Here is a 221,684-nt window from a genome sequence, read left to right as displayed (position 1 = left end):
GTGAGAGGGTCCCAGGGGCAGGGCCTGGGCCTGGTTAGCACCATCTTCCCCTGGGAAATGACAGTTGTGGGGACAGAGCTCCACAGTCTTCCTGGCCCAGGCAGGGGCAGGCAGCTCTGCCAGTCCCCCCCTTTCAGATAAGAAGAAACCCAGACCTGGGGATCTGCTCCAGCCCCCTCCTGCTCCCACCATGACCGGTGCACTCTGGGGGGCTGAGGAGCCCCCAAAGAGTCCTCTCCGGGGTTCCTCACCTCTAGACCCACCAGCCTCAGCTTTCAGCCTTCAGAGAAGCACCTGGCTTCCCCTTGTCAGGGTGCTCTGGAGCCAGGGCTGGGCCAGGCTGCAGACTGGGGGTGGGGCAGAACCCTGCAGTGGGAAGCCCCCTCGGCACAGGGCAGTCAGGTGGCCTCCTGAGAGGCTCTGGGAACCCCAGGTTCACCTGAGGCTGAGGAAGTCCCTCCTTCTTTCCTTCCCAAGTGGAAGCTGCAGAGGCTTCCAGAGAGGGGCTGGGTGGGGTGCAAGAGGATCCAGAGCCAGGCCTGGGTTCTGGGGGTGCACACAGTGCTAGGCCTGGGGCCCAAGCCTCCAGCCCCATGTGGGCTGCTGCACCCCCTTGCACATGGCCACAGCCTCGCCAGGCTCGCTTCAGAGCGAGTGACTCCCGAGTGGACTCTACAGGCCCAGCTGGCAGGGAGGCCAAGGAGCCCCAACATGCCAAGCTTCCCAGCCAGGCCTGGCCCCTGGGAGGCCCCACTGGTGCTGGGACAGTGGGCCCTTGAGAGGGGCCAAGGGGGCCGCAGGGTTCCCACCGAGGACAAAGAGCTCAGTGTGGACTCCAGCCTCTGGGTTCTGGCCAGCACAGCTGCCTCCTTGGCAAGGGTGGGGGTGGGGTGGTTAATGGGGGTCACGTTCCCTCAGCCAGAGATGCACAGGACACTTCCTGGCCAAGTCCTGGCCCCTCCGATGGCAGCAGAATTTAAATGTGCCTCCCCAACCTGCAAGACCCCTCCAAGAATCTACCCTCCTCCTCACAGCACATGAGCCCCGAGACCAAAAGCCAAGGATGAGGGAGAGAGGTGGGCGCTACCTCCTCATCCTAGTGAACCCTTCCATGTTCAAATCCCAGTGCTCCCACTTGTCAGCTGTGTGACCGGGGAAAGTTACTTAATCTTTCTGTGCCTCAGTTTCTTCGTCTGCAAAGTAGGTTCGATGATGAAAATACCTGCTTCTAAGGGTTTTGCCAAGTATTAAATTAATTGTGAATCATAAAGCACTGAGAATCGTACCTGGCATGTGCTGGTTAAGACGTTTGCCGCAGCATCGTTTGTGTTGGGCTTAACTTATGAAATTGCCATTTCTGTAAGGCTAGCAGAGGTTTATTAATAAGAATTCCAAAACAAACTTAATGGCCATCCAGAGGCAACTTGATAAATAAATTAAGTTCCATTTACACCGGACAGAATCCTGCAGATGATGGAAAGAATTGGGCAGATCTATGTGCGTGCAAGTGGAGCCACCTCCAAGACAGACAAACGGATAAACAGGCTTATGCACCACACGGACACACACGCACAGGGGCTGCTTAATAAGGGACCCGCCCTGGGGCAGACTGTGGTGCTTCCTGGCTTTGTGACCACAAACACATTATTTAACACCCACCGAGGCGGATGTTTGCAGACTGGCACTGGGAAGTCATTGCCATCGCTGAGGGTGAGGCGCAGCCCCCTTCTGCCTTGACTCCCCCTGGAGCCGGCTGCCCTCCGGGGTCCCGGCCTTCCTCTAGAAGTTAGCTCCCCTTCTCTGCCTCCTGGATTTGTTCAGGTTCTTCAGCCACGTGCCTGTGTGAGGACGAGGGGGGGGACAGAGGGGTGCAGGGCTGCAGAGCTCCCTTCTGAAGTTCACCCCACCTTGAACTCCGACTTCCACCCACTTGCCTCCAGCTCCCCCTTCCCAGCTCTTGGCAGCTGAAAGGCAAGGGCAGAGGGAGGGGCAGCCAGGGGAGGTTGTGAGGCCTGGGCTCCAGATGGGATTGGCAGGGCCCACTCTCGCCAGGGTCCCCAAGCGCTTCCTCCCCTGCCGAGTCATTCTCATTCAGGATATCTGCCTGGCCAGGAGACGGGCAGCCCTGGGCTCCCTGCGCTCCTGTGTGGCTCTGCATTCATCAGGGTTCCTCAGTTTGCTCCTCTCCTAACCGCCCACCCTCTCTGTGCCAGGTTAAAGAGAACGGAAGCCAGTGCCACCCTGGGAGAACTGCGCCAGCTCCCGAAGCTTCATTATCCTTCCTTAGCGGGGCCTTTCCAGCCAAGCCACACCCACCAATCCTGGGACTGCAAACCCTGAACTCCTGGAGAAGTGGGGGGGGGGTCCCCACAGGCACTAGAAAGGAGGGAGGAGTCGGTGTGGCTTGGCTCACACCCGGTCCCCAAGCAGCCAGCTGCCCCGGAGCAGTTCCTACCCCCAGCCATTCCCTGCTGTGGCAATGAGATCTGTACCCCACTCAGTGGTTCCTGAGATCCCTGCCTATTTAGGGACCAGGACAATCTGGCTGGTCAGAAGGACCACAGTAAATGTCCTCACTCAGACCCCCACCCCTGAGCCTGTATCTCTGGTCTCCACACAAACTGTGTGCCTCAAGTCCTTCTGGAGATCAGGGCATGTACTATGCACTCATTTCTCTCTTTCCCCTTCCTTCCATCATCCAGTAAATACATATTGAACACTTGCTGTGTGCCCGGTATTTCCTCTTGCTCAGAGAATGAGCAAGACAGACAAAGTCTCTGGTGGACCCGTGTGCGCAGCTGCATGAAAACTTTCCAGGGTCACAAATGCCCTTGGCCCTGGTACCATGCATATGCACAGGGACAACTACCTCATTCCTGGAGACCGCAGTAAAATCAAAGGTATGAGCATATGCTCACATGAATGTCAGCCCTCACGCTGCACACTCACATGCACACACATGTGCAAAGGTCTAATGGAGGTATGCCCACAGGCCCCAAGTCAGTGTGTGACCAGGGCTGAGTTTGCACACGCACATGAGCACACACTGAGGACCACAGATCCATGCACAGAAATCACAGATCCTTATCCTTACTGAGATCGTATTATTTTCATACAAGAGGACGCAGGGCACACATTTACTCACATCACACACACAGAGCACCCAGCTAATGACTGTGAGAAAATGAAGCAGGAGATGGCTGGGATGTAGCTCAGTAAAGTGCTTGCCCAGCATGCATGAAGCCCTGGGTCCCATCCCCAACACTGCGACGGCAATAACAGAAGGAAGGAAGGAAGGAAGGAAGGAAGGAAGGAAGGAAGGAAGGAAGGAAGGAGAGAAGGGAGGGAGGGAAGGAAACAAAGTAGGAGAGGATGGCTCTTCGTAGATCTGAGGGGTATACAGTCACCATATCCCCAAGAGAGCAAGGGGAGGCCAAGGCCACCCTCACATGGCACAGCCTGGGATCTAGCCAGCCTCCCTCTGCTGCCTTCCTTTTTCAGGGGCAGGTGGGCAAAGCAGGGAGGGACAAGGCTGGGCTTGATATCCAGAGTTCCACCCAGGGCAGCCAGCTTGACTGAGCCCTGGACAGGGGTCAGGATTCGTGGGTATGGCCCCCGGTTCCATCGGCCACTTGCTATGTTTCCTAGTGAAATCTGCTTCCCACTTCTGGTCTCTGCTGGTCATCTGTAAGACGGGGGCAGGGGACAGTCCCTTAACATACCCCTCCCAGTCAGCCAGCCAGCTTGGGACTCTGTGAGCCCTTCGCCATCCATAAAACCCTGGCCCTGGGGCTGTGGCTGTGACTCAGTGGCAGAGCACTTGCTTAGCATGTGTGAGGCCCTGGCTTTGATCCCCAGCACCACATAAAATTTTAAAAAATAAATAAAGGTACTGTGTCCATCTACAACCAAAACAATATTTATTTAAAAAAAACAACAACAACAAAAACAACAACAAAAAACACCCTGTTCTTAGCAGTAACTCTCAATTCGGGGGTGGATTCTGCCCCCTAAAGGACATTACAGGAATATATGAAGGTGGTTTTGGTCCTCAGCAACTACTTGGGGTCACCACTGTCATTCAGAGGGTGGAAATGAGCAAGCTATGCCAGGGACAGTTGTGTATCCATGGCCCTTCATGTGGGTTAACAGCCTGGGTAGATCATTCTAGAACTTAGCTCATGGTTTGCATGAGTGTTTTTCTGTTGTGGCTCTAATCCATAATAAAATTTTCAGAGATACAGGTACTTTAGCTGTTCTGAACTAGAGGTCAGGTAGGTGGGTGAGTTCACGCTCCTGAGCGGAAACGTGTGTTTTTACAATAGGTAAAAGCGTTTGGTTTTCATTTTTCTATCCTTTGAAGTAGCCATGCCAGAGCATCCATCTAGGCGAGAAGGCGGCTTTTTGCCTTTTTTATGGGAGTATATCGTTGGTTTTTGAAGTTAGGTGGGTGGGTAGGCTTATTACAAAAGAATATTATTACAGGAAAATAAAGAATGTTTTTCAAAACAGTCTCACACGAGCCTAGAGTCCGCCGCGGTCCCTGGCGCCCTCCACTGGCCAAAACAGGAACTGCAGTCCAGAGCCGGACGAGCTCCAGGACCAGGGACAGCGCCCCAGGGCTGCGCCCCGAGACTCTCGCCCTGAAGAGTGGGGACCCGGAGCCGCCCCGCGTCTCGGCCGCACGCTCGCTCCCGACCCCCGCTCCCTCACCCCTCCCCTCGCGCGGAGGCGGCCCCCAAGCCCGCACCAACCGCGGCGCCTCTCCCGGCCCACAATGGCACACCTGCGAGCCACAATGGCGGCACCTGTGCCACCGCCCACGGTGTTCCCTCCGCTCCCTCTGCCACCCGCCCTGAGCTCCTCGGTGCACGGATCACAGAACCTCATCCACGCCCTGGGACCTCTGCGATCCTCACAACAGCCCGATGAGGCAGGTCATGCGAGAGTTGTCTGTCTGCCAGGCCTGATGGGGAAACCGAGGCTGGCAAACTGCAGCTCCCGCTCTTGAGCTGCTCCTGGACACCTCGGTCCCCTTGGAGCACATCCCAGTCCACCACCAACAGCCGATGACTAGCTTCCGACGCCCTGTGCCCAGCACATCCCCCATGAAAATTAGGTCCAACCATCTTCCTCATTTCACAGATGAGGAAACAGAGGTTCCCAGGGGCTTCCCCAAAGGTTGGTGGAAATAGCAGTGGCTGTAAAGACCTCTGAGGCTCTCACTCTGCTCTGAGTCAGGGACACTGCTGCCAAGAAGAAAGTGTCAGACACCCACATGGCCCTGCTCCGGCTGCTCTGCCCTGGTATCTGCAGGGGTCAGAAGGCTCCCTGACCTCAGGGCTGGGGTGGGATCGGGTGGGACCTCCACATCCGTCACAGAGATGCGCTACTCCCCACCCTCCCAAAGCACCTTCCTGAGATGCAGAGTGGGAAATGCAGAGAGGGACACTTCTACTTGGCAAAAGCCCTGCCCTCCAGGAACCAGGGTGCCGAAGGCATAATCCCACAGGCTGGTCCCCAGGCCTGGACACCGCAGGGCGGAGTGGGCAGGGGCAGGGGCACAGGAACAGGCGTATCAAGAGTGGGGCTCGGTGCCCACAGTGGAAGATGGGGAACGCTGGCTCTAGCTGGTGGCTGGGGGTGAGCGCTGAAAGAGGAGAGCTCACACAGAGCAGCACTGTGCCTTGCGCCCTCAGAGGCCTGCGTCGTGGTGGGTATTAAAGCTGTGGCCAGCAGGGTCTTCTCCATGTGCACAGAGCTCAGGAACCCCTGCTGCATCATGCCCCCACCCCCGCCATTTCTCCCCAGGGTAAACCAGGTGCGCCTGGGCAAGCAGCAGAGGCAGAGAAAGAGGTCACAAATGCCAGTCTGGCTGGATTGAGGATGAGAGAAGGGAGAGGCAGCCGTTGCTGATGGGTGTCTGGGGATTCCCTGCCTTGTGGCCTCACCTCTGACCCTCCGCCCCCATCAGGCCCAGGGCCTCATCATAAGCCCTCCACCAATGCCCTAGGTTGGCTGTCTAAAGCCCAGCTCCACCCGGCTCACAGTGTGCTTGCAGGCAGATCCCTACTCCTCTTGGGCCCCAGTTTCCTTCTCTCCATCCCGAGGGCTCTCCAAGGGCCCTTCTTGCTCTGATTTTCTTGGGCAGCCCAGCCCGTGTGGGCAAGCAGGTGGGAAGCCTCTCAGGAAGGGGCAGGGGTGCAGCTCAAACTCCCATCCCTGGGACTCAGCAGCCTGGGCTGGGATGGGGAAGAGGATGAGGGAGGAGGTTTGGAGAGGTTCCCACTGACCCTGGCCTCTCCCAGCCCGTGCTGTCTGTGCGAACTCCCAGCTCCGAAACCCGAGAAATCCTCTGCATCAGAGCTGGAGAGGAGCCCACGGAGATCAGCTGGTCCAACCTCCTCATTTTACAGATAATAATTATTATGATTATGCCTGATGGTAGCAATTCACAAAGGGCTTTTCTGGGTTGCACCAGAGCCCAGGGGGCTGGCAGGACTCCTCTTGGAGATGCTATTCTCCCTTCCTCCATTCTGTGGCTGAGAAAACTGAGGTCCAGAGAGGTGGGGCAGTGGGCCTGGGGGCACACAGCTGACATCGACACTGGACTCCAAATCCACGTCTCTTCCCCTGAGCCACGGCACCGCCCCGGCCCCGTATGATGTGGCTCTGGGGCTTCACCTCACCTGAGTGCTGCTGGTTCTGAGGTCTGGGGGGGCAGGGCAGGTATCAGAAGAGGTTCTGGGATGCCCAGTGATGCCCACCTTCCTCCCTGTCATGGGAACGCCCCCTCCTCCATGCTGGCAGTGACAGGTTGATGGGCAGAACTGAAGGAAAGATCCCCAGATTTCCTGGGGCAGCCTTGTCCCCAGGGCCACAGCCCCACCCGGAACTGCTTCCGCCCCCTAGGCCCTTCCCCTCCTCATCTCATTCCACACTGGTGCAGGGAAGTGGTTAAAAGTGAATCCAACAGCCTTCATTCAAAACTCAGCCCCAGTCTCTCACCAGCTGGGTGACCTTGGACAGGCTATTAACCTCTCTGAGCTTCTCACGGTTGCTAATAACAGTTGCTCTGGGGAGTAAATGGGATGGGTCCACACATAGTGCCCGCCACAGGCCCGGCACACACTAGTGCTCCGTTAACGCCCCATCTGGGCTCCGGCGCTCAGCCTAGCGCCGCTTCTCCCCACACCAGAATCCTCCCGGGATCCCTGAGAGCCCAGGGCAGGGAGCAGAGCCCAGGCTTCTCTGCCCTTCAGAGGCCCCCTCTCCAGCCAAGGAGGGCTGCGGGCCTGGAGACTGGGACAGGAGGGGACTCTGTCCTAGGGGCTCGGCCCAGCCCTGTCTCTGGGGGCTGGAAGCCCCGGAGAGGGGAGCCCTGAAGATCGGCCTGTGCACCTGGGCAAACTCTCACCTCCAGCAGAGGCAGGTGTGAACAGGGCAAGGCTCAAACCGCCTACCCAGAGTCTAGAGAAGTGGCCTCCTGAGCCTGCCACCTGGGCTGGCATGAGGGTCTGCGGCAGTCTTTGGGGTATGTGGCCTCTTTCTGGACCTCCAAAGCCAGGGAAGAGATGGCAGTGTGCTGCTGGCTCATGGCAGCCAGGTGGTATCCGCCAGCACCTGGCATTGTCAAGAGGTGAAAGAGAGCTGCCCCCGCAGGGCCAGCCCTGAGCTCCACGGCAGAGAGAAATCCCCCAGGTCACCTGTAACCCAGCTCAGGAGTGGGGCCTGGAGAGGGCTGTCCTCTGAGCTGAGTCGGCCTCTCTCCCTCACACACTCGGGCCCAGGGCTCAAGGGCCACCCCCACCTTTCCCAGACACACGTGGCCTGGAGGAGGTCACGGCCTCTCAAGTGCTCAGGTGTCTGGTCCTCACCCACTGTCCCTCCTGCATTCTGCCAGCAGTCCCAAATTCTCAGGGGAGCCCCAGGAACAGTTAGCAAGAAACATCTTGATTTCCCCAGAGATGCAACGCACACAAGGATCGCGCAACACCACCACCAGCTCAGCTCACTGGAGTCGCTGCAAGAGCAAGTCCTCCACCCCTGGCACAGAGGTCAGGAGGCCACGGAGACTGGGCCATTGCCCCCCCCCCCCCCCCCGCTAGAGGGGCAGGGCCAGGGAGGAGCACGAGGTCCTGACTTCCTGTGTAGACGATAGGGCTGGGTCTTCGCTCAGAGCAACTTGTTCCCTGGTGGGAACATCACAGATGGAAGATGCTGGAGCCCTCTCCCTTGCACACTCAGGGAAGAGGCCCAGGGAGATGGGCGATGTGGCCTTATTTACCCAACAGGGGTCGGGCCCAGGACTGAGCAGGTTGATTCCTCATTCCTGGCTAGTGGGCCTGACAGGTACCCACGGTCCACCTGCAGAGAACAGATGGTCCCTCTGATGGATCCCTCACTGACTCCTGGAGAAATGCCAACGACTCCGCCCAGTATTCAAGGCCTGGACACACACACCTTTCACTAAAACCAAACCAGTGTCCTGACGGCCACCTCCCAGTCTATGCCCAAGCCAGAGCTGGTCACACCACCAGGAATGCTTTCATGTCTCTCCATGGAACGCACAGTCCTACCAATGACCACATACCATTTATTGAACACCTACTATGTGCCCGTGACTCCTCGGGGGATAAATAACCCCACTGCCAACCACCTTGGAAATGTGAAGTCATGGAAAAAATTCTCATTACCCCAAAACATTGATGAAAAGACTTATTTTTTTCCTTGCTATAAATAAATTTTTGAAGTTTTTTAAAAAAGATTTTTCTCCAGATTTTCCTGGTGTTTGTTTGGCCTTCTGTGCACTCTTGTGTTTTTCTCGGAGTGCAGCTCTGGGTTTTTTTAAAGCAGTTCCTAAGTCATTATGTCTGACCTCACCAACAACACTCCCAGGTAGGCAGGCAAATAAGAGCTCGTCAGCCCTCCATCCCCGATCTGTGGTGAGGGTATGAGGCTCAAGACAGCAGGTCACTTGTTCAAAGTCACACGGCAAAAACTGCATTTGTTTTTTTTTTTTTTTTTTTTGAGACAGAATCCAAACTCATGGGCTCAAGTGATCCTCCCATCGTAGCCTCCCAAGTAGCTGGGACTACAGGTGTGCACCACCATGCCTGATTTGGACTTGGATTCCTGATGTCTCCTAGCCCATGTCCTTTAAGACTGGACCAAAAACCCACAATGAGTTGGGTACTAACTGATCTTGGGTGCTGACCTATGTTAGTCTTTTTTTTTTGTATTGGGGATTGAACTCAGGGGTGTTACCCACTGAGCCACATCCCCAGGCCTTTTTATATTTTATTTAGAGACAGGGTCTTGCAAAGTTGCTTAGGGCCTTGCTAAGTTGCTGAAGCTGGCTTTGAACTCATGATCCTCCTGCCTTGGCCTCCAGAATCGCTGGGATTACAGGCATGTGCCACCATGCCCAGCTCCAAATAATCTTTTTAAACCTTAAAAAAAAAAAAAACAAACCATCATGTAGGTACCATGATCCCTACTTTACAGACAAAAGAAACAGAGGCTCAGGGAGAGGAGCAACTTGCCCAAGTTGCACAGTTCGTCAGCGGCCAAGTTAAAAAGAACTCAGTTCTGCTTCCTCCCAAAGGGGACCCAAGAAAGGATGGTCTCGTGTTGGCAGAGGTATTACTGGCAGCGTGAGTCTCTCTTCATCTGAGACATGGCACAGTGACACATACCACGCAGGCTATGGTAGGGACCAATGAACGCCACTTCTGGCTCCGGTGTCCCCAGTGCCAGTCAGAGTCTCTGGGACATACTACATGCTCATTAAATGCAGAGTGAAGTGTGCAGGCGAGGCCCCCAGCATGGCCAGCACACTACAGGCAGATAGATCTTATGTTGCTTCCTTTCTTCGTGTAGGCTGGTTATCCCAGTGGGACCCCTGTTTTGGGGTGTCCCCCAGCCGCTTCTTTCCTCCTCTCTGAGTCATGCTTACAAATGCCAGTCTTTAGCCCTAAAAATAGAGCACATTTTGAAGGATAAAAATACCCACCGATGTAAACTACAACTGCAGGCCCTGGCCTTGGGTTCCCCTCTTCCTGGGGTTCACTCTAGGGGGCTTTCCTGGAAGTCCCAGGCCTGGCAGCCCTGCCTGACCTAGCGGGGACCGAGAGTTTGCAGTCTGCAGGAAGTCCTCGGCCATGTCCCATGCTGCGCCACTGCTCACCTGAGCCAAAATTCCTTTCCGTTTTGGCTCAGGGCTGACACCTCACACCTCTGACTTGCCTCCCTCCCCAGCTGGACCAAGCTGCCTCCCAGAGCTGGAGCTGGGCCCAGAGAGGGAAAATGATTTGCTCAGGCCACACAGCCAATAAGTCAGGGCCAGGCTTGGACCGAGACTCAGCACTCTGGCCAGCCTAGGGTGAGGGCCCAAGTGAGCATGGAGGGGCCCAGAGTCCCTCACCGTCCCCGCCTGGCAGCAGCTCTGCTGTGTGACGAGGTGAGCAGATCCCCCCATTCACACCAGCTGGTCCCCAACCTTGCTGGGAGGGTAGAACGGAAGCCAGGACATGGTAAGGTGGCTGCAAAGGAAAGGAACCCCAGGACTGCATGGAGCCTGGGGGCTGGGAGTGTCCTGTCTTGGGAGGGACCCCTGCACTGGCCTCTTCATGGACAGGCGGTCGGGAGGGCAGGAGAGAAGGGGCTATTGAGGGAGAATCACCCTCAGGGCAGCCAAGCCGGATTCACATAAAGCACCACAGAGGATGGAGGTGAGGCTCTGCTGGGGTGTTCAGAGGGGTCCTGCCACCTCCGGGGCCATGAGGTATTCACATCCCACACGCAGGAAGCTGACGTAATGCATGCATGTGTGCACCCATGGTGGCCTGGGTGTGGGTGGGTGCAGGAGCATGTCTGCCAGGTTCATTTTTTAGGGCGTGGGGCTTCCTCATGTTCTTCCTGCGTGTGCATATATCACGCCTGCGCAGTGGGGGAGGCCAAAGAAGCAAGAGCCACGGGGTGAGGGCTCCCAGGGCCCTCTTCCTCTTGCTGTCAACCACCCCGGCCGCGTGCACACGGGCTGGCGTCTCTGGAGGGCGCGTCTCTGGTGTGCCAGGGGTCGGGCAGGCGGCGGGGGTCTTGGCCCGGGTGCGTCTGTGCGTCCCTGTGTCTGGGTCTCAGGGTATTTGTGAGTCAAACCGTGTTTGCGTCTGTGTCCAGTCTGTGCGGGTCTCCGGCTGTCGTGTGCAGCTTGTGTGGCTGCTCAGCCACCTCTGACAGCCAGGACAAAGGCTCCGCAGACAGGCAGGTGGCGAGGAAGACAGAGGTCCTCTCAGCTTGGGATCTTGACAGCTGGTCAGGGGCAGGAGGTGGTGAGCAGAGGCTCAGGGCTCCCTCGCTCCACGCCTGCAGGGGCCTCTGAGTCTGGAGTAAGAGACCTTGAGGCCAGAAGGAGACCTGTAGCTCTCTAGAGGAGAATCCTCCTGAGCCCTGGGTGAAGGGTGGTGCCTCCTGAGACCCCTACCAGGCAGGGACTTGGCCAGGAGGGAAGGAAAAGGGCTTTGCCCAGAAGGCAGTGATCTGGGAAGGGCCCAGGGTGGGACTTCATCATGGCTATGGGAGGGGACAGCAAAACAAGCACAGCTTCCAGACCTTCCGGCCAAGCCAGTCCATCTCCCCACCTCCTTCCAGAGGCACCCGCCCCCCAGAAAGCAAAGGGGAACAAGTCACTGTGACCATTCCAGCCATCAGAGACCCTTCTCCACCCTGTGGCTGTGGAGATCCACCTTTGGAACAGGAGTCAGAGAACTGTAACTGTAACGGCGGCAGGTGACTCAGTGAACTCAGCCTCTCTGAGCCTCGGTTTCTCATCTGTGCAGTGGAGACCTTGGCCCACACCTTGAAATGCTGCTGTGGATAGGGAAGGTGCCGGCTGCCACCTGAGGACTGATCCTAAACCTGGAATCATTTCCAAGGCACACCCACCCCTTGCCAAGACGCTTCAACTGCCAGAGGGCCTCTGAGCCAGGCTGAGGTCGTGAAAGGGGAAAGGGAGACCTAGGGGCCCGCGGGCCTGGCCACCACCTCCTCACTGTGCCCCTCTAGGCACCAGATCAGGGATACCTTTGGCCAAAGTTCTTGCTCATTAACTAGGAAACTCAAGGCCACCTCTGCCCCCAGTTTCCTCTACCAAATACCCTCAGGAAGAAGGGTCACCGCCCTCTGGATCCCTGAGCATGGGCCCCAGCCTCCCTTGGGAAAGAATTTGTACCCTTCACCTCCCTTCCTCTTGTCTTCCTTGCCTGCTGGCCACCTGGCCTGCTGGCCACCAGGGGTCTGACCCTCTGACTTTGACAGGGAGGAGAAGGAAGCACAGGGACCCGTGCCAAAGTGCCACAGGAAAGGTGGCTGTCCTTCTTGAACCCACCCCAGGTCTGTGCTATGACCCCAACAAAGACTCAGTGGTCAAGCACTCGCTGGGGCCAGAACTTCTGGGGGTGGGGCTGGGGGTCAATGACATCCCGAGCTTTGGAGTGGGTGTTTTGGGGTGAAAGAGTTTGTTGTAGGCGAGGTTTCCTCCTCAAGCCCCAGCATCCCGTGGATGGCATTAAAGCGCCTGCAGGGCACGGGGACCGCCCTGTGATTTCCCACTGAGTCCTCAGATTCTGCTGAGCCTGGGAGGCGACGAGGGGGCGCCCGACTGCGTGACGCGTGTGCCCGGCTCACGGAGGGTCAGACAGGGGGCGGGGAAAATGCGCTCTCTCCCTGGGGGGTGCAAGGACATCGCGGCCCTCTGGGCTCCGGGTCGTTGGACCTGAGGACCCCCACTTCCCTCCACTGAGGACAGAGCGCTTCCCGCAGAGGGGACTCTCCGGCCCGGGCCCTCCCCAGGGAGGGAGGAAACGCGCCCAAATTACCGCAGACCCTCCTCGAAACCCAAGGCGCCCCCGCCGCAGGGAGAGAGGAAGGCAGGACCCCCGGCCACCAGGGCGCAACCCGAGCCCCAGCCGCGGCCCGCGGGCTGTGCCCAGGCCTCTCGCGGCCGCTGTCAAACCCGGCGGCGCCCTCCCCGCGCCCCTCGGGGACCGGGTCCCCACCCGCTCGCCCCCTCCGGTCCAGCCCGCCGCGCAGGGTCCCGGCGCTGGCCGAGGGGAGCTCGGGCTACCTCTGTCCCCTTCCCCTTCCCGGGGCCGCGGCCGGCGCGGCGCACTCACCGTGGGCCTGGGCCGGGGGCGTCCTGGCTCGGCACTCCGGTGCCCGCGGCAGCCGCTGCAGCTCTGCCCGGACGCGGTCGGCGCTCGCCGCCGCCGCCGCAGTTCGGGGAGGGGGACGTCACGTGACCGCGGAGCGCTCCTTCCCCGGCGCCGCTCCCCCCTCACTGCGGAGCCCGAGCCGCGGGCGCGAGAGCGGCGGGAAGGCCCCCACCCTGCCGCGCGCTCCTGGCCGCAGCTCGCGGAGGTGGGCGCTGGGCGCCCCCATCTTACAGGTGGGGAAACTGAGGACCAGACAGCGGTAGGACTCAGCTAGACAGCGACGGGGCCTGGGTGCTCTGGCCAACAGCCTGTGCTTCAAGGGGACGGGGACAACTTCTGGGGCAAGTGGGGGCGATCCGAGAGGCAGGGGACACGCCTAAGCCCCACGCCTGCTGGGGAGGGTGAGAGGAAGAGACGCGCGGGGTTGGCCGCGCGAGGCTCGCGGCCCGCACGGCCTCGGATCCGCGCGCCTGCTGCGTGTCCTGGCAGAGGCTGCGCACTGACCTGGCCAGCCGGTCCACAGCTCCAGACCTTCTCCCGGGCGCGCCTCCGCCCCAGCCTAACTCGGTAACGCGCGCGCGGAGCCTCGCAGAGTGAGCTCTGTTGAGGTGGAGGGGAGGCAGCCGGAAGGTGGCCGCAGCACAAGGTGTGAACCCAAGCAGGAAAGGGCTGCAGAGACCATCCCAGACTGACCTCCGAGGACAAGAGAGGAGAAGAGACCAGCCCAAGGTCACGGGGCAAGTGAGCAGCAACGCAGACACTTGAGCCAGGTCACTCACGGACTCTTCTCCTTGAAGGCCAACAGAGCCAGGGGTTCTGAGCCCACCGACACACACCTCTTCTTTCCTCCACTGAGCTCCCCTCCAAGGCGGAACCCCAGAGGAAGCCAGGAAACACAGCATCCTCTAAGGCTACAGCTGTGGGGAACACTGGGTAAAAGGGTGTGGCTGGTACTCCTAAGAACACAATCAACTCACAGACCACTCATTTGAGGGGAATCGTTGCGATCTCTGGCTCTTACCCCATTTTTCTAATAACTGGGGAAATAGGCCGTAAGAGGGGAGACAAACCTCCTCCTTATCAACTATTTCTTATTAGCAGCCAAGCTGACCAGGCCTCCAAGGTCACAAAGCCCAGGAAAGGGAAAGGACACAAGACATGTATTCAGTATATTTATTGAGCATAGGTGGACTAGCTAGAAGTGACTGCCAGTCCCACCTCCCACTCTGTTTTCCCAGCCACAGGGACTGCATTTCATTAAGAAAAAGATCCCAGGTCTTCAGCAATCCTTAGAGACATGCAGGCCCAAGGAGGCAGGGACCAGGGCCATGGTACCTGGCCAAGACTCTCACCCCAAAGGAGAAGAGTTTAGAGGAAGGCAAAGTAGCCTCGTCCCACCTCTCCACAAGCAGGAAAAGCTGACAGGGATCAAGCACTCGCTCCTTCCAGTCTGAATTTCTTGGGGGAAGCGCCTACAGCTATAGATGAAAAACTCTAGCCCAAGGTGCCTCAAACTTCTAGGAACACAGGAGTGGCCTGTGGATGTGTCACCTCTTCAGTGTTCTGGGGCCTGACTCCTGGATTTGCAATACAACTTTGCAATGTTGCTGGTGCTGCCAACCCCAGATGGCATTTTGAGTGGTGCTGGTGGAACAAAGCAAGAGGAAGATGCCAAGGCTCTGGAGAGACTCCTGGAGTGTCACCTGCTCACCATGGGCCCACCCCACCCCTAGAGGCCTTTCAATTCCTGCCTAGGAATGTACAAGGACTATACAGTTGGGTCAAAGCTGAAAAAAGAAGGGAGACATCGAATGTTGGCCAGTGCCTTCTGGGGATGATGGGTAAGGGACTTGGTGTAGCGACTGCCCCAGACACAACGCTGTGCTGAGCACTGGTCCTGGAGATGAAATCAATGCTACTTGGGAAATGACAACAGAATGCCTAGAGATCTTCAGTGGCAGCATGCGCTGGCTGGTCACCTGTCTCGGAAGTCAGGCTTCAGGATTCTCTTAAGAACTACATCTCCACCCATCTTTTTTTTCGGCACAGTGAGCCGACTGATCTTTGCATTCATTTTCAAGCTCAACCACAATGCCCCTTCCTCCTCTGTAACTCCTTTCCCAAAATAGGGCTCTTCTCACAAGTTGAGACAGAGACCACAAGCTCCTGAAGTCTCCCAAGGGAGGAAGGCCTGTTGATGGCCCACTGCAGGTCACTGAACGGAGCCAGAGGTGCCCCACCTGAGCGAGAGGGAGGGGCAGGCTGAGGCAGTGGCAGTGAGTTCAGCTTCTTGTGGTCCCTTATCCATGCAGGGTTTGAACCAGTAGATTCGAGGGTCCCCAGGGGCCATAGAGCCTATTAGCATGGGGGGGACGCAGCGTGCCGATGGTGAGTAGACCCAGGAACGCAGGCTCTGCTGTGCGGGGCCTATTTCTTTTTATAATGGAAGAACTGTTCAATCACAGCATTTTCCTCTTCACAAGAAACCTCAACAAGAGCCTTATCATCGCCTGTGTGTCCTGGGGGGCACCATTCTGAGACTGCCAGGGCCCCCGGGGAGGAGGCAACACGTGTCGTAGGGGGCTGGGAACGGAGCCTGGCATGGAGCCTGGCTACTGAAGGGAAGATTGGACAAAGGCCTCAGAGCTTTGCTTTCTGTCCTATTTCAATCCAAACCACTCAGGGCTGAGCGCTCACGCACGGCTGCCTGCGGGCACAAGCCTCCTCTTTCTCCAACACTTAACACGCTGCAACCCACGCCCCACCCTTGCCCTCCCGACTGCTGAGAAATGGAAGCTGGCTTCAGACCTCGGACATCTGAGTCGGCTGGAGAATGGACACAGTTCGTGACACCGTGGTGAACTCCACATGTCAACAGGGCTGTCCGGATGGAGAACCCTACCATGGGAACAAGGCCCTGGAAATGATTCTCCCTCTCTGCCAGCCATGCCCAGAGGTCAGAGGGGAGAAAAGCTGGGCATGGGCTGTACACTGGAACCCACAGGAGCAAACGCACGTCAGCGAGCCCTCCAGGTGTACTGAGAGGCCTTGGGGGGCCTAGGCAGGAAGTGCAGGTGGTGGTGATGGGTGCTTATCCAGGCGTGCCTGAGAAAATACCTCCCTCCAGAGGCAGGCAAGATGGTGAGTGGGAGTCAGCACCAGGCGCGTCTCCGGCAAGGACTTAGCCTGTCTGGAAAGGAGATCACCTCGCTGGTGCTTGATCAGTAAGAGGCAGAGAGGCTGCGACCCTGGGGGGCCCACCCTTGGGAGTTGGGGTTTTGGGTCACAAGCACAAACACACCAAGAGGCCCCACCCCCATTTAAAACACAAGTCAAAAAAAAGTAGAGCGAGATCCTAGGAAGCTCCCCCGGGGCTTTTCTAGTGGACCCTGTGGGTTCACTCATCCCCCCCCAACAAACCATGTGACACAGAGGGGAGGGGATGGACAGCAGCAAATGAGAGGGAGTCCAGTGCAACTATGTTAACTCATTTTCTGGGAAGAGCAGTTTTAGGTGCAGATAAAATCCAGTCCAGCCCCAAACCTCAACAGCTCCGTCCACCTTCACTACTCTATCCCAACGAGCACCACAGGGGCCTCCCACCAAGAGAAGCAAGGAAGCGCCGTAGGCAGCTGAGCAGATGCCACAGAAGCTCCAGACATAAACCAGAGGTGACTGGCAGCCTGATAAGCCAAGCCTCAGAGGCGGCGCTACCTGGAGCTTCCCGAGGGAGCAGGAGTGTGGGAAGAAGGGGACCTGGAGTGATGGAGGACCCACAGCTCCTCCCATGGAGCTTCCACTTGACTTCTGCACATCCCCACTCCCTTGCAGAGAGGACAGAGGCTCAAAGGGGAACCGACTTGTCCAGATCATAAAAGGAGCTGGTTGCTAGCAGCAGCTTGGGGTTTCCTTGCTTACAAAACAAAGTCAGGCTGGGGGCAGACACAATTGAGAGTGGCCAAAGTGCAAGGGGCAGTGTTCCAATCCAGCCAGGGGCTGCTGAGGCCTAGGGCTTCCCTGGAGTGTCCCCACCTCCTATAGCCCAGGGCCCTCCTGGCTTAGCAGCACTATGAAGCCACTCTGCTGGTGCCCCACCCCCACCCAGCAGCAGGGTCACTCCACAGGCCCTGGCCTACAAAGTCTTAGCCCTTAAAAGCAGGATTTTCCCCCTTTCCTTTTTTGAGCATGTTGGGAGGCAGATGATGTCCTTTGTTTGCGATTAACACAGTATTTATGCTGGACAAGCTCTTAGGGGAATTCGGACAGCCTCCTCTGCCAGTGTGGTGTGAGGAAGGCCAAGGAGCCATCCGGGTTGTGGGGTAGAGTGCCTGCAGGAGCAGCCACCTAGGCAGGAACCTTGGTTTCACCTCCATTGCATGACATAGCACAGACTTGGTCCAGGTCCCAATTCTAAAAGCAGACCTATGTCACCTCAAGTTCATACAATGCCTGGCAACCTCTTCTTTCCTAAAATTTAGTGGCGCTCAGAAGAGGAACTTAGGAAGTATGTGGCACGGAACTTAGGAAGTATGTGCACACCGACCTGACAGAACTGGTTCTCAGGTGTGCTTGTTGGGGGAGGGGAAGCACATAGGAAAGACCTGTTCAGAGTCCTCTGCTCCTGGACAGTGTGATTCACTAAGCCACATCTCAACAGTGAAAATCTGAAAATCTCAAGACAGGAAGTAGCAGCGTCTGGCTGGTCCCTGGCCTGGTCTTCTGCATTGCTTTTTGCTGCCCCTGAGGCTAGAGGCATCTGCTCCTGATTTCTTGTAACAAAAAAAAAAAAAAAAAAAAACTGAAGGTGCCCGCAGAGAAAACTCTCACAAAAGGCATAAATCTTCAACAAACATTCTAACCGTGTTTTGAATACCTGGACAGGATCCTGCATGTAAACAGGGACTGAAGCTGTTGGCCACTGTCCTTTGTTTTATGTGGGCCACAGGGAAAGTTCTAAACAGTAAGACTGAACCCTGCCCACCATCCTCAGCTGAAGGGCTCCAGTGCAGTCCAGCAGTAGGCCGTGGAGAGGGGCTAGGGACGTCGTGGGCTGTGGCTCAAGACTTGCAAGGGGAAAGAAGAGTCCCACATTTCTGAAGAAATGTCTAATTGCAAAGAATTAAAAAAAAAAAAAAACAAAACATTTTTAACCAACAATATTGATTACTGCTTAATCCTTGGTGTAGGAGACAGTGATTGCTGCCTGTTCCAGTAACTTCTCTTGGTTACAAGATAAATGGCTAACTGACCTGGAACAGAGGTGACCCAATTTTTAACACTCTTTTCAACACCTCCTAAATGTTGTGCTTGCTGTTCAAAGATCTGGTGGACCCTCAGTCCAAGGGACTCCATTGCTGGCCTGGAAGAGTCACCCAGTTTGGGTCATGTCCAATGGAGAGGTGTGCTTTTGGTCTCTGGGCTGGGCTGTCCCGGGCACAGAACTGTTGCTCAGTGAACTAGTTGTTCAAATTAGTTACTATTATTCTGCAAATGTTAATTTGGAACTTAAGGGCTCCAATAATGTCGAGGCCAACATTCTGCCCATCAGTGTGGCAGAAGGAAGGGGCAGGGGTAGCTGCAGGCCCAAGGGCGAGATCCTTGAGATGAAAGTGACACTTCTCATTGGCTTGCACCCTGTTCTCAGTGCCCCGTACACTGAACAGGCTGAGCACTCATGTGACCCTCCTCCCTCAAGCCTGTGACAGGAAAGACAGGCTTCCCTGTTCAGTTTGCTTTAACAGTTTGTTTAGACAGATAAATCATCCCTGGGGTATTTAAAACAGGTTATTCAATCTGAGTATTAGTTTCTAACATTAAGCAGGATCTGATTGAGCAGATTCTTGACTTCACAAACTGAGCAAGTGGCCATCTGACAGGACTGAGACTCTGTGCAGGGTGATGACTGCATAGAAATAGACACTCTCATGGCATATTACTTTGGCAGAAGTTAATTCTAAACAACAAGGCTCCTAAACACAGACATTCCCCCAGGAAGGAAAGATGCCCAAATTGTAAGCCACCTTCAGATAGTGGCAACAACCTGTGCCAGCACAGGATGGTACACGTCCTCCTGGGATTAAATGGTCAGAAATGTGGAGGGGAAACCTTGAGCCCCCAATTGCTGTTGTGGGGCCTGATCTGACATGCAAGCAGATTGGCTTTAGATTATCACCTTGTACCTGCTTCCCCACACAAAGCGAGTAGGAGGCAGGGGAGCCAGAAAGTTCACCTCATGGATCATCTAGGGAGAAGAGAGGCCTCAGGCCAGGCGCTCTCTGAGTTCTGCGGGTGCAGACCTGACTCAGTGGTTCTGAGGCCTGGGCTCCTGTTGCCAGGCCCCGATGAGATTCTGAACAGCGCTGGGAACCCTGGCATAGTGTCAGAGCTTAAGAAAGAACCCGAGGAGACACTCCTGGAGCATCACCAGCTCACTCTGCACTGAGGCCACCTGCACCTCCGGGGCAGAGTTGATCAAGTGCAAGAGATCAGGGAGCAGCCCAAAGGCAGTCTGCGCACCACTGCGTGAAAGAAAAGCAAGCAAAACATCTTAAGGGAAAAAACTGAAAACTGGTATCAAAATCAAATTGGGAAAAATTGGTTTCTAGGGTGCTGACCCGTCCATGTTGGTCCCCAAATGAACCTCCCCGGGCCTTGCTCATGCTAGGTGAATGCTCTACCACTGAGTGACACCCCAGCCCCCAAACAAGCTTCTCTGTAAAGAAAAGCAAGCCACTCCACCAAGCACTACTGACCTTCAGCCCAATTTACCTCAGGGAAGAATACATTTCTTTGTTATGACTTCTAGGCACCAGCTTCATTTATTTGGAGCCAAATAAAAGACTGAGACCTAAAAACCAGGATTAGCTATGCACAGGCTCAACCTCAATCCTGCCCAGAGGCCTTCTGCGCTGCCCCAGGATGGGTGCTGAGGGAGCTGCGCAGGGCTCCCGCACCCCACTGGCTCATTAAGCACCCCCGCCTTCTGGGGGCACAGACTGAACACACTGCACACACAGAGGGGAACACCAAGCCCTGATTCCACCAACCCCATAATTACCCTCGTGAAAAGCTCTTCACATGGATGCTGCTCAGGATTGGTACTCAAGCTGAAATCTGCCTCCCCATCCATTATTTAAATTCTGATTTTCAACAGAGGGGAAGGCGGGGAAGGGAGTGGGGAGAGGCCTGGCACAAACTTGAGGCCAAAAAATGCAAGAGACCTGCGTCAGCAACTCAGCCACAAACACACACACAATCACACACACATAGAGAAAACTTTTTTTTTTAAAGAAACAAACTCTAGTCTGAGGTTTCATCTAAAAATTCTTCATCATTCTTCAGTATATTGCTTTGATTATTTGTCGCTAGTCACAATAATTCTGAGTTGGATAAAACAGGACACCCCATCTACACTCTCATTTGTTTTGCCTTTGCTCAAAGTGACTTACAAAGATCCTTTCAGGGTATTTCAGGAGAACGCTTCGAGAAACAGCAGACTTGGAGAAAAACATATTTTCTAACAACCTGTGTTACCAAATGTACTTCAGTTCAACTTACTCTTCTGATAAGGTGGTGGTGAGATTTTTCAAATGCACAAGGGATATCCGACTTCCCACTTGGGAGTAACAGCAATGCTGGAGGGAGCTGCCACTGCCCGGAAGAACCCTTCTCCTTGCTTTCTGAAATGCACTAAGGCAAAAAGCCCCCGAGGCCAACAGATAGTCCCTTGCTCACTGCAGGTCACATGCAGCTGCCTCTACTTGACCAACACTGGGAAAGACCACCAGCTGGTGGGCTTGCGCTGGCCCGAGGGGCGTCTAAATCTGAAGACACTGCTCCACAATGACGGCAAGTTCTTCACTTTCATGCTTTATTGAAAGTATGATAGGAGTCAAAGACAGGTATTGGTAAGCAGGTTACGTCTCTAAAGAATCACTTGAGCAGAATGTTGTCCCATCTACTGCGACACAAATCCTTTCTGGACCAGCACATCTGCATGGAACTTGAGCAAGAAGTAGAAGAGAACTTCATTCCCGCCTTGACTACAGATTTCCTTTGTAAACATGATTTACTGTTACGGCTACTAAACTTGTTCAGTCTTTACTCACCCCTCCCTGCCACCGCCCCCCTTAAATATAAAATTTGAAACATTTCCTTTAAGTTTGATGTCCATCAGTGCAATCTGCTTTATTTGACATAAGGCATTTGGGACAGTCGCTTTTAGATGGATTTTGCCTTTTGGAAGAGTCATGTAATGGTTTCATCCTTAAATCCACCTTTTCTTTAATGCCCTAAAGTCAAATTCCTCTTCCCTCTGGTCATTTCTTGGTGTCTGCAAGTGTTCAAAGATTAATGTCCAAGTAGACCAGTACCTGAGGAAAGAAACACATTTGCAGGTATAGCTGTGACCAAGACATGAGTTCATGTAGTCCCGCTGCCAACAACGCATCAACAGTGAACTTCCAACTTAATATGAACATGGCTTGGCACTGAAGGCTAAGAAATGTTATCAGCAGACTTTTGGGCAAGTCCTAGTTCTGTGGAAAGCCTGTGTTTCCTACGTGTATCTTCATACAAGTTCATCAGATTTTACTGAAGCTTTCATTTATTTTATGGTCATTTTTCCTAAAGAAAATTTTTTGCTTGAACCACCACAAGTTCCTCTGTAGTGGTAACAGGGACACAATAAAGCTACATGGAGAGGCAGATTTTCAATCTAGGCCAAGAGTTTACCAAAGAGCCCCTGGAACAGATTTAAACTTATTTCTTGGTAAAACATGCTCTGGACCTCTAGAGTGGCAGGCAAAGAATCAACATGGCAACAGTTAAATCTGTAAACGTCAAGCGTCTGTATTTGATGCATTCGTCAGTATTATGGGTGCACAACTACGGTGGCCAAGGTGCAGGAGGAGACACAACCCAGCCAATGCCTGAACTCTGCATGGGATAAAGGAACCTTTCCGCTGGGGCTGACCTCGCTCAGCAAGCTCTAGTACCTCTCTACTCCGAACTGTCCTGCTCTAAGATGGGATTAACAGAAGGAGTGGGGAAATGCCACCAGGTCACCCCTGACTTCCCACGAAGGCACAGGGGACTCAGTGCAGGTGGGGGAAGCCAGAGCACTCAGGCCATGTCTGAGGCCAAGAAGCCGGAATAAAAATGCTTTTAACTAAAATTAATTCCAGTCATGAGACTAGACTTGGATTAAATTTTAAAATCAAATTATAGCCTTCACTTTAATAGAAAATTACAGTCTGACTCTGACATTCATGCACAAAACATGACAAATGTAACTTACCTTTAAACCCTTCTTCTGGCATACAAACTGGAGAGGGGAAAAAAAAAGAATTCCAAAGTGAAACGACTGTCGTGTCAGATAGCAACAAGATGATTTCAACGCCTCAAGATGAAAAGTCTAAAATAACTTTTAATCACCTCAGTCACCTGCAAATGACTGCTTCAGAACTTATGGATGACACTCATCTGATGGCGATCTTTCTGTTTTTATTTTTTGCAAACCAATACACATGCACTATTTTAAAGTCAAACACTAGTAGAAGTCAGGGTCCCATTCTGGAGGACTCAATGAGTGGCCTGGGGAAGGCGGTGACCGACTCCCAGTGAGCTATGTCTCACCCCCCCCCCCACTCCCCAGTTCTAGAAGAAGCCACTGTTGACTCCTGTAGCGTGTTCTGGCATTGAGCCTCCTTGTTTCTAAACAACTGCTTTATATTGTTATTTCATATAACATCTGAATCTTCTTCAAAGGGGAAAAAAATTAGCCCTTCTACCACCTCTCACGCCCACCCAGCCTGCTGACACAGTGGCACTCCCTGCGCAGCCAGCCTCAATGCGGAGGTCACTTCTGAGTTGATGCCTTGGTGTTTTAATTGTCTGGTTCTCTGTGTGGCTGTCTTTCTGGGCCTGCTAACCCCGGCACCATTCCTGTATTTCATTTTATCGACTTTTTTTAAATTTTTGGGCAGTGCAGGTAAGGACCCAGGACCTCAAGCATGATAGGCAAGTGCCCTGCTACTGGGCCACACTCCCAAGCCAGGTTAAGTGTAGATTCTGAAAAGACCCAGAAGTCTCTTCGAGGCTGTCACTACCACCTGTCTTTTCTAGTGGATACCCTTTGCCCCAAGTGCACGTCCCATCCCAACCCCATATGCCAGGCCGGGGGCCCTCACTGCCTGCTGCAGAACGACTCTTCCAGAACATCTTCTAGTTGGGTCCACGTTTTAACACTTCCACTGTCAAATTTCTCCTCCTCCTTTTTTTTTTTCTTTTTTGTACTGGGATTGAACTCAGGGGCAGTTCACTACTGAGCCCCACCCCCAGCCTTATTTTGTATTTTACTTAGAGACAGAGTTTGAGTTGCTTAACCCCTAACTTTTGCTGAGGCTGGCTTTGAACTCACATTCCTCCTGCCTCAGCCTCCCAACGTACTGGGATTACAGGCATATGTCACCATACCTGGCCTCAAATTCCTTCTCGTTTAATTCTTTTCTGTTCTCCGAATGACTCTTTTAATATTCAGGGCCCAGTGGGTTTCTCTCATTTTCTTTATATTATTTGTAGGCGAGTTTTAAGCTTTCTCATGCTCCCTGAACTAGTTCCTTTTTTGGCTGGCTGACATCTCTTAGCTCCAGCTCTGAGTCTTCCACTGCCTGGTGGCCACTTCTATCTGCTGCAGATGGAGTTACTGTAAAAGTGCCTGAGGCTATGCTGGGCGGACACCGGTGGGTGCCACTAGCAGATGCCCTGGAGATGAACCAGCTTTTTACCTCTGAAGGGTCTGTCCTTGAATTGGGCAGCTCCCCTGGAGGGAAAGCCCCTGGCCTCCTTGCGGAGGCAGGAGATGGACTGCTGGCATGAGAGCAGAGCTGGGCTTGGCCTGCAGCTTGCTGCAGAAGACACTGTTCCCACCTTCTAAGCTTTATTTCTTCAAAATGCAGAAACTCAACTCCAGATTGCTGTCCTGAGGTACAGGTGGGGCAGGGACGGTGACAGCTACTTGAAGGGAGGGTGATAAGAGTGTGTGTGGGGAAGGGTCTGTTGCACTTCTGTTCATACTTTTCCAACCCCTCCCCCTCCGGGGCACCTGTCTGGTCACCTGTTGGGCACCTGCTGGCTCACGCATACTATGGTTCCTCGGGTTTGCTGGGTGACTCCTCTTCCTCGTGCTTTCCATATTTGTGGACACACTTTTTTTTCCCTTTCTACCATCAATTAAAACTAATAGTATACAATTCTACCATAAAAACACGTGGAAACTTTTTTCAAGGTAAAAAGCGAAAGCATTGTGCACTAGAGCTTTGGCAACCGGGGTCCCAGCCCCTGACCTTCACCAAGACTCCTCAAAGGACTCGTCTTTACCTTGCATGACATCATCCATTGCAGCATAATCTGCAATTGGTTCATCCGCCTGGAAAACAAAGGAGACAACTGAGAGCTGCAGGGGGTGGAGGTGCAAAACACCCATGTCCCGGGATCCAGACGCCTGCCCTGCAGGCTGCAAAAATGGTGAACATAGATAAGCTGTCCAGGAGACAGCGCACCTCAAGTCACAGCCAGCGATGGCCTGCTAACTGTGGGTTGAGACTTGTCACCTCGAAGTAGTGTATTGTTGGGCAGGGGTTGGTGCTGTTTTCTCCCTCCCAAAACAACTCTGGAGGTAGAAAGGTCTAAATGTCCAGGTGCCCTGAGGTTACTAAAAACCATTGTAATCGTCATGAGTTAAGACCCCAGTGGCGGCACTAAGACTTAGGGAGAAATAAAAAGTTAGAAGCGTCCTCTCAAAATACCAATTAGGGTATGATGACATTTTTTCCTCCTCTTTACCATCAAGAACAAAATTCTGACTTCTGTATTAAGGCAGAGCCCACACTGATGTCAAGCTGAGAATGAGATTAGCTCTAAGGGCAAAGAGGCCAATGACCAGTACAGTCTCCAGCTGCCCGCCTGCAAGCATAGACCCTCCATAAAAGGGGCTGTCAGAAGTCTATGCAAGAGCATTAGGACTCACCAGCCTAACAGGTTCTCAACACCATTCCACAGACTGTACAGCAAACAGTACGCTGGGGGAGTTGGGGGGGGGGGTCAGGAGTGAGCACAGGTGGGCGTCATCCTGCCAGGGCTAACCTATCACATCAGAATTGAGACGTGGGTACAAAAAGCACCTGAGAACTCATTCTACATGTGTCAACGTGTCATTTGATACAGAGAAGGTCCTTTTAGCCACCAAGAAACAAGAAAAGGGAAGCCACAAAATAAGTCCCTTGGGGAGGGGAGACGGGACCAGTGAGGGCTCAGAGGCCCCTGCAGTCTCAAATGTCTCCAAGATCCACTGAATGCAAAGCCATGCCCAGAACAAGAATCCCATAAGGCCACTTGGGCATTTGGGCTTCTGAGCCAGACACGTGTGTCCTCTGTGTGCTGCCTAAGCTTAACCGGATGGCACCAGGTGAGCCCCATTATCTAAAGTACAAAACGCCCACAAACCCAGAACTTCTGGGCCATGACACAATTCCTGCCACAAGTGAAAAATCCCAATACCTGACATCATATGATGGGTTGGGGTGAAAACACAGATGCAGGATACCATTACATTAAATCAGCTCCTAGTATAACATACAAATAAATCATAAATGAATTTAATGTTTAGACATGTGTATGTGCAAATATTTGAGTATTTGAAGGGAAAAACAAACAAAATACAGAAAATCCCTGAAATCCAAGCAACTTCTGGTCCCAAGAGATTCAGATAAGGGATCCTCAACTTGTTCTCTGGAAACAAAATCAGAGGGGTTGGATTCACAGAATGGTTGTCGATCTGTGAACCCAGAAGGCAGGTGAAAGGTCAGGGAGAAGGATGAATGCAAATATTATGTTACACAAAAATTATACAAGCCCCTCCTGTCTTCAATGAGGTTTTCAATATTTTTCTTAAAAATGATAGATTTTAGGGCTGGGGATGTGGCTCAAGCGGTAGCGTGCTCGCCTGGCATGCGAGCGGCCTGGGTTCGATCCTCAGCACCACATACAAAGAACAAAGATGTTGTTTCCGCTGAAAACTAAAAAATAAATATTAAAAAAAAAATCTCTCTCAAAAAAAATTATTTAAAAAAAAATGATAGATTTTAAAGTATTACCATCCACATGATCACATTATCTGTTCTCTATCCTATCTGTAGGGGACTGAGGGCCAGCATTCACAAATAGGTTATAGGCAGTGGCACAAATTTTTTTTTCTAAACTCTCCAGCTAGTCAAAACAGTTGTGTGTTGGGGTGCGTGTGGGAGGTTTCAGACACAGACAGACACGGCCCACAGAAACTCAGTGACCTGAGACCCAGTAGCCCAGTGGGCCCAGCAGAAGACACAGTATGGCTGCCCATGGGGCGGACAATCAGCCCTTAGTGCTTGAAGGGCACAAAGCTTTCTCCCTCCCTCCCAGTCACAGGGGATGAGCTCGAGGTCTACACCTGGAGGAAGAAGCCCCATGCCATAGGAAACGAAGGACACGAAGGCCAACGTATAGCCTTTGTGTGGGGAGCCCGGAGGGGCTTATGGTATGGGCAGGGGCTGTTGAGACACCACTACTGTGACATCTAAAAATAAGATAAGATAATGCCCCATGCCCCCCCACTCCCAGGAGGCACAAGACGGCTTTAACCACCATCGCATGTGTCCTTTAACCCACAGCTCCTGGGGCTGGGGTTGTGGCTCAGTGGTTAAGGGATGGCCCAAGCATGAGGCACTGGGTTCGATTCTCGGCACCAAATAAATAAATAAATAAATAAAGACATTATGTCAATCTACAACTAAAATAAATAAATAAATGAAAGAAACACCCAGAGCTCCTTAGTCGTAGAGCTGTTACCTACCTTTAATAAAATCACAGACTCAGGAATGACACCAAGGGTTCCCAGGGTGGCACAGTCGTCACTTAAAACCTTTCCATCGATTGACAAATTCTGGTCAAAAGGAGCAACTGAAAATGCGTGCATGATCTGTGTCAACATAGAAGAAACAAAGTCTGAATAAAGCAAAACACAGAGCCCACATCTACTGTGAATAAATGAAGCAGATTCTAAAGTTACAATTGAAAAGGCTGCAGAGTCCCAAAGACCCAATTGTTCGCAGCCAGCCCGCTGCTACTCTCCTGCTGAGCCCAGGAATCCCTCCAAGGCCAGGAGCAGCCTCGCAGGCCCAGGAGGAAGCTGGGGAACAGTCGCACACCCGGACCCTTTGGTTCTTCCTGGACCTTACTGCTCCTGGAGGCTGGGGACACAGACCTAGTGAGGCGAAGGAGGGCTGGGGGCTGTGGACACTGCTGCCCGGCCGGCGCTCTGGCTATGGGCATGGGCTGGGTCGTCACTGACCTCCTGCCATGCTAGGCCCCACATCACTGCCCCAACAAGTCAAGTCCAAGTTCTTCCTTAAAACCATCTGTGAATTTCCCAGCAACCTGTTTAGATTTTTCTCCCTTCTGTTTGTACTTCTTCAGCAACAGACTGTGACAAAGTCAGCCCTGGGACTATCAGACATTCTTAGGCTAAGTCATGTCTCTAGGACCCAAAACATGAATTCCTTGAAGGCAGGGGCCATATATAACCCACCCCAACTCTGGCCGAGTGTTAAAATAAATTCTGAATGACTTAAGCATAAAGGGTTTTTAAAAACTTGCAAAACCAAGTCCAGCACAGCAGCCTGAACTGGTTTAATGCTTCTCTAGCATATCAATGGTGACCACAAGTTGCTGTGTGGGTAGGGGGGTGGACACAGGACAGGGATTGAACTCAGGGGTACTTGAACACTGAGCCACATTCCCAGCTCTATTTTATGTTTTATTTAGAGACAGGGTCTCACTGAGTTGCTTAGCGCCTCGTTTTTGCTGAGGCTGGCTTTGAACTTGCAATCTTGCTCCCTCCTCCACCTGAACTGCTGGGATTACAGGTTAGAGTACCACTGTGCCTGGCTCAGAAGTTCTTTTAATAATGGCACACACATAAATAAGAACAGGCAGCACAAGCCAGTCTTCTCCCAGCTGTTGGGCCACATTCTTATCTGGACTTCTCCAGAGACTGAGCCCCTGAAAGCCACACAGGGACCCGTAGCTACAATGCCAAGTGCATGGCATCAAAGACCTTATGAGCAATAAGCCTGTTTCTACTGTGCAAGAAGCACTGAGTGGACAGCTCCACCAAGCCAGCCCCGCAGTTGGCATAGGGCACTCGAGGAGAGCCGTGGAGACCCAAGCAGAGCTACCAAGGAGATGTGCAAAAGGCCATCTTAGTGTGGGGAGGGTGACAGCCACTGCAATGCAGGGATGCTCTTCTCTCCCCCAGTGCCTCAGGTCTGTACGTCACCCTGTGAGACCAAGGCTCCCCAGACCCAAGGCACTAGTACAGAGGGGCTCCGCCCATGCTTAGTGTTCTGAGGACATGGACAAGAATGTTTAATGCACTCAACAGTGAACCAGCACTGCCCCACTTCCAAGTAAGTATAGGATGAAACCTGGAGGCTTGACCGCTGGGTTATATCCCCAGCCCTTTTATTTTTTGAGACAGGGTCTTGCTAAGTTGCTAAGACTGCATTTGAACCTGAGATTTTCTTGCCTCAGACTCAAGAGCCACTGGGATTACACGCGTGCCCCACTGTGCCCAGCTAATGCTCCTCTTCTTTAACCAGAGGAAACCACTCGCTGAAGAATAAAATAAGAAAACATGGGGCTCGTGGTATAGCTCATTGGTAGAGCACAGGCCTAGCAAGCGTTTGATTGTGGATTTGATCCCCAGGCTCCACAAAAACAAAATAATGCAATAAAACACTGAGCACCTTCTCAGGAAGGGAACGAATTATACTTCATTTAGTTTACATTACAGACAGGTTGTGGGCAAATTAGTAATTAGGGTAAATCAACTAATTGTTTTTGGTGCATATATATAAGATTAAACATGTAGTTTGCAAAGAACTTTTTGTGTGTGAAACAAGAAAAAGTAATATTTATTGCTTTGCTAGCAAAGGAGAAACAGGGGTTTTTTAAAGAGAGAATTTGAAGGTTACGCTCCACGTGTTCTATGAGTTGTAATTCACTTGTTAATTTGGGAGATAGTCATTAGGGGTTGTCATCATATTAGTTAACAGGGTGAAGCACAGTATTCCCAAAGGAGAGTTCTATCAAACACTTAAAAATGAGGACTGTGTGGGCTGGGGATGTGGCTCAAGTGGTAGCGCGCTCGCCTGGTATGTGTGCGGCCTGGGTTCAATCCTCAGCACCACATACAAAGATGTTGTGTCCGCCAAGAACTAAAAAATAAATATTAAAAAATTCTCTCTCTCTCTCTCCCACTCTCTCTTAAAAAAAAAAAAAAAATGAGGACTGTGGATGTAGCTCAGTGCAGAGTCCCTGCTTAGCCGACTGAAGGCATTGGGTTCCATTTGTAGTGTTGCAAGAAAACTAAATATAATTTAAAAAGGAATTATATCCTTCTTTTTGGTACTGGGGATTAAACACAGGGGCACTTAAGCAATCCCCTACATCCCAGGAAAGGTCTTAACAAATTGCTTAGGATCTCGTTAAGTTGCTGAGACAGGCTTTAGATTGCGACCCTCCTGCCTCAGCCTCCTGAGTTGCTGGGATCACGGGTGTGTGTCACTGTGCCCAACAAATCACATCCCACTGTTCTCTTTCAGTTCTGATTCACAGCGATCCTGGATGTGAGAGGAAATCAAAAAGAGCTGCTACAGAGGAAGCACCCAAGGAAAGCACGTCTGGGGTTTTAATCTCAATAGCTGCTGCCTTCCACAGCTCATCAGACCAGGTACCATGCTCCTGCTCCTAGGAGTGGTTATTTCTGTTGGCTTCTGATTTATTCTTCAAAAATAGCAGTCCACAATAAGAACAGCACAGGCTTTTAAAACGTCCTTATCCACAGGGGCCCTTTTTGTAATTGAAAGGTTCTGAATGTTCGAGGTTTACCGCTGACATCCAGAGAGCAGGCGAGGGAAACAAGCCCGCTCAGATGTGAAGGGCACAATCACAGAGTCAAGATCTCATGCCAACACGTTTATTTTCAGAGCCGTGGGTTCAACCAGGGAAATACTGTTCAAGACAATCTGGAACACATAACACCCTCAAAGGAAGCCTGTACTTTTGCCTCAATTACAACGATAAATATCAGCAACAAGAAAAATGCATAACCAGTAAACGACGCCACATAAAAGTAACAGAGAGGGGAACTCGGTCAACGTTTTGAATATGAAGCAGCGACTGAAACAGATCGAGGCCAGATTTTTTTTCATGGACATCTTGAATGCATCAGCTCCTTGTGCCTAGATTTTGGGATATATCATCAGAATGCTCAGGAAGAATACTTAGCACTGATGCCAAGTGGAAGGCTGTCACAGGCGCTTTCATAGAGCCTACACTGCCACCACTGACCTTCGAGCCGTGCAGGATGGAGGGGGAGATCTGAGTGAGCCTCTACCCAGAATCTGAAAACACTACTGTATAAAGGTCAAGACTCTAGCAGGGGAGCGCTCGCCTGTAATCCCAGCGACTTGGGAAGCTAGGGAAGAAGTGTCACAAGTAAAGCAGCCTCAGGAACGTAGTGAGATCCTGTCTCAAAATAAAAACATAAAAATGGCTGAGGATGTGGCTCAGTGGCCCTGGGTTCAATCCCAGGTACCAAAAATAAAGGTGGGAAAAAAAGAAAAAAAATCTAAAGATAACATAAAATTCTACCAAGTAGACTTTTCTGCCAAAAGCACTGATAAAAGAACTTCCAACTCATCCTAGCAAACAGGTTAGCCAGTGGATATCTTTTGTAACCCGTAAATGTCACAGATTTTGGTAACAGGCCAAATAAGACACATGACACTTGAAATGAACAATTATCACTATTGGAAAGCTACTCAGAGCTTGTTCAAGGTTTTAGTCTTTATTTAAAAAAAAAAATTAAAAAAATCACTCTCACCTTCATAGAAGGATTCTTCGTTATTTTGAAAACGTTATTTTGAGTCTTTTGATTTGGGGATATTATTTTGAAATAAAAAAAGCCCTGCTCTCTCAATGGCTTAATACTATATAAGCAGAAAGGTGTTTAAAAAGGTCAAATCGAAAGTAAACAGATACATGTATGAACAAAGGCATGAAGCAAGAATTCATAAAGGTCTCTTAAGTCCAGAGCACAGTTGAACAAATGTTAGATTTCCTCACCTGAATTTTCAATTCTTTTAATGTTTGATTAGCAGAAACGATTAGTGCTTTCTCGCCACGAACTTTTCTATGTCGCATGCTCCGCCGGATGACTTGCTTTTGATAGGCTATGTAATTCTGATGGGATATCTTCTGCCGCTTGGTTCCTCCATTACTCTACAATAGAATCCAAAACAAAGGAATTCCTGAAATCATCCACAATGTGGCCTTTGCTTATAAAGCTCTTTAAGCAAAAAAAAGAATCTTTGGGCTTACTGGTCCCTTAACCATCCAAATAAATTCAGAATAATAAAGAAGCAGAAATTCCCAGAGTGGCTAGCTGTGTAAACCCACTAACTCCAGAGACTGGGGCAGGAGGATCCCAAGCTTGAGCCAGTCGTGGCAACTTAGAGAGACCCTGTCTCAAAATAAAAAAGATAAAGGGCTGTGGACCTAGTTCAAAGGCAACACTGGGTTCAATTCCAATTGTCCTCCTCCCACCATGGAAACAGTTGAAACCAAATGTAATCAAATACTCAGACCCAACTACAAACTAAGAGTAATTGGAATGTAAGGCATAGGCAAAAGAGTTAAAAAAGAATAAGGAGGCCATCAGTCAAATCCAGAACATGGAACAATCTACAGGAAATCAAACTGGTCTGAAAGTCAATGTCAAAGAGGGCAGAAAGGGGACAGGGATGTACAGGACAGTGATATCAGCCCATGGCGACATAAAACCATGCATACTGGGATTGCACACTGGTTTAAAAAACAGACATATTCAAGTATGGGTATTATATAATTGGAGCATTCTGCTAATTTCCTACTTATGAGCATATTACTAGTATTATATAGAACACCGACATTACTTTTAGGATACGCAGGACTAAGCATTTACAAGTGAAATATAGTGACAGCTTTGAATTACTTAAAGGTTCAGTGAGAAAGTACAGACATACATGGGGTTTAATGCAGACTCTAGTTACCGAAGAAAGAAAAAATAAGAGCCAAATGTCCTAGAAATCCACCCTCCGCCCTTATTTCCCTAGGGCTGGGGATCAAACAAGGACACATACAAGCTGAGCAAGCACTGAGCTATACCCCAGGCATCAAAAATATGCTTATAAATGATCATCAAGAGGTTAATGGCCAGCATGGTGGCACACACCTGTAATCCTAGCCACAGGGGAGGCTGAGGCAGGAGGATTTAAGGCCAGCCTTAGCACCTTAGGGAGACTCTAAGCACAGACCCTGCCTGAAAATAAAATCCCCAGGGCTGGGGATGTGGCTCAGGAGTTAAGTACCGCTGGGTTCAATTCCCACTCCCTACCAAAGGGGGGGAAAAAAAAGAAGACAAAGAAGAAGAAGAGGTTAACATGTGGCAAAGATTCTTCTATTAACCAGACTAGAGAATGAAAGCAGAATTTTTAAAAAATCCTTTTCTTTGGACTGATTAGGAGGTCTGGGTGGATCAACACCAAGGCCCTAACTAGGGCTGCCATAGTTTCCACTGTGTGATAACTGTAATAAGCAGGGCGGGCACGGGTCACTATGCACACAGCTGCCCCGTGTCCATCACCAGGTTGATAAGGACACAGAGGAATAGCGTTCTGGAGCCGCACATCAGCAGGGCTCAGGAAGCCTTGGTTGCCTCTGCCCAGCACAAAAACACAAATGAGTCAAAGATTCATTAAATAAGTGAACTTAGGGGGACGGGGGAGGTGTTTTGATAAAGTATTTCTTCTCAATCTTAACTGCTGGAGGCGGGGGCGGGAGTGTCAAATTGAACCTGAATTTGAGAATAAGGAAAAATACCTATAACAATATATTATTTGACTTTAGAAGCACAAAACACAACCCCAAACCAAAGCCCTGAGCATTTTAAAAAAATGATGACATACTGGTTTAAATAGTCTAAAAGCTTCTAGAATTATCTTCCTTTTAAATCCATAGAATTTATATCCACCTTAACTGACAAAAGCCAGTACCCTTGTTCCAGATTACCTAAGTGATAGTCAACACCAAGTGTATTATTAACCTACATTTCAGATAACATCAAAGGAACTGGGTTGATCAAGCTTAGAGAAGAAGGAAGGGGATTTGTTCAACTCCACTAAGGACAAACAGAAATGCATCATTTTTTATTGCAAGGATTTACGATGGCAATCACAGAAGCTATCTGCAGTTGGAAACATGCTGATACTTTTCAGGGACTATCCACTTTTTCCCAAACTAGGACGGTCAGACATTTAAACATTCTCGAGTATTACAACATCCAAACAAGGAGAAGGAAGACAGGAAAATTATAAAGTATAAAAAAATAATTACAGCACAAAAAGCAACGTTCCCCAACATTCTCTATCATATTTATAAATGAAAAATCTGTTGTTATCCACAACTGAGGAGAGCAATTCCACATCTAGTTTAAAAGCATTGCTGTGGTTATGACCACAATGAATAAAACTAGACATTCAAAAAAAATCAGCCTTTCAAAAATCTAAATGACTTGAAATTGTAGTTTCTAAGCAATTCAGGCTGAAAAGTAAATCCTGAAATAACAGAAACTAAGAACAATAAGTACATGTATTGATCATACCTAGTTTACCAGAGGAAAAAAATCAGTGAAAACAGACCATAAAAGATTGGAAAACAAAAGAGTTCCCACCGATTATTGAACCAGACTACTAAGTGACACCAACTAGGCTAGTGAGAAACTGCCTGGCAAGAAGAGATGGAAGAGGACTGAATCACGACGCACAGGTAGTCCTGGGGTTCGTCCTGGACTTTTTTTTTTTTTATATATACTTATTTTTTACTTACAGGTGGATATTGGAATTCTGCACATTCCAATAAAGACAAAATATCATTACTTTTTATTTTACCTGGTGCTGAGGATCAAACCCAGTGCCACATGCATGCTAGGCAAGCACTCTACCTCTGAGCCACAACCCCAGCCCCCAGGGCTCATTTTCAATGTCAACTAAAAAAATCGAACAATCTGTTTGGAGATAAGTGACTTAGAAGATTGACTCTATATGGAGATGAAGACAAAAAGAAAGGGTGACAACAGGTTAGCAAACTCCTACCAAGAGAAATAACCACCAGCTGTGGTGGCCCCATCTGTAATCCCAGTGACTTAGGAGGCTGAGACAGGAGGCTCTCAAATTCAAGGAAGCAAGTTAGTGAGACCTGATCTCCAAATAAAAAATAAAAAGGGCTAGGGTGTAGCTTAGTGTTTGTTTCTGGTATTGGGTTCAATCCCCAATACCAGAAAAGGAAAAGCCAAAGTCCAGAGTGGGCCTATTGCAGTATTTGTGTATATAATCTCAAGGAACAGAAGACACACACACACATGTACACAGATTTTAATAAGAGCATCACCCATCATAGGAAAGTAGCCCCTTGAAACTAAAAACTTACATTGCTAGAAAAGCATGGATTTGGCTAGCACTTAAGTAAAGGGCAGGCCAAAGCTGACAATTTCAAAATTCAAAATTTTGTAGAAGAACTTTTAACTTTAGAGCTGTCAGCAGGCACAGCTGTTCCTTCAGAGGTGGTTTAAGGTTAGTCTATGAGATTCCAATGAGCCGTGAAAATAAATTCTGACATGTCATTTACACCCCTTGGGAAACTACAAGGAACATTCACCTCTGGTAGGCTAAGGGCCAAGACTTGGTCAACAGGGAGGAAAAGGGAGGAGCAGTGGCCAATGAGCCCAGGTGTGTCTGCTCCATGACACACAGCAGGTGGCTATTGTAATACTTCACAGAGAATGCTATCCATAATTTGAATACCGTATTTCAGCTTTAAAGGTGCCTCGTTCTTTAAAAATGAAACTGGATAGAAATTCCACGGGTGAAAAATATTTAAGAATATGCCGGGAACATAGCGATCTGACCTGAAAACTGAAACCAAGCTACACATACACAACAGCCCTACACGGCCCTTAACAAATCCCTGGAATGTTCCTCAGCTTTCTCTGGGGAGAGGTAGGAAAGGAAGTCTTAACAAAAAAAGGTCGATCATGATGGAGAAATTGTTCACAATGGCAAACAAGAGCATAATATGTCAGATGATCTGGTCATTAAACACCTCGATGAAGACAGGACAGTCCATTCTGCACACTCCATTGTTCACACTGTTGTTCCTTTTGTTCAATGGATCAGAATCTAAGTTAAATAAACACTTCATACGTGAACAACCCAACAACTAAGCAACATACCACAATATGGGTCCTATTTTAAAATGTCTTCTTTTAGGGCTGAAGGCGTTGCATTACATTTCAGCCTTTCCCTCTCAATGGTTAGAACTGTATTAATTCTGGAAGAAGGTGTGGGCCACAGCTTTAATGGGAAATCAGGACAGCTGTAGCAAACCACCAAAATGAGAAAAAAGAAAGGATGGCGCACACGCACGCGTGTTTGTGTGTGAGAACCAATGTCCCATACAGGGCAGAGAGAAGTCTTGAGGTCAGTGGAATGTGTGTGATGAAAAGCAGCCTCAACACATACTTGATTAAAATCTGGATCTTTCTCTCCATCTGGTTTGGCCTCTTCCTTGTCCTCCTCTGTTTCAGAACTACTCACGTTCAGCTCTGGTGCGGCATCCTTCATCACCTGAATGTGTGAAGACCACAAAGAGAAGTGGGTCAGAGCTGAGGAAGCCACGCTGACCAGTGGCCACCTTTTTCAAGAAGATACATTTCTCATGGTGAGACAAGAGACACAAGAGTCAATCAAGAATCCCTTGCTGTGCTCTGTGCTTTTTAATATTAATTTTTTAAACCTATGACTTATTCTCCAATTTGACATGCTCACCGTGAGTTTCAGACATCTCTATAAAGCAGCTTCTACAATGATGCTATTTTGCAGAAGATCAAAAACACTACATACCTTGCTAGATACTGATTGTCAAGCCTTTTCAAGCCCTGAAACTGAGGTGCCAGGAGCCCAAATTATCCTTAAGAACTGAAAAATGAGGGTGTTTGAAGTGCTCTTTGGCAGAACACTATCAGTGATAGCTACTAAGCCAAAACACGCAACGTATGCTACAACGGATACTATTTTACACTCAATTCCAATGTACACATGTACTAAAAGTTGCAAAAAGTTTAAGGAACTTCTCGGGGGTGGGGGGGGGGAGTTGAGATATATACATTCGTTAACTTCATTTTCTTAGCAATTTGGAAATGAAGGCCGTTGCTTGAACTTGTGAAGCAGTTCTAGTGCATAACTTACAAGTTACCCTTCTAAAACAAGTGCTAACTAGCATCAAATAATAGGTCTTCAATCCTCCAGTTCTGGAATTGAATTAATGAGAAGTCCAGAGACGCAGGTCAGGATTTACCCAAGGGCCATCCCTAATCATTACAAGTAAAATGTTCTAGAATCCAATCTGCCCTTGCAGAGGAACACTTGAGACTCTACCTTTTCTCAGTCCTCTTGCATCCTTACCAATTCCAAACACAATGGCCAGGGTGACTTTTAAAAACCGTAAATCGGATCATACCATGATCTTGAATAAAACTCTCCAGTGACTGACATCTAAGAGTAAAATCTCAAATCCACAGCATATGGAAAACTCATACAGAAACCAGTCTGTCATTCCTTATCACTGTCTGTCCTGGGAATAAACTTTAACTAGGGAACAGCAGTGAGTACTATGGTACCCATTAGCCCCATGTGGCTACTTAAACTTAAATGAATTAAACTCAGAGTCCAGTTCCTCAACACAATATTCACATTTTGGGTGCTCCAAAGCTGCACAGGGCTATGGCCACTGTGTGCGCAGCTCACACTGAACCTTGCCCTCTGCCACCAGGCACTCTAGTGGACAGCACTCATCTAGGTACGATGGCGGTCGCTGTTCCTTGAGCACACCAGGCTCCATGCTTCAGCCCTCCTTTGCCTGGAACAACTGTTCGAAGCTGGTTCCTGGTGTTGACTCCCCCACAAGCAGCCCCTTCATTCTTGTCTCTCCCTTTAGAACAGGGAACCTCCAGTCCTCAGGCATCTCGCTCCACACTGCAAGATTTCCTCCCATCTGCTCACTGCTTCGTGAAGTCTTCAGGTGGATCTAGGAGTTCAGTCTTCACCTTCTCATTGGGCTTCTTTTTCATTGCATCCCAGCACCAAGACCTTTCCTGGCCCTCAGCTGATGCTCAGTAAATGCACGACAGACTCACAACCAGCTAAAACCATATACAATTCCAATTTTAAGCCTGACACCAAACAGCACTGGTACTAAATTGGTACAGTCCCAAACAATCCTCAGTGTAAACACAAAGGAAGCCTTATCACAATGAGCCATGGCCACAGGGGGCACAGTACCTTTTTATTGTCCACAACTTTGTGGACATAGATGGTGGCTTGAGTGTACTCACGCAGGTCCCTCTGCTGCTGGCACAGCAGGCCCTCCCTGCATTCTGGACAGAGTTCTAAAGAGAAGAAAAGCAGAAGTGGGTGAAGAGGCACCAGTCAATACCCGAAGACCCCAAACCATGTCTCTAAATGACCAGTTGTCCATTACTGACTATTAGTAATGATTTCCACTAAATTGCTGTATGCAAATGATGACAATAAGGAAATCCGTTTACTCTCCACAAATAATCAGTCATACATGAGTTGTTACATAGTAGTCCCCACCTAGGTAGTCTGAACTGCCACAGGATCGTCATCATTTTTAGTAGAGAATAAATTATTGACGTAGTCTTTCCTTTCCCCTTAAAATATCGACATTTGACTATCAAAACCAAAAAGGATAAGAAAACTTACTAGGCTCAGAAATATACTGTTTCTCTGAAGGGTTTGCGTCTCCCACTTCGATTCTTGTGATTTTAATTACATGATCCACAACAAAGAGCTTTTGAATCATTTGCCACTCGGTGGGCCATATGAGAGCTATACTGTGCAAAAAAACACAACATGCATTAAGATACAAGGAGAGTAAGAGAAATGACAGGATTGCTGGTCTCCTAAAATACAGTTATCCACACTATTACATAATGCAAAGAAACCAAGGAAAAGATATGAAACAGTTTTTTTATACAAAATAGTTACAGCTTCAGTCAAAGTAAATGGTGGACATTACATGAATCAATATGGTTAAAAGAAAACACAAGCCGGATAAATATGATTTTTATAAAATGGCCTCAATACACAAGACATTACTATCTGCATGTATTATTTGTTAAAAGAACATATTCTGACGGCTAGGGTTAGGGCTCAGTGGTAAGGAACTTGCCTCACATGCCTGAGGCACTGAGTTTGATTCTCAGCACCACATTTAAAAAAAATAGATAAAATAAAGATATTGTGTCCATTTACAACTAAAGAGGAAAAAAAAAAGAATACATTCCGAAACCGACAGTCCTCAAATTTAGGTCAGTGATTAGTAGAGAGGAAGGGCAGGAAGGAGAAGGAGGAATAGCAGGAAGCATGTGGTCCTTCAATTATATTTGCATTGTGTGCCCTCTGACACTGACAACTGACAGTAGCATATATTTATCTGTTTTATTATTAAGAGATATTTTCCTAAATGTCTGGCATTTACAATGACAGGAGCAGGAGGGAAGTGGGAAGAACACAGAAGAAAACATACATTCACATTCTGTTCCTTAAATAATTTTAAAGAGCAATAAACTCCAATCCAGCACGGTCCTCGGGGCCTGGGGAAAATGACTGACCGCAGGCCTTATCACGCTGGCACATGCTCTACCATGAGCTACAACTGAGCTCGGGAATATTTTATTGGTGTCTTTCAATTTGTTCTCCCATGGCTTTCTGGCAATGTTGGAGGCACACCACCTTCTCTAACACAGTTAATTAAAAATTATTTAATAAAATAAAATGGCAACATCCAAAATCTCAGATGAGTTCTTCTGGGGGCACATGGGGAGTAGAATGAAATTTTTTGGTATGAAACATTAGAATTCCAGATGGCCAGCTCTGTAGCTCTGCTCTGCTGCTACAACCCCAGCCTTTCTCTGTTCTCTGAAGCTTGGCAGCTGCAGGAAAAAAAAACTGTAACCAAGACTATGTTGATTCTGATTCTGGAAAAGATGTCTGCTAGAGGCACATGCTGGTTACCAGCAGCTTGGCGTGGAGTGGGGACAAGTCTAGTCAATAGGACAGGCGAGGAAGGGGTACAGGGCACACAGCAGCCCAGGTGACCTCGGCCTTGTGGGAGTAGTCTGTCCGTCATTTCAAAGACAAGTGTTCACTCTATAGAACATCCAAAATACTATAATTTAGTGAACTAGATTCTTAAAATAGACTGTCTTAAGACAAAGTCAGAAGAGATAGTTTTTTTTTTTTTGAGAGAGAGAGAGAGAGAGAGAGAGAGAGAGAGAGAGAGAGAATTTTTAATATTTATTTTCTAGTTCTCGGCGGACACAACATCTTTGTTGGTATGTGGTGCTGAGGATTGAACCTGGGCCGCACGCATGCCAGGCGAGCGCGCTACCGCTTGAGCCACATCCCCAGCCCAGACTGCTTATACTGAATGAGATGTTTCTAGAGCATATTTTTTAAATCATTACAAACAGAGAATCAAAAGAAGAAAAGAAACTCACAGTTTAGAATCTTCTTTGGTCATAGAAGAAAATGTAAACATGAGTCCCCCATGGGGACATAGAAGGGCGCTGTTCCCAACTGATGACACAGGGCTGCATCTGGTAGGCTTTCTATTCAGAAGAGACAAAGAGGATAAATACCTCATGGACATAAGATTTCTTAAAGAATAATTATTTAAAACTAAGAGATGTATGTAAAAGGGTAATTGGTAATTCAATGTTTCTTGAGATTATTTAACTTAAAAGAAAATTTTCAGTGTATGCTACTAAAAATAACCAAGAATGGTACTACAAACACAAACCATGAATGGTTAAAAAAGCACGAGTCAGCTCCAAGAAAGAAAATAGGAAATTTCTGGTTTCTACCTAACAAATTTCCGCCATTCTTCTACAAAGAACTGGGACACAATATAGAGGACATCCGTATCCTAGAACACACACACAGAAAAAAAAAACAATCACAAAAAGAACACATTAATTCACCCCATTTTCACAAAACCCCTCAAAGTACAATGTGGGTTTTTTTTATTCAAACTCTACAGTAAAATGGAAATAGCCCCTGCCCAGCAGCAGTATGCGAGAGCCCGGACGGGGCCTTGCACAAGGGGAGGGAGCGCAGCTCCGGGCGGCTGTGAGACGCACTGGGTCCTGGCAAAGGCCTCAGCAAGGCTTCTGTGTAAGGCATGCGTTATACCTCTGGCCAGTTACTGAGACATGGTCGGTTTTTGTCCTGGAAGAGATTCGGAAGAGAAGTCTTTTGCTCGTTGGCAATCATCTTATGTAAGGCTTCGTTTTCTTCACCTTCTCTTTCTAAAATCTGAAAGAGAATGAAGCAATCAACTGTCTCTGCTGACAGCCCTGGCAGGCCTCCTCTGTTCACCCACTGGAGCACACCCCACTTCCCCGGTGACAGGGTGGGGGACACGGGGCAGGGACGGCAGGCCGCTCCTCCGTGTCAGTGGAGAGCACAGTACCTTGCACTGGGAGCAGCACTCTCTGTAACTTGGAAACTCAGGAGCCTTTGGGAAGTACTGTTGCAGTTTGCTCCAAGCCTCTTTAGAAACAAGTCTTCTTTCATTTTCTGATATGCACAACTCCCCTGATGTTTAAAAACAAACAAACAACAACAACAAAAAAAACAAGATTAAAAAAATGTATTTTTCATTTCTTAAATCTCAGAAAAATTCCAGAAAATCTGTTTCCTAACTCCTCGACTTTAGAGAAATCCAAATGTCCTATTTCTTATTTGCAGAAATCTGATTCATTTTGGGTATTGGCACACATACATGCAACAAAAAACAAAGAAAAACCCTCTGGATTTTTTATTTCACTTTAATTTTCAAAGAGCTACCCCTGACTCCGATTTTAAATCCTCATTCTAGGCTTGTGGTTGGAGAATCAAGAGACAGAAAACAAGTAAATAACGCAAGAATCATAAATTTTAGAACCTTTCTCCCTGCCATTAAGGCAGCAGTAAAAGGGGGTTGGGCGGGGCAGGGACAACAGAGCCCCGACATTCACAGAACTTCATCTATGCAACACTCAAAGGTCTGCACACTGTTCCCTGGAGACTTCATCGACTACCATTTCATAGTTACTGAAATCATCTTGCATTGAAATGATGGTTGTCACGGTTGGGCAGGCCTCACAGAACTATGGTCTAAGTTACCAATTCAAGCAAGCAATCTACTGATCAATCTGAAACCATCTCCAGTCTGGCTCTAATTTGCTATTTGCAACTTATTTTCAAGACCACTGAAACTTTCCAAAATCCCATTAGACAACAAGAATGACACTAGTCATGGACACCTGCATTTTCTCAGATCTATGGAGTGCCAAGGTCATAGCAACCTGAAACCCTAGCAGAGCCTCCTCAGTTTACCGCTTCATTGGATACATTTAGCTTTTCAGGGACTTTCTCTCTAATTGTGGTGATGTTTTCCATTCTTTCAGCGGTTCCCAAGAGACAAATTAGTGAACCACACTTCTCTTCAGGCACATGTAAGTTTCCCAAAGCATTTTTCTCTGTGCCTGTTGGCAAGGTACCCATACATGCATTAAGATAATAAAGCCAGTGAGTTTCTAAACACCTAATGTGTACCATACAATATCCAGAGGGATGATCAGAAATGTGACCGTACCATAGTCAAACCCCACAGGTCTATCTCAACCACACCCCACAATCCTAACACCTCAAAACGCACCTTCTCAACTTCCAGCCCTCATTTCTTACTGTGCTTTGAATAATTCCAGGAGAAGATGATTGTTTTCATAAATTCATTAGGAGATAAATGAGATTATAATGTATTCTTATAAATCTTTCAGAGAAGGTTGTTCATTTTAACTTCTTGAGATTAAAATCGCTTACTCCAAAATGCCTTATTCTCAGGTATCATTAAGGAATTTTTTTTTAAATGTGTACAGGGCTGGGGGTGTGGCTCAAGGGGTAGTGCACTCGCCTGGCATGCGTGCAGCCAGGGTTCGATCCTCAGCACCACATACAAACAAAAATGTTGTGTCTGCCGAAAACTAAAAAAAAATTATTAAAAAATTCTCTTAAAAAAAAGTGTACATCCCTTGTAGTGACACACAACACAATTAAAAAAAAAAAAGATCAAGATAGACTTGTACAACCTGATTCAGAAAGAACTTCAAGGTTCCCTTTTCCTTAAAAAAAAAAAAAAAAAAAAAAAAAGAGCACTTGCCTGGCAAGCCTAAGGTCCTGGGATTAAGCCCAGCACCAGCCCCCCGGACATCCCCTCCAAGCCCCCAAAAAGACTCTTTGTATTTTTGTGGTATACTCTTATCGGATTCAAAAAGAAACAATAGGGCTGGGGATGTGGCTCAGGCAGTAGTGCGCTGGACTGGCATGCGTGCGGCCCGGGGTTCGATCCTCAGCACCACATACAAAAATGTTGTGTTCCCTGAAAACTAAAAAATAAATATTAAAAAAAAAAAAAGGAAACAATAGCGCGCACGCACACACACTTTAACGTGTGAATCAGCACAGGGTTGGTGTGTAGCTCAGAGGCAGTGCACGTGCCAGCATACACGTTGCTCATAGGAATTGAAAAAAAAACAATCCTTACTTCTGAAATTTTTATCTTATTTATTTTTATGCAGTGCTACTGATTCAAAAGTTTGTGGAAGTTTTTATTTGGGGGGGTTGGTGGTTACTGGGGATTGAACCCTGGAGCGCTTTACGACTGTGCTACATCCTAAGTCTTTTTTATATTGTTGTTAATTATTATTTTAAAATGAAACAAGGTCTCCTTAGCTATTAGGGCCTCACTAAGATGCTGAGGCCGACCTTGAACTTGTGATCCTCCTGCCTCAGATTCCTGAGTCACTGGAATTATAGATGTGAGCCACTGTGCCTGGCCAAAAAGTATTTTAATAAGTCATTTGCTGTAGTCTAAATGGTGATAAATACAAAAATCACTCTACTTAGCCATGTTTCTAAATTTAACTTTATGTATATATTTACACATATACATACACATACACACACACACACACACACATTCTTTTTTAAGGGTAGGATTTATTCAAGTGTGAAGAACAGAAACAGAACTCTTGCAGAGACAAGATGGGACCCAAAAGTCTGCTGCCCTCTCATTTAACCTACTGATTGTATAATTAGAACAGTGTGTACAACTTCACCACAATCAATTTTTCCATGTAATATACAAAGTTTTAGACATTAGACTAGTAGCCTGCAATAAAAAACATTTAAGTAACATTTCAAGAAAATGCCTACCGAACTCCAACCTTTAAATACTACCTCTCAATAAGATAAAAGTAGTCGTGAGGGATGCAAACATAACTGGATATTCTAATACTCAAAAGCTTCTGGCAAAAATATGAATAGACTTTAAAATGAGATTAGATTCTGGATAAACAGACTCCCACCCCATAAAATCTAGTTCATACCATAATAACACTGGCAAAGAACATCCAAAGAGGAATGAAAAAGCCCCCAAACAAGAAGTAAACAACTTTGAAGCAAATGAGGTATAATAAACAAGATTAGTGAATGCAGGTAGGAGGCGCCTCCCTCCAGAGTGCAGGGGAATGAAGATCCATGGATTGACCATACCTGCCACACTCAAACAAAATAAAAAAGAAACAAAACCTAACAAACTGATCACAAGAATATCCAAGACACTGATGCGTGAGGGTCTGTGGGCGGGATCCGGGGCCTTGTGTGTGCTACGTGCACCCACTGAGGGCACCCCCAGCCCAAAGCCAGGTTTCAAAACCATGTTTATCTTCAGTGTCCCCTGAAACAGCATTCAAGAGGTTTTCTTAAATATGGCAAACTACAACAATGAATGAAGAGAACAGAAGTAACACAAATTTTTAAGGTTAAAAAGATGATGGATGAGACTTTAAAAAAAATTAATTTTAAGTCGGCAAAATTGGGAAGCATTCAGATCCACTGTAGTGCATAACCGTCTGCCCCCAACCCAGAAAGCAAGGGCATGTGAAAGTGAACGAGGGGTTAAAAAACAAAAGTAAGAAAATGAATTAAGTCTATTCAATTCTGGGAGCTATCCCTTGAAAATATCAGATGGCCAAGTATGGCACTGCCTAGGGCCGCCAAGCTCCAGGGGAAGCTCAAGATAGGAGCAGTGCAGGGGCGCTGAGGGGCAGACACTATGCAGGGGGCACCTGAGCTCACTGGGCCCTGCCTCACTTTCTAACCAATCTGCAGACCCTGACATGACAAGAGGTGGGAAGGGAGGGGAGGACGAGGAGAAAGTGGCAGGCTGTTCTGCTGTGGCCAGCTTAGTTGGGCAGCACGAAGCCTGAAATGTGCCACAGCTCTCGGCACAGGTCACGACGCCCTCCCAGGCTCTGAGGTGAGCAACACTGACGTGGAAGCACCACTGGAAAAGTCTCTTTTTGGCTCTCCCTTCCTGTACTATCTACCCATGCTGCCACCACTCAAGCCACCTCCTCTGCACAGCTGTGCTCCTACTGTAGCCTAATGTGAAAAGGACAAATGGGGAAACAAGGTGGACCAATGAGAAGGACTTGGAGACTGGGGAACCAGAGAGTCCCCAATTACCACTCCAGAAGGACCCCCACGTAGTAATGTGGGCCACAAATAAAAATAAAAATATCTCTCACCTAGAAAGCTAAGGTTTAGTGAGGAAATCCAAGTGCCGGGGCTGGGGCTCAGTGGCAGAGCACTTGCCTCGCATGCGTGAGGCACTGGATTCAATACTCAGCACAACATAAAAAATAAATAAGTGAAATAAAGGTATTGTGTCTATTAAATTGGATGAAGGTGCAGAAATGGTAAACAGTCTTCCTACCAAACTCAGAAGTTTTTAACATCACTAGGTGACAAGAAGCCTGCTCCCTAGGGTTTCCTATAAATACAGGTGAAACGGGAGATTATATTTTGTGCAAGGTTAAGAAAAGATATGAAGGACTGACAAGCCAGGCAGGAGAACAGAATGTTAGTGTTGAGCATGGTTCAGATCCAGCACACTACTACGCTGGACCTGGTACCTGGAACAGGTTGGGGATATCACAAAGACATTTCCAATTGGCTAAGGTCAAACTAATAACAGTTTAACATGCTTCCAGCTTACCATGTGGACACAAAATGTCTTCATTAAAATTTAATTCCTCCTCCTCTTCTTTTCTTTCTTCCTTTGATTCATCTAATCAAAAGAAATACAGGTAACTGCTCTCACAGCTGGACTTAAAAGTTCACAGCAGCAGACACGCTATTCCGCATAATTTGGAACAAAGAGAACTTTAAATGATTTTGAAAATTAGATTCAAGTAATTCCTACACAGTTCTGTTCAAAAGTATTATATTTCTCTCCCTTAAAAGGAATGAAAAATATGTCAATGACAGTTAGCTTTTTAATGATTTAGGTTATGCAAAAAACTGTGCCTTCTTCCAATGTGAAAAATAATTTACATATCCTATTAATTCTAGTTAAAGTCTGCAGAATATTGTGCTATATACCAAGTTAGTCATCTTCATGACATGTCGTTCTCACCTACCTACTCTTTTATGGATTGAACAGAAAGCTCCAAACACAAACAAAATAAAGACTTTAGCATCAAACATACTATAAAAATTCTGCTTGCTGTTCCTGTTCACATTTCTCTTCCAGTATCTGATTTTCCTGCTTTACCTACACACTAAAGCATTACCAATTAATAGTTATTGTATCTGAAAAGAACAAATCTTAAAAATAAATATTTTTAAAAAATAGTCCTTGATGAAATCTGTATTTGTAAAGCAGACTCAGAATAAATTTTATAGTTGTATACATTGGGACGATGAATAAAGAAATCTTGAGTATTGGAGATCAGAATAAAATACTCTTTACACATGCAAAGACCACTTGCTAACCAACAAACACCTCTAATGTGGTTATTTATAGATGTAGTGGTGTGGTAGAATGATTACCTATCATGCATGGCCCTGGGTTTGATCCAATCACTGCACAAAAGCAAAGGAAATAAACAAACAAACAACAACAACAACAACAAAAAAAAAAAAACTCAAGCAGAACCAGGCAGAGTCCTCTGTGGAAGATAAGGCAAAGGAATCATAACTTTGAGGTCAGTATGGGCAACTTAGTGAGACCCTATCTCAAAATATTTAAAAAGGGCTGGGGATGTGGCTCAGTGGTCCTGGGTTCAATGCTTGGGGTACGGGGTGGGGTGCTAGGGCTTCAGTTAAGTGGTGGAACACCCCTGGGTCCCATCCATAGTACTACAAAACAAAACGAACCGCACACCCCCTGGGGGGGGGGGGACACACAGAGAGGAAGAGAGGTTGGGAGGAGGAAGGGGGAAAGGGAGGGAGACAGGCAAACAAAACATGTGACCAGATAACTGTTGTCACATTCAAATATGAGTAACTAACTTTTCCCACTGAGAAAATGGTCAATCTCAATAATTTTTGAAAAACATAAACCTCAACACTTCTAAGTCATTTTCTTATGTCAGACTTATAAAAATTAATGTGTCTGCTATATTGTAGTGAAAAAAGGATATAGAAACAAGATCTTAATATACTTTCTGAAGGAGACTCATTAACATGTACCAATGTGTCAGTATGTAGCAATTTTCTTTTCTTTCTTTCCTTAATTTTATTTTTTTAATATTTATTTAGTGGTAGATGAACACACAGTATCTTTATTTATTTTTATGTGGTGCTGAGGATCGAACCCAGTACTTCACACATGTAAGGGAAGTGCTTGACCACTGAACTACAGCCCAGCCCCTTCCTTTTCTTTTTGATTAAAACCAGGGCCTTATGCATGTGAGGCAATCACTCTATCAACTGAACTATATTCCTAGCCCACTAGGTAGCAATTTTCTAATCTAATAATTTCTTGGATTTGATCTCAGAAATAATCTGAAAATGTGACAAAAATACAGGTACAAGAATTCACTGCTTCTGATCTTTACATACTAATTATAAAAGGCTGAAACAGAATTGGGTAAATAAATATAATACATTTACTCCATGAAATTCAACCAATAAATTTTAAAATACAAAACAGGCAGGGCTGGGGATGTGGCTCAATGGCCAATGCCTTGAGTTCAATCCCTGGTAGTCCCCACCACCACCACCACCACCACACAAAAACCACTATTTACAGTGACTGTGTCTTGTGTGAGGGCTTTGAAGCAGAACATTTTAAAATTTGTGCTGTTTCAAGCTTTTAAATTTTCTGAATTGGGAAAAGAGAAGCATATTATCTTGAATGCAACCAGAAAAATATTTTTGAGCTAGGCCAACATTGAAGGTGCTTTTTACTTTATTTTTTGTTATTTCTTTTGTAATTGTAGATGGCCAGCATGCTTTATTTTAGTTGTTTATTTTTATGTGGCGCTAAGGACTGAACCCAGTACCTCACACATGCAAGGCAAGCGCTCCGCCACTGAGCTACAACCCCAGCCTTCATTGTGCTTTTTATTATGGCATCCCACTTTACTTAAAAAAAAGAGGTTGTCATGTGTAGCTAATTAAAAAAAATTAAAATAATTTAAAAAAAAAGATTGATATTGATATATAATGAGGCTCAAAGAAACAGCAAACACTCAGCACACACTATCATGGCAATACCTCTAAAACAACTTGCTTTTTCAAAAAGGTCAGGGGGACCCCTGAAATTAATGTTAAATTTATAAATATTTTAACCAAAAGAAAAGGGGCTGACAGGATTGCTCAGTGGTGACCCTCTCTCAACCACAAGCACCCAAACGAGAAGATAGCTCAGAGAGCTGAAGATTCATGATGACTACTGTGGTTTAATTTTCTTAAAAAACATGATAGTAACATGGCAAGACCTGTGCCAAATAAATAATATAAAGTGAGAAAATATAAAATGCTTGAGCGTAGAACGTACCAGATATTTCAATTTTTAAAAAAAGGTTATGAATATTAAGTTATATGGAATATTAAGGTATATGAAAACAAATATAAATGTACCCCTTTACTGTTGCTTTTAGGAAATGAGAAATTAAGTGAGGCTGGGCATATTGCTCAGTGGTAGAGCACTTGCCTAGCATATGGGAGGCCTTGAGTTAAAACCCCTATAAAATAAAAGAAAAAAAAATAACCTGTGTGGGGGTCATTGCTTAGGGTAACTAAGCTCTAATTCGATGAATATTATCAAATCCCCAGTCTCCATTTTAATCCTAAAATTAATTTCAATGCTTTAATTTCCTTTGTGTACTAAGTGCTGATTATAAAATAAAATTTAATGATTTTGGTTGCAGTTTACACAATTTCGTATTTGAAAACATTTTCAGATTTCTCAGGTGTCTCTGAAGAACTTACAAGCAAGCACCTATTTGAAAGCTGCCCTCTCTCCCAGTGGAAAGCACACAAGTTCACATGCATTTTCTTGACCAGGGCAACCCATGAGTGTGGCACCCAAACCAGAAACTAAAATGCACTGAGCTGATAAAGCCTCTGCAATATGCAACAGACTCCCTAGAGCTCGGCCAATGTCAAGCATAACTGGTCATAAATGAATTCCACATGGAAAGAAATCTGCGGACTTTCAAAAGTTGACAGATCTCTTATTTATCTGAGCACCGTGGAACACAACTTTAATCCCAGTGACTGGGAAGGCTGAGAAAGGAGGATTGCAAGTTTGAGGCCAGCCTTGTCAACGTAATTGAGACTGTGTCCAAACAAAAAATAAAAAGGACTGTGGGATATAGCTCAATGGAAAAAGGTCCCAGGGTTCAACCCCCAGTACCTACCAAGAACAAACTTTTGATTTGCCCTTGCCTCTTTTTGAGATATTTAGATTGAATAAAAAAAAAAGTCTTCAAATTACATAGATGGGTATTAAACCAACTTTACCATAAACAGACATGTTCAATTTCACAATAAGCTCCCCCGGTACCTTTACTGAAGGTGCTGCCGTTCACTTTCCCATTGCTTTGGTCTGCTTCACCGTCTGGCTCGTCTAGTTGCTCAAGCGCTAGCTGGCGCCAACTCCGCAAGGAGGATTTCCCCACCCAAAATCCATCAGTGCTGTGGAACATAGTGAATGTTAGAATCATCCTAATGTTCTCCTCCATTCTAGGTCTGTGAAGGCCACACCAAAAAGAATCACATTCAAAATCAGCTGCAGTGCTGTTTTCTTTAACCCACCTCCTCATTTTGGCCAGCTCAGGCCTCACTACACGGACCTGCAGGTATCCAACAGCTTGTTTCCATCCTATCCTACTTCTCCTACCTCCTATTTACATTTTTACTAATTGAGCCAATTACATAGGCACATTCTTTACTTGGTTCTACTCCTGTTCACACAGCTGTGCATTCTAGCTGCCGCGCAGAACTCCACTACGCCTGCGCCTGCACCATAGCACATCACTCAGCAGGCTGTTTGTGAAATGACCCAAGATAGTCAACTATATTAATCCTCATTGGAGAGAAACTAATTTATTTCTCAAATTATCAAAATTCCATCCATTAATGATGTCCCTGAGCACAAAGGTGCCCTATAGGTGGGGCCCAGCATACTCCAATGTGCTGACCTTCTCTGAAGAGATGCCCCACTGGGCTCCAGTGATTGCCATCCTACTTCAGCCTCCCACAGGGGCTCAGTGCCAGCCACTTCACAGGCTTCACAGAAGAAGGGGACTGAGCAGCCCCCACCCCAACAGGGCTTCAGACCTACATTCTGTTCCTTCCTCCCCAGTGGATGGAAGCCGCAAAGAGCGGCTGACTTGACACTCATGTTGTCACTAGGCCACTAATAACTGCACAACTTAACTTTTGATCTAGTTTTGCCATCTACTTCAACCTTCTTTTGAAAACCAAAAGTCTTTTTTTTTTTAATAAGATGTTTCGTTATTACTTCTAGATTTTCAGTTTACCATGATAAATGTGCTGTGCAACGTACCCCTTTACTGTTGCTTTTAGAAGATTATTAACAGTTTTGTAATCTTCATTTAGCTGGTTCTTCAGGCGTAATACACGACAGCGCTCAACTACACATTCCTTACACAGGGCTTTCACTGCAAGCGAGAAAGAGTGAAAAGAAACACTTCATTCACACACGCTTCCTTAGGAAAAGGCTGTAGACACTTCATAAACAGGGGGATTCTAAACTGTGACAAACTTTGGCAATATAGCACACGGGTATATATCTTAAATTACTTTGGTGATTTAGGTTTCAAGACAGCAACTGTTACCTATATGAAGAGACAAAATGTTTTAGTCTGCTCTAGTTACTTAAAAACAAAGTATAATACATTACAAGGTTTAAATGCAAATTTGATGATAATCAAATAATTAAGGCTGAGGGAAGTCATTACATCTGACAACTATAAATAGAAGGACCTTTGTATCCAGGTGATCCTCTAAGCAGAGAATACTAAAGGAAAAAGAAACAAAGGGCCTGACTGAAATATGCAAAACTTCAAAGAATCATATGAAATGTGATTCTATGGAAAGACATTTCCATTGCTGTTTGTTCTTTTGAACAGCTTATTAATTTCACCAGATTTAGAATGGAAATTTAGAAAGCAAAACTCCAGGTGTGTATACAAGGACTGAAGTCTGTAGTTAAATGTCAGTTAAGAGTAACTTATAGCCAGGCACAGTGGCGCACACCTATAATCCCAGCAGCTCAGGAGACTGAGGCAGGAAGATCATGAGTTCAAAGCCAGCCTCAGCAAAAGCAAGGCACTAAGCAACTCAGGGAGACCCTGTCTCTAAATAAAATTCTGAAAAGGTCGAGTTTTCAATTCAATTCCCAACACCAAAAAAAAAAAAAAAAAAGGAAGAAAGTTGTACACAATCAGAAAACAGCATTTACTTCAGAAACAGGGAGGATGCTGTGCCTCCTTTGTAATCCAGAGGGACCAGTGTTGCCAGTTCTTCACTGAAAATAAAATGTTTCAAGGAAAGTAAGCAGAACCAAGAGGTCACAGACACCTGGCTATACAGAGCTCTACCATTCAAGGTAAAATCAAGCAGTTACTACTCATAAACTAACAACCAGCAGCGTAGATGGTTACCCGAGTACCATTCCACAGCCTGTCAGAAATCCCCTAGAGCCTGGGAGGACTGGGATATAGAATCGACCAAAGTTTCAAATACTTTGAAGAGAATAATGGAAACCCACAAACTACCACAAGACAGTTTTCTCTAAAGGGTCCTATTTTGTTTACTTGGTACAGTGGGGGTCGGAGGGGGCATCAAATAAACTTCCTCTAATAACACTGCTAAACATCTACTTTATTTCACAAATCCTTCTTCCAAATTATAGGAACACTTGGTCTAATTGTGTCAAATCACCAGACCCCAATTCATGAGGCCCACATGCACTCTTTTTCTTTTTTTCTATACCAGGGATTGAACCAGTCAGGGGTGACTGACGACTAAGTCACATCCCCAGCCTGTTTTTATTTTTGCTGTTACTTAAGGCCTCACAACCTTGCTGAGGTTGACTTTGAACTTGCAATTCTCCTGCTCGGCCTCCCAAGCCATTTGGATTATAGGCGTGCACCACGGTGCCTGGCCCACGTGAACTGCAGATGCTGAAAAGATATCTGGAGTTACCAGTTAGTCTTGGGCCTCCTCCGTATCTACTGTAGAAAATGTCAGCCGCATACTCAGATATTCTCTTCATAATTGAAATTTTGTCAGGGTGAAGCTTGTCGTGGGAGCACAGGCAAGCGTGATTATCAATAGGCTTGGTGGGTGTCGACTCATCCAGCCACTTCTGAAGCCATTCCAGGGAGACAAACTCATAGGGCTCTGAGGAAGAAAGCAACAGAAAGACACTATGTATTTTTACAGTGTTTGTACTAAAAGATATAGTCACTTTCCTCAAAAGACAATGCACTGTACAAAGTTAGCAAAATCAGTAGGATCATTGCTCGGAGTAGTCTAAGGAGCAAGGCAAAGCCCCAATTAATCATCTCCTCTGCTTTAGGGGCCAGTGTCTGCACAGCGCCCTATGAGATCGGCTGGTATTATTAACCCCATTCTACAAGACGCATCCACACAGAGAAGTGTCTTGCTTGGTAGCACAGCAGAGCTTTGATCAGGACACCCTTGTGTGGAAACTACAAGTCACGCTCCACACTGGCTCATAAATCACACAACTTCATCCCTCACTACGTTTATTTCATCAATTACTTTTATAAACACTTTTCACGAATGCGTGATATACATTTGAAAATTAAAAAAGAAACAAGGCTGAGCTCTAAGTTAGCAATTATCGTCCTTGACAGTTACAACCGCATTTTACAAGCCTATTGCAACTACTGACTTTTCTGCATCCAAAATAATATTGGTGTCAATTAAAAAAAGTTATATCCCCCTTCAAAATCCATGTCATGATCCATTCATCTCATTATTATTTCAAGAAAGTAACATTTTCAACAAGTTCCAGGGTAAAGTACACTGGAAGTGAATTATGATCAATTTTTCAGTTGCAAAAATTTAAAACCAAACATCTCAAAACGAATTTGAATTTGGAGAAAGGGAATCCCAGCATTCCCTAAAAGTCAAAATTAAAAATAAAGGGACAGCTTTTGATTACTTACAAAGGTCTCCAGTGAGTCCCAGCATAAAACATAGAAGAAAACATACAGAGGTTGAATTCACGTGTTTGTATTAGATGCTACTTTTGGTGCGAACTGAGGGACATATGCTTCAATACAAAGCTATTTTGACCAACTTTACACTTCTAAGAGTTATATGTCTAGAAAACTAACTCCCACTGTAGACTTGTCAGACTTTACAAAAACAAAATGTGGAACTGTCAGATCTCTATTTGAGCTAAAACTGGACATCATCAAGGAGCTTTCAACTGGGAGGCTCTAAGATAGGCACTGGAGGAAGAGCACAGGACCTCCTGTTGGGACCAAAGTCTAATCCAAGTTCTGCCAATGAGAAACTGAACTTGAGCAAGTCACTTAAACTCTATGCTTCAGGTCTTTTATTTGTAAAATGAAGGTAATAATACCTGCCTTCTACCTACCTCACAGGGATGTTGTTGAGTGTAAAAGATAAGATATATGAAGCATTTTGAGCTTTTTGGAAGGAAAGAGATATAGAAAAGTTAATTATGCATTCACACAACATATAAACCAGGAGACCTTAAGATGTGGTACAGGTCACATAGTTCTGGCATCCTATAACATGGTAAGATCAATTATTTTCTAAACACCTCCAATTTTTTATTTGTCATTTATGCAGTTTAACCTGCAAGGACAGAGCACACTGGGTATATCTCAAGAATGTAAAGATAAATGAACACTAAGAGGGAAATAAAAGGCTCAGTATCTCTAATCTCGCCCCAGGTATATCACATAGATTAAAATTATGAGTCATCTGAAGACTCTCAAAGAAGGGTAAATCAGATTATGATACAAGAAAATTTACTAGGTGTTCTGATCTACCCAGGCTAGAGAGAGTGAAGAGAGGGCAATGTCTACTTTGCCAATTGAAATAATAAAACCATCAGAAACTACTTATTATAAGGAAAGGAAATATAGGAAAATTTAAGTGTATGTAATTCCTTTCCCAGGAAGTATCTGCTGGAATCCAGGCCCAAGATGACCCTAAACACACCTATGAGTCAAAAAGGCAGGTACTTTTAACATCTTCCAATCCCCTGTTAGAGACCTATTGAAAACGTCCAAACAAAGCTATTGTTCTAGCTTTTAAATAGGTCAATATAAGATACAAAGTTTTAGAAAAAGTATGCATGGTTTTATAGTAAGAACAGAAGAGAGCAGAAACTGGGTCCACATAGTGATCTAACACCACATTGATTATTAACTCAGCCATTTTCCAGATTTCATTTTAGTGTGCTGGGGGACCCATGAAAGAAGAGTGGCTGTGTTCACAAGGTCTTTCCATTTTCAATTTATTTTTAAGAACTGTATGGATCTCTCCAAGAGTGTCCCTGAGAACAGGGGTACAGCACAAGGCTTATTTACACAAGACAGACTTTTGCTTGTGGCAAAATTATTATACTACAAATATTTCTCTCCCTAAAAAAAGACTCAGTAGCAAAGCCCTCAAAGGTGGCCCCTAGTATTTTTCATTCAGTCAACTGCTAAAGTATTGCCTTCCAAAGGCATGCAGCCAACTCCCAGGAAGGAATCCACTCTCATGGTCAAGGTGAGGATACCAGACTGTATGTCATCTCAGTGCTTGAACCAGAAGAGCAACTGTTAAAACATTTACTGAAGCGAGATATAACAAAACAAAACAAAACAAAAAACCCCTCTGAACCAAAGTTTAAAGAAAAAAATTTTTTTGAATGCAACAAATTTTCTTTTGGAAAGATACAAGCCTAGAACAATCACAGTATCAAAGATATTTGAACAGTCACAGTACCAAAAATATTTGAAACACTTTACCTAGAAATAATTTAAGTATGTTTCAAACTAAATAATTAAATAACAAGAGCCAAAGGGTTCATATCCTGAGAGATGTTAGGATAATTGGCCCTTTGAAAAATATGTTCACAAAGATTTAGAAAATGCATAATGAAGACTCTGGGAGCACAAAACCATGGTCACTGACTTTGAGATTTTTACATCATTTTAAGGACAACGTAACTTCCCACAATGCAAATTATTACTAATGGACAAAAAAATATATATAAACCTTGTAGTTGATAAAAGTATAGATAACATGGAGAAATACTCTAAAAACATAAGCACAGGTTCTTATACACTAACTAAAACAGCCATGGGAAGCACAGTGATAATTTGACATATAACATCTTTGGACCGTATAGTTTATAGAGTGGTTCACAATATTCACAGCATTTCTTTCTTTCTTTCTTTTTTCTTTGTTTAGTGCTGGAATCGAACTCAGGGCCTCTTGCGAGCCAGGTAAGCAGTCTACCACTGAGCTACACCCCCAGCCCTCACAACAGCATGTCACTTTAGATCCAGGAAGTCTTTTTCTCTTGTGCAGAATTCAGGAAACTGTGAATCAAGTTCAGAAAACAGATTTCTAGGTCCCAACTCCTTTGAACAAGGCGGATAAATTTAGGTGTGAATCATGGGTTCCTTTCCAAATAATTTCCTGTTGAATTATCAGTCCAATTCTTTAGGATAATCCCAACCCTCGAACAGCGTTCAAGTAACAGGTTACAAAGAAGGGTCAGAATCAAATGAAGAAGCAGTTTGAAAAGAACTTTTTTTAAAGAACTTTTTTTTTAAGGTGCTGGGGATTGAACCCAGGGGCTTGCGCATGCTAGGCAAGAGCTCTTGCACTGAGCTAAACCCTAGCCCCTAGAAAGATTTTTAAAAAGCTATTGTTAAGGCAATTTGTAATCATCTTTGTTTAAAGGTGTAACTGTAATTGAAAAATTAAGAGATCAAAAAGAGAAAACCATAAGTGCAAGCTGCCTAGAACTGAGTTGTCTTCCATCAGCTACAATTAGATATGGGGAACTCATGTCTGTGAAATGACAAACATAACTTATAACCAAAGGCATGTTAGCCTTCAAAAGGTTGGTTTCCTTTTTGAGACACTACATACATTTGGATAAACAGTAAAAAAGGATGGCTGGATTATGTGCACTAATCTAAAGAAATCAATGAACTAGAAAACTATTCTACCCCCCTTGTAACATTTGGTAATAAATTTCAAGTTAATCAAATACTATAAAAATCATACTCATAAAAAATATGCCTATTAATACTATTAGGGCACAAAATATGCAAAGAAAAAAAACAGACAAACTGCTTCCAGAGTAATGAAATTAGATAATTTTTTAGAAACAAATGCGTATCTCACCAAGTGGAAAAATCTACAGAAGTCACGCCTGCAAAGTGCTGGCCTACACCTTACAATTTATTAACAGCTTCCCAATTTTAAAGTACATGTTAACGAGAACTGTAGGGAATGCTACACATCAGGTTATTACTGGTTTACATAGTAATTTCAAACGTATAAACTGCTTAAGTGGGGTATAGAAAGGGCAGGAAAAAGTCTGCTCAGATACATTTTTTGTGAACATAAACAACACAAGGCACTTAATGACAACAGTGCTGTCCTAGAATATCTTACAGACCAGCTCCAGCAGGTAACCTTTGGTACAGCTCCTTAACCTCTTCGTGTTTTGCTTTTCCTTTATCCACACTTTGCTTACGCATCTCAGCCATTTCAATACACCATTCCTCAAACTTGGAATTATCCCGATCCACCAGCTCTTGAAGAAAGGCTATTCAAAACAAAAAGACAAAAAACAACTTTATAATTCAGGTAGTAATGTGGATAAAGATATCAAGTATCAGGTAAAGTTTTGGAGACAACTTCCTACTATGGTCTCCCATTCTGGTAGAAACCGTTAATAACATTAGAAAAATCCCCTTCTACCTACTACTACTATATGTGTGTGTGTGTGTGTGTGTGTGCGCGCGCGCGAGAATGCATATGGTGCGGGGAATTACACCCCAGGGCCTTGTACATGCAAAGCAAGCACTCTAGCAACTAAACTATATCCCCTGCTCCCTACCTACTTCTCTATGACATGCCAGTCACCTAGAACCACCAAATGGCTCAAAAACACCACTTTGAAACGGATGATGCCACAGAGGTTGGCACAGAACTAGGAAAGCCAACAGAAGACTGCCTTGGGCAGTTAGTAACTCTTTGCTCTATAAACTGAACAAGATAAAACCAAAAGTCCTGATTACCTTTGTAATTGTTTAAAGACTGCTTCTACCCTTCTTTGGAGTGGGGGTGGGGAAGGTAATGGAACAGTCCTAAGGCTATTTCAAAAGCTCACTACTTTAAAGGAATCTCTGCTTATCATTAACCTTTGATCATGTCATTCCTAAACACCTTCCTGGTATGATCCAAGGAAAGGGATTACCTGGAACTTCAACCATCGTGTTGAGCTTTTCTTGTGTCTGCAGTCGATAAACCAACATGTATGCATTTCGAGAGCAATGCGTTCCTTTGCCACACTTTGGTTTTCGGGTCTGGGACTTAGAAGGTTCTGCTGAGGTAGAAAAAACAGAAGAAAACTTAACTAGAATGCCCTCAGTCTATTTGTTTATCATTGTGGTTGGGGTACTGTAAAAACAATTCCAAAGATACTTTAACATGAATCTAATAAAACATTCAAAGTCCATACCAGGTTCTTAAGAACTACTTAAATTTATGATGAAAAATGAAGGATTTTTAAAAATGCAAAGGGAAACAAAAGTTGTTCACCATTCTTCCACATAATACCTGAGTAAAAAAGTTGGAAGAACACTATACTACTGTAGGGAGCACACAGAGGAAAGTGAAAATGTTCATCTCCACCTGAAGAGCATCATTACCTTCTATAACACAGAATATAAAATAACTCAAACAGGGCTGGGGATGTGGCTCAAGCGGTAGTGCGCTCGCCTGGCATGCGTGCGGCCCGGGTTCGATCCTCAGCACCACATACCAACAAAGATGTTGTGTCCGTCGAGAACTAAAAAATAAATATTAAAAATTCTCTCTCTCTCTCCTCTCTCACTCTCTTTAAAAAAAAATTAAATAAATAAATAAAATAACTCAAACAAGTCCAGGATGGAATACAGTAATGAATGTTGAAGGCATTTTTTTTTCTCCCTTTTGTGCACCAGGGATTGAACCCAGAGTATCACACATGCTAAAATAAGTGATCTACCACTGAGCTAACTTCTAACATTTTAGGACTACCTACATGTAGAAGATAGGACAACATAAAGGGACTTTCAATCGTATAACTCTGACTAAAATGAGTATTAATGAAGACTCAAATAGCTGGGTGCCAAGGCATATGCCTGTAATCCCAGCAATTGGAGCGGTTAAGGTAGGAAGATTCCAAGTTCAATGCCAGCCTCAACAACTTAGCAAGACCCAGTCTCAAAATTAAAATTAAAAAGGACTGGAGATTCAGCTCATTGGTTAAGTACCACAGGGTTCAATCTCTGGATCAAAAAACAAAACAAAACACACTGAAGGGGCTGGGGATGTGGCTCAAGTGGTAGCGCGCTCGCCTGGCATGCGTGTGGCCCGGGTTTGATCCTCAGCACCACATACAAAGGGTTGTGTCCGTTGAAAACTAAAAAATAAATATTAAAATTTCTCTCTCTCTCTCTCTCTCTCTCACACACACACACACACACACACACACACACACACACACACATCCTGCTGGTTCTGTTAAAAAAAAAAAACACTGAAAAGTGAGGCATACATACTTACAAAGATATAACTCAATTGTGTTCCCAGGAAGAATCCCACAATAAAAAAAAAGTATATAAATGGGGGATGGGCTTATAGCTCAGTGTAGAGTGCCTGCCTAGTACATGTGAGGTACTGGATTCTATCCTCAGCACCACATGAATAAATAAAGGTATTATGTCCATCTACAGCTAAAAAAATAAGAAATTTTAAAAACATATACAATGATTATTAAGAACTGAGTATTCCCTATGTAAAACAGGAAGATTGCTAACAGTCTATGAGCATGTAAATGTGATTTAAAGTTAGAAATTCCTTCTCCAGAATGTAGTCAGAGCCGGAGTGGACACAGAGACAATCACATGCCTTGAGAGCACCCTAACTGCCAATGCTCCTCCCTGTGGACACCAAGGAAATCGGGCTCTAACCCATTAAACAGTAGCAGCAGGGTTCTCAGGCCTACTCCCATTCCTTTTCTCCTGTTCAGATTCCTTGACCCAGATGACAGGGATGAGGGGAAGTTGGCGAAATGCTCGGGTGAGATGGCTCTACCTGGAAAGGGTGTCCACAACTCGGGAAGTAAACGGTACTTTGGCCAAAGACAATAGAGACAAGGAGAGCTCTGCAAGGAGCTTTTTTCCACAGATCTGGCCACTGCACAACACCAGGCAGCTGCTCCCAGAGGCACCACATCACACTTGAGGAGGGACAACACACTCAACAGGGAAGAGGAGACACGAAGAATGAAGCCCTCTTTCCCAGAATTAAATATCTTGACCCAAGGAAAAGAACAAATCCTCCAACACTGAGTATACTCTTCATCTTTTTCAGCTTAATTCCCACAATCCTCACCTGCCCCATGAAATAAACCTGGTAAGAGAAAAATTAATTATTTGCTATTGAGTTTTCCTGAAAACATGATATTATGGAACCATCTCCACAGCAAAACAAGTTTTCTTTTAAAAGCAGACATTAATAAGAAAAACTTTCAGTGATTTTGCGAACACTTCAATGCAGATATCCTTGATAGTCCACGACAATCTTGGGCCATAATAATGTATCACAAATATTTCCAGTAAAAAAAAAAAAAAAAGTTATATTTTAAAAGGGCACTCACAACTTAAAGGTTTTACCTAGATCTTCCTCAATCCCTAGTTGTAATTTCTTCCCCTCCATCTTTTCAATATCTTCATCATTAAATTTATACCATTCCCCAGACTGTGGATCTTTCACATGGGCGATGTAGTGGCCGGAATAAGCACTCACTCCTCTGTGTATGAGGACTGCACTGAGTTCATAGGCGTAAGACCCACCTACAGAAGGAGAGAGAACATAAAGAAATGTCAGCTAACAATATTTCTTACATGCAAACTTGAGTCTATCAAAATTCAAAGCATGTCACCTAAGATTTAAAAAAAAAAAAAAAACAACTTTTTAGTTTTACAAAGTAACATAGAAGACAGCATCTTAACAGCATGCCCTTGGGATCTCCATTCCCTCTATAAATTCTACAGGTGGATATTACAGAATTCTATAAATTCTACCAATGTCTTCTGGGCAGTGGGGTTGATAAGTTATCCGGCAGCCTAGCTGTGCTACACACTTACCAAGAAAACTGCTGCTACTCTCCATGCTACAAATATTGGTTAAAAATCATAACAATCAGATGTAATAGTAAAATGAAAAGACTATCATTAAAAGATAAATGTACAAAAAGACTGGGGGAAAGTAATTAAGAAATTTTGCTTTCAAAACAGGCAAGCCATTGGTCAAAGAGTACAAATTTCTAGTTATGATAAGATTAAGTTCTAGGGATCTCAAATAGCATGGGAGATGAGACGTGTAAATTAACTCCATGGTGCTAAATATTAGTTTCACAAAACACATGTATCATAAGACAGTGTATCTTAAGGTCACACAATTTTATTTTCCCATTATGCTTCAATAAAGCTGGAAAAAAATAAACTATAAACATGTGTAGGCAAGACAATTAGAAAAGATAAGATGGCACTGTTTGGTCAATGCTATCTCTCATCCTACAGCAAGAAGTTCCAATAGAATTTTGATTCAGGAGGAAAAAAAAAAACGAGAAAAGAGAAAACATTGAGAATTATGGTGAATCTGCACTGAGATTTCTTCAGAAGATTTTTACATTCTGGGCTGGGGATGTGGCTCAAGTGGTAGCATGCTCGCCTGGTGTGCGTGCGGCCCGGGTTCGATCCTCAGCACCACATACCAACAAAGATGTTGTGTCCGCCGAGAACTAAAAAATAAATATTAAAAATTCTCTCTCTCTCCTCTCTCTCTTTAAAAAAAAAAAAAAAAAAAAAAAAAACTCTGTCTCTCACTCTCTAAAAAAAAAATGAATACAAAAAAAAAAAGAAAAGAAAAAAAAAGAAAAAGATTTTTACATTCTGATGCCATTTTAAATAAATAAAACCAGCAAATCACAGCCTTTATGTTATACATGTGATTTATTCAAGAACACTATATGTGTGCATCAAAATTTTAGCAATAGCCAGGCTTGGTGGTGAACATCTAAAATACCAGAGACTTGGGAGGCTCAGTCAGGAGGTGCTAAGCAACTCAGTGAGACTCTGTTCTCTAAATAAATTACAAAATAGGGGCTGGAGATATGACTCAGTGGTCAAGTGCCAGTGAGTTCAATTCCTACCACCCTGGACCCTGCCAAAAATTTTTTGGCAGTGATTGAACACAGTTGTGCATACCGGTCACCCCAATAATTTACGAGGCTGGGAAAAGAGGTTCACATGCCTAACAACTCAAGGAATACCCTCAGCAACTTTGTGAGACTTTGTCTCAAGGTTAAAATATAAAGGACTAGGGATACAGCTGAGTTGGAGCACCCTTGGGTTCAATAACCAATACAAAAAGGGGGAAAAAAAAGGATAACATATGCTTTATTAAAAATCAGAATAAGGCTGGAGTTTTGGCTCAAGTAGTAGACAGCTCACCTAGCATGTGTGAGGCACTGGGTTTGATCCTGAGCACCACATAAAAGTAAAATGAAGGTATTGTGTCCACTTACAACTAAAAAATATATATTAAGAACCAGAAAAAGAGGCCAGGCGTGGTGGCACATGCCTGTAATCCCAGCAGCTCAGGAAGATGAAGCAGGAGAATCACAGGTTTAAAGCCAGCCTCAGCAATTTAATGAAGCAGAAAGCAACCTAGTGACCCTGTCTCCAAAAAAAAAAGAAAAGAAAAAAGGAATGGGGATGTGGCTCAGTTGCTAAGTGTCCCTGGGTTCGGTCTCTGGCTTGAAAGAAATTGGGGGGGTCGGGACCAACAGAAAGGGGGGCTGAAATTACCTTGATGGCAGAACAAGAACATACATCTAGCTTAAGTCTGGTTCCATCCCCAGCACTACAAAATAAAAATAGAATCTAGGGATGCACACCTATAAGCCCGGCTACTCAGGAAGCAGAGGCAAGAAGAGCAAGAGTTCAAGGACAGCCTGGGCAACTAAGACAGACAATGTGAAAACAAAAAATAAAAAGTGTTAGGGGCACAGCTCAGTTGTAGAGCGTTCCTGGTATAGTCAGTCAAGTCAAAACTGATTTCACAACCAATTTCTGGACTCTAAAAGCCAATAACCCAACAGACTTCCCTAATTCCACACAATAACCTGAAGAATGGAGACAAGAAGCAAACTAGGTGAAGTATCCAGAGCCACATTCATTCATTCAATGAATATAACAACAATGAGGCCAAGAAGCAATGTTTGTAGCAATTTCCTTCTGTGGATGTGCAAAATTTAAACCACAGTATTGACAGAGTATCACATCTGAAAGCTTATTTATTTATTCAACATAATCTTCCCCAAAACTTCAATTTCTTTAGAAGTTTTTTTTTTCTGCTTATTTCTATTGTAAGCTGCCTCAATATTCTGGGGGCCAAAAGAGAATTTGTTGAATGCTTTAAAATTACATTAGTAGTAAGAGCAAGTTAGAAGAAAAATGGTCCTTCTAATCAAGGCAAGAGCAACAAAAGTATAAGATGTTTTCTCTAACAGAAACCATCCGCCTGATAAAATAAATAGAACCCTCCCCACAAAAAGGAGCAAAAATTGGTTCTTGTTCAAACTCTACACAGCAACCCAGGACATGTCAGCAGTTACAAGATGAGGAATTACAGCAGAAACACTGGAACTATGTCACATAATGTTTCTTTTTTTAATATTTATTTTTTTAGTTTTAGGTGGGCACAATATCTTGATTTTATTTTTATGAGGTGTTGAGAATCGAACCCAGTACCTCACACATGCTTGGCGAGTGTGCTACCACTTGAGCCACATCCCCAACCCCGCCACGTAACATTTCTAATAAAGCGGGTTTTGTTCCTTTCTTTCTTTAGCAAAATGTGAATAGGACCGAGGGTGCTTGTTAGCACCAAAATCGAAAACAAAAGTGAAAGTAAGCATAAAACTCTAATGAGGACTCACAAACAACAATATTCAGACTAAGGTAGTAAGCGTGGATTCAGAAATAAGTAAAATACCCTTTCCATTTTTCCAAATTATTTGTTTTTCTCAGTCTTGGGGATTGAACTGGGAGACCTCATCACTAAGCTTTACCACCAACCACTCACTGATTTGTTATTTTGACATAAGGTCTTGCAAAGTTGTCCAGGCTAGATTTCAACTTAACCATCCGCCTGCCTCAGGCCCCCAAGAGGATGTGATTCCAGGCAACAAATTAAATTGCCTTTAATCGTGTCAGTGTTGATGAACCACCTAATGTTTACTCTGTGCTTACTCATAGAAAATGGAAACAACTGGACTAGGGTTGTGGAACAGTAGTAGAGCACTTGCCTTCCATGTATGAGGCACTGGGTCCAATTCTCAGCACCACATAATAAGTAAATAAAAAAAGAAAATGAAAAATAACATCTTGTCTGACCTCATAAAACATCTGTTCCCAGACAGATTAGCAAACAGAAATTACCAGTAAATTGTTACTCAATATTTATCAGAATATAGATTACAAGCTCTAATCTCCCTCATAATTTTTACTGCTTGGTAAATATATTACCTTTATGTTCCACATAAGGCTCCATATCCAAAATTTCTGAGAAGCCAATGTAGGTATTCAGCTTTTTTTTATGTCCAGTTTGCCTAATAAAGAGGAAAGCCAGTTATATTTAAAACACTCAGAAGACAATGAATAAGCTCTATCAAGTCATTTTAATAAACAGTAGCTAGGTTTCGTTTAGCAATCTTGCATAAAAGCCTGTACAATTCGATAATTGCATAAACAATGACTAACAGATTAAAAAGGTATCAACGCAAAGTACTGATTCCAAATATAAATTGAAAAGTATAAAATGTGCATATGTACAAAACTGCCTTGATTTTAAATACAAATGAAAGACATATTCTCATGGAAGTAGAAGTTACTATAATAAGTAAAAAAAAATTACTTAAAATTGACAGTAGTAATAAGGAATGCAGAAGTGATTCAGTTCACTGCAGTTTTTACTAATAATTCTTAGGATAAAAAAGATTCCCTAATCTTCTAGTTCTTGATTACATATAATTGGCTTAAAGAATTTTATGATAAAATCATAACATGCTAACTCTTTGAAATCACAGGTTCCACGTGTAACTTCCACAATCTAACCCAAAGTTTCACTTGCCCCCATTTATCATCCTGCCCAGGACAAGTCTGTCTCGGTCCATGCACTTCCAACATGCACATTCTCACCTGTCAAAGACAAAGCGCATCAGCTGCAAGTTCAGAGTGCAGGGAAGGCTAAGAAGCCGGATCTTCCTCGTGGCATTCTGTTTGCTTTGACAATTTTCACAAAAGTATCGGTTGTCTCCTTCTAATTTTTCTTCCTGATCAAGATGATGACATATTAGTTTTACCTGTGCTTATATATCCAATGTGTGATTTTAAAAATCTAGGTAATTTTTTTTAAAGTGTCCCATGTACTTTGATGCAAATTTACTTAAAAATAGTGAAAAGGGGGCAGAAATTATATTTAATGGTATATATTTGCTTAAAATTTCTAAATCAGGTTCATGAGATTAAGCCAAGAATGCAAAAAAAAAAAAAAGAAAAGAAAAAAAAAAGGTTTCGTTCAGTGAGGTGTTTTTGCTTTTGTTTTTTGTTCTACGGATTGAGCCCAGGGGCATGCTTAACCACTGAGCCCTTTCTCTTTTTCAAATTTTCCTATACATTTCTATAACAGCTCTTTGATACAGATCAGTACAATACTGACGCCCTTCCTTTCCTCACTTGCCTTCCAGGATACCACACTCACCCACCGTCCTCTAACTACACCCCTGGTGGCTAAGCCGGTTCCCTCACCTTTCTCCACTCCCTCAGCGATTTTGTGCACCCCGACTTCTCCGCAGAACTACACTTCTTAAATCTAATGAGGTCAAAACTTTTCTTTCGGGGGAGCAGAAACCAGGGGCTGTGTCTGCTAGGCTAACTCTCTGCCTAAGCTACAGCCCCAGCTCGATGCTCTTAGCTCCTTTCCCAGCCCTGTTCCCACCTTGGTCCTCCCATCCCAATAATGACAACTCCATTCCCCAGCTGATCAGCCCACAAACCCTTGTGATCCATGACTCATTCTCTCCATACTCAGTGCTCAGGTGTTGTTAGCTCTACTTTGAATACATCAACTCTTCAGCAAACCCGGCCCCTGCCTCCACCCCATTCTCAAAACCCCACCTACAATGGTCTGGTTAAATGCACTGTATCACTCCTGTGCTTATAAGCCCAAGGGCACCTGTATCTCAAAGCCAAAGTCCTGAAAAGGGTCTAGTCTACTCTACTCGGTCTGTCTGCTACAACCCTTAGCTACCTCAATTACTCTTTTTCTATCATTTTCCCTGTGCTTATTTATTTGGCTTACTACCCCCATACCCCAGACTCCTTGCTGTTCTCAATCCACAGCATAATCTGACACACTATAATATATCTTACCTAAATTTATTTTCCTGACCCTCTCTGGTATTCATGGCTCTGAGCTGCCAGTTCCATAAAGGCTAACTGTATCTGGTTTGTTCACTACTGTCATTCCCAACAGCTCAGACAGTGCTTGATACAAAGTATCAAAGATGATTACTTCAGGCATGCTAGCAAATATGGCAGCGAAGTAGGTAAAGCACTTGAAAAATTAGTTATGCAATAAGCTGTGTTTATAATTGTAACAAAGGTTTCCTCATAGTTTTCCACTCAGAACAAAAGGGAACCACTTTCATATCTCCATGTAAATAATCATTGATATAAAATATTCGCATTTAATGCATTTTCATTCTCATGACATGAAAAGGTAAATCAATTTTACGGTCACAAAGTTCAGATATCCCCATCACACACACATACTATGCATGACTCGTAATAGCCAAAAATTACTTTAAGATGCAGCCTGCTTCAGTACCTTATCAAAAGTTTTAGATCATCACAGAACTTCTTACATCAAAAAGGCTGACATAATACATTTAAATACTATTCAGAACATCATTTAAAAAACAAACAATAAATGCCAAAATGTGAATACCTTTAAAAATTCTGAGATACAATCTGTTAACTGTTTGTTGCCTTGGATATTTAACTCCAGTTCATAGAACTTTGATAAAAGCTTGGACTCTCTGCCACACTGATTGCAGCTACAATAAAATGAGAGTGACAAAATTAAGATCAGAGTGAGAAAAGCAATCATGTTTTATTATAGTACATCGTAGAAAGGTGGAAAGAAGCATCGTATCTTAATTAGTTCTCTTTCATAGAAATTTTGTACAACACATACTAAAAAATTACATTAAAAAAAAGTGGTAAGGGCATGAATTGCATTATCGGAAATTTTTAGAGAGGTAGTGTCCATCTCTGAGTGTTCTATCCAGCCCATTTTACTCATGCTTCACTCCACACAGCCATAAAGCAAATGGCAAAAGTCCAACCAGTTACAGTTCCCAACACCTGGATGGCTCAAATGCAATTATCAAGTGGTTTGCTTATGGGTTCCCATGGAGGCATATGACTATAAATATTCCAGGTCCCATGATCACCCATGAAAGCTACACCTGGGACCTGAACTGAAAACCAGATAACACAAGCAACTGTCTTAGGAGAAAATGTACCATGAGAAGTTGAAACAGACTTACACAGTTACATAAGCATATTCCCCACAGAACTGCTGCTGCACGATGTTCCGCACATCTGGATTCTTTTGTTTAGACAAAGTATCTTCCAATAAGGACATAAAAAGCTTTGAGAATTCTTGGGCATCCTACAAGTTTGGATTAATGAAGAGAAATACTGTATTTTTGCTTGTCAACCTCTAATACAAATGGTAAAAACATTTCCAGAAACTACTGATATTTTCAAGTTAGTACTTTTGAACTAGAATTACCTGCCATGTGGAACCAGTTTGTACACGGGAATTTTCAGAAATGAAATTATAATGTGCAATGTAATGGATTATGTAACAGATGAATTAATTCAAAATACAAAAGAATATGTAATTTTTTTGGCAGTACTGGGAATCAACCCCAGGGCCTTAATACATGTTAGGCAAGAGCTCTACTACTGAACTATACCCCCCAGCCCCACCCCACAATTTTTAAAAAATGTCCTAATTCATCTTCCCTTAAAAGCATTGTAAAAAACACTTAAGAGACAGGTGCAGTGGTGCATGCCTATAATCCCAGTGACTTGGGAAGCTCAGGGAAGAGGATCTTGAGTTCAAAGCCAGCCTCAGCAACTCAGCAAGGCACTTTGAAACTCAGCAAGGCCCTTTGAAACTCAGCAAGAAATTGTCTCTAAAAAAAATTATAAAAATGGGGACTGGGGATGTGGCTCAGTGGCTAAGTGTCCCTGGGTTCAATCCCCAGTAACAACAATAACAACAACAACAACAACAAAAAAAAACCACACACACACACACACTTTTTAAAGATTTCTCAGAATATTAAAAAGTAAATAAAGTCCTTACCTGCTGTTGCCCAGTGTCCAACCCTAAGGCTTTAACAAATCCAGATGGATCAATGTATCGTCTATTACTGTTTTGCAATAAAGCAAACAAGTATTGCAAATGCTCACAAATTGTCTGAGGCTCATAATCTATTGAAAAGAAGTTTATTTATTAAAAGTTGCTACTTTGTATTTTAAAAGTCCTACTTCCTTTCCACTTGAGTACATAATTAAACACCCTTACATTTAAACTATACACCGTGGTGCAGGCCTATAATCCCAACAATTTAGGAAACTGAGGCTGGAGGATGGCAAGTTCAAGGCCAACTTGGGCAACTGATGTAAATAAGAACCTGCCTCAAAAATTAAAAAGGGCTGAGGCCCCTGGGTCCCATCCCCCAACCCTCTCCCACACACACACACACACACACACACACACACACACTTTAAGGGTAGAGGCTGTATACACGGTTACACCACTAACACCAATAATGACGACTTTCTAGAGTATCAAATCATATTGAGACATCCATTCTTGTATCAAAAACCAGCATATGATGGCCAAACACTTTCCAATAATCTCATTAATGTGGACTTGCCACAAATGGAATAATTAAAAGAACCTCAAACACACAATGCTCATTTGAGTGAAAAAGATCAAATACCAGGTTGGTGCAGCTACTGAACAGGCTTAGACAGGAGGATCACAAGTAAGAAACCAGTCTGAACTACACAGAACTGGTTTCATACATAAAAATACACAAACATACTCCAGAATTTTCAAATGTTTTTGTGTTTTTCATTCTCTGATGCTGGGAACTGAATACAGGAATGCTCTATCACTGAGCTACAACCCCAATCCTACTTTTTGAGATAGGGTCACACCAAGAGGCTCATACTGGCCTTAAATTTGTGATCATCCTGCCTCATCCTCCCAAGTAGCTGGGATCACAGGCATGTGCCACCGTGCTGGGCGGTGTATTGGGTATTAAACTCAGGGGCACTCAACTACTGAGCCACATGCCACATCCCCACCTCTATTTTGTATTTTATTTAGAGACAGGATCTGAGTTGCTTAGTACCTCACTTTTGCTAACGCTGGCTTTGAACTTGTGATCCTCCTGTCTTAGCCTTCCCAGCCTCTGGGATTACAGGCATGCGCCACCATGCCGTTTTTTTTTTGTTGTTGTTGTTGTTTTGTTTTGTTTTGTTTTTGTTGTTAAGACAGGATTTCACTAAATTGCTAAGAGGCTATTAAGTTGGTGAGGCTGGCCTGGAACTTGTGATCCTCTTGGCTCAGCCCCCAGTGTCATTGGGATTACAGGTATGTGCCACTGTACCAGGTTACACCACTACTTCAAATAAAATACTATGAACACAGATTTAAAGATGCAGAACTAGGTAGGTATGGTGGCACATGTTATCTATTCAGGAGGCTGAGGCAGCAGGATCACAAGTTCCAGACCAGTTCTCAGCACCTTAGCAGGACTAGGGTGACTGACTGTCTCAAAAAAGGTTGGGTATGTGACCTTGTTTTCAATCTCCAGATTTAAAAAAAAAGGAGAAAAAGAAAAGAAAATCCAACTACAGGAATGAAGCCTTGAAGAAATTACTTTGGTAATTTTTGCTAGAAATTTTTTGGTTTTTGTTTTCTTTGGCGCAGGGATCAAACCCAAGCTTGTTAGGCAAACACTACCACTCATCTATAACATAAGTCCTAAAGAATTTTTGAGCTAGGTGTGGTGGAACATACCTGTAATCCCCCAGCAGCTTGGGAAGCTGAGGCAAGGGGAGCAGGAGTTCAAAGTCAACCTCAGCAATTTAGTTAGGCCCTAAGCAACTCAGTGAGACACTATGTAAAATATAAAGAAGGGTTCAGGATATGGCCAAGTGTTAAAGCACCCCTGAATTCAAGCCCTGGTACCTTTAAAAAAAAAAATTTATTTTTCCCCTAAAGAATTTTTTTTGAGCACCATGTTTTGAAGCAAAGATTGCTATTAACCAAGACCAAACTATTACCACTATCTACGGGGCTGCATGATGTCATGGGCATAAGAAACCTGCTTTCTGTCTTGGATCCAAAGACTTGGGCCATGCGCCTCTTTCAGAGAAGATAAAACGATAGCACAGGTCTTGGATTTGGGAGGCACGAGTTGGAAGTTCCCAGTGTGAAGCCCCCAGACCTGCATAATCTTAAAACACACACCCCTACCTTCCATCTTTGAGAAGAATCTAATTCATTTCAGAAAGCCCCAACTCAAATAGGAAATCTCTAAGCATTAAAGCAATACCATTCAAAAATAATTCATATACTGTGCATGAAAATAAGTTTGTGGTTCCAGTAGAAATAGTTTGAAACTGATTCTGCCAAATTTACGAGGACAGTAGCATGTCAGTGGTTGGTTTCACCATGGCTAATAAGTGAAATTCTCTAAAATTAAGATTAAATTTAAGTCAGCCAATGGGAATGAGGCCCAAGGACTGTGGTTACACTGAAATATTTATTAAGTTTGTCAAACTAGGCAACAGAGTAACAACCTTTTCTGCCTTACTAATTTTTACCAATCACTACAAATTAAAAGACTATAATCACAGAGTACTACACAGAAAATCTATAGATTTAAGCTTACTAAGAATAACCAAATATGCTTCCTTAATTGGAACAGTAACCATTTTCATGTTAAAATGATCTCTACATAAGAGAGGGAGAAGGGAAACTACCTTGAATTCCGACTCCATTTCTATAGGACCCAGCACGGAGCCTGGCGCCTGCCATGTACTGGTCATTTGGTTTCACTCCCTTCAGCTGGATCAGAAGGACCCTGGCCGGCATACTCCCCTCCCAATCCCAACCCACCTTTCTCTTCTTGGACACCATCTCCCATTATGTAGTCACTACAGGTGCTCGGACACAAGTACAACGCCTGCCGCAGCTCCAAGTTTAAAAACCACACTTGAAGAAATGTGTTGACGTAACAAGTGGCTCCCAGGTTCGTCAGGCCCACGAATGAGTTCTGCAGAAATAAGATCATGAAATTCATTCCCTTTTAAACAAAAAGTCTGTAGGGAGCATTATTTTAAAATTTTCAGATTAAAGATTTAAATTAAGACTGCCCCAACCAACATGGTATACAGCCATCTTGAGCCTCCGCAGCTAGTGGCAAGCAGTCTTAAGGGAACCTCTGTGGTGGGGAAGAGACTCTGGTGGCATGGACTGGTCCAGCCACTCACACCCAGGTACTGCAGCAGGGTCCAGAAAAGGTCAGCTCTGAGCGTGACATACCCTTTCTATTTGCTGTACTCCTGAACTGCCATAGTTCAGTAGGACAACAAAGTTTCTAGACCAGTTCCTTTACATCCTGGAGATTAGAGATGAGGTATGGGAGACTGGGAATGGGGGAAGGGAGCAGGCTCTTATTCTTTACAAAGACTGAAAAATCCACAATTTTACACAGAATTATTCATTTTTTTTTAAAGAGAGAGAGAGAGAGAGAGAGAGAGAGAGAGAGAGAGAATTTTTAATATTTTTATTTTTTAGTTCTCGGCGGACAGAATTATTCTTTTTAATAAACAAAATAGCTATATGACAGCTATTTTGTGAATGCCAAGTTTTATGATTAGGAATATTGACCTTTTTTTAAAGCAAAATTGTTTTATATAAACATACATAGAATAACTAACTTAAATATAAGCCCTAGAAAGCAAAGTTGTCATTTCTAGGAGCTTGTTCCTTAAATTAGCATCTCCTTTAAGGACATTTTAAGTTCTAAATAAAACATGCAATTAAGCAAAGAGAGAATGTATATTCAAACTAAAACTCCTAAAGGCTAACGGACCGCATAGCTCCCTCTCGAAAGCATAACCGTCAGAACTGGTCCAACTCAAGTGGCTCAGAGTCGCGAAGTCCCATTGCTATCTTAAAGCAAGAGGTAATATGAAGTCTGAAATGCTTTTAATAACAGGCAAAACAAAAACCCAGAAATGTGACACAGCAATCACTTAGAAAATGAGGCATTACCTTTTTTCTTCTCTCACAATTGGGATCATCGATGTTATGAAAACTATTTTCGTCTATTTCTCCTAACCAAATATGCTCACCAATGCCAACCAAGCAATTTGGATTTCCTTTGCAGTTTCGTCTATAGGGAAGAAAACAACAAATATTATTTAATTTTAATACCTGGAACAGGGGAAAGAAACGATGACTAAAAATGGTTATTATGGAGCTTCTTTTTTAGGTGGCAAAATTATCGTATGAGCGTGATGGGCTGGGGATGTGTCTCAATGGCAGAGCAGGTGCCCAGCCCGCAGGAGGCCCTGGGTCCACCCTCAGCACTAGGCATGTGTGTAAACGGCAATTGCCAATATGGTGTCGCAGCATACTGAGAACCACTAGACTGTACACCTCAAATGGGTGCGTTGTATGGTACATGAATTATCTCAATAAAGCCGCCTTTTTTAATGTAAATTAAAAAATAAAAATTCTATAATTTCATGATGAGAAGCAAATTAAAACTACAATAAGACATAATTTGTCATCTACTTATCATCAATAAACTAGCCAAACTGAGAAAGCACAAGACACTCTGAAACAGGCAAGCGTACGCTACTGTTGGGAATGGAAACTGTTGGGGCTTGACTGAGGGGGATTTCACAACCTCTGACAGGCCTACAAGGCTATCTTTTGACCTCAAAATCTCTTTTCAATTAATTCTCCAAAAAAATAACCTTAACAATGCAAAAACAGGGGCTGGGATTGTGTCTCAGTGGAAGGATGCTCATTAAGTAGTGTTGAGGATCAAACCCAGGGCCTCACAAGTAAATAAAATAAAGGTATTGTGTCCAACTACTTCTAAAACATAAATACTTTAACAAAATGCAAAAACATTTAAATTAGGTTACTCATTATAGCATTAAGTTAGCACTTAACCCAAAACATTAAAATGACCCAAATGTTCAAACACAGAGAATGCAGCAAAACCCACAATGGAGTACTAGACAACTGTAAAACAAGCAAACAAAAAAAATGAGATATAACTAATGTGGAATAATTTCAACAATACATTAAGTAAAAACACTAACGTATTTTAGTGTTTTAAACATCATCTATAGTACATTATGTTCATATGAGGAAGGTGGGCAATCTGAAAATAGACATGTATTGGCTCATTTGATCAGAAAGAAACAAAGAATAAACCAGAATCTAATAAAACTACCAACAGGAACATGGTTCAGGGCCGGGGATGTAGTTTAGTGGTAGAGCGCTAACCTAGCATATGCAAGGCCCTGGGTTCCATCAGCAACAACTTGCAAAATCAAACAAAACAAAATAACGGGCTGGGGATGTGGCTCAAGCGGTAGCGCGCTCGCCTGGCATGCGTGCAGCCCGGGTTCGATTCTCAGCACCACATACAAACAAAGATGTTGTGTCCGCCGATAACTAAAAAAATATTTTAAAAAATTCTCTCTCTCTCAAAAAAAAAATAACAACAACAAAAAAACTAGAGTTTAAACAGGGTAAACGGGCATATGAAACTTCCAAATCTACCTATCCGTGTATTATTTAACTGGGGGAGCACATTAACATTTCTTACAACACAGGCACACAAGAATTGTAGGCATCCTAAATTCATATTTCCCCAGAATGAAATATGGGGGGCGGGAAGGATGCCCAGGATCAAGTCACTTGAGAGTCATTAATTAGCAAGCTCATTGGGTAATGTCAGTAGGCTAAAGATAAAAAGGATAAACTTTAATCAGTAGGCTTCCTTTTCAGAGAAATTAGCTAGCAATTCAGAAATACTGATATTAATTTCTAAATAGTCTTTACTAAAAATTACTAAAACACCCAAATAATGTGGAATAATTTCAATAATAAATTAAGTAAAGACACTAACGAATTATAACTAAAAACATCCAAAGCTTGCTAGCATAATGGTACAGGTCTGTAAGCCTAGCTACTTGGGAGACGGAGGCAGGAAGATCCCATCCTTGAAGCCAGCCTGGACAACTTAAGGATATCTTATCTCAAAATTTTAAAAAAGGGGGCTGGGGATGTGGCTCAAGCGGTAGCGCGCCCGCCTGGCATGCGTGCGGCCCGGGTTCGATCCTCAGCACCACATACAAACAAAGATGTTGTGTTCGCCGAGAACTAAAAAATAAATGTTAAAAAATTCTCTCTCGGAGAATTTTGCCACATCCGCACATACCGCTTGAGCCACATCCCCAGCCCCCTCACTCTCTCTTAAAAAAAAAAAAAAAAAAAAAAAGTAGCCTTTCTTTATCTTTAAAAAAAATTTTTTTAAAAAAGGGCTTGGCGTGTGGCTTAGTGGTAAAGCACTTGTCTGTTCAAGGCCCTGGGTTCAATCCACAATACCAACACATACACACACATGGGTGCCAGGTGCAAACTATCTGCACACACACAAAATTATAGAGGAAAATATTCAACTCCAGAGAAATGCAAATTTAAAAGTCATGAAAGGTGTTTTGACTTATCCAATCATTAAATTGTGTAACATTAATACTCGAAAAACCAAGGTCAAGTGAGAGCCCCTATCCACTCACTGCTAATAACTAACACCATTGGAGAAAGAGTGCTTTTCTCCACTCTAACTTCTGATACCAGATGCACAGGCTTTTCCCACACTGACCAAATCTGATGTGGCAAAGTGTTCTAAGAGTCAAGTCTGACACTATAACCAGAGTTAGGGTGAGGGCACTCTGCTACAAAACTGCCCACTCAGATGCCAACCAAAGGTCTACAGCACTCCTAAATGGCTTTAAATCAGAGGTTCCCATAACCTCTTCCTCTAGTTTAATGGTTAGAAAGGCTCACAGAACTCAGAGCAAACTTTTATTATGCTTACTGGTTTATTACAAGGGACACTGTAAAGGCTACAGATGATCAGTCAAATGAAGAGGTACAGTGATGAAGTATGTAAAGGTCAGTAACAAGGAACTTCGATTAGAAACCTGAGGCAGGAGGATCGAGAGTTCAAAGCCAGACTCAGCAACTTAGAGAGGTCCTAAGCAACTGGGTGAGATGCTATAAAAAAGGGTTGGGGATGTGGCTCACTGGTTAAGCAATCCTGGGTTCAAACCTCGGCACCAAAAAACTAAAAATGAAGGTGGGCTGGGGTTGTGGCTCAGCGGTCGAGCACTTGCCTTGCACGAGTGAGGACTTGGGTTCGATCCTCAGCACCACATAAAAATAAACAAATAAAAATAAAGATATAAAAATAATAATAAAGGGAACATCTATCCCTGTGGAATTAGGGTGCACCATGTTCCCAGCACCTGGCAGCATTCACCAGCCCTGAAGCTCTGTGAACCTGCCCTGTGTTTTTATGGAGTCTCCACTAGGTAGGCAGGATGGAAGAACTCACCAGCCACCAGTGATCAATTCAATTGTTACTCTCCCCTTCTTGGAGGCCAGGGGGTGAGGCTGAAAGTTCCAACTTCCACTCCCCAGCCAGCCAGTCCCCATCTGGAGGCTATGCAAGAGCACCAACACTGAGCAACCTCATTGGCATACAAAAAGACACTTATTACTTTAGAAATTCTGCCTATTACATTAGGAACTTTCATTTGAATTCAATTTCTCTGAGCAAGTTAAAAAAGAAAAACTCCCCAAAGCAAATTAACTACTAAAATGTTAAAAGTCCTCCAGGAGAGGGCTGGGTTTGTGGCTCAGCAGTAGAGGACAGGCCTTGGGCCCTGGGCCCTGGTTTCGATCCTAAGCACCTCATAAAAATAAATAAATAAATATAAATAGATGGATAGATAGAGTGTGTCCAACTACAACTAAAAAATAAATATTTTTAAAAAAAAGTCCTCCAGGAGAAAAGAATTCAGGTCAATAGTCAAGTAGAGTTTTAAAGGCTGCCAGACACCCTCCTCCAGCACCTGCAGAGGGCCCTGCTCCTTGCACCATGTTGAACTCAAACTGAGAGGGGAAAAAACAAACTCAGCTGTTCACCCCTGCTTGTTAAAAACAAAAATGAAAAAGAGCGGAGGAAGAGCAAGTGCTTACCACAATTTGTGAGCGCTGGGTTCAACCCCTAGCACCAAAGACACCACCCACTGCTTCTCCACATGTCCTGGGATTATGCTGCATTCTTGTGGGTCATAAATCTTACACAATTATAACAAAAATTGTTCAAACCAAGCACACATATATTGTGGACTTAATGCAAATGTTAAAATAAACTGCTAAAAGTACAAGGCAAGAGTAAGCCCTATCAGATACTGAATCGTAAGGTAAAGTCGCCAAATTAAAACAATGTAAAAATCCATGTGTTGGAAACTTAATCCCCAGCGCGAGTGTCTGAAAGTGGAGACTACCAAAGATGGTCAGGTCATCAGGGTGCTGCCCACGTGAAAGGATTAATGCCCCCAGTCCAGGTAGCTGCTTCTTTCATTCTTCTGGCCTGTAAGGAGAGTCCCTTGCCGTCCCACCCTCTGCCATGTGAGGGCATAGTAATGGAGCCCACACCAGATGCCGGAGCCTTGATGAACTTCCCAGCCTCCACAACTGTGAGAATGATCACTATGCCAGCAGTCTCAGGTGTTTTGTTGTGGCAGCACAAAGTAAACTAAAACAACAGGGCATGATGGTACAGGCGTATAATCTTAGCTACTTGAGACTGAAGCAGGAATCTCAAAGTCAAGGCCAGCTTGAGCAACTTAGTGAAATTTTGTCTTGAAATAAAAAATAAAAAGGGCTGGGGACATAGCTCAGTGGTAAAGCATTCCTGGGTTCAATCCCCAGGACCACAAAGAAATAATAATAATAATAAATAACAAATGAAAACACAAAATAAAACTAGATGCGGGTGCCTTGTATGGTCATCAATAGTGCTATTTACTGGGCCTGTCTCCTGCTGGATACCTTCTGAAGAAGTAGGACCATGAAATAAGCTTAGGTCAACCAAGTTGTGAACAAAAAACATGCATGTACTTCCAGGACACACATTTCTCTAATGGCCTGAAATACTCCAAGTTTCAAGCAGCGGCTGCTGCTCTGGGTATCCAAGTGACTAGGAGGAGCCAGCCTTCCCACCCCACCTACCTACACCAATACTCCAGGGAGCAATATACATAACCTCTTTCTTTCCACCACTGAGCTCTAGGAGTTACCAGGACCCACAGCATAACCTAGCCCATTCTAGTACATTGGGTCTTTCCTATCATTTTGGCAAAAGTACATATCCTCTAACAAGGCCATAGGGTGACAGGTGGCTTCTCATACATGCTAGTGAAGCTAAAAAATGGAATGATATCTGTGATGAACAGTTTCTGACATTCACCAACTTTTGCAGTGCATTTTCCCACGTATCCTGCAATTCCACTGAGTTTTTATTTTACACACATACCTGCACACATGCAAAATAAGTTAAATCAAAGCCACTGCTTGAAGCATTGTTGCAAATAGCAAAGACTGAATGAAAGCAAGCCCAGCGTCCATTTATGGGAGATTGGTTAATTAAACTTTGACACATATATACAATGTAACTGTACATAAGAATGAGGGACCAAGAAAAAATGAATGCAAGTATCCAAGTTGTACACAAAAATTTACAGCAACTTTTATACACCTCAGTTAAAAACTGCAAGCAAAAGCTGGGGGTGCAGCTCAGTGGTAGAGCACTTGCCTAGCATATGCCAGGCCCTTTGTTCAATCCCCAGGATCCCCCCCAAAGTGTATTAAAACCTATAACCAGTGATCCAGTGTCCATCAGTGGAACAAATTATATATTCATACCACAAACACTATTAAGTAAAAGACTAATACTTATAAATAATCTAAATTTTTTTGAACAAAAGAACAGAGACATAAAAGGACAACCACTCTTACAGTCCATTAATATGAAGTTCAAGAATAGGTGGAACTAATCTGTGTAGACAGAAATCAGAACAGTGCTGCCCACAGGGGTGAGTGAGCTAAGCAGGAACAAATGTGAAGAACTTTCCAGTGTCAGAAGCGCTCTTGGGGCTGGGGTCGCGGCTCAGTGGTGGAGCACTTGCCTGGCATGTGTGAGGCCCTGGGCTCCATCCTCAGCACCACATAAAAATAAAGGCATCCTGTTCATCTACAATTACAATTTTTTTTTGTTTGTTTAAATATGGGGGCACTTGGGATGTAACTTATAGTTAAGCACCCAGGGTTCAATCCCAAGTACCCCCTGCAAAAAGGTGGAGATTAGGCGTGAAAGACGCAAGCAAACATAATAACAAAGTGATCAAAACCTGTCATCTAGCATTTATATCCCCAATCTACCAGGGCAAAATACATTTGGAAAAGAATTGACCCAGTACCACAAAAAATAGAAAAGGGCAGTAGTGGGGATTGAACCCTGGGACACTTTACCACTAAGCTACATTTCACTCCTTTTTTATTTTAAAATGAAATGACTAAGCTATGCCTAGGCTGGCCTCAAATGTTTAATACTCCTGCCTGGGCCTCCAAGTAGCTGGGTTTACAGGTGTATGACACTGAGCCCAGCAAAAGTTAACTTTTTTGAGCCTAAGCATATATTTTAAAACTTAAGGGGCTGGGGATGTGGCTCAAGCGGTAGCGCGCTCATCTTGCATGCGTGCGGCCCGGGTTCGATCCTCAGCACCACATACAAACAAAGATGTTGTGTCTGCCGATAACTAAAAAATAAATATTAAAAAAAAAATCTCTCTCTCTCTCCCTCTATCACTCTCTCTTTAAAAAATAAATAAAATAAAATAAAATAAAACTTAAGAATTCAACCATCCAAACAAAAATTAAATACCTTTATTTTTCCAAATCTCAAAAGTTAGGGCTGGGGTATACATAGCTCAGTGGTAGGTCACTTATCTAATATACACAAAGCGCTGGGTTCAATCCCTATCTCATAGAACAACAACAAAAAAAACTTGCGGAAGGTGAAGTAGTATGTGATTATACCTCAACAAAAATTTTTGTAGTAACAACAAAAACAAAAGCTTAAGGAATCAAAAACTGCAGCTTACTGGATGGGAATGTATTCAGTAGGGCACTTGCCTAGCATACCCAAGGCTCTGGGTTCAATACCCAGAACACTGCACCCCTCCTCTCGCACCCCCCAAAAAACCCAAAAACCTGCAGCTTATGTGTTATAAATATGCCCCAAGACTCCTTAATTGCCATATTAATCCAGTTGGCCTAAAATGTAGGTTTTTCGGGAAAGGGGGCCTAGCCAAGCAAGGGCACTGAAAGTGACTATCTGAAAAGACTATTAATCTCCTTTGTAAAAAGCTACCTTCCAAATTGGGAATAAAGGAAAAAGTTTCTGGGTGGGGCACTCATTGGCAAGTCAAGTAGTCTTTCCCTATCTAAACAGGTTTATTTAAATATAAACTAAAAAATTTCCTTTTTCTTTCTTTGCCTGACAGTGGGACTTCTCAGTTCTCCAAAGAGGATGAGGTGTTTCCCAGGCTTTTTACACCATTTGAAAAACACTGCCTCATGGTCCAACTTCACAGGTGATCAAAACATACCCTCTTTCTTCTGAGAGTGGGAGGACGGGAATGCTCAAATCCTCACTCACAGCAGTGGGAGCAGATCCTGGTAACTTGTTGTATTGAAAGCCTTTAAAGTATTCATGCCACTTGTACAACTTTTTCCTGCTGCAGTGGCACACATCATTTACCCCAGCTACTTGGGAGGGTGAGGCAGGAGGAGCACTAGTTCAAGGCCAGCCCGAGTTTAAGGAGCACTGGCCAAAGGCATGCTCAGCAGTGTCAGGATGTGACTGACAAGAACTATCATCTAGAGACAGGCCAAGTAATGCATGGTTGCCAAGGTTACTTCATGGGCATATCCAGTTACTACTCCCTCTGGGTGCAACCAATGGATATTAACTGGAAACCATTTAAACCACTTGTCCTGCTGCATAGGAGTGGAGACTGGCCACCTTGCTGTCCATCCCTGGATTGACTCCACCATTCCCTGTCGTCCAACCATCAGCTGGAGAAAACCACTGGACAGAGACAATGTTTGCTCTCAAGCCAAGAGAAGTCTCGAGGCATCCGAGGCACCTTGGGACTCACGGTTGCCCTGGGATTGTGGTGTGCTTGCTTTGTTTGATTACTGTGAACTGAGTTAGCTTTGTGTTTGATAATTGGTGTGATCAAATACACACATGCATTCCAAGACAATCCGCCTTCGAGTAATTATTAAAGCGCCACTCTGGACACTGAGAAACTTAGCTAAACCCTGTCTCAAAATAAAAAACAAAAAGTGCTGGGGATGTGGCTCAGCGGTAGAGCGCCCCTGGGTTCAATCCCCAGTACTGAAAGAAAAAGAACCAGAAGAATCCCACTGTCCTTGACAGCATGAGGAGGAAACCAGATCTGTGACAGACAGCTAGAGTTCCACAAAGTTCTTTTTAAAAAAAAAAAAAAACAACTTTATTTTACTTATTTATTTTTATATGGTGCTGAGGCTCGAACCCAGCACCTCACACATGCTAGGTGACCGCTCTACCGCTGAGCCACAACCCCAGCCCCACCACAAAGTTCTTAATCTTACTGGTGTGTCAGCTATGGCTGACCACAGCCCAAGCCTCCTTTATCCCGAGGAACATTCCCAGAAGCAAATCCGAGGGGCTCTTAGGGCTGACCTCCAAACCAACACCCTGTCCTTCTGTCCTCTCAACTGTCTCCTCCTGGTGGCTCCCACAGGCCTTTAGTCAGCACAACTACATCCCACGCAGGCTACACCTGTCTGTAGAACACACACAGTCGCACACTTTTTGATCCTGTGTTTGACTGCCCTTTGGTTGCTTATAGACCACACTTTTTCTAGTCTCCGACATATTTACTCTCAGCAGTCATTCAAGTAGCACTGTTCTACTTTGCTAAAACCACAGCTATGATGTGGACAGTCTGCTGGGGTCCCCCAGGTTCCGTGGATTGAGCCCATGGTCCCCAGGGTGGAGCCCTGCCTTTGGGAAAGAATTAAGGCAGTTTCACAAACAATGCCTAGTCTTTGGCAGTTCTCCAAAGAGTTGTTGCCACTGTCTGCACCTGGCCCCACCCAGACTCTCTCTGGCTTCCCATTCGATGTGACTGCTTGCCATCCCAGGTGATCTGAGGTACCCAAGAGGGCCCTCACCACACCATACAACTTCCCTTGAACCTCCACAACTGTGTAAGTTAAATAACCTCTTTTCTTCACAAGTAGCCTGTGTCAGGCATTTCACTGAAGTACTCAAAAGCTAACTAATACAATCATAGAGAACAGTAATTCTAAATTCTTCCATGCCCTCCCTACCCGATTGACAAGAAATCCATTCCAGTTCAAGGCCAACCTTAGCAACTTGGCAAGACTCTGTCTCAAAATAAAAAGGGCTGCATTTGTGACTCAGTGGTTTAAGCACCCCTAGGTTCTGTGCCTGATAATCACCACACACACCAAAAAAAAAAAAAAAAAAAAAAAGAAAGAAAAAGAAAGAAAGAAATCCATTCCAGATGGACTAGGGATCTAACTAAGATGATAAAATAAGGGCTGAGGACATAGCTCAGTTGGTAGAGTGCTTGCCTCACATGCACAAGGCCCTGGGTTCAATCCCCAGCCCCAAAGAAAAAGAAAGGTAAAATATTCAGGAGTTATGGTGCACTCTGGGCTACTTGAGAGGCTGAGACTTAAGGGACTGCAAGTTCCATGCCAGCCTCTGTCATTTAGCAAGATCCGGTCTCTCAAAAACTAAAGAGCTGGGCTGAGGATGTGGCTCAAGCGGTAACGCGCTGCCTGGCAGGCGTGCGGCCCGGGTTCGATCCTCAGCACCACATACCAACAAAGATGTTGTGTCTGCCGAGAACTAAAAAATAAATATTAAAAAATTCTCTCTCTCTCTCTCTCTCTCTCTCCACTGTCTCTTAAAAAAAAACCTAAAGAGCTGAGAGTGTAATTCAATGCTAGAGCACCCATGGGTTCAATCCCCACTACCAAAAAAAAAAAAAAACACAAAAGGGCCAAGAGTAGAAGGTCCCTGCAAGGTGTACATTTACCACAGCATCTGTATCCACAATAAAGGACCTTAGAGCAGGCAGAGGCACACACCTGTAATTATAGCTACTGGGGAGCCTGAAGCAAGCAGGAGGATCCCAATTTCTTCCCACTCAGTCCCCAGCAAAAATAAATAAAATAAGCAAGCAGGCAGGCAGGCAGGCAAAATGAGTTAGTAGGCAGTACTTTAAAAAAAAAAAAAAGGGGGGAGGGGAGAGAGAGGGAGGAATTTTTAATATTTATTTTTTAGTTTTTGGTGGACACAACATCTTTATTTTATTTTTATGTGGTGCTGAGGATCGAACCCAGCGCCCCGCAAATGCCAGGCGAGTGCGCTACCGCTTGAGCCACATCTCCAGCCCAATAGGCAGTACTTTTTAGACCATATACTTGTTATGAGTGTTAATTAAAAAATCAGGCCACACCACAACACCTCTAACAGGTGCTAGAAGAAATGCAGCAACTCCCCTCTCTCCTGCTCATGAGAGCATGATATTGTGGGGGGCTGCCCATGAGCTACGTTAAGCATCCTCTCAGGCTTGAGCCAAGAGTACAGGTCTGGCATTGCAGCTCCCTGTAGGCTGCGGAATGCAGGTGGCCTCCACCTTCACTGGGCAAAGAAGTTTTGCTTCCTCATGGCTCAGGACCTGGGCATTACCTCGGGGAGCTTGACCAGGCCACCCCCTGCCTTATTTGGGGAAGAACATTCTATCAAAAAACCTTTGTTAGTTTCCCTATAAATAAGGAGATTCCTCCGGGAGCACATGCTCTCTTGCCCTTCCCCCTTCCAGCAAGACAGCAGGATCTTTAAGGTCACAAAGCTGTCTTACCCCCAACTGTGTGAAAAAACTATTCCCGAGTAAGCTTTTCACAACCAGCCCACAGCATGCAGAGGAACATGTGTGGTATGATATGGTACAACCACTTTGGACAACAGTATGACATTATCTCCTAAGGCTAAATAAATGCTATGATGCACCAATTCAGTTTATCAAAATCTGTATGTATATATAAGCTGGGCACAGTGGCACACCCCCAGTAATCTCAGATACTTCAGAGGCTGAGGTAGGAGGATGGAAAGTTCAAGTCCAGACTCGATAACTTAGTGAGAGAGTGAGATGCTATTTCAAAAAAAAGAAAGTATATATACTGCCAAGTGTAGTGGCCATACACTTGTAATCCCAGCAACCCGGGAGGCTGAAGCAAGAGGATGACAAGTTTGAGGTCTGCCTCAGCAATTAGGCAAGGCCCTAGCAACTTAGGGAGACCCTGTCTTAAAATAAAAAATACAGGGCTGGGGATGTGGCTCAAGCGGTAGCGCGCTCGCCTGGCATGCGTGCGGCCCGGGTTCGATCCTCAGCACCACATACCAACAAAGATGTTGTGTCCGCCGAGAACTAAGAAAAAATAAATAAATATTAAAACTCTCTCTCTCTCTGTCCCCCTCTCTCTCACTCTCTTAAAAAAAAAAAAAAAAAACTATCACCAGGAGAAAGATAAGATGCAGTCACACAATGGAACACCACACAGCACTAACACAAACACTCTGTTACCCACAGTGTGGATGGATCCTGCAGTGTTGAGCAGAAGGAACCACAGCTGCACATAGTTTAACACAGGCTAAATCTGTGGTGTTCAAAATAAGGATGGTAGTTACCTTGGAGTAGGAAGAAGAACATGGCAGGGAGCAATAGGAGAAAACATAGGCAAGCTTGCTCTGGAGAGCCAGGAAGGGGTATTGTTCCATTGTTTGTTTCCTACTGTTCTAGGCATTGAACCCAGGGAAATTCTACCTTTCACCTATATCGCCAGCCCTTTTTATTCTTTATTTTGAGAAAGTTCTCACTAAATTGCTGAGTCTTTTTTTTTTTATTGTTGGTCGTTCAAAATATTGCATAGTTCTTAATATATTATATTTCACAGTTTGATTCAAGTGGGCTATGAACTCCCATTTTTACCCCGTATACAGATTGCTGTATCACATCAGTTACACTTCCATTGATTTACATATTGCCATTCTAGTGTCTGATGTATTCTGCTGTCTATCCTATTCTCTACTATCCCCCCTCCCCTCCCCTGCTGAAATAGCTGACCTCGAACTAGCAGTCCTCCTACCTCAGCCTTCCAAGTTGCTGGGATCACAGATTATGTGCCACCACAACCAAGCTTATACATAAAAAATTACATCATACTTCATTATCACAAAAGAAACATTCTTATGCATCTGTTGCCAGAATCATCTTACTAGCTCTCCCAGGCATGGAGGAGCGCACCTAAAGGATGAGGCAGGAGGCTGGCAAGTGAGCGGCCAGTCTTGCCAACTTAGTAAGACCCTGTCTCAGAATAAATAAAAATGTAAAAGACTGGGGGTGTAGCTCAGTTGTAGGATACCCCTGGGTTAAACTCCGAGTACCACCAAAAAAAAAAAAAAAGCATGACCGCACAATCTAGAACACACCATCACACCATTCACAGAAGTACAAAGAATAAATACAAAAAGAGATGCTCAATGCCTCCAGCAAAACAGACAAATGGAAGTTTATATGCTATCTTAAATCCAGGCGGGTGGCACACAACTGTAATCCTAGCAGCTTGGGAGGTTGAAGCAGGAGGATTGAGAGTTCAAGGACAGCCTCAGCAGAAGCAAGGTAATAAGCAGCTCAATGAGACCCTGTCTCTAAATAAAATATTAAAAAAGGGCTGAGGATGTGGCTCAGTGGTTGAGTGCCTGAGCTCAATCCCTGGTATCCTCCCTTCAAAAAAAAAAAAGATGTTATCTTTCACTAATCAGATTGGTGGTGAGAATTGGTAATGCTCTGGCCAGGTAATAGAGGCACTCAACTGTAGATGGCAGTGTTAAAGGGTATGAATGTTTATCGTATATCTTTTTGTTTTCTCTTTGCACTACTAGGGATCAAACCCAGGAGCATTCTATCTCTGTGCTAGATCCACAGTCCATTTTATTTTTTTTCTTTTATTTTATTTTCTTAACAGTGGTAGATGCAGGGGCTGGGGTTGTGGCTCAGTGGTGGAGTGCTGCTAGAACATGTGAGACCCTGGGTTCGATACTCAGCACCACATAAAAATAAATAAACAATAATAGTTGTAGATACACGGCATGCCTTTATTTATTTATTTATCATATGGTGTTGAGCATCGAACCCAGTGACTCACACAAGCTAGGCAAGTGCTCTGCCACTGGGCTACAGTCCCAACCCCCACCTTTATTTATTTATTTTGAGACTGGGTCTCACTAAGTTGCTTAGGACTTCACTAAATTGCTGAGACTGGCCTGGAACTTGTGATTCTCCTCTCTCAGCCTCAGAAGTGGATACATTACAAGAGGGCACTGTACACAACTCAGTTGTCAAAATTTTAGGCAGCCATGCCTTTTACACCACCAATTTATCATCCTACAATCTATGGGAAGATACTCAACACCCAACAGCACTGTCTGTAATATCAAAACTTGGAAACCTGGGGCTGGGGCTCAGTGATAGAGCGCTCACCTGGCACACATGTGGCACTGGGTTGGATCCTCAGCACCACATAAAAATAAAGGTATTGTGTCCACCTACAACTAAATATATATAAATATATATATAAATATATATATATATGTATTTTTTTTTAATGTGAAAACCCAAAGGTCCATCAATAGAAAACTGGTTAAATAATTTATAACACATCTAGCCAGGCACAGTGACACACACTTGTAACCCCAGTGGCTTGGGAAGCTGAAACAGGAGGATCACAAGTTCAAAGCTAGCCTTGGCAACTTAGTGAGGCCCTAAGCAATTTAGCAAGACCCTGTCTCTAAATAAAAAATAAAAAGGGCTGGGGATGTGGCTCATACCCCTTGGTTCCATTCCTGGTACCAAAAAAATCAGCAACTTGGCGAAAGCGTCCCTTAGCTTACCAAGAACCTGTCTCAAAACGTAAAATAAAAAGGGCTGGGAATGTAGTTCAGTGGTAGAACTCCACCAGGTTCAATACCACAAAAGATAAAGCAGGGAGCATTCCAAATAATTTTTGGTCCAGACTACTGATTCTAAAATTACAAAGTCAATTAAGATCTACAAAACTTGATGTCACTTACTTTTGCCCCCCCCACCCACACACACATAAAATAACCGAAATGCTGGATGTTAATGCACTCCACTGTGGCAACATTTACTATCTACATCTCTCCCATAACAGCATGCTACATACTTAAATGATATAATGAAGTCCATTTTTTTTTTAGAGAGGGGGGGAGCCACCGCAAAGCTGGAAGTCTTCCAGTACCAGATTTTTTTTTTTTTTTTGAGAGAGAGGGAATTTTTTTTTAATGTTTATTTTTTAGTTTTCGGCGGACACAACATCTTTGCATGTGGTGCTGAGGCTCGAACCCGGGCCGCACGCATGCCAGGCGAGCGCGATACCTCTTGAGCCACATCCCTGCCCCATGAAGTCTATTTTTTGAAAAAAAAAAATAATAATAATAAGGCAGAGCCGAGGATGCGGCTCAGTGATAGAGACTTGCCTAGCACTCTCCCCGCCACCCAAATTTTGATTTTAACAGATACCAAAAAAAAGGGAAGAAAATGCCTGGGCTTAAGCAGGGGATTTTGCTTTCATGCAACAGTTGGTAAGGGATGAAGTCCTCCCAGGCACACATGCCCTGGATAACAGAAAAGACATGCAGGGATGACATGCAAGGACAGACAAGGGCACTGGCTCATGGAGCATGACACCTAGCAAACCAATTATACAAAACTGGTGATTTTTAAAAGTTCATTTGGGTTAAGGAGGAAAAGCGAGGTGTGCCAATGAGGAAATGAGACAAGTAGGTTAGGAAAGGGATTCAGTGACAGAGCACCTGCCTAGCATTACCAAAGCTTTGAGTTAGGGCCTCAGCAGCACAAACAAAAAAGGAACAGAGCTGGAATAGGATAGACATTTCTCTAAAGAAGATATATAAATGGCCAATAAACACATCAAAACATGTTCAATATTATTATTCATCAAAGAAATGCAAATCAAAACCAGGAGAGCCAGACAAGTGCAAGGTGAGGAAATGCAGGCACCTTCACACATTGCTGTGAGCCCCCGGAACAACTTGACAATTCCTCAAAATGTTAGTTACCATATGACCCAGCAAGTCCACTCCTACATCTATCTATTCCCAGGAAGGATGAAAACAAACATCCATAGGAAAATTCATACCAAACGTTCACAAAAGTATTACTCATAATAGCCAACAAATAATTCTGATGTCCATCAACTAATAAACATGTAAACTGCTAGAGATGTTGACGAAAGCTCAGTCCTTGTCTAGATGTCTATCCAATAGCGAGGACAGGGTTTTGAGAAAAAGGAAAAAGATGGTTTATTGCTTTACTATCAAAAGGAGGAAACACAGGGGACTCCTGTCCCAAAGGCTGTGATTCTGTCCATCAGCAAGAACAGGGAACTTTCATTTTTTTAAATTTTTTAGACATCGGTGGGCTTTTATTTTGTTCTTTAATTTATATGCGGTGCTGAGAATCGAATCCAGTGCTTCACACATGCTAAGCAAGCACTCTACCACTGAGCCACAACCCCAGCTCCAAGAAAAGGGGACTTTTAAAGAGATGATTCAGAGAAAATGAGATTAGGGAGGAGAGATGGGGAAAAGAAGATCAGGGAGGAGAAGGCTGGGAAAAAGAAAAAAAAGATGTAAGTTTCAAAGCAATAAGGTATAGTCAAAACATTAAGTGAACCCCTGTTACAGATACACATACGCAATGCATTCTCAGACAATAAAAAGAAATGCAAATCAAAACCACAAAAAGGGATAGAGGGTGTGTAGCTCAGTATTAGAGCACATGCCTAGCATGTGCAAGATTCTGGAAAGGTATCACTGCACATCCACTAAGGTGGTCTGATTAAAAAACAAAACAACAACAACAACAAAGAAAAAAAAACAGGAAACAAGGGTTGGTGAGGATGAACATACTGGAATCCTCATAGGATACTAGTGGGAATATAAAATATTGCAGCTGTTTTGGAAGAACTTGGCAGTTCCACTTTAAGATAAACATAGAATTACTATATGACCCAGTAGATGCAATCCTAGGTATGTATCCTAAAAAACAGACAATATCTATCCACTTTAGAATGGATAGTCAGGGGCAGTGGTGCATGCCAGTGACTCAGGAAGATCACAAGTTCAAGGCCAGCCTGAGAAGCTTTAGCAAGACTCTGTCTCAAAAGAAAAAATGAAAAGGCTGAGGATGTTAGCAGTGAGGTTCAATCCCTAGCACTGAAAAAGTAATATGTGGTACATCCACACAAGATTATTCAGCCATAAGGAATAAAATAATGATACACGCCTTAACAGAGGAACTTTGAAAAAATAAGCTTAGTGAAGGCCAGATACAAAAGGCCACATATTGTATGATTCCATTTATATGAAATGTATAGAATAGGCTGAGACAAAAAGTAGATCAGTGATTGCTCGCAGGGAAGGCAATCGAGGGGGACAAGGCAGGACACAGTGCTAATCTAATGGGTACAGGTTTGTTTTTTTTTTAAGCCAATAATGTGGTCTGGGATATAGCTCAGTTGGTACAGTGCTTGCCTTGAATGCACACAGCCCTGGATTCAATCCCCAGCACACACACACGCGCGCGCACGTACACACACACACACACACACACACACACAAGCCAATAATGTTATAAACCAGATTGTGGTGATGGGTGCACAACTCCACAAATATATAAGAAAAAAAAACACCTGGATTGTACACTTTAAATGGGTAGATTGTATGATATGCAAAATATGACTCAACAAAGCTGTTTAAATGCTTTAGGCCAGTCACTGAGGCAGGAGAACCCTGTTCAAGGCAAAGCTTCAGCAAATTAGCAGGGTCCTAAGTTACTTCGTGAGACCCAGTCTCAAAATAAAAAATAAAAAAGGACTGTGGATGTGGCTCAGTGGTAAAATGCACCTGGGTTCAATCCCCACTACCAAAATAAATTTACAGGGCAGATGTCAATCATTTCACTAACTTACACCTGGGAGTCAGATTTACCCTCCTTGTGCCCCAGATGCCCTGAACTTGGAATAATTTGCTTGCTATACTTCTGGAAGCTTCCTAACTTGTTCCACTTCTTAAACAAGGTAACTCCAAAGCCAGAGATCATAACTTCCATTCCTTCTGGATCCCACAGCAGAATGTAAAAACTCCAGAAAGCGGGGCTGGAGTTGTGGCTCAGTGGTAGAACGCTTGCCTAGCATGCACAAGGCACTGGGTTCGATCCTCAGCACCACATAAACGTAAAATAAAGATATTATGTTCACCTAAAACTTAAGAATATATATATTAAAAAAAAAAAAAAAAGCTCCAGAAAGCATTTACTAAATGCCTGCTGAAAGAAGGCTACTCACTTGAATAAGCCCAGCTTGGCCAAGTCAACTCAACATTCCGGAAAGAAAACTAGAAATACAGTTACAAGGCGAGAGAAAAAGCCAAAAGACTGCCACAATGCCTAACGATTCAATCTAAAAGATAGTGTTAAGAAAACGCAGTCTAAGGGAAAGCAAAAGAGAACAACATTTGCATGGCTCAAATACGCAGTCGTATGCAATCAGGACGACCCCCGCCCCCCCCCCAAAAAAAAACTGAGAAAACTAAAATACTAGATCTCAAAGAGCGAGGGAAGGTCAAGCGGGGATGGAGGGTACAGATGACGTAAGTTAACCAAAGGTTTCCCTAAAGCTGCTCTCTCCAAACACAATATTAAGATGATAAGGCCTTTGGCGTCACGGCTACCAAGATGAAGCTCACTTCCAGCAAGTTCCTTTTAACAAGTGAAAACGCCTAGCTGTGACCAAGACAGACAAACCATCAATGTTTGCTTGGCTCTCGGTCCCTACCTTCAACCACCTCACCGCCATCTTCTGGATAAGAACCCAGCACCTTTTCTAAAGGGCTTTCAACAGCATCACCTCCGCGCAGAGCCCGGGAGGGTTGCATTTCCCAGGTCGCGCAGAGCGCAGAAAGGGGGAACCTCGACCTGGCTCTTCCTTGCGCCTCCCAAATGCACGCAAAGGGCCGCCGTCTTCCTTCCCCCAACCCGCCCCAGCTTCCCAAGGTCCAGCGCCAGGGTCCCGCGAAGCCCGGTGCGCGGGCCTCACCTGCACACGCCGCGGATGCAGGGCTCCAGCCAGATTCGGTAGGCGGTCTCGATGTGCTCCTGCGACACCTCCTCGGGCCGCACCGTCTCCGCCCAGCGCCAGGCCGCCTTCTCCAGCTGCAGCCGCGGGGCCATGGCCCTGGCACAACGAGCGCCCCTCAAGCCGGGCCGCCTCCGCCTCCGCTGCCGCCCGAACGGGTTCCGCCACCTGCCAGCGAAGAGGACCAAGTGCTCTCTCAGCCAGATGGCCAGTCAATCACCTGTGCGCGCCACTGTTGCCGCGCCCGCCCGCGCCCAACCCGCACGACTGGCCGCAAAGCGCCGCCGCCGCCACCCGACACCACCCGCGCCCACGGACGTTGAAGGTGTATTCCCCGCAGCGGTGGGCGCATGCGCGTTCCCAGCAGCCCCTGCGCCACCCGCGCCTCTAACCGGACAAGCGGCGGAAGGGGGAGAGGCTGGCCAAGACAGTGTTGCCACGTCTTCACCGCCGCAGCGGGGGAAGCAACGTCTCAACCCCCAGGGTAGCGTCCTGCGTACCACTATTCTAACAAGCCCGCGACCGTGGGGCAGAAGGCTGAGTGTCCTTGCCTCCGGTACTTCCCCTTTAACAGTGGAATACGCGCGAGGCTACTCAACGCACACCATAGGTCCTCCTGGATTGCGGGGTGGGCCCTGTCTACAGCAGAAACCGGGTCACCACAGAAACCAGGGTCACCTCTCTTGAGGAAGACTTAACTTGAGCCTGAGCTGGTTCCGACTCCTTTCCCGAGCCCGCTGACGTCACGGGGCGTTCTTGGCTTATTCCTGAGCTAGAACGGGACTACAAGTCCCGGCGTGCACTGCGTGCTGCCCCTTGGTGCGGGGCGCGCTGGAATATGTAGTCTTGCAGGTGCGTGGCTAGGGCCGCTGCAGATGGTGTGGGCTCCCGTTTCTTGACCATTTGTTGTTATTGGGGATCAAATCCACGAGCTCGTTACCACTCAACTACATTTTGTTTTTGTTTAAGACAGCGTCTTGCTCCTTTGCTGAGCCTGGAAGTCGAAATTGGCGAACCTTCTGCCACAGCCGAGTGTAGGGATTTCGGGCGGCGTGACCACGCCTGGCTCCCTCCTCCCTGGCTCCCGGGCACGAAATCATTTACTTTCAGCCATTTCTGCCAGGAGGCATAAAAAGTAACCTTTATCTAAATGTTTTCCTGCTGCGAGTGACGCTGTTAATTTACATTTGAATGGGAGCTCTAAGAAGGAGGGGTCTAAGCTCGAATTTCTGAGTCAACTGCTCTCCAGCTGGGTAACCTTGAACTGGATTCTTTAGGTGTGATGAAAAAAGTGGTTCCTGCCCTTGGAGTTGGGTGAGGGTCCAGCCTTAGAAATTCAAAGATATCCTTCCCTGTTTGTTGAAGGGTAGTGGGTGGAGTACTTGAAAAAAGGCTTCCCCGAAGAACCCCCGAATCTACCAATTAAAAAAAGAATGGAATAGTGTGCCACAGCACACGTGTAATCCCAGGGACTGAGATTACACTGCTCAGGGGCCGGCCAGATTACCAAAAGCTCCGTCCTGGTCCCTCATGCTAATCCAATAAGGAGAACACTGCTTGGAAAAAATTTTAGTGCTTTGCTAGCAAAGGAGAAACACAGGGAACTCCTGTCCCAGAACCTGCGATTATGCCCATCAGCAAGAACCGGTGGCTTTTAAAGAGATGATTCAAAGGCTACATTCCCTGTGTTCTCTCTCTGGAGTTGTAATTGAGTATTAATCTGAGAGTCATTTCTTAGATCTTCTGGTGCCATTCCCAAATCTGAATACTTTGTTGTGGGTGGGTGGTGAGTGTGTGCTTAAGGACAGATAAATCTGTGTAAGATAGGGAAGAAAGGTTATCGAAAGCCAGAAAGAGAGAAAGGGAGAGATTAGGAGGGAGGAGGGAAAGAAGGAAAAGAAACATCAATTTTAAAACTAAATTGCAGGGCTGGGCTTGGTGGAACACACCTGTAATCCCACTGACTCAGGAGGCTGAGACAGAAGGATTTTAAAACCAGCCTCAGCAATTTATCAAGGCCTTAAACAGCTTATCGAGACCCTGTCTCAAAACAAAAAGGATTGGGGATGTGACTTAGTGGTTAAGCACCCCTGGGTGCAAACCTCAATATGAAAACAAAAATAAGGGGCTGATGTTATAGCTCAGTGGTGTAGTGTTTGCCTAGCAAGTGTGAGGCACTGGGTTTGATCCTCAGTACCATGTAAGAATAAAAGTAATGTGCCCATCTACAACTAAAAATATATATGTTTAAAAAATAAATAAAAATAAGTTGCAGTGGCAAAGCAGCAAGGACTATATATTCAAAGCACAAACTGGACCGCTGTTACACTCTGAGTTACTCCATTTTATAAAGTGGTAATTGGCTATGAGTTACTCCATTTTGAGTTTAATTGCTGAAGTTGATACAAAAAATGGCCCTTATCCCCTATGCTGATCCAATAAGAAAGATAATTTTGAGGAAAAGGAAAAAGAAATTTTATGGCTTTGCTAGCAAAAGAGATACAAGGGACTCCTGTCCCAGAGGCTGAGGTTCTGTCAGGGGAACAGAGGGTTCTTAAAAGAGGTGATTCAAAGGCTATACTCCAGCTGTGCCCTGTCAGAAATCATAATTCTTTTGTAGCCTTGAGAGCCATTTCTTAGGTCTGTGGTTGCCAACTCCCAAGTCAGACGCCTTCATTCCTGTGGTCTGTGAGCTTAAGTACAGATAATTTGGCCTCGGTGGGAAGAAGGTTAATCTTGTGTACCCCATGATTACAGAGAAAAAAGAAAGGGGAAAATATCAGTTTCAAAATAAGCTTCAGTGGCAGAGTAGTGAGGGTCAAAGCATGAAGTGGGCCTGTTGAGACGTAGAATGACTGCGCCTCATTTGAGTAAACCACCACCCATCATTGTGAGCCAAGCACAACTGAACGGCACAAACTGATAAATTAAATGTGCTAATAAAATTATCCACCTGTGAATTTACTGAATTAGAAGCACGTGGATGCATGGGTGTATCAGAAAACCAGGCGTGGCGCATGCCTGTAATCCCAGCGGCTTCGGAGCAGAGTCTGGAGGATCCCAGTTCAAAGCCATCCTCACTAAGCAATTCAGTGTAAGGATAGCCTTAGGCCTGAGTCTAAGCAACTCCATTTATAAATGGGTTTGAAACCTACAGTCTCACCAGGCACTCCTAAGGGAGCCCTACAGTATGGCCCTCAGGCACAAATAAGTCACTTCTCCCCACCCTGATAAACTGAGATTGAAGCTTCAGGCAGGCTGTCCTTTCTCAAAGGCAAAAAGATCAGGGTGGGGACCACCAGACTTGATGTTTTCACCTCAGGGTAAATGATGTAACTAAGAGACCTGGTGCAGCTGATAAGGATTAAAAGGGGGTCAAAAGCCCAAAATTTAGAATAAATGGCGCAAATGAACAAACATTCAGCCAGCCGACACTGATGCACACAGCCTGAGAGCCTAATAAGAACCTGGACTGACATCCCGAACTTTTTTTTCATTGTTTGCCTGATCCTGTGCGTTTTCCTCACCAATCTCAAACTCTACAGCCACATCTTGACCCTGGTGAGAGCTGCAACTTCTTCCTATGACCCTCTCCTCAAGTGGCCCCTCAGCTCCACCCCAGGAAAAGTCTGTCTTGGTTCAAAGCCTAAGGCTTGAGACTTTTTTTTTTTTAAAGAGAGAATGAGAGAGGAGAGAGAGTGAGAATTTTTTTTTTTAATATTTATTTTTTAGTTCTCGGCGGACACAACATCTTTGTTGGTATGTGGTGCTGAGGATCGAACCCGGGCCGCACGCATGCAAGATGAGCGCGCTACCGCTTGAGCCACATCCCCAGCCCCTAAGGCTTGAGACTTTTGATCTGACACTTGAACTTAGCGTGCAGAGGGAATGTCTGTCATGAACCTGTCATGATTAAGTGTGTTTGCAGTGCTTAGAGTTAATCTAGAATTGTTTGCTGTGAATTGATCATCTCTATTGCAGTGCCTAGCATTAAGGATTGTCATTTCTTGATTAAGAACCTATAGAGTGGAGCTGGGGATATGGCTCAAGTGGTAGTTAACATGCTCGCTTGGCAGGCGCAGGGCGCTGGGTCCGATCCTCAGCACCATATAAAAATAAGTTGTGTCCATCGAAAAACTAAAAAATAAATATTAAAAAATATATAAAATAAAGATGTTGTGTCCACCGAAAACTGAAAAATAAATATTAAAAAATTCTCTCTGGGGCTGGGGTTGTGGCTCAGTGGTAGAGCACTTGCCTAGCATGCATGAGGTATCAGGTTTGATCCTCAACACCACATAAAAATAAATAAAGACATTGTGTCCATCTACAACTAAAACAATATTTTAAAAAACTCTCTCTAAAAAAAAAAAAAAAACCTAGAGAGAAATTGTATTGAGTGATTTGAGTGAATAAAGCATTAACTAGGGGAAAAAAAAAAAAAAAGGCCCATAAGCATATAGAACATATCAGTGTAAGGGTCCGGCGGAGCGTCGGAGAAAGAGACCACACAAGAGACTGACTTCATGAAATTGGCATAGGGGATTTATTAATTCAGCATGCTGAGGTTCCAGGCTCACTCAGGAAGATAGAGCAGCCCAGAGCCCAGAGCAGAGGTCAAACAGAGCTTAAGTACACTTTTTGGAGAGGGCGGGGGTGGGGGGGTGGGGAGGGGGCTTTGCATACATCAGAACAAATCATCATGAGGCGCGGGAAAATTGAACAACAACTCTGAGACATGATTAGTACATTCATTGGCGGGAACAGGCTGGGCAGGGGTGATTGGTCATTCCTAAGCGGGGTACACATTTAAACTGATTGGTTTGGGGGCCTGGATGCCTACGTGCCTAGCTACTCGGAGCCCTTAGCTATTAAACAACCAGGGAATCAGTGGAAATATTTACTGGGCAGTTCCAGTATTGTCTTAACAGCTACAGGGATTACAGGTTCTGGGTGTAGCAGAGGAATTTTAACAATACCTAGACTTTTACTTTTTAGCCCAGGCCTTGCAATTTAGAAACTTTACAATGCCCGGTCTTTTACACTTTAACTCAGGCTTTGCGGCTTAGAATCAGCTTAGAAATTTTACCCTTACAGTCAGACCACCAAGTGAAACAACCTATCATCCCATCCAACACCTATCAAATCATGGAGGATCATTATGAGACGGGACACCAAAGCACAAGGACCCTGTCACCTGCTCACTCCCCAACAGCCTTGCCCAAGAAAATCCCCACAGTGATGGACCCCAATCTCTGTCCTTGGGCTTTGGCACAGTGTGGTTTCTCTTACCATGTGGACTACCCACTCCAGATTGTAAGGGTAAAATTTCTAAGCTGATTCTAAGCTGCAAAAGTCTGAGTTAAAGTGTAAAAGACTAGGGCATTGTAAAGCTTCTAGACTGCAAGGCCTGGGCTAAAAAGTAAACAATTCCCCTGCTATCCCCGGAACCTGTAATGTCTGTAAAGTTGTTAGGACAATGCGGGAGCTGCTCAGTAAATATCTCCATTGATTCCCTGGTTGTTTAATAGCTAAGGGCTCCAGGTAACATGGCATGTACGCATATAGGCCCCAGGACCAATCAGTTTGAATGTGTGCCCCACTTGGAAGTGACCAATCACCCCTGCCCAAACTGTTCCCTCCAATGAATGGACTAATCACGTATCAGAATTGTTGTTCAATTTCCCCGCGCCTCATGATGATTTGTTCTGATGTATGCAAAGCCCACCGCCCTCTCCAAAAAGTGTACTTAAGCTCTGCTTGACCTCTGCTCTGGGCTCTGGGCTGCTCTCCCTTCCTGAGTGAGCACAGGGCCCCAACGCGTTGGAACGGATCCCTAATAAACGGATCCCCTTGCCATTGCATGGAGCTAGTCTCGTGTGGTCTCTTTCTCCGACGCTTCGCCGGACCCTTACAAGATGACACCCTGAAAAGAACATCTGTCCCTCTGGATCTTGCCCTAGAATAAGTTCCTGCACTTTGGCAGTTCTGTACCCTGAGTAAGTTCTTAGGATTGTTTTGTTTTGTTTTTTGTACTGGGAATTTAACCCAAGGGCTGCATCTGAGCTGTATCCTCAGTCCTTTGTAATTTTTTTTTTAGACATGGTCTGACGAAGTTGCTGAGTCTGGCCTCAATTGCAATCCTCCTGCCTGAGTTGCCCAAGTCACTAGGATTGCAGGTTCTTTCATTTCTTTTGTTTCACTATTAGCTATGAATATCTACAGACTGGTGTGAGGGTGGTGCATGACTACTAATCCCAGTGAGTTGAAAGGCTGAGGCAGGAAGATCACAAGTTCCAAGGCAGCATCCATAACTTAACAAGCCCCTCAGCAACTTAGGGAGAACCTGTCTAAAAAATAAAAAGGATGAGGGATGTAGCTCAGTTTTAAAGCACCCCTGGGTTCAACCCCCCCAGTACCAAAAAAGCAAAAAACCCTGTGATTACCTGCTATGACTCTCAGGTGACCCACGGGTATTCAGTGAATTGCCACTGCTGAAAGTGGTATTGACATTGTGGAAACATGTTTTGTTTTTGTTAATGGCACAGCTTCCTCATCATGACACTCCTTCTCAAAATAAAAAATAAAAAGGGCTAGGTTTGTTGGTCAGTGATAGTGTCTCTAGGTTTAATCCCCTGTACTACAAAAATAAATAAATAAAAATTAGTGCAACTTTAGTCATGATAAAGACATTATTCCAGACCAAGGGCACAGGAAGCCACAAAGTCTAAGACAGGGCGAGATGAGAGATTAGAATTGAAAGGCAAGTCAGGACTTTGCTTTATCCAAGGGACTCACTGAAAATTTTAAACTGGTGATGGGCTGGGACTGTGGTTCAGTGGTAGAGCGCTCCCCCTCACACAGGTGGGACCCAGGTTTGATCCTCAGCACCACATAGAAATAAAGGCATTGTGTTGTGTCCATCTATACCTAAAAATGTTTTTTTTTTTTTAAGAGAGAGAGAGAGAGAGAGAGAGAGAGAATTTTAATATTTATTTATTTTTTTAGCTATCGGCAGACACAACATCTTTGTTTGTATGTCGAACCCGGGTCGCATGCATGCCAGGCGAGTGCGCTACCGCTTGAGCCACATCCCCAGAACTAAAAAATAAATATTAAAAATTCTCTCTCTCTCTCTCTCTCTCCCCCCCTCACTCTCTCTTTTAAAAAAATAAAATAAAATAAAAATTCTCTCTCTCTCACTCTCCTCTCTCACTCTCTCTAAAAAATAAAAAAAGAAACCTCTTCTAAGACAATTGCAGTAATACATGCCAGAGATAATGAAGGCATGAACTGGAGCAATGTAACAGGTATGGAGTAAGGAGATAAATTTGAAAGGTATTTAGGGCTTAGATTTGCTCCCTGCCACTTGATATTGATCTGAGCAGTATTTCTTCCCCTATCTCTTATTGGACTTTCATATCATCCTTGGCAGATGCATGGTGGAGCACACACCTGTAATCCCAGCAATTTGGGAGGCTGAGGCAGGAGGATCCTGAGTTTGATGCCAGACTAAGCAAATTTAACAAAACTCTTGATTCCCATATCTTCCCTCTAGCCACTGTGCCGCAGTCTGGCTGGGCACAAGATCACGAGCCACTCACAGCTTTGTAGATTCAAACAGCAATTCTTTATTCCCGAACTCACACTGGCCATCTACAAACACGTTCTGGGGAAATCCATGTTCTGCCCGCATTCAGTACTCCACCAGGCTTTTAATCCCAAATACTTTCTGAATTCCACGAGAACTCAACGGGAACTCGGGCAGCAGGATATGCCCTATTCCCAGCAGGAATAACCTTAAACCTGGAACCGCCCTAAACCCAAATTGTCCTAAACCGGGATACTTCCTAAAACCTGCAGGATACACCCTAAACCTGGATCCACCCTGGTCCTTGAGCAGGGTCACCTTTCTCAAACATATATGCAATGTCACAGCGAATGTCCAAGGCAAGTCCATTTCCAGGAGTCCTTCCTCTAAGCAACATGGGGTACGCTGGCAAGGAAATTTCGATGCGTCATTCCTACTTGGCAATGGCCCTCAGCACCACTGTCCTATCATTTCTTCCCTTTTTTCTTTTTCTTTTTTTTTTTTTTTTTTTTTTGGACTGGGAATAGAACCAGGGGTGTTTTTTCTGCTGAGCTGTATCTGCAATTCATTTTTTTTAAGAGAGAGTGAGAGAGGAGAGAGAGAGAGAGAGAATTTTTAATATTTATTTTTTAGTTCTCAGCAGACACAACATCTTTGTTTGTATGTGGTGCTGAGGATCGAACCCGGGCCGCACGCATGCCAGACGAGCGCGCTACCGCCTGAGCCACATCCCCAGCCCTCCAATTCATTTTTCTTTCCTATTTTGAGATAAGATCCTTGCTAACTTGCTTAGGGCCTCACTAAATTGCTAAGGCTGGCCTCAAACTTGAGGTCCTCATGCTTCAGCCTGGAGTTGCTGCATTAAAAGGTGAAAGGAAAATGAGGAACAGGAAGACCAGGCAGAAGTACACTGACAAATAAAGGGACATCTCTCCATGATGGACAGAGGCAAAACAGGCTTGGGGTTCAGGACTTTTATGGGGCAGGCTCAGGGATTAGAGCCGGTTGGGTCCTAATTCTGGTGGCTAAGGGTGGGGTTGGTATGAGGAAGTGGTGATATGCCCTTCTCAGAAACCCCCCTGGGCAGGAAAGCAAAATTTTTTCCTTAAAATGGTGGTTGTTATTTAAGATGGCTGTCCAGATGCTAAGCAAGGATCTTATGTTCCCCCCTTTTTTGTTATTGAGCGCCTTAAGGGACAGGGGTGTAGATCAACCTTCTGTAGCTTCTTCCTGCTGGGAAGGAGTGGCATCAGGATGTCATTGAGGCAGTGGTGATGGTCAGGAGGTGCTGGGCAATGCTGACTCCAATTTTGGTGAGGGTGTGAAAAGTCCTGTAACAGAAGCTGGTGCACGGTTTGGTTAGAGATCTTTTGAATCTGGTCTTGAATATGAAAAACCAGCCTCTACCTCAGAGCAAAACCTGTCCAAGGAAGGTGGTGTGGCCCTTGTCCTTGGAAAGACCCACAGGGCACTCCTAGGCACATACCCACCCTACTGAGTTGTTTATCTACAAAAACAGGAGAGATCTGCAGAGCCAGGTGTCCCTGACTCAGTCAGACTAGGTGAGGACCCATAGGAACCCCCTAGCAGCCACCAATCAGCATGAGACAGGGAAAATACCTGGGATGCCAGATGACCCTCCCAGTAGTTTATGGTGGTTGATTACTACATGGGAAACCATGTAGTTCAGCATGTACACCCCTCATGGCCTAAACCAATCTGTTCAAACGAATCCCCCTCTTGTACTAGCCAATCACCCTTACCCAACTTGTTCCCGCCAGTGAATGTGCTAATCATGTTTTAGAGTTGTTGTATGATTTTCCCAAGGTGTGTGATGATTTGCTAAGAGATGCTATGATGTATGTGAAGTCCCTGCCTTCCCCCAAAGAGTGTATAAAACTGCTGCAAACCCTGGACTCAGGCCTCTCAGCTTCACCAGTTGCTATGTGTGTGTGGAGGACCCAGCTAGCTCGCAATAAACACCTCTTTGCTGCTTACATCGATCTTGGTCTCTGGTGGTCTTTTGGGGGTCCCAAATTCAAGCATAACAGAGAAGCCATCTGTGAACCTGAGAAACTGATGTGACAACATTTTAGAAAATAAATAACAGCAGCTTCTACCTCAAGGCCTGTCCAAGGAGGGGGCGTGGCCCTTGTCCTTGGAAAACCCCACAGAGCACTCCTAGGCACATACCCACCCTGCTGAGTTGTTTGTCTATAAATAACCGGAGAGGTCTGCAGTGCCAGGTGTCCCTGACTCAGTTAGGCTAGGTAAGGACCCATAGCAACCCCCCTAGCAACCTCCAATCAGCATGAGACAGGGAAAATACCTGGAATACCAGATGACCCCCCAGTAGTTTATGGTGGTTGATAACATGTTGGGAAACCATGTAGTTCAGCACGTACTCCCCTCGTGGCCTAAACCAATCAGTTCAAAGGAATCCCCCTCTTGTACTAGCCAATCACTCCTACCCAACTTGTTCCCACCAATGAATGTGCTAATCAGTGTTAAGAGTTGTCGTTTGACTTTCCCGCAGTAAGAAATGATTTGCTGTGTGATGTTGTGGCGCATAGAGTATCCCCCCAAAACCTATAAAATCTCACTGAACAAAGGGCTGGGACTCACTCCCTGGGACCACTGCATCAGAAATGGTTGTGAGTCCAGGCTCGAGCTTGCAATAAAGACTCTTGTGTGATTGCATCAGATTCGGCTCCTGGAGGTCTATTGGGGTCCCACGAATCTAGCATAACAAACCATGTGTATGTCCCCTGGAGTAAAGGACCTTCCTATACGTGGCAGGGATGTGGAAGAAGCTCCTCCAGAGTTTCAATGCATGAATGGGTGAGAGGAGGAGAGGTGGAAGAGTCCTGAGGAGGAGAGGGGAGGCGAGTAGCAGGGTTTAAAGGTGTGGAAGGTAAGACTGGGATCTTCCACCAGGGAAACCTGTAGAGATAACAGGCGAGGGAGGGGTAGGGAATGTAAGAGAGTTAGAATGGAGGGGAATAGAGAAGAAGGCATTTTTCCATGGGATGGATTGGGACGACCGCAGACTTGATGGAACAGAGGTCTTGGACCAAGCAGTAGGAAAAATTGGGCCTTTTATTTTTTTTTCACTGCCAAGATGGGGGTGTTATAAGGAGGATGAGTTTAAGGAATCCCTTTCGCAAGAAGTCTTGAATGATAGGCTGCAAGCCTAGGAGTTTTTGTCGGGAGAGAGGGTATTGTGATTAGGCCAGAACGTGGAGGGGTCTCTGGTGAGAGGCTGATGGAAGGACTTGAAACATCCCAGACAGCAGGGCCCACCTTGGGCGGGGGTAATGGGAGGCACTGGCAGACAGAAGAGGGGATGGTGCTAAGGCAAGGGTGAGGATTGGGGAGCGGCAGGTGAGTCTGGATGGAAGCGGATGTGAGGGGAGAAGGAACACGTAGCCCCCTTCCCATAAGGGGGACAGAGCACTGTGGAATGACCAAAAAGGAATGGGTAAAAATCAGAGAACCAAAAGCGCAAACAAGTCTAGGTGTCTGTAAGGATTGGTAAGGTTTGCCCCCTACCCCACAATAGAGGTCCTAGAACTCCTGGAGGACTGAATATGTAACCCCGTGTCTAGGAAGGAGACAGGCCCACCTGAAATACGCAGTTACCTTGGGTTCCCACGGAGTGATGGTCGTGGTCTGGCGATGGGGACCTGGGCCTCGTCAGTCCTCTGCAGCCAGTCCTAAGAGTTGGAAAGGGGAACCAGAAGGGCCAGATGGCCAGGGGCTGCTATGGGCTCAGGGACATTCAACGCCCCAGTGCCCTTCCTGATGGCATTTAGGACAAGGGCCCAGAAGCTTGCAAGGCTTGGGACATATACGAGCCCAGTGACCTGCCTGACCACAGTTAAAACAGGGTCCGGATGGTCCTGAGGGACCCTTCCACAGGGCAGTGGAACCAGGGACAGATGCTGAGGCCAGACAGAGGGCTTGAGTGAGCATCTGATATTTCTGCTTCCGGGCCTTCTAGTCTCTCCCTTTATACACCTTAAAGGCCACTCCCAGAACTTCAGCTGGGAGAGTTAGAGACCCCTCTTGAGGTGCCTTAGTTTGGCCTTAATATCAAGGAAACTCTGGGAGAAAAAGTTGGTCAATAGTAGTGGTCTCCCATCTGGAGTCTCAGGGTCCAGGTTAGTATAGATTGTAATAAAGCCTTGGTCAGGCGGTCTAAAAATGCTGAAGGGTTTTCATTCTTATCTTGGATGATTTCCTGGAGGTTTTCATAATTTTTTAAACATTTATTTTTTAGTTATAGGTGGACACAATATCTTTATTTTTATGTAGTGCTGAAGATCAAAACCAGTGCCTCACGCACGCACAGGAGAGCACTCTACCTCTGAGCCACAATTGGGCTCCAGATCGAGGACCACTTCCATGCCAATTGGATGGGCAGGGGAGGTCTGATGTACCTCATCAGCATAGTTTCTTTTTTTTTAATATTTATTTATTTATTTTTTGGTGGCCACAACATCTTTGTTTGTATGTGGTGCTGAGGATCGAACCCGGGCCACACGCAATGCCAGGCGAGCACGCTACCGCTTGAGCCACATCCCCAGCCCCATCATCAGCATAGTTTCTAGCTTGCTCCCAAACTCGCCTGCACCCCTCGGGCAGGAGGTCCATAGATCATATAGACATCACGGAAGGTCAAATCATATGATTGAGTCAGATATTGATCTATGTGGTGGGACTTGGAGTATCGGACCCAACCTGCTTTTCTATCGTGAAAGATCTGACAAAGGAAAAGGCACAGGAACCCGGATTACACCATCCACCCCAGCGACCTCGTGTAGAAGACACAGAGATGAGGGTTGGGAGCAGCAGCCCATGAGCATGTGGCAGGAGGAGAGAAGGGCGGAGGGGCTGAGGGGACAGTTGCTGTGGAGACTTCATCAGAAAGAGAATTGTGGTATAGCGGGGGCTCATCCGCTGGGTCCAAGGAGAAGGAGTCCTGGGTAGGATCTTTTGTCCCTTTGGAAGCAGGCGTAGGGGAGGTGTGAGCTAAGAGGACTCCTGCAGGAGAGCAGGAGTTGCAGAGAGAGGGCTCAGAACGGAGAGAGGAGAGCTGCTTGAACGTATGATGGCTTTTTCCATTTTCCCGACGCTCACAATAGTTGAAAAGGTCCCTGATAATATTGGGATCTAGAGTGCCCTTAAGTGGCCATTTAGAGTCTTTATCCAAAGGATATTGAGGCCGGATCTGATTGCCCAAGCAGATAAGTTTTGGGGGGGTTAGGTCTGGGGTGAGAGAAAGAGAGAGTGTAAGGGTAAATTTTCTAAGCTGGAAAGCTTGAATTAAAATGTAAAAGATTAGGTATTATTAAATTCCTCTGTTACACCCAGATTACTGACCATTCAGCCTAGGGCCCTGTGCAGTTTGTCACAGGGCCCGAACCAATCAGTTTAAATGTGTACCCCGCTTAGGAGTAACCAATCACCCCCGCCCGCTCTGTTCCCACCAATGAATGGACTAATCATGTATCAGAATTGTTGTTCAATTTTCCCGCGCCTCATGATGATTTGTTCTGATGTATGCAAAGCCCACCGCCCTCTCCAAAAAGTGTACTTAAGCTCTGCTTGACCTCTGCTCTGGGCTCTGGGCTGCTCTCCCTTCTTGAGTGAGCACGGAGCCCCAGCGCGCTGGAACGGATCCCTAATAAATCCCCCTTGCCATTGCATGGAGCTAGTCTCGTGTGGTCTCTTTCTCCGACGCTTCGCCGGACCCTTACAAGAGGTTAGAGAAGTGAGCCAGGAGGCAGCCTAGGGGAATTTGGGGGGAATGGATAAGGAGCCACCCGTGGTGGAGGCGGGTTTAGAGGTGGGGCGTCCCCCAGTCTCTAGTATCACCTAGTCAAGAGGACAGTTAGTCACCAACACTGGGTAAGTGTGGGGGCAGGAGCCCGTAGAGCACTTGGGTCCCCGGCTGGGACTATGTAGTAGGGGCAGAAGCTGAAGAGATTAACCCAAGGCTGAGCTCTCACCAGGAACAACTCCCAACCAATCACCTTGGTGTTTTTTTTTCTCAAAACCCAAGACCCAAATAAAAGTCCGCCTATAGACAGTAGGTATCAGCTGTAACTGTGAAAGCTGTGGCTCGGGGTGCCCCCGACCACACATGGTAACCTGGGAGTGCCAGAGGATCAAGGTCACCTCCCAGGACCCGTAGGTGGTTTAGGTCGACCAGAGACAGGGGTCTACATGAACTGTCTGGTGGTGGGTGCGGAGAGGGCACTCAGTGGAATGGAGGGCCTGGTCCCAAGATGGAGTCTGGAGGGGGGCCCAGGGATGCTCAGTGACCCTGGAAGAGGGGAGTAGGCACACTGGGGAACGTGATCCCCGGTTTTGGCACCAAAATGAAGGGAAAGCGAGGAATAAGAGACGGGAAAGCAAGAAATGAGAGACGGAGACCAGGCGGAGATCACAGAAAGTTTATTTGTCAGAGCTGACAAAGGCCGCCTCTCCACAGGAGTGGCCACGCAGGCTGGGGTTCAGGAGGCCCAGGAATCAGACCGGGGGTCCTAATGCAAGGGGTTGGGGTGGGGCTGGTATGAGGGAGTGGGGAGCCTTTCTCAGAAAGGCCCATGGGCCAGGAAAGAGGAACTTTTTCCTTAAAATTGTGAGTCCTTGCTTCCCCGATGTTGAAGAATGACACCAGAGAAGCACGCCGAGGCAAGGTCAGACTGGAGAGTAGAAGTTTATTAAAGGACAGCAGAAAAGACTTCTCCCGGAGGAAGAAGGGGACCCAAGAGGTGGAATCCGTGGAAGTGCGGTTGTCTCCCCTTTTTATAGTTTTGGTGATGGAATGTGGGTTGAAAGGCCCGAGGGGTGGGACACAGGTGGGCCAAAGAAGTAATCTGGTCAGGAAGGACTTCGTTATCACTTCTTTGGGATGGACTTTGGCCTAGGGCCTTTTCAAGGACTTCATTAACATTCCATGAGTTGTCCTGCGTTTCCTGGAATCATTCTCAGCATGGCCTCCATTTTAGATTTCACTCGGTTTTAGATTTTCACCCGATTTAGATTTACCTAACTACACTGACTACCTAACTTTAAATCTGGCTTCAAAATGGTGGTTGTCACTTAAGATGACCATCCAGATGCTAAGCAAGGACCTTAAAATACCTTTGTTTTATTTACTTTAATGTGGTGCTGGGTATGGAACCCTGACACATGCTAGGCAAGGGAGCCACCACTGAGCCCCAGCCCCAGCCCCAGCCTCCCCAGCTGCTTCTCCCCTCTCCACCTCCCCACCCCCGCCCCTGCCTTTTTTTTTTTTTTTTTTTTTTTGGCACTGGTGATTAAACTCAAGGACGCTTGACCACTGAGCCCAGTCCCCAGCCCTGTTGTGTGTTTTATTTAGAGACAGGGTCTTACTGAGTTTCTCAGTGCCTCGCTGTTGCCGAAACTGAGCTTTGAACTCTGGATCTTCCTGTCACAGCCTCCTGAGCTGCTGGGATTACAGGCGTGCTCAACAACACCTGGCTTCTATTTTGATTTTTAATCTGGAAATAGTACAAAACAACAGCCTCCTGAATTTTTTTGACCCCCCCATAATTTTACTACCATCCATGTGAAAGTAGCCCAGGACCTCCATGATGTTGAATCATGGTTAAGCTCAGACTCTATTTTACTAGACCGATCAGCAGCATTTGACCCAGGTGTTCACTCCTTCCTCTAGGAAGCACTTCAGCTCACAGGACACCACGCTTTCCTTGTTTCCCCATCTCTCCCTGGCCCTTCCTCTCCAATGTTCTTTGCTGTTTCTTTCTCATTCTCCATCCTGCCAACTTGAGTGGCCTACAGGGCAGATCTTTGGCCCTCTCTCCCCTGCCTGTGCTCACTCCCTCCATCATCTCTTCTCCTCTTGTGGCTTTAAGAACCTGCTATTGTGGGTGACCCCCCACATTCCTACCTGCAGAGCTGCCTGCACTCTCTTTTACATTCAATCCACCTTCAAAACACCAGCTATACATTCAAAATGCACACAAAGCCAGGCGTGGTGGTGTGTGCCTGTACTCCCTGCTACATGGGAGGCTGAGGCAGTAGGATCACTCACGTGACCCTAGAAGTTTGAGGCTGGCTTGGACAACATGGACCCCATCTCTTAAAAAACAAAAATCTTGGGCTGAGGATGTGGCTCAAGCGGTAGCGCGCTGGCATGCGTGCGGCCCGGGTTGGATCCTCAGCACCACATACCAACAAAGATGTTGTGTCCGCCGAAAACTAAAAAATAAATATTAAAAAATTATCTCTCTCTCTCTCTTAAAAAAAAAATCTAGGTGTAGTGGTGCTGAGAAACTGATGTGACTCCATTTTTGAAAATAAATAAATAACAGCAGCTTCTACCTCAAGGTCTGTCCTTAGGAAGGGGGCGTGACCCTTGTCCTTAGAAAACCCCACAGAGCACTCCTAAGCACATACCCACCCTGCTGAGTTGTTAGTCTGTAAATAACAGGTGTCCCTAACTCAGTTAAGCTAGGTAACCCCTTAGCAACCCCCTAGCAACCAGCAATCAACATGAGACAGGGAGAATACTTGGGATGACTCCCCAGTAGTTTATGGTGGTTGATAACATGTTGGGAAACCACGTAGTTCAGCACGTACTCCCCTCGTGGCCTACACCAATCAGTTCAAAGGAATCCCCCTCTTGTACTAACCAATCACCCTTACCCAACTTGTTCCCGCCAGTGAATGTGCTAATCAATGTTAAGAGTTGTCGTTTGACTTTCCCGCAGTAAGAAATGATTTGCTGTGTGATGTTGTGACGCATAGAGTATCCCCCCAAAACCTATAAAATCTCACTGAACAAAGGGCTGGGACTCACTCCCTGGGACCACTGCATCAGAAATGGTTGTGAGTCCAGGCTCGAGCTTGCAATAAAGACTCTTGTGTGATTGCATCAGATTCGGCTCCTGGAGGTCTATTGGGATCCCACGAATCTGGCATTACAGTGCACACCTATAATCCCAGCAACTGGGGAGGCTGAGGCAGGAGGATAGCAAGTTCTAGGCCAGTTTTAGTAATTTTAGCAGGACCCTGTCTCAAAAAATAAGTGCCTGTGGGGCGGGGGATAAGCTGGGGATGTAGCTTGGGAGTAAAAGAGCCCCTGAGTTCTAGCCTCAGTACCAAAAAGAATAAAAGTAAAATAAATTTAAAAACCCAAATTATTATTATTTTTTTTAAATATTTATTTATTTTTTGTTTTTTTGGCGGACACAACATCTTTGTTGGTATGTGGTGCTGAGGATCGAACCCGGGCCGCACGCATGCCAGACGAGCGCGCTACCGCTTGAGCCACATCCCCAGCCCGCAAATTATTTTTTAATATTTATTTTTAGGGGCTGGGGATGTGGCTCAAGCGGTAGCGCGCTCGCCTGGCATGCGTGCGGCCCGGGTTCGATCCTCAGCACCACATACCAACAAAGATGTTGTGTCCGCCGAGAACTAAAAAATAAATATTAAAAATTCTCTCTCTCTCTCTCCTCTCTCACTCTCTCTTTAAAAAAAAAATATTTATTTTTAGTTGTGATTGAACACAATACCTTTATTTTATTTATTTTTATGTGGCTGAGGATCCAACCCAGGGCCTCGAATGTGCTAAGCGAGCACTCTACTGCTGAGCCACAACCCCAGCCCCCAAATTATTCTTTCATAATTCTGGAGGCTAGGAATACAAATTATGATTATGGTTTGACCTGATGGGGTAATCAGGTTATGAAGTCAACCTATTGGATTATGGTCAGTCTATTTACAGGAAAGGTGGACACATAGGGCTGGGGGTGGAGAGCACTTGCCTAGCATGGGTGAGGCACTGGTTCGATTCTCAGCACTGCATGTAAATAGATAAAATAAAGGTCCATTGACAACTAAAAAATATTTTTTTTTAAAAAAAGGACACATAGTGTCAGAGGTGAGGATGTCTTCATGCTTGAATATCTGTCTCTTTGTGCTGTGGGAATCGTTTTAGGGTGTCAGGAAGAAGCTGTTTATTGTGTAATTTAGACAATTTATTCTGCCAGAACATCGTTTCATTTACCGTGTATTTCACCCGAGTCTGGCCCATTGTATCTTTTTGTCATTCCTGCTCCTGGAGGATTATGACGCATGGAAAAATTCTGTATGGTGTCTCTATTGGCCCAGGCCCCTTTCTCTCCTGTGTGTTCTTGGTTGGCGTCTGTGGTGGGGGCAGGTCTCACAGCACGGCTAAGCGTCTGTCTGTCGGTCAGGTATTCTCTGTGCAGTCCGCACCCTAAGAAGCCCCCACCACGGGCACGTGTGCTGCCCCAGGATCCCGTCAGTGTCCTCGGTCTATCCACCAGATTGATCGACCCTAGTTTAGCTCTTTATGTTGTTTGCCAGGTTTCAACAACAGCAAAGCTTGGCAGATTTGAAAGATATATATATTTTTTTGACTTTCGGGAGTGTGTGGGGTATTTTGTTTTCCATACTAAGGATTTAACCCAGGGGTGCTCTACCACTGAGCTGTACCCCAGATCCCCCCTTTTTTTGAGACAGGATCTCACTAACTTGCTGTGGCTGACCTTGAATTTGCCATTCTCCTGCCTCAGCCTTCTGATTGGCTGGAATTATAGGCATGCACCACTGTGCATGGTTTATATTTTGCTGGTTTTTTTTTTTTTTTTGGTACTGAGGATTGAACCCAGGGGTGCTTTACCGCAGAACTATATCCCCAACCTTTTTTCATTTTCTTTTTTATTATTTTAAAAATTTTATTTTATTTAGTTTTAGTTGGACACAATACCTTTATTTTATGTGGTGCTGAGGATCCAACCCAGGGCCTCGCACGTGCTAGGTGTGTGCTTTACCGCTGAGCCACAACCCCAGCCCTCCTTTTCATTTTCTATTCTGAGACAGGGTCTCACTAAGTTGCCCAACATGGCCTTGAATTTGTGATCCTCTGGCTCTGCCTTCCACAAAGCTGGGATTACAGGCGAGGGCTATGGTGCCCAGCCGTTCTTGAGTTTTGTATTGTGAGATATTAACAACTTCTGCCAATATATAGGCAACAGAAAGGGGAAAAAACTGTCTCCCCACATGATTTGATGTTGAGAAACCTTGCTTAATGTTGCTGTCATGGGAAGACTATGTATTTGGAAGTCAGACAGACCCTGGGTTCAAATCCTGACTCTGGGGCTGGGGATGTGGCTCCAGCGGTAGCGCGCTCGCCTGGTGTGCGTGCGGCCCGGGTTCGATCCTCAGCACCACATACAAACAAAGATGTTGTGTCCGCCGATAACTGAAAAATAAATATTGAAATTCTCTCTCTCTCCTCTCTCTCTCCCTCTCTCACTCTCTCTTTAAAAAAAAAAAGAAAGAAAAAATCCTGACTCTGCCACTCCCACTGGAACAAACCCAAGTGCCCTGCTTGGCCTGTATGCATCATGCATGGCCCTCTGAGGCCAGAAGGGGGTGCTTTCTCCCATGTCTGGGAAAAAACTCAAAGGTGGGCTCTCCCAGCCTCCCAGGCTAGGTGTGTGCTTCTCCTGTTGACCTGCTCTTCACGGAGCTGGGTTCTCTCCAGACTTCAGATTTCAGCACAGACAATTCCTCCTCTGCGAAACCACACTGCTCCCCACTTGCTAGTTATGTAACATCTCTATACTTAACATCTTTGTGCCTTAGTTTTTTTCATCTGTAAATTGAGGTTAATAGCACTACCCCCTGGCATTATGGTGAAGAATAGATGAAACAGTCAGGCAAACAATCCCTACCAACAGTAAGCACTCAACACATTTTGTTATTAAGTGTTGATTACTTGCTGACGTTATGAACACAGGTTTAGTTTACTATTCTATGACTTTTCTGCCCAGGTGAGGGGGGTGCCCCACTCTCTGTTCCCATAGCCCTGGTTCTTGTAACGCCAAACTGTGATTCCCCCCCCCTTTTTTTCTTTATTGCAGTACAGGGGATTGAACCCAGGGCCTCCTGCACGCTAGGCAAGCGCTCCACCACTGAGCCCCTTCCACAGATGAAGTTTTCACAAAAGCCCGAGGCACAGAGATGCGATACCCTCAGTGCACCAGCCCATGCCGAGGCTCAGCCTTTGAAGTCCTGCTGCCCTAGTTTACAGAATAAAAAGGGCACCTGGGTGAGGAGAGCAGCTGTTCTTCTCCCCAGTGACCTGGAATAGAACGAGACAGAGCCCTCGGCCGAGGTGCCAAGAGCTGGGCTTCCAGGTGAGCTGCCACCTTCCTGGGCGTCCTGCAGCCTCCCCTTGTGTTTCTGGGGTGCATGCAGGATTCCTCATTCCTCACCCCTCATTCTTCCACTGCCCCCTAGAGGACATTTTTCTCTAGCACTAAAGATGCCAGTCAAGTTCCCCCAAGGACCCATATAGTTAGATAACACCCCCTTCTCTCCTGGGTTCAGTCCCGTTCTGGTTTAGATACAAGGTGTCCCCTGAAGGCTCTGGTTAGACAGTGCAAGAAAGTGCAGAGGTGAAGCAACTGAGCTTTGAGAGCCCTAATCCAATCAGTGTATGAATCCACTTGAATGGATTAACTGGCTGGCAACTGTAGGCAGGTGGGGTGTGGCTGGAGGAGGTGGTGCCCTGGGGACCTGCTTTTGTCCCTGGTGAGTGAGAGCTCTCTGTCCTGTCCTGAGCTGCTGTCCTCCACCACACCTTCCCACCATGACATCTGCCTCACCTCGGGCCAGAGCCATAGAGTTGGTCCTCTACGGGCTGAGACCTCGGGAACCATGAGCGCCAAATAGACTTCTCCTCCTCTAAAGTCGCTCTTGTCAGGCCTTTTGGTCCCAGTGGCGAGAGAGCTGACTGGAACATCTGGGGTTGTGGCTTGGGGTAGAGGCCCTGGCACCACAGGACAACACCGAGGATGATTCCAGAGAGTGCGGACAGGGTGCCATTTCAGAGAGCTGGGATTGAGGGACAGGAGGGAACACTATTGACAAGAGGCCAGGAAAGAGTGGTCTGGGGCGGTGACATGTGAGCCGTGACACAATGACCTGCAGACACCAGCCACGGACACCAGTGGAGAAGAGCACTTGGGGCAGAGGGGACACGCTCCGTGTGGCAGGAGCTCAGCCCGTCAAGGAGCAGCCGCCTGGTCCCCTGCTGCTTCTGCACATGCCGCTTCTCTGGACCCTCAGAGAGGCTCCATAGGCATCTGCAGCCTCCCGTGAGCTGGGTCTGAAGGCCAAGGCCACAGCTCTCCTGGCCTGGGGCCCTCTCTAGAGGCCCGTGGCTGGGCCGGATGTGAGTTCCTGGTTCCTGTCTGGCAGGGGGTGAGCCGAGTCCTCCCAGCCTCCTCTCCCAGGGCTCCACTCTGGCCCCAAATCTCCATGGCAACCCTCGACACAATCCCGTCCCACAGGAGATGGGTCTAGAAGGGGGAGCCCAGCGACCACAGTGCAGAGGCCACAGTCACTGGTGGACATGCCTCCCTGTCCTTGTGTCCTGCCAGCTGCCCCACTAGTGGGCCAGGCCCGTCCCCGTGGCCCCAAGGATCTTCAGGTCGCCAGCTGCTGGGCGCACCATTGCTGGATGGCCACCTGTGGGCTGCTCCGGCCCCGGAGGCTGCTCCTGCTGGGGATGGCCGCCCTGGCTGCATCTGCTCCGGAGACAGGTGAGTGTGGGCCCAGCCAGAGCACCCAGGAGGCTCAGCCCCGTCACTCTGGAGACTGTGTCCCCCCAGTCCACTCAGCCCGAGGGACTGGGCCCCCTTGAGTGGAAGGGGCTGGGAAGCCCTGTGCCCGGTCTTGCTTGGTATCCCCATGTCCACCCCAAACCCTTCCAGAGGCCAGAGCTCCAAGTCACCCAGAAGCAGGGGCCTGGGGGCAGGCAGGATAATTGCTTGAAATGCAAACTATCGTGGCTTGGGAATCAGGTGTCCTTGCACCCTGCCTGTGACACGTCCCTGCCCCTCCTCATCCTTCAACCCTCCAGGTCTCGGGTCCTGCAGCAAAGGGCTGGGTAGGCCTGGTGGTGAGGCAAGGCCTGGGGTGAGCCGGGCCCTGGTTCCTACCCAGACCTAAAAAGGATGAGACAGGACAAGCGTCAGGGACCACCACTGTGCCCACACGACGAGGTCACCCACACCAGGCCCTCTGCCTGGCACAGGGAGTGGCCCAATTGACTCACTCTTTCCTTTTTCTTCTTCCTTTTTTTCTTTTCTCTTCCTGATACTAGAGAAGGACCAGGGCCTCGCCCAGCTAGGCGAGCACAGTTCCCCTGAGCTCTGCCCGCCTGACCTTTACAAGGTCATTCTACTTTTATTTATATAAAAATTTATTTCTGGGTACTGAACCCAGGGGTGCTCTACCCGTGAGCTACATCCCCAGCCCTTTTTTGTTTTTTATCTTGAGACAGGGTCTCACTGAGTTGCCCGGTTGGCCTGACACCTGTGTCCCCTGCCTCAGCCTCCCAAGTTGCTGGATTCACGGGCTTGTCTGCCACCCCAGCTCCAATTTCCTCACGTTTTAAATTTGATTTTACTTATTTATATGCGGTGCTGAGAATCGAACTCAGTGCTTCCCCCACGCTAGGCAAGAGCCCTAGTACTCAGCACGACCCCAGTCCAATTTCTTCCCTTTCTGAACTCCCTCCTTCCAAGGCAGGCTCTGACAACAGCGCGTCTACACAGACACACCCTGAGCCCAGGGAAAGACCTTCTCCTTGAAGCCCAACATCCTGGCTGGTCCTGGAGCTCCCGCCTTGCCGGGGCGACCCACCTCCTCTTCCATCCCTGTGCTTAGAAAAATCATCGTAGTGTGGACACTTACACATTTTCTCATCTAATCCTCGAAATTAGAGGGGGATGTTTTGGTCTGTAAGTAACATACTAGATGGAGCTTAAACGTAAAGACACTGTTTCCCTTACGAAAGGCTGAAGCTAGACGCAGAGGCACACGCCTGCCTATAATCTTGGTAATTGGGGGGGGGGGGCTCAGGCAGGAAGATCAAAAGTTCAAGACCAACCTCAGCCACTTAGTGAAACCCTGCTCAACACAAAACATAAAAAAGACTGGGGCTGTAACTTTTTTTTTTTTTAAGAGAGAGAATTTTTTAATATTTATTTTTTAGTTTTTGGCGGACACAACATCTTTGTTTGTATGTGGTGCTGAGGATCGAACCCAGGCCGCACGCATGCCAGGCGAGCGCGCTACCGCTTGAGCCACATCCCCAGACCCGAGAGAGAATTTTTTAATATTTATTTTTTAGTTTTTGGCGGACACAACATCTTTGTTTGTATGTGGTGCTGAGGATCGAACCCAGGCTGCACGCATGCCAGGCGAGCGTGGGGCTGTAACTTGGTGGTAAAGCAAGGCTGGGTTCAATCCCCAGTATTGGAAAAAAAAAATGGCTGTAGGTGATTCCAGAGCTAAGTCAGCAGCTCAGCTGTGTGAGCATTTCCCTGTGAGTCTCACCACCTCACCTTGTAAGATGACTGTTGCAGCTCCAGACATCACACCCTCAATCAACTGTTTCAGAAGCCTGAAGAAAAAGGGACTCCTCACCACACAGCACTCCCTCTTTTTTATGGGGAGGAAAACCTAGGAAACTTAGGGTCTCCCAGCAGATTTTCCTTCAGTCTCATTGTTCAGAATCAAGTTACCAGCCCCTTCCCAAGCCTGGCAAAGAAGATTAGGAGCATAAAACTTAGTCCCTTTAGCACCCAAATGTGTCCACTCCATCCTTGAATAAGGTAATAGTAGTAGCTGACACTTAAGTATCTGTTGTTAACTGCCAGGTGCTGTCCAGAGCCCTGACCAGAGTCCACAATCCTTTGGTTGCGATTCCAACATTCACAGTGCAGCACTAGGCCGGGACTAGCCGGCGGCTGTGGACCGCCCCTGTCTGCCCCACTTGGGGTGACTGTCCGTGGGGAGCTCTGGAGATGGTATTTGTTCTCGGAGAGCTGCTGTGGATGTCATTTGACTGCAGCTTAATAGAACATACATACATCGCGTTACTTTCATTTTTTCTGTGCTGTGGACAATTCTGAAACACACCCAGGGCTGTGGGCTGTGGGATAAGGGGCTGTGGAGTTGAATTAAATTAAATCGCTCAGTCCTCAACAAAATTCTGGGATTGCTTAATCATCCTCATTTTCCCTGATGAAACTGAGGCTCGGAGAGGGTGAGACACTTGCTTGGGGTCACAGAGGGCTCAGGTTTGGAATTGACCCGGGACTTGCCTTTCCCCGCAGCCGACCTGGTGGACCTGTGCGGGCAGGCCTGGCGCGGGGACGCGCTGCTGCTGCGCTCGCACTCCGCGTCGCGCAAGTTCTACTTCGTGGCTCCGCACACGGACTGCGGGCTTTGGATGCACGCAGCAGCCGCAGGCGACAGGATCCGCTTCCAATTCCACTTCTTCCTCGTCTACAGCCTGACCTCGGGGGCCCGGGAGCCCAACGTCTCCTTCCTGGCGCCCACAGACCCGTGCGCCCCAGGCTCCTACCTGCAGTTCTACGAGGGGCCGCCGGGGGCGCCCCGGCCCCTGGGGCCTCCCCTCTGCGGCCTGACCATCCCGGCCCCGGTGGCATCCTCGGGAAGCTCCCTAGGGCTGCGCCTGGTCACTAGAGGCCGCCAGCCCCGCGTGGACTTTGTGGGTGAAGTCACCTCTTTCCGGCTGGGTGAGTTGGGGCTGAAGGGCAGGAGAGGGCCCAGCACACGGGTTGCAGAGAGCAGGGCAAGGTGGGGGCACAGAAGGTGGAGGGCCATGGGTCCTGACAGAGGGTAGGAGGTGGTGACCAGGGGGCAAGGTGGGGTGTCCCAGTGAGGGACATTCCAGACCCAAAGAACCCCGTGAATCTGGCTTCCACCAGATGGCCGCCCTACAGCTGCGGGCACAGCCGTGCACACTCACACAGCTCACCAAGTGCACACCCCACCCTCCACCATGCAACACACCACTCACGTCCTACACACCTATGCACAGGCAGTGCCACCTTACACACTTAAACGAGTCACACACTGGTCCTCTCTCCTGCTCAGCCCTTCAGAGGTTTGCAGAGGGCATGGTCAGGCCTCTGGTGATTGCAGGTAATGGACACACACTCCAGCAACAGGGGCCTCTGGGAGGGGAAGTTAATGGTCCTGGTTCATTAAGCACTGCGTGGTCCGCTGGGCTCCGGCAGGCCTCACAGCAACTCTGCTGGCCAGTGTTATTATTATTTTTTAAAAATTTTGAGATGTTCTCACTACCTTGTGGAGGTTAGCCTCAAACTTGAGATCCTCCTGCTACAGCCTCCCCAGGCCCAGGGATTATAGGCACGTGCCACTGCACCTGGCTTCTGGCCAGAACTGTTACCCTCACATCATAGGTGGGAATTGGCCCAGAAGGTTGGGTGCCTGAGACCTCCCCACTCACAAGTCAAGCTGCTGACCTTTCATGCTGGAAGATGTTCTTCAGTTTAAACTGAGTTTGAGGCTTTAGCCCTGACGGGTTCTCCTAGGACTGCAGCCATCTGCCGATGTCCCATCATCTGCAGTGATGGTGAGCAGATCAGCTCCCAAAGCCTGGAAGCTTTATGGCCATTCCCGGAAATCCCCAGTGAGAGGACTAACAGGACGGTGAGCACTTTCGCGCCAGCACAGGGTCAGGAAGAACCAGGCCTTGGCAGCGGGCCCTGGGCAGCCCTGTCACAGCGAGCTGGTGGGAACACGCCCACCCACGCCGTCTCATTTGTCCCCTTAGTCAAATGTCTCCTTTCTTCCTCCCTGGAATTGTGCATTCTCTGAATTTTGGATTTTAGACCCCCTTTGCTACCACAGTTGCTGGCTCTGGGATAAACTATATGAGATATATATATATATATATATATATATATATATATATATATATATATATATATTTTTTTTTTTTTTTGTACCATGGATTGAACCCAGGGGCGCTCAACCAATGAGCCACATCCTCAGCCCTTTATATTTTTTATTTAGAGGCAGGTTCTCACTGAGTTGCTGAGGGCCTTGTTAAGTTGCTGAGGCTGTCCCTAAACTTGTGATCCTTCTGTCTCAGCTTCCAGAGCTGCTGGAACTACAGGCATGTGCCACCTCGCCCAGCAACTTCATGAAGTACCCTAGATCCCCGGGGCCATGACTAATAGCGTCTAGAGGGCCCCTCTCTGGGTCCTGTCGGCTCTAGATGCCAAAGCTCCTGTCCTGTTACAACTCTCCTGCGGTGGGGAGGACATCGGCTGCCCCCTCCTCTCTCACTTCTGTGGCCTCGCGCCAAGAAAGTCACAGCTCTTCAGAGTTTTGGAGGGACTCCAAACACCAGGATATTAAGGAATTGGCTCAGGTCTAGCTGGATCCAGGAGTTCAAGCGCTGTCTCTGCATTCCCTTTCTCCGTCCGTGGGTGCACGGTGTGAATCTGTGTGGTTTCCATCTCAGGCAGCTCCTCTTTGACTTGGCAACAAAGTGACCCTGTAGCTTCAAGTCCACAGTCACCCTTACAGTTCCACCCTCGGGAAATAGAGAGCGAGTGAGTTTTCTTACAGTTCTAGCAAAAGTCCTGAGGCCAAATCTGATCATGGGGCATGTGTCCATTAATGCAGCCAGAAAATAGAATGCTCTGATTGGCCAGGCCCAGGTCCCATGTGCACGGCTGAGTGTGGTGATGGTCAGTCCCAGGTGAGCTAGCTTCGTCCAGTGCACGGGATGCCAGGTGTGCCAGCCTGGCTGCCTGACCCTGCGCAGGGAGTCACACCGTTCTCTCCCGTGTGCACGTTTGTTCATTAATGAGTATTAGCTGAGCACCTGCTATGTGCTGCGGGCTGCCCTCGGCTTTAGGGATAGAGCAGTGAACAAAAAAGTAGCTCCCTGCCCCAGCAACTGACCTGGGTGGGGAGAGACCATAAGCAAATCAGCCAGTGAATCTGCTCTGCAGATGCAGCGAGTGCTGCAGAGGACCCCAAATCAGGAGGGAGGGAGGAGTATGGGTGAGGGGGGTGGGCTTCCTCAGGATGGGGAAGGCTGACAGGTAAGGTCACACTTGAGTGATGGGAGGAGCATGAGTCAGGGGCTGCCAGGAGAGAGAATTCCAGGAGGAGCTGAGGGCAAGTGCAAGGCAAGTGTAAAACCCAAGGGTTTGCTGGGGGTGTGAGGCTCACTGAGAAACTCAACAGTGTGTGCACACGTGTGCAGATCCACCCGCACCACCATGTGCCAGTGTTAATTTATTAGCACAGGATTTAGAACCAGCTTGCCTCAGACTTACATACAAGCTGTGTGACCTTGGTCAGGGGACTTAACCTCTCTGTGCTTCAGTCTTCTTATCTTAAATGGGGTCAACAGCAGTATGTACTCCATGGGTTTGCTGGGAGGACTAAGTAAGCTGGGGTGAGACGCTTAGAGCCCTGCCTGGCACAGAACAGAAACTCAGTGTTAGCTGCCACCACCAGGGGCTCATCCTCATCCATCTGACCCCTCCTGCCCTTGTCATGCTCCTGTCTGGGATCTCCTGACAGCCCCCTGCTCTCACCCCCATCTCCCTACAGGGCCACACACCCTGTGGATCCAGGGTCCTCATCCAGCTGTCCCCTCTCTCCCCAGGACCCTGTGGAGCCTATTTCCGCTGTCAGAATGGCAGGTGCATCCCACCGAGCCTGGTGTGTGACCCCTGGGGCATGGACAACTGTGGTGACGGCAGTGACCAGGGCTCCTGGCCACCAGCTAGCTGTAGAGGTCAGTGACGGGTGTGGTCTGGGCCCTGCAGAACGGCTGCCAGGGAGGCTCTGGGGCAGAAGGTGGGGAGGCAGGAGGCAGGGGAGCCCCAGGAAGGGCTGAGGAGGTCGGGCAGCAGGCGGAGTGGGAGCAGCACCGAGAGGAGCCAGTTCAGCGCTTGTACGTGATGACGAGTGGCAACCGTCTCGGATGGGCCCTGGCACCGGGCAACATCAAAAGGAGAGATGTTCTGTGTCATTGGAACCGGGGGCCTCACCCGGCTGCCTGACGTCTGTCCGAGGGTCCTGGGTTCATCACCCTCGAGACACTTTCAAAACCATCAACGTGGAGAAACTGAGGTCTTGGAGAGAGTCTGTGTCTTGCTCAAGGTCACAAAGCCAGAGACAACACTCCAAGTCTCTTCTTCAGAGCTCTCAGGATCACCTCTCCCCTCCAGCCAGGTCTCGGCTTAACTCTTCTTTTTTTGGCACCAGGGATTGAACCTGGAGGCTATTAACCACTCCCCCCCACCTTTTTAAATATTTTATTTAGACACAAGGGCTCACTGAGTTGCTTAGGGCCTCGCTAAATTGCTGGGCTGGCTCTCAACTCCTGATCCTCCTGCCGCAGCCCATGGACTTTCTGTCCGTCTGTCCCTCCCCCTGTCCCTGGAGCAGCTGGGGCTGCCTGGAAACACTGTTCAGATGAGTGGGAGAATGAAAAGCTCCACGCCTCTGGGTCCTTCTCTAAGAAATGGGGGATACGCCCATTCAGAGTCCGCAGGAGCTGCAGGGAGGCACTGCGGGGACAGGGCCCTGCAGACCGTGGTGCTTAGGGCACAGAAGGTGCTTGGTTCGCCTATGCACTGTCCCCTCCTGAGAAGGAGCTCGGGAGCCAGGCTGGGGGCGTCAGGGTCACTGCAGGGGAACTGGGCTGCACGAAATGACCTCACAAGAGACAGAGGTACCTTTTTCTTTGGGTCCTGTGACTGCTCCGCAGAGAGAGAGAGAGAGAGAGAGAGAGAGAGAGAGAGAGAGAAAACACACACACACACACACACACGTGCGCGTGCTGACCCCTTTTATTGAGGAGAAACCATTCAAATGAAGCAAGGGGTTGGGTTTGAGGGGGCTGAGTCTAGCAGGTTGACTGACATATAGGAAGGCCATGCCCAGGGGCACAGTAAGAGAAGGGGACACACAAAGGGCGTTTCCATGGAACATTCTATCCCAAACAGGGCAAAGGGGCAGGATTACAAAGGAACAGGTGAGTGTGGCTCAACCCAGGGGTGACCCGCCTACACCTGAAGACACGCCCTCAACTTCCTGGACCGGGACCGCGTCCAGGTCACTGGGAAATGTAGTGATAGAAATGTAGTGACCCGGGCTAGGGCTGTAGCTCAGTGAAGAGCGCTCGCCTGGTATGTGATGGTCAGAGCCTCTCACTTCAGGATGGAAGGTGCGAGTCACTCAGAGTGGCTCCCACATGGGGGCGTCCAAACGCCCTCCTCCCCTCCCACTGTGTGACCTTGGCAAGAGACTTCAGCTTGGAGGCTCAATGACTTTCGTTGCCTGTAAAACGGAAGCACTCAGAGAGGCCAACTCAGAGGCCGCAGGAGGAGGTGCCCAGGAGGGGCAGCCCTTGTGTGCTAGCGGTCACTGCCCACTGCAGGTCCCTCTGCAGGTCCCTCTGCAGTACCCAGATGGACCAGGAGCACACATGACAACGCCTCTGAGCCCCTGGCTCTCAGCTCTGCAGACCCCCTCCAGATCACGGCCCAGACAAGCCCCCCAGGAAGCGGGGACCCTGCCCAGGAGGACACAGTTTTGGAAGGTAGACAGACGGCTGTTGGTGATGTGCATTCCTGCTCTTCCCACACTCGTCCCTGTCCAGGTGAGGGGGACGGGACTGTGGGCCCAGGCTATGGCTAACTGGACTCCCTTTTCCTTGGCAGGCCCTGGGTTACAGGGGATGGCGCTGGCCTCCTCTCTGCTGCTGGCCTCTGCTGGCCTCCTCGTGGGCCTCCTGTGGTGCTGCTGCTCCCTGGGCTGGCTGGCCTGGGAACCTGGGGTCCATGGCCTCCGCCTCCAACACAGTGCACCCTGCAACATCTGCCACACGTGTCCTGACCGGGTAGCCCCTGGGGGGCTACGGCAGAGTGGGCTGGCCTTCCAGGATCGGGAGACCGTCCCTAGAGAGGCTGTGGGGATCTGAGGCCGAGAGTGGGCTCTGGGGCCAGACACGCCCTGAGCTCCAAGTCCTGGCTGGCTGGCGGGCCTTGGACAGGTCACTCGTGCCTCTGAGACTCTGTCTACCCCTCTGGAGAACAGTGCAAGTCCCACTGCCCGGGCGTGAGGGTCACAGGAGGTAAAGCACACACAGTAACTGGTCCCGTGGCGTGGGGAAGGGGCACAGCTGTGCCGTGGCTCCTATCTGTGGGGTCACGGAAGGGTGCGACTCCATGAGCAGGGCAGGGAGGGGTTTGCTCACCGAGGTCACCCTGCTTCACTCCAGGGTCGCTGTGGCCCAGCTCTGCCCACCCTGGCCCACCCTCAGGTGTAGCCGGGTCAGGACTGGTCAAAGACACAGGAGACCCCTGGCGGGGATAGCACCGTTTATTAAGAAAAATCAAGACAAAGACCACAGCAGGGTCCCTTGTAGGACCCTGAGGCCAGGGGTCCAATGCCACAGTCCAGGGCCCGCTGACCCCGCTGGCGGGCAGCGCGGTCACTTCCCCTCCTCTCCCTCCAGTCAGGAGTCTCGCTTCCCCCACCCAAGGCACTGCTCCTCCTGACCCAAGGCTCCCCCCCATCCCCTGGGCCTTCACCTCCAGATGAGTGGGGGGTGTGGCCTGGTGTGGCAGGAGGCCTCTCAGGGTGGCCTCTGCCGTGGCAGCTGCCAGTGAGAGTTGGATGGGGTTTCCCTTGCAGCCCCTGAGGGCAGGGCCCTGGGCTGGGTGTTGGGGTGGGGTGCAGGCCGGAGGGCTTGGGGGGAGGCTGCCGGGGCAGGTGGCCCTGCTGTCTAGGAGGAGGCAGGTTCCACAGTGGGCACTGAAGAGCTCTGGGGAGAGGTGGGCACGGCCACTGCGGCGCCTGCTCTTAGGCCCCAGGTGGTGAGCTAAGGTCTGCTCTCTGTGGAAGAAGGGGGGCCCAAGGGCGGCCCAAATGACACCCCAACTCTATGATGGGAAGCCCCCTGTGGGCAGGAGAGCAGGGGCAGTTCCACCCAGCCCCCGTGCCGGCCCTGAGTCCTGGTGGCCTTCAGAGGCAACCTACTCCCCTCCTGCCTGCCTGCCCACCCGCGTGTGGGGGTGGCGTGCCCACTCCAGTCCAGCCCAGGGCGTAGCAGCAAAGCGTGGCATTGCCTCGGTTTCTTACAAAAAGTTCACCATAATAATATTAATAATAATATACTCGATGTGGTTGGCGGGGGCCCTGCCCAGAGTCCGTGTGGGGCAGCAGGTGCCTAGGAGGTGCATGGGCCTGTGTGGGCCCCTGCCTGGGCGCGGTGCTGCAGGTCCAGGGGCTGTGGGGGTGGCGCGCCAGGCCTGGCCGAGTGCAGGACCAGATTCTTGATACAGCCCGTGATGCCCGAGGAGAACCTGCCCCCGGTCAGAGCGGCCACGTCCGGGGCTCCGCCTGTGGGGAGTGGAGTACGAGGACCTGTTGGCTGCAGAAGCCCAGGAGCCCAGCAGGCCAGGGGACTCCAGGGCACTCCAGGGGACTCGAGCATTGCAGGGGGCAGCTTCCTTCCCTGCCAGCAGATGGCCCAGCAGCACGGGACTTACCGACGTAGACGCTGCCTTTGGTGTTGACTGCCACATTAGGGCCTGGGGACCGCCCGCTGACCAGCTCCTCGCCATCGACCTGGATGGAGCCTCGCCGGCCCTCTCTGCGGTGGAACTGGGTCAGGCCCTCGCCCCGAATTCCCAACCACAGCAACCCCCCCTCTGGCAGGCTCCAGACAAGCCCCCGCCTGCTCCCAGCGTCTCCCTCTGGAGAGCAGGCTGAGAACCCCTCCCGAGCCTGCTCCAGGGTCTTCCCTCTTGGGGTCTCCGCCTCCAGGGCCTTCCCTGAGCCTGCCGGGAGCTGCCACCTGCTCCACACTCGGCCTCCCAAGCTCAGCGCTACCTCTCTGGGCATCATGGGCATCCTGTCCCCTTGAAGCACCGTGGGCCCTTATCTCCGGTGCCCACTGGGCACATCCTTACCGCAGTGCCGTCACACGATGCCACTCGCCGTCATTGATGGGGTCCTCAGAGACCAGGCGGGCCTCCCCGCTGCCTAGCTGGTAGCTGTGGGGCACAGGTCGTGAAGACGTGAGCTGGGGCAGGACTGGAGGTGCGGCTGGCAAGGGCGGGCACAGTGTTGGGGGAGCTCTGGGAGTGGCAGCTGCCTGTGGGAGGGGCCAGGACTCACCTGAAGACCAGGTGCCCATTCTGCAGTCCGAGGCTGATGAAGTCCTTGCCGTGGCCGGCCTCTCCCACCTCCTGCCAAGGAAGCACAGGATCTCTAGGGTCCCCAGCGTAGAAAGCCGAGGTCCTCTATGGCGGTAGCCTTCACCTTCCTCTCTCCCCTCTGCCCCGGCCTCCAGGAGGCCAGCCTCTGCCCAGGAGTCCCAAGACTCAGGGCCAGTGCCCACTCACCACACCCTGCCAGAGCAGGAGGCCGCTGGCTGTGCTGGTCCGAACCTCTAGCTCCACAGTCTCGGGTGCTTCAGGCAGGCTGTGGTGGAGGAGAGGGGGAGAGGACAGAAACCTGAGATTCCTGTCCTCCCCCTGGGCGGCAGGCTGTCCCAACCAACACCTTCTTACCTCCTGGAGAAGACGCGGCTGGGCAGGGAGAGGAAGCCGTTGTCATGGAAATAGGCTCCATACTGCCCGGGGGCATCTGCGGGTGGGGTGGGAGTGGGGAGACACCTGCTCCCATCAGGTCCCTGGGGTTCCCTGACCCCCCCTCCACCCCACTGCCCGGGGGCTCGGACCCTGCAGTCCCTGATACCCAGACACCTGGGCAGGCAGAGGGGCCATCAACACGGTTGGGGTCTGTGAACTCGGAGGGGAAACTCTGACTCTCTGTGCTTCTTCCAGACACTTCTTCGGCCAGGGATGGAGGTGACCAACCAGAGCAGTAGTAGCGGGGCCTGTGACTGTCACTAATATTTGCTTATCACCTTAGAGTAACCATTTTGTTTAGCTACAAATGTTTTAAAATATTGTTTCTGTTCCTGCTGTTTTGAAAACAGCAGTAGCTCTTCAGACCACCACAAGACCCTGCTGTTGAATGTGCTAATAAAGAAACACGTTGTTGCAAATCTAAAAAGTGGTTTGATAACTTCATTTCAGTCTAGCCGGTTTCCTTTGAAATTTCTTATGTCCTGCAGCTGACAGGGTCCATGGCGGGTGGGCCCGATCCCTGTTGACCAGGGTCTGTCTGACTTGAGCCCCACAGCTTCTGAAACCCTTAGTCCTCAGCAAACAGGGACAGCTGGCTGCCCCAGACCCTGGCCCCGGGCTGTTCCAAGCCCAGGTGATCCTTGGCTTACAGGTGGGAAGCCTGCAACCTGGGCCCACTGGCTCCAGGGCCACACCACCCCAACACCACCCACTCAGACCCACTGGCAAGCCAGCGGGCAGCACAGGCCTGGCAGGTGCAAGGGCAGGACACTCTGCTACTCTCCACCAAGCACCCAGGATAACTGCTCAACTTGTGATCCTCCTGCCTCAGCCTCCAGAGCTACTGGGATTACAGGCGCACAGCACTGCGCCTGGTAAGTCCCTCCAAGGCCTGTTTTGTTTAGAGGTGGAATTGAGGGTGTGGGTAACTGGAAGACTGAGGCTGAAGGGACAATGGCTGCTCTGGCTGGCCACAGCAAGTACATACCGTTACCCCCACTGCCTTCAAGATGCCACTCGGACTCTGCCACGTCATGTCCAGAGCCTGTGGGGAAGGGGAGGTTCTAACTGGTGGGTACAGAAACCTGGGGTGTCCAGCCCCTGGGCCCCAGAGGGAGGTGGACAGAAGCCAGGCCTGGTACCTTGTTGGCAGCGTGGGCCAGAGAAGCCAGGGAGACAGAGGCAGCGGGTGCCCTGGCAGGTGCCCCCATGCAGACAGGGCTCCTGGAGCTGGCAGGGGTTCTCCTCGTGCTCACAGAGGTCTCCTGCAGGCCAGGGCAGAGGTGGGTGGGTGGGTGGGCAGGAGCTAGAGGTGCCGCTAACCACCTGTGTCCCCAACGCCCCGGGTAGCTCTTGCACCTTTGAAGCCGTCTCGACACAGGCACTGGAACTCGTACTCGCCAGCGGGCATGCACGTGGCACCATGCTGGCAGGGCTGGCGCTCACAGGGGGAGCTGTCGTAGCACTGGCCGATGCCCTGGCTGCCCAGGAAGCTGTAGGTGAGGTCCAGCCGCTTGCCATTCACAGACACCTGCAGGCACAGGGACATGGAGGGACTCAAGGGATGCAGATGGATGAGGCAGCAGAGAGAAGGGCACAGCGGAGGGCAGCTGGGAACCAGGCGCCAAGAACACCTGTCCACCCTGCCGATGCCCAGCACGGTCCTTCCAAGTGGGGACTAGCATTCCTATATATATCACTTTTTGGGGGGTACCAGGGATTGAACTCAGGGGCACTCGACCACTGAGCCCCACCCCAGCCCTGTGTTGTGTTTTATTTAGAGACAAGGTCTCCTCATTGCTGAGGCTGGCTTTGAACCTACGATCCTCCTGCCTCAGCCTCCAGAGCCGCTGGGATCACAGGCTGTGCCACCGTGCTATTATCCCCATTTTATGGAGGGGAAAACCAAAGTGCAGGGGGAGCGGGGGGAGGGTGACCCCAGGACCAGGGCTAGCTGCAGGTTGGCCAAGTCTGTCCCCTCCCCTCCTGCTCGTCCTCACAGGCAGTTCCTCACCTCGCCCACGCAGCCGCGGAAGTGGGCGCTCATGTTGGCAGCCGGGGAGAGCGGCACTGAGGGCTCCACGCCGCCCAGGTAGAGGAGGGTGTGCAGGTTGAGGCCCTGGCTCTTGCCGGGGGAAGAGCGCAGCACGGGGCGCCCGCCGTCCACCCGCAGGCTGCCGTCCTTGTTGAGACGCTCTGCGGATGCGCGGTGCCAGCGGCCCAGGGCCAGCGGCTCCGTGCTTCGCAGGACAGCCAGGCCTGGGGAGAGCACCAGGTGGAGCTGGGCACCAGGGTTCTGGTTCCCCCACATACAGGGGAGCTTCTGATCTCCTCAGGGGCTGCCCATGGAGGAACCAGGGGCTGCTGAAGGCCACCCACGGGAAACGTGCAGGGATAGGGGCAGCGGGCGCATTGGTTCCTGAATTTGCTCCTTAGCACCTCCTTGGGGCACGAGAGCCAAAGAGGGTACAGGGCTTGGCGCCCAGAGCCTCACCTGCATTTGGTACCAGGTACTTACCTGATCCCAACTCATAGCGAAACTCCAGGTGGCCGCCGACCATGGCCAGGGACACAAAGTCCTCCACAGGCCCGGCCTTCCCCCCACTGAACAGCAAGATGCCTTCAGGTGCCAGCGGCTTGAACTCGACATCCAGGCGCAGCTCGTGGTGTGTGTTGGTGAGGGCGGGCAGCGCCAGGTAGGAGCCAGTGCCCGACATGGACGGTGTGGTCACTGTCACACCTGCAGTGGTCACAGGTCAGCCAGGGGCAGTGGGGACAGTGGAGTCCCAGGTCTTACCCAGGACAGCTACTCAGTCTTACTCTGGGACCCCAGTACCCCTAAGTCCCCAACCCAGAGGCTCAGGAACATGTGGCTGCAGTGCCCAACAGCCCTGGCCCTGGGGCAGCAGATCAGACTGTAGGGACTGCCAATAAGTTAGCCATTCTGGGTGGGGGCGCAGGTAAGGGTTCAGGCTGCAAGCATGAGACAGCATGGCCAAGGGCTGAGATTTTTTTCTTTTGGGTACCGGGAAATTGGACCCCGGGGTGCTTAACCACTGAGTCACATCCCCAGTCCTTTTTTATATTATTTTTTAGAGACAAGGTCTCACTAAACTGCTGAGGCTGGCTTTACACTGCGATCCTCCTGCCTCGGCCTCCTGAGCTGCTGGGATCATAGACGTGCGCCACCGCACCCAGCCGATCTGAGGTCTTCCGGGGAATAACTATCCCCTGCAGGGCTCAGTCTGGCCTCTGAGTGCCTGGCCAGCTTCCACAGCCATCACTGAGACCCTGTGGGTGTCACACCTGATTCCACTCACCTTCCTCACACCTCACCCCTGAGCGACCCAGGTGGCAGCGGCAGGTGTAGCCTCGGCCATCAGGCCGGTTCACACAGGTGGCGTCCGGCCCACAGGCCTCTGGGGAGCACAGGGGCCATGAGGACACTGAGGTCTGAGCCCTGTCCTTTGCACCCTGGGGCTTGGCTTCCTAGGGCCAGGCCAGCTGAGAGGGCCGCCCGGGGCGTGAGGGAGGAGGGGTGGGGCCAGAAAGGCTGCGAGGCGGGACAGCCTGGCGTGAAGAAGTGACTGTGCCTGGGGCTCTCTGAGATTGTACTTGGCCACCGCCCCAAAAAAGACCACGTTTGGGTAACCGTGTAGGGTACGGGCTCCTGGGTAATAAGATGGGGAGGTGGCAGGGACCCAGGAGCAGTGACTGCCGGGGAGAGAACCTGGGGGGCTGTGAAGGGAAGAGTTCAGTTCCTGGGCAGGAATGGTGAGAGGTGGAAGCTCCCCAGAGGTTGGGGAGGGGGTGGGTACAAAGGGGCAGCAGGGGCGGAGGCCAGCACCCAGGGTGACGGTGACAGGCAGGGCAGGGCACGCACCGGGGTGGCAGTGCAGGGCCTGGGAATGCTCGCAGCGGCTCCCTGTGAAGCCAGACAGACAGACGCACACGTAGCTGCTGCTCTCCGAGTCCTGGCACTGGCCCCCGTTCTGAAAATCAGCCCCCAAAGGTCAGGCCAAGGACGCCCCCGTCCTTCCCGCCTCCCTGCAGGACTCAGGGAAGCCGGGGGTGGGGGGGTGAGGGCATGGCAGGACCTGGCAGGGCCGGTCCCGGCACGTGGGGCAGTGGGAGATGCCGTGTGCAGTGAGGTTGAGGTCCTGGAAGATGGTCTCCTCACCCTGGATGCGCAGCTCCCGGACACAGCCTGGGGGCAGAGGGCAGCATGAGTCAGGGGGCCACAGCCACCGTGCCCCGCAGGCTCCTGGGGGTCCTGCCTTACCTACGAAGCCGCTGCTCAGCCCTGCGTGGGGGATGGCACCGTAGTCGGGGTACCCGCCCAGGTACAGCTCCTCGTTCAGGTCCAGACCCTGGAACTTGCCCTGGGAAGGTGGGGGCGTCAGGGGCGGCCGACGGCCTGGGCAGGGGCGGGCAGGGGGCCAGGAGTGGGGGGCCTGAGTGGGGGGCTGTCATCTCACCTGGGAGGTCCCATTAACTGGGGCCAAGTTGCCCACAATCAGTGAGCCCTGGGTGAGGCTGCGCAGCAGGGTCACCGTGTGGAACTGGCCCAGGGCCAGCGGGGTGGGGTGGCGGATGGTGGCCATGCCAGAGCCTGCATCAAACCTGCTCGGTGGGCAGCGCCAGGGTGGGAGAGAGGAGGCACAGGGCTGGTAAGGAGGGCTGCTCCCGTTCGTGCCTTGTCCTCCCGGCACTGCCCCAGCCAGCCTGTCCCTGACCTTCCCCAGGTCTTCCTCCCTCCACCCTTTCCCCAGAGCTGTACCCAGCAGCCCAGAGCTCAGGCGGCTCCAGGACCCGCAGCCCGGCCTGGCTTCACGGCTCTGGGTCTTTCCGAGACGACCTTGCCTTTCTGCTCATGGCTGATGGGAATGTGTGTCTGTCTGCAGGACCAAGGTCCTGTATCCAGTCCCCGGGGAAGAGGGGGAGGGTCTCACCGGAACTCGGGTCTTCCGCCCACGAGGCCGAAGGAGATGAAGTCGGGCTGCCTGCTGGCCAGGCTGGTGGGGCTCCCCGGGGTCCGCTTCTGCCCATTGTACAGCAACATCCCTGGGCAGGGACAGCGTGTCACCACAGGCTCCCGTCACACCCGCCTTCCAATGACCCAAGCTCCAGCGCCTTTCTAAGGGACTCCGGCCCCTCCTCTTGGCACACCTCATGTGGCCAGAGACCTCTCACGGGATGGGGGCCCTACACTGAAGGCCCTGCTGCGAGCCGCTAGACAGACAGAAGCTGGCGTCATGCACCCGGGAGCTTCCACCTGCAGGAGGCGAGGGACCAGAGACTCACCCGAGTAGAGAAGGAGGCCTGGCCAGGGAGAATCAGAGACCCGGGAGAGATGAGAAAGAGAGGAGGAATGGGTGAGAGACGGCAGAGGGAGAAGGAGCAGACGGGTCAGGAGGGCTGGCATTGAGGTGCCAATGACAGAGAGGCTCTGGGAGGCAGGGATAGCGCAGAGGAGGAGCGGTGAGGAGAAGAGGCAGGAGAGGGTCCCCCGAGCAGGGGCCTGTGGCCTGGGGGCTCTGCAGATGTCCCCTCCCAGAGGGCAGGACTGGGGGCTGCCATAGGTCCCCACCCAGGCCAGCCCCAGACGCACTCTCTGCTGCTCACCATCAGCTGAGTCTGGCCGGAAGGTGACCTTGATCTCAAACTTCCTGTAGGCATCCTTGATGGTGGGCAGCGGCAGGAAGGAGTGGGGGGTCTGGGTGAAGTAGGGCACCACCCGCTCTGTGGGCACAGAGTACGTTAGGATGCCCTCCAGGGAGTGGGTGGGGCACTGTCCACTCTGGGGGCTTTGTCTCACCTGGGACCTGCAGATGGGCAAAGGCTTTGACCTTGCCCTGGCGGTTGGTGGCGGTGCAGACGTAGGTGCCTGCGTCCTGGAGCCGCACGGAGGGCAGCACGAGCATGTTGTTCTCCAGGCGGCTATCGGGGGGCAGGTGGCCATCCACCTGCAAACGTGACCCTGAGCACCATGTCTGCCATGGGTGCCTCCCGTCCTGCCCCAGGCCCACTTCACTCGCCAGGTATGTGCAAGGCCCTGGGGGTGCTGAGATGGCCAGTGAGGCAGGCCCCGCTCAGGTCCCTGCCCAGCATTTACCTTGCTCCAGGTGATGTCAGGAGTCGGGTAGCCAGAGGCCATGCAGGGGAAGACAGCCGAAGAGCCGGCGGGCACACGCACCTCTGGCGGTGTGGAGATCTGGGGCAAGGCTGGGGGGACAAGACACGGCCATTGGCATGATGACAGCCACCACGTGTGTGCCCAGCCTGGGCCCTGCCCCATCTAATCCTCACACCATCCCTTGAGGGAGGCGCCATGTCTGTTTTACAGATGAGGGGACCGCGGCCACTCAGTCTTGGTGCAGAGACAGGGCCACCTGCTCCACAGCCAAGACCTTTCCCACAGGCCCTGGCAGAAAACTGTACAGTCCTGTGGGGACTCCAGGAGGGTCCTAAGGTAATACAGGTGCAGAGGTTTGGGGGCAGGTCATAGGTGAAACAGAATCAGCTTTCAGGAAAACAGCTCCGTGCCTGCACCCGCGGTCCTTCCTTCACTTTCCACAATATTTGGGTTCATCTCTGCCAGCAGATTGGGCTGTAGCCCTCACTGCACGGGGCAGACACTCCCTGAGTCAGGACTACAGATCCTTTCTCCTTTTTTGTTTTGTACCGGTGATTGAACTCAGGGACACTTGACCACTGAGCCCCAGCCCCAGCCCTGTTTTGTTTAGAGGGGGCTCACTGAGTTGTTAGCACCTCAACATTGCTGAGGCTGGTTTTGAACCCAGATCCTCCTGCCTCAGCCTCCTGAGAAGCTGGGATTGCAGGTGTGTTCCACCATGCCCGGCTCCTCCTTTTTCCTCTTGATGCCCATGGCATAGCTCTCTCCAGGGGCCACTCCCTTTCACCCCCTCCTGCCACTATTTGTGATGAAATCTGCCCCTTAAATATGGCCACAGGAAAATTCGCAGGACAGCGGGAAGGAGGAGCAAAGCAGGCCAGGGGGGACAGCAGCGTCAGGAGCTGGCCCCGCTCGCGCCCCACCAAGGACCCTGCTGGCGCTCACCTTGCACAAGCAGCAGCACATGGGACTGGGTGGTGCCGGCCGCGTTGGTGGCGGTGCAGCGGTACTGTCCTGCGTCGGCCAGCTCCACGTGGGCAATCCTGATGACATTTCCGCTCTGCACGATGCCAGGCCGCAGGTGTCCTCCAACTTTGCTCCACGTCACCTGAGGCTTGGGGTCACCCAGTGCCAGGCACTCAAACTCAACGGCATGGCCGACCACCACGGTCTGCACAGTGGTGCGGATGTTGATGAGCACCGAGGGCAGCGCTGGGGAGCAGGAGGCAGAGGTCAGCTGGCCGGGGAGGCCACAGACTGCCCCGGAACAGGAGAGCCTGGCCCTGGCCATTCCTCCCTCTCAGCGTGTGCTTTCCCCCATTCCATGATGCAGCTCTTTGTGTGTGTGTGTTACTATCCTGTGGCCACTCTTTGTTGCCTGAGCACCGGCCACTGTGGCCACCCCGCCTCCTTCCTCCCTTGCAATCTGAACAAGGCCCCCTACGCCATGCTGGCCTCCAGCAAGCAGATCCCATGATTTACTTCATCCTTTCACACGAAGGGGACTTCCCTACCTTGGACAACCAGCTGGGCACTGGCCTGGGCCTGTCCCCAAGGCCCATGGGCCTGGCAAACGTATGTCCCTTGGCAGCTCTGGTCTAGATTGTGGATTCTGTAAGGAAAAAGGATTGAGGGAGTCATACCCATTGAGGATGCTCCGCGATCACAGAGAGTTCAGGGCTCACCCTGATAGGAAGCCAGGGCTGGCTGCCAGCCCCCCTGTGAGCACTAGAGGTGGGCAGGTGGGGCACCACCCCTACTGTAGACAAAGGCCTTCTGCCCTCGGTCATGGGTCCATGTCTGGCCCCAGAGCTGTTCTCCTTTGTCCACTAATACCAGTGCAGCTGGGCACGGTGGCACACGCCTGTAATCCCAGTGGCTCGGGAGCTGAGGCAGGAGGATCACTGAGTTCAAAGCCAGCCTCAGCAAAAAAGCAAGGCGCTTAGCAACTCAGTGAGATCCTATCTCTAAATAAAATACCATATAGGGCTGGGGATGGGGCTCAGTGGTCGAGTGCCCCTGAGTTCAATCCTCGGTACCTACCCTCCTAAAAAAAAAAAAAACAAACCACAAGTGCAGACATGGGCCACCGCTACTGGGGGTCTCCCAAACGCCAAGCGAGGGCTAGATACTGGAAAGGAGGCGTTTCCCTCTTCTACAACTCACTCTTGGGCTGAGAACACTGAGGCTCAGAAAGGTAAAGTGACTTGAGCAAGGACATTGCTTTGGGTTGAGGGCCCTGCTGAGTCTTGGGCTGGGGGGTCTGAGCCCCACCCTGACCCACCAGCACTTACCGGAGCACCCCATCCTGCACGCTGTGGCCAGGAGGCAGCTGGCCCCCTTCCTTGAACCAACGAAGCTGGGTGCCCGCGTCGCTGGGCACGGCACAGTGGAACTCAGCACTGGCTCCAATGCTCTTGGTCTCCAGCTGAGGGGTGACCTGCACGGTGGGCGTGGATCCTGCCAGGACATGGGTGGCAAGCTGAGAGCCTGAGGGACCTGAAGAGAGAGGCGCAAGGTTCTGTGGGTCTCGCTCTGTGTGGGAGGCAGGTGTCTGGCCCTAGGGTGGGAAGGGCAGCCCCAGGAAAGAGCAAAAGGAGTCTGACATCTTTTTTTTTTTTTTTTTTTGTACAAGGGATTGAACCCAGAGGCACTTAACCACTGAGCCACACCCCAGACCTTTTAACTTTTTATTATTTATTTTTTTGTGGTGTTGGGGATCAAACCCAAGGCCTTGGGCAGCGAGGCAAGCATTTTACCAACTGAGCTATATCCCCAGCCCTCATTTTTTATTTTGATAAAGGGTCTCACTGAGTTGCTTAGGCCCTTGCTAAATTGCTGAGGCTGGCCTTGAACTCCCAAACCTCCTGCCTCAGGATCCCAAGCCACTGTGCCTGGCTAGGAGTCAGATGTCTTAAGGAAGGATGACAAAGACTGTTCCGGCTGTAGCTCAAAATAAGAGATCAGGGACGTGCCATGGTGAAGACCCGGTTGTGTGCGATGGGCAGGTATGGAAGCATTGCCTGCATTTCCTAAGGGCTCCACGAGCCGTGGGCAGCTGGTGCCTCTCTAACTGCCTATGTGGAGGCATTTCCTGTCCACCTTACCATCTGTCTCTTACCAACTGACCAGAGAGAGGGCCTGTCTGAGACCACAGTCCAGGCCCTTGGCTAGTGGGCTTCGTGCCCTGCTGTTTCTAGAAGTCCGGGTCCAGAAGCCCTCACCTGACTTTGCAGGACTGGGCCTAACACTGTTGCCCCCGTCAAGCATGTTCCCAGTCTGCCTGGGCCCTGTGGTGGGCAAACCCAGGGCAGCTGAGATGAGTGGGTCCAGGTCCTGCCCTGAGCGCCTGGCGTCTGGCAGTGAGCGGCTGGGGAATTGGCGCACACGGTAGCTTCCCCGCCAGGGCAGTGCCAAGGGAGGGAGGTGGTGATGGAGGCGGGTGGGGCTGAGAACACAGGGCACTTTCTGGAGCGGGCAAGCCCGCATGCGCCCCGGAGAACCGGGGAGAGCAGGGCGCTGTGGTGGGGGAAAGGAGGGAGGCCTTGGTACCCCATGTGCCCAGAGGCAAGCTGGCTCCTTTCTGTCCACCCGGAGCCCCGCTGCTTACCTTGGACAAGCACCTGGGCAAAGGCCTCTGCTGAGCCCACCCTGTTAGCAACCTGGCAGCGGTAGCGGCCAGAGTCCTCAGGGCCTGTGGCCTCAAACTGCAGCAGCTCGTTCCTGGCGGCTGCCCTCGGGGGGAGGGTGCCCTCCACGCGGCTCCACTGGAAGCTGAGCGGGGGCGTGCCGTGGGCCAGGCACTGGAGCCGCACCGTCTCCCCTGCCCGCACAGACGCGTGCTCCGGGACGACAGTGGCATACGGTGGGCCTGGAGTCAGGGGACACAGAGGTGGGGGCAGGACAGGTCAGGATGGCAGCAGGGAATTGGGCCTGGGTGACAAAAGACCAGGGAAGCCCAGAGGACAGGATGGAGAGCACCGGGGACAGGTGGGGACGTGGATGGCAGCAAGGGCAGTCTCTGGGGTCCTCTGGATGGGAGGGGGTCCCGGGGCTCTGTGGGGGACTTTGTTCCCACACCATGCACAGGGGAGCCCAAGGGGAGGGGATGAGCGTCTTACTCTCCACGTGCAGCATGATGGTGGCCTCGGCATGCCCCGCAGGGCTGGTGGCATTACAGATGTACTGGCCCGAGTCTTGCTGGGCCACCCGGGGGATGACCAGCGTGTCGCCTTCCAGCCGGTGCTGCCAGGGCAGGGGGGAGCGCAGCTTGGACCAGTGGATGGTGGGCGTGGGGCTGCCTGTGGGGTAGAGCAGCAGATGGCCTTGGTTGGACTGGTGGAGGGTGACCTGCCCTCCAAGGAGCCACTAAGTGGGTGCTTCCTGGCCACAACATCATCTTCAGATCCCACGTGTCTACAACCCAGGCCCTAGGGCACCTCTGCTGTGCCAGCCCCATGGGCCACCCCTGGCCGCACCTGTGGCTGAGCAGCGCAGTGTGGCCGTGTGCCCAGCTTCCAAGGTCAGCTCAGCTGCTTCAACTTGGACCTGGGGGGCCCCTGGGGCTGCAGTGCCCGAGTCCACGATCACCTCCACACGCTTCTGTGCTGTGCCCAGGGCATTCTGGGCGAGGCACACGTAGGTGCCCGCGTCAGAGGGTTTTACCGCTGCAATCTAGAGGAAAGCAAGGAGGTGGCGCGGGGGCTTTGAGCTGGGCCCCCGGCTTTTAGCTCCTCTGCCTGGCTACTGAGGGCCACAAGTCCATCCGTCCACCCACGCGGCCATCATCCACCCCTTCATCAGCCCGCCATCCTCCATCCCTCCTTTTCCTCTTTCCCCTTCCCTCTCCTCCCCCATCGCCTGTCTACCCACCACCCACCTAGGGCCTCCCAGCTTCCCTCTCCACCTGCTCCACCCTCCTGCCCCTCCTCCAGGCAGCTGCTCTGGGCCAGGTCCTGGACGGGGCTCAGGCCAAGACGGACAGCCCCGACCTCACCTTCAGCACCGTGTGGCTGTCCACCAGCCCATAGGTCCGAGGCTCCAACTTGGCAGGAGTGCCCACCCGGGTCCAGCGGGCAGAGGAGCGGGGCTCCCCGGTGCTGATGCACTCCAGGATGACGTCCTTCCCCACCTTCACCCGCACGGGTCCCTCGGGGAGCACGGACACCGTGGGCGGCCCTGCCCAGAGGAACGACCGTTGCTGACCCACAGCAGGACTGGGCCGATGTGCACGTCCCAGTCCCCGCTGGGTAACGCTGGGGGAGCACCAGTCTCCCCTCCACTCTGGTGCTCAGAGAGGGAGGAGGGCCAAAAGGGAGCCAGAGCGCCGGGGCAGCACCCCCTCACCGTGCACGCTGAGGTTCACCACACTCTGGGCCACGCCGTAGGCGTTGGAGGCCACGCAGCGGTAGGCCCCGTGGTTGCTGGGTCGGCTGCCCACGATGGTGACGGTAGAGCCGTCAGCGCTGATGTGGACATTGTCTGTGGGTTGTGTTGATGGAGGAGGCCAGTGAGGTTCTCCTCCTGCCTTGGCACTGCCAGCTGCTGTCCCTCTGCCCCATGTCCCCAACCTCTCAGGCCTGGGTATGTGACACAGAGTCCCAGATGGCAGAAGATAGAAGTCCTTGGAGACTCACTACAGACCACACGTGGACGTGGTGTGGGCGTGGTCTTCTGCCCCTGCCCTCTCACCCGGGTCCTCAAGCCTGCCCGCAGCCCAGTTGCCCCGGCGCTCACCCTCCAGCTGCTGGTTCCGGGTCTTCCACTCCAGGCTGATGGGGGCCGCCCCCTCGTGGATGAGGCACTTAAAGCTGGCGTCCTGGCCCTGCTGCACGGTGCTGCTGGGTGGGTCGATGGAGATGACGGGGCTCCGGAGACCTGAGCCCGGGGGGTGGGGGTGGGGGGCAAAGGGCCGGGCTCAGCGGGCGGGGCTGACTTGACAGGGACACCCCACCTCAGCTCCAGGGTCTTCCCCCCCTTGCCTGCAGCATCCCCCACACTCACGGTAGGAAGACCCCGCACTGGGGACGACTGTGACCATGAAGGAGGCTTCCTGCTCAGGACCTGTGCTGCCGGCCACTCGGCACACGTACTCACCCGAGTCAGCCGGGGAGAAGTGGTGGATCCGCAGCTGGGAGCCATGGGTCTGTTAGCGGGAGGAGGGGAGGAGAGGGGACCCATCAGGCCAGGTGGCTTGAGAAAGGGGCCATTGCCAGCACAGGTCTTTCTGAGGACCTCAGGAGCTTGGGTGCCAGCTGAGCTCAGGGCTGAGCAAAGCTTCATTCCCAGAACCCCAGGGGCGAAGGGCTCACTCCACAGAGGGGACAACTGAGGCTCAAGGGACGAGCAGCTGCAGGGCTGGGAGAAAAGTCCAGGTCCCTCAGGAATTCTTCCCTGACAGGTATTTGGTCGCCCTGGTCCCCTAGCAGGGGGTTGGCATGAGGTCTAGGAGCAGAAGAAAAATGCAGGGTGGATCTTCCTGCACTAGGGTCCTCCCCAGCCGGGCCCCATACCTGGTGCCGGGCAGGCAGGCTGCCCCCTCGCTTGTGCCACGTGACCTGGGCATGGGCCTGTCCGGGCACCACGCAGTTCAGATCTAGGGTCTGTCCCTCGGCCACGTGTGAGGAAGAGGCCTCGATGTACATGGGCTGGGCCAGTCCCGGGGCTGTGGGGACAGGGGCAGGTGAGAGGCAGGCTCCTGGGGTAAAGCCAGGACCTATGGTGGTGGCACAAGGCCACTGGTCTCCTGGAGGTGCTGAGGCTTGCGAGTGAGTGACAGAGCTGAGCCACATTGACCTAAGGAGGTCCCCCTTCCCTGGGGACTTATGAGCTGAGCCAGGGCTCACTCCGGCTGGTTAAGGGGAGGGGCTGGCGGATGGCCAGGGCCCAGGGACACAGCAGCAGCTGTGGAACTTCACCAGTCACATCTGGAAACACCTGGCTAGGCTTGGTCTTCAGCCATTGAAAACCCCATGATCCAGGTGACAGTAAGAGCCCTGAGGGGACTGGGGTGTAGCTCCCTGGTAGAGCATTCTCCTCATGCGTGAAGCCCTGGTTTGATCCCCAGTAGCAATGACCAAAAAAGAGTCCTGAGGTGAGATCAGGAGCAAAACCAGGAAGGGCCCCGAGCCTGGGCCTCGCCATCGCCTACTGCTGCTTGTCACTCACCAGGAATAGGGTCTGGGCTGGAAGCCTCAATCGTGACCAGGACAGAAGCCTCCAGGGTCCCCGAGCTGCCTGTCACTTGGCATGAGTACTCCCCAGAGTCGGCAGGAGACACGTGGTTCAGCCTCAGTAGGTGGCCGTGGACCTGGCCAACGTGGGGTGAAAGTGCACGGAAGAGCTGGGAATGGTGGCCCAGGCCTCCCATTGCCACACCCTCTTGTCCCTGTGTCCCCTGGCTGCCATGCAGGCTGCCTCTGACTGAAGGTGACTCCCTTAGACTTTAGTGTGGCATTTAGGTTTCTGAGGATACTCTTTCTGGCAGGAGGAAGTAAGAATCAAGAGTAGGTAGTGTCCTTTTGTAATGTGCACCAAGGTGCAGGGTGGAGGTGGTGGCCGGGTCACTCCCAGCCTCTTCTCAACCCCCTGACTCCAGCCATCTGTCACCCCAGCCCTGAAATCCCCATGGCTGGGGCTACTTTCCTTCAGGGTCGAGTTTGGGAAGGACCACTGGGGAGGGTGGCGTATCCTGTTTTTCCCAGATTTCATACCTGGTGCCGGGCGGGCAGGGTGCCCCCACGCTTGTGCCATGTGACCTGGGCATGGGCCTGCCCGGGCACCACGCAGTTCAGATCCAGGGTCTGCCCCTCGGCCACTTGAGAGGAAGAGGTCTCTATGCGAATGGGTGGGGTGCCTCCTGGGAGAGGGGTATAGCAAGGGGTCAGTGAGCAGGGGCTCCCACCCCTGGGTCCTTAACCCCTCTCCTGGGTGCCCTGATGTGTAGATCAGAGGCCACCTGCAGAGTGGCTTTTCTACTTTCCCACTACATTTGGGCCTGGAGTAGGTGGCCTAGCCACCCTGGGGATGGGCGAGCCTGGGGATAAAGGTACCACTTTCAGGCCTCACTCCCAGCTCCCAGGACCACGAGGGTCAGGGATAAAGCCAGGAGCCCCCACATAGATCACTAACAGTTCCCAAACTCCAGGAGTGTGTCATAAGAACATAGACCCCGGGGCCAGCCTGCCTGGGTCAAGCTCCTGTTCAGACACAAGGATCTTTAGAAAGCTGCTTCCCCTGGGTCTCAGCTTCCCATCTATATGTGGAGAAAACACTTGTGCCCACCTCAGAGGGCTACGGGGAGGATGGGATAGTTACTGTGTGTCAGTCCACCAGGGCCAGCAGACAGCGAGCCGCCCACTCAGCCATGCACGCCCGGTCACGATTTCCGCTACTATGAGGGCCCCTGGGCTATTAATTACTGTATACTTTCCTTTCAATTGACTCACTCTAAAAACCTTCATTACTTAGCCCCATTATAGGCACTGATTTCCATGAAGTCATGACAGGTTTGATGTGTCACATTTTTTCCTAATGTACCGCTCCCATAAGATGTCTATTGGATCACCCACAAAGTCACCCAGGGCCACCCCAGAGGCACAGGTCCAGGCGTTAGGGGACTCCCTGGATGATTAATAGTTAGAGAGTAGAGGGCAAGAGACCACCCCCTTCACAATTGGGAACAGTGACATGTGAAAAGGCAAAGTCCCTTGGGTGACATCTTCAAGTAGGGACAGAGGAGCTGGGACTCAGGTCAACTGATGCCAGCTCCAAACCCTGTGCTCTCAGGTCCTTGACATGGATGGGACCTCCCCCAGCCTCAGTCTGGCCCCTTGTCCTGGACCGCGGGAGTGGGCAGGAGGCAGGAGTCTGGGAGCGGAGGGCCGCTGGTCTTCAGATGCTCCCCTTTGCTGTTCCCCTCTCTCCCCCCACCCTCTTCCAGGCTCCCAGGCCCCTCAGGCACCCTCACCAGGGACGTGGCCGGCACTAGATCCAGAGGCCTGGATGGTGACCAGGACTGAGGCCTCTTGGGTGCCAGAGCTGCCCAGCACACGGCACACATACTCGCCCGAGTCAACAGGGGACACCTGGTGCAGCCGGAGCCTGGAGCCGTAGGCCTGGGCAGGGCAGGACAGAGAGAAGGACCAGCGTAAGAGGCCAATCTGGAATCCTTGAAGGCCTCTAGCCCAGGTGGACGTGGCACCCTCCTGGGGCTCCCAGGCCTCTCTCTCGGGCAGAGTTAGCCAGGGCCCAGCCTGTGGTCGGCCGACAGCCCTCCCACCGTTTCCTGCCGACCCATACCTGATGGTGAGTGGGCAGGTTGCCCCCACGCTTATGCCACGTGACCTGGGCGTGGGCCTGACCAGGGACCACACAGTTCAGCTCCAGGGTCTGCCCTTCAGCCACATGTGAAGACGACGACTCAATCCTGATGGGCACAGCACTGCCAGAGACTGGGGACACAGGAGCAGAAGTCAGGGCTTGGCCAAGGTCAGATCTGAGAAGAGGTTGTGGGATCCGTGGCCCCGGGAGGGTCGCAGTTAACACTTACTAAGGACTCCCAGTGCGCCAGCCCTGTCCCCAGCCCTTATCCGTATTAACTCATTTAACCCTCACAAAGTCACGTGCTAAGAGTGGCACTAGTCACATGTGGCTATTGAACACTTGAAAGGTTAGAAAAAACATTTTTTTTTTTTTTATAATGCTGGGGATTAAACCCAGAGCCTTATGCCTGCTAGGCAAGCACTCTACCACTGCGCTATGTCCCCGGCCCCTTTTCAAGTTTTATTTAAATTCTCATTGGGTTGCCCAGGCTGGCCTTGAATTTGCAATCCTCCTGCCTCAGCCTCCCAAGTAGCTCAGATCACAGGTGTGCACCACTGAGGTTGGAATGATCCATGTCCCCAGTTACCTGGCCCGGAGACTGAGGCAGAGAGGGAAGAGTAACTCCCTCCGTTCAGGAGTAATGCACCTGGTGATCTGACTCAGGCACCTTTGTGCAGAACCCTACACTGACCACTACCCAGGTCTGAGGACTCTAATCACAGGGGACGCTGTCACTGGGTCCCACCATCTCTCTCCTGGGACGAGGTTTTCATCAGACTCACCAGAAGGGATGCTGGGGCCAGGGGCGACCGAGACCATGATGGAGGCCTCCTGGGCTTCGATGTTGTTGTTGGCTCGGCACACGTACTCGCCAGAGTCGGCCACGGTCATTTGGTGCAACCGCAGGCGGGAGCCGTGGGCCTGGGGAGGAGAGAGGGGAGAGCTGAGGAGCCCGTGGTCACAGCTGGCTCGGGCTTCCCTCATGAGGCACGTGGAGGCTGCCTTCGTCTACCCCGGGCCCAGGACGCGAGAGTGTCCAGGGCCTAGAAGAAGAAGCCCCTGGGCGGTCCCTGTGGTGCCACCGCAGGGGACCAGGGCTCCACCTCCACCTCCAGGGCCTCGTCTACCTGGTGTCTGGAGGGCAGGCTGCCCCCACGCTTGTACCACGTGATGGTGGCCTGGGTCTGTCCAGCCACCACGCAGTTCAGATCCAAGGTGTCTCCTTCCACCACCGAGGGGGACGAGGACTCAATCCTGATTGGCGGGGAGACACTGGGCACTGGGGACAGAGTGGGGAGGACAACACCAAGTCAGACAAGACCGACCGACAGGGCTGGGGACCTCTGCGCCACGTGCCCAGGCCCCTGCCCTCCACGCTCTCACCGTGGGAGGAGCCGCCGCCCTGGATGGTGACGATGAGCGAGGTCTCCCGGGAACCAGCCCCGTTACTGACGTGGCACACGTACTCGCCAGAGTCGGCGGGAGTCACCTGAGGGATCCGCAGCCGGGAGCCCACGATCTGCAGGGAGCAGGTGACAGTGGGCGGGGATTCTAATCACAGGGGATGCTGTCACCTGGGTCCCAGGTGTCTCAGGCCCCTCGCCTGGCCTGCCTCTGGGCCTGGGGGATGGCAGCTCTCGTGTCTGTACTGTTCTCCTCGTCACCTCTCCGGAAGGCCTGCGGAGGCCCCGGCAGGGGTGCCCGAGCTGTCATACGTGTCGTCATTCAGCATGTCTGCCTCCCTTTATTTATTTTATTTAAATTTTGTTGTTGTTGTTGTTGGTACCAGAGATTGAACTCAGGGTCCCTAACCACTGAGCAATATCCCCACCATTTGAATTTATTTTTAAAAATTTTAAGACTGGCCTCTAACTTGGGGTCCTCCTGCCTCAGCCTCCTGAGTCACTGGAATTATAGGCATGTGGGCCTGGCCTGTTCCCTTTAGGCAATGAGCAGAGAGTTGTTTTATTCTACTGGGATCTGTGGTGCCAGGTCAGGGCTTGGCCTGCAGCGGCCTCTCGGGGAGGCTCAGTGGGTGAGCAGACCCACTGAGTTGGCAGGATGCACTTCTGTGTCTCAGAGGACTACGCCATCGCAGACGCTCTCTGTTTGTTGAATGACTAGATGAGCACAGAGGGGTACCGAGAGCCTGCCTCCCTGGCCCTCCCACCAGGGCAGTGTCCTCCCGGCCGCTGGCTCCGAACCTGGTGCCGGCTGGGTAGGCTGCCTCCGCGTTTGTACCAGGTGATGGTGTGGGGAGCTTGGCTGGCGACCAGGCAGTTGAGGTCCAACATGTGACCATTGGCCAGAGAGGCCGAGGAGGACTCGATTCGCACGGGGTACACCACACCCTGGGCTGGGAGGACAGGTGCAGGGCAGGGTGTGGGAGCTGCTGAGGAGGCGATGGGCCCCTAAGCCCCCACCATTTGCCATGATCTCTAAGACACTTACGGTGGGAGGGGCTGGGGCGCTGCTGGATGGTGACAAGGACTGAGGCTTCCTGGGTGCCCGAGCCACTGACCACACGGCACACGTACTCCCCAGAGTCGGCTAGGGTCATCTGGGGCAGCCGCAGCCTGGAGCCATGCACCTGGGAGAAGGGGCAGGTCAGAGGCGGCGGGCTCAGAGCCTGGTCCAGGGCTTGTGGCCAGGCTCCCGTTTCCTTCCCTGGACTCCCTCATGGCCCAGCCAGGGAGAGGCACCACTGATGATGGGCACTGGGGACAGAGGGCCGAGGACGACACATTCCTGCCCCAGAGGTGGCACAGGGTCTAACCTGCCACCTCGCCCACGTCAGTGACTGCAGACACTTGGCACCAGGGGGACATGGGGAACAGCATTTGCTGACATGCTCAGGGTCGGTGAAGCACAGCATGAGCTCATTTGGCCGATGAGGACATTAAAGATCAGAGAAGTCAAGAGACTGGCCCGAGTCACTCGGCAGACAAGCAGCCGAGCAGTAGTGAACCTGAACGTGCCTGAATTCAAAAACCATGAGCCCCTGGGGCTCAGTGGTAGAGCGCTGGCCTAGCACCTGTGAGGCACTGGGTACGATCCTCAGCACCACACAAAATTAAAAAATAAGAATACTGTGTCCACTTAAAACCAAAAAAAAAAAAAAGAAAGTATGATCCTGTGTTTTTTGCTGTAGTGCTGGGGGTGGAACCCAGGGCCTCACTCGTGCTAGGCAAGTGCTCTGCCCTGAGCCGCAGCCCGATCCTGAGCCTATGCTCTTTATCCTGCAGTTAGGAGCACCTTCCAGAACCCTCCTCCATCCCCCATCTCCTACCTGGTGTCGGGAGGGCAGGCTGCCCCCGCGCTTGTGCCACGTGACCTGGGCGTTGGCCTGCCCAGTAACCAGGCAGTTCAGATCCAGGGTCTGCCCTTCAGCCACGTGGGAGGACGATGACTCGATTCGTACCGGCGGGGTGACCCCGAGTGCTGGTGACAGAGGACAGAGGGTCAGCCCCCGGCAGGAGGTGAGAAGAGACGGCGTGAATGGGGACAGGGGCCACTAGTTTCTTGGGAGGTGTGGACTGAGGCTTTTGGCCTGATCCTGCACAGCTAGGACAGGGAGTCCCCTGGGTGGGCCCCCAGCCCTGTCCCCCCACCAGTGCCACTCACCAGGCACGGAGCTCTCAGGCTCAATGGTGACCAGGACGGAGGTCTCCAGGGGCACCGAGCCGCCCACCACTCTGCACATGTACTCGCCGGAGTCAGCAGGTGACACCTGGTACAGTCTTAGCAGTGAGCCGTGGGCCTGTTGGGAGTGCGGGGTGAGGTCAGGGGGCGCCCCCGCAGCACCCTCAGAGCCCTGGAGAACTGGGGGCAGGTGAGCACCCCGCCGAGCCCATGCCCAGGTGGAGCGGCTCTCAGGTTGAGATGCACCCGTAGCGGCCACGCCGAGAATCCTGAGCAGACGCCTCCTTCCCCCTTAGAGGCCTCCTGTCCTCGGGGGACCCCGAATTCTAAAATACAGTGTGGCCACAGGCCATGGCACTGAGGTGGGAGCGGTCTCTCGGGGCACTTCTACGCACTGGACCCTGAGAGCTCCGCGGCTGAACTTGATCCTTGGGGTAAGTGCCACCATCACCATGTTACAAATGCTAGAACCACGGCACCGAGAAACAAGCACCGGCCTCAGGTCACAGTGGTGGACCGGGACTCACGCGTGGGCTGGCGGGGCCTCAGCTCTGGGTTCTAACCCTGCACAAGGTTAGGGGGGCCAGGGCCTCCAGTCCTCCTCAGCACCCGGTGCTACCCTCTTCTCGGCCCCTCTAGCCTCCTGGTCCTTTACCTGGTGCCGGGCGGGCAGGCTGCCCCCGCGCCTGTGCCATGTGACCTGGGCGTGGGCCTGCCCCGGCACCACGCAGTTCAGATCCAGGGTCTGCCCCTCGGCCACTTGGGAGGAGGACGACTCGATGTGGATGGGCGGGGTGCTGCCGGGGGCTGGGGAAGAGATCCCTGGTCACTCTAGTCCTCTGATGCTGCCCGGGCCTCTCCTCTTTCTGCCTCCCAGCCCGGGCTGGGGGCCCCACTCACGGTAGGCAAAGTTGGCCCCCTGGGTCCCGGTTACTGTGACTGTGATAGAGGCCTCCACGCCATTGCTGGCCCGGCAGACATATTCTCCTGCATCCCCTGGGGAGGCTTGGAAGATGTAGAGGCGGGAGCCACGGACCTGGGCGGCCATGGGAGGGAGCATAAGATGGGGCTTCCAGAGCCCAGAGATCCCCAGCCCTGGGCTAGGAACTGCCAGCCCCCCAGTCCAGGGGCCAGGACCCCACCCCCCACCACCCAAGGCCCCTTCCCATGTGCCAGGAGCTGAGTACCTGGTGGCGGGCCGGGAGGCTCCCCCCACGCTTGTACCACGTGACCTGGGCATGGGCCTGCCCTGCCACCACACAGTTGAGGTCCAGGGTCTGCCCCTCGGCCACTGAGGGGGATGAGGACTCAATCCTGACGGGCGGGCTGGGTCCTGGGGCTGTGGGGACAGGGTGAGGGTAGCAGATGCTCCTGGAGGGCAGGACCTGTGCCACCCAGAGCTGCCTCTGCCTTGGGCCTTGGGGGGTTTGGTGGCCAGCTCAGTAACCGAAACAGAAGAGCAGGCCTTGGGCTGAGCCTGGCGGAGCAGGGAGAGGAGGCAGAGATGAGGAGGGAGCCGAGCTAGGAAAGGAGGAGGCAGGAGCAGAGGCTGAAGCAGTGACGAGCACAGAACGCTGGGCAGAGTACTCAGGCAAGCGGCCTTCCTGGGCAGGCCCCGAGGCCAGCTGCAGGTGGGCTCCCTCCCCAGTTGGCAGCAGGAGTCACCTGGACCCCACACCCCTGGGTGGCCCTCAGCCCCGTCCAGCATTCAGTGTCATCAGTCACTCACCAGGGATGGAGCCAGCGGGCTCGATGGAGACCAGGACCGAGGCCTCGGAGCGCTCCGAGCCGAGGACCACGCGGCACACGTACTCGCCCGAGTCCACAGGTGACACTTGGTGCAGCCGTAAAAGCGAGCCGTGGGTCTGCGTGCAGAGAAGAGTGGGTTGGGAGGAGACCAGCGCAGCCCCGTCCACCCCCTCCAGCAGGCTGGACCTGGGGGCCGTCGTACCTGGTGCCGGGCAGGGAGGCTGCCCCCACGCTTGTGCCACGTCACCTGGGCCTGCCCCGGCACCACGCAGTTCAGATCCAGGGTCTGCCCCTCGGCCACTTGGGAGGAGGAGGACTCGATGCGGATGGGCAGGGTGCTGCCTGGGGCTGGACACAGGGTGGATCAGAGGCCTGGGTGCCTGAGCCTCAGCCTGCAGCCCTGGGCAGAGGGCCATGGCGGAAGACCAGGCCCCAGCTTGGGAGGGCTGACTCGGGGCTTCTCTGCAGATGGAATCACATCTTCTAGCTCCTTCCCTCCCTGTCTCCAGCTTGGGGCTCCAGGCCCATCTACCACTGTGACCTCTTATGACGAGGTGGTAGGAAGCCACCCAGAGATACGGAGAAGTCACATGACTGTCTTCTCCAGAGCGTTCACCATGTGATCTAAGCGCTTTCCACTGACACCGTTTCATCTAAACCACACCACAAACTAGTAGGTAATCTAGGAATGGTACTGTCTCCATTTCACAGATGAGGAAACTGAGGTCCCCAAAAGGAAAAGAATCGGTTCAAGGCTGATAAAGAGAGGAGTCAGGACTAGAAGCCAGGTTAGCCCAACTCCCAGCTCAGAGTTCTGCCCTGAGGCGCTGCTGGCTGCCAACCTTATGCAATGGTACTGTCACTTGTTGTCCAGCCAAGCTGGATCAGCCCTCTGGCCCCGGCCCCTGCTCCCTGAGCAGGCAGCAGAGGGTCAGAGCCTGCCTGAGATGTCCCCTGTCCCGATGCTACTGAAGATCACATCTTCCCCGGAGCATCAGGGAGCCCAGGGCTCAGCCGTCCTGGCTGGCCGTCCCCAGCTGGCCGTCCCCAGCTTCTCACCTAGGGTGTGGTTGGGGCCTGAGTGGGTGCTGTGGGGGACGGAGACCATGATGGAGGCCTCCTTGGGGCCCGACTCTGTCTCCACTCTGCAGACATATTCTCCAGAGTCCGCTGGTGAAACCTGGGGGATCCTCAGCCGGGAGCCGTGCACCTGGGCCAGGTGGGGACAGAGGGGAAGCTGGACAAGGATGTGACCGCTGCTCCCTGTGGCCTTGGTGGTTCCACCATCAAACTCTCGTGGGCTCTGCTCTGAGCCACCCACCCAGGAGCGAGGAGGGAGGAGGGTAGCGTCTACCCGCGCACAGGCCGGCCCCAGCCAGCGCCCTGCACCCTGGGAACCCCGCCAGAGCGTGGGGCCTCCTACCTGGGCGTGGGGAGGCAGGCTGCCCCCTCGCTTGTACCACGTGACCTGTGTGTGGGCCACCCCTGCCACCACACAGGTGAGGTCCAGCGGCTGCCCTTCCGTCACAGCGGGCGATGAGGACTCGATCCTGACTGGCAGGGGGCTGGCGCCCGAGGCTGGAACCAGAGGCAGGTAAGCGGACCTCAGGGAGCCACCCGCCCTCCCCTCCCTCGGCCCCCAGGCCCCGCACCTGAGAGGACGACCACCTGAATGCGGGCCTGGGCGCTGCCCGCGGGGCTGGTGGCCACACAGAGGTAGAAGCCAGCGTCGGCAGCCGTGATGGCCGGGATGAGCAGTGTGGCGATGTCCGTGCGCTCAGACCGGGCCTGCCACACAGCCAGGGGCTCAGCCACCCGAGGGCCTGCCTGGCCCGGGCAAGCAGGGAGGACAGGCGGAGGGGCCCCCAGGCTGCGGCAGGCCCGGGGCCAGTATCCAGGCCCAGCCGGGCACCAAGGGCAACGGAACCAGGCCAGGGTGACGGCCCGGGCCCAGGGTCCCAGGAGGGAGTGCAGGGAGCCAGAGGGGAGGAGGTGGGCACTGGGGGCTCTTGTGGAGGTGGCGGCCTGGGAGATCTCACCTGCGGGGGGAGGCTGCCGCCTTCCTTCCTCCAGGTGATGGTGGCACTGGGCACACCCGCGGCCCTACAGTACAGCCTGACCGTCCGGCCTTCGTGCACCTGGGTCCTCTCCGGGCTTACCTGGACCCTGGGCCCACTGCCCCCTGCAGACAGTGCCTGTGAGGACAGTGCTCGGGCCACCCACAGCTCCCGGCCGCCCTCAGCCCGGCCCGCTCACCGTGCACCTGAAGCATGGCCCTGGCCACGTGCTGCCCGGCGCTGCTGAGGCCCCGGCACAGGTACTGGGCCTGATCCGAGGCCTCGACGGCTGGCAGGCGCAGGATGCCACCGTGAATTTGTGCCTTCTGAGGGAGCTGGCCACCAGGGCCCCCTAGCGTGGAGGTGCGGAGTCAGTGCTGACTGGCACGGGCCTTGCGCAGGCTCCCAGGGGCCAGTCCTGGCCCTGCCCTCCCACCTGCAGGACGGTCAGGCCCCGAATGTCGCTGCGGCACAGCCTCACCTATCCACTCGAGGGTGGGTGTGGGGCTGCCCGTGGCGCTGCAGCGGAACTCGGCCGTCTGCCCGGGCTGCACCGTGAGCTGTGGCGGGTGGATGGAGACCACGGGAGCAGACGAGGAGCCCGGGGCTGGGGAGAGAAAGACGACGTGGCAGGTTGGGGAACAGAGCTGACCGCAATCAGAGCCCTGCCACTCTCTGCTGCGGCCCTAGCCCTGCCGGGCCAATTGTTCACCCAGTGGCCAGAGGGAGGAAAACACCAATGGGAGCCAGGAGCCATGGTGGCACACGCCTGTGACCCCAGTGACTCAGGAAGTTGAGGCAGAAGGGTCACAAGTTCAAGGCCAGGCTGGGCACGTTAGTGAGACTCTGTCTTAAAATAAGGACTGGGGATGTAGCTCTGCGGTAAACAGCCTTTGGGTTCGGTCCCCAGAACAAAACTGAAACAAAACAACACACACAGACATCTGTATGGACACATCTGTCTCTATGGGACCTTGTTACCTCAATTCGTGAGATCTGCTCATGGGTTCCCTATTGCTTTATAATAAAACCCAATCTTCCTCTGCTCCTCCACATACCGCACACTTTCACCTGCTTGGACCTGAGGGTTCCTTACCCACTCTCCCTCCTGCAGCCCCAGCCAGGTGGGTTTGCTGTTCCCTGGCTGCAAGCTCCTGACTCAGGGCCTTTGCACACGCTGCTCCCTCTGCTCTCTAATTGGCTCTGTGCCTTTCCCTTCAGGCTTGGGCTTAGGCGTCACCTGTACAGCAGCCCAGCTGCAGCAGCCCCTGTTCCCTGTGCTCCTTCCCAGTAACCACATGCGATTTGTCTGTCCATTTGTTCCCTGGCTATGTGTGAGCTCTCAGCGTGGATCTGCATCTCAGGAGCATTGAAATCCTGTTTGTCCTTCTGGTCCCTGCTTCTTTGGAGGCCCAAGACCAGAACCAGCATACTCTAGGCACTTCAGAAATGACCCATCGTGTGAAGAAATGGCGCGCAGTCCCGGGGCTGGAGGGGTGCAGGGGCGGTGGCTCGGGCGTGGTGACGTGGGGCTACCTTGCACGTGCAGTGTGGCCGTGCCCTTGTCCATGGCGAACATGTTGGAGCCCGTGCAGACGTAGGTGCCCGCGTCGCTCAGGTGCACGTCGCGGATGGTGAGGATGCCGTTGAAGTCCATGGCACGGGAGGGCAGCTTCCCGTTGTGCAGCCGCGTCCACACCAGGGTGTAGGCGGGAGACTTGAGGGTGAGGTCGGAGTGAGGATCACGTGGAAGGTTCAGAGACCCCCATGGCAGACCCCGCCCTCTCCTGCCAGCCCACCTTGCTCTTGGCTGTGCAGATGAAGGTGACGTCCGCCCCGGGGCGCACGCTCTGGCTCCGCTGCTCCTCCACTGTCACCGTGATGGGCTTGCTGGGCGCCTCTGTGGGGACAGGGAGCCCTCAGTGAGCTGGGGTCTGTCCTGTGACCATATTTTCTTTCTCTGTCCCCTTCTCTGGGGGTCACTTCTTTCTTGGTCCAGCTTAGATGCCACTCACTGCCCTGGTGCCTGCCGCCCCTGCCCAGGCTGAAGCCAGGCAGCTGCACCATCCCCACGGTACCCAGAGCCTCGCCCAGGAAGGAGCCCCTGGCTCCAGCTCAGGATTCCAGGCCACAAACAAGCTCTTAACACTTGACACCTCACTCGAGCTGAGTTTCCCCATCTGGTTCGAGTTTCCATCCTCCCCAACAACATTCCACACCCTCGGGCTCCCTCTGCCCCCCAGCCACCCTCTGTGTTCACAGCTCAGGGCTGCTCACTCACACTTGTTGACAAAACAGAAACTGCGGGTCAGGACTGTTCCCATCTTCCCCAATCCCCAAATCTACCCGCTCCCTCCTTCCTGGTCCCTGAGGGATGGACCCTCCTCCTGCCCACCCCCACCCACCCCGCACCTTCTAAGAGGCAGACCTGTCCCAAACACGTCCCGCCTGTTGTGCCACACCATCCTCTCCTCTCCCTCCCTGCAGGGTTGGTCTATTCTACAGATCAGTGTGTTCTGGAATTTTCCAGTTCTGGACCCCATGTTTCCCCGCAGAGCTGCTACCCCACTTTCCCATCCACCTCCGCCTCGCTCCACCCTGGTCTGACAACCACTCTTGTCTGACCCCCCAAGGTTATCCGGGTCTTTATCTCACATCCCGTGGCAGCTGGCCAGCGACCTGCCCTCTGGAAGCCCTTTCCCCTCCCCGTTTCCCGATGCCACCCTCCTCAGCTCCCTCCCACCCCACTGGCTGCCCCCTGCAGCTTTTCCTGTCCTTCCTCTTTGACTTGACATGTTCCGCCTGGAGCTCCCTGCAGCTCTGTCCTGGGCCGTGTCTTGCAGTCACTGTCCCTGGGCGATTGCATTCTGCACTGTGACTGTTGGCACCAGAATGATGCCCCCAAACTCACCTCTCTGGCAAGGACCCCTTTCCGCAGTTCAGACTCACACATAAAAACACCTGGTTGACAAACCCACTTAGGTGGCTCCCCAGCACCTCAAGCTTAGTGAGTCCAAGCGAAACTTGGGGTTCCCTCCGACCTGCTGCTGGCCAGGCTGCTGTGCCCCAGCCCTGCCTCCCTTACACCAGAGGCTGCCTTCCTTGGCACAGGGCTTTCCTGGGGCCACTGGAGCCCACGGTGCATGCTCTGTGGTGGGACAGAGGCGCAGGGGACTGAATCTCTGGGAACAGGCGCAGACCCCAGCTCCTGGGGGCAGGGGCAGGGGCAGGGAGACGCTGAGATGCGTGCTGTGCCCTGGCTCCAGCGTACTCAGCCACACGGAGCCCAGACTGTGTGCAGGGGGAGGAGCTGCTGGTGACAACACACACTCCTCCCCCTGCACACAGTCCTGTTTCTGCTCTGTTTGCAGGAGGCCAGATGAAGACACCTTCCAGCGGGGCCTTCTCCGCTCAGTAATGGCACCATGTTCATGCAATTCTGGGGTCTCGACCCCGGGGAGCAGCTTCCTCTCCTGCCCTCCTGATCACAGTCAAGTGCTGCTGATTCTGTGTCTTAAACAGACCCTGAATCCACCGCCCCTTCCTGGTACCTGGAAGCACCTGCAGCGCCACCCAGGACAGGCCACCATGGGTCAGGGAAGAAGGGACTCACCAGTGACCAGCAGCTCTGCCCGGCTGGTATTGGCGTGGTGGAGGTTCCGACAGGTGCAAACGTAGACCCCGGCATCAGAGGGCTGCACACTGGGGAAGTGCAGCTCGGAGCCTGGATGGGGGGTCGGGAGAGGAGCTCGTGAGCGCAGATGTCCCTCTCGGCCCCGCCCTGCACGCAGGGATAGGACCTGAGCAGGGCAGGGACAGGCCCACATCTCCCCTCTCCCTGGGCTGACTCTGGGGTGAAGATCCCAGCCAAGGCTACCTTGATGTCGCTGTTGGGTGCTGCTGGGCACAGGCCGCCCATCCTCACGGGTCCAGTAGAAGTAATGGGGTGGGCTCCCGCTGACCTGGCACCGCAGGGAGTGAGCGCCACCCTGGGGCACGATGCTCCGAGCAGGGTGGACCTGGACCACTAGCGGGGCTTGATCTGCTGGGGTGGGGTAGAGCAAGGAGAGGCCGTTCCGGCAGGACACCCCTCACCTCTCTCTCTCCCGAAAACCTGTGTCCCCCAGGCCCCCAGGTTCCCTGCCTTGTCCATTACCCCCACCTGGGCTGTGGTCCCACTTACCCTGTGGCAGGCACCGGCCCCCTGGCACGTTGGGGTTACCTGTGTAACCTGGGGCACACCTGTCAGGAGGAACAAGCACTGGCTGTCAGGCCGTAAGGGACCCCGTGGCTCATGGTGGACTTGGGGAGCCAGAAACTCAGCCAGCTGCCTAGTGTGGGGTGAGGTGGCTCAGGGCTTTGGAAGGAATTTGGGGACCAAACAGTCCCCAGCACAGGGCCTGAGCTGAGAAAGGGGAGTGGAAGGGAGCATAATGAGGAAGGAGGGAACAGCCATTCCACAACCGTTTATTAGGCAACTACTCTGTGCCAGGCTCTAGGTATGTAGTGAATGTGATGGAGTCCTTGGCTTTGCAGAACCAACTAACTGGGACCCAGACCTGGAAACACCTTGTCAGAGTCGGGCTAAGGGCCGAGCAGGTGTTAGTCAGGAGGCTTCCCGAGGATGGGACTCTGAGCTGTATCCCCCTGGTGCGGGCTGTACTCTTCCTTCAGAGGACCGACCACAGTTTGTAAATCGTACACTCGTGTGATTATTTTTTCCTCCTTTCCTATTCCAGGTGGCAGACTCTGAAAGGGCCGAGATGGACTCCCCTTGGCTTACCACTTTATCTCCAACAGCTCTGGGTATACATGGCCCACAGTAGATGCTCAATAAAAACGTGTTGAATGAGGGAATGAAGCTAAGAAGAAGTTAACCAGGAAAGGGAGGGTTTAGGGGCAACAACCGTTCCGTGCAGAAGGAACAGCGTATGCAAGAGCCGAACAGCAAGAATTCAGAAAAGCTCTGTCCAGCTAGCGTGGGAAGTTGGGTGTCAGAAAAAAAGCATATGGGTCCTAAGAGCTGTGGGCCTGTCCCAAGGGCAATGTAAGTCCTAGAAGGGTTTGGGGCAGGGAAAGCACAGGACTCTGTCTAGGGCCCTCACCCAGGAATCTACCATTTGCTCCTTCCCTGTATCTCATTGCAAACTTACTGCTCGCAGTACTGTCCGGTGTAGCCGGGCTCACAGGCTGTGCAGCGGTAGCCACCGGCTCCCAGGCTCTCACAGGTGCGGGAGAACCTGGGGATGAGAGGCAGAGGTCAGGCCGCTGGAAGGAAGTCCAGTCCCCATGCTGCTCCCTCCGCTCCTGTCCCGAAAGCCAAGGCAGTGCCCTCCGCCCACAGAGGGTCTGGTCCTGGGCCTCGAGTAGGGGCACCCACATGTTCTCCGGGTTGGTCAGCGGGCAGGCGCAGGGATGGCAGTCCTCGGGCGTTCCGGCCGTGGCATCTCCATAGTAGCCAGGTGCACACAGCTCGCAGAACTCCCCGGCAGCGTTGTGTTGGCATTGCTGCAGGGACAAGGGTGTCAGACACCAACCGCCAGGTGGCATTTACCCCGAGCCTCGCACTTCTGCAATCCCTCTGTCCAGAAAGTCCAAGTTTGTGAGCTTATCTTACGCAAATCACGGAAGGGCACAGTTTCATTACAGGGACAGTCATTCAATTCCGAGGTGTTACAACACCCTAAACATCCCAAAGCGGAGAACTGGATCCATTAAACACTAAATCCTCACAAACAGCTATCAAAAAGGACGGTGTAGATTTTATTTCATGGATTCTTCTCCCTACAAACCTATGATCTCAAAAGAAAGCAAAGGTGTACACCTGGGTATCTGGGCATAGAACTTTGAAAATACACGCTTCAACGTGACAACGTGTGGGCTACGTATGCTCTTCCAAAGACACGCATGTGTGTTGGATTAACATAGCATGTTCCTTGATCCGTGTTTTTAGCTCGTGGCTCTATCAACCAGCTGGCCCCTGGTCAGGTACCCAGGAGAGCCATACACACACACAGCCCTGAAAAGCCCGGCATTACAAAAAGTTACATTATGGAAAGATATTCAGGAATTACTACAAGAAAACATTCGATTATTAAACACGATCCCGTGTGTATTTGCAGAATGAAGAATATTAAAAAGCATGAATATTGCTGGGTGTGGTGGTGCACACCTGTAATCCCAGCCGCTTGGGAGGCTGAGGTGGGAGGAAGGCAAGTTCAAAGCCATACTCAGCACCTTAGCAAGGCCCGAAGCAACTTAGGGAGACCCTGCCTCGAAATAGGAACTACAAAGGGCTGGGATGTGGCTCAGTGACCCTGGGTTCAATCCCTGGTACCAAAAAAAAAAAAAAGAAAAAAGTGAATATTCAGGGCTGGGGAAGCAGCTTGGTGGTAGAGCACTTACCTAGTATGTGTGAGGCTCTGGCTTCAATCCCAGAACCACACACACACACGCACATGCACACGCACACGCACACACACACACACACACACACACACACACAAATGTTAATATTTGCCCAGGAAAGGAGCAAGACAGCGTCTCACTCCAGTGCTGACAGCCATTCCCCAAGGTGGTGGGTGGAGGGGCTCTTAACTATCCTTTTGGTTTCTCTCTATGGGCTGGGCTGGGGGTGGCTCCGTGGTGGGCGCTTGCCCAGCAGACCAGAGGCCCTGAGTCCATCCCCAGCACTGCCAAAAAACAAAACAAAAAAACCTGCATTTAAGGGAAAAAAAAGCCTTTGTAGTCTGACTTCTATGGAGAACACGTCACTCAGTGATAAGGAATAAGATACAATAAGAGCCCAAGATCTCTTTATAAAGGAGCATGTTATCCCCTAGCTCTGGACTGCCCGCCACATCCACAGCCCCCCGGTGACCTTGCCGGCTGACCCACGTGCTTGGCCACAGGCCATACCCTGTGACCTTGTCCCTGGATCCAGGCCTACCTTACCAAATTCCCCCTCCCACCCACACGCACCCTAGGACGGCCCCAGGCCCAGCCAGCGGCCCCCGCCACCCCTGGCCTTGCTAGCATCTCACCGAGCAGGCCCCGGTCTCTGGGTGGCACTGGTCTGAGTGGCCGTTGCATTCACACAGCTCACAGTGGCCGAGGTAGAGGCCGCTCCCCGTGCGCGTGTAGCCAGAGGCGCAGTCCTGGGGACAGAGCAAGTCGGGTCTCCGTTACCAACAGGATCCCACCTGGAGCCAACAGACCCACACCTCCCTCCCGTCTGCCTCCTCCAGGGTGGAGACCCTGCTGGCTCTTGGAGCCCAGCCTCCCCCCACGTCCCCTCTCCGCAGCCCTCTGCCCCATTTCCTCTTCACTCTCCTGCCGCTCCAAAGCAGGGACAGTGTCTGCCCATCCTGCCTGGTACCCCTGCCCATCTGAGCACCGTGGGACCGTGGTTTGTCCCTAATGGGACGCCTTCCCCACCCCAGGACTCTGTTCCTGGATTTTCTTCTGGTGGGAAAGGTTTTTACTGAAGAATTTCACCCCAAAGTGGGAAAAGCAGGTTGGAGACCCCTAGATGGGAACAGGCCCTTGAAGGTCCCCATGATGACGTTTCACTCATTAAACAAAGTGAGGGACGCCACACACAGCACCGGGGACGTTGGTATACAGTGGAGACTGGTGGACACAGGTGTGGAAAGACCCTCTTCCCTGTCCCTCCCACAAAGCCCCCAGGCCCGCCCTCCCTGCACTACAGAGGGACGCCCCCAGGACGTTCATTCTCCAGCCTCCGCCTGCAAAACGCCTTAGACTTGAACTCTGAGAAACAGAAGCACAGCTGCTGGCTCCGGGGGGCCTCTGCTCCTTTCCCTCCTGCCCACTGGCCTCAGGGCCAGTGTTAGGACAGACTGGTCTCTGGAGTCCCTAGACCTGGGCTCAGACCGGCTTCTGCCACATGCTGGCTGCGTGTCCCAGGGTGGACCACGGACGTCACCGTCCTCTCTTACCTGTGAAGGGGGTGACCGCCTGGACCTCGGCACTGAGAGGATGCTGTGCAGGGGACCCCTAGCTATGGCAGCAGTCACGGCCACAGCAAGGCCACGGGACAGCTTGCTGATGCCGCCAGGTGCAGGGCGGCTGGACGGCCACACACTCACCTGGCAGGACAGGCCCACGTAGCCTGGGGGACAGTGGCACTCCTCCACCTCCAGGGCCCGGGGTCCGGCGGAGGGCCCCGGCTGGGCGACCTCCATGCTGATGGCACTGATGCTGGCCGCCAGCGGCACCGAGGAGAACGTGGCCCGGACCAGGAGCTCGTCCAGGTCGGCCAGCGCCATCAGCAGGTGCTCACGGGTGGCCGGCTGCCCGTCGGGCCGGCGCCAGAATTCCTAGGTGGGGGCACCAAGAGTGGGTGAGGACACCGGGCTCTGCCTGTCCCCGCTTCTAGGCACTGACCCAGGGCTGTGAGGGGAGGGCGGGGATGAGGGGCAGCCGTGTCGGAGGGTGGGGTAGGGTCAGATCCGGTGCCAAGGCCAAGGGCCCCTCACCTCTCGGAAGACGATCTCATAGCTCTTCCTCTCAGGTCCCTGCAGAGCCGGCTGGGTGGCCACCAGCATGATGTTGTTGCCCTGGAGAGACGCGGGGGGTCAGGAGGGGAGTTGAGTGGCTCTCAGGGGACCGCCACCCGTCTCAGACCCTTCATGCCACTCGGCCTCTCGTGCTCTGCTCTCTGAAGCGGGTGCTGTCCACCCAGGCAGTGGGGGCCCTGAGCCTAACCCCCAGGGCTGAAGAACGGACACCTGGAAGGTGGGTGGCTTCCACCTGCCCACCGAGGAGTCCAGCGCTCACCGTGATCTGGACGTCGGGGTCAGAGAGCGGGCTGCCCTGCGGGCCTGCCCTGTAGGAGAGGGTGTACCGCAGCCGCCCGCCGTAGGCTGCCACCTGCGGAGAGGCAAGTTCCCGTCACAGGCTGCTCTGCCCTCCCGGGAGTGGGCTTCGACCACCCAGGGAAGGTCGGGCCCACCGGTGCTGCACCTCCCCTCCTCAGGAGGCCAGTGCGTGGCCTGCAGCTGCCTGGGGAACAGGTCATCTCTCTGTCCCTCCCAGCCTCACACACGGAAGGACGCAGCGCGGCTTCCCTCCGAGCTCCCCGCTGCCTGAAGGTCCAGTCAACGAGCTTCACACCCCTTTTCATTTACAGGAATTTCCCCAAAGGGGACAAGGTAACGGTCCCGCCACGGGAAGCCTCAAAGCTTCAAGAGCTCTCAGTCGAGGGTGGGCGGAGGCTGAGGGTGTCCTCAGAGGCCTCGCCTCCTGCGTCGGTGAAGTTTCCTCTGCCCAGAATCCACCCTCCTCTGGCTGCAAACCACACGGGGCTCTTTAAGGAACGATGCTTCCTCTACACGCAAGAGCCCTCCTCTATTCCAGGGGCCTGGCCCTACTCCTCCAGTCCTGGCCAATCTGCACAGCCCACCACTCCCCACTCCCACCCTGGATGGACAAGGGAACCTGGCACTGCTCCTTCTTCTGGACAGACAGAGACTCCCTTCTCTAGTCAGACAAGAAGCTGGAAAATGGCACCAACTGAGCCAAAGCTCTGCTGAGCCCCTGGATCCAGCCATGCCTGATGCTAGATGTCCTTGGATTCTGCAGTTTAATGAGCCAAGAGATGGTTTGTTGCAGACAAGCCTGATGGACTTGGGTTTCTACTGGCAGGAGGAGAAGAGTTTTGGAGCTTGTTAGAGGGGTTTGCATGAGAGTGGCCAAGGCTCCAGCTCACCCCACTGGACTTTCCTCTCTCTTCAGCCACCGGGTATTGAGCTGACAGCTCAGTACCACCCCGTGATGCCCACCCCACTGGCTGACTTGCGTATTCATTCAGTGGTGAGCACTACCCAATCACATGCTGACGACCTGCCAGGCCCTGGGCTCCACAGCCCCTGGGGCTGCTCTCTGCAAGCCCCGGGGTGTGGGTAGGGAGGCAGGGACAGACCCAAACAACAACAGAAGCCCCTGCTCTCCTACTGACTTTGGAGGCCAGCAAGGTCATAGCCACATCTAGGACCAACGTTCTAGCAAGTTGTGGGTGCACATGGCGGCACAGCGACGGAGGGGGAGGCCTCTGCAGCCTGTAAGACCTAGGCTCCAACTGCAGCTCTGCTGGCTGGACGTTCTTGGGCAAGTCCCTTAACTTCTCTGAGCCCCACTTTCCTCAAATGGAAACAGGAGGACGCACACCACGCTCAACCACTTGCCCTCACCTCCACCCTGGCTTCAGGAGACGCCCCTACACCTGTGCCCCTTGCCCTGGCGGTCTTGGGGTGTCTCTGAATGTTAACTCATCCCATCTTATGTAGACGCTGAAGGGGCCCCTATATAGCTTTGGGAACCAGGCAGAAGCAATAGCAATGCCAGCACTCAAGTGAAACCCAGGCCGATGATGACAATAAAAACAGGGACAATGACAGGAATGACCATCAGACCAGGAGCGAGCTTTGGGAGGCCAGTCCCCTTCTGCTGGTACGTGACACAGCACGCAGTAAGCACTTTTGTGTCTGTGTACCAGGGATTTAACCCAGGGGCACTTAACCACGGGGCCACATCCCCAGCCCTTTTTTACTTTTGTTTAGAGACATCGGGTCTGAGTTGCTCTGGGCCTCTCTAAGTTCCTGAGGCTGGCTTTGAACTCATCATCTCCTGCCTCGGTCTCTGGAGAGTGGCTGAGACACAGGGGTGCGTGCCTGGCAGCAGTAAGCACTTAATGCTTTTGGAATGAAGGAATGCCTATCAAGAGGCACTACCAAGAACAGCAGCGGACGCAGGGTCAAGGGAGCCTCAGCAGGGCTGGAGAAGCCCTTGCAGGTGAGACAGCTGGAGGGGCCAGGGCCAAGCCCAGGCAAGTCCCCTTCTCGCTGAAGGCCTCAGTCCCCAGATCCGAGCCACAGCGGGCTCTAACAAAGGACCCTCTGACATTTCAGGATTCTCTGCCCCCCTGTGACCCTCCCGATTCCTCGTTACCTTGTCCCCCAGGAAGGCTCGGGGCAGCTGCCAATACCAGAGACTTGCAGGAAACAGAGAGAAGCCTTCGTAGGAGAGAGAGAACTAGGACAGAAGGGCGGGCGGTGAGAGCGTGGGCAGGGGCCGGGGCCTGCGGGCCACAGCGGGCAGGGGAACAGGACCATCCCGCCCCAAGCTCGGGTGCCGGCCCCTTTCTCTGAGGAACTTGCCTCCCGCTCTGGACCGGGGCACCCCAGCTGCTCTAAGTGTGGCCGGGGTCAGCATCTCCCCAAACCTGACCCCAAGATTTAAGCCGCATGTAGGGAAACACTTAAGAACGAAGTGGCCCTTTCACACACATTTAAAGATGTACCACAGCATCACTAAGGGGCGTGTGATCAACCTAAAGGGAAACTTGACAGAAATGTCGGCCCAGGCAGCGGAGAGATTATGAAGCTGGTTCAAAGCAGCTGGAGTCAGGGTGGGGGTCTCCTGGTGGTCGCCTTGCACATACCTGAGAGCTCACTGGGGAAGACAGGGCAGTAAAGGAGGAAGAGGAGGAGGAGGGAGAGTCGGAGGAGGGCAAGGAGGAGTGGGACCCGGGAGCTGCTCGCAGGGCAGGCTGGGGGCGAGGGGGCAGCCCCCGGTGAGGGGAGTGGTCATGGGCGGCAAAGTTGGCAAGGAGCTGCCAGATCTCAGCGTCCATCCGCCTCTGGGCCTCGTCCACCTGGGGCACCGGGAGAGGAGGGACAGAGGAAAGGAGCAGAGATAGACAGAGATGATGCCCGTGAGGGAGGCTCTGCCAGCCCCCCCCCCCCACTTCCGTGCACAAAGGCCAAAGCCCGCTGCTCCGACAGAACCCTCTGCTCCCCAGGAGCCAGGTGGGCACATCCTGGGAAGGGCCAACTGACTACAGGCTGCCCCTGTTGGGGATAAGCCCTCCAGGGGTTGGCCATCAAGAGGCGGGCAAACAGCTCTGTGCCACCAAGACCAGAAGTGCTGGAGGCCACCTGGGCATCTGGGCAGGGGAAGCTGCCCCTCAGGCCTGACCCTCCACCGGGGCTCATGGCACCAACCCACACCATTTTGTGGCTCTGGAATGTTTCTAGAACTCAGGGATGGACTGGGCACCAGGAGGGGCCCAGATGGGTATGGGGAAAAATGACCCGGGCAGGCCAGGGTCTCAGTCAAAGGCTATTCCCTGGGGCCCGACAAGCCTGGCCCAGCCAGGCCTGGGTTACCTGTGACGCCCGCTGGGCCTGGCCCCTGCCCTCTGGGGGTCCGGGGATCCTCCCAGATGTCACGGCTGCCCGCCACTGCTCCTCTGAGAGGGACGTGCGGTTCTGACGGGGTGGAGGTCACAGGCCAGCTCAGTCCCTCAGGCTCCCAGAGCTGGAGCCCTGGGAGGAATGTGCTCCCAGGGACCCGGTGGCCAGAGGGGCCACAATGACTGGGAAGAAAGGTGCATGCTCCCCTGTTTGGGTTGGCACACGGGTTACCCCAGGTGCTAGATGGGCATGTGCACCTGGGGGGTGTTAATGGTTGCCTGGGGGCAATGCCAGGGAAAGCTGGGGGACCAGGTACGGTCACAAGGATTAGCGTCAAGTTAGTTTCCCTGCCACCTCGGTCACTGTCCTGACCTCAGGTGGTTGGCACTAGGGTCAGATGACACAGTCGGGGAGGCAGCCAGAGGCACATGCCCCTGGGCAGCAGCGAGGGGCCGAACACAGCGGTGCCCTGACCCTGGGGCCGTGGGAACAGCCTGAGCTCATGCAGACCCACACTGTCTTGGGCACTGGGCATCTCCACACGCAGGGTGAGGACACCCAGGAACACGCCATGCCTGTCACACCGGCGTCACACCTCCCAAAGTGAGGGCCTACCTGGTGAGCCCAGCGCATCCGCGCAAAGTATGCCTCCCTCTGAGTGGCGCGGAACCGCAGGAAGGAGACAGAGAGGTCAGAGCAGCAGGACAGGGCACAGGGAGGCCAGGAGAGAAGGGACCGAGGAAGGAGAGGGACTGAAGGTAGCCAGCTGTGCATGGGCATGGGACTTGGCTCTGCTCATGGAACAGGGACAGGGGAGCCATAGAGCTTCCCCTCCTAAGTGACCCTGGGGGCAGCTGCTGGAGCACAGGTCAGCAGGGGACTCCTGTGCCAAGCCCCACTTCCTTTGGGTCCCCAGGATGGCAGACAGCTCCAGGAACACCAGGAAAGGCTGCCCCAGTGTCCACCCTAGACCCCTGTCCCCAACACCATCCCACACCACCGTCCCTGGACCCTGTTCAGAGCGATAAAGACAGTCATCCCGGCCTAGCTAGTTTGGGTTTTGGTTTTTTTTTTTTTTTTTTTTGGTACCAGGGACTGAACTCAGGGGCACTGGACCACTCAGCCACATCCCCAGCCATTTTTTCTTGTATTTTATTTAGAGACAGGGTCTCCCTGAGTTGCTGAGTGCCTTGCTTTTGCTGAGGCTGGCTTTGAACTGAGATCCTCCTGTCTCAGCCTCTCGAGTCGCTGGGATAAAAGGCATGTGCCACCGCACCTGGCCATATATATATACTTCGAGACAGCTCCTATATATACACACACACATATTTGAGACCAAGTTGCTTAGGGCCTTGTTACGTTGCCAAGGCTGGCCTTGATATTTCAGCAGTGCCCTGACCCCAAGGATTTCAATCCTTTCACCCCAGCCTCCTGAACTGCTGAGGTTACAGGTGTGTACCACCACACCCGGCTAGTGTAGCACTTTAAGGGCAATCTGAGTGTGAATCCTGCCACTGCCACCTAGGAGCTGTGGGACTTTAGAGAAGTTCCCCAGTCTCTCTTGAGTTTGTTTCCTCATGTAGGAAATGGGGCAGTGGGACTACCTGGCTCCTATAAGTTGTGACTTATGAAACGTGAAACTGCTTGGAACGATGCCTAACATACAGGAAGCACTGGATAAATACGCCCCATAATAAAATTACTACACCCAACACCCAGCACGAAGCCTGCAGTGTAGACAAGTGAATTTAGAGGGAGCAAGTGGATGAAACGGAAATCGTGTCCCATTTGTCCCTGTGTCTCAAGGGCCTGGCCTGGAGCCTGTTTGCTGGAAACTGCACAAAAGCTCATCACTGTTAACAGCTGAACACACAGTGTGCCAGGCTCGGTCTCCAATCCTCCAGCCACCCGGAGTTGAGGGCTATGAGGAGGTGTCCTGCCAGTAGATGGCAGAGCTAAGGTTCACCCCCAAGGTCACACACTGAACCACGATGTGGTGGCCGCCCACCAAGACTCCCCTGGGGTGAAGTGTGTCTGAGTCCCCGTGGACCCAGGTGCTCGGGGAGGGTCTGCAGCCCCCCACGGGTCCCACCTGGTCACCCTGGTAGGCCTCAGGCAGCTGCCAGTAGAAGGACTCATGGCCAAGTTGGGCGAAGTTGGCGAAGGAGAGCTGGGCGCCCTCGGGCACGGGCTCCACAGTGAAGCCTCCCGTCAGGCGGCTGTTCCGCTGAGGGTTCACCAGGGCAAAGCCTTGGAAGTCCCCAGGGGCAAAGCGGGTGTCGATCTGGCAGCAGAGAGAGGATCAGGTGTCATTCTAGTACAGGGCAGGCATATGGGGACAGGGGACAGGGACAAAGGTTATCAGGACAGGAAATGGGGCCTGCTGAGATCAAGGGAGACGTAGGGGAGGGCACATCAGGGTGGAGGATGGGGAGATGCAGGGCTCAGGCTGGAATGGGCATAATGGGGGCACAGGGAGGGTCTAAGGACGGGAGTCAGTGTCACTGGGCGTGGGCCTGGGACGGGCAGTACAAGGGGCTCAGGGATGGCTGTCCTCACAGGCAGCCGGGACTTGGCTGCGCCAGGCTCCTGGCTGGGGGAGCAGCAGGGAGTGGCGGGCCGTGTGGCTCTTACCAGGTGGCGGGTGTAGGAGGAACTGGCACACTGCTGGGTGACTCCCATGCAGAAGCAGGGCAGGCAGCCGTCCGGGTGGCCAGCGCTCAGGTGGAAGTGGTGGGGCCGGCAGCGGCTGCAGGTGAGGCCCTCCACCTGTGCCTGGGTGGGTGGGTGGAGCATGTGTGCAGGAACTCGGGGGTCTCCTCACTCCCAGCAGCAGCCCCCGCCCCCCAGTGCCCCCCCGCCCCCCCCGCTCAGGGGCCTTGGAGTCCCTCCCACTGGGGGGCACGGGCCCGGCACTGACCTTGCACTGGCACTGACCGGCAGCATCACACTGGCTGCCGATGCTGCCCTGAGGGTCACAGCCACAGCCTATCCCCTCTGGTGGCTGGCCATCTCCTGAGGTGGAGGAAAGCCGCAGCTGGAGCCCCCAAGCCCACCCAGCACCCCCAGCCCCACTGCTGAGCATGCAACCGCACCAGGCACCCAGTTCATCTCTGAGGTCAGAGAGGTAGAGCCACCGGACCCAGGTCACAGGGGAACAAAGGATCTGCCCTGGCGCCACCCGGGAGAATGGGTAGCCCGACCCTACAACCCTACTCACTCCGGCAAGGCTGGCCCTGGCTCGGGTTGCCATAGTAACCTGGGGCACACCTGCAGAGAGAGCAGAAAGCTGGGGAGCCTGAGAGGGCAGGCCTGGGGTGGGCGCCTGTGTTTGGACTCCATGTCCCCCAGGTGCTGGAAGAAACCATTTAGCCCAACTCATCATTGTACAGACGGGGAAACAGACGGGAAAAGGGCAGGAATGTGCTCTAGGCAGTGGGTCAGCCAGATGGGACCTTGGCCCCAGGACCTGCGGCAACAGGGGTCTCCTGGGAAGAGGGGCCAGGTGGGACAGGGGTGCTGGGGCTTGAAGGTGAGCTGCAGGCCGGCACATCTGAGGCCTTCGAGGCTCGGAACACCTGGCTGGAGGTGGAGGCTCCAGGGAAGGGAGCTGACTGCCTCCAGGGGCCCGTGCAAGGAAGAGTGGGAGGCCCCTGGTTCCTCCTGGACAGGACAGTGGGCCCACCTGAGGACTCGAGGAGACCCCTCCTACACAGCTTCACCTTCCCGTCCCTGCCTCACCTCTCACAGTGGCGCCCGCTGTGGCCTGGCGAGCACGAGTCACAGGTCGGGTGGCCGTCGGTATCCAGAAAGCAGGTATGGGCAGCCCTGAGAGCATGGGGCAAGTTTCCCGTGAGGCAGGCAGCAGGCCCTCCTCTCCCCGGGGACCCTCCCTTGGACCCAGGGAGGAAAGGGAGGAAGGGCGCATGCTCAGAGTTCCACGAGCACCATTCTGCTCAGCTGTCACACAGGGGCTAATGTGGGGTGCTGTCCCCGTTCGACAGATACGGTAGAGGCTCTGAAGGTGAAGCGCATCTTCCACCAAATGACAGGTCGGGGAGCCTAAGACGGGTTTAACCTCTGCCCCTCAAGAGGACCCGGAGGGACGGAGTGTGGCAGGGGTGGGTACACAGGAAGGGCAGGGGCGGGACGCACTGGCCAGCAGCAGGGGCTCCGTAGCATGGGCACGGCTGGCAGTCCTGTGGCGTGCCCCGCTGGGCATCCCCATAGTATCCTGGCTGGCACTGCTCACACCGGGGGCCCACTGTGTGGTGCTGGCAGCCCTGGAGGGACAGAGCACTGGTTGAGGCTAGGTCCCTGAAGGCCACAGATTCCTGGGGTGGAGAGGAAGGGGGCGGGGCTCACCTGGCAGGCACCAGTCTCAGGCTCACAGACCTCCGAGTGGCCGTGGCAGCTGCAGCGTTCACAGGTGCCCAGGTAGAGGCCGCTGGGCATGCGTGTGTAGCCTGTGTCACATTCCTGGGGACAGGAAGATAGAAGGGGTATGAGCCTGGGGGGTGCCTAGGGAGGGGTAGGGGAGCGGGGAGCACATTGGATGGGGCTGCTGGACAGGTGCTGGCCTGGAGCTCACCTGGCAGGACGGGCCCCGGTACCCAGGCGGGCAGGTACAGTGCTCCACCTCCAGCGCAGGGTCCTGGCCAGTGTCCTCAGGCACAGCCACATCCATGCTGATGCCAGAGATCCTGAGCACGACAAGGCCACTGAGTGAGCCACTTGCTCTGGGCCAGGCACGCCTGGGGTCCTACACTTGATGGCCTCGTTTGTGCTCCAATGTCACGATGCTGTGTGGCCCTGTCCAGATGCCTGGCTCCTTCCCCAGCAGCTGCCTGGGCCCAGGCAAGTGGCTCACACCTGCAACTTTCTCCAGAGAAGTACCCTTCCTTGCCCAGACGGGTCACACCCCAGCTCCCCAGGTGACCAGTCCAAGGCCTCTGCGGGGCAATTGACCTGCCAGAGCTCCCTTGGGGGAGGCGGGGCCAGACTTGACCAGACACATCCCTGCTTGGTCCCTTCCTCCCTGTGGGTTCACCGTGGGAATCACATGCAACCGACTCCAGTCCCTGACCAGAGCCAAGGCCCGTGAGGGAAGCGGTCAGTATGAGCTCCGTTTGACAGACGGAGAGAACAAGACACGGAAAGGCCATGTGGCCTGTAAGTGGCAGAGCTGGCTAGCAGGCTGCGCCCTGTTGTACCAACTGGACGACAGCCCCCTCCTGAGCCCCCCCCGTCCTCCTGCCCGGGCCCTAGGCACCTGCTTTCAGCGGGCTGCTGGGTGTAGGATGCTCGGACCAGGAGGGCATCGATGCCCGCCAGCGCCATCAGCAGGTGCTCCCGTGTGGCCGGCTGTCCGTCAGGCCGCTGCCAGGCTTGCTGTCAAGGAAAGGACAAGTTACTTAACGGCCGACTTCCCAGGGGCCTGTCCTCACCCGCCCCAGGCAGGGCCCCGCTCAGGCCGCTCACCTCCCGGAAGGGCACAGTGAAGGCGCTGGGCTGGCCGGGGCCAGGCTCCCGGGCACTGTGATGCTCCAGGACGATGCCGTTGCCCTGCAGCACCACCAGTGGCTGCCCGTGCAGGGGCGCAGAGCCCGGCTGGGGCTGCTGGGTCACTGTGAAGCGCAGCTCTCCTCCGTAGGAGGTCACCTGCGACACAGGCAGATGGGTGCTCAGCGGAACCCCCGCCACCACCCCAGCCACCTCTCCCAGGCAGGGAATCTCCTCCTCCTCCCAAGACACCACGACCCTCTAGCTCCCAATCCTGGACTGTGCCATTTCTGATGATCGCTTCCTTTTCCCTTCCCACCCCTGCCCACCTTGTCCCCCCGGAAACTCGAAGGGAGGCTCCAGAAGTAGGGTCCAGACAGGAGGCTGTGGAAGGAGGAGAAGGCCAGCTCCCCGGGCATGGGGGACGAGATGCCCGCGCTGGTGGTGTGGGCGCCTGCGGCGTCGGTCAGGCTGAAGTCACTGGGCTCCGAGGAGGCCCCCAGCACCTGCGAGAGGAGAAGGGGCCGCAGTGGGGCTGTGGCCTGAGACCCATCCTCGGTTCGCCGCCCTGGGCCTGTTATCCTGCCGGCTGGCCGCCCGCCCACGGCTGGCTACCTGGGCGCGTCTCCAGGAGGAGCTGGTGCACTGGCGGCTGACACCCATGCAGAAGCACTTGAGGCAGCCGTCGGGGTTCCGGGCACTCAGGTGGAAGGAGCCGTCGGCACACTCGTTGCACAGACGCCCTACCACGTTGTTCTGCAGGCACAGAGCTGGGAGCTGCAGGACAGCCCACGGAAGGGGCTGCCTGGAGCTTCCGGTTGAATCGTCCCACAGTCTAGATGGGACCCGAAGCCCAGTAGAGTCATCAAAAGACAGATCGTGTCACCGCTATCTGAACAATACCTCTCCGGTTAACAGAAGCTTATGCAACCCTCTCCCCCTTTTCTCTCTGCCTTCTAGGAGGCTCCCAAAAAGTTTAGATGTGAAACAGACAATTTGATTAAAACCACTGCTGTTACAATTTATGGCACTGGGCTAATTAGTCATCACCTTATTTACACCCCTGAGTGCCTCTACAGGTAGGTACAGCTATCTCCAGCCTTTGGAGGGAGGGGACAAGAAATGACTGCTCAAGGTATTAAAGACCTGGAGTGCCTGACTCGAGTCTCTTCTCCACTGACACTTGACTCTCCCACCCTTATTGCAAGTGACTTCCTTTCTCGGAGCCTCCGTCTCCTGGTAACTTAGGGATGACGGCACCTGCACCACCGTCTCAGCATGAGGACTGACCATGTGGTGGGGACAAGGGCTTAGTGCAGACCCGACAGCACAGGCCTGCTCCAAGGACAGCTGGAGCCTGACTCCCTAGCCAGCGCTGCGGCCGGAGGCCAGGCCACCTCTCAAGGTGTGGAAGACCAGACAGCCAGGCCCATCAGCCTCCAGCTAGATACCACCCACAGGCCAAGGCAGGGGAGGACGGAGCCTCCTCCTCCCTCGCCCGGTGGAGGTGCCAGGCCCCGGCCTGGGTGGGGTGGCGTGCGTACCTTGCAACGGCAGGCTTCTCCAGCGGTCCCCATGCTGCCCCGCTCATCACAGCGCACAATCTCCTGGTCTGGGGACACGAGGTGGGTGTTGGCAGGGTAGGCTGGGGTGGGACTCGGTTAGGACAGGCAGACCCCAAGGATGCTGGGGTTTGGGCTGGGCTGCAGGGGGAGGTGTCGGGGATGTGGCCGCCATACTCACTGGTGGGCCTGCACTTCCCGCCAGGCTGGATGGGGTTGCCCTGGTAGCCAGGGGCACACCTGGGGGAGAGCGGGCGGTGAGCAGCTCTTCTGCGCCCCACCTGTACAGCCCACCTCCCGCCGCCGGCTCCCCTCACCTCTCACAGCGGCGGCCTGTGTAGCCGGGGGCACAGGCATCGCAGGTGGCTTGGCCATCGGTATCCAGAAAGCACGTGTCAGAGAATCTGTGGGTGTCAAGGGGGCAGCGCATGGGGCAGGCTGGGGGCCAGGCCCTGCACTCCCCTGGGGAAAGGACCACCGTCCCCATGGACATGGTACACTGTGGGCACGATGTGGCCCCTGGCCCACCTGTTCCTGATCTGCAGTGACCGCAGGAAGCCAGAGAGGGAGAGTGAGAGCCAGAGAGGCCCAAGGGCATGAGCACAGGACAACTCAGGGACCAGTCTCCCGCCTCCCTGCCCAGAGCGCGGCCCCAGCCCATACACGGGTCTGACCTGCGGGAGGCATCGATGTACGGGCAAGGGCAGGGCCGGCAGGCGGTGGCCGTGGCCTTGGTGGCATCCCCAAAGAAGCCAGCTTTGCATTTGTTGCACTGCGGTCCCTCCGTGTTGTGCTGGCAATTCTAGGAGGGCAGGGAGAAGGAGGGCTCAGGGTCAGCGGCAGAACTGGCCAGGGGGCTGGGTGGGCCTCGGAGGCCGGCCGGCTCAGCCTCCCCCATCGGGCTGGAAGTAGTTAGTCCACAGCTTTGCGGAGTGTCCCCCAGGGCAGCCAGTCTCATAGGTGGTTCCAAAGGCCTATAAGGACCTAACCGCCACCCGCTTCCACTCTGCACCCGCAGGCCAGATCTGCCCCTGGGGGCGCGCAGTCCTTTGCCCCTGGAGGGTGCTCAGGGATTCGAAGAGAGCAGTTCCGCCCGCCTCGAGCCTTCTCTTCTGTCAGCACCAACCATCGAAGTTCCTCTCTGTTCTTTTTCTTAAAAATTTTTTAGTTGTCAATGGTTGCTGAGGATCAAACCCAGGGCCTCACACATGCCAGGCAAGTGCTCTGCCTCTAAGCCACCACCCAGCCCCTCCTCCACTATTCTTAAGAAATAAAATTGACATCTACCCTTTTCCTTGGGGACGCCCCTGGAAGACCCACGCCCCACACAACTCTCTCTGGGATCAGTCTGATGGGGGCGGGGGAAGGGAATGAGAGCTTCATGTCCCTTGTCTGGACACTGTACCTCTGTCCAGGCATCTAAAGGCCATGGTAGTTGGTCTGGCAGCAATGCGGGCACAGGGAGCCTCACACCTGCCCTTGCCCCTGCCCCCTTCCTCCTCCAGCGCCAAGTGCCAGCTGGCCCTACTCACCAGACAGTGGCCATATACAGGATCACAGGAGCTGGCATGGCCATTGCAATTGCAGCCAGAGCAGGTGCCCAGGTAGGGCCCACCAGGCACCCGGGTGAAGTGGGCATCACAGCTCTCGCAAGACAAGCCAGAATAGCCGACGGGGCACCTGTGGGGGCAGGATTGAAAGAGGGGCTGTGGAAACGTCCAGGCCCGGCTGTCTCTCCTCCACCCTTGTCAGGGTCCTGGGGTCCCCGCCAGGCCAGGTCAGGCACCTGCACTCCTCTACGCTGTGGGCACGGCCGTGGCTGGTGGGATGGGTGACGGTGGTGTCCATGGTGACGTCGCTGAGCCCCACACTGGCCATCTTGGCGTTGTAAACCGTCTGCAGAAGCACGGCCTCCAGGCTCCGCAGCACCTGCAGCATCTCGGCCCGCTGCACCGGCCGGCCGGACTCGTGCACCCAGTGCTCCTGGTGGCAGCAGAGTGGCAGAATGACATGCCAGCACCTCCCAGCGCACCCCACCTGCCCTTGGCTCAGGTGCCCCTCACCTCAGAGAGCTGGACTTGGCGCTGGTTCACGGCTCCGGGCTGGGTGGGCTTGTGGCCTCGGGAGAGCAGGCGATGCCCGGCACCCACCAGGATCACGTCTGGCCGCTGCACTGGCTCCAAGAGGCCACGTGCCAGCTCATAGCGCACTTTGTAGCGCAGGGAGCCACCATAGGAGTCCACCTGGTGGACACAGGGCAGATAAGTGCAGGGCAGCTGTGGGCATGTGGTGCCCGGTGCCCCTCCATGAGCAGCCTGCCCGGCCTCTGGCTCCCCCCCACTTCTGCCTCCCTGTTGCTCCCAGAGGGCTTGGTGCTGAGCAAGGAGGCAAGAGTCCAGCTCTGCCTCTGGGGTGCTCAGTCCGTGGCAGCAGCTCCGTAACGCTGTGCCCCAGGAGGCCGAGGCGGGGACGCTCACGCAGCCTGGGTTTGACGGTGGTCAGGGGAGGCTCCCTGGATGAGAGGATGCCAGCCCTTTCCCGAGGCTGAGGAGAGTGGTGGGCAGAGATCCTGCCCTGCATGAGGAGCTGCCGCCCGGGGCTGTGCCAGGGCCCGAGCCACCTTCCCCTGGCAGCAGACGCTACACCAGCAGAGCACAAGTGGGTTCGGAGGACGGGAGGAGCGCCCGGCCTCTCCCTCCCGGGGCAGCCGGGCCGCACCTTGTTGCCCAGGAACTGCTGCGGCAGAGACCAGAAGGAGTCGTGGATGAGGAAGCGGCGCGACAGGTCCACCAGCTGGAACTCCTGCAGGGCAGGGTCGATCTGCAGCTGCGTGGAGGACAGCGGCGGCATGCCCGGCTGCGAGGGCATGGTCACGTTCACACCTGCAGGGGCGAGGGCGGGCTGAGGGCCGCAGCACGTGTCTGAGAACATTCACCTCGAGGGGCAGGAGTCTAGAAGGGTGGGCAAGTTCTAGGGGAAACCCGACTTAGAGAAAACTGTGGTCTCTCTCCCAAGTTAAAAAAAAAGCATGACAGGGGCTGGGGATGTGGCTCAAGCGGTAGCGCGCTCGCCTGGCATGCGTGCGGCCCGGGTTCGATCCTCAGCACCACATACCAACAAAGATGTTGTGTCCGCCAAGAACTAAGAAAAAATAATAATAATAAAAAAAAAGCATGACAGTTCCCCTTCCAGTCTTGACTTCCTCCCGAAGATTCAGGCAGTGCTCCCCAGGCACACTCCGGGAGGGCAGAGCCATTTTGGGCACTGCAAGATCAATGAAAGGTCAGGGGGATTCTTTGCAGCGGGACTTCTCAGAGCCTTTTGCTTGGTAAGAGATTCATGGACTGTCAGGCTTGGGGCAGCCCAGCGGGGGCAGTAGAGAGCCACGAAGGACCAAAGACCAACACTGGCTGCACCGCGCTCCAAATGCATGAGTCTGGGCAGAGGCCTCAGTTTCCCTGCCTGTAAAATGCTGCTAACAGTGGCCCATCTCTTAGAATTATTATGAAGATAAAATGAGCAAATTTAAATAGATTTCAAATGCCTAAAAACAGGTGCACTAAAGGGGTGATCAAAAACTGGCGCGCCCTGTCATCCTAGCCACTCGGGAGGCTGAGGCAAGAGGATAGCAAATTTGAGTTCAGCCTCAGTGACTTAGCAAGATCTTATCTCCAAATAAAAAATAAAAAGGTCTGAGGTTGTAGCTCAGTGGCAGAGTGCTCACCTAGCACGTGAGAGGCACTGGGTTCGATCCTCAGCACCACATAAAAATAAATAAAATAAAGGCATTATGTCCATACACAAATACAAAAAATAAATAATAAATAAAAATAAAGGGCTGGAGACGTACCACGCTGGTTGGTGGACCTCTAGCAGATGGGGAGCCCGTTGCTCCCCAAGGCCGTCCTGGCTGGCTCTGGACAGATTTTTTTTTTTTTTGTACCAGGGATTGAATTCAGGGGCACTCGACCACTGAGCCATATCCTCAGCCCTATTTTGTATTTTATTTAGAGACAGGGTCTCACTGAGTTGCTTAGCACCTCGCTTTTGCTGAGGCTGGCTTTGAACTCATGATCCTCCTGCCTCAGCCTCCCAAGCCACTGGGATTATAGGTATGCACCACCATGCCCCACTATCTGGACAGTTTTGACTCTTAGAAAGTTCTTCCTTACACTGAATCCACATCTGTCTGTCAAAAGCATCAACACTTGATCCTGAACATGGAGAAATCCAGCCCCTTGTGCAGAATGACCACACAGCCCCTGATCCAGGCTCCACCACCCAGGCCCTTCTTCTCCTTCCTGGGGATGCTTTCAGGGCCCCTCCTCCTTCTCAACCCCCCCACACAGGCCACCTGCTTGGTTTGGAATCCTGGCTGCCCTGACCATCCACATTCCAACCAGATAGCCCTGGTTTCCTGCTCTGCCTGTAAATAGTGTGTGACCCCGTGAAGCCCGACAGCCTGCCTGCCTCCCCGCCTCCTCTGGCCTCCAGCTTTCCATTTGAAATCCCCAAACAGCCCTGAGCGAGCAAACACTACTGGCCGTTCTCTGATTGGCCACGTGAAGCCAAGGTGCCAAGTGCGTGCTCAGCAAGGGGGGCCGTTAGTGGTCTAAACACAATGGAGGGCAGCTGTGGGAGGCTCCATGCGACCCTCTGTGGTCCCCAACTGAAGAAGTAGCACGTCAGGCAAGATTCTTTGGGGGCTCAGTGCACAAGGAGCGACCCCTAGACCTGCGCGCAATTCTCCACGCTGCAGGAAGGGAACAAGGCTCGGCAAGGAGGGGCTGCCTGACGTGGGGGGGGGGCAGATGGCACCACTGAGACCTGAACCCAGGTCAGCCTGATGTCCTCTTAGCCGCCCAGCCAACCTGCTGTCAGAGTGACAGAGGATCAAGTTCCACTGCTGGCCTTTATATTTGGGGAAAAAGTCCCAGAGGAGGAAAATGACTGGCGCACTGTCACCCAGGCAGTAGAGCAGGGCAGCCCTGGGCTGGGAAGAGGCCAAAGCCTGGGCTGTCATACTCCAGCGACCCCCGGCCCCTCTCAGACTCAGAACAAGGTTGTTGAGAACTAAGATGACAAAATTTCCAAAGTATCGACTACCTACCTGCCTGGGACCAAGTACTGTCCTACGTGACCTACATGACCGACCTTCAGGCCTTAGAAAAACCTAGGAGTGACTGATGCTCCCCTATTTATAACCTAATGATGTGTCTACTTATTATTTTGACACAGGGTCTCCACAAGTTGCCCAGGTTGGTCTCAAACTTGCAATCCTCCTGCCTCGTCTCCTGAGTAGCTGGGATACAGGCGAGGTGGTGCGGGCTCACACCCCCATTTTGTAGATGGACAGACTGAGACACAAGCTGGTAAGGAGACCGAGGGCGCGCAGGCAGCAGGATGTGCAGCAGGAGACTGGCCCCCCGTCTTCTCCGTGGCCGGGAGCGTCCCGGACCAGGTGTGGTGTGGCTTTTCCTGAGTGTTTGCTTTTCCTGAGACGCCTCCCTTGCGGGGCCCAGTATTTCTTCAGCAACCCCGTGTCCCTCCCTGCCCGCTGGTCCTGGTCTGTCCAACACATACTGGCCCCCACGTGCCCTCTCTGTGTCCACCGGGGTCTGGAGCCGCGTCCCACAGCACCCGCCCACACACGCACCCTTGAAGTCATGGGGCTGGTCAAACCGCAGCTGGATCTGGTCCCGGAAGCGACTGCTGCTCTGGCACACACTGGTGACCCCAAAGCAGAAGCAGGGCAGGCAGGAGGCGCTGGGCTCCAGGTAGAAGTGTCCATCGGGGCAAGGGCCTGTGGGGCGGCAGGGCAGGGTGGCAGGTGACCCTACGCCACCGGGCGCTGGTGCCCCTTCCCGCCCCACCCCCACCCCCGCCCCGGCAGCGGCACCTCGCTGGGGGATGAGCTCCAGGACTCCGTCGGGGATGCCGAACACCATGCCTCGCGCGTTCATGGCCTCACAGGTGTAGGCGCCCTGGTCTGCTTCCTTCACATCGTGGATGGTCAGTGTGCCACGGCCACCCTCGGTGGTCATTGTCACCCTGGTGGGCCCAAGACAGTCGTGGGTCAGGCCTGGGCCACTGGTGGCACTGCTTCTATACCCTTGGCACCCCCACTTGGGCCCAGAGTCACACCTGGGATGAGAGGGGATGTGGCCCCAGTTGAGTCTCCAGTTGATGATGGGGGTGGGGACACCAATGGCCACACAGGTGAAGGTCACTGTCTGACCCCGGGAAGCCTGGATCAACTCCTGGGGAGGGGTCACCACCTGGGGAGGCACTGGGAGACGGGAGCAGGAGTGAGGGGTCGGAGGAGTGACACGGAGAGGAAGGGTCCCCGCGGAGCCCAGAGGGGGAGGGGCAGTGGCTGGGCCTGGAGAAGGGCCAGCAGAACCCTGCCCAGGGCCAGGCCCGCATCTTGCCCCCAGGTCCCTGCTCACTGCAGCCAAACTCGTCGCTGCGGTCGGGACAGTCGCTCTCCTCGTCACAGTGGAAGCTGGCAGGGATGCAGGCGTTGGTGGAGACACAGCGGAACTCCGTGGGCTTGCACACATCCTCAGAGTGACCGGCAGCTGGGGGACAGAGTGGGTGGGGGTGTGGGCACCAGGGCACTGCCCACAGGCGGCTCCCCGTCCCCTACCCACCTCAACACCCTCCTTGCCACCTTCCTCAGAGGTCCCCAAGGTCACTATGTCATCTCACCTTGGTGAGCTGCCCTTACCAGGCCCGGCCACTGCTGCCACATCATGGCCAACAGTGTCATGTCCAGCAGGACACAAGTCTGCCACCAAACAGCTCCTTACACACCCGCCTCCACCACTTAATCCACTGCATTCCCCAAAACGGACCCTACCCTGCACGTCAGAGCCCAGCAGTGTCACCCAGGCTGCTGAGGCGTGGATGTTTGTCCTGCAAAGGCTCATGGGTTGGGAGTCTGGTCCCAGTGTGGTGATATGGACCTTGAAGAGCTGGGGCCTAGGGGCTGGGGCTGGGGCTCAGTGGTAGAGCGCTCGCCTAGCAAGTGAAGGGCCTGGGTTCATCCCCAGCAACACATAAGAAATATATATATATATAATAAAGTTACTGTGTCCAACTACAACTAAAAAATAAATATTAAAAAGAGAAGTGGGGCCTACTGGGGGTCCTTGGGCCCTCATGGGGGTACCCTGGGAGGGACTGCGGGAGCCCAGTCTCTCTCTCCTGTTTCAAGATGTGAACTCTTCCTCCCACACATGCTCCTACATCTGCTAGGAGATGATGCAGCCAAGGGGGGTCCTCTCCAGAGCCCACATGATGCTGGCTGGACTTTCAGCCTCCCAAACTGTGAGCTAAATAAACCTCTTTTCTTTATAGCTAGCCTGCCTCATGTACTTCATTATAGTGACGAAATACAGACCAACACACCCAGACCTCATATATTCAGTCACCCTCTGTTACAGAAGTGCCACCTTGAATAATCAAGACCCTCAAAGAGGCTGGCACCTGCAAATATAGGTAACCCATACTGCTCTCTCTATGAGCCTCCCCACCTGGGTAACTGTCAGATATCAGCAGTGTCCAAAGCATTGTCAAGAGGAATAGGTGGTGGATAGATGGCGGATGGGAGACAAATAGATGGAGGGCTGGAAGATGGAGAGAGGACGGATGGGTGGACGGTGGCCTGCGTGGGAGGGAGGACGCTGGGTAGCTGGTAAATAACTGGCTGTGGCTCTGGGTGGCAGATGACAGGCAGGAGGCTGGGTGAATCAGGGGGTAGATGGTTGAACGAATGACCAGATAGGCCAAGAGCCGGATGATGGGGAAGCAAATAACAGAACCAGCCTCAGGTGAGAAACCTCTAGGCCTGTACCATGGTCCGACAGTGTCTGACATTCACGTGTTGGAAACTGAATCCCAGCCCACAGCCCAAGAGGTGGGACCCTGAAGAGGTGACTGGGTCCCAAGAGCTCTGCACTCAAGCATGGGCTACTGCTACCATCCCAGGCGTGGGCTGCTATTAAAAAGGATGGCTGGTCCCCTCTCATTGTCACTCTGATGCCTTCCTCCATGTTAGGCTGCAGCGAGGAGGCCCTCACAGGCTGTGGTCCCTCAGTCCTGGATTTCCCAGCTTTCAGTGCTGTGAGTTCTCTAAACTGTTTTTGCTTATAAAGCACCGAGTCTCAGGTGATCTGTTACAGCAGCAGAGAATGGGTAAAGCCAGCCCATAGGGGAAGACTCTGATGCACACACACATCAAGGTCCCCATCATCAAGGGGACCAGGCGGATCAGCCCTCAGTCATTCATCTGACCCCCGTGAAAGCCAGGAGCAAAGAAGAGACTAAAGACCACAAAGACTAAAGGTAGGTGCCCAGAGCAGGAGTCCTCACTGCTTGATGCCTACGCTTGGGCCTGCCCAGCATCAGGGAAGGTGGCACCCTGTGAGGCAGAGGTGCAGCAGGAGTGGGCTGGGGTGGGTGGGAGCAGGGGTGCCACCCAGACCCTGGGACACTCACGGCAGTCGGCCTCGTCCGTGTGATCCTCGCAGTCAAAGTCGCCATCGCAGCGCCACAGCTTGAGGGCACAGTGCCCATTTCCACAGGCGAACTCGTTGGGCTCACAGGGCGGCGGGGGCTCTGTGGGCAGCAGGCGGGGTTCAGCAATGGCTCCCCCAGCACCCCACGCCAGACCCCCGCACCCCTCGCTCACCGCAGCCCAGCTCGTCGCTGCTGTCCTCGCAGTCCTCCTGCCCATCACAGAGGTAGTCCTTGGGGATGCAGTGCCCACTGTGGCACATGGCCTCTTGAGGCCCACAGGGCCCGGGGCTGTCTGGACTGGGCAGCAGAGGATGGGGAGCAAGGGTTTCTGGTGGCCTCCGTGTGGCGGCCGCCTCTGGCCTGTGCAGTTGAGGTGTCGCCTCCACCACTGATGGCCCGGTGCCCAGCTCCGGGACAGGCTCCTCTGTGGACAGAGCCCTTGGTGTTGAGCCCCCCGTCCCTCAGACCCTCCCTCATCCCTCAAGCCCACTCCCTGCCACGCTTAGCACCCCAGCCCCGACTACCGACACCCTTCCCTGTCTCCCTGGGCCGGAACCAAACTCTCACAGCCCCAGATCGACTCTGGGACCCGGTCATAGGCACCTGACCCTCCACAGCCACCTGTGTCCCCAGACAGTCGCTCACCACAATTGAGCTCATCGGACATGTCCCTGCAGTCAGGTCGCCGGTCACAACGATACTCCAGGGCCACACACTCATTGTAGCTGTGGCAGGCAAACTCGGCCTCGGTGCAGACCCTGGGGAGCTGGGGCACTGTGGGGGTGCAGGGAGTCAGGGCGCAGGCGGGAGGCTGCGGGGCGTGCGGCAGATGGCACGGGCACCGCGTGGCTGTGAGTGGGCTTGGGCGCCCAGCATCAGGCCACTGTGGCAGACATGGCGGGGACAGGAGCACTCAGTGGACACACCCACAGCACGCACAGGCACGGGACAGTGGCAGTGGCCTCATCCACCCCCACATGGACCTACACACACTGACATGCCACACACATGCAGGCACTGCGCGCACACGGCGGGCCACAGGCCTGGCCAGCAGGGACAGGGAGGGCGAAGGCAGCCGCAGGCTCTGCCCGGCCACCAGGCCTTCGCCCTCCTCCCCTCCGCCCGTTACATTCTCTAGGTGTCCCGCTGGACCCCAGCCGGGCTCACACTCTCACCTGGTGTCACTGCAACCCCCACAGCGGCCAGCGGGGGTGGGGGGGTCTGTGCTGGAAAGGAAGGTGTGGTCAGCAGCCATCCCACCCGAGGCCTGGCGCTGAGGGCCCGGCCATCCCACCCTCCGCCTCCAGCCAGGACTGGTTGAAGCTGGGTGAGGAGGGCGGCCCAGCCATCTTCAGGCCCAGGTCAGGGGATGCCAACCAAGCAAGCTTGGTCCTGGGGTCAGTGCAGAGGGTGATAGTTCACTGTTCTCCTGGTTGGGCTAAGCCATGGCAGGAACGGAGTTTGTCCTGTTGTGGGTTCCACTGAGTCAGAGGGAGGTGACATGTTGGAGCCTCTCCAGAGAGGAGATGGCTGGGAGTCAGAGCTGAGAGGAAGGAACTGAACTCGCATACGGAAGACTAGACTGCGGTCAAAATGGGAGTCCGAGTCGTGACCCTGAGCAGGAGGGCCAGGCTTCCGCGTCCAACAACTGTGCCACTTTGGCCAGTTTCCTGTTCTCTCCAAGCCTGTTCTCACCCGGTCACATGCTATGGCCGCAGGGTTTGGTTTCCATTCTCGCCCCTCCACTGTCTGCCTGCACGGTGTGGACGAGCCCCCTCCTTCCTGGGCCTCAGCCTCCTCATCTCCAAAATATGAGGACCCTGTTTCCTAGGGACTGCTAAGCAGCCTGGATGCAAGGGCCTGGCATAGCCTCGGTGCTCGGGAAACAACCGTGGCTGGATGCAAGTTTGTGGTGGTGTGGACAGTGGACAAATGTCTGCACGGGGTGGGCAGGAATGGGGGCTGGTGGGTGCACGTTGAGCATGTAGAGTTCCGCCCCAGCCGACACCCCGCAGGGCCCATGGGGCAGCTCAGGAGGTAGTGAGCTCTCTGTGCCTAGTGGAGGACAAGCCCAAACCAGGAAAGCTCACAGTGGAGACACCAAGAGGGGACCCACTCAAGTCTAAGAAACCAGAGCAGGTGACCCCAAGTCCCAGAATAGGCTCACCTGTGCCCAGGCGTCGGAACTGGAATCCTTGGGGGGAGGTGACATAGGAGTCGATGGAGCCCCTGGAGATGACCGTGTGCAGCACTTCCTGAATCTGAGCCCCGTCCGAATTCCCTTCTGAGCCCACGTCCAGCTCCACGAAGACCCAGCCGTCCAGCTCCCTGGGGTGGGAAGGGGCAGGGGCAGGGGGAGAGAGAGGCCTGTGTTCTCGGCTTCTCCATTCAGCCCCGCCAGGCCCAGGCCCCATCCAGCACAACCTGGGCCCAAAGCAGGGCCATTCAGTGTCCAAATTCCCCCCCTCCAATTCCTGACCTTTCACCCCAGTGATTCTCCCATCAGGCCTTTTGCGCCCAGGCTCCTCTGCCACCTCCTTGGCCCCTGCAGGCGCCCCAGCCCCACACAAGCCCCAGGGACCCTTCTCACTTGATGAATACCACGCTGACCACCTGGTCTCCCGGGATCTTCAAGTACTCCGACTCCAGCTGCAGAGGGACACGGCACCGTCAGCCCCCGGCGCCTTCCCCTGCCCACCCGCCATCCGCAGGGGGCTCCCCGACCCTCCACTTGCCTTGTCCACCACAGCCTCGGACACCTCCCGGAACTCCCTGGAGCCTGCGTCCTCCAGCCGAGGGCTGTACTCGATGGAGTGGGTGAAGTTCACCAGGGCCCGGAAATAAACTGGAAAAGAGGGGAGGCCTGCCAACGTGAGGGCCTGGCCTGGCATGTGGGGGCCTCCGGCTGCTGGATGGATGGCGGAAGGGGGAGCCCTGGAGGCCCCCCACAGGCTGACAGAAGCCTGTGAGCCCGGCCCAGCTCGCCCATGGAACCCAGGCTGCGACGGCCTGTGGCCTACCCAGGGCTCACTGCAGAGGCCCCAGCCCGACAGAGGGGCTTCAACTAAGAGGGCAAACGGGCTGACCCAGAACCCAAGTGACAGTGCAGAGACCCCAGGGGCTCAGAGGAAGGCTGAACAAGGCACGTGGCTTGCACACAAGGCTGGCCCGACACGGATTCCCTGTGTGTGACAGGGATGTGCCTCTCCAGCCTGGCTGGTCCCCTCATCTGTCCAATGTGGCTCAGCCATTGCCTCCTCCAGGAAGACTGCCCGAGCTGCCCTGGTTGGCCAGGGACCCTCCTCGGGGCTCCCACAGCACCCTTCCCCTGCGCTGCTCAGGCCCTGATGGGTTACACGTGGACAGTAACAATCATGGGTCTTTTGTTTTGATTTTTTGAGACAAAGTCTCTTGCTCTGTTGGCCAGGCTGGCCTTCCTGAGCAGCTGGGATTATAGGCACGACCCGCTGTGCCCAGCGGAAATCACCGTTCGGGGTCAGCCACATCTCGGCACCGACTCCATCTCTGGGCTTCTGTTCCGGTAAAGTGGGGGTGTCAGCCGCATGTACCACTGGGTGCCACAAGAAGCTAAATGGTGCTGCGCTCACCACACCCCTTCCTGGGCTCACGCACAGTCTCTGAAACAGAGTGATCTCTCGGGCATCAGAAACCCAGGCCACTTTCTCTCCCTACCACCTGACGGCTCCACGGGGGGACCCTCGGCTCTCTCCCACCCCTGAGCCCCGGCACGTGCACAGTGTGAGCACATGGCAGGGGGTTCTAAGTGACTGCTGAGAAAACTCACGTCATCCTGGTGTGAACACACACAACCATTCTTCCTTCAGCACTTACTACACCTAAGACACTTGGTAGTCACTGCATTTTACAATGCTCTTGAGTTCCGATGTGTTACAAAGACAAATGAAATTCAGTGGCAAATGAGTCACACACACAGACTAGTCCACAGTCAATGCTGGATAAATACCGGCTGACTCAATTCATACCCTAGGGCTGCGGTACACACAGATGGGTGTATGTGTACGCACACACGAGTGCGTGCGTGCGTGCGTGCGCGCACACACACACACACAATCGTTTCTTGAGCACCTACTATGTACAAAATATTTTTATGCATGAAATCTAATACTGCTTGTGAATGAAGGTATAAATTATAAATTACCAAGTAGCTGTGAGTCACCAAGGACTCTTCAGTGGGTATGGAGGGCTCAGAACACAGCCTGGCACCGAGTGGGTACGCTGCACCGGAGGCCGTGCGGCTCAGGAAGCCTCTGGAGCTCAGCTGCCCGTGACAGCCCTGTGACCCTAGGCAAGCACCCCGCCCCTCCATGCTCTCAGCCCCCACCTGGAACCTTAGGTAAGAGCAGTGCCCACATGAGGGCTGGTGCCAACAGCATGGGGGCGTGGCTGTGATTATAACCCTGACTTCAGGACAAACCCAGGACGTAGATCTGGCTTTATTTCTTCCCATCCAAGAAAGATATCCATCCCCTTAACAAGTCCACATGGAGGGCCCACTGTGCGCCCAGGAGATGTCAGGGCAGGAGAGGCAGCCTTCTGTCCCCGTGGAGACCACTCTCCAGCAGGGACAGAAAGGAAACTCAGGAGAAGAGCAGGGACGGGCGCCACAGGAGCCGACAAGGAGGGTGGGGGAGGGGGGCTAGGGAGGCCGAGGCAGAACAAGCCCAAGTGCAAAAGGCCGAGCGGGCAGTGGGCTCAGAGAGGCTGCAGACACGGGCAGAGCGGGCAGACGCGTGCGGGCAGGCGGCACAGGGAGCAGCAGGGGTCTTCCACCTCCCCCTGGCCCCCAGGCCCAGTGGTGCGCAGCCCGGAGCCAGGACTCTCTCCCTGTGCTGCCCAGGTGAGCGCCCTGGGCTGGTTCGCTGAGCAGGTCAGGGGTGGACTTCCACCCTGAGCCAGGACGCTCTTGAAGGTCCGCTCAGAACCACAGCCACCGGCCAGCAGGGCTGGGCTCTTGGGTGCTGGGTGGGTGGGGCTCTGTGGGCCAGAGCGTGGGGGCTGCAAGCTCAGCCACAGAGGCCTCTTGTGAGCCGGCACAGAGGCCCATTGAGAGTCCCCCACCCCGGCCCCTGGCCTCAGCCCACAGCCCAGTGCAGGCGAGGAGGCCGGGCCTCTGCCCAGGAATGTACCCACTCCCAGGGGAGGGGGCCAGAGCTCCACAAAGCCCCTTTCTACTGGGGCCTGGGAAGGGCCCCGACTCTCCAGCCTGACCCCTTCCCTCCCTTCTCCCAGGCCCGGGGCAGGTCAGGGCAAGCCCTGGGTCTCCAGCCTGAGCTGCTGTCCTGCCACTGTGCCTGAGCATCAGGCAAAGGTGAGGCCTACTTCCTGAGCCCCGGAGCTGAAGAGGCAGAGCAGCTAGAGGCGGAGGCCTGGGGGTGAGCAGGCTCAGCCAGCCCTCTCCCTCCTGCCTCCTTCCCACCCTACCTGAAGCAGAGGCAGGAGCGGAGGCCGGAGCAGCCCTGTGCTGAGGTGGACTAGGACACGCTCTGTCCACCCTAGGCCTGAGCAGGCCACCCCACCAATTCCCAGTGCTCCCCAGGCCCAGCAGAGCTCCCCAGGCACCCTGGGTCCCCTAGTGAGCCTGGGGTCGGCCTGTCCTGAGGTAGACACAGGCCTCCTGTCAGCTGGGAAAGGAGAACAGGAGAGCAAGGGAGGGGCCGGAGGGAGGACGAGGAGGGGCCCAGGGCTGACGGACGAGACCCCTTATCAGACTCCACAACCATCATGCCAGCACAGAGAGGGGGAGGTGAGAAGCAACTGACATGGGAGATGGAGCGACCCAGAGACAGAGACAGAGGAGGCAGGGGTGGGGAGCAAAGGCAGAGGGGAGCCGGAAATGCAGAGTGGCGGAAGCTGGGCAAGCAAACACTGCAGCGCAGAAAAGAGCCCAAGGCAGGAGGAGAGCAGGGAGACAGGTGTTTCTGAATAGCAGGGAGCACCAGACGGGGCCTCAGCTGACTGGCTGGCTTGGCAGAGGCCGGGGGCCTCAGTACCCACCACCCTGGGATGTGGCATGTCCCTGGGGCTTGCCTGACACTCCCATTCCCAGGCCACACCTGGCCCCCAGGTCCTGTCATCCCATAGGGACCTACACTTGAGGCGGAGGCAAGTCCAGGTGAGGGAGGTCACAGTCAGGACCAGGCCAAGCTGGGCCCAACCCTCCCCCTGCACTGGCCCTCCTGGACGACCCTGCCTACCAGCTGGGCAAGTGCCCCCACTCCTGAGGAGGCCCAGGCTGCTTCAGAGGCCTGTGGCTGGTTGGTTCTCAGTCCCCATCAAAACTAGGTTTGGGTGCCCACTGCCCTGAGTGGCTCTTTCCTGTGACTGTCACACAGCCTGCTAACCCCAACCTCACAGGGACTGGCCAACCAGCGCCCGGACTGTCTACAGGTCAGAGTGCACCTGCCTCTCCTTCCCCAGGGCAGGCCCAGGGAGCCCTCCAGGCCATCAGCCCAGAAGGGGGGTCCTCTGCTTAGGAGGCCTGCTCTGGAGCTTCCAAGGGGGCAGATTGGGGACCTACAGCCACTTACCCATCTGGAAGTCCCCGCTGCCCAGATCCCCACTGCCCAGGTCATCTGCAAACAAAAAAGAGACACACTCAGCAACGTTCACACGTTCCCAGAGCACTTCTCAGCTGTTGGATATGGTTGTGGGCCCTGGCGCGTGCAGGGAAGAGTCACGGCTGCCCTCCTCCACCTGCCCAAGGAAAGCTGGCCTGTGAAGTCAGCTTAGGGGACTCCATCAGAGAGGGTGTGGACCGAGTCCCAAACTCCAGGGACTCCGTGATTTGTCCGATGGCTGGGGCAGACTGGCCTCCAAGGAGGACGAGGAGGACACAGGGCAGAGGCTGGGTGATCACCCTGCACTGCGCACTGCCAGTACTTTCCCCAGCGGCCCCAATGCTCCCAGGCCACAAAGAGGAGTGGTGACCAGCCCAGGTCACAGAGATTGTAAGTGGAGGATGCTGAGGTCCTCAGGGCCAGGACTCAGGATGCACGTGGCCCACCTCCCGAGGCCCTGCCTGGGGTGGGATTCACGTGGACTCCTGAAGGGCCAGTGGGAAGAACCGTGACCCCACCCCGCAGCCCACTCTCCCAGCTGGGGCCCCTGGCACCTCCAGACGCATCGTCAGCCAGCAGGTCCTCATCGTCAGAAAGGTATGCGTAGCTCCAGCCAGCCCGGCCCACGGTGACAGTCTCTGTGTCCTCAGGCAGAGACAAGCCATCATATGCCCTGAGCCCGTGGGTCACCTGTGAGAGATGACAGAGTCAATTGAGTCATATTTCCTAGCTACTGCCAAGCCCTGGGGCCTTCCCCTCACCTCAGGGAGGACCCAGAGTCTACCCCACAGCTGTCCAGCGGTAAAATTAGACGTAGCTTGGCAAAGAGAGCCAGGCTGGGCTGACCACTGGTTTTGTTTCTTTGGTACTGGGGATTGAACTCAGGGGCACTTGATCATGGAGCCACATCCCCAGCCCTATTTTGTATTTTATGTAGAGACAGGGTCTCACTGAGTTGCTTAGCCTCTCGCTTTTGCTGAGGCTGCTTTTGAACTCGCGATCCTCCTGCCTCAGCCTCCCCAGCCTCTGGGATGGCAGGCGTGCGCCACAGCGCCCGGCTGAAACAGTTTTTGACTCAGCTTCCCCAGATATTGGCCTCTGTAGGCCTCAGTGCCCAACCCTGCAAATTCTGAAAGAATTTTCAAACAAAGCAGCCAATAAAATGAAGATCACTTAGTAAACCATGTCTCCTTTTTCTTTGGAGAAGGCAAGGGACAACAGGGATGTGAGTGAATGGACGGGTGGGGGTGGGGGATACCAGCAGTTAAAGGGTGACTTGGACCAGCAAGGATAGGGGACACGGGCAAGTGGAAGGGTAGCCAGGTCAGCACAGAGGGGAGAGGCGGATCCAGGCTGCTCCTCCGACAGCAGCTCCCCACACCCACGCTGGCCACCCCCCTCTGTTTCAACTTGGTCCAGGGCCCCAGGCTGCAGGACGCTCGCCGTTGCCCTGAGCTCGGGCACTTTCCGCCACACTGATAGGCTCCTCCATGCCCGGGGTGAGGCCCGGCTGTTGGGCTGAATGGGGGCAGCACAAGCGTGGTGTCAGCTCCGTGTGACCTGGGGCCAACGCTGAGCCCAGCACAAGCTCCCTTGAGGCTCCGGTTCTGCAGAGGGCACGAGGCCCTGCAACCGGGCTCTCGGGTGTGGTGTGGGCAATGGACGCTGCTTTCCCCTTGGATGTCTCCACAGTTTTCCAGGGAACTCCGAGGAAGAAAAACCCAGGGGAGCCCAAGGTCACACGAGCCCACAAGCAATAACACACATAGTCACTCTGGCCTCTTAAGCCATGTCCAAACGTCCTGGTATGAGGGCCCCTGGCAATGGTGAAAGCCAAATCCACCGCTAAACAAGGGGGTGAAGCCCAAGGAGGAGAAAAACTCAAGAGCCAGTGACACCCGGCTCCGTCCCCCAGGTCCACATCCCCCCAACCCTGTTTAGCTGCTGGACCGTCCTTCCTCCTCTGGTTTATGGGGCCACTCTCCCTCCTGCTCCCACTCAGCTTGGACAGCCCCTCTTGAGGGCCCAGCAACACTGAGGCACAGGTGACATGCTCGGCCGCAGGGATGAGCTTCAGACTCACGCGCCACCAGTCCATGTGCAGGAGACTCTGGGGCGACTCAGGCAGCGACAGGAAGGGCAGCAGTTGCCTGGGCCCAGGGCTAGGCTGGGGGTGGTGGGGATGGCACACAAGGGAGGTTTTGGGTGCTCTTTAGTACCTCTGTGTCCACCTTATTCTCATTGCTGACCTGTACCAGTGAAGCAGGTGTAACTATGTGGGTCACTGCTGTCTCAACAAGGAGGAGGCCGAGAAAAAAACCCCGCAGGGGCAGGGACGGTCCCAGCTGGGCTCCCACTGCTACTGTGCGCATCCCACTGGGATGGACGCACCTGGAGGGCAGGGGCTGCAGTGGACGGTCTCCACCTTCTCGCACCGAGCTCAATCAAGACTTGAATGAAAAAAATAAAATAAAAAGACTTGAATGAAGCCGGGCGCGGTGGCACAAGCCTGTAATCCCAGCCACTCGGGAGGCCAAAGCAGGAGGATAGCAAGTCCCAGGCCAGCCTGGGCAACTCAGTGAGACCCTGTTTCTAAATAAAAACTAAAAAGGCTGGGGATGGAGCTCAGTGGGAGAGCACCCTAGCTCCAGGGCCCAGCACCTCAAAGAAGAAAAGGAGACTCGAATGAATGGACGTCAGCACCTACTAATTCCAGCTGCCTCCCCAAGACTTGCTTTGGAGGAGAGCCCACCCCCACGTAGTCCGAGCTCCCTGGGAGAAGGGCTGGGGGCCACTGGTCGCATGGTGTTTAGAGGCCTTGGTTAAGACAGGCTCTGCCACACCTTACCATTTCACAGCCTGCGGCCCCTTCCCCATGGTCCATGGGCACCGTCACCTCCTGCTCCTGCTCTTTCCACCGCAAGAGTGCCTGTCTCTGTTCCGAGTGGTGCCCCAAGCCCTCTGGGCCACGTCCATGGCTCTTTAGAATCTCCAGAGCTGGTGGCAACGACTGACTCTTGGGCCCCAGCTCAGAGCCCCTGCACTGGGTTCTCATCCCAGGTTGAACGCACAACTGTCAAGTCCAGGGGACTCTGACTGCCACGGGGTACGACAAGGCCTAGGCTCAGCTTCCTTCCCTGGCTACGGGTTGAGGGCAAGGTTTCCATTGGCTGGAGAGTGGGTCCCAAGCAGGCCCAGGTTGACTAGAGGGGAGTATGAGGCTAAGGCTAGTGCAGGAGCACTGCCTTTGGGCACAGGAGGTTTGAGCAGACAGGCTCGGGGTCCTCCCACCCGAAGATTCTTTATGTTGTCCTTTCCCTTCCCATGCCACAAGGCTGCAGAAACCAAGCACAGGGCACAGAGGTTCATGGCACCCCTAGACAATGCTCTCTGGAAAGGGAAACCTCCGTGGTGAGCAAGGTCCAGTGTTTTTTCCCAGGGAAAGAGCAGCTAGTGTGTGTGTGTGTGTGCGGGGGGTGCTTGGGACCAGACAGGAAATAGCAAAGTGAGATTCAACATGGAAAAAATGCCAGGAACACACATCTGCAGCGAGAGGGGAAAGAGGACTCAGAGCATGCCAGGGCCTGGACAGGAGTCTCCCCGAGTCCCAGGGGTCCCAGGTTGTGGACCCTTCTAGATGCCACCCTGACCTTGCTCCAGTCCCCTCCCCAGGTCAGAGGTCCCAGGTCAGCTCAGGGCCCCCATCAAGGGCCGAGTCAGCCTGAGCAGAGACTTCTCTAGTTAAAGGCTGAAGATCAAAAGGCCCCAGCAGCTGCTTTTCACATCTGGGAGGGGAGATGGGGCCAGACGGAAAGGAGCACAGAGCAGCTGAGGCTGGGCCAGGGACGGGCCTCGGATCAGGACCTGGAAGTTGGGATCTGCTGGGGGAGTAATGAGAGCTGCATTCACTGGCGCCCTCCATACACTAGGTGTGTGACGCTGGGCTTCAGGAGGCGGCGCGGAGACAGCCAGGTCACGGGCTGGAGCCCACCTGTGCAGGAGCTGGGTGTGGACCCAGAGGTCTGGCTCCAGTAAACCTGGCGCTGGGCTCACTGGGAGCCCCTCTCCAGAGCCCCTCCGTTCACAGAGCATCTCCTCAGCCTCGAAGTCATCTGAGATGACAAGCACCCCCTGAGGTGGCCCAGCAGCCACGAATGATCCCCATTCACTGAGGGAACTGAGGCCCAGGGAGAGGCACCTCGTGCAGATCACAGTGAGCCCGGCTCCCCACCCCCAAGCCCTCCGCTACCTGGAAAGGAGGGGGGCTGGGGCTGTCCCCAAGGCCTGAGCCAAAGGCACAACCAGGAAGCCAGATGTGGCCAGGACCTGCCCCAACCTGACCAACTCACAGGGAGGCCCCAGGGAGGCCCGAGCTGGCAGCAGCCTGGGCTGTGCGGCGCGTGCCTCGGTCCCCAGAAAGGCCATGAGTGGCTCCAAGGTCAGAGGCAGAAATAGAACCCAGGCTTCCTGCCCTCCAGCCCCCTCCGGCCATGAGGGAGCCCAGCTTCCTCCCAGAGGAACTCAGTACTTCAGCCCGTCGGTCGGATGGCGGCTGAGGGGAGGGGTCTGGAGGGAGACCTGGGCCAGAGGGGAAGGAACCAAGCTGAGGGGGGATTTTCCAGCCCTGCAGCTCCTGCGGGGAGGAGGTGGCTGACTCACAGGTCAAGGCCCCAAGTTTGTTCTTCCACCCTGGGAACACTGCTTGGGGCAGGGATACGGGTAGGGTAGCCCCCAGGGGCAGGCACCCTCTGACCCTCTGAGTTTTCAGGTTCTGCTAAAATTAAAGTTGGTGGCAGATGGCAGCACAGGGACAGGACAGCAAGAGGGCTTCCTCCAAGCCAGGTCCCTGTGGAACGTCTCGATGCACCCTCACTGCACCCCAGGGCAGGGCTGGTGCTACGGGGACACTGTCCCCCATCTGCAAGGAGAGAAATCCAAAGAGCTCTGGAAACCAGAAGTGTTGGTTTTGGTTTTTGACTTGCGGGGCTGGGGATGGAGCCCGGGGCCTCGGGCAGCTGGGCAGGGGCCACAGCCCCACTGAGGCCGTGGCAGGCAGCCGGCGCATGTCTCAGCACCTTTCTCCAAGAACCTTCTGGATTCCAGAACACGCTGGACCCCGGGTTTCGGGCAGGAGACTACATTGCTTACTTCCACTTTATGGATGAGGAAACAGGGGCTCAGGGAGGGCCGGCCACGAAAAGGGACCGTGTGTGAGGCCCGTAGCACCTCACATATAGTAAGTGCTCAGTTAGTGCTCAAACGAGCACCATGCAGGGTGCAGAGGGAGAGGAGGGGTGGGTGGATGAGGGGTGATGCGTGGGAGTGCAGGGTGTGGGCTCCGGCCTGGGTCGCGCCAGGTGCGAGGTGAAGTGGGGGCCTGGGCCACAGAGCTGGGTTCCAGGGCTGCAGTTGTCTGCCTGCTCTGAGGCTGGATCTGGGACACCCCAGGGGTGGGGGTTTGGGCTTCTCCAAAACATTCTTCACATGTCTCGGGCTCACAGCCTCCCTCCTCCTGCCTCCTGGCTCGGCCTCCGTCTGAGCCCCCCACCGCCCCCGCAGCTGGGCAGGAAGGTCTGAGCCCACACAGTCCCCCAGTCCCCGGCTGCAGCTGCCCAGGGCAAGGCTCCAGGCATCTGGGGCTGGAGTGAGCTCACCTCGTGGAAATCCAGAGGCAGTGTGGGGGTGGGGACAAACCCAAGGCCCCCAAATCTCTAGAGAGGGACACAGACGCGACCCCCCCACAGCAAGATGCAGGTTCCCAGGCAGCACAAGCTCTTCCCCCTCCTGCCCAACCCAGACACAAGGTCAAGGTGCTCTGCCCCTCCCCCAGGCTGCAGGGTCCTGTCCACTGCAGGCCGCAGGGCGAGGAATCTGTCAGGGCAGCACTTTGCTGTGCGAACTGCCAGGGGCGGGGGAGCCCGACACAAAGGCCCCAAGGCCTTTAATCCCCAGGCAGTCTGAGGGGGCGCCTGGCCGGAAAGGAGGTGGCTGCGGCCTCCTCAGGCATGCCTGCGCACCGTGCCTCTCGTGCCTCTCGGGACAGCCAGCTTCTCACACTTGGGCCCCCATGGCAGCAGGACCTCTGCCAGCCAGTCAGCCAGGAAGAACACTGATTCCCAGAGGGAGGGCGTCACCCCAGGTGCCAAGCTAAGTCTTCAAAAGGCTGGTGTCACTCAAATCCACAAACCTCATGAGCAGACAGTGGTGGCAGCCCTGTCTCCCACGTAGGGAAGCTAGGCTCAGAGAGGGAACATCACCAGCCCTCGGCCACACAGCTAAAGCCATGAGCACTGTGTCTGGCTCAGGCTCACACTCTGTTCTCTACCCCAGGCCCTTGCTTCTGCCCTCTGCTCTTACCGAGGCTGGGGACCTGGAAAGGCCAGCACTGAGGTGGCTGAGGAGGGTCAGGGCCTTCCACAGAGACCCAGGGAGCAGGAACAAGGGCTTGAAGTTTCTAGCTCTGCCCCGAACTCACCTGTGGCTCTGGACAGGCCCCTGGTTTCTCCCTTTTAGCAAAAATTACATCCAGCCCCTGGTGGGGGGGACCTCTCTGTGGGAGGCGTCCACACCAGCCCCCTCAGTGGAAGTGCCCAGAGACACCAGCAGGGTTGGTCTGCGGCCCTCGGCATCCCACCACAGAGGCACACAGTAGGCCCTCCGTATTTGTGACTCACTGTCAGATTGCTGAATGAACTTGTCCAACAACCCTGAGGCAGGAATTAGCCACTGGACAGAAGAAGCCGAGTGCAGAAATAGGAAGCAGGACGGTCCCAGAGGCGGGGGGCCACTCCAGGGCCGGGTTCTCCATTGACAAAACCTGGTCTGAGCCAGGGATCACGTGGCACAGGAGGGAGGAGGCTGGCACAGGGTCCTTGAAATCCACCTGAGGTGCCCCCTGCCCTCAGGGCCTCACTGCGGCCTTGAACTCCCTGCCGGCCATGGCTCTTCCCAGAGACAAGCAGAACGAGGGTGACTTCTTAGAGAAGCATGGCCAGCGAACCCTGAAAGTGCCCGGCCTGTCCCCAGGTGGCCTTCAGGGCTCCTCAGCATAGGTGAAGTGGGCAGCCCAACTGGCCAGCTACTGACCAAGCCTAGGCCCAGCAAGAACCCTGGGTCTCTGGGTCTCAGGGGAGTGGGGCAGTGAGACAGGGAGGGCCAGCCCCATGCTCAGTTGGACGCCCGGATTCCAGGCCACAATGGCCACCTTCTAGCTGGGCAGCCTCAGCTTCCCCACCCACTAAGAAAGACCGTCACTCAGACCCGCCCTTGATCGTAAGGTTCCATTCAAGTCATTTTGACCTCGATTTACTGAGCACCTACTATGTGCTGGGTCCTGGGGATAAAATGATGAAGCGGACAGAAAAGGAGTTCTGTGTTCCTGCAGAGGAAGGGAGGGGGAGTCATATGCCATTAAACCACATGGTGACAACACTGTGAGGAGGGATCTGAAGAGGTAGGTGGGGGCTGGGAGAGGGCATGGATGCCCCCCACTTAGTGAGAGGCTGGAGAAGGCCTCCCTCCCAGAGGAAATGATGACCCTGAGGCCGAAAGACGGCTTTGCTTGAGTGCGGTGCAGGGGGCAGTCGGCGGGGGGGGGGGTGTGAGGGCAGTCGAAGGGGGTGCAGGGGGCAGTCGAAGGGGGGTGCAGGGGGCAGGCGGAGGGGGTGCAGGGGGCAGTCGGGGGGGTGTGAGGGCAGTCAAAGGGGGTGCAGGGGGCAGTCGAAGGGGGTGCAGGGGGCAGGCGGAGGGGGTGCAGGGGGCAGTTGGAGGGGGCTGCAGGGGGCAGGCGGAGGGGTGCAGGGGGCAGTCAGAGGGGTAAGCCAGGCCAAGGGGAGGGCACACACTGGGGCCTGTGGGAGGGACAGGAAGGAGCTTTCAGTGAGACAGGGTGAGGTGACAGGAATCCAGGCAGGGACCTGCGTGGGCTTTTCCACGGAGGAGCACCGCACCCGGCTGTGCAGCTGACCCCGCGCGAGGTGCTGTGGCCAGCTCTCCCCAACCCTGGGTCCCTGCACTCTCCTCGGCCCAGGACACTCCAAGAACAGCCCCCCCACCCCCCGCAGCTGAATGAGCTGCCCAGCTTCCAGCGAAGGTGCAGAAAGCCACCAGGAGATGCCCTGCCTCCCCCGTGGGCCGGGGTGGCCGAGGCAGCAGGGGTAGGAGCTGCCCAGCGAGGAGGTCCCTGGGGTCAGAGTCAGCCGCCAGGCACGGCGGATGCCAAGACAGGTGCCAACAGTGCAGCGGCACTCACTTGTCACCTCCCTGCTGAGTCCTTTGGTTCTCGGGTCCTCTGGCTCCAGTGCCCTGCTGCCCTGGGCACCAGCACGTCTGTGGGCTTCAAGGCCACTCCAGCCTGCTGGGCGTCCCCAACACATGGCCCTCATGAATGAAGCCTCCGTGGGGGGCTGGGGTTTGGTTTATGAATCAAAAAATGATCCACAAACTTTTGTTGAAATGAGACCCCATGAAAAGAAGGCCACTTCCTGAACCTGCAGCTTGGGCCTTGCTGATGCGCTCACTCTCCAATGAGTGAGAAGAAAAGTCCTCATTAGGACCAGGCAGGCTCTACATGATCCCTCACAACACACAAACACTCATACACACACACACACACATACACACACACACACACTTGCCAACCTCTTTTGCTCATTCTCCCTGCTCCTTCCCTTCTGGCCACATTTGTCTCAACAGTGCTCAAGCCCAGCAGACTCCTTCCCACCTCAGGGCCTTTGCACTTGCTGTGCCCCTGCCTGGGACACTGCCTCCAGGTATTCCATCAGTCGCTCCTTCTCTTCCTCCAATTTCTGCTCAGATGTCACCTTTCAGAGACCACATGGAGGACTGGAGCCTCCTGTGGTTCTCTCCCCTCCCCCCACGGCCCGCTTTTCCCTGCCCTCCCACACGGAAGGTTTTTCTGTGTTCATGTATTTCCCTGGTCTCCCCCAGGAGGGAGGGAGTGGCGGTAAGGCAGGGGCTGTGCCCACTCTGCTTACTGCTATTTCCCCATCCACATAGAGATGCTCAGCAATATTTACTAATTAATGAATGAACGGGGTTTATAAATGAGCCTCTGTGTGGCTGACTTGTCAGTAGTCACAGAGTAGCAAGCCCCAGTCCTCAACCTGGAAGGACTCTGGACTCCCAGGTGCCTCCTCCTGCCATCTCTGCGGCCACTGATGCCTGGGTCTTTCTGTTGGGAGTCCATCCTGGGAGGACAGGAGGCCATGTGGTCACTGAAGGGTATCCCAGGGAGTGGGTGGGGGCCTCAGAGGCGAGCAGGGCTGAGCTCCAGATCCAGGGCCCTGCGTAAGATCGCCAGGCAGCAGGCCCTGGTGACCGGCTCTGCGCTTGCTCCCGTGGGCTCCAGCAACAGGAAAAAACAGGTTGCAACAGCTGTGGCCAGGAGACCAGCACCCCCTGCCCCAGCAGAGGGCTTCCCTCCTCTGCTTCCTGGAGGAGGAGGTGGGGCGGGCACGCGGGGGCAATATGGGACACGAGGGACTGGGCTCCCAGCTCAGCCACCCTCTGGGGCTAGTCCCTTCCCTTCCCTGAGCCTCAGACTCCGTCCCTGGCAGGTGACAGAGCAGACCCAGATCACAAGTGTCCAACCTGTCCTAGCAGCCTTGTGGTCCCTCTGGAGAAGAGGTGAGGGGAACGAGGGGACACAGGTAGGGTTGGAGTCCCCTCCCCCAAATGCTCATTTCCATCAAAACCAATCCACCTTTGCCATTTTATTCCGCCTGGCTCAGCCCCTGGTGAGCTGTGAGGCCATGAGCAAGCATCCCACCTCCAGGCCTCTGTTTCCTCACCTGTGAAATGGGCACCACCACTCAGAACAGAGGACCCTCCACATCTGTGGCTCCAACCAACCAGACTGAAAATAATCCGGAAAAAACCGCCCCTGCGCTGGGCAGGCCCACCTCTCTCCTCCGTGTCCCTCCCTGATCCACACACGGCCGAGTCGCCGTCCACAGGGCGTTCACGCTGGCTGGGGTGTCGAAGCACCTAGAGATGATGTAACGTTTACAGGAGGTGCGCGTAGGAGAGATGACACTTCTCATAAGGGACTCGCGCGTCCTCAGGGCTTGGGGGTTCCCAGGATCAATGCCCCACTGACGCCGAGGGACAACTGTCAACATTCTCCCCTCCCAGGGTTGTTGTGAGGATGGAACTGAAATGTGAAACCATACCAACAGCACAGGTGCATGGCTCTGTGTTTCTTCAGGTGGTGCAGGGGATGGGGCCTGGGGGTGCTAGGCAAGCGCCCTGCCACCGAGTCACCCAGCCCCGTGCTCATCACTACCCTCTTCTTTGGAATAAAGCTTTCCTCTTCGTAAATCGGAACGTTCTGGAGCTTAAAAAGTCCCTCTGGCTTTGACATTTCACCGTCCCAAACCCTGAAACGTTAAGATTCTAAAATTCTAGACTGGGCGGCCGGGGCTGTGGCTCAGCGGCAGAGCGCTTGCCTAGCATGCCTGAGGCACTGGGTTCGATGCCCGGCACCACATGCAAACAAACTAATGTATCCACCTAAAACTAAAAATACATAAATAAATAAATATTAAAAAATCTAGGCTGTGACTCCCACCAGTCAAAGGAGCCTGGCTGAGGCTGGGATGTGGCCGGGTGACAGAGTGTGCTTGCCTAGAGTGCATGAGGCCCTGAACTTAATGCCCAGCACTGCAAAGGGGAGAGAGGCTGAGAGGCTGGGAGGCTGGGAGGCTGGCTAAAGGAGGGAATGACAAAGTCAGAATAACACAGAGCCAGGAGCCAGGCTTCAGGACAGAGCCAGCCAGGGTTCTTATCATCACCATCATTATCAGCGTCACCTCCTCCCTCCTTGCTCCAGACATCAGGCAGGTTACAAGAGGCAGGCCAGGGAGCGGGAGAACGTGAGCTAAGCACACGCGGACGGACGTGCTCAGGTAGACGCGGCCTCCCTGCAGCGGTGAGCTGACTGCACAGGGAGCATGTGCGAGGCCTGGGGACCTGGGAAAGGCACAGCTCCTCAGGCGCGGAGCTTTCCAGTGGCCCGTCGGAAGAAGGCAACCTAACCTGTTCTCGGCTGCTTGTCGCCTTGCTGAGAAGCTGCACAACTGCTCCTGATGGGGGAGCAGGGCACGCCCAGGTGGCTCTGGCCCTCCTCTGCCTTGCGAGGGAGGCCGAGGCCAGGGGCAGAGACAGCGGTGATCAACATGTGATCCAATCCTGGAGGCTGGAACCGTCCCAGGAGAGCCTCCCGGCCACACCCCAGCATCCTGGGTCTGGGCGGGATTACCCACAAGTGCAGCCAGTGCCCAAAATAGCCAGGGCAGGGGACGGTGCCAGGAGGCCCCAGGCAGGGCCTGGCCAGGCCTGTCCACAGGAGGGCCCACTGGGCCAACGCACGCACACTCGGCGCACAAAGGGGCGCCACCGCCGGGCACAGGGCCCTCCAGGGGAGTCCCCCACCCACCCGCTCCCCGCAGCGCACGTTGCTCACGCAGGGCAGAGCCAGGCTCCCGCCTGCAGGCCCCACCAGGGGGCCTCCTCAGGAGCCAGAAAGAAAAGCCTTCCTAGAAGGCCACCCATGCCATATAGGGAAGAGCCCAGACCTGGCTCCCCGCTCCAGGCCACCTCCTCAGGCCCCGTGTGGCTCCTGCAGCCCCGGCCAAGACAATAGGGGCTATTCTGGGCTGGTGGGGTATTTAAAGCTCCGACTGGCCTGGTCCCTGGGGAACGAGAGGCCTTGCCCTCTGCAAGACCTTCCTGAAATTGTTGCTCCCCAGACTCCGGCGGCTGCGCCCCTGGCTGTTCCCAGCCTCTCCTGGCAGCCCTCCCCCAAGAAGCCCAGGGCTGCCTCCTCCTCCAGGAAGCCCACAGGCCACCTCCAGGTCCAGCAGCACCCTGCAGACCCTCTGGAGAGCAGGCACCAGGGTCCCCTGGGTCCAGCGTTCTCAGCTGCAGTGCGTGTGTAAGGATCCCAGGGGGCGTGAAGCGCTTCCGAGGCTTCCGTGGTGGGAGAGGAGGTTGCCCCAGCCACCGCCTGCGACGCTGGGGAGCGGGACTGGCGTTTTGTCTCACCTCTGCTCTTTTTCCAGCACCTGGCACACAGTAGGTGCCAAATAAATATTTACTGATTGATCTAAGTATTTGTGGAATGTGTCCCGAACCCCCATGGAACCGCCCGGGCTCGGGCACACGGCGGGTCCCCCTCTCCCTCTGACATGGAGAGTTGATCACTTCACTTCATGGGCCCAACATCCCCAAGAGGCAGGTAGCATTATTATTTTATAAGCAAGAAAACGGAAGTTCCATTCCCCACGATTCAGGAACTTGCCCGAGCTCCTAAACTACTCAATGGTCAAGCTAGGAATCAGACTCAGGGACCCAGAAGCTTCTCTCGTCCTGTATGAAACCTTGAAAAAGACCAGGGATAACTCTGGGCTGGGAGCCAGGAGCCTGAGTTTAGCTGTGTGACTTTAAGCAAGTCCCTTGGCCTCTCTGAATCTGTTTTCTCTCCTATAAAAACACAGCGTTCAGTCCTAGTCCTTCAGATCTTTCATAGGATCAAAGGAGCCAAAGGATGTGACCACGTCCTCCCTATAAGCACCAACTCCTCCCCAGAGGCAGAGGCTGGGAACGATGGTGGGAAGAGGCGCAGGGAGGAGGAGGGGACTCAGAGCCACTCTGGAACAAAGCTCCGCAGCTGCCGACAAAGCTGGTGACAGTTCTGGGCCTGGCCCAAGGAGGGGGAGAAGAGGCGGCTGGAAGTCACCTCTGGCCCTCCTCAGGCACCCTGCCCTGCTGACAGCTGCTGGGGCCTCAGGGCCAATGGCCCCGGGCAGCCAGGGGCAGGGGCTCGCTGGGTCATCTCAGTCCCCTGGCTACAGCCACCACTCAAGCCCAGGAAGCAGCCTGGGCCCCCCCCACAGCCCTTCACCCAGTTCCCTGGGAGCCTGGGCGGGGTGGAGGCTGGAGCAAAGGTCTGTGGACCAAACATGCCCGACTCAAGCTGGACCTCGGGATCGCAGCAGGAGGGGGACGGCAGGACTGAGGTCCCAGGGGACCCCTGTGGCTGACTCGGGGGCCTTGTTGGAGGCTGTGAACTTGGCCTGCCCGGCCACTCTTGGGTCCCAGCCGCTTCAGCCCACAGGCTCGCTCTCCCCTGAACTCTTGCACACCCGTAATTACGGCTGACCATATTTTCCAAAGCAAAACTCAAGAAATCTGTTGAACCAGAGGTTTCTGGGCTACTTCCTGTGTCAGAGGCAGCCTGGGAGATGTAGTTTGGATGTAGAGGTTTTCAAATTTCTGGGGGAACACTACTATTTATTGTATTTTACTAGTAAATCAACGTCATTGTAGGAAATACGTGCCATTCCACACTGCGTGTACCTGGGCAACTTCTAGCTGTGTGAACCTGGGCAAATCACTTGACCTCTCTGAGCCTCTCTTTCCCTCAACCGTAAAATGGGAATAAAAACGACAGAAGACTGACAGAAAACAGAGGCTTGATGTCCTGTACTTCCTGGGGATGAGCGTCACCTCTTCCCCTCTTTCCCATCCCCAGCTCATCACCAGGACAGTGAGCTCACTAGAACCCCCCAGAGAAAACAGTTCCTGCTCTGCCCCCTCCCTGGCTTGATAAGGCACAAGACTCACGCCCACGGAAGGTTCCGTCACATTCCTAGATCCTGAGCTCCCAGCTGGAAGGGACAACCTGCACCAGTACCCTCACTCATCAGAAGGGGAAACGGAGGCCCAGAGAGGGGAAGTAAGGACTCCAGAGGAGACCAGCCGGAGGTGGAGGGCCGAGGTTCCAATCCCGTCTCTGGGGCTGGGGATGTGGCTCCGTGGTGAAGCACTCGGCTGGTATACAGAAGGCCCCAGGCTCCAAAAAACCAACCAATAACCACACCAGCCTCTGACACCCCCATCTGCTGGGCCACCTTACACCTGAGCCCAGCCCCCACGGTGACAGGGATGAGCGGCATCCTGTAAGCTTAGGACACAGCAAGGACATGGCAGCCGCCCCAAGAGGACAGGAAGAAGAGCCCTCGGCCACTCAATGGAGGAGGCAGGCCCAGCCTCCTGACAGGGCCTTTCACCCTCCAGGGTCACCTCCTTCCCTAGGCCAGGGCAGGGCACCACAGACGAGGGTTCTGGGAGGGCGACAGGCGTCTAGGTCTTTGTGGGGGCTACTGAGGGCCTGAGACCCCATCTCAAGCTCTGGGCGGACAGTGGCCCCTTCAGCCTGTCCTCCAACCCTAGACAGGCAGGTGGCCTAGGAGTGGGCGGCAAGGGCTGGCAAGTGGCGGTGCCTGCTCTTGGCAGGGAGAATGCCCCGTCCCGGGGACTCGGGTTACCGGAAACGGTAAATCTCCCTGCTGCCTGTCACCTCGGACCAGGAATGTCTGCTGCCCAGGGGAATATCCTGTTCACCTGCCCGACAGCCGGGGACAGCCAGGGACCTGGGACAGCCCTCTGCTCCCTGCCCTGCCCCTGGGGGCTGCTGGGGGCCCTGGGTCCCCCAGGTAGGGGGCACCTGTGATTCTGGGGCAGGAAGCGCTGCAGTAAGGGACCAACCACAGAAGGGGAGAAGGCTGGGGGAGGGGCAGAGAGATGGGGGACCACCTTGAAACCTGACCCCCTGGGCCCTGTCACCTGTGCACCACATGAAGGCTCTGACCTCGTGAACCCAACGCTGGAGGAGGCACAGGGTGAGCTCCGGAGTAGGACCAGCCGGGGGGCAGCCTGGCCCCACCATGGCCAAGGTGCGCGGCGCTGGGCAACCCTCCAGCCCTCATCTCTGACCCAGGTGACAACAGGCCCTGCTGGGGACCCTGCGTCACTAAGCACGGCCTGGCAAGCTCCAGCAAGGGGAAGGGGAGAGAGCCAGGGGTCCCCACGGGCCACACAACGCTCTCCCCCTCGTGCGGCTGCCATTCACGTAGGAGACAGGTGGACCCTGAGTCACATGTCACCGGAGAGAGTGGGAAAAGCAAAAACCAGCAGGTGAGGGGACGGGAGCGGTGGGCAGGGGCGCTGCCTGGGAGGGCAAAGGACGGCGACGCTTAGAGGCACAAGGAATGGAGGCAGGTCAGGAGAGTGTGGAGGCCACTCAGCACCCAGGCCAGCAGCTGCGAGGGGTCCTCAGTGCTGGGGAACCAGGCAGGAGCCACTACCCAAGCATCGTGACCACCCTGGGGCCGGGCAACTGGACCACAGTCCCTGGTGAGACAGGCTTGCTAGAGGCCACAACAGGGAGGCCAGGACCCAACGCTCCCCCTGGCCGAGTGTCCAGGGACCACTGTCTTCAGAGCTCCCTCAGGGAGGGCCGAAGGGGAGAGAAGCACAGCAGGGTTCAAGTCCAGATTCTCCTTCCTCCCAAACTGGCCACGAGGCCATCCTCGCTGGGCCTCCAGGTCCTCCCTTCATGGACCACAGGCCCATCCCATCCGCCTGTCAAGGAGGAGGCTGAAGGAAGGGGACAGAAGGCCTGGGTGCCGCACGGCCTGGGGCCTCTGGGCAGCTTAGACCAGCAGCTCCTCCTCAGACAGGCGGGAGGCGCAGAGCCTCCCCACCTGAACCAGGGCAGCCTCCTGCCTGGCCTCCAGGACTCCGAATCCTGCCTGTGTCCTCTGGGCCTTGCCCCACTCAGCACCCACGGCTCAGCCAGAGCCAGGGTACCCGGGTCATACTTGGGCTCCAGGCGGCAGATGTGCCCTTCAGCCCGGGGACTGGGCCCAGGCAGACCCCTGCGCTCCTGAGCAGGCAGAGGCCCATGAGCAGGCGCTGTTACCAGGGTGCCAGAGTGGGCCAGCCCTCGTGGGCAGCCGGCCAGACCCTGAGGCCCAGCCAAGTGCAAACAGCACGCTTGGCGCCCAGATACAGGCGCGTTGGAGCGGGCAGGCTGCCCGATGCCCCGTCACAACAAACCATCATCTCTGCCCTGCCCAGGGGCCCAGGCGGAGGGCTGGAGCCGGGGGCTGGGGATGCCAGGGAGGCCTCTCTCCCTCCCGACAAGGAATGGGCAGTGGGACTCTGTCAGAGGCTGGACAGGGACAGTGCAGGCACCAGCAGCGGAGCGGGGACACACATGGACCAGGCTGAGGGAAGTGGGAGGGAAAATAAGGGGGACTGGCGGGAGTTAACATCTGTGGTGACATCAGGCAGGGGGAGACTGAGAGAAGAGCCAGGTGCTGCGTAGGAAGCAGGGCGGCCACCGTGGGGGGTCCCAGAGACTGGACAGCGTCCAGTAAGAAGCCCCAGCAGGTCCCGTGGGGGCACACCGCACTTGACACACCGCAGCACATTTGACACATGGAACCCTGGGCCGAGACAGAAACGTCCGCCCTGCAATAAGGAAGCCACTGGCCACAGGTGACACTCAGGACTCACAAAGTGAGGAGTGAACTTCTACAGTGTTTTATGTGATCTTATTTCATTACGTTTCACGTTTAAACAGTCACACGGGACTAGCGGCGGGTCCTGGACCATGTCAGTTACGGCCATCACGGACCCCCAGGCCCAGCCTGCAGGTGCCACTGCCTCCGGCTACAGAGGAGGGGACAGGCCCACCTGAGGCCACATGGCTGCCCAGCCAAAGAGGACACTGGCACCAGGCCTGGCCCCTGCACTGCGCTCCCCACCCGGGTCATTGTCAACGCTGTTAAAGACTCGAGGAAGCCTTTCCTGTGTGGTGATAAGGCCACCCGTCAATCAAGACCTCAAGTCTCTCTGCTTTTGGCCGAAGTCTGTCAGCTGCCTCGGTTATCACGCCGGTTATCACGCCGGCCAGAAGGTGATGGGCCATTCATAAAGGCCTTTGATTTTTTTTTTTTTTTTTTTTTTTTGGTCATGAACAGGCAGAACGATGACGGAATAATCCCAGTTGGTTGGGAAGCCAAGTCGTTGCCAACACCCAGAATCTTCAATGAAGGACGCTGGGCTGGGCCCTCCCCACCTTGTCACCCCCACACCACGTGGGCCTAAGAACTGGACAACACCTGCACAGGGGACACAGGGTCACCGGCAGCCTCTGGGCCTTCATGGATGCTGTTCCTGCCTCTGGATGCTGTTCCTCCACTCCTGCTGGGTCTACTCCCCGCCCCCAAGGCCACCTCCCTGAGACCTCCCACCAAGACACCTTCTTCCACAGCTAAAGACCTTCACTCCCACTTTAAAGCACTAGAGATTCAGTCCCAATTATAGTCATTTGGGTTGATGTCTCTCCCCTCCCACAGGAACCATCGGGGACAGTCCCCAGGTGGTTTTTATTTACCTTATGAATGTACACATCTAACCTTCAGATACTGCCCAATGCCCAGCAGCCTGTGGATCATAAACAAGGATTTACTAAATCAAACTGAATTATAATCCTGGCTTACAAGTTTGGGGACTCAATTTCTTATGGCTCCGCTCCAATCCCCCGGGATCCCAGTAGGCAAGTCCTTCCCTGCTGTGGATCTGGAATTGCACCTCCGTAGAAGGGGGCCAATAATAGCCCCTGCCCTCTTGGGACATCATTGGTACTTACTATATTTATTTAACAGACACCTGTCAAATCCTAAGTCACCTTCCTAACAGCCCCAGGAGACAGGCTGCACTATTATAGCAACTTTCCCCGTTTGCAGAGGATGTTACAACTAAGTGGATCAAAGAGAGAACGTAAGTCAAGAGCTTAGCGCGGTGTGTGTGGATCACTTGAGGTACTAAGTAAACTGCGGTCGGTTCTGTTTTTTCCTGTGTAATCAAAGGTCTGCAGAACTGGGGCAAAGTTAGGAGCTTCCCCAGAGCCGGACACAGAGTAGCTATTTCTCATCAACTCAGCTCCAGTCCCCCAGCCATGGAAGGGGACAGGCCAGGGCAGCTGCTCCTCTCCCCCACTGGGACCTGTGGGCAGGGCGGTGTCCACACCGCAGGCCACGCCAGCCGAGGGCCCCTCTCCTCGCCATCACCTGGAGGGAAGACCGTCCAGCTCTGCTGGGCGCGGGAATGGAGGGGCCTGAAGAAGCCGCTAGGGCAGCTGTTACCTGCCAGGGCCTGCAACACCTGGTCCCGCCAGCCCCGGCCCAGGTGGGAAGGAGGCGGAGGCATGTGAGCGCCTGTGCTTCCGACACCCCTCACAGGGTCAGGCGAGGGTGACAGTACTCCTGCGTCCCAGCGGTGGTTTTCAGGATGAACTCTGACTGCGGAGGCCAACGCTTCCCTCTCCCCGCCCCAACTGGACCCAACAGATTTGGCTTCTGTGGGTCTGGGTGGGGCCTGGGACTGCATTTCTGAGCTCCCAGGTGAACCTCAAGCCGCTGGGACAGGGCCTCCGTAAAAGCTGAGTGCGCTTTCACTGGAAGGAAGCCTTCAAGGGGACTGGAACCGCCGCTCACTGCTGTTGACAGTGAGGTCCAGTGGCCTGCCCGAGCGCAGAAGGCTAGAAAGAGGCAGAAGAAGCAGGACTCAAGGCCAAGGCTGCCCATCCGCGCTTCCCATGCATCACACCACCCCAAGCCCCACCCACCTGGAGCAGCAGCCACCATGGAGCTGGGGACACAGTCCCAGCCCTGCCCTCCACCAGGCCCCTGGCCAAGATAGCCAAAAAGAGGTCTGGGGGGCTGGGGCTGGGGCTCAGGGGCAGAGCACTCGCCTTGCAGGCGTGAGGCCCTGGGTTTGATCCTCAGCACCACATAAAAATAAAGAAATGAAATAAAGGTATTGTGTCCACCTACAACTAAAAAAATAAAAATAAAAAAGAGGTTTGGGGCCACCACGCCCGCTCCCCAGCACGGGCTTCCAGCGCCTTCTCTCCATCACCTTATAAAGTGGCCCCGAGCTGCAGTTTCATTTCATGGGGCCTGAAGTGCCCGCCTCTCCCGCAGCCTCCCAGCGGCTTCACACATTCCTTGTGGAGCAACATTACCTAATTTAACCATCGCCCTGCTCTCCAGGGCTCTCAAAATAGCAGTTGCCAGTGGGGGAAATGCCCTAATGCTATCAAAATAAATAGTCCTCCTCCTCCCCCATCTGGGCCTGCACCAGCCTTAGGACCCAGCCCAGGAGGAACCTAGGCCCAAAGGACAGAGGTGGGCCAGCTGCAAGAACCCTGGGACTCGCTGGGCTGTCGTCCAACGACGCAGCAGCTCCGTGTCCTCTCCACACACATCCCTGGGCTCTGCCCCCAAATCCCCCTGGGCCATTGTTACCCAAGACTGGATTCAACTTTCACTTTCTCCTAATAGCTAAAACTGTAACAGTAATATGATAATAATCGCCGCCATTCTATGGGTATTAATTATGGGCTAAACACTTCCTATACCTGGCTAGCTGGAGCCGCCAGGTGGAGATTAGCTTCCAGGCTTGCTGATAAGGAGGCAGGTGCTCAAAAAGGCAGAGTGACTTGCCCAAGGTCACACAGCCCAGAACAGGCAGAATTGGGGTGGAAAGCCAAGCCCTGCAGCCCCAAAGCCCTGACCATGACATGCCTTCCACTGGGGCTCATCCAAGGAGTGAGGCTGGAGAGGAGAGCGGGGCACTTGGTGCTGCCAGGGGCCTGCTGCCTGGTGTGTGGGTCTAGAGTCTGTTCACAGGCTGACGTCGAACCACAGGGGCCTGGTGGATCCCAGTTCTTATCTCACTTCGACCCAGTGGGCCCTACCATCAGCTCCCAGGGCCCCAGAGCACAAGCTGCCTGTCACCCTGGGATCCAAGCCCTGCTGCCCCAGCCCATGTGCGCAGAGCAGGCTGCCACATTAAAGAAGGGAACACCCAGGCTGCTGACATACCTGGGGTGCAACCAGTGGTTAAGGAGCTGGGAGGGCAGGCTCTCCCACTGCCCAGGGTAATCATTAGCCAGGGCGGAGCCAGGGTGGAGAGCAGGGCCCAGCAGGGCCCAGGCAGCAGCACCCCCAGGGCCAGCTCCTCCCCACCCAATGCATCCTGGGGCCATTGGGCAGCCACACAGCTGGGCTGGTGAGCTAGAGGGGAAGGCTGTGCCACTACCCAGCAGGGTCCTGGAGGGTATTACAAAGTGTGTGGCTGTCCCTCACATGCTTCCTGCCTTGCTCCTACTGCTGTTATGAAGGTCTCATGGTGAAAGGCTGCATGGCTGCACGGACCAGGGCTTGAGGCCTTCCCAAAGCAGGGGGGAGGCACACAAAACTGAGGCCCCTGAGCTGCCTAGGGACAGAAGAAAGAAAGGGAAAATCACAAAGTAAGAGTTCCTGTTATTTATAGATGCCTGCTCTGGCTACAGGTTATTTATACGGATCTCTACTCTTTACCAAAAGCCATTTCCACCTGACAGATGAGGCTGAGAGAGGTTAACCCACCAGCCTAAGGTCACACAGCACTAAGTGATAGAGCTATAGGAGGACACAGCCCTGTGCTTTCGATGACATTGTCCCAAAGTACAACCTGCAGAATTAAATGGAGCAGAATAAACCGGAGGCAAAGTCACATAAAGGAGCCTCTAGGCTGTATGAAGCCCTCCAGTTCCCTAGCCAGAGTCCTGGTCTTCCTAAAACCCAAAAGTGTCCTGGGCTCAGAAACTCTAGTGGAGAGAGAACTGGGGAAGGCCCGGGAGAGGGGTGTGTTAGAAAGGGTGTCTCCCATAATCTTGGGTGTCATCAAAAGGTGGCTCCTGGGACTCCTAGCAACTGTCAGGGCAAGAAGTGGGCCTTCTGGGAGATTGCAGGGGGAGAGGGTAGGAGGGGCCGGTGGAAGGCCAGGGAGCCCCTGGGAGAGGGGCAGGAGGAAGGAGCCCTTCCCATCCCGGGTTCCCCACCCAGAGAATTCCCCTCAGCTGCTCAGGTGAAACCCAGGTGAGGCCCAGGCAGGCTGAGAGCTTTGATCTTATCACACATTCCTGCCCCCGCAACAGTCCCTGTCCCCTCTCCCCCACCCCCACCAGCCAGGTGGGAACCAGGCCCACTTAACCCTTTCCTCCCTGTCCTCAAGTCGAATCCAGGCTGCAGGCAAATCTGCCCTCAGAGCTCTCCCTGAGTCCAGGAGCTCTCCTGAGACTGCCCTCCCTCCTGCTCCGACCCCGTGGGTCTTCTCTGCCCCTTCTTCCCGCCAGCTCACTGCCAGGGAGAGGGACCTACAACAATAAACCGGAGCTGAGACGTCACAGAGAATTCCTGGGCTGGCCCTGGATCACCTGTCTGAGGACCCTGTGGCTCCCCGTGTAGAGCTCACTGGCTAAAAGGACACTGGTGATGTCCCTGAAGGTTCGCTCCTCTGGTACTCAAGGGGACCAGAGGAGGACCCCATGTGGGCAGGTCACTGTAGGACACATGCACGAGTCAGACAGGCTTCGGGCACAGGGAATGGCCCCCCTCATCTGTTTCAGGTCTTGGCACCGGTGGGACAATGGTATCAGCAGAGGATGTGGCATGGGGATATAGCATGGACCCTTCAAGGTGGCTATGCCAGGCCCCACAGAATAGACCACCACCAAGTTCTCCTGGGGAACTTCAAGTTCCTTTCCTGGGACGTGGCCAGAAGAGCAAGACCTGGCCCATTTTTTTTTTTTTTTTTTTTTTTTAAGAGAGAGAAAGAGAAGAAAGAGAGAGAAGAGAGAGAGAGAATTTCTTTAATATTTATTTTTCAGTTTTCGGTGGACACAACATCTTTATTTTATTTTCTGTGGTGCTGAGGATCGAACCCAGCGCCCCGCGCATGCCAGGCGAGCGCGTTATCGCTTGAGCCACATCCCCAGCCCCTGGCCCTTTTTTTTTAAGTAGGAAAAGGCCCAGGAAAGAGGGCCTAGGAAGGCCCAGGCCTTGACCTCCTGCCTACTGGGCTGGCCAGGTACAGGGTGGGGGAGCTGGATGGATGTCACCTCTGCTATCTTGGGGACTTCCTCTCATTCTTTCCCCAGTTTTAACGACCCCAGCAGGAGGCCCCGCCTGCTGCAGCCAACAATGCAGACAATAAGACAGGAGCCCAGGGACCAGGGAGAGATTCCTGGACCCCTGCCCATGACTTCCTCCTGGCTCTTTAGGCCCACTTCCTCCAGAAAGTCTTTCCAGATCACTCAGCAAAACGGATCTGTGCCTTCCCGGATGATCTGCGCCCCGTGGGCTGAGTCATGCTGGGTTCCCAAGTCTGGCCTCTCCAGCAAGACCCACAGCTTCGGGCTGCAGGGAGACCCCGGGGCCTGCCTCAGGCTCCTTCCAGCCCACCTTCCTCTGCAGGTGGCTTTGGGGTCTGGGGCTAGTCACTGCCCTCTGAGCCACTTCTCTCCGGGAACTGGAAGTATAAGCTCAGCCCCCAAGGGTTGTTGTCAATGCAGAGAAAACACTCGGCCCACCATCGGCACACAGTAGGTCCTCAGGCAGTGCCAGCAAAGGAGCCAACAAATGAATGGGCAGGTGGAGAGATGGACGCATTCTTCTGCCTCTCGCCGCTCGGGTTTTTCAGGTGACAGTTTGGGACTTGTCCATAGATTCTACAGACTCCCAGCTGGTCCTCTGGTCCTTGTATGTCACCAAGGCCCCAGTACTGAGTGGGGGGAAGTGGAGACTAGAGATGATTTGCACAAGGGAAGAGCCCCAGGCCGGGCTGGCCCAGAGCGGGGGGCAGTTTCGATGAAGAGGAGGCGCAAGTGCTCACTCAACACGGGTCGATGGCCCAGGTGACCAAGGTCACTCAGGAGGAGACCCTGCATGTCCCTGGGCAGAGAAGGGACTGGCCTGTGCTCAGGAAATTCCCAGGTCCCTGTTCCTCCAGCCCAAGGGTCACAGAAAGGCAAAAGGCAAGGCAGGGAGACACGCTGCTGAAGTGACAGAGGCCACTGGGGCTGGGATTTATGAGGCCAGAATTTCGACCCATCCAGCCCCGGAGCCATCCAAGAAGAGGCATGATCCCAGTTCCCAGCTATGTGAACACTGGGAACACCAAACAAGGAGAGCATGAGTCAGCGGGAGGAGGGGCTGGACCCGCGGGGAGGTGGGGGCAGGGGCTGAGGTGGGCTGGGAAGGGGCCAGAGGCAGCTGGGAATCCCAGCCCCACCCCAGGAGGAGCATCTGTGGGGTCACCCGAGGCCACCCTGAAGTCCCGGCTGCCTCCCCTTCCCACCAACTGGGACTGGAGAAAGATATCAAGCATTAAAACTGGAGGCACCTGGACGTGACCCACCAAGATGGCCAGAGAGGCGGCTCCCCAACAGCCAGAGCCCAAGCTCAGGGTGGGTGGGCAAGGCTGCCTGGTCCTGGCGCGTCCCTCCTTGTCCCTAGTCCTGCTGCTTCTCTGAGAGCCGCGCAGCCCACCGACCCCGGCGAAGGAGGGCCACCTCTGGCTTGCCCAGAGATCCCTGGGCAAGGTCCCACAGCCTCCAGCCTGGGCCTGAGGGAGGACAGGGCTGGGATGGGGTCCTAGGACGCCCCTGGGCTACTCCCCTCCAGTTACATGAACATCCTTTCTGCACCCAGGGGAGCACTTGGCCACACCTCCTGCCGCTCGAAGCCCACCAACTGCACACATCTGGGCTGGGGACAGTGCGCCTGCAGACTCCAGCCTTTCCCAGGCCACACCCTGGGGTGTGCCCCCCTCCTTCCCCCTCCAGGAAGGAGCCATCAGGGTGGAGGGGTGGACTCTGTCCTGCAGCTGTGGCCTCAGTGGGGGAAGGGGGCAGTGACGGACCGGAGGCAGTTGCATGCATCCGGGACTCTGAGCTATGAAAGCAAGGCAGCAGGAGGGGACAGTCCCTCCACAAGGCCATTCATTCAGCAAGCCTGGGGCAGGGCACGGGCCAGCAAGAAGGAAGGTGTGCCCTGTGGGCTCTGGAAACCCTAAATCAAATACCAGGCTGGCCCTGCCCTCAGCAGGAACAAGACTAGTACAGCCACCAGCAGCTACGGTGCACCTACCGCATTCCAGAATGCGTAGCCACCTGGCCACCTCAAAGCCACCAAGAGATAGGCACTGTGACACCTATTTCACAACTGATCTGAGGCTCAGAAAGGTAAAGCAACTTGATCAAAGTCACACAGCCAGCCAGGGCGGAGCCAAGGGTTGAAGGCGGGGTCCTCTAGCCCCCGCCCACTCCACTGAGTCACTCAAGGGAAATACCTGCGAGTCCAACAAGGACACAGAAGAAGAATGCTGGCACCGTGGGCATCCCAGCTCGCCCGCATCCCCTGGGACCCAGTAAAGAGCGTGGCTGGGACGGTCGCTCCCCTGAGTCCAGGGCCACAGGAAGCCCCTCCCCACCCTCGGGCCTGGAGCCATCAAATTTCTTGAGGACACTGACTTCCTCACTGGACCATCAGTCACCTGCTTAGCGCTGGGAAAGTGACAGGCACAGAACTTGTGGCGCTTCCCATTAAATGCACAAATATATAAGCCAGGGGCTCGGGCCGCGGGCTCTGCAAAGGCCACTCGACAGGAACCCCTTCCTCTCCTACCCCCAGGTCCATGCAGAGGCCCAGGTGGAGAAGGCCAGGGGCCGACAGCCCCACCCGCCCGGTCCTCCACCGCTCGCCCTCCTCCTGCTCCCCCGAGCCTGCTCCCCAGAGCTGTCCCTTCTCAGTCTGTGATGACGGTGTCCCCAGTGGTCACGCCTGGGAGGAAACGCAAGGGAGGGCGATGTGGGGTCCTCTCCTCCCATCCCACCCTTCACCCACCGGCACCCACTCCTGTCAGCCCTGCCTTCAAGATATACTCAGGGTCAACACCTCCCCGCATCTCCACTGCCGGGTACAAGCCCCAGCGGTCTCTTTCCTGGCTTAGGGCCGCCTTGCCTTTGCCCTTGACCCCTCCACACAGCAACCAGGGCGATCCTGCTAAACACCAGAGTTCTCATCTCACTGGGAAGCAAATCCTAGGCCCAGCTGTGCCAATCTCCCCCCACCCCGACCCTGCACCGACACCATGTGCTCCCTGTCTCTCATACAGCCCATGACAATAGGCCTCCCTGCTTTTCCACAAATATGCCAAGCCCAGTCCCACCCCTGGGCCTTTGCACTGGCTGTCCACTCTGCCTGGAATGCCCTTTCCTAGATACCCTCAGGCTCCCACCCTCACTTCCCGCAGATCTCTATGGGGGCTTTTCCTGACCCTGCCACCCCACCCCACCTCCTTACCCTCCTCTTCCTTGTTTTATTTTTCCTTCCAAGCACTTATGGCACCTGACAGAATTACTGTCAGTCTTCTTGCCCTAGCCACAATGCAAGTCACACAGGAGAAGGGAATCTGACTCTTTTGTTCCCCGCTATAAACTCAACATCCAGAACAGGGTCAGATGCAGAGAAGATTCTCCACCAATGCTTATTAAGTGAATTTAAAGGCTAATGCACACCTACAGGGGACTTTGGTTTACAGAATATTTAGTTACGTACAGTCACTGGTTCATTCATTCATTCAACGCACATCGCAAGTGGGGTGCCAGACACCTCCCCAAAACCACAGCAACAGGGTGCCCTCCTCTGCACCCCAGGGAAGTGCTCTGGTAGGAAGCTGAGAGCTGGTCCCAAGGACATGTCAGGATGCCCCAGGGATGCCGTGAGGTCCCTGCAGCGCTGTCCACGCACAGGAGCAGCATGGGCGGGGGGAGTGTGGTGGCAGAGACTTGAAGGCCCCACATTCCCAGGCCTCAAAGAGCCACCTTGTTCTCAAGGCTTTCATGATGGTGCCCCCAGCACAGCCACCTCCGGCCGCCACGAGCCACTCCCCTCTCAAGGCGGCTATTGACATGGCCCCGACGCCACCAGGCTGGGCAGCGGGGCTGGCGGCTCCCCGCGAAGCGAGTTCCACACATACTTCTGGGTTTCCGTCAGCCTGCTCTGGGCACTGGGGCAATTGGCCCCAGCCAGGCCCTGGGAGCAGGAGGGGGTGGAGGGCCCAAGAGGCCAAGGCCTGGGCTGGGGCAACATTCCATCAAGGCCAGGACCCTAGCCCAGCCTCCCCCTTCCTGGCAGAAGCAGGAGCAGAAGGGAGAAGGCCGGTGGGCGCCTCGGACCCTTGGGGATCTGTTGGGGAGCCGGACACTCCCCACTCCTCTTCTAGCAGGACCTCTCAGGGCTGGCACTGAACTGGGGAGGGGGCAACGGGTCAGGGCTCGAAGGCTCCCTTATACCCCGGTGGTCCGAGGCCACAACCCACAGGTCTAGCCCCCAGGCACCTCTCATTCATTACTCCAGATCTCGCCACATCTGGGCAGCCCCTCCAGCCCTCTGCCCTGAGACTCACCCCAAAGTCAGGCAGTTCTGAAGCCTCTAAAGATCCGCCTAAACCCCCAGGAAACAGCCCAGGCAACCAGGGAGGGCTCCATGCAGAGCATCCTTGAGGTTGTTCTGCTCCCACCAGCACAGGCATCCCCAGGAGGCCCCATGGACACTCAGGCACAGCCCTCCTGAGCCCCTGTTCCCACCATTCCTTTTCTGAACTAGGCTTTGTGCTACCCGGGGCCAGAGTTCTTGGTTACATTAACATCAGTGACAAGTTTTATCACCATCTCCTGACTGTGGCTACCAGCAGATGGGACAGTAGATAGGGTCCAGAGAACTTCGTCTGCCTTCCAAACTTGGCTCCTGCCAGCTACAGTGGCACACGCATGTGATTCCAGCTACTCGGGGATGTTGAGGCAGGAGAACTGCAAGTGCAAGGCCAGCCTTGGTGACTTAGCAAGACCCTGTCTCAAAATACAAAGGAGCTCCGTGGTAGAGCACCCCTGGGTTGAACTCCCAACACTGCAAAAAGAAAAAAATACTTCCCTGAGTGTGTGGTACACAGTCACCCGGCAAGTTCCCTAATCTCTCTGAGCCTCCATTTCCTCTGCTGAGAGGTTGGGGACCACACGAAGAGCTGTGGTTTCAGACACTGGACAAGTACCTCCACTGAGCACTGACTACCTGTCAGGCGCTAAAGATGCGATGGTGAATAAAAACAGGTGAGGTCCTTCCCTGCCTAAAGTGGACAGAGGAGACAGGTAATGAAGTGGGCAAATACATGTATGTCAGATGAAAAGGGAAATAAAACCGTAAGGCCGGGGACACAGCTCAGCATAGAGAACACGATTGGCATGTGGGTTTGCTCCCTAGGACCAAAGAAGAAAGAGAAATCAGAACAATGAACAGAGCAGCCAGGACCTGAAGGAACCAGGCAGGTCCTGAGGCTTCAGGGACAACTGTTCCAGGCAGAGGAACAGCAGACACAAAGGCACTGACGTAGGAGTGAGCTTAGCATGCTCAGAAACAAAGACTGGGGTCCCTGGCCAGGGCGAGAGGGGAACGCTGGCAGCAGGCGAAGCCGAGCCAGAGTCCGGAGGCCACATCTCCCTCCCAGGCCTCGTGGGCTGGATGAAGTCAGGAGCTTGGATCTGATTCCCAGCAACAAGAGACGGTGGGAAGCAGGGAGCCCCGGAGCGACAGAGGTAATGTGAGGATTCGAAGACAAACTGAGCGTCCAACAGACAGTGTGCCCTGGATAAGTGGGAACCATCCACAGCTCTTGTCGTCATCTGGGGCCCACGACCTCCATGCTCACAGTCTTCCAAGTCTGAATCCAGTCACCTTCTGCCACCCTCCTTCACCATCTCCAGGCAGGGCCCCAGGCCCGCGGATCCCAACTTGCCTGCACTCAGCCTGGGAACAGGCCCGGGCCAAGCCAGGCGGGGCCAGGACTCCTCAGACACAAGGCGCTCAGCCTGAGAGCTGAGAGTGGGGGGCATCTCTGCGAATGGACCTGCAGCTTCCCTCCGGAATCCCCCAGGCACTTTACTGTCCAGCCCTTGCAAGTCTGGGGCAGGGGGTCAAGCCAGCCAGCTTGTGGAGGGGAGGGCTGAGGTTCTGCCAGGAAGGGGAGGCTCCCCCACCCCCACCCCACTCTAACCAGCAGCCTCCCCTGTAAGGAAATCCAGTGGAGGCAGGAAGCAGGTATCTCAGCTAACTTCCCTCCTCAGCCCTGGAAAAAACCCTGATCACCACGGCCCCCTCAAGTCTCCGGGCTCCTGCAGCACTGGCCCCAAGAAAGGAAGGGCCAAGGCCCCCCAAAAGAAGAAAAGGGTCGGGAGGCCAGGACAGGCCCTGAGCCGCCCAGGCCCCGCCCCCATTCCCAGCACCCTCTCCACCCCTCAGAACTGAAATTACTCCCACACTTAATCACAGACCACTGTTCCCGTGGTCCTGTCTCCTGCCCCAGTGAGGCCGGAGCGCCCTGCAGCCCAGCTTACCCTGCTCTGTGTCCTACCCTCCCCACTTACTCCTGCCTTGTGACTCTGAACCCAAGGGCAGAAGAGATCAAGAGCAGCAGGTAAGGAGGAGCCCAAGGCTTGTGAGGAACCTGCTCTTTTAAGACTCACAGCAAACTTCTCCCTCACACTTAACAGATGTGAAAACTAAGGTTCAGATCGCGCAGCTAGCCAACAGCAAGGCTGGTATTCGAACCTGGGCCTGGAAGACATCTGAGGCCGAGCTCCTTCCAGCCCCCACCATCAGCCTGGGTGGGACGGTTCAGACCTCCACGTGGCTGTATGCAAGTCCCAGTTATAAACAGCCCACTGTCTCTGAGTTCCAGGAAGGCACAGACAGGGACCAACCTGGCTCCCTCTGGCCACCGCAGCCCCCTACCATGTGCCTGGGTATTGGGACACAGTAGGTGCTTGGCAAATATCTGCCCTGCGAATGAACCCCTGGACTCCCAGTGACTGTCATGGCACGTTGCTCAATGAAGATCTGTTGAATGAACAAGTGAATGAGATGATGGGCGGGAGGCCGGGAACTTCTGTGGAATTCCTCAGGCGCACAGCAAACAGCTCCACCCACCATTCCTGCCATTGTACACCCCAAGCGTGCAGGAGCCCCTCACAGGGGCAGAGGTGGGAGAAGGTCGGGAGAGACTGTTGGCTGGGAAGACACTCCAGGTCTGGATGGGTGCCTTGGGAAGGTAAAGGCAGTGTAGGGAGCTAGCTGCAAGTTCAGGCCAACCGGGAGCACCTACAGGACGCCACTGGATGTGCTGGGTGACAAGCCAAGACAGAAGACGGAGGCTGCAGGGCTGGGGAAAGCCGAAGAGGTGCTGGGTGGGTGGGCAGAAGTGTTGGGGGGTCAGGTCTGGAAAGGGGGTTAACAAGTGACTCAGGAAGGAGGAGGCGAGGGAGCCAGCAAGGCAAGGACAGGGAATCAGTCACTGGGCAAACACTGGCCCGGTTGGAAAAGTCACTCTCTTGGCTCTGAGAACAGGAGGCAGGGATAGGGACTGTCTAGGAGCACCTCAGAGGGGTGGGGGTGGCTCTGTGGCTCAGCACAGCAAGCCCAGATGTGCCCCCACCCACTTCTACCACCAGCTCCCAGCCACCGACCCCGCCCAGCCCTCCTTGAGTTCACTCAGGTCCTCTGGGCCTCTCCTGGCCAAGTGCCTCCTAGGCCTCAGGATTCCTGACTGGACCTGAGGATTCTCTTCCTCCACATGGACTGGACCTGGCCTATCGGGAAGGGGCAAGCTGAGGAAATTCAGATGCCATGGGGGCCCACCCCTAACAGGCCCTGCACCACGCACACCCACGTTTGTTCCACCCCTGCGGACAGCCACCCTGCCCGTTACACATTTTGAGGCCAGGCAGTTGCTTTACCCAGGCAGGGCTGGCCTCAGAGAGGTTAACAGCTCACTTGAGGTCACACAGTTACTCAGTGAAGGGCAGGGATTGATCCAGCTCCTCAAGGAGTCAGCCTCATGACTCCAGAGTCCTGGGTGTTCCACACAAGCCTTAGATTTGTTCCAAAAGTTCTTTACTTGTGCCTGCCTGGTTACATGCTACCCACGGGGACAGGCAGCGTAGTAAAGTTTCAGCGGGGACTGACAGGGTCCTATCACCGCGCGTCCCTCTGCCAAGTTGGCGCAAAAAGGGGCACCCTCATCCTGCCAAGTTCCCACCCCGCTGGAAGTTTCTCCTCCTGGTCCCCAGGAATGGCAGGCTGGGCCATGCCCAGCGTGACTCTGAACCTCGGCAAAGTGGCCGCGAAACCCAGGAATTCCACGCGGGCCGACCCCGCCCCCGGACCCACGCTGGGTCCCCGGGTGTCCCCTGGGGTGGCCCCACGCCGAGGGGTGGCGCCGATCAGTGCCGGCCCGGGGTCCTCGGCGGGCGCCGCGGTCCCGGGCCAGAGTCCCGGCCGCGCAGCCTCGAGGGCCCCTGCCAAGTTGGCGGGCGCTCCCGGGTCCCCGCCCCGCACACTCACCGCGAGCAGCCGCCCGTGCAGCAGCAGCGCCAGAAGCAGCGCGCCCGCCGCCCGCCGCCCCATGGCCCGGCCTCGCTCGCTGGCTCGCTCGGCGCCGCCCGCAGCAGCCGCTCGCTGTCCTGCGAGTCCTCGGGACAGCGCGCCCGCTCCCGCCCCGCCCCGCCCCCCGGCCGTCCGCCCCGCCCCCGCGCCGCCAGGCCCCGCCCCGGCCCGGCGCCAGGCCACGCCCCCGGCCCGCCCCCGGCTGCGGGCTGGGCTCGCCTGAGTGGGCCGCGCTGCAGGCCGGGCCTTTGTCTGGCCCCCAGCCGCCCGCGGCCCCGCCGGCTCCCGGCCAAACTCGGCCTGGAGTGTGGTATGGGACGGCGCTGGGGCCTCCGCCGGCCGCCCGGCTCCAGAGGCCGCTCCCCGCAGGCGGGCACATCCCGCACGTCGCGGCCGCCCGCGGGCGGCGCTCCAGGGGCCCGGGATCTGCGTCCCCTGCTCACACGCACGCCGCTTTCACACCCGCGTTGCACGTTCACACCCACTTGGACCCACACGGACACCGCCTCGCTCAGCATTTGTGCACTAACACGCTCACGCGTTCCCCGCGAGCCGTCGAAGCTGCTGCGCCCCGCGCTCATCTACCCACAGTCCTCACTGTTGGCGCTGCAAACTGGCCCGCACCCCCGCAGGTGCTGCTGCAGACGCGACCTGCACACGGCCGCTGGCACTCACCTTCACGTTCACCCAACAAGCCATGAAGCACATGGATGCATCTGCACACACAGATTCCTCTCACACATTTCACACGCAGGCCCATGTCACTTGTCGCACGCTTACCACCAGCCTGTATGTGTGTTTTTTGGTATTTTTTTTTTCACTTTCTCACACTAAACACTGTGGTGACTCACCGTGGGCGCTTAATACTGAATTGAATCACCTTCCTATCCTCGCACCATTTTTTCCACCGGAATCACTCACAGACCAACTTTGATTCACATAAATCACAGCCCAGTGCCAAAGACACCAGCTCACACCCCAGGGCCCAGACACCGAGGACCCAGCCAAAGCCCCCATCGCAGATGCTCGGGCTGTAAATCACCGCGGGTGATCCACCTCTGCCGGCCCCACAGACAGCCCACCACCAGCCAGAGAGCCTGTCCACGGCCTAGCTCAGGCCCCTTCTGCCTGAAACTTTCCAGACAGCGCCAGAATGATGCCTACAGAGAACACGGTGTGTGGGGGCAGGGTGGGGTAGGTGTGGCTTTCAGGAAAACCTTTTGAGTAATGATAGAGGGAGGAGAATAAAAACTGAAGTTTCCATTGTTTCCTATGAGTTGCTAGGTTCCAGAGACTCCTGGCAGGGTTTGCAGCCAGGACTGAGGTGCACTGTGGACAGAAGGAAATGCCCTGTTAAGTGGGTGGCACCAGGCAAGCTCCGGAAGGCGTGTTCCCTGTGATAGGGACCTGCAGGCTCCCAGGCATTCTGGGGACTCCCGTCTAGACACTTAGGGGATTGAAAAAAATGGTGGTGTTCTGACGCCCATCCCAAATAGATGCCCCATCTCCAAAAAAGGGGGGGGGGCTCTTCTCTGCATTGTGGGCACATTTCTGGGAGATCAGCTTAGAACTGTGAAGAGCAAAAACCACATCCAGAGTGTTTGGTCAACCCTGGCCCCGGCCCAGACTCGAGCAGAGCACCGAATAAGGTCTGCCTCTGCTCCAGACCAGAAGATGAGACAGGCAGGGAAGGAATGCCTGATCCTGGCCCTCGGCGGACCCTAATTTGATGGAGAGGGTGAGCCGGACACAGCCCCTCCTCATGTTGTTTTCAGCCTGATGGAGCCCCCTGCCTCCACCGTCCACCTGTCCAATCCTGAGCTCATGGTTCTGCCCCCAAGTCAGTTTCCTCATGTAGAAAGTGAGAATAAGGTTGACTTCTTGGGCCGGGGCTGTAGCTCAGTGGTAGAGCCCTTGCCTAGCATGCGGGAGGCACTGGGTTAGATCCCTAGCACCGCATTAAAAAAAATGAAATTACCCAGCGGCTCTGGAGGCTGAGACAGGAGGATTGTGAGTTCAAAGCCAGCCTCAGCAGTAGCAAGGTGCTAAAGCAACTCAGTGAGACTCTGTCTCTAAATAAAATAGAGAGAGTGCTTGGGATGTGGCTCAGTGGTCAAGTGCCCCTGAGTTTAATCATCCCCGGTACCAAAAATAAATAAATAAATAAATAAATAAACCAAATAAAGGTATTATGAACATCTACAACTAAAAATATTTTTAAAAAAAGTTTGACTTCTTAATGGTCCATTTTAAAATACATGTGTTGTGAGGCTTAAGATGAATTAATTTCTAATTTTAAAAAAGTTTTAGGCACCTAATAGGCAGTATCCATACTTATTATTTCTAGGTGTCTGCCCAACCTGATGAGAGACCGGCAAGGCTGCCCTCGGCAGCTCCAGGCTGGTGGCAGCGGAGCAGCCTCTGCCCCCAGTCTGGTGGTGAGATGTGGCCCCCACCCCAGGGATCTCCAGTCTGATGGGCAGTACAGCCTTGTTCGTCTCGGAACTCCCTGATGGATGAGGAAGACTTCCAAACTCCACTGACTTCAGCGTTGGCAGGTGGCCAACCTGGTGGCAGGATTTTTCCAGGGCTTCGCCTGTGTGGGAAGGGTCAGCATCCGTAACAAATCCCATTTCATGAGCTGCCTCCCTGTCTGTTCCCTACCTCAGGCTCTTTAGGTCCCAGAGAGTTGGCTTCTTGCATGATTCGCTCATGAGCGAAGGGGAAGGGGGAACAAGCCACCCTTTGTAGATGTTTGGTGAAGACCAGCCCAGCACTGAAAGTCTTACTTCCTAAGAGTGTGGGGAAGAGGTGGGAAAGCTGACCAGGGCCTGGAAGGAGCTGGGCTGACCCAGGGAGAAGGAAGATATGGGCTGTCCACTAGTCTTCCAGAGACCCCGCCCCGAGGATCCTCATCCCCCTGTTTATCCTGCATCCTGTGTTTCCCACTGAGGGATTTGGCTGGCTCTGTTTTATTTTGCAATCTTGGGCATCTTTGGTAAATGCTCTCGGTTGCTGTCTAGGGCCTGTCTCCTCTCAGGACTTAGAAGAGCAGCAGGTGCTGAGCCTCTAGGCTCTGCTGAGCCTCCAGGGCACACACATGACCACTACTGGATGTGCTTAAAGCTCAGGGTATTTGTCGCACTCTGGGGAACTGAAACAACAAAAGTCTCACAGGGTTCCTTAGTAAGGAGGGACCACAGGAGTTCAGATAGATAAACAACCTGCCTTCAGAGAATTAGGAACTGGGGCCTTTTGGAATCAGCAGCCAGAGTTTGTGGCTCACCTGTCTGTCTGCCACTCCAAAATTCACAGGACCCAGCTTCTCCTGGCTTTCATTCCTACTCCAGCTCTTTTTGTTGCCTCAGGGCTTCTCACTCATCTTACTCACATTCCTTTGTTCATTCATTCAAGGCTTCAGGGGACAGTTGGGCAGGTTGTTCACCAGATAAAGGTATGCATCCAAATGTGTAAATAGGAGTGGTGTCACGCCTGCTGGGAGGCTATATCTTCCCACAAAGGGTACCTTTCGATAATGTGAGCAAAGGCACGGTATGGGCTACCCGTGGCCCTACACTCTCTAGATAATGGAAGTAAACAGCTCCAGCCAGGCGCTGTGGTGCACATCTGTAATCCCAGCAACCCTGGCCAGCCTGAGCACTTAGGGGGGCCCTAAACAATTTAGCGAATTCCTGTCTCAGAAAATAAAAAGGACCAGAGATGTAGCTCTGTGGTAAAGCACCCCTGGATTTAATCCCCAGTACAAAAAAAAAGTAAACAGCTACCAGCAAAAGGGGTCCCATGCCTGTGGGGGGAAAAGCAGATGTTGGCAAAGTATGTCCTTGGGTTTGAGATTGACGTGAAAAAAGAGAGTTGGAATCAGGGAGAGGAAACAAGGAGATGGAGCTGGAGGAGAGGAGGAAGAGGTGAGTGTTAGGAGAAGAGGGAAGGAAGGGACCCGCCCATCTCTCCTCCTCCTCCCTTCCCCAGCTTGGGCTTCCCACTGCAGTTCCTTCTCCTATAGAACTTTTCTCCAACACCCACCTCCCTTCTCTACTCTCCTGTAGGATTCAGTTCAGACAGGGTTTCTATATGGCTGAGGGTCTTGCCAAATTGCTAAGGCTGGCCTCGAATTGGGATCCTCCTGCCTCAGTCTCCCTAGTTGCTGGGATTACAGGCGTGTGCCACCATGGTTGACCTCTTTCTCAACATTGACAATCTTAGAGAAAACATTAGGCATTTGTTTTGGGGGGATTGGCTTACTTCACTTAGCATTATATTCTCCAACTTCATCCATTTACCTGCAAATGCCGTGATTTCATTCTCTTTCATTGCTGAGTAATATTCTATTGTCTATATATATCACATTTTCTTTATCCATTCATCTACTGAAGGGCATCTAGTTTGGTCCGATAGTCTATCTATTGTGTATGGGGCTGCAATAAACATTGATGTGGCTGTGTCCCTGGAGTATGCTGTTTTTAAGTCCTTTGAGTATAGACAGAGGAATCAGATGGCTGGGTCAAATGGTGGCTCCATTCCCAGTTTTCCAAGGAATCTCCATACTGCTTTCCATATTGGCTGCACCAATTTGCAGTCCCACCAGCAGTGTATGAGTGTGCCTTTCCCCTCACATCCTCGCCAATACTTATTGTTGTTTGTCTTTATAACGGCTGCCATTCTGACTGGAGTGAGATGAAGTCTTAGAGTGGTTTTGATCTGCATTTCTCTAGTTGCTAGAGATGCTGAACATTTTTCATATATTTGTTGATTGATTGCATATCACCTTCTGGGAAGTGTCTGTTCCATTACAAGGAGGCTGATGCACAGTAGGGTTGGGAGGGGAAGTGTGGGAAGTTTAGATAAACTGTAGATAGGGCAAAGGGGAAGGAGAGGGAGGGAGGGGGCAAGGGGTAAAAAAGACGGAGGAATGAGATGGACATCCGTACCCTAAGTACATGTATGAAGAAGTCAGGATGGTGTGGGTATACTTTGTACACAAGCAGCGAGATGAACACTTGTGCTCTACATGTGTAATGTGAATTGTAAAGCACTCTGCTGTCATAGGTAACAAATTAGAATAAAAAAATTAAAAAAAAAAAAACAAACATTGACAGTCTTGACCACCTGGAAGGCGCTCACCAGACAAGGCCTACTGAAGGCAGAGGACATGTGTGTCTCAGTCCCAGTCACATCCCTGGGGAAGAGCACCACGCCTGGCACAGAGTTGGCACTCGGGTCATTTTTACTTGGCTGAAAGAACAAGTTGGTTCAAGCATGGCTCCCCGCGTTCCTCTTCTGGATTGCACTTGAGGCCAAGATGAGTCCCCTTTACTGTTCCGTTGACGTTGACTCATTTGATCCCACTGCAGTCCTGGTGGTAAGCAAGTGTGTATGTTTACTGTCCCCCTTTCCCAGGTGAGGGCACTGAGGCCCGAGGATGAGGGGGCCTCTGGGGGGGGTCATGCAGTCAGTAAGAGGTAGAACCAGGGTTCACCCCCCATGATTGTAGAACCCACATTCTCAAGCTCAATCCATGTATTGACCTTGGTGTCCCCCCCCCCAGTCCCCGCCGCTTGGGCAGCAGTGTGGGACTTCTGAACGTGGCCCTAGACCTGGCCCCTCCCTGATGTTGTCCCAACGTCAATGGCTTTCCTACCGAGCTCCTACCCTGAGACCCAGGGTTCCCACACGGCACCTCGCCCTCCCCCTGAAGGGCTCCTTGGAACGGGGGTTCTCTGTTCAAAGGAGTTTGGGAACCCTGCTCTTCTTCCCACACTTTGCCCATCTCAGGGGTCTCTTCTACACTAAGGTGTCTGACCAGGCCTCCAGCGGAATCACCCATCCATCGCTCCCTCCCTGTCTGGAGTCCAGGCCCCCAGTGTTGAGGGGAAGCCCTTGAACTTCTCGCAGACCTGGCGTCTCTCCTAACACACTTGGCAGATGCTGACCCAGAGACTGGATCCTGAGCTGACCATAAATGGTCCTTATAATTTGAACTTGTCACTAATGCCACCCCACCCCCACCCCCCTCTAGCCAGGCTGGAATTCTGTGGCTCCACACAGGCCCCCCACGGTCCTGCCCAGAAGCCCCTGCTCCAGCCCAGAGGAGCTCTGAGCAGGGCTGCAGTTGGAGCTCTAGAACGTTCCTTTCTCTCCCTTCCTCCAGGCGGACATGTGCCTTCTACCCCATCAGGGAACACGGGTGATTTCGCCTCCTGCTTGCCTCACTTAACACCCAGCTCTGGGTCAAGACCAGGGCTAATTAAACAGGGATTCCTGGCCCAATGCCAGTCTGAGATAAGGAGCTCGCCCCCAGTAGGTGTCAATCAGCTGTGTCCCCGAGTGAGCAGAGCAGTTTGACCCAGTTGACATTCTTCTTTCTCAGCGACTCCTGCCCCACGTTGGGAGTGGTGTGTGGGTTGCGGTTCTGGCGCGAGCCCTGCGTTGCAGAGGGTGACCGCTCGTGACCGGCCACGTTGATTCCCGTTCACACTGCCCTTGCACTTCATATTTCTAATAATTATTTGGTATTATGTCCTTGACACACCATACTTCATTAACCATCTCCTGCTGGTGGCCATTGGGCTGTTTCCAGGTCTTTGTTATCAACCAGCGGTTGCTGGGCTGGGAACAGCGCTGCGTGTGTTTATTTTTGTAGCTCCCTCAATTTTTGAGGCCAAGGAGGTGGAGAGGCCTCTGCAGGGACACGAGTGGCCGAGAGAGGCCCCCCTCTGGGCCTCTTGACCCCGGGCCCCCTGTTCCTTCCTCCAGCTGCTCTGCCCTTCCTCCTGGGCAGACTTTCCGTCTTTCTCGTGATTTTCTTTACCAGCCCGTGAGCCCTCTATGCTGTTCCCGCCTGTTGACTTTTGGAGCTGAGAGAAATTCTTTTGGAATGTCCTGTGCCTTCTCCCTCCAAGTTCCCGGCTTTGTTCAATTGTTCACCAGAAATTCCTGCCCCATCGGGAGGGGCCTAGGAGCGGGTGGAGGAGATTGCCAAAAATGGTGGGACCCGCTCAGCCCAGCACACACTGAGGCTTTTTTGGCTTCTGTGCAGATTTCAACTCAAAAGAAGGCAGTGTGGACGCAGCTTGGGGGGCTGCCCACTCCTAGGTCTCTGCTTCCTCTGTAGAATAAGCAGGACCAGCGACATGCAGACCATCAGGGATGGGATGGGTGAGGGATGGGGTGGGCTGAGGCTCAGAGGGAAGGTTGGGGATGGGGTGAGGGTCAGGAGAAGGATGAGTGTGTCTCTTGCACACACAACACCTGGGGTGGTTCAAAAAGCTGGATAGGTGTGGTGATGATGCTCACCTGTAATCCCAGCTACTCAGGAGTCTGAGACAGGAGGATCATAATTTTGAGGCTTAGCCTCAGCAATTCATTGAGACCTTGTCTCAAAATATAAATGAATAAATAAAAGAATCGGGGGATGTAGTGTCAGTGGTCCTAAGTTCTGTCTCCACTGCCACAAAAAAAGCTACCTTTGTTTTTTTAGAATTCTAAAACAGTGATATCAAGTTATCCTTTAGAAAGGGCCACATGTGGTGGTGGTGGTTATTTTCTTTCTTTTTTAATACATAAAGAAATTTCAGTATTATGGCACCGTGCCAAGTGATATGAAATGACTGGGCAGTTGGGCAGTTGGGCCAATGGATGAGGCAATAGAGACCCCGGTGACCCTTAAGTGCTGTTCTGGGTTTACCTGCCTGCTGAGAGCACTGGTATTGAGGAACGATCCAAACCCCAGAGTGAAACACCACCCTCGCTTTGTCTAATTTACTGATCATTTAGGAGGCTAAGATTTACTCCTTTCTCTTGAAATTCATTCAATAAATATTAAGAAACCGCACTTCAGGTGGAAAGGGCGTTGACTGCGGGTCAGGCCTTGGCTTGGATCCCAGCTCTGCCGCTTGTGGATGGCAGGGGTTTGGGCCAGATACCCTCTCCCCTGAGCAAAATGGGCTAAGAAGACAGCCTGGGAGGGTGGAGGGGTCGGGAGCCTATGTTTAAGCAGGGCACAGGGTGAGTGCCATGGTGTGCCTCTGCAGACGCTAGAGGACTTTCCTGCCACCTCTGCTCACAGGACACCTAGGCCACCTCTATACACAAGGGACCCCGCAGAGCAGGCTGCCCCATTGTTCCCATCCTGTTTACACAGCCCCTGCACATGAGGACGGACCTGGGGGCCTCGGCCTGGCCACGCAGGGCAGCAGCTTATCTTCTCTGGACTTGGGCTCAGTAAGGATTTGGGAATGAACGGCGAGTACCCATCCCCCATAGCAGCTTGGGGCAAGGGCAGAGACTGTGTGGTCCCTACTGGGCATGATCCAATGCCCAACCAATGGGTGAATCCCATGGGAGCATCTACTAAGCAGCAGGTCCTAGAATGACCTCTACTATCGGTTGAGCTCTCACCTGTGCCCCTGTGGAGCACCCACCAGTTTCCAGATGTCATGATCTGGGAGGGAGGAGGGACAGGAAAGGGCAGAACTGTGGACTGAAATGGAGAAAATCACGCTATGTGCGAATATGAATATGCCCCAGTGTATCCCGCCTTTATGTACATCTCCAAAGCACCCACTTAAACAAATAAATGAATAAATAGAAAGAAGACCAGTAGAGAAGAGAAAGGGGAACAGTCAGAGGGAAGAGGGGAGGGAAAAAGGAAATCCTTAGACTGAAATGAAACAAGATATTCCATGCATGTCTGATGATGTCAAAATGAACCCCGCTATTATGTGTAACTGTAATGCACCAATAAAAGCATTAAAAAAAGAAATAGTTTCTTGTGATCTTATGATCGATCATTGTTAAGTACCCAGTCTGCATGCAGTCCTCTATAATGACAGTGCAGACCATATTTATCATTTTTTAAAATGAATTATTTTGTCCCCAGAATTGAACCTAGGGTGCTTAACTATGGAGCCACATCCCTACCCCCTTTTTATATTTTATTTAGAAGCAAGGTCTCACTGAGTTGCCTAGGGCCTCACTAAGTTGCTGAGGCTGGTCTCGAACTTGCTATCCTCCTATCTCAGCCTCCCAAGCCGCTGGGATGGGGGGGACCACACCTGATCCAACCATATTGTTTAAAGCCACCATGTTCTGTGGACTTTCTCATAATCAGGTATACCTGACCTCTCTGTGCCTGCTCCCTCATCTGTAAAAAAAGGACAATAGTTATGAGGATTAAATGAGTGAATAGATACAAAGCACTTAAAACAATGCCTGGCACACAGTTAAGAGCTTCGTGAGTGGGGCATTGTTGACATTATTAGTGTTCATTGTCCTATAATCATCCTCAGGATAACAGCAGTTAACATTACTGGGCACCTATTGGACACAAGGCCCTGAGCCAATGTTGATATAAAAAGTGACCTCTATTGAAAGCCAGAAGGGAACTAGATGCTGGTCACCTCAAGAGCAATGTCCAAGTGCGGAGTCTTACACTCTAAAACTAGGGGAAATAGGACCATTTTGGAAATAAGTGTCTTGGTGGGAGAGTCACAGAGAGTTGGCTCTCATGCCTGGAAGCCAAGCCAACAGACCTGGAGCAGGAAGGGGATGTTTCAAGCAGCCAGAGGGTTTGAGAATCAGGACACTTTAGTGTCCTGAAGTATCTCAAAGTTAGACCATATGGATTTTTGGGGAGGTGGGGGGGATGCAGAGGGTGTATTGGTTATTGAGCCCAAGAGCACTCTACCACTGGGCTCATCTCCAGTTCTTCTTATTGCTGAGACAGGATCTCATGAAGCTGCCCAAGCCAGCCTTGAGCTCGAGATCCTCCTGCCTCATTCTCCCAAGTTGCTGGGGTCACAGGTGTGTGCCACCATGGTCAGTTCAAAGTGGATTCCAACAATCCATATGAATGTTCGCCTTGGGAGTTGAGACTAATAGGGTTCCATCAGACTAAGCTGCAGTCTTTTCCTGGGGAGAAAAGTTAAAGCAGGAAACAGAGGAGGGGTTTGCTCAGTGCTGAGCTTTGGCCCATGGAAGGATCTCCCTTGCTCTCCAGAGATGGCATAGAAGTGGAGGGGGATTCAATGGACCAGGGATTCGCTGCCCTCTTCCTTCCTCCTGCCCTGGGGAGATACTCAGGTCTGCCCCCTTCTCTGCTTGGCCATAGGGGCTGGGCCACGGTAGGCCACTGCCTTCAAGCACCAAAGAAACTTGTGGGCCTCCAGATTCTGCATTATCTCAAGGCCCTTCCACCCTGAGCTGCTGTTGGCCTTCCTGTTGCCAAGGAAACAGAAGGGCTCCTGAGCAGGGCCTGGGTCTGAAGTTAGACCACCCAGAAACGGACTCCAAGGCCTGAAACGACAGGGGCAAACTGGAAGGCGGCTTGGGAGCCCGGGTTCTTGTGTGGACACTCTCAGTCTCAGCTTGGGAGTCTCCAGGCTTGGCCTCAGAAACATCAGAGTCCAGAGGGCGCTCTGGGAGCCTCAAAGCTACTGCACCCAGGCTCAGAGGGGAAAAGGAGTGGAGAGGGAGCCAGGTGGTCAGGGTCTGAGGGCAAACCAGTAGAGAGCTGGGCTGTAATCCTTGTCTCCGGAGTACCTCAGTTAGCAGGACTGGGCAGCTGGGGACCTTGTGGGCCTGGTTTCCCAATTCCTGAATTCCTCAGGTCTCTGAATTCTCAGTGGCCCAGGGAAGAGAGCAAGAAACCTGCAGAAGTGAGATAAGGGGACCACCTTCTCCTGACCCTCCAGTCTCAGACAGAACCACTCTCTCCAGAGAGTTCCCAGCAAGGCCTATCCTCCCTCCCATGGCCACCCCAGGCTCCTCTTCAGCGCTTCTCACACGAACGAACGATCAGAAAGTTCCTCTCTGGGTCTACCCTTGGTCCCAGTCACCAAAATCACATCTTGAAGAGAATAAATGTGCATAAATTGCTTAGAACAGTTCCTGCCACATCACAAGGGCTCTATGAGTGTTTATCGTTCTTTTTGTAATCACTGTCTACATTTCTGCTTACGTGGGACAGTGCTCAAAATCAGCCAGCCTGAAAAGAGAGGAGAATGAATAGGAATTGGTAATGAACAGCTAGCTGGCCCGTTTCCTCTCATGGGGAAACTGAGGCCAAGGGAGGCTTCAGAATCTCCCTTACATACAAAGCACTTAAAACCATGCCTGGGGGGCTGGGGATGTGGCTCAGGCGGTAGCGCGCTCGCCTGGCATGCGTGCGGCCCAGGTTCGATCCTCAGCACCACATACCAACAAAGATGTTGTGTCCGCCGAGAACTAAAAAATAAATATTAAAAAATTCTCTCTCTCTCTCTCTCCTCTCTCACTCTCTCTTTAAAAAAAAAAAAAAAAAAAAAAAAAAAAAAAAAAAAAAAAACCATGCCTGGCACACATAAAGAGCTTAATAAGTAGGGTGTCATTAAATTATTAGCTACGGAGCATTCACTGAGTGAAGTACTGTCATCATCCTCAGGATAACAGCAGTTGGCATTGCTGGGCTCCTACTGGACTCAAGACCCTCAGCCAACATTAAGAAATGACCCCCAATTGAAAGCCAGAAAGGAGCTAGGTGCTGGCGGCCTCACCAGCAGTGCCCCAAGTGAGGGTCTGGCACTCTAACTGGGGGAAATTGGACCATTTTGGATGTGAGCATCTCCAAGAGAGTCAGGGACCCATTCAAGATACAAGGGCTGACACTCCTGAGACCTGTGGGCTTCTCACTCTGCCTGCGAACACGTTGGCTGAACCCACAGAGTATCCTACCATTTTAAAATTTGTGGCTAACATAAAATCAGATCCCAGAGCCACGGGGCTGGCGATGTGGCTCAAGCAGTAGCGCGCTCGCTTAGCGTGCGTGAGGCCCGGGTTCGATCCTCAGCACCACATACAAACGAAGATGTTGTGTCCGCCGAGAACTAAGAATAAATAAATGTTAAAATTCTCTCTCTCTCTGTCCCCCTCTCTCTCACTCTGTCTTTAAAAAAAAAAAAAAAAAAAAAAAACAGATCCCAGAGCCAGGTGTGGGGTGCACCCTTGTGATCCCAGCTACTTGGGAGGCCAAGAAAGGAGAATCCCTTCAGCCCTGGAGTTGGAGGTCAGTCTGGGCAACCCAGCAAGACTCTGTGTCAAAAAATAAATAAGAATGAAAATCACATTCCAGCTTCTCTTGTGAA

At 52.4% G+C, this 221,684-nt stretch overlaps 3 protein-coding genes across 28 annotated transcripts; 1 reads left to right on the top strand and 2 right to left on the bottom strand.

Annotated features, from left to right (window-relative positions):
* Nucleotides 1-21,364: 21,364 nt before the first annotated feature.
* Nucleotides 21,365-90,196, bottom strand: USP48 (ubiquitin specific peptidase 48). 3 transcript variants are annotated; one of them, XM_081306965.1, is made up of 27 exons: nucleotides 89,828-90,196; nucleotides 71,657-71,777; nucleotides 70,496-70,652; nucleotides 67,661-67,788; nucleotides 66,831-66,955; nucleotides 66,227-66,335; nucleotides 64,417-64,550; nucleotides 63,745-63,827; nucleotides 59,824-60,003; nucleotides 57,360-57,485; nucleotides 56,556-56,705; nucleotides 52,067-52,264; nucleotides 50,403-50,517; nucleotides 49,398-49,528; nucleotides 45,597-45,668; nucleotides 40,965-41,089; nucleotides 40,685-40,807; nucleotides 40,357-40,418; nucleotides 39,991-40,101; nucleotides 38,192-38,322; nucleotides 37,748-37,854; nucleotides 35,930-36,034; nucleotides 31,440-31,595; nucleotides 27,103-27,228; nucleotides 24,594-24,642; nucleotides 22,513-22,539; nucleotides 21,365-21,586 (listed from the first exon to the last, which is right to left on the bottom strand). In XM_081306965.1, exons 1-27 carry the CDS (start codon nucleotides 89,959-89,961, stop codon nucleotides 21,564-21,566), a joined length of 3,108 nt encoding a protein of 1,035 aa, XP_081163091.1. In that variant the 5' UTR covers nucleotides 89,962-90,196; the 3' UTR covers nucleotides 21,365-21,563. The 3 variants fall into 3 exon arrangements, with proteins under 3 accessions (XP_081163091.1, XP_081163090.1, XP_081163089.1); XM_081306964.1 differs by having other exon boundaries at nucleotides 57,360-57,488; nucleotides 89,828-90,195; XM_081306963.1 differs by lacking the exon at nucleotides 21,365-21,586 and having other exon boundaries at nucleotides 22,436-22,539; nucleotides 57,360-57,488.
* A 20,571-nt stretch (nucleotides 90,197-110,767) lies between these two features.
* On the top strand, nucleotides 110,768-119,352 carry LDLRAD2 (low density lipoprotein receptor class A domain containing 2; the record flags this gene model as incomplete). The annotated part of the gene is made up of 4 exons (XM_081308168.1): nucleotides 110,768-111,097; nucleotides 113,681-114,106; nucleotides 117,028-117,159; nucleotides 119,093-119,352. The coding sequence occupies exons 1-4, from the start codon at nucleotides 110,908-110,910 to the stop codon at nucleotides 119,350-119,352; spliced, it is 1,008 nt and encodes a 335-aa protein (XP_081164294.1). The 5' UTR covers nucleotides 110,768-110,907.
* Nucleotides 119,353-119,737: 385 nt separating this feature from the next.
* HSPG2 (heparan sulfate proteoglycan 2) lies at nucleotides 119,738-209,659 on the bottom strand. Of its 24 annotated transcripts, none has more exons than XM_081306939.1 (103): nucleotides 209,503-209,659; nucleotides 179,899-180,034; nucleotides 179,315-179,359; nucleotides 175,481-175,590; nucleotides 175,336-175,394; nucleotides 174,913-175,073; nucleotides 173,921-173,971; nucleotides 173,391-173,519; nucleotides 172,918-173,169; nucleotides 172,725-172,844; nucleotides 170,672-170,803; nucleotides 170,367-170,511; nucleotides 170,122-170,273; nucleotides 169,871-170,025; nucleotides 166,941-167,123; nucleotides 166,286-166,465; nucleotides 166,009-166,205; nucleotides 165,755-165,902; nucleotides 164,897-165,024; nucleotides 164,540-164,626; nucleotides 164,404-164,462; nucleotides 164,205-164,272; nucleotides 163,276-163,437; nucleotides 162,990-163,166; nucleotides 162,640-162,819; nucleotides 162,431-162,549; nucleotides 161,750-161,861; nucleotides 161,524-161,637; nucleotides 161,314-161,441; nucleotides 160,900-160,986; nucleotides 160,379-160,428; nucleotides 160,079-160,173; nucleotides 159,793-159,933; nucleotides 159,251-159,442; nucleotides 157,774-157,812; nucleotides 157,132-157,233; nucleotides 156,405-156,617; nucleotides 155,912-155,995; nucleotides 153,743-153,835; nucleotides 153,442-153,522; nucleotides 153,052-153,282; nucleotides 151,984-152,097; nucleotides 150,321-150,448; nucleotides 150,094-150,180; nucleotides 149,124-149,182; nucleotides 148,818-148,985; nucleotides 148,554-148,664; nucleotides 146,740-146,840; nucleotides 146,477-146,657; nucleotides 145,422-145,547; nucleotides 145,140-145,292; nucleotides 144,923-145,065; nucleotides 144,536-144,671; nucleotides 144,307-144,461; nucleotides 143,943-144,093; nucleotides 143,086-143,231; nucleotides 142,864-142,999; nucleotides 142,322-142,473; nucleotides 142,035-142,170; nucleotides 141,790-141,941; nucleotides 141,117-141,252; nucleotides 140,782-140,933; nucleotides 139,944-140,082; nucleotides 139,697-139,848; nucleotides 138,876-139,011; nucleotides 138,620-138,771; nucleotides 138,275-138,413; nucleotides 137,469-137,620; nucleotides 137,137-137,284; nucleotides 135,881-136,026; nucleotides 135,336-135,477; nucleotides 134,681-134,832; nucleotides 134,172-134,313; nucleotides 133,905-134,045; nucleotides 133,515-133,649; nucleotides 133,165-133,346; nucleotides 132,647-132,842; nucleotides 132,290-132,469; nucleotides 131,779-132,039; nucleotides 130,463-130,667; nucleotides 129,683-129,780; nucleotides 129,114-129,380; nucleotides 128,148-128,257; nucleotides 127,851-127,998; nucleotides 127,658-127,774; nucleotides 127,337-127,354; nucleotides 126,985-127,096; nucleotides 126,511-126,655; nucleotides 126,315-126,414; nucleotides 126,130-126,239; nucleotides 125,916-126,024; nucleotides 125,353-125,451; nucleotides 124,551-124,772; nucleotides 124,047-124,291; nucleotides 123,392-123,563; nucleotides 123,175-123,297; nucleotides 123,021-123,077; nucleotides 121,952-122,027; nucleotides 121,784-121,862; nucleotides 121,557-121,627; nucleotides 121,349-121,432; nucleotides 120,926-121,029; nucleotides 119,738-120,776 (listed from the first exon to the last, which is right to left on the bottom strand). In XM_081306939.1, exons 1-103 carry the CDS (start codon nucleotides 209,563-209,565, stop codon nucleotides 120,604-120,606), a joined length of 13,722 nt encoding a protein of 4,573 aa, XP_081163065.1. In that variant the 5' UTR covers nucleotides 209,566-209,659; the 3' UTR covers nucleotides 119,738-120,603. The 24 variants fall into 24 exon arrangements, with proteins under 24 accessions (XP_081163065.1, XP_081163076.1, XP_081163083.1 ...); XM_081306950.1 differs by having other exon boundaries at nucleotides 148,818-148,982; XM_081306957.1 differs by having other exon boundaries at nucleotides 163,276-163,416.
* Between the last annotated feature and the right edge of the window lie 12,025 nt (nucleotides 209,660-221,684).

The sequence above is a fragment of the Spermophilus citellus genome (genome assembly GCF_964194105.1).
Source record: "Spermophilus citellus genome assembly, chromosome: 9".
Classification (NCBI taxonomy): domain Eukaryota; kingdom Metazoa; phylum Chordata; class Mammalia; order Rodentia; family Sciuridae; genus Spermophilus; species Spermophilus citellus.
The sequence above is the reverse complement of the archived record's forward strand: the minus strand, read 5'-3'. Positions and strand labels throughout refer to the sequence as shown.

Bases quoted from the DNA above. Each gene is read 5' to 3' on its own strand.
- USP48 (XM_081306963.1), bottom strand. From the start codon at position 89,961: ATGGCCCCGCGGCTGCAGCTGGAGAAGGCGGCCTGGCGCTGGGCGGAG. The intron at 56,706-57,359 runs GTAATCCCTTTC...TGTTTTGAATAG, and splicing joins CACGATGGTTGAAGTTCCAG to CCTTTCTTCAAGAGCTGGTG. The intron at 22,540-24,593 runs GTAAAGACGAGT...TCCCCTCTCCAG, and splicing joins AATGGATGATGTCATGCAAG to TTTGTATGCCAGAAGAAGGG.
- HSPG2 (XM_081306939.1), bottom strand. From the start codon at position 209,565: ATGGGGCGGCGGGCGGCGGGCGCGCTGCTTCTGGCGCTGCTGCTGCAC. The intron at 161,862-162,430 runs GTGCCTAGGGCC...TGTCGTGCTCAG, and splicing joins CAGCAGCCCGCTGAAAGCAG to GATCTCTGGCATCAGCATGG. The intron at 139,849-139,943 runs GTAAGTGTCTTA...CTGTCCTCCCAG, and splicing joins GCGCCCCAGCCCCTCCCACC to CCCAGGGTGTGGTGTACCCC.